This window comes from Borostomias antarcticus (assembly GCF_949987555.1).
Source record: "Borostomias antarcticus genome assembly, chromosome: 24".
Lineage (NCBI taxonomy): Eukaryota > Metazoa > Chordata > Actinopteri > Stomiiformes > Stomiidae > Borostomias > Borostomias antarcticus.
The window spans coordinates 7,749,567-8,037,924 of NC_140257.1; the positions used below are offsets into that span (position 1 = coordinate 7,749,567).

General features: G+C 44.6%; 1 protein-coding gene and 4 pseudogenes across 5 annotated transcripts; 1 reads left to right on the top strand and 4 right to left on the bottom strand.

Moving 5' to 3' along the window:
- Positions 1-29,528: 29,528 nt before the first annotated feature.
- LOC311325479 (cytochrome P450 3A27-like) lies at positions 29,529-69,561 on the bottom strand (annotated as a pseudogene). Its single transcript has 11 exons — positions 69,493-69,561; positions 56,058-56,169; positions 55,660-55,748; positions 55,281-55,429; positions 54,210-54,262; positions 41,180-41,275; positions 38,549-38,624; positions 37,429-37,589; positions 37,071-37,297; positions 30,761-30,961; positions 29,529-29,562 (listed from the first exon to the last, which is right to left on the bottom strand). The product of its transcript is annotated as a cytochrome P450 3A27-like (transcript).
- Positions 69,562-77,819: 8,258 nt separating this feature from the next.
- On the top strand, positions 77,820-141,644 carry dnah6 (dynein, axonemal, heavy chain 6; the record flags this gene model as incomplete). The annotated part of the gene is made up of 81 exons (XM_084458194.1): positions 77,820-78,122; positions 78,537-78,731; positions 78,891-79,135; positions 79,521-79,788; positions 81,123-81,257; positions 81,456-81,570; positions 82,833-82,947; positions 84,589-84,766; positions 85,276-85,389; positions 85,571-85,681; positions 85,820-85,909; positions 86,409-86,529; positions 86,705-86,856; positions 87,712-87,864; positions 88,232-88,483; positions 88,695-88,823; positions 89,124-89,237; positions 89,569-89,712; positions 90,194-90,349; positions 91,245-91,295; positions 91,415-91,507; positions 91,594-91,713; positions 92,044-92,224; positions 92,399-92,495; positions 92,676-92,910; positions 93,065-93,229; positions 93,420-93,530; positions 95,834-95,959; positions 96,106-96,261; positions 96,547-96,708; positions 97,258-97,395; positions 97,636-97,803; positions 98,557-98,705; positions 98,941-99,048; positions 99,189-99,315; positions 99,862-100,074; positions 100,166-100,387; positions 100,631-100,753; positions 101,385-101,567; positions 101,854-101,997; positions 102,581-102,802; positions 102,892-103,039; positions 103,506-103,663; positions 104,346-104,477; positions 104,598-104,769; positions 105,212-105,358; positions 105,484-105,557; positions 105,704-105,858; positions 106,234-106,465; positions 106,582-106,734; positions 107,139-107,279; positions 108,018-108,260; positions 108,479-108,646; positions 108,837-109,072; positions 110,029-110,173; positions 111,397-111,513; positions 111,745-111,868; positions 112,531-112,727; positions 113,205-113,408; positions 113,978-114,103; positions 114,343-114,507; positions 117,452-117,519; positions 118,620-118,800; positions 118,917-119,096; positions 119,436-119,669; positions 121,044-121,179; positions 122,212-122,372; positions 122,771-122,961; positions 123,155-123,315; positions 123,822-123,910; positions 124,656-124,802; positions 124,938-125,076; positions 125,662-125,781; positions 126,065-126,186; positions 126,489-126,618; positions 127,668-127,795; positions 135,255-135,440; positions 136,218-136,290; positions 136,496-136,647; positions 138,389-138,611; positions 141,541-141,644. 81 exons carry the CDS (start codon positions 77,820-77,822, stop codon positions 141,642-141,644), a joined length of 12,546 nt encoding a protein of 4,181 aa, XP_084314320.1.
- A 9,158-nt stretch (positions 141,645-150,802) lies between these two features.
- LOC311325113 (myosin heavy chain, fast skeletal muscle-like) lies at positions 150,803-166,883 on the bottom strand (annotated as a pseudogene). The gene is made up of 32 exons: positions 166,677-166,883; positions 165,513-165,656; positions 165,201-165,357; positions 165,042-165,069; positions 164,747-164,855; positions 164,351-164,443; positions 164,058-164,121; positions 163,772-163,870; positions 162,988-163,091; positions 162,711-162,849; positions 162,491-162,609; positions 162,121-162,270; positions 161,722-161,892; positions 160,820-161,123; positions 160,508-160,572; positions 160,193-160,280; positions 159,001-159,118; positions 158,350-158,473; positions 157,857-157,993; positions 157,272-157,527; positions 156,931-157,173; positions 156,619-156,795; positions 156,325-156,470; positions 154,488-154,578; positions 153,854-154,243; positions 153,335-153,461; positions 152,583-152,701; positions 152,116-152,312; positions 151,796-151,979; positions 151,355-151,520; positions 151,082-151,206; positions 150,803-150,995 (listed from the first exon to the last, which is right to left on the bottom strand). The product of its transcript is annotated as a myosin heavy chain, fast skeletal muscle-like (transcript).
- A 28,070-nt stretch (positions 166,884-194,953) lies between these two features.
- LOC311325112 (myosin heavy chain, fast skeletal muscle-like) lies at positions 194,954-207,924 on the bottom strand (annotated as a pseudogene). Its single transcript has 32 exons — positions 207,718-207,924; positions 207,352-207,495; positions 207,039-207,195; positions 206,741-206,768; positions 206,454-206,562; positions 206,054-206,146; positions 205,775-205,838; positions 205,487-205,585; positions 204,703-204,806; positions 204,426-204,564; positions 204,198-204,316; positions 203,828-203,977; positions 203,429-203,599; positions 202,531-202,834; positions 202,171-202,235; positions 201,844-201,931; positions 201,612-201,729; positions 201,306-201,429; positions 201,085-201,221; positions 200,491-200,746; positions 200,150-200,392; positions 199,880-200,056; positions 199,587-199,732; positions 199,128-199,218; positions 198,521-198,910; positions 197,999-198,125; positions 196,800-196,918; positions 196,336-196,532; positions 195,983-196,166; positions 195,533-195,698; positions 195,251-195,375; positions 194,954-195,146 (listed from the first exon to the last, which is right to left on the bottom strand). The product of its transcript is annotated as a myosin heavy chain, fast skeletal muscle-like (transcript).
- Positions 207,925-241,623: 33,699 nt separating this feature from the next.
- On the bottom strand, positions 241,624-254,674 carry LOC311325111 (myosin heavy chain, fast skeletal muscle-like; annotated as a pseudogene). Its single transcript has 32 exons — positions 254,468-254,674; positions 254,102-254,245; positions 253,789-253,945; positions 253,503-253,530; positions 253,218-253,326; positions 252,818-252,910; positions 252,539-252,602; positions 252,251-252,349; positions 251,467-251,570; positions 251,190-251,328; positions 250,962-251,080; positions 250,592-250,741; positions 250,193-250,363; positions 249,297-249,600; positions 248,937-249,001; positions 248,610-248,697; positions 248,379-248,496; positions 248,078-248,201; positions 247,857-247,993; positions 247,266-247,521; positions 246,923-247,165; positions 246,653-246,829; positions 246,357-246,502; positions 245,898-245,988; positions 245,281-245,670; positions 244,768-244,894; positions 243,460-243,578; positions 242,995-243,191; positions 242,642-242,825; positions 242,202-242,367; positions 241,921-242,045; positions 241,624-241,816 (listed from the first exon to the last, which is right to left on the bottom strand). The product of its transcript is annotated as a myosin heavy chain, fast skeletal muscle-like (transcript).
- Between the last annotated feature and the right edge of the window lie 33,684 nt (positions 254,675-288,358).

Sequence of the window (288,358 nt, forward strand, 5' to 3'; positions counted from 1 at the left end):
AGCTAGCCTAATAAATCAACATTAAAGACTTGAAAATTGAATAAAAAGGAGTGTTTTACTTGGTTCTCTGCATCAACCACAGCCTACATGAAACTACAGGTAGGCTAATAAAATGCAAGCCAGTGCATCGCCTACAGTCTGCAGGACTGTAAACGCACAAGTTCTGGCAAAATATGGCTCCAGCAGTCATTCCGCAATCTTTCATATGATAGCCTATCAGGGAAAGCCAAAGAGGGTTTTGTCAGTCTGTAAAAAGTCTTCCTAAAACAACCTCTCACTATTGATCGTGCACTGAGATTATTTTTTAATTCGCACAGTTCCATATGGGATATTAGCATCCATTTTCCAAGTGAATTGATTGGTCAGCGGCAGTGCTTCATACGTTTTGATCAGTATTCTGGAATTTAACCTGCCCCGGACCATACTCTAAGTTACCATGGCGATAGCACAGTGAAAAGTGATCCACCTTCGTGATACGGATAAACCAGGCTTGAACCTGAAGTTATCACACTAATCCTGTAATCCTGTTTTGTAGTACAGGTCGGGCTGGCCCCATCTTATTTCTCTTCAGGACTAGTACAGTAAGATGGAACCAGCTAGACATGCCATTGAGATCGTGAACTGAAATGACATGAAATCTAACGTCTGGGGGTAGTGTGCTATTTTGGACATTTAGCCCTATTTGTGGTCTGTCTACCATGAACCTGGAAGTAACGTGTGCCAATGGTCTAAATCCAAAATTTGAGCCTGTACACGTGTCCGATATTGTACAACCAGTTAGATTGTATAAAGGCACTAAAGAAAATCAAATTGCATCACTGTTTTCGGTGGCCTAATGGTTTAGACAGATGTTTGCACTGCAGTAGACCAGGGGCCTCATTTATCATTGAGGTACGCCTTCTTTTACACGGTCTTTTCCGCGATTTCAGGCGTACGCCATTCCCCCCCCCCCCCACACGCATCCACACAAACATCCACACACGCATCCACACTCACGCATACACACACACACACATACATACACACACACACACACACACAAAACAAACTTTATCAAGCCAAAAGGGCGAACATTTAGTCGCCTTTCTAAGCGCTTTTGTAGGACACCTCTCAAGTTGTCGTACCGATTTACACGGTTTCCTACACCCTTTTTGAACACAGGGGGAACTGGCAACGCAGGTGGTGCGTCGGTGAATTACAATGTTTGATGGAGGGAATAAGAGCGACAGTTTATGAACGCACAATCATGTAGGCTAATAGCCCAATTCAGCACAAACATATATCGCAATGCAAGATTAGACGTGTCCTAATAATAATATGCCATAATATGTCCATAATATGCTTACCAAACAGCAAACAGGTCCACATGATCACATATTAATGACAATCTAATTGGTCAATTATTGCCGTTTGATGGAGTGCCTGCATTAGGTGTGTGACATATTGCGCAGAAAGGTTTGGGACAGCGCATAGGTTAAGTTTGGGGAACAAATCGGACCATTAATGAGCCGGTTAGAGGACACGTCTAATCTTGCATTGCGATATATGTTTGTTTAATAAACAAACATCTCGGCCAGTAGGCAGAGTAGTGCCGGATTCTGACAGTCCTCCTGTGCGTAATGCGAGCCTAAATGAATCCGGCGCTACTCTGCCTACTGGCCGAGATAGAACTCCAAAGAGGTGACGGCGATGGCGACTGCACCCACATAAGGGCACCATCATTGAATGAATACGTCTATGTGAATCGCAAAAATGTGCACACTATAAATACCCAAATCATATGTGACGCCGACATGCTCATCACAAGTGTAGTGGCACGGTGGCCTGGCTCCACGCATGACTCATCCATCCTGGCGCACAGCAGGGTAGGGGCTAGACTGGAGGCAGGCGCTGCGCGTGACGGCTGGCTTGTTGGTGTGTCAGCCAAGATATATTCTTGTTCTTCTTTACTTTAATCTTTATTAGCATTTTCCATCCATACAACGACAATACAATAAAACATAAACACTTACAATAACAGCTTATGGGTACTTCCATCCATGCAGCTTTTTTCTCTTAATCAAATATTACAATTTCAATATTAGTGGTATCATCACACTTCCTTCTATAATCCATCCATTTTTCCCATCTCCCTTCAAACTTTCCTTCCTGCATCCTCAATGCATGCGTGAACTTCTCCCTAACATAAATCTCCTCCACAACACCCAGCCACTGCTCCTTGGTTGGGGGTTCCACCTTATACCAAGCGCTCATTATTGTCTTTTTACTAGCAACCAATAGTACTTTCACTAGGTATCTGTCCCCTCCTTGTACATCATCCTGTGTTATGTTTGCCAAGATATATATTCAAAGCTGATAAGAATGAGAACCAGTCAAGACCCCACCACAAAATGAGGACCCAAGCCCTCAGCCCCCTCCCCGTCATGAGGGTTACCAGCGGGGCCAAAGGGCCCGCACAGAGGTCATGCGCCAGCTATGAAGACAAAGTAAGGTTCACATTGTTACCATTTTATTGTCTGTTGGTGGGTGACTGTGTGAGGTGTGTGAGTGCGTTTGTGAGTGAATGTGTGAGGTCCGTGAGTGTGGTAGTGAGCGACTGTGTGAGGTCCGTGACAGCATGTGTGGGAATGAAGTGCAGTGAGGATGTCCTGTTGGCTCTGGTGGTGTAATGTGGTGACCTCCACCAACTGCTGCACAACTGCCCCAATCCCTTCTGCCATGTCCCTCTGGGCCTCTAGGGTCATGAGCCTCCAGCACAGTGTCTGAGAGAAAGCCCAGCCCTCAGGGACCCTTGAGGCAGGGACGCTGGCAGCCGTAGGTGGAGGCGTGGGCGGTGGAGACGGAGGCGCTGGAGATGGCACTGGAGGTGGAGGCCGGCGCACTGGAGGTGGAGGCACTGGAGGTCGTGGCGCTGGAGGTGGAGGCGTGGGCGGTGGAGACGGAGGCGCTGGAGGTGGAGATGGCACTGGAGGTGGAGGCCGGCGCGCTGGAGGTGGAGGCACTGGAGGTCGTGGCGCTGGACCACTGCAGACTCCCCCTCCTCTGAGTCCCACCCCACGTCAGAGTCTGGAGAAACAATTTCAGTCATTTTCTTTGAGTTTGTCTGTGAACTTGATTATGCATTAAACATTTCATTGTGCAGCCGTATTCATTTGATATGTTTTTCTGTTGGCAGTCAAATAAATGCTGTGATTTACCGGGTGATTTAGATGAGAGTCTTAATTTCCCAGAGGGGAAAATGTTTAATGTGGTCTAACATTATGAAGTGGTCATCTGCGTTATCGTTCCCTGTTTTTGGTCCTAATTTAATCATAGCCTACCACAGAATGTTTGCTTTCCTCACAGCCACATAATACAGAATGTCCGTGTAGCCTACGCCAAATACAGGATGCACGAAACGTACAGTAGGCTACCTAAACTGTAGGAGCAATCAGACAAATGTAGGCTAGTACAAATAGCTTACCTTCCGAAGATGATTTGTTTCCTCGCGTGGACCTCACCAACAAGCACATGCACCTCCGTCTCCGAAAAGTTTATCTTCTTTCCGCGTTTTTCCATAAACGTAGGCTAATTGTCTTGCCTTTGCTCCACGCTATATTAAGTCGGTTCCTTCCGGGTATCCACGTTGTGCGCTGTCATAGTTTTGACCATATATGGTTGAATTTGGGCGTGGAGAGGGCGGAACACGAGGCGCGTGCACGTCCGCTGTCTTCTACGACACCGTCGGATTTTTCTTTGAGGAATCGGCGCAGCAGCGTGTACGCCATGTTTGACAGATCCGAAAAGCGTGTAAATATTCTCGTCGTACGCGACAGTTCGCCTTTTCCTCGTTTTCGTCGTACGCCCTCTTTTACACGTGAATTTACACACTCTTTGTTATATGAGGCCCCAGGGTTCAAAACCACCCCTGTGCAATATATAAAAAACCAGGCCAGGTCCAGCCTGGCTTATGTGCGTTGGCTGGCTTGTTTCTGTGCAGGACTGGTAGGACGGTAATGTCTGATAAATAAAGATGGGTCTTGTCACCTGGACACATCAGTTCCAATGCTTCCAATGCTAATCCAGCACAATGAGAGCATGATAGCCAGTTAGCTCATGGACTCACAACAACTAGCAGCTGCTGCAGCTTCCATAACATTAATGGTAGCGGTCAGTGGCTAAAGCCGATGATTCCTGTAATGTTAGCTATTCTGCTGCAATGGGTTCAACTTTTGTTTCTGGATAAAAGTCATGACTTGCTGTTTTGCACTTCCCTTTAGGTGGTGAATAAGTAGACCCAAGACACAGTGGGTTATTTGGACATCTACTAGGATCTGAAGATATGAAAGTAAAGTATTTACCCTTAGAAGTAAATTGTAATTAAATGGTTCTTTTAACCTAATTGTAGGCAGACTTGAAAGGCCAATTGTAATAATATCATGAATGAACAATTGTAAACATAGTACTCAACAGAATAGGTAATACTCAAGTCTTGATTGAAACTTTTATTAAACATACAGCCGTACACATTAAAAGTAGCCATAAGTTATTATTTTGCATGTGCTCTCAGGACATGTTGTGGTTGTGACCATCTTTGTAAAGAAGAGAGGCATGTAATGCACATGTATACAGTAGTGCAGAGTCAGTTGTCTATTGTATAGACAAGGTGTTCAATTGCTCAAGTGTTGTCAGGTGTTGGTTCGAGTGTTCGAGTGTACAGTGGTGCATAGTCAGTTGTCTATTGTATAGACAAGGTGCAAGGTGTCACATGTTCACTTGTTGGTTAAGGGGGTGGCATGTGTGCCATTGTTATAATGAGAGTGAGGGCCTATGTATAGTACAACCAGAGTTATAAATGGAGTCTTCCTCTGAGCTGCTGGTTGGCAGGCTTCTTCCGAACTACTCTTTGGCAGGAGGCAAGTGATGTCTTGAGCCTCATCATAACAGAAGTGAACATGTGACACCTTGCACCTTGTCTATACAATAGACAACTGACTCTGCACCACTGTACACTTGAATCAACACCTGACAACACTTGAGCAATTGAACACCTTGCCTATACAATAGAGAACTCACTCTGCACTACTGTATACTGCTGTACAGTATACTTGACATGTTATGTAATTACACTGCCTGTATCATGGACACAGTCACAGCCATCCATGATCAGATACTGCTGAGCGAAGGCGAATTTGTCTGTCTTCCTCTGCTATTGTTTCAAGAATGCGTGTGCATACTTGTGCTGATGTACAGTAGCCTGTAAAAGGGTCTATAATTAACAAATATGACCCACGCTCGTTTATTTATGGCCGATGGCTCTACCACATGAATTCAATAACTGACATAGAACCACCATTCTATAACATCCCAAAATACATCATGGTACCTTGGTATGTCCACACCAAGGATTGAACTCACAATCTTTGCGGTGCTAGGCAGAGCACTATCCACTCGGCCACCGCTGAACTGGGAAATCTGTGGAGTCTTTTTGTTTTGATGTTCTGGGACCACTGCCTCTTGTGTTAGCAACATAGAACTGCAGGTCAACAACTGAACGGAGGCAGAAAGCGGTGTCACGGCACCACCGCATCAGCCTCGTCCACCTCCTCAGCCCCCTGACCCCGGCCCAAGCCCCGGTTCTGACTCTGGTCCCAAGCCTGTCCCTGTCTCTCCAGTGCCGGACTCTGTTTCCCCCAGCACCTCCCAGAGCCTGCAGCGGGAACTGCGGGCACGTCTGCGGTCACAAGCCAGACACGCCCCTGACGCACACCTGCCGCGCATCACCTTGATTGCCTCTCCCCCACACCTCAACGCACCTGGTCCTGGTCAGCCAATCGCCAGCAGGATAAGAAGCCGGTCCACACAGCCCTCTGTGCCAGATCGTTGACTCACCTAGTTGGTAATTAGCGGCTCCAACCTTACCGTAGCCTAGATTTCCTAAGCCTCACCTTACCCTGTTCTCCCTGTCTTCCTAGCATCCAGATCCTGCCTGACCCTCACCTGTACGACTACCACGCTCCTGCCTGACCCACGCCTGTACGATTTCCAAGCTCCTGCCTGACCCTCGCCTGTATGACAATCCCGCTCCTGCCCGACCCACGCCTGTATGACTACCACGCTCCTGCCTGACCCACGCCTGTACGACTACCACGCTCCTGCCTCACCATCGCCTGTACGACTACCACGCTCCTGCCTCACCATCGCCTGTACGACTACCACGCTCCTGCCTCACCATCGCCTGTACGACTACCACGTCCCCGCCTGACCCACGCCTGTTTACGGACCACGTTACTGCCTGCCCCTCCCTGGATCTCAATAAACATGCCTACGGGCTTTCACCCCAATCGTGTCTGCTCTTGGGTCCTCCACCAAAACCCTAACAGAACGATCTGGCCAACATGGACCCAGCGGACAACACAGGCCTCCGACAGGCCGTCACCTCCCAAGGGATTCTCGTGGGACAACACAGCGTTCTACTCCGGGATGCCGAAACAGCGATGCGGGCTCTCAACACCAATATGCAAGGCCTGTCGGCCCAGGTAACCCAGTCGGAGTCAAGCCTGCACACTATCGCCGCTACCATGCAAACCCTCAGCGAGCAGGTTAGCCGATTGGTCGTATCCACGGGCCCCGCGGCCCAGGGAGATAGCCCTGGCCTGGCAGCTAGCACAGCCCCGCGACTGTGTCCCGACGTGAGCCTAACCTCCCTAGCCCCAAACCGTATGATGGTGATCTGGCTCGTTGTGCGTCATTTCTAATGCAATGTGACTTCATCTTTAATCACCAGCCTAGTATGTATTCACTGGACGCCGAAAGGATAGCCTTCGTGTCTAGCCTACTTACCGGTCCAACCCTTAGTTGGTTTGAGGCCACCTCGAAAGCTAACGCGGCTCGTCTCCGGTCGTACGCTGAATTCAGCTTGGAGTTCAGAAAAGTGTTTGATCATCCCGCCCTTGGTCTCGACTCTGCCTCAGGTTTAATGAACATCCAACAAGGTAACCGCAGCGTGGCAGAGTACTCCATAGAGTTCAGGATCCTAGCCGTGGATAGCAGTGTTAATTTTGACAGCAAATTATGATTTTGTTTTAGTCATAGTCTTTTGACTAAAATGCCATTTAGTTTTAGTCATAGTCTTTTGACTAAAATGCCATTTAGTTTTAGTCATATTTTAGTCATCTGACTTGTTTTAGTTTTAGCCTAGTTTTAGTTGACTAAATATCATTACGATTTTAGTCGACGAAATCTACCATAGATTTAGACAACTCAAATTTAACAGGCTTAGTTCAATCAATCAATCAAGTTGGATTCATATAGCGCCCTTCATGAAACCCAGAGCGCTTTACAGAGTCCAGTATTCATTCAGACAGTCATACCGGTGGTGGTAAGATACATAGCCACAGCTGCCCTGGGGCAGACTGACAGAAGCGTGGCTGCTTCTGTCAGACAGTTTCATAATGAAGCATTCCTCTCCCCCAGTCTGATGCTAACTGTGTTTGTGCCTGATATAGCAAGCTATAACATTATCATGTCAGCACTAGTTGGCTAGTCAGGCTAGCTAACATCAGGCACAGGCTAGCTAACGTCACCGGAGGAGAGGGGCTATGGCGGCGCCAGGTAGCTAACTGTTCGTGTCCATCTAGCTACAGTATAACATTAGACAGCAGCAGTAGTTGCTTAGCTAGCTTACCCAGACTAGCTAACGCTAGATAGCCCCGCCAGCCGCCACAAGCATAGCCCCTGTGCCTAACATTAGCTAGCCACTATTAGCGTTGCAATGATCAGACACTTCAGTTCTCCCCCGCCACAAACCTACGTGAAACACTGGTTTCTTCTAGCTTGTATTGTATTTGAAGTATTTCAGAAACACACCAGCTTGGTTTTAGCTAATACAGTAACGTTAGACGGGGGTGGGGGGGTGCTTACCTTCTCGTGAATTTCGGGATGACTGTTCTCCAAATGTCGCTTTAAGTTTGTTGTATTTTGCCAGTCATTTTCACCCCACACAGTTTACAAATGGTTTTGTTTTCCTTTGCATCAAATATGAAGTTTATCCAGATATCTGCTCTCCTCTTTCTCCTGGTGTGTGCGAACGTTGACAAAGACATTTCTGAACTGTGGTCATTTACTGAACAGTTCAGGCGCAGCAGTCGTATGCTGTTAGTTGACTTCCCGCCGGCCGGTGTAGCAACGGTACTATTCAAATGTAGGCTAAATACACACAGGCTACCTGTAGGTTGCATCCAACTCGTTCTATTAATACATCCATGATCCAACTGCGCACATCCCGAACCTCGACATTCTGATTTGAATTTTTCCCATACGTCCCTCCATAACCATTTTAGTCTAGTTTTTATTTGTTGACGAAAATGTGAATAGATATAGTCATAGTTTTTGTCATCATACATTCATTTTTATTTAGTTATCGTCTCGTGACGATAACCCAAAAAATGTCGTTGACGAATAGTTTTCGTCATAGTTCTCGTCAACGAAATTAACACTGGTGGATAGCTGGTGGAATGATACCGCCTTACAGACCGCTTTCTGTGCGGGCCTGTCCGAGACTCTGAAAGACGAGTTAGTCAGGGACACGCTCACTACCCTCGACAGTCTAATCTCCCTAGCTATCAAAATCGATAACTGCCTGAGGGAGCGTAAAGGAAAGAAGCCGCACATCCGGTTTTCCATCTCGGCTTCTCAGCCAGCGTTCCCCTAACCCGCCTTCTCGCCACGTCACAAAGCGCTCTCCCCTCAGCGCACCACGACGCCTCATGCCTCTGCCCCCGAGGACGAGCCCATGCAGTTGGGCGGCGCACGGCTGTCCGAGGCAGAACGCGCTGGCCACTTGAGCGAGCACCTCTGTTTCTACTGCGGTCAGCCAGGTCATGGCCGTGCTTCCTGCCCCGCTCGGCCAAAAACCCAAGCCCACCAGTGAGAGTGGGTTCACCGGTGGGCTGTGCCCTGTCACCCACACCCCCCATGGCCAAGCTAGCGCATGTGGGCTCTCTTACCAATGGCTCCTCCTGTGTCGATGCCCAGGGGCGGATGCACCTCGACGCCTCCATCACTGTGAACCAACGGCCCATCTCAGTTCTCGCCCTTGTTGACTCGGGTGCCGACGACAACTTCATCGACGCGGAGCTAGTAATCCAGGTGGGTATTGCCACCCTTCCCAGAGAGCCCCCTGTTTCCGTGCACGACCTTAGTGGTAGACTCCTAGCCAACATTACGCATGTCACCCAACCCTTGAGCATGGTCATCTCTGGAAATCATCGCGAGTCGTTGTCCCTATTGGTCATCACGTCACCCCAGAGTCCCATAGTGTTTGGCCATGCTTGGTTAAAACAACACAATCCCCATATTGAGTGGTCCTCTAACCGAGTAGTCAGCTTGAGTTCCTTCTGCCTCAGTAACTGCCTCATGTCTCCCCGTCCCCCAGCAGAGGGCGCTGTTGCCCCTATTGAGCCTCCTAAACTGTCCCAGGTGCCCCCCGTCTACCACGACCTTGGAGAGGCCTTTAGTAAGCAACAAGCTCTCTCCCTACCGCCTCATCGCCCCTATGACTGCTCCATAGAGCTCCTCCCCGGGGCCCCTCTGCCCTCAGGCCATCTGTTCCAGGAGACTTACATCAGGGACTCTCTCGCTGCTTGCATCATCAGGCCATCGTCCTCTGCAGTGGGTGCCAGATTCTTCTTTGCCGGTAAGAAGGATGGTTCGGGATCTACTGAACCGCTCTGTCTTTGTCTAACTTGATGACATCCTTGTTTTTTCTCGTTCCCTGGAGGAGCATGTCAAGCACGTCAGGCAAGTTCTCCAAAGGCTCCTGGAGAACCTGCAGTTTGTCAAAGGCAAAAATTGTGAATTTCATGTCCGCTCTGTTCAGTTCCTGGGGTACATCATTGGAGAGGGTCAGGTGAAGGCTACCCCGGAGAAGATCAGTGGCCCACCCCTACGACCAGAAAGGAGCTACAGAGGTTTCTCGGGTTTGCAAACTTTTACCGATGGTTTATCTGTGACTACAGCCGAGTTGCTGCCTGCCCCTCCCAGATCTCAATAAACGTGCCTACGGGCTTTCACCCCAATCGGGTCCTCCACCAGAACCCTAACAAGCAGTCAACAACTGAACGGAAGCAGAAAGCGGCATTCCCTCTTCATGGTGCGCTGGCTTACAGCCAACGCACAAAAATACACTGCGGACTAGTTGAAATCGATTGCAATTGCATTGCAGGCCTTAATATGTCATTAGTAAATGCTGTGTAAAGCATAGATAGTATAAACTTTAGATCAACTCCCACATAATACTTTACCAATGGCCTAGTAAATGTTTTATAACTACTTGAATTCATCATGAATTACAGTATTATAAAGTGTTAATAAAGCATCTATTAGCTCACTTACTAACTATTTGTGCATGTCTAACTCATTACATGGATAGATGCATGCATAAAGTGCTCATGAATAGTTTGTCAATCATTACCTTCCACGTTATAAACAACTTTGCAAAAATGCTTTATAGTGTGCACTTATTATAAAGTGTTACCATTTTGTCGTTACCAAATGTATTGCTCTCAATAACATGAAAGAATAAAACAAAAAATGCAGCAACACAAAGTAGATGAGATGGTGGTTGGGAAGCAAAGGGAACTGTTTAAATTAAAGGAGTAGTAAAGGGAAAATGCATGTTTAGCCCTGTTTTAAGGTTACTTATGATCATATACAATGGTTCAGATCAAAACGTTGACAAAACTAGCATTTTTGAGAAAGTCTGATAATTGCTCTACCACCGTTTAGGTCATACAATGGATGTGGGTGGGCACCTTGAAAAATCATTCAAAAATATGTTAAACTCTCGATTTCAAAGACAAGAAGCTCACTGAGGGGGTAATTGGTGTCCGTTGGTGTTCTGACATCAAATTCGCCGCAAAGTATGAATGCTGTAGGGTTTTATTGATCATTTTATGAAATCCATTGACTTGTATTGAAGCGACCGTTGTAGATGTGTAGATCAATCCGCAGAGGGGATTTAGGAAGCGGAACTACTTACGGTAGCTATTGTTATTGTTTATATTGCTAGGCTACCTAGTTTGCGGAAGTTTACACACGTATGTGCTGCGACTAAATAGTTCTATGCTAAATATTTTAAAAAGCCTTTCCAGATTAACTAAAATCTTACTTTATGGCGAATTATATGTCAGAACGCCAACTAACACCTCGGTGAGTTTCTTGTCTTCGAAATTGAGAGTTTAACATGTTTTTTTAATGATTTTTCATAATGCCCATCCATTGTATGACGAAAACGGTGGTAGAGCAATTATCAGACATTCTCAAAAGTGCTAGTTTTGTCAACATTTTGATCTGAACCATTGTATATGATCATAAGTAACCTTAAAACAGGGCTAAACATGCATTTTCCCTTCACTACTCCTTTAATGGCAATATACCAGTGGCGATTGCTCCTATAAGCCAGGGTAAGCCTGGCTTACCCATACAAATCCGAATAAAACTTGATTTTTGCACCTTCTTTCAGTGAAAGAAGGCACGAAAATCTAGCCTGGTATGACCATCCCGTTCTCGCGAGCTCACATTCTGTTTTACTAACGCAGAACGGTCTGGCCTTCGCCTCCTCCAGAGCGATTATGCCAAAACCCAGACCATACCGGGCCAATCAGGGACTGCGTTTTAACTGCTGTCCCGCCCCACAGTGGAAAGCAGCCCCTGACTGGTTTGTGTCCCTGCCATTCGCTAAACAAACATGGCGGCTCCCGAAGCAACGAGTGGTAACATTATTGTTAGAAGAATAAACACAGCTATAAGTGCAGTTATTGCAGAAATAGACTTAATCACAACACTTAAACAAGAACAAGAGTATGTACTAGCGGAGTTTCTTGGTGGAAAATACATTTTTGCCGTTCTTCCGACTGGATTTGGCAAAAGTTTGCTGAACGCTCATTGGCTGAAGGTGTTTGTCTATCAAGGCAAATACCCCCTCCCACATAATCGCTCTCTATGGGGCGAAGGCCAGACCGATATTGCGGAGCGAAGCAGTGAGCTCTCTAGATCGGGATTGTCATACCAGGCTAACGAAAATCGACTTTCAGACTGTTTTTGACTTAAATGCGTCTTGTATTCTGCCATATCGCTTCATTTTCATCCGTGATTACTGTTTTGGTAGTGCTCCGTCACCCCCTACAGGCTTCGTGAAAATACAGTCCACGTTATGGTCCGTTGACAGCTGTCTTACTAGCTCGTCATTCACTTAACATTGTAGGCCAGGCCAATGTTCACTTAACATTGTCTGGCTTACGGAAATCAAGACCAAGTGAAAAATCTACCAAATTAAATTAGCCCACACATACAAAACCGCGAAAATGTCATCATCAGTCGATATGTAACCTCATCTGTCATTTGTCAAAATGCTTAAAATTTGGCGTAGGGTAAGCCAGTTCTTGAAGTGCTTACATTGGATTTCCCATTGACATTTTAACATTGGGACGGTTTATCCAATCAAAACTTGTAATGACTGTCCCGTCATTCACATCGCCTGTCAATCACGTTACCCACTTCAACTATCTAGCTACTGGCAGCATTGATGAACATGGAAAACAGAGATCTTGAGTATTTGTTGAAAGTTGATTCCAAAATGAAGTTGATTAAACGAGTTTGGGTTACAATATAAGGTAGGTCTTTTGTGATTAATTAGGTGGGCTAGCTTGTAGAAGATAGCCCAACTTGTGATATTCCCACTATTTCTTTCTTTCTTTCTTTCTTTCTTTCTTTCTTTCTTTCTTTCTTTCTTTCTTTCTTTCTTTCTTTCTTTATTATTATAGTTCTCCCCAGTTTTTTGCTGCTTACTTTGTGCGAGAAACTTCATTCAAACTTTAAAATCAGAATTATTTTTTATTTTTGTAGTTTTTTAGTAATTTAACTTTATTTTTTTTTTTTGTCCCATTGAAACTGCTTGAAACTGCTTTTGGAATGTTCCGAAACTTTGTTTTTAGAGTGGTGGCAGCTGTTGCTTTGAAAATATTCACACATTTTGTAAACTGCTGGCACTCCTACAGCTCACACACATTATATATATTAAAATGTTCACACAACTGTGCTGATTCGTACAATGTAAGTATATAAGCTGTGTGACTTTTTCACTGTATGACGATTTGTTCAGCAACTGCGCTCCCCATTGAAATGTATAGCAACGCACTCTAATTTTTGAGCTACTAATTTTGCATTTTTACTCTTTTTCTAACTTGTCGCTATAGCTACAGTTTTAACAGCACATACACATATTATATATTGAAATGTTCACACAACTGTGCTGATTCGTACAATGTAAGTATATAAGCTGTGTGACTTATAGTTTTCGCTGAGTGACGATTTGTTCAGCAACATTGAAACGTATGGCGACGCACTCTAACTTTTGAGCTGACTTTAGGAAGAAACCAGCCACCCCACACGCGCAGTCGCGCGCACACACACACACACACACACATGAGTCTCGCCACACACGGCCTTCACTGGTGAGGGCAGGTGGGTTGCCCGGAGAGGGGTACACTGTCCCCGACCTGCTATGGGGGACAGTGTTTCGCCATCACGCCACTAACCACGCCACGGACCCGTCAACTCAGCCCCTGAGTGGGCTAGAGACACACAGTCTTCACTGATGGGGGCAGGTGGTTGGCCCTGGCTCTGACCTGAGGGGGTGGTGTCTCGCCACTATCCACGACACAGGCCCCACACCTCAGCCCCTGAGTGGGCTAGAGACATACGGCCTTTGCCAGTGGGTGCATAGAGATTGCCCAGAGGTTATTGCACTGCCCCCGACCGGCTCTGACCTGAGGGGGCAGCGTCTCACCACTGCGCCACTATCCACGCCACGGGCCCCAGAACTCAGCCCCTGAGTGGGCTAGTGACGCACCGTCTTTGCCGGTGGGTGCATGGAGATTGCCCGGTCCGTAGTAGTACTAGCAGTAGCTGTTACATACAGCTGCAGCAGCTACAGTAGCCCACCTCACATTTTCTCCAGGAAATCTACTTTCTAGTTACCAGTTGTTATGGCTGTGCGTTTTGCTTTGCCTAGATTTAATCAGCACTCGAGAGCGTGAACTTTGCTTCCTGGAGCGGTGGGCTAATAGGCATAGTAGCCTATTAGGCTAGTAGTAGCCTAAACACTGATTAGTGAAGTAGGGGAGTAGGCTATTGAGAGCTGTGCCCTAAGGGGGTGTATTTTATCATCCTGTCATTCCTCTTCGTGGTGCTTGGCCATTAATTGTCATATAATGGCTCTAGTTTATTTATTGTGTCCCTAAAAGCTTGGTTGTTTCGGCCTAAATAATGCCCTCTTATTCGCTCGCTCTCAAATTATTGGCCTTTGTTGATGTGTTAAAAAACATCAGTAGCCTGGGCTACTGTAGTTTTCCTGTATGTTTTTACATATAAAAATGCCAGTGCTCAGCACCCTTCTGGTGCCATGAAACCTCCCATCAGGGCATGCTTTGAAAGTGCACCCCCCAAAAAATAGTGTGCGCTGCTAGGATCCACCAGACGCCACTGCAATATACCTGGCTGAGTTCATGGAGTTGACAACCATTCATTAATCACCAGCTCTGGTAATGCCCCCCTTCCCACGGAGTGTGTGTGTGTGTGTGTGTGTGTGTGTGTGTGTGTGTGTGTGTGTGTGTGTGTGTGTGTGTGTGTGTGTGTGTGTGTGTGTGTGTGAGAGAGAGAGAGAGATCAGAGTCTCATATCCCTTGGGGAACAGTGTTGCCAAAGGGGCTTCAGATGGGGGATGGAGGTCAAAGGACTATTAGGTGACATTGACCCTGAAGACCCTTTGTGCCGGATTCATAATCACTAATAGTCTGACTGACTAATAGTCTGATTGCCTTTTAGGTTTTTATCCATGTCTTTTTTATTTAATGTTTGATCATCATTGTAAGTATTTATCAAAGACCAAAGTGTTTCAAACCATGGACCAAGGCAGGCCTAGACTTCATTTAATGTTTTTATTTTTATTTTATCTTATTTTAGACCACCCGCCTTTGGGGCTGAACATGGGACATGCCACATCATCCACAAACCACAGCATGTGACGCCAGTCCTGGTGTTTTTTATGACTGACATGATCACATTTTTTCAATTAAATATAGGCCTACGTATCAAAGACCAATTCTTTCAGCCATGTACCAAGTCCAATTTATTTTGATAAGATTAGATCGTGCACGGCATCTTGGGGGCCATTGTGTGTTAATAATTTGTGATTTTGGTGTAAATTAATGAGTGTTGTGTTTTGTTTTAATTCTTTGACTGTTCTGCAAAAGCAGTGTGAGATTTAGCTGTATAGGCCCTACATATAATACCAACAAATCCATGACCATTTCATCAATTGGTGATTGCGGTCACCTCAATTCTACAGTTGGATGTGTGTTAGTGCGCTAGACAGAGAGTCTGCTGCGGAGAGGGGGTTTTAGTCCGTGTCCCTGGTGTCTGTATCCATATCGCCAGCGGCATGCACACCCAACAGTGCTGTTGTCCCTATTATGGCACCAACGCGCTGGTCGAACTCGGACTCGCACGCCGGCCCCCCTCCAGTAGCCTGCATATCTCTCCTCAAGATTAAACATTCACGATTCCTTTATTTGTCACATGCAGCCTAATGTCCAGTCACAGTGAAATGTTGCTGCCAGCTCCAAGGTTATGGTCATTACAGATAAACTCCAATACTCAATTTACAAATGACACAATAAGGACCATTTCTATACAGTAAGTAGATAAGATCAGATACATAGGCTACCTCTTTTGTCAACTGCTAGTGTTGACAGCTGTGTAGGCTATTTAATAGCCTACATTTTTGTAGACTAGGCTATTGTATATTGTATTCTATCACATTGACATTTTGCACTGTTCTACCTTGCCATGTTTATGCACCAAGGCATATTCCTTGTAGTAGGAAGCTTACTTGGCTGAATTAAAATCAGATTTTGATTGCCGACTCTGACGCACCTGACACAACCCCACCTAAACCATTATGCTATTGAAAAGATGGCGAGTCAAGGGCGCGAATGACCGGTATTCATTCAGAGAAGTGACGACATCTGCGCAGGACCCTGTAGTTGCATATCCTTATATGGGGCTGGCGGGGAGTTTACCTTTACCTTTGAACTTGAGAAACCATGAGATTCACCATTAAAGGAGTAGTAAAGGGAAAATGCATGTTTAGCCCTGTTTTAAGGTTACTTATGATCATATACAGTGGTTCAGATCAAAACGTCGACAAAACTAGCACTTTCTGATAAAGTTCTGGTTTCTGAAAGTCTGATAATTGCTCTACCACCGTTTTGGTCATACAATGGATGTGGGTGGGCACCGTGAAAAATCATTTTTTCAACAAAAATGTTAAACTCTCAATTTCAAAGACAAGAAACTCACCGAGGTGTTAGTTGGCATTCTGACATATAATTCACCATAAAGTAAGATTCTAGTTCATCTGGAAAGGCTTTTTTAAATATTTAGCATAGAACTATTTAGTCGCAGCACATACGTGTGTAAACTTCTGCAAACTAGATAGCCTAGCAATAACAATAGCTACCGTAAGTAGTTCCACTTCCTGAATCCCCTCTGCGGATTGATCTACATCTACAACGGTCGCTTCAATACAAGTCAATGGATTTCATAAAATGATCAATAAAACCCTACAGGATTCATACTTTTGTTTGATGTCAGAACACCAACGGACACCAATTACCCCCTCAGTGAGCTTCTTGTCTTGGAAATCGAGCGTTTAATATGTTTTTGAAAGATTTTTCAAGGTGCCCACCCACATCCATTGTATGACCAAAACGGTGGTAGAGCAATTATTAGACTTTCTCAAAAGTGCTAGTTTTCTCAATGTTTTGATCTGAACCATTGTATATGATCATAAGTAACCTTTAAACAGGGCTAAACATGCATTTTCATTTTACTACTCCTTTAAGAGAAGGCAGGTGCGAACTCATCCAGCAGTTTACGAACACGTCCCCGCTGCCACCACCCAGCCACAACATAAGTATTAATGTGTCTTGTTACTGATACATGTTTCTTGGTTAAAAATAAATAAATACAACGTAATCCTGTTTTGTTATCAAAAGCCTCTTGGTCCTGTGATCCCTGCGTTGCTCGCACAGCGTTCCATTAGCCCGGGGGACTAACTTGACTGGAACACTCCCTTCACTCACTACTTGCACTCATAATACCTCATAATGCACATGTCATTTTTGTATTTGGCTTTACCATTAAACATTGATAAAAGACTCACCCTGATATAAATAGTTGTTTTTCTTCAGATGTTTGTCGGTTAACTACGTTGTGTTATTTCTGCTAAAGGCAGACGTACAGGTTCCCGCTCCGTTCCCTCAGCCTCTGCCTCCACAGTCTGAGGATCAGGCTGGCCCTCTGCGCCCAAGGCCTGAAGTAAATTCATCATTCAAGATTCAAGATATGTATTTTTCACATCCATATCTAATATTCTAATTCATCCTTTTATAATGCTCACTTAACTGCTAATATACTTTATTTAACTATTAATGTAATAACATTCTCTCTTTTTCTCTCCCATTTTCTCTCTCTTCCTCTCTCTCTATCAGAGATTTTGTGATCAGCTCTCACCAAGAAGCATCAACCAGCCCAGTGGCCTTGTGGTTAGAGTGTCTGTCCTGAGATTGGGAGGTTGGGGGTTCGATCCCTGGCCGACTCATTCCAAAGACTATAAAAAATGGTACCCAATGTGTCTCACTCAGCATCAAGGGTTGGATTGGGGAAGTCCCTGCGACAAGAGACTCACAGTAAGGAACAAGGAGATAGGCTCCTGCCCTATGAGCCACTAGGCTCAAGGCTACTTCAGCTCCTTCGAATTTGTATTGTATGCACAACATTTTCTATTTTATCTAATTTTTTTAAACAAATTTCACCAAGATATTTGACAATAAACCCAAAACCAGGATAATGATGTGTGATTTTTTTCTAAAGTGTATCTCTAATATTTTGACTGTTATAATGATTTTAATTTTAAAAAGAGAAATAATCCAGTTTTGCACATGTAATATCATTGCCTCACATTGTGCTGTGTGCCAACTTTAAAAACCATTTTATTTCAAAAAATTTTGGGCTAAATTATTACATTTCAATCATGTCATCTTTGCTTCACTGGTCTTCTCCAAATCCTATTTTCGACACCTAATCGCAAAACACTTGGGCCGCGATCATTGCCACTTGCGGCTATATTTGATACGTATGTTATGAATAAAGTGAATGGTGGCAAATGACAGTCACACTCAAAACAAGACAATATTCTGTCTTGGCAGATTATTGCCTGGCAGGCTTAAGCCTACAGTACATACCCATAGATCAATATGGGAACTGTCAAGATCACATTTGACACTTTATCAAGTTGATACATGGTGTTGAAAATGATACACATTGTTATTTGAAATCTATAAAACTATAAATATTACATTTATACAGTACATTAGGGAGTTTTAATGCATGTAATTCTTATTTTAACAAGAAAGTTAACACATTCTTATTTATCTTGACAACCTTGAGAAGATTAATAGAAAGAGTTTCATCAAGAAGTTTAAAGGCTGCTGAAGCAAACATTTGAAAGTGAGATACTTCCAATAACTCACACACACACTGACATACACCAGTCCTGGGCTCAGATCCCCTCACCCTAACCCGGGTCCGTATCCTTTTACTACCCCGATCCTACCCCTGACCCTGCCTCTATCTGGGCCCAGGCACATTTATGCACACACAGACATACACCAATGTTTGCCATGTCTCTCCTATGATGTTATTAGCCTCTCTTACTCTGGAAATGTAATTTAATGTTATTTATTGCTCTATAAATGTTCTTAGCCGGTAGACAAACATACTCCAGGAGCTTGCTCGATCGCCTCGTTAAGGGGTCAGGGAAGAATTTTTACAGCTCACTTATCTGGCCCCCGGGTGATTACTGTTTTTTTGCTTCCCTCTGGAATATGTAGGGGTGGGATGTCTGCCCACCTCCCTTGTTCTCTGTAAAGCGCATTGTGTTGCCTCTGGGTATGAAATGCGCTATATAAATAAAGCTTTGATTGATTGATTGATTGAATAAATGTCCACTGCTGAATGAGTGAATCCATTTTTGACTAGTAGGCTGTTTGTCAAGCACAAGCACAGTTACATGTGGCTATATGGCCATATTAGTCAACACTAAATTTGACATGGATATTTGGCTTGAAATATAAACTCTGGAGGCACAATGCCAGCCTTGCCAGAGTCATTGAAATTCAAGCCATGAATGGGGGTTTAGCGGAGCCCTTCCAATCCATCTGTGTTCTCACTTCCTAAATTAGACTGTTATCTGAGGGGACAATTTTTAATAGCTCAAATCAAGTTACCATGAAATGTTGATTCGGTATCTGTCAGTAGACCTTTAAGAGAGTAATACCATCCAAAGCAGCCCAGCATTACTGTAGGGTTTGGATCAAGGGATTTAATTTAATGAGATCCCCCTAGACGATACTAAATATTTAGAATAAACTAAATGAGTTCACTCAATCACATCCAGCTCTTAACAGTTTGCTCCTGTTTCTATTTTAGCTTAGATGTTTATCCCAGTGGAGAAAGTTTTAAAGATTGAATGTGACAGTTAGCAGTAGTCTTTAGGCAACAACAAAACAAATATGCATACTTTTTGTATTATTCAGTCGTTTAAAAGTATTTTAATACATATTTTTGTAAGCCTAAATTTCCCACTCTACAAGCTCACCCAGAATATGTGGCCCTGGTCATGAGAACTGTCAATCAATTGATGACAGACCATGCCCCGCCCCCCACTTGTCAACCTGACCAGACGGCCACCTCTTGGCGTCTCCTCATCTTTTCATTTTGTGAAGTTGGCTATGACTCTAACAATTTAATAAGGCTTACTGGTAATGATGCATGCATAAAAAAAAAAAAAGCTACAATGAACGCTCATGTTGGGAAACTGCATTTTCACAAACTAGCTCACTAGCCTTACTAAAGTTAGACTAACTCCTATAATAGGCCTATCAAGTAGGCCTAGGCTTATCGATAGCTGGACAATGACTTCCAATAATAATTTTGGCTATCTAGGTAGTTAAGATACAGTACAGTGGGGAGCTTCTAGCACTTATCATTGCTGCAGCATTTCACCATTGCCGTATTTCACAAGGAAATCTCGTAGATTTCCAAAATATCAGTTCGTTGTTATCAACTGGTATTGCTAACAATGGCTAACAATAGCTAACTTGCCTAGAACTACAAAGATGGAGCGAAAGTGGGGTTTTTGTGTTTTGTTTCTGTTTCTGTTTTTTATGACATCATCCTCAACATGGATGATGTCATACGAGAAAATCCAATTCAATTATCTGTTCCTCTTTGAAAAATGAAAATCGGGACACCGTAGCCAGGTAGGCGTTGACCAAGGAGGGGCAGTGGTCTTTTCCTAGTAAAACTACGGCAGGGGTTGTAGCCCAGGTTCGACCACAGTCCCTAGCTGGCTTCAATGGTTCTGGCTGGCTTTAGGTAAGTTAACGTTTGTGACCGTTACTGTTAGCTAGCTACCGTTAGCTTAACATTCTCTCTGGTTTGCATATGTATTTGCTATGTAAATAACTTCCTTATTATATATGTATAGCAGCTACATCTATCGTAGGCAAGGTAGGTTTTAGCCTATACCGTAGCTACATATTTATTTGTAATAGAAGTGTTAACTTAGCACTAACGTTATGGATTAGCTAGCAAGCACCATGGCTTGAACGCAATGATTAACAATGATGGGAAACGTATAATAAGCTATGTACCTCACAACTGCCTGCTAGCAGCTCGTCGTGCTCTGACATTGTCAACCTGTGCCTGTCATCAACCCCCAAAATATTGACTTCTCACCCCATCCATCTCCCTTGTGTAATTGATTTTAACTGATCTATATCTATATCTATATAGCAATATCTATTAACATCCTTCACTACCCTTGTTTTTTTTTTTTTTTTAAACATGATCTGGTCAGTGTGCTAATTTGAAAACATAATGAAAGCATGAAAGATGCAGTATAGGTTATGCTAATTATGAAATGAGCATTCATTCAAAATCAGGGTGAGAGAGGAGAATATCTGAAAGGTTTGAGCGTGGCTTATTGATTTCTTCCACTACGTTGACAGTCATGTCTCTCTGGCTTCTGGAGGAGGAAGCAGAGTTAAAAACAGTGCATCATGTCTCTCCCTGTAAAAGAAGAATAGACACAGCATGCAGGACATGGACAAAACGGCGTGCGCAGTGCTACTAGGTCTTAAACATAGCCAGTGGTAGCTGCCACTGATTTCAAGTAGGACACGAGTCCTCTTAACAGAGTCAAGTCTTTTTGGAGTCAGAAATACTTAAGCAGGGTACGTTTCTGTTAAGCGTCGTTAGAGCGAGTCGGGCTCGTCAGTCCATGTAATTTTGTAAAGGGGACCTAGCTTTTGTCCATTTACCGAATCGGACAGTAGTAGGGATCTAGGCTCTGCAGTAGCCTACAGTGACATCAGGGGCAGTGTAAGAATTACTTTAACACGCCCAGTCCCCAGTCGTGATCAAGGCAATTGGATTTTGCTCTTAGAATTTCTGTGGCCATTTCATGAAATAAAAATAAAATAAAAACATTCTCGTCTCAACAAAACAATGGCCCCTAAGGGTAAAAACCAAAAATTCCCTGAAGTCAGGGTAAAACAGAGATGGGGGAAAAATACATCACTCAAATAATATCAGAAGTGGGTCGCGCACATCCCAAAATAATTAATAAGGTAGGAGCTGGACTAAAAAAGCATATGTATCAAAGACAGTAAGAGTCGGCACACTGTAGCTCCCATTAAGATTATTTATGGACAAAAAATATAAGTGACGTTTCGAGCGACAACGCTCTTCTTCAGACAACTGGATAAACATAGCCACACCAAACATTTATATGGAATCTAAGGGTCACATGACCCTAATGGGCTAGACAATTAACCCCTTTTCTTTAGACAGGTGAAACCCATTGTGCTCACTCAAAAAAATAACACTAAAAATGAAACCTCTTCATTTACAATTAACAAAATATAAATTATCTAAAACTTCCCTCTTCTGCATTTGAGGACAGAGTATTGGGCACGCTTCAGACGAAATGGTCTCTTCCCTATGTCATACTTATCTGTCGCTCACGGTGAGTCGGTGACATGGCGTTGGCCCTGCATCCCACGAACCACAGGTGTCACCCATCTGTAGGGAAACAGGCCGATAACCTCCATCTCCACCTCCGGTCCCGTGCTCGTATCCTGGTTCGGCATTCACCCGTCACTCCCAGAACGACAGTTGTCTGTAAAAACACTCAGAAAAACACTCAGACCCGATGAATGTGCCTCAAACTATAAACATGAGATATTTAACATAAACATTAAAAAATATATAATTGGGTTGTTAGGTGATGCTGTATTCAGACAAGACACTGGCAAACATTATCTATCCTCCCACCATCATGCACAAACCTGACATCCTCAGCTACATCTGTCTTGTCCTGTTTATTTACCTTAAATTTTTTTGTCTATATTGGCTAGTTAAAATCTACCTTGTGGGTTGTTCAAGGGAACCCCAGCAGGTGGCGCTGGACCCCAAATCTGAGGCTCCTCCCTTTCTTTCAGCTTGCGGTAACTGTGACTGTCTAATCCAGTGACCAACTTTACCACAATTAAAACATGTATCAGGTCTGTTTCCCTTCCTGTTTTCGATCCTGTGATCTGTTCTGTTTCTAACACTACGGTTCTTATTGTTCATGTGACGGCCCTGTGGTCGTTGTTGGTTGGGAGCAGGCGGAAAAACAGAGTTGGGAGGTGGGGCGGCAGCTACAACAGCGAGTGAAACAGACATAGTTCGGGAAGGATGTGTGAGCTCTGAGTGCCGAGTCGGCTTGATAGAGGTCAAAACGGAATGACTAGGAGGGGAAAGGGACCTTGAATATTCATCTCTCCGATTTAACTTCGTCAGCTAACCCTCTTTCTGACTTGAAAAAAACACTCATGTGCGACTTTTTCCCACTTCCTGAATGCATTCCCATCTATAATATTTCCAGGCTCCCTTCCTAACCCAGTCATCTCAAACACCTGTAACTGAGCTCTAACAGTCGCTAACTCGAGAATCGAGAGTGTACCGGACAGGGGAAAATCAGAATATCTCGCCCAAAGTGAAAACTGTACACAAGCATCATCCCAAAACCTTTGCGCAACAATCTTAGCTGGGCCAGACAGCGAACTAGTATTGGTATTCATAATTAACACAATATCCTACAGCCTATAATTCAAAGCCAACGATGAAAGGAAACGTATAGTTAAAACGCACAGTGGGAAATAAACAAAAGAATACAATTTCGAAAGAAACAAAGACACATTAAACCGCTACGTCACTCACCCAGCAACTGGTCCTTTGTTGTCCCTCTGGCTCGGGCCGGAAAACCAGAGCTGGGAGGCAGGGCGGCAGCCAGCAACTGGTCCTTTGTTCTCCCTCTGGCGACCAGCTACCGGAAACCTAGCAGTTACGATTTATGGCAGTCGAAATAGTGTCGAAAATGTAAACAATACCTACCTGGATAATAGGCGCGCTTAACCAAACATACAAGACAAGAGCCGAAGCTCAAACAGTAAACAACAAAACGAACAACCCCGTGTAGGGACACGGAACACAAAGGACGAACAAAGGCCTATGTTAAAACAAGCAAAAAAGCATATGCCTGCCCGGCTGAACACCAGCCTCTTGGTTGGAAGCTAACTCCTAGTTACTACACCAACCACCCGGGATAAAGGGGAAAACGTTTCTCCAAGAAACGCGGATCGGACACCACCAAATCACTCCCAGTAGCTACCTTCATTGAGAAAACATACAACGGCTTGCGGTTTGAATTACACCCACGACCGGCCAAAGGGGAAGCCCGTTTCTGTGCTAACTTTGGCGCATTGACTCAACACCAACTTAACCGTTCTAAACTGCAGCCGATAAACAATCTAAACTGTACATCAACTGCAAGGGAACAAATGAGTCACAATACCAAAATCACACTTCTACTGAAAAGCAAAACCCCTAGTAACGAAACAAGAACGAAGTCAAAGAACAATACAATATCACCAATCATATATCGCTATTGTTGAGTTACAACTCCTTAGATCGATACCACCTACTCCCCCCGGGGAGTTTGTTTTAAAGAATACGCCAGACCAACAACACAATCCGAAACGAAAACAAGGGAAATACAACTCAAAACCATAAGAGGGTTTGTTCAAAACATACCTGGGAGTTCAGAAAGCCAGTGAAGAACTGGGGAAATAATCTCAGCGTGCGCTCTGGCGCAAGAGAGAAAATTGATTTTTCAAGAACCCACTATGGACCGACACGTCTGTCGACCAGTTCATCCACTGGAATCCCGAATCCAAAGGCAGTCCTCCCATTCATCCGCGTCACCAATTGTAATGGATTTTAACTGATCTAGTCAAAAAAGGATTTACCAAGATTCCCTCAAACAGGTTAAGTCTGGTTTATTGAGAAAACATACGAGCGTAAGGACTTCTGGACAACGCACATGAGTGGTATCCCAAAGAAGTCCGCCTTTTGGTCAGCGCGGCCTTTATATTCAAGCAAAACACAGGTATGGCGCTTTGAGGATGTGATTGGCTAACCCATTGTACGTCATATGAAATGGCAGGCGTGGTCGAGAATACAGACACGTGACATGAGAAAAGGCGGTAATTTCTTGGAGACAAAGGGACAAAGGATGGTTATTCTGGAGTAGACAGATTTCTAGGTGTGTGGACCTCCTGGAGGTCATCCTGTCATGAATTAGGTTAGCACAGCTATGTGAAAAGTTGAGGGATGTGGTGAATTACAAAAGGAGATGATGAAACTATAATTTCTATGACAAAATCCACCTTAAAAGTAAAAACTGTAATGTGTGTAATAATCATAGAAAATATTCATTAAACAGTTTATGTTGATTGAAGGATCAGTATGTATCCATTGTCTCTTGATATTCTACGTTGTACAGTGTTTCTGGGTTTCCTGTCACTGTGGGCTGCAGGGCGCAGTAGTACAGAGCAGAGTCTGTCACATCAGCAGAGGAGATCTCCTATCAAGTTATCGCAATTAGTAGTCTTAAAGGAAAACTGAATGTAGAAAAGGAAAAACACTGTTTAGCTGTATAAATAATATTTCTGACAGCCAAATACTGTAAATTAAGTTGCCCTAAATACAGTTGTATTGAATTATATATATATATATATATATATATATATATATATATACACACACACAGGTACACACGCATACATATACATACACACTTTTCTTTTTACATGACGGGGGTCCATGGTTTGACTGCAAGAAAATGTTGAAGACCGCTGACTGTGGAATCACCCAAGGACAGGTGTATTTCATATGAAATACCTAAATTGCACATAGGTAGAATAAAATATATTGTGCAAGAGTGTATTTAGCTCTGTCATAACAAAGGGGGTGAATACAATCAATCATGCTCCGTTTTTATTCTAATTAATTTAGAAAAACAGGCATATGTCATTTTTTCACTTTGAAATCATAGAGTACTTTGTGTTTATCAGTGACAAAAAAAACTAAATTAAATCCATTTTGATTTCATGTTGTAATGCAATGAAATGTGGAAAAAGTCCAAAGGGGTGAATACTTTTCATAGGTACTGTGTATCACAACAAAAACAAGTATTGCAAGAATCATGTCAATCCACTGCCAATTCTCTACACCATTGTAACATACCAAGGACATGAGTTATCAAGTCCTTTCTGTTCCAAATATATTTGACTGTGGTTGCAGTTATATAAAGATACACAAGGTATCTTCCAGTAGGCAATTTCACAGTGCAGAACAATTATCTTGGTAGTATCGCCCCCTTGTGGTTATAATGGTGCTTTCAATGTGCAATTCAGACACACTAACAGTGTTTTTCTTAGAAAGTCATTTTTACTGTACAAAAATTACATTGAGAGTAAAACGACACATATGCTGAAATATTATTGACTCTGTTAACTGCATGTCTCTGAAGTTGTTATGGAAAATGCAGATTTTCTAATATGAGTTAAATTCTATGAATTTGTTGGTTGGGTTGATAGTTATCATTATCATCATAATCATTATACAAATTACATATTTCTTATGCCAGAAATGGCTGAATGAGTTCACGGTGGTAGTCAGTAGATGACTGACTGATTGTGCAGCACAATGTGTTTTTGTACAGGAACTGCATATCCTGTTATCACTGTGGGCCTCAGAGCGCAGTAGTACACAGCGGAGTCAGACAGCTGCAGCCTCTGGATGCTCAAAGGAACTGAGGTGGAATCCAGAACAGCATCAAATCTCTCCTTGAACTCAGTGGCATTGTCCCCATATCCATACTTTAACCTCATAAGTACATACTTGGGGAAGCCTGTAACCTCTTGTTTGTACCAGAACAAGTATGGACTTGGATCTGTGTTCTCAAATTTACAGTGGAGTGTGACTCTCTCTCCCTCAATAGCAGTCATCTCTCCTTCCAGCTGGGTCACACTGTCTCCTCTGCTTTCTGTAAATACATTGAATTCAATCTTAGAGAAGTAGATCAATACTCAAGCAAATATAGTTAATTAATATACAGAGGAATATCTTACCGCAATGAAATGCACTGAGAATTAGTAAAATGTTCAGCCAAGAGTCCATGCTGACTGTGAGTCATGAAAGAAACATACACAATCACATCTGCTAGTGTTGAGTCCAGATCTCTACATGGCTGTAACCCTGCCTTGTCAAACATTGAGGAGGAGCTTGCAGTGTCTTATAACAGCAACTGAACTTGGAAGTGTTATTTACAGTAGGAATATTGCAAAACAACAACAAACAGTAGTAGCGTTTGTTCAAAGTGCATTGTGTTGCCTTTGGGTATGAAATGCGCTATACAAATAAAGCTTTGATTGATTGATTGATTGATTGATTGATTGATTGATTGATTGATTGATTGATTGATTGATTGATTGATTGATTGATTGATTGATTGATTGATTGATTGATTGAGCGTTCTACCCTTAAAACACATTCGGTTTTCTCGGAACTGCGCCTACACAGGCTCAGGTAAGTACACTGTCATACTGTTGTAAAGTTATCAGATTGTCTTTTTCTTTTTCTGGCTTCCTCTGTGATGTTTTGCTTCGGTTTTCTCACCTCCGCCATGATATCATTGAGCTAAAAAATGCATGGTATCCATAGACGCCAGAATAGTTAGCTACTACTGTGTTGTTTAAGCACAACGTTGCGCATGCGCACTTCGACTGAATGCTGCGTCCAGGGGGCGCGAGTTTTAAAAGGTAATAAATGTCAATATTATCTTTCTGAGTAGACTGTTTGGACGATTCATCTTACTTTTAGTAAATCTAATTGGAGAATTAGCACCAGACATGTTTGTAAAGGTCCAAATATCGTGATGTATTGCTTTAAGCCAATAATTTTTTTACTCTCAAGTCAGTTCTTAGCAGTCTTGGGAGTAATTCTGAGAAGTTTGATAAATACGGGCCCTGGCTCTAGGGACCATTAAAAGTTCAGTGTCAGAGGACCTGAGGAACTAGGTGTATATTTTTAAAGCATATCTGATATGTATTTAGGTGCTTGATTGTGTAAGAATTTATAGACTAATAAAAAAATCCTAAAATCTAGTCTAAAACTGACAGGTGCAGTGATTTTAAAGCTGGTGTGATGTGAGCCCTCCCTCTGTTCTTTGTAAGAACACATGCTGCAGCATTTTGAATGAAGCATTTTGAATCAAGCACTTGTCACGTGTTCTTATTGAAGGCTTTACTGATGTTGACTGGGATGTACCATCAGTTCACTTCTTGACAAATGTAGGCAACTTATTTTAAATCACTTTGGATAAAAGTGTCTGCTAAATGCCTAAAATGTTGGATGGATCAGAAGGTTCTTTGATGTATGTCTGTGGTGTTTATATTTAATAAACTAAACACAAAAGGTTGGTGATCTTTGAGTGCAGATTTTATTGTATACGAGTTGAAGAGAGGGCAAAAACCAACAAGTTCACCAGACAGTGAAGATTCTAGAATGTCTAGAAGCCACAGAACCCTCCCAGAGTTCCAAATCGTGTTTGTGTCTTTACATCTGCTGACTGAATGTGTTCTATCTTCAGAGCATTGAATCAATAAAAACAGAACGTAGGCCAGTAAGACCTACACACTTACAGACACTGATCATTCAGTCGAGTGTACAGTACATACAATTTATCATCCATCGTTTCATACAATCAAGTAATACTGTATTGATTCGGTCGTGATTTCCAGTGTTCATACAAAACACTCGGGAACAGCATAAAGTCATAGACCAGGGGTCACTAGTAGGTGGACCGCGGTCCGGTCCTGGACCTATAACCCATATTGAGAATTATTACATTTTGACGTTTCTATTTAACACACAGTGGGACCGAGACCAGATGAGAAAAAGCCATCGGAGGGGAAGTAATTTCACATCCCATGCTCTAAAAAGAGAAAAGTAGACAGCGAAATTAGAGTTTCAAGAATGGACAGACTCTCACTGTATATGTTCATTCTTCTCACAGGCAGTATATGTTCCAAGACCGTGGCGATTATTAAAAGCGGTAATGTGAAGTCTTACTATGTATCTGTCCTCACTCCTAAGTACTAATAATTCAAATTTTGAAATTTTGTAATTTTCTTGCTTTGTTTGTATTGTTTCAAAATGCACTGTAACAGGGCGTCCTTGTAAATGAGAGCTTGCTCTCAAGGGCCTTCCCTGTATAAATAAAGGTTAAATGAAAAAATAAAATAAAAAATAAAATGAGACGATCAAGCACAAAGCTTGAGCAAACATACCCAGTTGGATCCAAACTGAAGGCGCAGAAATAATGATCTAAGAGCCCACCACAATCCTAACATATTCATTCACTAATGTCAGCACATCAAAACAAGCCCCAGGATCAGAGAAAACACATTTGATAGGAATATGCTAGGAAGTATATGCTTCACGCATGATTTGTGCCACTCCAGACCTTTGCTTCAGGAAATATTCTTTCAAATTCAGATATTTATTTTCATTTTTTTGATATTTGATAAGGGTAGGCCAAGATAAGGCCTCGGCTTCTGCCTACATCTTTTCGGTGCCACATCACCAAACAAATAAACATTGTATGTATTTCTCTGTGTATGTTTGAGCACCGAAATAAAACATTTCAATCAATCAATCAATCAATTTTCTAACTGGATCTCTTTGAATTTTAATTGAATAGCCCTGTCAAGAAGATACGAACATAGCATTTTATAGTGGTCTATAATATAATAGGATGACTATACGTGTGTGTGTGTGTGTGTGTGTGTGTGTCTGTGTGTGTGTGTGTGTTCATCACAGGATGTCAGCTTTGATATGATTGTTGTTGCACTTCGGGTCCGAGGGGGAGGGGCGTGGGTCCAGCTTGAGTTTGATTGGCCATTTGGCCGTCAGAAGACCCGGGCTTTCCAACACAAGTGGGACCTGCGGGGGACAACAAGACAAGGTGTTAACGTCACGGCAACAGATCTCTTAGCAACGGTTTTCTTAGCAACTGCCAGAGGATTGGGTCAGTGTACTCTAGTTCTAACTGTCAGTCCTCGGAGTCGTGAATTATTATTGACTGTGATCTTTGGACAGACTGGCATTCTGCAATCTAAACTGATAATCTACACACACACACACACACACACACACACACACACACATACACACACACACACGTGCACACACACCCTACATTATGTAACCCTCTCTATGGAGCTGTGATTAGGTGTTGAAAGGTCTCTGTCATTAGAGAACATTCAAAAACAAAAAGAAAGTTTTGAAAGGTCAGAAAGAACTATTTAGGATTTCAAACTGCTGAAAAAGGTTCCACCTGGAACTCTAGGGTTCTTTATGGAACTCTCAGAGGGTTCTTTTGTCATTACAAATGGTTCAAATCCCATACTTATAGTAGAAGGAGTGATTCAGACATAATATCTATACATAACTATTCTATTATTTAGGCTGCTGAGTTTTGCATGTGAATAAACTGTGATTTATTGACTGTCTGACTGATGGATGAGGGTCTCTCCCCTCCTCTTCCCTCATTCCCCACTCATCCCTCTCTCCTCCTTCCCTTGCTCTAACCCTATCAACAATTCCCTCCCCTCCTACTGTTGCCTCCTCCTCTCCTCCTTCCCTGTTCCCTCCTCCTCCTCCCTCCTGGTCTCCCCTCTGTCTCCTCCCTCCCCCTCTTCCTCTCCTCCTCCTTGTCTCATATCTATCTCCTCCCTCTCCCTACTCCTCGTCTCACCTCTGTCTCCTCCTCCTCTCTTCCTCCTCCTCGTCTCACCTCTGTCTCCTCCATCCACCTCCCTTCTCTTCCTGTCTCACCTGTCTCCTCCCTCCCCCACCCTCTCCTCCTCTCCTCCCTCCCTCACCTCTGTGTCCTCCCTCCTCCTCCCTCCTCTGTGTCCTCCCTCCTCCTCCCTTACCTCTGTCTCCTCCTTCCTCCTCTCCTCCTCCTCCCTCACCTCTGTGTTCCCTCCTCCTCCTCTGTCTCCTTCTGCTCTATCCTCCTCTGTCTCCTTCTGCTCCCTCCTCCCTCTCCTCTGTCTGTTCATGTTCCCTCCTCCTCTTCCTTCACCTCTGTCTCCTCCCTTCTCCTACTCCCTCCTCCTTCCTTCTCCTCCCTCACCTCTGTCTCCTCCCTCCTCCTCCTTCCTCCTCCCTCAGCTCTGTCTCCTTGCTGATGGTGAAGCTGTAGTTCTGTAGAACCTCCACCACGGCCAGCTTCATCACAATCAGAGCGAATCGCATCCCAATACAGTACCTGGGTCCCGCCCCGAACGGCATGTAGGTGTATGGGTCGATTCCCTCCTTGTTTTCCTTGCTGAACCTGGAGGACATTAAAGGGGAGAATAGAATATAGTTTATTCTTGCCATATAGAACCAGTACAGGTACAGGTTGTCAAAAACGAGCATTCTCCTGTAATCTAGACAGCTAGACATTAAAGCGTCTCAATGTAATTTCTTAACCTTAAAATAACCGCTTCAAAATCATTTTGATGGTACACTGTTTTGTAATAGGCAGAACATTGCCTCTTTTGTTCCCACCCCTCCCCCAAAAAGCTTCTTCTTGAAATAATAAGTTTGGTGTAGCGGGCCGCTATTTTCCCGGAAAATCCGTAACGCTTTACGGCATTAGGCCTACTTCACACACCAACCTCCGCTGGCTATTACTAAAATAATATTAGAAATTCTCAAATCACAGTATTATACACATCATGGTGGAGGTGAAAAGACCAAAGAGGAACATCACAGAAAGAGACAGACCCAAAAAAGAGAAAGAGACCAAGCCAGAAGCCAAATTAGCTAACTGGCTTTTACTTGCTGGCGGGAGCTTCACAGTGAAAGGCTGCAAGACTGACGCAGAGCTGGCATCTTTGCTGTTGAACTTGTACTGTAAGTACTGTACTATTGTTAGCTAGCCTAATATAGGCTAGCTAGCTTGCTATGTCTTATGTTGAAATCGCTTGATGTTTGGCTGTGCTAGCTGTGAATGTATGAGGATGCATGTAATCTAGCTAGCTTGGGGCACCATGTTCCCTAGCTAAACTTCAATCTGGTAGTGTAGTAACCTAGCGAGTTAGCGTGCTGACGAAGTGAAATGAAAGGCTATGAGTCTGGCTATGAGTCTGACTCTTATGTTGTTAGAATTGCTTGACATTTGGCTGTGTTAGCCATGAATGCATTGGAGATGGATGCATGCACGTGTGTGTACTGTTGCAAGTTAGGCCAACGAGGCTGTCAATAGACTGACATTAGTTGTGACTATCACATACATTATATCTAGGAATATATATATATATATATATATATATATATATATATATATATATATATATATATATATATATGTATATATTAACTAGGCTGTTATGTTATGGTATAGTTTAATGTAGATTAGTATAGTATAATATGTATTTCAGTGGAGTGTAGTGTGTAGGCTAGCACTGATTGAAAACGGCTCTAAGGGGGTGTGGCTACTTGATGGGTACCAGGTGTCATTCAAAGTTTGAGGACCCGACAGGCACTGCGAGATGGTGCCATCTGGTGAGAGAAGACCTGGCCGTGAGCAAATCGCGAACGAACCAGCACACATTCTTATAGAAGACTTATCATCGTAAATACAATGGGGGAAATAAGTATTGAACACATCAACATTTTTCCCAATAAATGTATTTCCAATGAGGCCATTCAAGTGAAATTTGCACCAGACTTTGGTATTAAGTCAAGAAATCCAGACAAAAAATCTAAACATTAAAGTCCATATGTAAATAAAGTTGTGTGTAATAAAGCGTAATGACATAGGAAAAAAGTATTGAACACATTAACTGAAATTAATTCAATACTTAGTGGAGAAGCCTTTGTTTGTAATGACAGCTTCAAGGAGTTTTCTGTATGAAGTAACTAATCGCCCGCAGTATTCAGGTGTTATTTTGGCCCATTCCTCTACACAGATTGTCTTTAAATCTTGAAGATTGCGGGGGGCCCTCTTGTGAATCTGGATGTTCAGATGCTTCCACAAATGTTCAGTTGTTTTTCTTTCTCTGAAACCAACACCTCCTTCCCTCCACTAGTCTGGGGGTCCACCTTGGGCAAGTGGTAGTACCCCCTAGCCCCCCTACCTGGGTTTACAGGTAAAAAAAAAACCTGATGACAGAACAACTAAAAGGAAGAGAGACCCGGCCCGGAGGAAGCCCGGGGCCCTCGTCTGGAGCCAGGCCCAGCCCAAACAAGCAACGTGGCAACACCATCTCATCCTCCATCGTCCCGTGGACCCACCACCCGCGGGAGGAATTGTCAGGGTCGGGTTCGCTGCCAACTAGGTGGCGGTGAAGGCCGGGGGCACCGACGGACCGGACACGGGCAGCAAAGGCTGGCTCTGGGGACATGGAACGTGACCTTGCTGGGGGGGAAGGAGCCGGAGCTTGTGAGGGAGGTGGAGCGATACCAATTACACCTGGTGGGGCTAACCTCCACGCACAGCACCGGTGCTGGAACCAAACTCCTGGATAGGGGTTGGACCCTGTTCTTCTCCGGAGTTGCTCACAGTATGAGGCGTAAGGCAGGTGTGGCTATACTAGCTAGCCCCCAGCTGAGCGCCTCTGTGCTAGAGTTCACCCCAGTGGACGAGAGGGTCGCCTCCCTGCGCCTTAGGACTGTGGGGGGGGGGGGGGGGACTCTGAGTGTGGTTTGTGCTTATGCACCGAACAGCAGTTCAGAGTACTCGGCCTTCCTGCAGACCCTAAGTGGAGTCCTATTTGGGGCTCCTGCAGGGGACTCCACTGTCCTATTGGGGGACTTCAATGCACACGTGGGCAATGATGGAGAAAGTGGTGTTTTGTTGTTGGACTTCTGTGCTAGTCACGGTTTGTCCATAACAAACACCATGTTCGAACACAAGGATGCCCACAAGTACACCTGGCATCAGAACACCTTAGGCTGAAGGTCGATGATCGATTTTGTTATCGTATCATCTGATCTGAGGCCATGTGTTTTGGACACTCGGGTAAAGAGAGGGGCAGAGCTGTCCACTGATCACCATCTGGTGGTGAGCTGGTTTCGATGGCGGGGGAAGCTTCTGGACAGACCTGGAAAACCCAAGCGTGTAGTGAGGGTGAACTGGGAACGTCTGGAGGAAGAGCCTGTCCGGAGAGATTTCAATTGCCACCTCCGGCGGAGCTTCTCAGGCATCCCTGTGGTGGTTGGGGACATCGAGCATGAGTGGTCGGTGTTCAAAGCCTCCATTGCTGAAGCTGCGGCTGGGAGCTTTGGCCTGAGGGCCATAGGTACCTCAAGGGGCAGTAACCCTCGGACACCATGGTGGACAGCGGTGGTCAGGGAAGCCGTCCGACTGAAGAAGGAGGCCTTCCGGGATATGTTAGCCCAGAAGACCCCAGAAGCAGTTGCTTCTGGAACCTCCGACCAGCTCTTCACTCTCGTGAGGATCTTGGATGGGGCTTGGGAGTTTGCCCAACCTGTCTACATGTGTTTTGTGGACTTGGAAAAGGCTTACGACCGGGTCCCTCGAGAGGTCTTGTGGAGGGTTATGCGGGAGTATGGGGTGAGGGGGTCCCTATTTAGGGCCATCCAATCCCTGTACACCCAGAGCGAGAGCTGTGTCCGGGTCCTCGGCAGTAAGTCGTCTTCCTTTCCGGTGGGGGTTGGCCTCCGCCAGGGCTGCGCTTTGTCACCAATCCTGTTTGTGATTTTCATGGACAGGATATCGAGGCGTAGCCATGGGGAGGTGGGTTTGCAGTTCAGTGAGCTGGGGATCGCGTCGCTGCTATTTGCAGATGATGTGGTCCTGATGGCATCATCTGCCTGCGACCTCCAGCACTTTCTGGATAGGTTCGAGTGTGAAGCGGCTGGGATGAGAATCAGCACTTCTAAATCTGAGGCCATGGTTCTCAGCAGGAAACCGGTGGCCTGTCCGCCCCAAGTAGGAAATGAGTCCTCTGCAGTCGCTTTACCGCAGTGTTGTGACGAAAAGAGAGCTGAGCCAAAAGGCAAAGCTCTCGATCTACTGGTCTATCTTCGTCCCTACCCTCACCCATGGTCATGAAGGATGGGTCATGACCGAAAGAACGAGATCACGGATACAAGCGGCCGAAATGAGTTTTCTCCGGAGGGTGGCTGGGGTCTCCCTGAGAGATCGGGTGAGAAGTTCAGTCATCCAGGAGAGACTCAGAGTAGAGCCGCTGCTCCTTTGCGTCGAAAGGAGCCAGTTGAGGTGGTTCGGGCATCTAGTGTGGATGCCTCCTGGGCGCCTCCCTAGGGAGGTGTTCCAGGCGTGTCCGGCTGGGAGGAGGCCCCGGGGTAGACCCAGGACTAGGTGGCGGGACTACATCTCCGCACTGGCCTGTGAGCGGCTAAAGATTCCCCAGGCAGAGCTGGTTGATGCTGCTAGGGAAAGGGATGTCTGGGGCCCCCTGCTGGAACTGCTGCCTCCGCGACCCGACCCCAGATAAGCGGATGAAGATGGATGGATGAAACCAATTGCGAGTTTCCTTTGCTGTGTGCTTTGGGTCGTTGTCCTGCTGGAAGGTCCAACCACGTCTCATCCTCAGCATCCTGGTGGATGGCAGCAGATTCATCTCAAGAATCTCTCTGTACATGGCTCCATTCATTGTTCCTTCAATGAAGTCTGCCAGTACCATGAGAGGAGAAACAGCCCCACACCATGATACTTCCACCTCCAAACTTCACTGTTTGTATAGTGTTATTCAGGTGATGTGCAGTGCCATTTCTCCTCCAAACATGGCGTGTTGTGTGACAACCAAAAAGTTCAATTTTGGTCTCATCTGACCAGTGTACATGCTCCCAGTAGTTCACTGGCTAGTCCAAATGTTGGTTGGCAAACTGTAAACGAGCTTCAACATGTCTTTCTTTCAGTAGTGGAGTCTTGCGGGCTGAGCGTGCACAGAGTCCATGGCGGAGGAGTGCATTGCCTACTGTCCTTTCTGTCACAGCTGTACCTGCTGCCTCCAAGTCTTTCTGGAGCTCTTTCCTATTGGTCCTTGGCTCTTTCGCTACTCCTTCTGACTCCCTGATGAGAAATCTTGCGAGGAGCTCCTGTGCGTGGCTGGTTGATGGTGGAGTGATGTTGCTTCCACTTACGGATAATGCCCCCAATGGTGCTTACTGGAACATTCAGTAGTTGTGAAATACGTCTGTAGCCAATTCCATTTTCACATTTTGCAACAATCTGGTTGCAAAGGTCTTGAGAGAGCTCTTTGCTTTTACCCATCATTAGATGTTTCCTGTGTGGCACCTTGGTAACAAAAACACCTTTTATAGCCCATCAATATATTCTAACCCAGCTGACATTAACACAGATTGGAGGTAGAGTTGCCTCCTAATTAGTTATGGTTTTCAGCTGGTTCCTTGCCTTTCCTTGCTGTGGTGTACTGCTTTTTCTTAGTGTGTTCAATACTTTTTTCCTGTTTCATTCCACTTTATTACACATAACTATATTTACATATGGACTTTAATGTTTAGATCTTTTGTCTGGATTTCTTGACTTAATACTAAAGTCTGGTGCAAATTTCACTTGAATGGCCTCATTGGAAATACATTTATTGGGAAAATGTTGATGTGTTCAATTATTATTTATTACTTATTTCCCCCACTGTATATATAAACTGACTGAAAGTGAAGAGGACAGGAGCGGGGCGTGGTGGCATCGCACGAGTGAGTGGACGCAGCTGGAGCTAGCCAAAGCTGAGACGCGTGAGCCTCAGGTATGTCCGTGCTCACCTTAGACCCCTAGCTAGGGAGAGTGCCAACACTGAGGGTAAGCGAGGCCTACTTCCACGTCTCATGCATACATGTAGGAAATCATAGGTTATAGGTCGATCCAGGGAATAACAGACGAGCCATAGGATAGATTAGATAGGACGACTGTAACAGTCCTTTTATTCCAGCTATCAACTGTTTTCTGTTGTCTCATGTGGGTGTTTGGGGACTGGTTTCACAAATGCAGGAGTGCAGCTGTACTGAACAATTTTACTACGGTTGTGCAAAAGTGAACCTGTAGGGGGCGCCAAATCACAAAATTACTACATCCTATGTTGGGCTGCTTTAAAGGTTCCCAAACTGGCAATTTACTATTCATAGTCTAGCAGTGTTGTCAATTTGATCCTCATCTATTTATTCCATCCGATCGTGAATGATCATGACTGTGTCCATGATATAGGCGGTGCAAGTAACACAAAAATGCAGGTATACAGTTGTACAGAGTCAATTGTTATTCTCTGTTGTATAGGCAAGAGTCACTTGTTATTGTCTATCCTATAGGCAAGGTGTTCAATTACATTGTCAGGTGTGGGTCCGGGGACGGGGGTTGTGGATATGTTGAGGTTGTTTTATACAACTGTGATCATATTGTAGTTGTTTAGTAGTTGTGTTGTGCTGTGGTTGTGTTGTGGTTGTGTTCAGACCTCTCTGGTTTGAACTCCTCAGGGTCGGGCCACACGTCTGGGTCGCGGTGCAGGGTCCAAGTGGGAACCATGACAACCATATCCTTGGGGATAGTGATGCCGTTGATCTCCACAGTCTTCTTAGCGACCCTTTCCAGACGCGGGGCTATTGGGTACAACCTGAGAGACTCGTTAATCACAGAGTCCAAGTATTCCATCTGCATTAAAGCCTCATACTGGACAGCAGCCTGCAGGGGTCACACACACATACCCACACACACACACACACACACACACACACACATCAGTACTCTATACTGTCACCTCCACAGGGGTTACATAGAGATCTACACCCTAGCATATTCTGTGATCTCCCCACCTTGTTGGGGAAGACAGAGTCTATCTCCTCCTGCAGTTTGGTCTGGATGTGAGGGTTGGTGGCCAGGCTGTAGGCCAGGAAGGTGAGAGAGCTGCTGGTGGTCTCATAGCCAGCAAAGAGGAAGATCATAGCCTGGGACAGGATCTCATGGTCACTCAAACCTGCAGAGAGAAGAGAGAGAGTGTGTGTGTGTGTGTGTGTGTGTGTGTGTGTGTGTGTGTGAGAGAGAGAGAGAGAGAAGAGAGAGAGAGAGAGAGAGAGAGAGAGAGAGAGAGAGAGAGAGAGAGAGAGAAAGAGAGACAGCAGGAGAGAGGGGAGGGACAGAAAAGGTGAGAATGATCGGGCGTTGATAAATGTAGCGGATGAAAATCGTCATTTAAATATCACGCCCCTACATATTCTGGCCTCGCCCTGTATTTTACGCCATGGAGGTACAAAATATGGCCAAAACTAGAGGTTTCTCGTCTCCAATAGCAACTCTTCACTCTCTACGGAAAGACCCCGGAAAACCATCTTGCATTTCACAATACATTTCACACAATCAGCTGGGCAGCTTCCTTGTTTAATTGTCTAGATCTATAGAAAAACCATTGCACATTACTGTCAATTTGAGGATTTATAATATGTGTATGTCACCAGTACATTGATTGATTGGTGTAAGATTAATTTTGCTTTCATTTTAAGACTTGTAAGGCTACATAGTAATAGCTAAGTAGGCTCAAAATAAAAGCAAAATTACTCTTATACCAAAAAACCTGTTTACCCTGTTAATAGCAAACAATTGGAAAATACCCATTTACGTTAGGGATATATGACACATCGAAGAGACCTTTACAAAATATAATATTTGACCATAGGGTAGCCTACATATTTTATATATTTTATATTTATATATATTTACTTGCTACACGAGCTGAGACTTGGCGTGAGATGTGGTCGCAGTCTCTGATCATGTCCAAATTGATGCATGCCGATGTTGGTGTAGAAATGACCATACACCCAGTTTTCTGAACTTGGTGTGGAAATGACCATATGCCCAGTTTCCTATCATACGATCGCTTAGTAAATGAGGGCCAGAGAGAGAGAGAGGGAAAGAGAGAGAGAGAGGGGGGGTAAGCACCTTTACTCTGGTTCTCTCCCTTCGAGTCGTTGTCCTTCTGGGAGTTGATCATCAGCTGTAGGAAATCCACCCGACTCTAGAAGCAGACAAACATCAGAGCAGGTCTATTAGATCCCAATCACCAGATCCCAAGCCAGTACATCACTAACAATCTCATCCCTACTGTCTGGTCTGTCCTGTTCTCCTAGTTGGCTGGCCTCTACAGAAGAATCACCACATCCACTATAACATTTCTTAATGATCCACTAAATCAGCCATTCTCATCCAGTGGGCCTTACCAATGGTTAGAAAAAAATAAAATAAAAGTTTGGTAATTTACAAAGCTAGTTGTTTTATATTAATGTACTCAAGAATTCACATATCTGTATAAAAATGTCAAGTTAAAATGTACGCGGGGCTATTGGGTACAACCTGAGAGACTCGTTAATCACAGAGTCCAAGTATTCCATCTGCATTAAAGCCTCATACTGGACAGCAGCCTGCAGGGGTCACACACACATACCCACACACACACACACACACACACACACACATCAGTACTCTATACTGTCACCTCCACAGGGGTTACATAGAGATCTACACCCTAGCATATTCTGTGATCTCCCCACCTTGTTGGGGAAGACAGAGTCTATCTCCTCCTGCAGTTTGGTCTGGATGTGAGGGTTGGTGGCCAGGCTGTAGGCCAGGAAGGTGAGAGAGCTGCTGGTGGTCTCATAGCCAGCAAAGAGGAAGATCATAGCCTGGGACAGGATCTCATGGTCACTCAAACCTGCAGAGAGAAGAGAGAGAGTGTGTGTGTGTGTGTGTGTGTGTGTGTGTGTGTGTGTGTGTGTGTGTGTGTGTGTGTGTGTGTGTGTGTGTGTGAGAGAGAGAGAGAGAGAGAAAGAGAGAGAGAGAGAGAGAGAGAGAGAGAAAGAGAGACAGCAGGAGAGAGGGGAGGGACAGAAAAGGTGAGAATGATCGGGCGTTGATAAATGTAGCGGATGAAAATCGTCATTTAAATATCACGCCCCTACATATTCTGGCCTCGCCCTGTATTTTACGCCATGGAGGTACAAAATATGGCCAAAACTAGAGGTTTCTCGTCTCCAATAGCAACTCTTCACTCTCTACGGAAAGACCCCGGAAAACCATCTTGCATTTCACAATACATTTCACACAATCAGCTGGGCAGCTTCCTTGTTTAATTGTCTAGATCTATAGAAAAACCATTGCACATTACTGTCAATTTGAGGATTTATAATATGTGTATGTCACCAGTACATTGATTGATTGGTGTAAGATTAATTTTGCTTTCATTTTAAGACTTGTAAGGCTACATAGTAATAGCTAAGTAGGCTCAAAATAAAAGCAAAATTACTCTTATACCAAAAAACCTGTTTACCCTGTTAATAGCAAACAATTGGAAAATACCCATTTACGTTAGGGATATATGACACATCGAAGAGACCTTTACAAAATATAATATTTGACCATAGGGTAGCCTACATATTTTATATATTTTATATTTATATATATTTACTTGCTACACGAGCTGAGACTTGGCGTGAGATGTGGTCGCAGTCTCTGATCATGTCCAAATTGATGCATGCCGATGTTGGTGTAGAAATGACCATACACCCAGTTTTCTGAACTTGGTGTGGAAATGACCATATGCCCAGTTTCCTATCATACGATCGCTTAGTAAATGAGGGCCAGAGAGAGAGAGAGGGAAAGAGAGAGAGAGAGGGGGGGTAAGCACCTTTACTCTGGTTCTCTCCCTTCGAGTCGTTGTCCTTCTGGGAGTTGATCATCAGCTGTAGGAAATCCACCCGACTCTAGAAGCAGACAAACATCAGAGCAGGTCTATTAGATCCCAATCACCAGATCCCAAGCCAGTACATCACTAACAATCTCATCCCTACTGTCTGGTCTGTCCTGTTCTCCTAGTTGGCTGGCCTCTACAGAAGAATCACCACATCCACTATAACATTTCTTAATGATCCACTAAATCAGCCATTCTCATCCAGTGGGCCTTACCAATGGTTAGAAAAAAATAAAATAAAAGTTTGGTAATTTACAAAGCTAGTTGTTTTATATTAATGTACTCAAGAATTCACATATCTGTATAAAAATGTCAAGTTAAAATGTATAATGTCAATGACCAGTTACGGTTGAATATCACCACGCCAATCACATCCGTTGGTGCTGAGACATACGATCAAAAGTGTGCCTAAAGTTATAAAAGGTTGAGAACCCCTGCACTAGGATCACTACCACTAGATCATGTCTTAAAAATCCACTAGATTACAACAGATCTTTTATCCAAAACGACTTGCAATGATGAGGTAGTGTTGGAATTAAGTGCCTTGCTTAAGGCCACAATGGAAGGCAATGATTGATGGGAAATCACTTGTCAAGTGGCCTGACCCAGACTCGAACTAGCAACCTTTTGGTCACTGGTTGGACACAGGGCTACCTACAACCCCAGATTTAGTTTACCTGGTGCTGGCTGGCATCTGACCTCTAGAGATCTAGTTTACCTGGTGCTGGCTGGCATCTGACCTCTAGAGATCTAGTCTACCTGGTGATCTCTTGAGATCTGGTCTACCTTGTACTGGCTTGCGTCTGATCTCTAGGGATCTAGTTTACCTGATGCTTGCTGGTGTCCCTGCTGGACTTAATCTTCTGTAGCGAGGCATAGAAGAAGTCTGTGACAGCGACGGGGAAGAAGGATAAATTCATCTTCTGAAACACCGTGTCACGGCACCGCCGCGTCAGCCTCGTCCACCTCCTCAGCCCCCTGACCCCGGCCCGAGCCCCGGTTCTGACGCTGGTCCCCAGCCTGTCCCTGTCTCTCCAGTGCCGGACTCCGTTTCCCCCAGCACCTCCCAGAGCCTGCAGCGGGAACTGCGGGCACGTCTGCGGTCACAAGCCAGACACGCCCCCGATCCACACCTGCCGTGCGTCACCTTGATTGCCTCTCCTCCACACCTCAACGCACCTGGTCCTGATCAGCCAATCAACACACCTGGTCCTGATCAGCCAATCGCCAGCAGGATAAGAAGCCGGTCCACACAGCCCTCTGTGCCAGATCGTTGACCAACCAACCTAGTGGGTACACGTCTCTAGCTCCCTGCCTCGTCTGTCTTTTGAACCTTGCCTTACCCTGTTCTCCCTGTCTTCCCAGTTCCTGCCTGACCCACGCCTGTACGATTACCCCGCTCCTGCCTGACCCACGCCTGTACGACAACCCTGCTCCTGCCTGACCCACGCCTGTACGACAACCCCGCTCCTGCCTGACCATCGCCTGTACGACTACCACGCTCCTGCCTGACCATCGCCTGTACGACTACCACGTTCCCGCCTGACCCACACCTGTCTACGGATCACGTTACTGCCTGCCTCTCCCCGGATCGCAATAAACGTGCCTACGGGCTTTCACCCCAATCGTGTCTGCTCTTGGGTCCTCCATCAAAACCCTAACAGAACGATCTGGCCAACATGGACCCAGCGGACAACACAGGCCTCCGGCAGGCCGTCACCTCCCAAGGGATTCTCGCGGGACAACACAGCGTTCTACTCCGGGACGCCGATACAGCGATGCGAGCTCTCAACGCCAATACGCAAAGCCTGTCGGCCCAGGTAACCAAGTCGGAGCAAAGCCTGCACACTATCGCCGCTACCATGCAAACCCTCAGCGAGCAGGTTAGCCAATTGGTCATATCCACGGGCTCCGCAGCCCAGAGGGAGGGCCCTGCACCCGGAGCCCTGGCAGCTAGCCCAGCCCCTGTGACTGCATCCCGACGTGAGCCTAACCTCCCTAGTCCCAAGCCGTATGACGGTGATCTGGCTCGTTGTGGGTCATTTCTAATGCAATGTGACTTCATCTTTGTTCACCAGCCTAGCATGTATTCACTGGACGCCGAAAGGATAGCCTTCGTGTCTAGCCTACTTACCGGTCCGCCCCTTAGTTGGTTTGAAGCCACCTGGAAAGCTAACGCAGCTTGTCTCCGGTCTTACGTTGAATTCAGCTTAGAGTTCAGAAAAGTGTTTGATCATCCCGCCCTTGGTCACGACTCAGCCTCACATTTAATGAACTTTCAACAAGTTAACCGTAGCGTGGCAGAGTACTCCATTGAGTTCAGGATCCTAGCCGTGGATAGCGGGTGGAACGATACCGCCTTACAGACCGCTTTCCGTGCGGGCCTGTCCGAGACTCTGAAGGACGAGTTAGTCAGGGACACGCCCACTACCCTTGACAGCCTAATCTCCCTGGCTATCAAAATCGATCACCGCCTGAGGGAGCGTAGACAGGAGAGAAGCCGCACGTCCGGTTTTCCATCTAGGCTTCCCAGCCAGCGTTCCCCTAACCCGCCTTCTCAGCTCTCGCCACGTCATGAAGCGCTCTCCCCTCAGCGCACCACGACGCCACATGCCTCCGCCCCCGAGGACGAGCCCATGCAGTTGGGCGGCGCACGACTCTCCGAGGCTGAACGCGCTTGCCGTGTGAGCGAGTACCTCTGTTTCTACTGCGGTCAACCAGGTCATGGCCGTGCTTCCTGCCCCGCTCGGCCAAAAGACCCAAGCCCACCAATGAGAGTGGGTTCACCGGTGGGCTGTGCCCTGTCACCCACGCCCCCCATGGCCAAGTTAGCGCACGTGGGCTCTCTTTCCAATGGCTCCTCCTGTGTCGATGCCCAGGGGCGGATGCACCTCGACGTCTCCATCACTGTGAACCAACGGCCCATCTCAGTTCTCGCCCTTATTGACTCAGGTGCCGACGACAATTTCATCGACGCAGAGCTAGTAATCCAGGCGGGTATTGCCACCCTTCCCAGAGAGCCCCCTGTTACCGTGCACGACCTTAGCGGTAGACTCCTAGCCAATGTTACGCATGTCACTGAACCCTTGAGCGTGGTCATCTCTGGAAACCATCGCGAGTCCTTGTCCCTATTGGTCATCACGTCACCCCAGAGTCCCATAGTGCTTGGCCATGCGTGGTTAAAACAACACAATCCCCATATCGACTGGTCCTCTAACCGAGTAGTCAGCTGGAGTACCTACTGCCTCAGTACCTGCCTCACATCTGCCCGTCCCCCAGCAGAGGGCGCTGTTGCCCCTATTGAGCCTCCTGACCTGTCCCAGGTGCCCCCCGTCTACCACGACCTTGGGGAGGCCTTCAGTAAGCAACGAGCTCTCTCCCTACCGCCCCATCGCCCCTATGACTGCTCCATAGAGCTCCTCCCCGGGGCCCCTCTGCCCTCAGGCCGTCTGTTCCACCTGTCACGTCCTGAGAGAGAGGCCATGGAAACCTACATCAGGGACTCTCTTGCTTCTGGCATCATCAGGCCATCGTCCTCTGCAGTAGGTGCCGGATTCTTCTTTGTCGGTAAGAAGAATGGTTCCTTACGACCCTGCATTGATTACCGGGCTCTGAACAGCATAACTGTTAAAAACAAGTATCCCCTGCCTCTCCTCGCTTCTGCCTTTGAGCCCCTCCAAGGCGCCACCGTCTTTTCCAAACTGGACCTCAGGAACGCCTACCATCTGGTTCGGATTACAGCAGGAGACGAGTGGAAGACTGCTTTTAACACCCCCCTTGGACATTTCGAGTATCTGGTGATGCCTTTTGGGTTGACCAATGCCCCTGCTGTTTTTCAGGCCCTAGTCAATGACGTCCTCCGGGATCTACTGAACCGTTCTGTCTTTGTCTACCTGGATGACATCCTTGTTTTTTCTCGTTCCCCGGAGGAGCATGTCGAGCACGTCAGGCAGGTTCTCCAAAGACTCCTGGAGAACCGGCTGTTTTTCAAGGCTGAAAAGTGTGAATTCCATGTCCGCTCAGTTCAGTTTCTGGGGTACATCATCGGAGAGGGTCAGGTGAAGGCTACCCCAGAGAAGATCAGGGCAGTGGTCGAGTGGCCCACCCCCACAACTAGGAAGGAGCTACAGAGGTTTCTTGGGTTTGCAAACTTTTACCGACGGTTTATCCGTGACTACAGCCGAGTTGCTTCCCCCATGATGGCCCTGACCTCTAGGACCACTCCCTTCTCCTGGACACCCGAGGCAGACGCTGCGTTCGGGGCCTTGAAAGCACTCTTCACCTCTGCCCCGGTGCTTACCCAACCAGACCCCTCACGTCAGTTCGTCGTGGAGGTCGACGCATCGGACACGGGAGTGGGGGCGGTCCTGTCACAGCGATCGGCCTCCGACGACAAGCTCCACCCCTGCGCCTTCTTCTCTCGCCGCCTTGAACCGGCGGAACGCAATTACGACGTGGGGAACAAGGAGCTGCTCGCTGTCCAGCTGGCCCTGCAGGAATGGAGACATTGGTTGGAGGGGGCGGAACAACCGTTTATCGTGTGGACGGATCATAAAAACCTGGTTTACCTCCAGAACGCCAAGAGGCTAAACCCCAGGCAGGCCCGGTGGGCGCTGTTCTTCGGGCGCTTCCGGTTTACCATCACCTACCGGCCGGGGTCCCGCAATGTCAAGCCTGATGCGTTGTCACGCCAATTTGCTCCCCCGGAACCGAGTGCCGCAGAGCCTGACATGATCCTACCTCCCTCCTGTGTGGTGGGCGCGGTCACATGGGAGATCGAGGGCGTGGTCAGGGACGCCCAGAGGAGCCAACCGGACCCAGGTAACGGCCCCCCTAACCGACTGTTTGTGCCTGATCTAGTCCGTTCCCAGGTCATCCAGTGGGTCCACGCATCCCGGTTTGCCTGTCACCCAGGGGTCAACCGCACCCTGGCTCTGCTTAAGAAGCGTTTTTGGTGGCCCACCATGTCAGCTGACACCCGGGAATACATCCAGGCCTGCACAGTCTGTGCCCAGAGCAAGGCGTCGCACCAACCCTCCTCCGGTCTGCTACGCCCCCTGCCTGTTCCTGGCCGCCCTTGGAGCCACATCGGGCTGGACTTCGTGTGCGGGCTCCCTCTGTCCAATGGTAACACCACCATACTAACTATTATTGACCGGTTTTCTAAGGCCGCCCATTTTGTGCCCCTATCCAAGCTCCCCTCAGCTTCAGAGACCGCGGCTCTCCTGGTGACCCATGTGGTCCGGCTCCACGGCATTCCCGTGGACGTTGTCTCGGACCGAGGACCCCAGTTTACGTCCCAAGTATGGCGGGAGTTCTGCCGGGCTATTGGAGCCACCGTGAGCCTGTCCTCCGGCTACCATCCCCAGACTAACGGGCAGGCTGAACGGGCCAACCAGTTCCTTGGGAATGCGCTGTGCTGTGTCTCTACTCGGAACCCGTCCGCCTGGAGCGACTACCTCTCCTGGGTTGAGTATGCTCACAACTCCCTGTCCAATGCCTCCACTGGTCTGTCCCCTTTTGAATGCTCTCTGGGCTACCAGCCACCATTGTTCCCTGAGCAGGAGGAGGAACTCACCGTGCCCTCAGTCCAGAGCCACATCCGTCGCTGCCGCAGGGTGTGGAAAGAGACCCGAACCGCCCTGCTCCGCTCTGCCCACCGCAGCCGGCGTAACGCGGATCGCCACCGGGTCCCAGCTCCAGCTTACCAACCAGGTCAGAGTGTATGGTTATCCTCCAAGGACATCCCATTGCAAGCATCCTCCCGTAAGCTGACACCCCGGTACCTGGGCCCATACGTCATCGACAGCATAGTCAACCCCTCAGCGGTCAGGCTCAAGTTGCCTCCCGCCATGAGGATACATCCGACCTTCCATGTGTCCCGTATCAAGCCTGCCTCTGTCAGCCCACTGTGTCCACCAGGAGACCCGCCACCGCCGGTCCGGATCATCGATGACCACCCTGCCTGGACGGTGCGGCGCTTGCTGAGGGTCCGTCGGCGGGGCCGGGGACTCCAGTATCTGGTGGACCCACACCGGACCCATGAATGGGAAGAAGGCTGGGGACGGACAGGAAGTGACAGGGTTTAGGAGATGTATTCAATTTGTAGTACTTTATAGTTGTTTTGTAGTTTATTGCAGTCTGATTCTAAAGGTTACTAATATCAATAGATGGACAATTAAGTTTTATCACGGCCCAGTGTAGATAGGGCACATTTATGTAAGCGTACCATAAAACTTGTAAGGCAAGGCAAGGCAAGGCAAGGCCTTTTTACTTTTAAGTTTACTTGTATAGCACATTTCAGCCACAGGGCAATTCAAGGTGCTTTACATGAGACATGTAAAAACAACTAAAGACATTGTAGTTAAAACGCCCAGCATTTATCTACTATGATTTTCCGTCACTTATTCACAAGGCAGGTATTTATTCCGCAAAAGATCACCTGGTTTAAAGACACCTGCTCTGTTTAATGACAGTTGTTCAGTATTTTTTCAGGTTTACAGTTTGTAGAGAGGGTGGGGACGAAGATATACCGGGAGGAGGCCAACCCCCACCAGAAAAGAAGATGACTTACTGCCGAGGACACGGACACAGCTCTCGCTCTGGGTGTACAGGGATTGGATGGCCCTAAGTAGGGATCCCCTCACCCCATACTCCTGCATAACCTTCCACAAGACCTCTCAAGGGTCTCAGGCCACAGCTCCCAGCCGCAGCTTCAGCAATGGAGGCTTTGAACACCGACCACTCATGTTCGATGTCCCCAACCTCCACAGGGATGCCTGAGAAGCACCGCCGGAGGTGGCAGTTGAAATCTCTCCAGACAGGCTCTTCCTCCAGACGTTCCCAGTTCACCCTCACTACACGCTTGGGTTTTCCAGGTCTGTCCAGAGGCTTCCCCCGCCATCGAAACCAGCTCACCACCAGATGGTGATCAGTGGACAGCTCTGCCCCTCTCTTTACCTGAGTGTCCAAAACACATGGCCTCAGATCAGATGATACGATCATAGACCTTCGGCCTAAGGTGTTCTGATGCCAGGTGTACTTGTGGGCATCCTTGTGTTCAAACATGGTGTTTGTAATGGACAAACCGTGACTAGCACAGAAGTCCAACAACAAAACACCACTCGGGTTCAGAATACTGTTACGGCTCGCATGCCCTCGCCTCCACAACCGCCTCCCTCTCTCCCCTCTGGGCCCGCTGCGCGCTCGGGGCGTCCTACGCGCTCTACCGCACGTCGCATCGGCCCAGGCATGCAACGCTCTGGCTCTCCGGAGTTTCCCCCCACTACCGGGCGTTCCCCGTCTCCGGCCAGCTCCGCGGACTCGGCAGTCTCCTCCCACTCCGGTGACGAAGAGTCGGATCCCGACATGCCCAGCACATCGGCCCGTGCGCAACGACAAGAACGGCGCGCTCGTCTCCGACGATGACGCGGGCGCGGCTCTACTCACCGGTTTCCCATTCATCATCACCACACCTGTCCCTCGTTCTGCAATCACCTTCAACCCCTACAAGAACCTGGTCTACACTCCACTCATCGCCAGATCTTACCATAACCTTACGTGGTAAAGTATAGCCTACGATTTTGCTTACCTGTATTTTGTAGTGCTTTCCTCGTTCCCTGCTCGTGATTACTATCACTTACCCTGCCTATCCTCCTCGTCTCTCCAGTATCCCGGACCCCCTCTGCTGAGTTGTACCAGCTAGCAGAGCCCTCACCCTGCTCCACCTCCGGATCCCTCCGGCTCCCTTGAGCCAAGAACATTTTTATTATTTAGTGGCAGTTTAGTGGCTCCTATTATTTCTATCCTATTATATTTTTGTGGCATCCTTTTTGTGGCTCCCCCTTTGTGTTATCTTATTAAATCGCCCCTCCGGGCTTTACCGTTCCTTGCCTCCTCCTTTCCTGTTGCGCCTGGGTCCCAAACCGAACCATCACAGTAAGATCTGGCCAGTTTTGACCCAGCCAACATGGAGGAGAGACCTGCACCTTCCGGACCACTCCAAGCCCAGGGTAAACTCCTGGCAGAACACTCCCGTATGCTCTTGCGGGCTTCCGACGTGGTCACAACCGTGCGCCAGGAGCTCCAGGGAGTCTCCACCCTCCAGCAGTCCCAGGCCGAGTACCTCCGGCAGGTCTCCGCCCTCCAACAGACCCAAGCTGAGCAACTACAGCAGGTATCCGCCCAACAGCAAGCCCAGGGCGAGCAACGGACGGGACTCGCTACTCTGGTCAGCACCCTGTCCGACCAGGTCACCGCGTTCAGTGCCCGCCTGGCTCCGTTCCTGGACCCCGCCCCTCCCCAGCAAGCCCCTGCACCACCCGCGGTCCCCGCTCCTGCCGCTCCACCTAACCGGGAGCCCAATCTCGCCTCCCCGGCCCTCTACGACGGGACATTCACCCTCTGCCGGGAGTTCCTCATGCAGTGTGAGTATGTGTTTGATCTCCAGCCAAGCATGTACTCCACTGCGTCTGCTCGCATAGCCTACATCGCCAACCTAACCACGGGACGGGCTCGCCGTTGGGTCATGGCGGGTCGCGAGGGCGCAGCTGCCTACATGCAGGACTACACAGCCTTCGTGGCAGAATTCAGGACCGTGTTTGACCACGACGTCCACGGACAGGACGCGGACGCTGCTCTCTCCACCCTCACCCAGGGTTCCAGTTCAGTAGCGGACTACGCCACGGAGTTCCGCATCCTCGCTGCCCGTTGCCCCTGGAACGAGTCTGCCCTGTACAGCGCCTTCCGACGGGGCTGGGGGACGCCATGAAGGACAGCCTGGCTGGAAGAGACAGACCAGCGACCCTGAACTAACTCGTCTCCCTCTCCATAGCCGTAGACGAGCGCCACCGGGAATGCAGGCGCGAGCGGGCGCACCAACACCACAGCGCACCCAGACCGTCTCCGCCCCCCTCTACCGGTCTCTCTCGGCCTGCCCCGGCCTCCCTCGCCCCCCCAAACACCGCTGGAGAGGAACCCATGCAACTGGGCCGGACCCGACTGACCCCTGCAGAGCGTGAGCACCGGAGACAGCACGGACTGTGCATATACTGCGCTAGCCCAGCACACGCCGTCGACTCCTGCCCCTCTGCACCTCCCAGGGCGGCAAAAAGAGTAGGCTCACTCGCCAGGGGGTACCGAGTTAGCCGGCTCATCCATCCCCAATCCCGGACCCGTGCCGCCAGGTTCACTGTCACCCTCGCCTGGCAGGGGCACACGCTCTCCGTCCCTGCCCTCATCGACTCCGGTGCCGACGAGAGCTTCGTGGACGTCCAGTTCGCCCACAAAGCGGCGCTCCCTCTCTCCCCTCTGGAAAGGCCCCTCTCGGCTTTCGCTCTGGATGGCCATCCCATGGGCCCCGTTACGCACCGGACCCTGCCCCTCACCCTCACGGTCTCGGGAAACCACGTGGAGAATGTCCACCCCTTCGTCATCCACTCTCCCGACGCTCCGTTCATCCTAGGGAGGCCCTGGCTGGAACTCCACACCCCTCATGTCTGCTGGAGCTCGGGGCGCATCCTCAGCTGGAGCACCACCTGCCACGCCCGCTGCCTCCGAGCTGCTCAGACCTCCACTCGGGTTGACCGGCCCCGTCCCGCTCCTCCTGACCTCTCCACGGTCCCTTCAATTTACCACGACCTCGGAGAGGCCTTCAGTAAGGAGCGCGCCCGCACACTCCCCCCTCATCGACCCTACGACTGCGCCATCGAGCTCCACCCTGGCGCCCCTCTCCCAGCCAGTCGTCTCTACAACCTCTCCCTCCCGGAGAAAGCTGCCATGGACACCTACATCTCCGAGTGCTTGGCCGAGGGTCTCATCCGACCATCTCGATCCCAGGTGGCAGCGGGGTTCTTCTTCGTAAAGTAGAAGGGAGGAGATCTGAGGCCGTGCATCGACTACAGGCTGCTCAACAACATCACGGTGAGGAACAAATACCCACTCCCCCTCATGAGCTCCAACTTTGAACCCCTCATCAGTGCCACCATCTTCACCAAGTTGGACCTCAGGAACGCTTATCACCTGGTGCGTATCCGTGAGGGGGACGAATGGAAGACCGCCTTCAAGACCTCCCGTGGCCACTACGAGTACCTCGTCATGCCCTTCGGCCTCACCAACGCCCCCGCCGTTTTCCAGGCGCTCATGAACGACGTGCTCAGGGACATGCTGGACGTTTTTGTGGTCCTCTACCTGGACGACATCCTGGTGTTCTCCAGGAGCGCTGAGGAGCACGTCCAACACGTCCGCATGGTCATCCAGCGTCTCCGGGAGAACCGCCTGTACATTAAGGCGGAGAAGTGCACCTTTCACTCCTCATCAGTGGAGTTCCTGGGGCTCATTGTGGAGGGAGGCCTGACGCGACCCGACCCCCGCAAGATCAAAACCGTTGTCGAATGGCCTCAACCCACTACCCGGAGGCAACTACAGAGCTTCCTGGGCTTCGCTTACTTTTACCGCCGTTTCATACGGGACTACAGCCGGGTAGCAGCTCCCCTCACCCACCTCACCTCATCCCTGCGTCCGTTCATCTGGACACCGGCTGCCAGCGCTGCCTTCTCCGCGCTCAAGGAGCGCTTCACCACCGCTCTGGTCCTTCTCCATCCTGACCCCTCCAGGCAGTTCGTGGTCGAGGTGGACGCATCGGACACAGGCATCGGTGCTGTTCTGTCCCAGCGATCAGTGGAGGACCAGAAGTTGCACCCCTGTGCCTTCCTCTCCCGCCGGTTCACCCCAGCTGAGGTGAATTACGACATCGAGAACAGGGAGTTGTTGGCGGTGGTGGGGGCCTTGGAGGAGTGGCGCCACTGGCTTGAGGGCACGGAACACACCACCCTCGTCTGGTCAGACCACAAGAACCTGACCTTCATCTGGGCGGCCAAGCGCCTCAACTCCCGCCAGGCGCGGTGGTCACAGTTCCTCGGGAGGTTCGATTTTACCCTCACCTTCCGGCCCGGCTCCCGCAACGCCAAGGCCGACGCGCTGTCCCGCCTCCACGCGTCCGAGGCGCCCCCCGCGGAGCCTGAGACCATCCTGCCGGCCTCACGTGTCATAGGGGTGGTCACTATGAACATCGAGGCGGTGGTGAGGCAGGCCCAACGCGCCCAACCCAGTCCGGCCAACGTCCCTCCTCGCCGGCTCTTCGTGCCTGACTCGGTCCGGTCCCGGGTGCTCCAGTGGGGCCATGCCAGCCGGTTTGTGTGCCATCCCGGGGTTCACCGCACCCTCTCCTTCCTGAGCCGACGGTTCTGGTGGCCGTCCATGAGGTCCGACGTCCGGGAGTTTGTTGTCGCCTGTCCCGTCTGCTCCCGCAGCAAGGCGTCCCACCAGCCCCCGGCTGGCCTCCTGCGTCCTCTCCCGGTCCCCAGCCGTCCCTGGTCCCACATCGCCCGGGACTTCATCACCGGTCTTCCCCCCTACAGGGGAAACACGGTCATCCTCACCGTGGTGGACCGGTTCTCCAAGGCGGTCCACCTGGTGGCGCTCCCCAAGCTCCCGTCCTCTGCGGAGACCGCGGAGCTCCTCATCCAGCACGTCTACCGGCTCCACGGCCTCCCCAGGGACATTGTCTCGGACCGTGGGCCTCAATTCACCTCCCAGGTCTGGAGGGCCTTCTGCAGGGAGTTAGGCGCCACCATCAGCCTCTCCTCTGGCTACCACCCGCAGACCAACGGCCAGGCCGAACGGGCCAACCAGAGCCTGGAGTCCGCTCTCCGCTGTGTGTCGGCTCTCCACCCCACCTCATGGAGCAAGGACCTGCCCTGGGTCGAATACTCCCTCAATGCCCTGACCAGCGCTGCCACTGGCAGGTCTCCGTTCGAGTCATCCCTCGGGTACCAGCCCCCGCTGTTCTCTCTCCAGGAGTCGGAGGCCTCCGTCCCCTACGTCCAGGCCCACCTCCGCCGCTGTCGCCGTGTCTGGAGGGAGGTCCGCAGGGCCCTGCTCCGCTCCAACGAGCGCTCCTGCCGCGGGGCCAACCGCCGCAGCACTCCTGCTCCGGCGTACCGGCCCGGTCAACGAGTCTACCTCTCCACCGCTGACCTTCCGCTCCAGGTCCCCTCCAGGAAGCTGGCTCCGCGCTTCGTTGGGCCCTTCGAGATCGACCGTGTCCTGAACCCAGCTGCGGTACGCCTTAAGCTCCCTGCTTCCATGCGGGTACACCCTGTGTTCCACGTATCCAAGGTCAAACCTGTCTCCTCGAGTCCCCTCATGCCTTCTGCCCCAGCTCCTCCGCCTCCCCAGATGGTCGACGGGCATCCCCAGTGGACGGTTCGGCGGCTGCTGAAGGTGCGCCGCCGGGGTCGGGGGTTCCAATACCTGGCGGATTGGGAGGGGTACGGCCCCGAGGAGTGCAGCTGGATCTCCAGGCAGCTCATTATGGACCCGTCTCTCCTCCGGGACTTCTACCGGGCCCATCCTGACGCCTCCGGTCGGTCGCCAGGTGGCTCCCCTTGGGGGGGGGGGGGTCCTGTTACGGCTCGCATGCCCTCGCCTCCACAACCGCCTCCCTCTCTCCCCTCTGGGCCCGCTGCGCGCTCAGGGCGTCCTACGCGCTCTACCGCACGTCGCATCAGCCCAGGCATGCGACGCTCTGGTTCTCCGGAGTTTCCCCCCACTACCGGGCGTTCCCCGTCTCCGGCCAGCTCCGCGGACTCGGCAGTCTCCTCCCACTCCGGTGACGAAGAGTCGGATCCCGACATGCCCAGCACATCGGCCCGTGCGCAACGACAAGAACGGCGCGCTCGTCTCCGACGATGACGCGGGCGCGGCTCTACTCACCGGTTTCCCATTCATCATCACCACACCTGTCCCTCGTTCTGCAATCACCTTCAACCCCTACAAGAACCTGGTCTACACTCCACTCATCGCCAGATCTTACCATAACCTTACGTGGTAAAGTATAGCCTACGATTTTGCTTACCTGTATTTTGTAGTGCTTTCCTCGTTCCCTGCTCGTGATTACTATCACTTACCCTGCCTATCCTCCTCGTCTCTCCAGTATCCCGGACCCCCTCTGCTGAGTTGTACCAGCTAGCAGAGCCCTCACCCTGCTCCACCTCCGGATCCCTCCGGCTCCCTTGAGCCAAGAACATTTTTATTATTTAGTGGCAGTTTGGTGGCTCCTATTATTTCTATCCTATTATATTTTTGTGGCATCCTTTTTGTGGCTCCCCCTTTGTGTTATCTTATTAAATCGCCCCTCCGGGCTTTACCGTTCCTTGCCTCCTCCTTTCCTGTTGCGCCTGGGTCCCAAACCGAACCATCACAAATACCACAATTTTTCAATCTAGCAACATATCAGTTGGATTGACACACATGTTGATGTTACCTACAGTAACATATGTAGGCCTAGCCTACACTTAGCAAACATTAATCTAATGAGAAAAATGACATTTCTTCGATCTGGCAAGAGTAGTTAAGTCGGTGTATACGTTGTCAGGGTAATATGCATGGTGCAGATGTGGATCAGTGAGGGAGGCGCGATAATTCGTTTTAATGGCATTCATGTGTGAGAATGACGACTCACATGTGTAAGTTGAGCCCAAACATTGTGAGCATAAAAAGTGCAAGACCCCTTGAATGAGGGAATTTCTCATGGTTGACTTCATGACTCCAGAACTTTTCATAACCAGCTAGCTGGAATGACGGTCACAGGTCATCTGATGACTGAATGTCAGTGAGTTGTAAAGACACCTCATTCAGTGATGTTACCAGCTCCTTTGCTTTCAATGGGAACTCTCCCTCAACATTCTCTGAAAGGAAAGGGTCCTTCACAAATCTCATCACTTCTGTGAGGGTACCAAATTCATTAAACCTATTAAATCAATTTTGTTTTAATGCATCTACAAATCCCATCATCACCTTGGTGATTTTTAGGCCTGATTTGTGCGATGTGGGGAAGTGGAGCATTTTCCCTGGACATAGAATAGCAGAAAAAAGTGTGTTGAAACGCATTTACCCTCCACAAGTTGACTGTTTTACCACTGCCCTGCTGCACCATGTTGAGTTAGTTCAAGTGATGTCACTCAAAGACGTCACTCGAAAAGCGGCAGCGGAAAACTCATCATTCTCCATTAGTATGGGCCTTTTTCTGCTTGAATTGCAGAGAAATGCCAAGATCTCCTCCCTTTCACAAAAGTGTTTCAAAGCATTTCCTTATGCATGGACAAATAACATATATGATCATACAAAAATGATACACTTTGATTGTTATTATTTTCAGTTTGACCATTTTTATAAACAATAGGTAGCCTACTCAAAGGGCCCGTACAAATTGCCTCACAGGCCGGACCTGGCCCCCGGGCCGCCAATTGAATATCCCCGGAATAGAGGCTGTTTAGGTGAGTTGTTATAGAGGCTGGTCCGGAGACGGTATAGAGGCTGTCTAGCCCTGGATATGGAGTTTGTTCCAGCAGAATAACCGAATAACATTATTATAATCTATTGAACATCGCCAGTGTCCAATAGATTATGTAATTATTACATAATCTATTGGACACTGGCGATGTTCAATAGATTATAATAATGTCCAATATGTATAATAACATATAAAAGTCTAGACCCCGAATATAAGATGACCCCATTTTTTCAGACGTTTTTCCAGGAAAAAAAACCTGTGTTATATTCGGGTCAATACGGTACTTATAAAAACCTTAGTAAGGTAAATCTGGGTTCACATACAACAACCGCGGCAGTTTTTGAATGTAATTACTGTACATTGTTTTGTGGCTGCCAAATTTGGAATGTTTAAAGTTTGAAAACCAATGTCAAATCTTCTGGAAGAAGTCACGACGAGACGCACGTTCCAAAACTGGTATCTCAATGTGGCTGTTGTGTGTGAATTGACCAGTCTGTCATAAGAGACAGGTGTTTTTTGGAAAATCTGCATTAAGTGGAGGTTTAGCTGGAAGCTCTCAGGGTGGGCAGACTTACCAATGATCAGGAAAAGGGGGTTAAGCAGGTCGAACTTGAGCATCTTCTTGATGTTGGTGACGAAAGGATCGTTGGGGTTGTTGATAGAGTCAATATCGATGCTGAAGGCTGTGCTGGCCACCACATCCATACTGTAGGGTCCAAAGAACCTGGGACACAACCACACAAACGCTCAATGACCAGAACCGCTTAAATACTGATCATATACTGTAAACATGACCGCACAGGCCATAACCCCGCACACATGCTGACATTACTTACATGACCAGGCAGCAACAAACACACATACACACACACACACACACACACACACACACACACACACACACACACACACACACACACACACACACACACACACACACCACAGTGTACTCACTCCTTGAGATCAAGAGCTTCATCTTCATCAGCCTTTCTCTTCATACTGCTGACCAGGTTGGCAGAATGCTGCTTTATGATGCCAAACATCTAAAGGAGGAATGGAGAGATGAGGGGAGGAGAGAGGGAGAGATGAAGGGAGAGGGAGGAAGAGATGAGGGGAGAGGGAGGGAGAGATGAGGGTAGGAGATAGAGATGAGGGGAGGAGAAAGTGAGAGATGAGGGGAGGAGAGAGTGAGAGATGAGGGGAGGAGAGAGGGAGATATGAGGGGAGGTGAGAGGGAGGGAAAGATGAGGGGGAGTAGAGAGAGATGAGGGGAGGAGAGAAGAGGAGGATGAAGAAGATGAGAGGAGGAGAGAAGTAGAGGATGAGAGGAGGATGAAGAGGGATGTTTTTACTTCTTTCAGCCGTCCGCTGGTGAAGGAGGGCGAGAGCACGCTGCGGATCCTCCTCCAGGTGTCGTCCTCGGCGACACACTGCGTCGTACATTGGCCCGTTCAGGAAGAAGTTCTAGAACACAGTGGAAACACAACAGTTCTAGAACAAGGTGGGACCACAACAATTCTAGAACTGAGTATGAGTAGTTTATATAAGCAATATCACACAAGAGGGAGTGCTGTCGAGTGTGATATTGCTTTTATACAACAGCACTGCCTGTCGTTTTTTTGTTGTTGTTATTGAAAATATGGGTTAGTAGTGTTTAATTCCATTAAATTGTGTTGCTTTCAGCCCTCGGCAATCCGAAAGTAGTTCTCCATTGTTTACCATTGCTATACAGTTAGGCAACTTAACACCAGCTGGACACAACGCCACAACGTAAACAGAGCAAGCTAGCTTTTATAAAACTTCCAAACTGGTTATGCTAGACAGCTAATGTTCCCAAATAAATGTTAAGTGTGTTTGCTACGTTAGCTAACGTTATTTGACTGCCTGTCGCAATATTTGGTCAGCTCAACCATCCAGTCACAAATTACGTTCCCAGCTGGGTAGCATAATGTAGCTAACGTTAGCTAGCTTTACATTGAAAAAAAGTTAGATTATTGTAAATTTGTTTTTTCACCAACTGTTAAAACAACAATATAGTAAGTGTGAGATGTTTTGATTCTATAATAAAAATAGGCTTGCTGATAAAATGTTTATCTCTGGTTACCATAGGTGTTTCTCAAGGCACTAGTGTGGGAGATGTTTTTTGATGTTGCACAACGGTCATCTTCAGAATATATTAAGCATGGTTACCTGTAGTTTAAGTTCATCCTTTAGAATATGCATTGTCACGTATTGAAGTTAAAGTTTAGAGAAACAGAACACTTCAGACATAATACCTTCCAATGTCTACACCACAATATCATATGTCCAGATGAACGTATTAGCTGGGAGGGAATATGTAAAAAATCATAAAGATTGTGCACTTGATGACAAGTTTTAGATTTTTGGCAGGGTGTTAGGTATGGGCCTAAGGTTTTCAAAAACCACTGGATACAAGTTGGGGTCACCCCCTAGTGGTGGGTATTCAGAAATCAAAAATGGCGCTCGCCGAAAAGACCAAGGGGCGAATTCACTAAAGGATTGCGCAGCTTTTCCTGACGCAAAACCTGTGCAAATAAGTCAAAAATAACCTTTGCTATTCACAAAGCCGAAGGGTGAAATACGGTGGTAACTGCGTTGCCTTCGTCATAGCATTTGCGCCGGTGTTATAAGCTGATATTTAAATTAGGTAATATGGGCGGAGAATGTTCCCCTTTTTTATGCAAATGAACATAATTGCAAAATCCGCCCAATTCACAAAGATCAGCGCCGATTGCTTCACGCAGTTAAAGTGAAATTAATTCCGTTTTCAGAGACGTGGTGGTATTTAAGCGCAAGGGGTGTGTCATGGCCAGCCTTTCCGCTGATCATGGCAGCAGTGATTGTTGCGAGGCGAAGGCATCGCAATGCCAGGAATGTTGTTCGTGAGAGAATATTTAGAAGAAGAATGTCACTTTTTGATTTAATGCTAGAACCACGGCGGCTCTACCTTTATCGGCCAGTAGCCGTTCAATGGACATACCGTAAGAACGCATCGTTTTTTTCAGTATAAGGTCTTAGGATTGTACTGTACAACTCAAGGCTTAATGTAATCCTTTCATACTACTCACAAAATGACTATGGCAATAAAATAACACAACAAAATGTTATCTTCGCACTTTAAAAAGAATAGTATAGCCTACACTTCACAAAAAGAAAAAAAATCGATGAAACGGCTACAAGAACAGCATTTTGGCCAAGTATCCAAATAAAACAGTAGCCCACTGTACAGATGCAGCATAGAACGTAGGTACATAATAATTATCTAATTAATAATTATCTAAGTTAATATATGAGAATGCATCACTTTTTACGGTAGGCTAGTCCTATACGTCTTGCGATTACAGATGCAGCATAGAACTTCGATGTTTCATAATTATCTAATAAAATGTATAATTATCTAATTATCCATCCATCCATCCATCCATCTTCATCCCCTTATCCGGGGTCGGGTCGCGGAGGCAGCAGCTCCAGCAGGCGGCCCCAGACATCCCTTTCCCTAGCAGCATCAACCAGCTCTGCCTGGGGAATCTTTAGCCGCTCACAGGCCAGTGCGGAGATGTAGTCCCGCCACCTAGTCCTGGGTCTACCCCGCGGCCTCCTCCCAGCCGGACACGCCTGTAACACCTCCCTAGGGAGGCGCCCAGGAGGCATCCTCACTAGATGCCCGAACCACCTCAACTGGCTCCTTTCGACGCAAAGGAGCAGCGGCTCTACTCCGAGTCTCTCCCGGATGACTGAACTTCTCACCCGATCTCTCAGGGAGACCCCAGCCACCCTCCGGAGAAAACTCATTTCGGCCGCTTGTATCCGTGATCTCGTTCTTTCGGTCATGACCCATCCTTCATGACAATAGGTGAGGGTGGGGACGAAGATAGACCGGTAGATCGAGAGCTTTGCCTTTTGGCTCAGCTCTCTTTTCGTCACAACAGTGCGGTAAAGCGACTGCAGAACCGCACCAGCTGCTCCGATTCTCCGGCCAAACTCCCTCTCCATGGTTCCCTCACTCGTGAACAAGACCCCCAGATACTTGAACTCCTTCACTTGGGGTAAGGACTCATTTCCTATTCGGAGCGGACAGGCCACCGGTTTCCTGAACCATGGCCTCAGATTTAGAAGTGCTGATTCTCATCCCAGCCGCTTCACACTCAGCTGCGAACCTATCCAGAGAGTGCTGGAGGTCGCAGGCAGTTGATGCCATCAGGACCACATCATCTGCAAAAAGCAGCTACGTGATCCCCAGCTCACCGAACTGCAAACCCACCTCCCCACGGCTATGCCTCGATATCCTGTCCATGAAAATCACAAACAGGATTGGTGACAAAGTGCAGCCCTGTTGGAGGCCAACCCCAGCCGGAAAGGAAGACGACCCGGACACAGCTCTCGCTCTGGGTGTACAGGGATTGGATGGCCCTAAGTAGGGACCCCCTCACCCCATACTCCCGCATAACCCTCCACAAGTCCTCTCGAGGGACCCGGTCGTAAGCCTTCTCCAAGTCCACAAAACACATGTAGACAGGTTGGGCAAACTCCCAAGCCCCCTCCAAGATCCTCGCGAGAGTGAAGAGCTGGTCGGTGGTTCCACAACCAGGACGAAATCCGCATTGTTCCTCTTCGATCTGAGGTTCGACTATCGGCCGGACCCCCTCCTTTCCAGCACCTTGGAGTAAACTTTCCCTGGGAGGCTGAGTAATGTGATGCCTCTATAATTGGCACACACCCTCTGGTCCCCTTTTTTGAATATTGGGACCACCACTCCAGTCTGCCACTCCTTTGGCACTGACCTAGACTTCCACGCAATGTTAAAGAGGCGTGTCAACCAAGACAGCCCCTCAACACCCAGCGCCTTCAGCATTTCTGGACGGATCTCATCAGTCGCTGGGGCTCTGCCACTGTGGAGTTGTTTGACTACCTCAGTGACCTCCTCCAAGGACATTGACGACCCCCCATCATCTTCCGGCTCTGCCTCGATCGTAGAGGGTGGATTAGTCGGGTTCAGGAGTTCCTCAAAGTGCTCCTTCCAATGCTCAACAACCTCCTCAGTTGAGGTCAGCAGTGTCCCCTCCTTGCTGTATACAGCTTGGATGGTCCCCCGCTTTCCCTTCCTGAGGTGTCTGATGGTCTTCCAGAAACACTTTGGTGCCAACTGAAAGTCCTTCTCCATGGTTTCTCAGAACTCCTCCCACACCCGCTGCTTTGCCTTGGTCACGGCCGAAGCCGCAGCCCTCCGGGCCAGTCGATACCCTGCAACTGCTTCTGGGGTCTCCCGGGCTAACATATCCTTTAGTCGGACGGCTTCCCTGACCACCGCTGTCCACCACGGTGTCCGAGGGTTACCGCCCCTTGAGGTACCTATGGCCCTCAGGCCACAGCTCCCAGCCGCAGCTTCAGCAATGGAGGCTTTGAACACCGACCACTCATGCTCCATGTCCCCAACCTCCACAGGGATGCCTGAGAAGCTCCGCCGGTGAAATCTCTCCGGACAGGCTCTTCCTCCAGACGTTCCCAGTTCACCCTCACTACATGCCTGGGTTTTCCAGGTCTGTCCAGAAGCTTCCCCCGCCATCGAAACCAGCTCACCACCAGATGGTGATCAGTGGACAGCTCTGCCCCTCTCTTTACCCGAGTGTCCAAAACACATGGCCTCAGATCAGATGATACAATAACGAAATCGATCATCGACCTTCGGCCTAAGGTGTTCTGATGCCAGGTGTACTTGTGGGCATCCTTGTGTTCGAACATGGTGTTTGTTATGGACAAACCGTGACTAGCACAGAAGTCCAACAACAAAACACCACTCGGGTTCAGATCGTGGTGGCCATGCCTCCCAATCACGCCCCTCCAAGTTTCTCCATCATTGCCTACGTGTGCATTTAAGTCCCCCAGTAGGACAGTGGAGTCCCCTGCAGGAGCCCCAAATAGGACTCCACTTAGGGTCTTAGAGTACTCTGAACTGCTGTTCGGTGCATAAGCACTACACTTTACACATATCCTCTGCACCTTGACAGTGCCACAGACAGCTTTGGTGCACTTCGTGCATTGGTAGACAGTTCTGTTCTTGCTGCAGCTCGTCTTCAACTGTTTGGACGCCAGAGCACGCAGAGGTCTTCAGCCAACTGGAGGATGAAGTTGCGTCTGGGGAGGCTCTGTAGACTATGCGTCTCTCCACCAGTCCCCAGCGAGTATAATATTAATATAATTTATAGTAGCCTATATAGCGCGAAACTGTGCATATAATAGGCTATACGCGAAACTGCGCATTCCCTATAGCCGTTCATTGAACGGCTGGTGGCCGATAGGTATAAATAAAAAATAAAAAAAACATACACAATATTTTTTTTATTTGAATGGTCTTGAAAATATTTTGCTTTCGTATCATAGGTGATGGTATCATCAGGTATCATCTTCAGCCATGGATGATGACTCCCGTGCGTAATCCTTCCAACGTTGGAGAGGCGGCATACAATTGGGCTCACATCAGGACGCACGGTGTGATTGAGTGCACATTTGGAATCCTGAAAAGCCGTTTAGATGCCTAGATCGTACCGGCAATGTTACACTCCCCCAAATGTACTGCATGCTGCATCTTGCATAACATAAAATGACAATTTTTCCTTTGTACGTCTTTTCAAATCATTCCACTTCTGTTTGCAGTCTTCCGCGTTTACACACACCAATGGCACTGACTGATTGGAAAATTAAACCCCAAATATGATTTTTTGCTACAGCCGTGATATTTTTTGAACCTCGTCCGTGAGGACTTCAAGTTCGCTGTCTGAAAATCGTATCTTTCTTTTTCTGTCTGCCATCGTCCAATGATATGCATACGAGTTGTATGCGCTGTATGCACAGTATTTATAGTCATTTCCTATATCAGCAGCAAATTGCACTCAGCCGCAAACACCGAATGGCCGTGTTTGCGCTGGGATATTATTAGCGCAATGTCTTTAGTGAATAGGTTTTTACAACGGAGCACATAGCTGGAGCAACTGAGCGCAATGTAATGGTGCAATTAATGGCCGCAATTCCGCTTCAGTGAATTTGCCCCCAAATGTCATATCTCAGCTTCTTATAGTCCTAGATTGTTGTATAATGTCACTTTTTTCTACTTTTTTGGTGCTTTGAATCCAATTCTGACAATTTAATTCAAGGTAATTTCTAGCTAAGAAACTGTCCATATCTCTGAAACGAAGTAACAAAGATTATTCAGAGCTCTAGACCCATATGTTGACTCCTAAGGAATACAATTGAACATGTTACCATCACTCTAGTGTGAAAAATATTTTTTTTTGCAAAATCATAACCAAAAAACTGGCCATATCTGAAATCAAGTCACATGAGGCGCAGAAATCATTCCATGATTCTATGAACTTTTAGGCCTATATTGTGTTCACACCAGGGGGATTTGTGCCCATGGCTATTTGCTTTTGGACATACAAACTATGCCCGCTGGATGCCAGTCTTCTTGAAAGACATGGCACAACTACCAGATACCCACCCATCAGTCCACAAGGCTTTCTTGGAGGGGAAGTTTTTCATGCAATGTGGTGAGAAGAAGTTCACACTAATGCCACTTGATCAGAGCCAGAAGCACAGCATCAAGTTTCTGAAGGAGGACAGTGGATCAAAGGGCCTCTATGGTCAACAGGAGGACCATAAGGACCTGGTAAGGCCATGGACCATGAGATCTCCAACTGCCTCAAGGAAGCTCCAAACATTGGCAAAGCCATGTTCACAGAGTTTGTAAGAGACAGAATAGAAAAAGCCACCAAGCCCCTATCTGATGTCATTCCAAGGGCCAACTTGTTCACATTCACCAACAGGATCTGAAGAAGGGTGCTAACAAGCTGGGGTCTGCCAAGGCAAATACAGCTCTCATCACCAAGCTTTTCTTGTCCCTACAAGCCCGTCCCGATCTCACCATTGATTACTTCTTCAAGCATGAGAATCAATGTGAGCCTCCATCTTTGTCTGATCAAGGCAAGCTGCGGTCAGGAACCAAGTCAGATATTCTTGGGTGCCTACCAGGAATGCCAGGTCCTGGCCACTCTCCGTCAGCCAAAGAAGCTTCTGTGGTTGTGCTTGATATGGCAGCAGTAATACACATAATCAAAACCCAGCGTGCCAGAGTGTTTGGAGAGTACACTCGAATGCACTTGCTGCTGTACTTGCACAGCCTGATGACTGACAGGACAACAAGAGTGGATGCAGTCTGGGACACATATATAGAGGCAAGTCTCAAATCCCAGACTCGTGTCAAGCGGGGTGGAACTGCAGGGTGCCGAACACGAGTCTCCGCTAACATACCTCTGCCAAAGGGAGCTCAATGGCAGAAGTTCCTCAAGGACAGTCAAAATAAAGACCAGCTGTTTCAATACATCAGTCAGGAACTTCAGGAGATCACAGCTGGCTCAGAGTACCACCTCCTCACAACAAAGGCTGACCTTGTCCTGAGCAACAAACCTACTGACCTAGCAGCATTGTCACCATGCCAGCAAGAAGAAGCTGACACACGAATGCTGCTGCATTTGTGTCATGCTGCCGAGCAGGGTCACACCAAGGCTTACTTCAGGACAGTAGATAGTGATGTGGTGGTGCTGGCCATCAACCTGTTCCAGGAGCTAGGCCTCTCAGAGCTGTGGATTGGCTTTGGATCAGGAAAGGCATATAAAGATATCCCAATCCACCACATCTCAGAAATGCTGGGATCTCAAAAATGCAAAGCACTGCCCCTCTTCCACGCATTCACAGGATGTGACGTTGTATCAGAAATGTATGGAATTGAAAAAAAAAACCTGCATGGAATGCATGGGCAGCCTTTCCAGAACTCACCAACACCCTCATCGTAATCACCCAAGACCCAACGAGCCTCACACTGGAATCAGTGCACATGCGACATCTTGAACGCTGGACTGTACTCATGTATATTAAGAACTGCAGTGTAAAGTCAGTCAATGAAGCCCGGAAGCTTCTTTTCACCTATGGCCTCAAGTCCCAGTATCATCACCATGTAAAGTGTCTGCTCGATCTAACATGACTTTCAGTGTGAACCATGCCCACTTCCAGATTCAGATCTAAATACAGATACTATTTTTGTTGGTTGAATAGATGCAGAAACAAATAACGGTGTATCAGTGCACCTTTGATATTTTTATGTGTATGGCACATTTAATCAGTTCTTCAGTTTTAAAAGTTTACTTGACTACATATTACTTTTGGTGAGAAGTATTTTTGATTAATCATATTCTTTTTTTTACTTCTTTGAGTTAATCTCCATTTATTATTCTGTGACATATGGGCTTTCTCTAGTTTCAATAGAATTGTACTTTTTCCTATTTCCTATGCCCAAATTCCTCAACTGGCATTGTGGGCCAATAGTCCTGATGGTGGCGCTACAGCAACAGTGTCAATTTTAAAATGTAAAATAATCATAACAAATCAGCCTTATGTATCACTTTGCAACTACCACCAAAAAATAGGCCCAAGTGTGTAGAAACTTCCATATGCTTTGAGCTGGCAGGAATTATGAAGTCCATCACTCTTTCTCAAAACCTATCAAGCCCTACTCCTCACACATTTTTTTGTGATTGACACCCCAATTGCTACACCTAATCTTCAGACTGTCCTCCACAAATGATCTTCACAGATTTTTAAATATCACAAATTGAGCCCACAGCGCATCAAAATGTTTTACTGTAAACAGTACTGTATGCAGCTACTGCAAATACTTGCTCAATAAATCTCCAATGTTCATGAAAAAAAATGACAACATTTTCATGACATGGTAGATGTAGTGTGAAAATCTTGAGAATGTTATATCAAAAATTGAATTTCTGACAGTATTTTGAAATATGTCCTAATTGTGTCCCCTCAAACTACTGCTGTTCATACAGGAAAAATAAACTACCCACAATCCTATAGTGCAACAGCAATGCCTCCACCTGTGTTGACTACCCCGCCCCAATAGCAGATCCTAGAGCTGTCATTCCCTTGTTCACTCATTCCCTATTCCCTATGTCGTGTTCCCCATATAGTGAACTACATAGGGAACGATTAAAAGGTTTTCGGATACTATACATGGAACATGATTGGGTCGGATATTCATGGATCACGTAAACAAACCGAGCACTGATGGCAGCAGGTTGAAATGTACTCAGGTAGTATTCAGTTTCCATGTTCAGTTTTTAATGTTAAACCCCCAATAAATTGTTGAAATTCTAATGCTGTGCAAGTGTGGTTTTGTCAACTCTGGTGCTGTCTGCTAATAGCAAGCTGTAAGGTTGCAAGACTGTGATAGCCAATTTGCTCACGACAGCAGCTTCCATAACATTAACGGTAACGTTAGCTGTCGGTGGCTAAAGCAGTTAGCCAACATTACAACGATTCCTGTTATTATTTCGATGATGTCGGTTCAACTTCTGTTTCTCGGGCATAAACGGAGGCGAACTCAAACTCGCATTACCAGCAAAACAGCTAGAGGAATCATCGTAATGTTAGCTAACTGCTTTAGCCAACGATAGCTGCCGTCTTCTTCTTAACGTCTTCTCCTTCGGTAAAACATGACAGCGTTGCATTGTGGTATACTGGAGAAATTGTAGGGTAGTACATCTTCTGTTCACTAGAAATCAACGTGAATTGTGGGTATTTTGTAGTGGACTATATAGTGAATTAAATTAACCGTTGAGAATTCGAACACTACAAAAAATGGCGGACGCACCATATAGTGCACTATATACTGTAGGGAATAGGGAACGGTTTTGAACAGAGCTTAGGACTACAACTGGCTAAATTGACTCTGATTGAGAAGACAGCTGTGCCACTGATTGTTTGATTGGTTTCCACCTGTCTTGTTACTCTGTGTATATAAAGCCTACATGTAGCTCCCTTCTTGTTCTTTGTTTGTTCATTATATGCTGTAGCTGTGCGTTGTCCCTGGTGTTGTCCTGTGCCAACTTTTAAGTCTGCAAGCTTGTAAGCTTTGTCTTTTGTTCTCCACTTGTTGAGTGTATACCTTGGTTTTATTGTTTAGTCTGGTTGTTTAGTATTATTTTGGTGTTTGCCCCTCGTGTTGCCTTTATTTTAACAAACATTTTGTGGAAACCTCTGAAATCTCCATGTTAAATGCACCTGTGACATTTACATGCAACCCTTGTTTAAGTCAGTGTGAAACCATCTAGGGCTTCTCATATGACAGGTAGCTCAACAAGACTTCCAGCCTAGGGGGATGCAGAATAAAAATGCTAATGCATACTCCATTGTGCCGTGACATTAATTTTTAAAGGTGTCCTATTATGCTAATCTTCAACAATTTAATATAAGTCTTTGGGGTCCCACTCATATAATTGAGTATTTTTGCTGAAAATACCACTTAGAATAAGTTTTCTAGCATGCCTCTATACCCCTCCGTTGACCATGAGATCAGATTGAGCGGATTTCATATGCAAATGAGCTCAGCTAAAAGCAAGTCGGCTAGAGAACGAGGGGTGTTGACGGCTTTACATTTTAAATGATTCCTCTTCCTCCTCAAAACGCCCGGCCCCGATCCAGTGCTGCTCAGCATCTGTAATTTTAATCTTTTATTCTGTTATTCTTTTGCTAGATTGTCTGTGTGGTTGTTGGTGTGTGGTTGGTTTCTGTGTGGTTGTTTTGATTTGACACAGGTATTGACACTGTGTCAACAGGGGGGTAGGATGTATCTATGTATATGGATGCATGTGGACTTAATTGAGGGACTGCCTAAAAATAAATGACATCTCAAGAAGAACATCACTGACATTTGACACTTGCAAGCTCAGACTCATCTAAGGACAATAATTATCATCTGTTATTTTAGATCTGTGGGCAAAGTCGGCCTACAGGAAAATAATGATTGCTGTCGGCAATCTTAACCTTGTTTTTGAAAGGATTTTTCCTCTAGGAATGCAGCTGGTTTTGTCAAAAGCCAGAACGTGGAGCCTTGCTGGAAGCAGGGGACAGGAGAGTTTATCTGTGGCCTGAGAACATCCCCTGTTGACCAAGGACCCCATCCCCTGACCACAGAGCAGTAGCAGCACTCCAGTTCATTCAATTCAATTCATCAGTTCAACTCTAGCCTGAAGTCTAGAAGCTCAGCCGAGGATTTGAGCTCTGCTGCTACTCATCTCTGGCTGCTAATTAACCCCACAAGGTGCTAGGATCCTCTCCAGCACCAGAAGACCAAGAAGAAAGAACAGCTACAAAGAGCTCCCAGACAAGCTCAACACCTATGTGAGGTCCAACGCACTGAACACGAGCACACCAGCCCAAGGACCTCCTGGAACCTGAAAACACGGTCCTACAACTATCTGAGGCTGAGGTCCTTCAGGAAGGTGAATGCCTGCAAAGCTGCTGCTAGCTTCTGTCTTCACGGACATCTTCAATGCATCACTCACAGAAGGGTCTTCTCCATGTGCTTCAAGATTACTACAATAGTGGCAGTACACAAGAAAACCAAGGTAACCAGCCTGAATGACTACTGGCCAGCGGCACTCACTCCAGTGGTCATGAAGTGAATGGAGAAACTAGTCATGAAACACATCGACACCATCATGCCAGACTCACTAGACCCACACTAGTTTGCTTACAGAGCCAACAGGTCTGTGGATGATGCCATTGCACTGGCCCTACTCTTTGCGCTGGATTAAAAAAAACACTAACCTCTACATCAGGATGCTATTCATTACCTACAGTTCTGCCTTCAACACCGTACGCCCCATCAACCTGGTCCTGAAGCTGAGAGGTGTAGGCCTGAGCAGCTCCTTGTACAATTGGACCCTGGACCTCCTCATGGACAGATTTAAGGTGGTGAGAAAAAGGCAACACCTCATTGACACTGAACATCCATCAGCACAGGTGTCCTGCAAGGCTGCTGCCTGAGCCCCAGGCTGTATTCACTGTACACCCACGACTGCTCAGCCAAGCACAGCAGCAATCGAATCATCACGCTTGCGGACAACACCACTGTGATAGACCTGATCTCCCCCACACCTGACCAGGGTTGCCAGATTGGTGTGATGTTTTCCAGCCCAATGAGTGCTCAAAATCCGCCCAATGTGATAAAAAACCGCCCACATATTATAGTATATAACATATAGCAGTGCATGCTAAGAAAAATGCCTTTCAGTTGAAATACCGAAAATAATAATAACTCGTGGTAAACTGCAACACACGCCTACACATGTCACACACAGCCTACGACAGAGAGAAAGATGCGTAATCCCATCAAATAGTCAAAGAAATGATAATGCAGGCAACAAATTATAATAACGCATGAGAAGCATGGCTACATCATGAATAGAGGACAAGATGACAAGCTAGATAACAAGCTTTAGTGGTGACAAGAAACCGCTAGAGAATGTGACAAGTGGACTAGGCTACACAACTTCCAATGGTAGGCCTATATAACCACCTGTATAACCACCCATGAATACCCTGCCTGCTCGCCTACAATAACCGAGTCAGGAGTGTGACACTCAGGCAGGCAAGCAGGCAGAGACACAAGTAATGCATCACTCAATGATGCGACATCCAGAAACACCTGCTGTATAGTATTAAGTAAAAATGTCTTACCTTCACGCCGAACAGGCCAGGAGTCCATTCCAACTTCTAACGTAACTCGTAAATGTAAAACTATGTAGGCCTACATGTGGTGAACTTGCTAATTAGCAAGTATTAATAGATGGTTGAGTCAAAGCTCCCCAACAACTGTCGGGGAGGGTGGAACGTTGCAGCCGTCAAACCGCTCCGTTAGACCGAGCGCACGTCCATGAGAGCAGAAAGCAGCGGTAATCCCATGCGATTTCTGGCATTATCTTTAGCGTCACTTGGGAAAATTCTCTCTCCACATGAGCATTTGATATGGGCAGAGTGAGCAATATGATTGCGCCAAGTGCCACATCCTGAAAGCACAGATTTCCTCCGGCATCTTTAAAGGCCTCTACCTCCAGCCAAAAGGCATCGATGCGGTGATCATGACAGAAACCTGCTGATCCCACATCCCCAAATTGGCATCTTTAGGTTTCTTCGGGGGTAGCTAGCTAGATTTGACTCCGACCTCGACCTCGACCTTCTCCTTGACCGTGTGAATCAAATGCATTGAACAGGGAGAGCTCCCTCACCCCTATTGGACAGGTGCACATCTCCCACCCTATTACTAATATCATTGGATAAAATTGAAACGTCTGTCCCGCCAGTTTTAAAATATATATATATTTTTTTAAACGCCCGCCCAATGCTATTTTTTCCAGCCCACCCGCCCAATGCTATTTTTTCCGGCCAAACGTGATCAAAAGAAGCCCAATTGGGCGTGAACCCGCCCAATCTGGCAACACTGCACCTGACTCATCTGAATCTGCTTTCCTCCATGAGGTGTCAGACCTAGTAACATGGTGTCAAGACAACGACCTACTGTAACCCTGAACACTAGCAAGACAAAGGCGATGATTGTGGTCTTCAGGAGAGGAGGAAAAAGCCACCCCCTGGCTCCATAATCATCATCATCAACGGGGAGGAAATGGAGAGGGTGAGCCACTTCAAATTCCTAGGGATGCAGATCTCTGATGACCACACTTGGACACACAACACAGTGGCCATCCTAAAGAAGACACAACAACGCCTCTACTTTCTGAGGTGCCTGCAGAGATGGGGCGTGAGCACACAAACACTTGTGGACTTCTACCACGGCATCATCAAGAGTATCCTGACTGACTAAGGCATCAAAGCACACACACACAGCAGAAAAGAACCTTACACTATGAAGAGCGTGATGAATGCGGCCAGCAGGGTCCATGTCTCAGCGGAGAAGTACAGCAGGTAACTCATCGCTGGACCGGTTCCAACTTTTTTTCCCCCTTTTCCTTGTTCTTCTCCTTCTCTTCTCTCCTTCTCCCAGGAGTGCACTGATTTATTTGGCCGCTGCCAAAATCATTGTTTTATACGTCCCCGAGAGAGAGGTGGAGTGTGCCAGAGGTGAACCTGAGGAAAGCATTTTATGTAAATGGGAGGGGTGGATGTGTCAAAGGTGAACCTGACGAAAGCATGGTTAAATCAATGGGTAAATGGGTTCATTCTCTAGGCACGGCAAGGCAGGTTTAAAAGAACCAAGAGTTGCAGCAGACCTGCAGTTTTCTGGAAGTTTGTTCCAGATATGTGGGGCATAAAAACTGAACGCTGCTTCTCCATGTTTTGTTTTAACTCTGGGGACAGAAAGCAGACCTGTGCCAGACGACCTGAGGGGTCTGGATGGTTCATAGCATATGAGCAGATCAGAAATATATTTTGGCCCTAGACCATTCAGTGCTTTATAAACCAACAGCAGTATTTTAAAGTCAATTCTTTGACAGACAGGAAGCCAGTGTAAAGACCTTAGAACTGGTGTGATATGCTCCACTTTCTTAGTCTTAGTGAGGACTCGAGCAGCAGCGTTCTGAATCAGCTGCAGCTGTCTGATCGATTTTTTAGAGAGACCTGTATACATGCCGTTACAGTTGTCGAGTCTACTGAAGATAAACGCATGGACAAGTTTTTCCAAATCCTTCTGGGACATAAATCCTTTGATCCTTGATATATTCTTCAGGTGATAGTAGGCTGACTTTGTAATTGACTTAATGTGGCTGTTGAAATTCAGGTCTGAGTCCATGACTACACCAAGATTTCTGGCTTCGTTTGTGGTTTTTAGCATTACTGATTGAAGTTGAGCACTGACTTTTAATTGTTCTTCTTTGGCTCCTAAGACAATTACTTCAGTTTTATTTTTGTTTAGTTGGAGAAAGTTCTGGCACATCCAATCATTGATTTGTTGAATGCACTTACTCAGCGCTTGTATGGGATTATAGTCTCCTGGTGATATAGTGATATACATTTGTGTGTCATCTGCATAGCTATGGTAACATATTTTGTTGTTTTCCATAATTTGAGTTAGTGGGAGCATGTAAATGTTGAACAGAAGAGGCCCCAGGATGGAGCCTTGGGGAACTCCACAGGTCATTTTTGTCAGCTCAGATTTGTAATTGCCTATAGACACAAAATAGTCCCTGTCCTTTAAGTAGGATTCAAACCAATCTAACACTGTACCAGAAATTCCCAACCAATTTTCCAGTCGGCCTAGTAGTGTTGTGGTCTACCGTGTCGAACGCAGCGCTGAGATCCAGTAATACTAAGACTGAGATTTTGCCATTATCTGTGTTTAAATGGATGTCATTAAATACCTTAATTAGAGCAGTTTCGATGCTGTGGTGTGGTCGAAATCCTGACTGGAAGACATCAAAGCCATTACTTAGTACCAGGAAGTTATTCAGTTGTTGGAAAACAACATTTTCAATTATTTTGCTTAGAAATGGGAGGTTTGATATGGGCCTATAAATGTTCATTTGTGAGCTGTCTAGATTATTATTTTTTAAGAGTGGCTTGATGACTGCAGTTTTCAGGGTTTGTGGGAACACACCTGAAAGAAGAGATGTGTTTACAATTTGTAATAAATCAGAGGCCGTGCAGTTGGATACAGTTTTGAAGAAGTCTGTAGGTAGAACATCAAGGCAACAGGTGGAGGATTTCAGATATTGTATAGTGTCCCCCAGGGTTTTATGGTTGATCGGATTAAATTGTGTCATGGTATTGATTTTAAGTGGACACTGTGACGACACATGTCCTGTACCTGGAATGGAGGCACTAACTGCTTGTCTAATTTTCTGAATTTTGTCAGTGAAGAATGAGGCAAATTCATTGCAGCCCTGGTGGATAGAAGTTCAGAGGCTACTGACACAGGAGGGTTTGTCAGCCTATCAACAGTGGCAAACAAAGCACGCGCATTGTTATGGTTTTTGGTGATGATGTCAGAAAAGAAGGTCTGCCGTGCATTTCTCAGCTCCATATTATAAATGCGAAGTCTCTCTTTATAGATGTCATAATGAACATGGAGATTTATTTTTCGCTACCTGCGTTCAATTTTTCGACACTCTCTCTTTTCTATTCTGACCAGCATGGCGTTTCTCCATGGAGATCGTCTCTTACCAGAGACCACTTTCACCTTAGTGGGCGCAACGGCGTCAATAATGTTTGTAATTTTAACATTGAAATTATCTACAAGCTCGTTGACTGAGGCCATAGAGAGGGCAGGTGTGGACAAGAAAGCCTGAGTAAATATCTCACTGGTGTTTTCAGCCGTTTTGAGATAACCTCTGATTGAGAATTTGTGTGCATGGAGATACAGTAGTACTCTCAACGAAAACACAGGAATGATCACAGAGCGCAACATCAGACACCTGAACCTTAAGAAATATTCAGACCTTTGGGGATGATTAAGTCCAGAGTGTGCCCCTTGTTGTGTGTGGGCTCCGTCACATGCTGAGTCAGTCCATAGTTATCAAGGACACAACCTAGCTCTTTAGTGCCTCTGCCCTGAGGGTTGTCAACATGGATGTTAAAATCACCAACAATAGCCACACAGTCAAAGTCAATGCAGACAGTAGACAACAGTTCAGCAAAGTCATCAAAGAAGTTTGGACAGTATTTGGGTGGCCTGTAGATGTTTAGAAATATGGCTCGAAAAGAGGAATTCAACTGAAGAGCCACATATTCAAAGGAACCAAAATTTCCATAACACATCTGCTTACATTGGAGGGAGTCATTAAACAAGATGGCTACTCCACCTCCTTTCTTATGTACTCTAGCCTCGCTCATAAAGCTGAAGTTGGGAGGAGTTGACTCAATAAGTACAGCTGCACTGTTACCTTGGTCTAGCCAAGTTTCAGTTAAAAACATAAAATCAAGATTGTGGTTGGTGATAAAATCATTGATTAAAAATGTCTTTCCTGCTAAAGATCTGACATTTAATAAAGCTAAGTTTAGTGTGCTGAGGGTATTATCTGCACATTTCTCTGTGATAGTTTGTGGCTGACGAGGAATAGATACTAAATTTGATACATTTGTAGAGCAGGTTGAGTGTTTCCTGTTACTTAGCAGATTCATCATTGTTTTTCTATTACCTATCAAGACAGGAATTGAGGAAGATACCATCACGTTGGGTCCTGGCTTGTCCTGGAAGGGGTCATGAGTGCCATTAGCCTTGTAGCCTGGACCCAGTACATATCAGTTAGAGCTTGCTGTATTTTGTAAACAAGTAACTGAATGTGCTGTGCCTTTATCAGGCTGGGCCCGGCGTTTCTCATGGGAGTTGGGGGAAGAGAAAATGGAGGTATTGAAGGGGGTAAGGGCGGTTGGGAGCGCGTAATACAGCGCGTGAAGGTGCTTGCTGGTGGATGCCGGTGAGAGGAAGCAAGTGAGAGACTCCCCCTCTTGGGGAGGTGGATCCTCACTGGTGAGTGCTAGTGGGAGGGGGGGAGTGAGAGACTCCCCCTCTTGGGGGGGTGGAGGGGGTGGATCCTCACTGGTGAGTGCTAGTGGGAGGGGGGGAGTGAAAGACTCCCCCTCTTGGGGGGGTGGAGGGGGTGGATCCTCGCTGGTGAGTGCTAGTGGGAGGGGGGGAGTGAGAGACTTCCCCTCTTGCAGTAGCTCATCAATTTGGCTGAGCTTCATTGTGGCAGCTTTGATGAGGCCCTTGATTGGTGAGCGTGGTGGAGGAGGGGAGGGGCATCGTTGGGTTGTTGCAGGTGGGGTGTGGTGTGAAGATTCTTCTTCCTGGCGCGGGTGTCTCCCATAATCAGAGCTTTGTTGAAGCAACAGCTCTTCAAGGTTTCTGCCATGTTGTTATATGTCTTCCTTCTGTTTTGGCATTTCTTGTCTCTTGTCCTTGACCATGGCAGAGGGAGCAGATGGATGACGCAGAGAATAGAACAGATTGGAGATAAACAGTTTTACTCCTGACCTGTTAAGGCAGAGTCCATTTCTCTGAAAAAGATGGTATCGTTCCCAAAAAAATGGAAAATTGTCAATGTAGCGCACTGAGTGAGTGGTACAGGCAGTTGAGAGCCATGTGTTCAGTGCCAACAGTCTTCTGAATCTCTCAACCCCTCTTCTGACTGGTGGTAGAGGGCCGCTGATAAACACCTCCGCTTTCAGAGAACTGACTGTGTTCAGCAGATCAATAAAGTCTCGTTTAAGAACTTCCGACTGCTGTTGCGCAACGTCATTTGTCCCCACGTGCACAATGATGTTTTCCACAGTTGGATGTGTAACCCCGATATGCAAGATTTTTTCTGTCATGTCAGCAACCATATCCTTGGGAAAGTATTTTGGTGCTTTCACTGCACATGCTTCTCACATCTTTTACAGTAAAGTCACCCACAATCAGAGTTTGAGGCCCAGTCGGTATCTTTCCCTGTAGCCTTTTACTTTCTGGTTTACTCTCAGTCCTTATAGCACATTTCAGCAACAAGGCAATTCAATGAGACATTAAAAGCATCAAAACAAAGTGCAAGAAACACATAAAAGGTCATACCGTATAAAATGAAATGCAGAATAAAAGATATTTGAAACAAAATGCAGGAAAAATAAAATAGGAGTTACAGTGCAGTGTATGAATTAATAATTATTTGATTTAATAAAAAGCTGTGGCAAAAAGAAAAGTCTTCAGTCTTGATGTAAAAGAACTGAGAGTTGCAGCAGACCTGCAGTTTTCTGGAAGTTTGTTCCAAATATGTGGAGCATAAAAACTGAACGCTGCTTCTCCATGTTTTGTTTTAACTCGGGACAGAAAGCAGGCCTGTGCCACTGAGAGGTCTGGATGGTTCATAATGTAGCAGCAGATCAGAAATATATTTTGGCCCAAAACCGTTCAGTGCTTTATAAACCTCCAATTAATGGAATCGCCTCGAAGAGGTGTTACTGTCGATAGCGGAGGACCGGAGCCATTGCGAGGACGGGCTACCTGCCTCTGTTCACCCTGGAGACTTGGACCCTCCTGTCCATCATCGTTGTAATCATTATTGTGTAATAACAAATTAGCCTATAGCCATGTGCTTGTGCATTTGTGTCTGTGTGTGGTCGTGTGTGGCTGCGCATGTGTGTGTATGTTATATAAAACATAATATAGCCTAATAAAAACCTCAAATATCAATTCTGGACCATTTATTGATGATTCTTAATTAATTGGTTATTGATCAACTGTACTTAACTGGTTATTGATAACTTCACTAGGGGTTGATAACTCGCGTTGGATAGGGTGCTAGTGCTCACATTGGCAAGGGGGTGATACCTCCTATAGTGCTTGGGCCCCGGGAGCTGGTAGCCAGTGCTGCCGTTGACCAGGCTTGAAGTGGAGGCTCCGCCCATCTCACTTTCCGCTGTGGCTCTGGGTCACTCTCAGATGACCCAGAAGAAGAAGAGCTAACCCAGGACACATCGCAGTCCTGACCCACCATCAGACGCACCATCATTGATCTGAGTTACAGTAGTTACTCGAATGTCTGATGGGCATCCGTTCTCTTATCCATTGTGATGCAGGATCACAAACTTTAGCCAGGGTTATAAAAGAGTGGTCTCAATGACAAATATTAATCAAGGATCCTTCAAGCACTGATCTTTATCAGCATCTACTGGACAGTGGAAGCTGCAGTAAACTACAATATGAGATACTTTCATCTGGATGGATTCCCATTAATGTCTTTTGGTTTGTCTCATTTCATTTCTTTTTCTTTTTTTGGGTTGGAACAATAAATCCTTAAGACCTTTAACAGAAAATATATGATGACACTAGCATGGAAAAGCCCATGAGCCAATCAGCTGAAAGAATGGTTCAGCCTCCCTCTTTCATTTAAGCTTCCTGTTTCCTTTGCCTCTGATGACCCCAGGTCTTCTCTCTCTTTTATTCTCAAGAGTGATTTATTGAATGGATTAAATGCATGCATTTTTGTCTGGGGTCTCTACACATTTTACCTTTTTGGATATTTGGAACCAAACTAAGATTCTTCAACTGGGGACAAACATACAAACAAACAAACAAACAAACAAACAACCAAACAAGAGGTCTCTCCTCACAACATGGTCAAGTGAGTAAGCTCACAGTGGAGATACTAAAGAGTGTGTACACACAGAAGACTAGGATTGGATCCAAACTGAACTCCTAACTGAAAAATCTGACCCAATTTGGGGAAAACCCTTCATTGTTTTACAAGAACCCCCCCATTTGTTCTAGTCCCAGAACAATCTTATTTGAATTCCCAACTGTGTAGGGATATGAAAAACATTTTTATCTCCTCCCTTTTGTTGGAAGATTTGACTGGCTTTTTGCAATGTTTGGGACTAGTTATAATATATTTGGTGGCCGCTAGTGGGCCTTCCATCTACAAAACCCAACACCCACTAGAGGCCACCAAACAACTACTTTCCCTTGGAAAGGATTCATTGTGAGTTACTGGGTTGATTATATCAACCTACCTTATACCTTACATCAACCTTATATTGTCATTTTATAGATTCCTTTTGTTTCCTTTCTTCTTCCCCCTCATTGTAAACATAAAACAGAGTCTGGGAATGTGTGTTTGGTAGATGATTACTCTGTTGTAACAATGCTTCTTGGCAATAAATTGTTTACCACTGGAAAGCCTGTTTATTTCCTTTTTAAAAGGTGCCCCATTTATAATATAAGCATTTGTGGGATGAGCAGTTATGCGTAGGAAGCCAGGAGAAACTATTGCACTTGTAGGCTATAATAAAGTGTGGGAAGAGGGAAGGATGCAGAGGAGCTGGAAGGAGGCGATTATTATCCCAATAAGAAAATCAGGTAAGGATGCCAGCAGGCCTGGGAACTATCAAATATTGGTAAATGAAATATATTTTGGAAAGCAGAGGTGAGATAGCTCCAAAGTGGATTCAGGAAGGTAGTACTATAGATGCAATGTTGTGCCTGGAGGATGAGGAAAGGAAATCTCAAGTAAACTAGCAGACTAATAAGATGGGTCAGCAGAGCATCGGTGCTAGCAGCCCTGGGGTCTCATTTATCATTGTGGATACACCCTTTTTCATTTACACCTGATTGTTGTTCTTGCTTTTCTCCGCAAATAGATTGCGTATATATCTCACAATATTTCCCATTGAGTTTTGGCATTATACATCACATTATTTGCGGAGAAAAGCAAGTATCCTACAAAAATCAGGTGTACATGAAAAAGGGTGTATCCACAATGATAAATGAGGCCCCTGGATGTTATAGCTCGGGCCCTCGAGGTGTGTTTAGGTTCTTTAGACTTTAGAAGGCTTTTATTTTGAAATGCCACATCAGAATCTCGTGAAACTCCACGAGTCAGACCGGGAGGGGGTCTACTACCACTGTGTAGTATATAACCCGTGACATTTTTGGGTAGTTTTCTTTTAATCTTGATTCAATCCCGATTTGAACCTTTTTTTTTTTAAGGTGGACCGGATAATTCCAAACGGGTTCTGAGAAAGGGGTTCTAACTTCAGCCTCGTTGGTTTAGGTGCATAAGACCTCCCCACCCAGTGTGTGCACTCCAAGTGGAAGCAAATTAGCTAGCTTTCTCAGTTGTGTAGCAGCCTGGCTATAGAGCAGACATGGAAACAGGCATTGTTTTTGATAAACTGACCACATAGTTCGAATATGCTGGTTTACCTTCTAGCATGAAAACATATCACAACTTAATAAAGTGACATACAGTGCTAATGCTTCATTTGCCATTTGTCATGCACTGCGGTTGATGTTGAAAGAGGAGGAGCTTCTGCTGAGTGCACGAGGAGCTGCTGGTGATTGGTTAGGTCGGGTGCGTGGTGCCGTGCTTGTTGCTAGGAAACCGTAAACTCTTCTGAGTTTCATCTCTTGTTTTGGAAACCCTCGGTTACAGAAAACCTTTTCGCCATTGTTTTGGACAATTCTAATCCGTGACCTATCATTGACTTGTAAGTATCTAACGTCCATTTGGGTTTACTTAATCTTTCAATCTGTAACGTTAACTGTATTTAATTCACCACTAGAATAGCTAACGTGATCTAGCTAACCTTGGCTAACCTCAACAGTCATAGCCACCTCATTTGTACACAACCCACTTGTCCCGCTGAAGTCATCAGCTAGAATGAATGGGCTATATTAGCCATCAAATATTTTATAAATCAATATGAATTGTCCCCTCCTCTTCCTCCATCCCCTACCCATCACTCCTGAGAGGTCAACGATGTGGTCCTCCCAGTCCCAGCGGGGCTCCCCGCGCTGCCTGGCCAGCCCAGGTGTCAGGGAGGAAGGCAGTGTCGCCGGGGTGTCTGCCCCAGTCAGGCAACATCACAGGGTGGCGGTAAACACGCCCGTGCCAGGGTCAACACCCCTGGGCCAGGTGGACGCGGAGGCGCTCAGGGTTAGGCTGATATCAACTGCCTCGGCGCGGATCCAACAAAACCCTGACGCTCTGGTCTTTACGCACACCACCAAGGCCCAGGAACGCAGGAGGGCAGGCCAGAAGACCGTACCTCTGGAGATACTGGTGTGTATGTGTGTGAGAGAGAGAGAGAGAGAGAGGAGGGGCAGAGAGAAAAATATTATTTATTGGTTACAGCGTATTTTCAGCCCAGAGGCTTGATATGCATAGCATACATAGAGTTTGATGACTAACCGTTTTAAATATATTTTAATTCTGTGTTCAATATTTGTGTAATGCCATCATGGTATATACGTTATGTTATTTTCTGAATTACACTGTAATGCTTGATTATACTTAGCACAGATACTTTGGATTGGATTGCTGTTTGGATACAGCAATTGTATCCAAACAGTCCTGGAATGCATATCAGATATGAGGAAAAGGTTGCTATGGCAGACATCATACAGTCATTATTTCTAAGGCAATTTCAAAAGCCTAAACAAGCTACACATCCTCTCTCTCGTATCACCCATCCAGCCTGTGTTGAAGAGGTTCCAGGACCGGAAGCAGCCGGAGTTCGTCTACAAGCAGAACCGGGAGAGGCTGATCCAGTCAGGTTGGAAGCCCCCCTCGCCCTCTCCTTCTGGGATAGGGCGGCTGCACATGGCCCCTGAGAGACGGAGCTCCACCCTGCACCTCCCTGAGCTGCCCCAGCACATCAAGGAGAAACAGGTCAAATATATGCACAGTACCTTAGATGGATAAGTGGATGGGTGGAGAGACAGATAAAGACAGTGAGACGGAAAGAGAGAGATATGAATAGATGGACGGCTAGCTAGAGAGAGAGAGAGAGATACCAAATCTCACCTCTGTGTTTCCTTCCAGGTGCAGCTCACTCAGAGCACCGTGTACTCCCCCTCTCCCCCCAAACGGCCTCACTCCTCCAAGTCCAAGCCCTCCCCTGCTGCCTCCCCCTCCCTTCCCCTGTTTGGCACGGCAGAGGAAGTGGTCCGTTCCAGAATAAGTTCCCCCCCGGACATTGTCAGGGTCATCAGGAACAATCCCCACCTGGGCTTCCTGTACATGATGTCAGCCGCACCCAAGTCCTCCATCAACTATGACGCCTACAACCTCAAGTAAGACCCACACACCGGCACACGCACGCACAAACACACACACACACACACACACACACACACACACATACACATCCATCAACTATGACGCCTACAACCTCAAGTAAGACCCACACAACCACACACACACACATACACATCCATCAACTATGATGCCTATAATCTCAAGTAAGACCCACACACGCGCGCGCGCACACACAGACACACACACATTCATCAAGTATGATGCCTAAAACCTTAAATGAGACACAAAACACACACACACACACACACACTCTGTCACATATGGCGCATATAACCTTAAGTGAAACACACACCATGAAATACACACACACACACACATGCGCATCAGGTTGCTCACTGTAAAAGTCTTAACTCTCTCCAGGATTGTGACGTTCAAGAACATAAACAAGCAGGACTACTACACCATCAGCCAGCACGGCGTGACCTCCATGTGCGACGACGAGATGGACTTCCTGTCCCTTGATCGCTGGGAGCACGAGCATCGCTGTCACCGCCAACTGCGGCGCATCCCCGCCTTCGCCCTCTTCAGGAAGTGGAAGGCCTTCCGCGTGTGGCGGACCAACGTGCGCTCTGCGAAAATCAACAAGTGCAAGAAGTCCCTCCAGGAGTGCCTGTTCATAGTCAACGAGGTATGTGGTATGGTTTTACATTAACATTTACATTTAAGCTGCACTCATTTAGCAGACACTTTTGGAGAATTGGCTCTTTGTTTGCTCAGCTATTCACTGTTGTTTACCATGGTTGGCATATAAAGTTATTTGTGTGTTACCAGACTCACCAGTCAGTCTCTAACCGTTGCGCTCAACTAGAGACTCAGGACGTTCATTCGGAATTTGTTGCTAAAAGTGGGTGGAAATAATTTGAGAGATTGAAAAAAAAATGCATTGCAGTGCAGAACCAAGCCAAAGTCTTTAGGGCAGAACATCCATTTTACATGTTTTGATTCTACACTCCAGTTTGTTTCACTAAGGACGAAGATAGGGGGAGGACATAATTTCCGGTAAGGCAAGTCCTTCACCCTATTGGAGATGTAGGCAGTGGCTCTGACTGGTAGTGTCGGTCTTCGCAGCTGCTCTAGCAACAATTTTCAATGGAGTTGTCTCCAGACTTTTGGAGGCGGAGATCTCCAAAGTCTGGTATTGTAAGACTAGTGTGTTACTTGTGTGGTACCTTTCAGTTAGTGTTATTTTCTATTACTCCTCTATTTTCTACCATTTACTATAACTATTAGAAAGAGCTGTTATCTATAATTAAGTAGGTAACGACAGGCTGTGATATACAGTACATATCATAGCTAAGGGGCTGTCGGCCCTCCGCGGCCTGAAGTAAGCTATTGCTTTTATAAGACGGTCACCAACTATGACAATATGAAAGTAATAGACACACTAATTTAAATTGTTTTTATTAGTAAATAATAGTGTTCAAAATAAAATAGAACCTCCTGGCTGCCTGCACATAGTGTGAAGCGGTTGCTATGTAACGTACACACACACACTAGTAGCTACAGTAGCATATTTCTTTTTTCATCACAGGCTAGTGTTACTTTGATTTCCTTATCTGGCTATTTATTTACATGAATTTGTATGTTGCCATTATTGTGCGACCATTGAAAAACTGTCCAGCATCAGTAGAATGACTTTGATGTTTGATGATTTGTTGTTTTGTTAGCTACGGTAGCTATCTGAGTTTGCTCAGACTTTTTTTTTTTTCCTCAGACACAGAGTGATACTGAATTGTACAAAGGAATTTGACGTCATAACCGTGATATATGGTTAATACACCACGGCTATGAACCAATCAGATTGATTGCTTGATTTGGGCTACTTGTTTAGTAATTTTCTATAACTACTTGTAAGAGCATGTTCTATTAGCTTTCTATTTTCTGTTATTTTCCACCCCCAGTGGTGAGTGGTGTTTTCTCTAGCTCTTGAGACTGAGCGTGTGATGCTACTGTGTTCCCCAGTCTCTGCGCCCTGCTCTGCTAGACATCAGGGAAATGTGCCACAGGATCAGTGACATGGGCCTGTGTCGCTTCCAGAGAGACCACACCTACACTCTGGAGGAGTTCAGGGATGCACAGTATAAACAGCTGGTGGAGGTACGGAGGATGTGTGCTTGCATGTTTGTGTGCAAGCATGTGTATGTGCACCGGTTGCTTGTTGACAAGTGCATTTGCCCCCCAAAACAAAGTAACATTGTTTATTTGCGGAGAAATGGTGTACTCTTTGTATTGAGACATTCAGAGAGTGTGTGAAGCACTGCACTGTGTGTGTGTGTGTGTGTGTTTTGTCTGCAGGTATCGGCTCGTTTAGAAGAGTTCAGAGAGCTGGTGAAGGAGGTGGCCAGGAGTGCCTGTCGAACAGCCATGCTGGAGGCAGGATACACACCTGACTACGGCCACTTTGATGGAGGTACGGGCAAACAAACACTCACGATCACTTTTAGTAATAATAATAAGTAATACTTAGGGCTGTCAATTTACCGTGTTAATTAGATTGATTCATTAATTATGCAAAAATTAACACGTTAATAAAAATTAATGCAAATTCATTGCATTCATCGATTGTGTCCAGCTGTAGGTGGCACAGTTGCCGCATCATTGCTTGATTAAACTAGCCTGGCGTCGCCAGCCTGATCTCGTGAGCTCACATTCGATTTCACTCCGCAGATCAGTCTGGATATCCAACCATTCTAACAGAATCCGCTCAAACAGAAATTTCTTCGTATGGGACGGGTTTAATAAGATGACTGAACAGAGGAGCGCCATAGAGGCATTTTCGCTGATTGGTTGTACATCTATCCAATTGCGTCCTGAGGCATTTTGATCTACGCCCGTTGGTAACGCCCCGTGGGAATTGGAAAACAACTGTTAGTTTCCAGACCCTTCGCATTTTTGCGAATTGGTTCTGGCGAAGCCAGGCTATGATTTAACATTATTGAAGCAACAAACTTAATTTGGACCTGAATGACCCTGTAGGCTACATAGTATGTCATGCAAAAGCATCTTTGCCTTCAAACAAACTCTAGGACGTGGATAATCAGACTTTGCTTTGCCCTCTAAACGGAAAGTTTACTTAAAAAAAAAAATCCAAGATGGGACAGTTAATAAGAGCGTGGTTGTGTGCAATATCTGCAAGAAAGAATTTGCATTCCATCAGAGCAGTTCTAGCCTAACTTATCATATCAATGCTAAACAGCTGTAAACAGCTGTCAGCCCAGCTTCGCCAACCCACACTCACTGAGAGTAGGCTCCGAATGAGCAAGTCTACCTCTGAACAATTGACAACTCCATCGCAAAGTTGCATTAAGTTGCAGCTTAATGGAGGCGTTTCAAATTGCTTCCTCCGATGCAACTTACAAGCAGCTTTCAGGAGGCACTGTAGTTACAAAAATCCACCAGCTGTTGTACAGTATGACAAGGAAAAGACTACATGAATGAAAGTAGATCTACTGCCGCAGGACGTTGCTCTGACCGGGATCACTGGTTGTTGGTCAGTGTCTTTCAATTGAAATATCTTCATTTGGTCGCTATATTTTATTTTTTAATTGTTTGACAGCCCTAGTAATAATAATTCATTTTATTTAAAAAGCACTTTTTATTGTACAACATTTTCAAAGTGCTGTACACAATAAGGATATATGAGTGTTTGTGCTTTTGGGTCTGTGTGTGTAGATGAGGGGAGAGAAAGTAAGCAGTCCCCTGAAATGAAGCTGTTTGAGGAGGCTTCAGAGAAGATGAGCTACGCAGAGCAGGCCAACAAGAGAAACCACTGCGGACGTCTCACCTGGTAGATCATACATACTCACACACACACACACACACACACACACACACACGCACACCCACACACACACAAACACACACACACACACAAACACAGGTGAGGGAGGATGAGGTGTGGCTGCCAACCACCTGGGGTCTGTCACAGACTCTCACTCCTAGGGGTGTAACGGTACGAGAACATCACGGTTCGGTACGTACCTCGGTACGGACGTCTCAGTTCGGTTCGGTTCAAATGGCGCGCCGGCGCTACTCTGATTCCTTTTCTATTCTTTGAATAGAAATTTGAAATTTTAACTTGAATCAATCTTTTTAATATAGTTTTATTTACAAACAGCAATACCTTTGGCTGCATCAATACCCTCCACAAAAAAACAACAAAAACATAACAAAACAAAAAAACAATGTTGACCAGTGGAATAGCCTACAATGCTGTGTCATTAACTTTGCTGTTTCTTTTTCTTTTAAGTGTTTCCCCCTCATTCATACCCCATTTACCCCACTTCACTCAACCTTCATATTTTTGCCCAGAAAAATCAACTTGTCAACACTGTCAGCAGACAGGGAAGACCTGCTGGCAGTGACGATGTCCCCAGCAGTAGAAAATTAAATAAAAACGAATAGCCTACTTAAAAATATGTTTTAAAACGAATTAAATGTAATAAAAATGTAAACTAAATAAATTAAAATCTTTACAAAAAAATAAATCTGCCTTTTTTCCCACAGAGATATAGACTATGTGTGCAAACGTGCGTGTACAAACGAGCGCGTGCTGTGTGCAGCTTCAGAGTTTCATTTCTCATTGCAAGGACTATAGCCTACATTGGGACCTCCGTGATATATAAATTATTGCCTAAGCCTACCTGTGTTTCATTACGGTGCATTAGGCTAAGGCAAACGAACAGAATAATAGTTTTACCAGGAGGACGGTAATGAGTTGTGCGCTGATATGATGACACTGCTCGTAGGCTACTCGTTTCCAAATCACAGACAGGTCGCACGGGACTGTAGCCTATATCAAATGACTTATGTGCTCGGCAAAATATGGTAGGCCTAAGTAACTTGCGGTACAATTAGATGGGACATGGATTACAAAGGTCCCCATGTATAGCCTATTTCGCTGTGTGAGCGAGCCGAACTGAGGGAGGGAGGGGGGGGGCACACACACGCCTGCGATGCGAGGAGACTCATTTTCACAGTGACAGAAGCTATGGCAGAGAGAGTGAAAGGTTCAAAGTGTGTCTCTATTTCACAAGAGTCGATTAAGAAACAGCCCATTGTCACAAATGTGACAAATATTTTGCGTCAGTCTACTGAAAGGGATCTGCTCGAATGATTTGTCGGTTCGCTCGGCACATGTCTGTACCATACCGAAGAACCCGTACCGTACGGTACGAATACATGTACCGTTACACCCCTACTCACTCCCACTGATAAACAAATATATTATAATGGGGATTTAGAGCTAATAATCCTAACTATCTGGCCTATCACTGCTGTGGAATCCCTAGCTCCACCTGGAGGGCAGTGAGGGCATAGGGAAATAACACTATCTACCTATGTATCTATCCTTCCTACCTACCTACCTACCTACCCACCCATACACCTACCTACCTACAGTACCTTCAGTATCTGTCTTGTTTTGTAGTTTCATCCGGCTGTCAGACTACCTGATAGTGAACACCATGCACATCCTGACCGTCAACTCCGTAGCCAGGCTGCTGACTGTGCTGCAGGAGCAGATCCAGCACACACCAAAGCACGCTGTCATCCACAGCTGGGCTGACCCTGACGCCGTCGCAGCCTCCGAGGACGCAGAGAAAAAGGTACACATGAGGTTTTAAAAACGTCCAACTTGAGCATGCAAGTCACCCTCAATTGCATTGACACAACTGTTTGTGCTTCTCATTCACACCTGCTTCTCACTAACTAATGCTCCACCTCGGGTTGAACATGTAGCTTACAGTATATAGTGCTTTAAATGGATTAAATATCAATATCTGAGCATCATTGTTTTCATAATTTTATAATTGCCATTTCTTTTGTCATGACTTCCATTGTTTTCAATATGATTTTGTGTACAATGAGCAATATCATTGTTCAAACTGATTTTGTCACTGGCGAATAAACGCAAAAATCGAAACTGTTTCGATTACACTTCTTCCGCTTTTTCGCCCCGTGAAACTTCACATTTTATCTGTACGTCTTCATTCATGGGAGTTAATTCTATTATTTGCGAATTAATCATTCAAATGAATCATGCTATGTGTGTAAGGACCTTAAGAGCTTTGGTTTATGTTGTATTTTGGGTTTTGCCTGTGTGTACTTGTGTCAGATGGCAGGGTCAGACTCGGGTTCGGAGGCCCCTCCTCTCCAGCCCATGTTCCTGTCTGAGCTGATGCTGGAGACCCACGCGCTGACCTTTGAACCCTCGGTCGACCAATACCAGGTACTTGACCTCTTACTGTACTGTACCTCTCCCCTGATGTTGGCATTATGCGCCACCATGATGAAGTAACACTCTGGCGAATTATCTGTTTTGTGTGTGTTTGTGTATGTGTGTGTGTGTGTGTGTGTGTATTTCTGTGTGTGTACGTGTGTGCCCTGGTGTGGGTATGTTGCTCTGACAGGAGTGTGTGTCAGAGATCATCTCCCGGTTCCAGGAGACCGTTCTGTCGTTGGACACATTGGTTCCAGACTCCTACTTCGATGCCTTCACCCAGCCCATGATCAACAACAAGGTACCAAATCAACATTACACCATTACTTACTAGACCTTAATGAGTTGCTACCAGTCCATTAAATGATTCTACAGTTGGTACTGAATGTGTTTGTGTTGTGTTGTGTTTGCATTTTTGTGTGTGTGTGTGTGTGTCCAGGTGGAGGAGAAGACATGTGGAGATGGTCCCAGTCTGGAGGCCATGTTAAAAGACGATAGACATCTCCAGACCATCGTCCTCAACATCAAGGTCTGTACAAGCTGACTAGAAATCCTTCCTTCCTTCCTTCCTTCCTTCCTTCCTTCCTTCCTTCCTTCCTTCCTTCCTTCCTTCCTTCCTTCCTTCCTTCCTTCCTTCCTTCCTTCCTTCCTTCCTTCCTTCCTTCCTTCCTTAACTGAACAAGCTGTTGAGGAAGACCAGCTCCGTCATGGGGCAACAACTGGACAGCCTGGAGGATGTGGTGGAGAGGAGTAGGATGAGGGACAAACTCAAGTTAATCCTAAACCCCTCCCATCCCCTCTATGCCGTACTTTCCCTCTGCTGAAACGCACAGATTTCCCACCACAGGGATTATTAAAGTTCCTATCTATTTCTCTCTCTCTCTTTCTCTCTCTCTCTCTCTCCATCCTTTTCAGAAAGCACAGATCTGACATGACCTGGATGGATAACAACTCCTCTCTCTCTCTCTCTCTCTCTCTCTCTCTCTCTCTCTCTCTCTCTCTCTCTCTCTCTCTCTCGCCCCACTCAGCAATCACTCCATTTTGCCTTCGACTCGGCCAGCGTGTACGCACGTACCTTTGAGCCATTCCGGCTCTTCTACCGTGAGAATGAGAGCCTAGACCTGGACAAACTCCGAAAGCAGGATCAAGGTGCTCTTCACCACCACCACCACCATCATCATCATCATCGTGTAAACATATAATGTCAGGAAGAGTTGAGAGGAACACAGACATATAGATCTGTGTGGGTGTGTGGGTGTGTGTGTGTGTGTGTGTGTATGTGTGCGTATGCGCGTGTGTGCGTGTGTGTGTGTGTGTGTGTCAGATGTGTCGTTCTTTGGAGAGAGTCTGGAGAAGTACCACAGGGAGCATAAGGAGGCTTTGGCCATCAAGCAGAAAAGACAGCTGGGCATGCTGCTGGTGGACACCACCCGGCTGAAGGGGAAACTCATCCCCTCACCACTACGATGCCTGGAGGTGAGGACACAACACATTTCAATGACTTTATTTGTGTTCACACAATCAATAAAATCTTGAACACAAACAATAATAGATGCGGAAGCATTGGACACTCACTGACTGCCATACATTGCATCATTTGGCAGACAGTCCATGGATACAGGAAGCAACGTCTCCTCCATATATGACGACTTCCAATTATCACTGACAATGAACATAATTTTGCCAGTGCTTTAGCTTTTGGCTTGGGCATTCCTGTCATCTGTAGGCAGGACTAGTCTGTGGACATTTCCTAGGCTACCAAATATAAACACCAGCAGTTTACATTTTTACCCAAGCTGCGTGATCGCATCTTTGAGCAGTTGATATTTTAACACCTTGGTAAGGAAAGCCTTTTCCAGACTATGGTCAAACGTACTTCCAAAATGGTGACTTCTCTACTGTCCTCGTCGACAACAACAGAATCTCGTGTATTAGCTGTAACATTTTAAAATACATTGTGTTCACTATTACACAGGTTGAACATGGAACATTAAAACACAGGAGTGTTTAAAGGTTTTGACTGAAGAGTGAACATAATATGTGATTATGCCCTTAACTAACAGGTCAACAATCCTATCATGCCTTTCAATATACCCTTTGTACACACACACACGCACACACACATACACACACACACGCACATTAATGCACAGACACCAAATAAAAGCACAGACACACACTCATGCACATTAATGCACAGACACCAAATAAAAGCACAGACACACACTCATGCACATTAATGCACAGACGCCAAATAAAAGCACAGACTCACACACACGCACTAGCGAGTGTATCTCAACCCTGTCCTCATTTCTCCTCCTCCCACCCCAGGCCATCAACGACATGCTCCCCCTGCTGGCTAAGAGGAAGATGGACGCCATGATTGCCGAGGCTCAGGACGCCCAGTTCAAACTGGAGGTTATCCCCTCGACAACCACCGAGTACGTCAACTCCCTCACCTTCCTGGAGGAGATCCAGGAGAGGGTAAGACACCGCCGTCTTCGCCGTCGTTGGTCATTAAGATAAATTATCTGCCTTGATCATGGAAAGATGTCGCACTTCTTTTCAATTCTGCATGGACAACAATTACAGTCTATACTGTACTCTGCTTTTGTGTTCCTCTACTCTGCTCTACTCTAATCTACTATGCTCTCCTTTCATCCTTTCTCACCCCTCCTCCTCCTCACCTCTGCTCTTCTCCTCTCCTCTTCTGCCCTCTCCTTTATTCTCTCCTCCCCTCTCCTCCCATCCTCTGCTGCTCTCTCCTCCTCTCTTCTCCTCTCCCCTATTCCCCTGACTCCTCTCCTCCTCTCCTGTCTCATCCTCTCTCCTCCTCTTCCCTTCTCCCCAGATTGAGAAGCTGGACGAGGAGACGGAGACGGTGTGCCAGATGTATAAGCTCATCGACAGCTACTCCGTCCCCACGCCCCCCGAGGACTTCGCCGTCTACGCCACGCTCCGCCCCTCCGTCACCTCGGTGCGGAACGCCATCGACAAGTCAGTGGGCGAGCGTGACGCCAACGTGGACAAGTTCTGTACCCACCTGCAGAGAGACATCACTGAGCTCAACAAGGAAGCCAAGAGGGTCAAACAGCAGGCGCAGGTAACACAGATGTGTGTGTGTGTGTGTGTGTGTGTGTGTGTGTGTGTGTGTGTGTGTGTTTGTGTGTGTGTTTGTGTGCATTTCAAATAACAGCGTCACACACAGACCCACAGAGGTCCAAACTGACCTGTAGATAGCGGGTTGAAGACACGCTGAGCACATGGAAAGGTCGATGAGAGCGCGTACGTGACTGTCGTGTCTGCGCCTCCAGAACCGCCTTATCCTGGACATCGGCGCGGAGCGTCCCAAGGTGCGCGACTTGCTGGGCGAGATCCAGATCTCCATAGATGAGCTGCAGGACCAGGCCTTCACCTACAAGTCTTACCAGAAGAACTTCAAGGTAATGCTCCGCTTTTGCCAGCAGAGGCAGCCGACAGCTTACTTCTCACTGAAGCCCACGGAGACACTCCCTCCCGTCCCACCCCCGGGGTAACCTCTGATCTGACATGACTGCGTCGGTGGCAGGCGTGTGTCGAAGCAGGCGATTTCACCTATCCAATCATGTTAGATCAGAGATTATCTTGTTTTTCTGGGGGGGGGGGATGCCTTTGTGGAAAATGACAACAGGGCTCTCGACTTAAGCTCGTTTACTTCAGAATGGACCTTCCTGGGATCTGAACCTTGACCTCTGACCCTTCAGGTGGAGGTGACCAAGTACGAGGCCTTGGAGGAGCTGAGCGCGGAAGTGAAGCTCAAAAAGCTGCTGTGGGACTCTCTGGAGGAGTGGGACGCGCTGCAGGCTGGATGGAGGGAGGTAGGGAGGAGGGAGGGAGGAAAGAGGGAGGGAGGGAGGGAGGGAGGGAGGGAGGGAGGGAGGAAAGAGGGATGGAGGTGCTAAGGAGGGAGGTGGAGAACTTGCCGTGAGACACACAGTATACTCGTTGATATTGATATAAAACGTATCTCATTGTAATTTAATGATGTTCTGATCAGATTCTTAGTTTGAATCTCTCTGGGGATAATTGAACATCAGGCAGCTCTAGCTGCATCACGCGTGTGTGCGTCTACGTCCGTGTGTATGTCTCTGAGTGTGTGTGTGTGTGTGTGCGTGAGATACATCTGTCTGTCTCTCCTCTGCTCTCCAGTGTAAGTTTGAGGAGCTTGACCCAGAGCAGCTCAGCACCCAGGTCAACAAGTACTCCAAGTACGTCAGCCAGCTGGAGAAGGGCCTGCCGCCCAACAGCGTGGTGCCACGCCTCAAAGAGAATGTGGAGGGCATGAGGGAGAAGGTGTGTGTGTGTGTGTGTGTGGAGTGTGTATGTGTGTGTGTGTGTGTGTGTGTGTGTGTGTGTGTGTGTGTGTGTGGAGAGAGAGCCTTGAGAATGGAAAAATTGTGTTATCAGTGGGTGTGTGTGTGTGTGTGTGTGTGTGTGTGTGTGTGTATGTGTGCATGCATGTGTGTGTTAGTGAATGAGAGCCTGGGTGTGTGTGAGTGAGTGAGTGAGTGAGTGAGTGAGTGAGTGAGTGAGTGAGTGAGTGAGTGAAGTGACTGGGTGTATGTGTGTGTGTGTGTGTGTGTGTGTGTGTGTGTGTGTGTGTGTGTGTGTGTGTGTGTGCGTGTGTATGCATGTGTGTGTAAGTGAGTGCCTGGATAAGTGTTCGAGTGAGTGAGTGAGTGAGTGAGTGAGTCTCTATCTCTTTAAGTGTGTGTGCATACATATGACATCTATACAGTGCATATAAGGTGTGTGCGTGTGCTTCTCTCCCTAGCTGCCAGTGATCACAGACCTGCGGAACCCGTGTCTGAAGGCCCGACACTGGGAGATGCTGGAGGCCATTGTGGAGGCAAGCCTGCAGGAGCAGCCCCTCTCCCTGGCCTCAATGGAAGAGCTCCACATCTTCAGCTACGACCTGGAGATCCAGGAGGTACACACACACACCCACCCACACACACACATCCAGTCAGTCAGTCAGTCAGTCACTCACTCACTCACTCACTCACTCACTCACTCACTCACTCACTCACTCACTCACTCACTCACTTTCTCATTCACTCACTTTCTCACTTTCTCACTTTCTCACTCACTCACTCACTCACTCACTCACTCACTCACTCACTCACTCACTCACTCACTCACTCACACCCAGGCTCTCACTCAATTACAGATACACACGTATCTGATCGTAGGCTCGGCGGTTCGGCGGTCCTTGGGCAAAGACACTGAACCCCAAATTGCTCCCAATGAGCAGGCTAGCACCTTGCATGGCAGCTGCCGCCATTGGTGTGTGTATGTGTGTGTGAATGGGTGAATGAGAGGCCTTCACTGTAAAGCGCTATAAGTGCAGTCCATTTACCATTGACCATTATGATCCAGAACAGTCCATAGTCACAGCAGGTCACAATTTCCCAGACACAGATCTAGGACTTAGAAACCCTTTCCAATGCTGGAATCCCTACCTACATGACAGTGGCCTTGTGGTTAGAGTGTCCGCCCCGAGACTGGGAGGTTGTGAGTTCGATCCCCGGCTGAGTCATACCAAAGACTATAGACTATAAAAATGGTACCCATTGCTTCCCTACTTGGCACTCAGCATCAAGGGTTGGAATTGGGGGTCTACATCACCAAATGATTCCCGAGCGCGGCACCGCTGCCGCTCACCGCTCCCCCAGGGGATGGGCCAAATGCTGAGAGCAAATTTCACACACTCAGGTGTGTGACAGTCATTGGGACTTTGACATCAGTCTACCAGTCCACAGGGGTTTCCTCCTGGTCTGAACCCCTTGTTCCGCATTGTGAAAACATGTGTGTGGTTCCTCCAGGTGTCGGGCCAGGCGTCAGGGGAGGCTTCCCTGGAGACCATCCTGAAGAAGGTGAGAGGGACCGGGGGGCCGGGATAGGGGGGACGAGGTCAAGGTTTTGGTCAGTGTTTGCTGTGTCTGTGTGTTCCTGTTGGTCTTAACTGCCTCTCCGTGACCTCGCCCGTGTGCAGGTGGAGGACTCGTGGAAGACCACCGAGTTCACGGTCCTGTCCCACCGCGAGTCCAAAGACGTCTTCATCCTCGGAGGGACCGACGACATACAGGTCCCGCGTCGGTCTTTTTTCGGAACGTGTCCATCTTGCGTTTTTGTTACGCGCTGTACCAATGTGTGTGTGTGTGTGTTCTCCAGGTGCTCCTGGACGACAGCACCGTCAACGTGGCCACGGTGGCGTCCTCGCGCTACGCGGCGCCCATCAAGACCAGAGTGGACGAGTGGCAGAGACAGCTGGCCCTGTTCAGCCAGACCATGGTGAGGCCAGCACTGCGCCGCCCCTGTCCTCACAACTGACGTCCCTCTTACATAAAAACAGACGTACGGGAAATAAAATAAACCTTCAGAAATGAGGGTACAACAAACAGAAACCCTCTCCTTCTCCTTCTCCTTCCCCCTCCACCCTCTCTCTTTCTCTCTCTCTTTTCTCTTGCCCCTCACTCCCTCCCTCTTCCTCTCTCTGTCTCTTTCTCCCTTTCCCCTCCCCCCTTTTCTCTCTCTCTTTCTCTCCCTCCCCCCACTCCCTCCCTCCCTCCTTCTCGCTCTCTCTCTCTCTCCCTCTCTCCCTCTCTCCCTCTCCCTCTCCAGGATGAGTGGTTGACATGCCAGCGTAACTGGTTGTATCTGGAGAGCATCTTCAGCGCTCCAGACATCCAGAGGCAGCTGCCGGCCGAAGCCAAGATGTTCCTGCAGGTGGACAAGTCCTGGAAGGAGATCATGAGAAAGGTCAACAGGCTGCCCAACACCCTCAGGGCCGCCACTCAGCCAGGTACGCGCACACACACACACACATACTGTACAGTACACACGCACAGACGCACACACACACACACACTCACTCACACAGACATGCACCAAGAGTTACAGAGAGATAGAGTGGGAGAGAAGAGACACACACACACACACGTGTTTCTCTCCAACATGTGTGTTTGTGTTTGTGCAGGTCTTCTGGAGATCTTCCAGAACAACAATGCTCTCCTGGACCAGATCCAGAAGTGTCTGGAAGCCTACCTGGAGTCCAAGCGGGTCATCTTCCCCAGGTACTGCTCTACAACGGAACCCGTGTCCATATCCATTTGCAAATTGTGTCAATGACTCTCTCCTGATTTCTCTTGATGTGTCTAACCCATCGCTTTGAATCCACTGCGTTCCCCGGAATCCAACGTTTTGACCTCACCCCGATGTCCCCGGTGCTGCCGCCTCGGCTCCTCTCCTCCTAGATTCTACTTCCTGTCCAATGACGAGCTGCTGGAGATCCTGGCCCAGACCCGGAACCCGCAGGCCGTCCAGCCCCACCTCAGGAAGTGCTTCGATGCCATCTCCCGCCTGGAGTTCGCCCTGTTGCCGCCCCCCGACGCCAAAGGGGCGGGGCCGGCGGACGGCAGCGGTGAGCAGGAGAGGGAGAAGGTGTACAGCAACGACATCCTGGCCATGGTCTCGCCAGAGGGGGAGAAGGTGACTGACTGACCCCCCTCTCTCTCTCTCTCTCGTCTCTCTCTCTCTTGTCTTTGCTTGTCTTTCTCTCTCAGTGACTACTGTGGGTTCCTCTGACTCTAACACCTGCTAACTCACTATTTCACTATTTAACTCTCCTTCCCTGTGTGTGTAGGTGGGCCTGGCTAAAGGCCTGAAGGCCCGTGGCAACGTGGAGGACTGGCTGGGGAAGGTGGAGGAGGCCATGTTCTCCTCTCTCAGACGCCTCAGTAAGGCCTCCATTGCCGACTACCAGAGCAAACCCAGGGAGGAGTGGGTGGTGGCCGGACACCCTTCACAGGTACACACACTCACGCACACACACACACAGACTTGAACTGTCCACACACTCACACTTACTCACACAAACTCTACTCTTTATTTAACGTAATTGAGAACACATTCCCTGTCAGTAAGTGTGTGCCCGTGACATGAATACACAAGTTTATTTAAACCACACTAGGCTCTGAGCTCTCCACTCTGTCCGCTAGGTGGTGCTGACCGTCTCCCAGCTGATGTGGTGTTGGGACCTGGATGGCTGTCTGGAGGGAGACCACGACCACTCCCAGGCCCTGCAGGAGTTTGAGCTCACCAACTTTGATGTACGGCCATGTCACAGGGGATTATGGTCTTCCAAACACGGCAATAGGGGTCACCCCACACTATCTGTTGTAGAGGCTGATACAGTACAGGAATATGCTTTTCAACCCTTGCGTGTGCTGTGCGTGTGTATTTACCAAACCCCCAGGAACAGCTGTGGGCTGTGAAACATTTGGGTATACTGGCCAAGCTTGGTATTGCAAGTCATCTGACACATTTGGGGGCAAAAATATTTTTCCCATAGACATACATGGGCAATGAAACATACATTTTTCTGGGTATTACTCAAAGTCAAAAACTAGTCTTTGAATTATTAAGTTTTAAATCATTGGGTGTGTTTTTGGCTGATGGGCGGAGCCCGACAGCCATAGGAATGTGTTTGTCCTAGGGCTGCACGATTATGACAAAAAATAATAATTGTGATTATTTGCTTCAAAATGGTAATTGCGATTAATAATTGTGATTAATATTTAATATATAATATGAATATATAATAACCAAAATGATCCCAAATCACAGACGTTGATCCCTTTCTTGTTACTAACTCACTGACCTCGTTTTCCCTCATTTTTTCACTACTCACGGCTGCGGGTACTCTTGTGACACTTGTCTTGCCCTACTGCTATCTGTCTTCTCAGTGAAATCGCAGCACACAGCGCACTCAGCGGGAACGCAAGTGATTGGTCAGACAACATAAGCGCCTGTGATTCGTCCGTGTAGTCCTAGCACACTCAATTCAAAGCAAAATTATTAATCACATTAATTGTGGCCTTTTGCGATTAGTTAATCGCGGAGGTCATAATCGCAATTTTGATTAATTCACGATTAATTGTGCAGCCCTAGTTTGTCCCTTAGTCACATACTTTGTTGGTACAGGGCTTTGTTGACTGTTCCCTCCCACTCGCACTGCCTGCTGGTCCCTCTCACTCACTCTGCAGACATTTTAAGGATTTGAGTCAAGAATTAAATATGAGTCAAGAATGAAAATAAAAGTAAGCCCTATACAACAGAAAATCTGTATTTTATGAGTTAGGCCTACATCAGCTTACATCAATCTCTTACACATTTTTATTTTATTTTAAGCCTACAGTAGATAATAAATTTGGCACACTCTTGTAATGATCTGTGGTTGACCCCCGGACAATATTAATATGTAGGCTAAGCAGAGCCTAAACCAGGCCAGGCCAGCCTGGATAAAGGCTGATGGGCTCCAGTATTACTGTAATATTTGTACCGCTGTCACCGGTGGAATAGGCGTGAGTGTGAATTGTTCTGCAGAAATAACCACCAAAGAAAACTGCTGGGTCTGTTCATATAACTTTAGTGATGTCTTAAAAGGGCACAGATCATCACCCCACTCTCCTCTGTCTACTCTCACGCCAACCTCTATACACTCCTCTTAGGCCTTACTCAACAATAGTAGATTAAAGTAGAACAGACTCACTCAATCAAATATCACATTGTTCAAAATGAAATCAAGGCTAATCTACAGGTGCATCTCAGAAAATTGGAATATTGTGGAAAGTTCATTATTTTCCGTAATTTAATTCAGATGCACCTGTATTTAAGAAAATAAACATGCAAACAAAATACACATCCTATAGAAAATATACATTACATCCAGCTGTTGTTTTGATAGTTCTGGCCAAATTTAATTGCCTGCCCTAGCTCTTTCCTTTAAGTGATTACATTCTTCATCACTTGCTAGCTAGACACAATAGTATAGTCAACTAGTGAACGCAAATATGTTTAATGAACTCTCCCAATTTTATTTTACATCAAATATGTGTAGATGTCCAGATAAGCCACTGTGTCCTGGTCTATTTACGCTACCGCTTAAAGGGAAGTGCATAGGGTAGGCAATGAAATTTGGACAGAACTATCAATAGAACAGGTGAATGTAGTACTAAGCCCATCAGCCTTATGCCAGGCTCAACCTGGTCTGGTTCTTTAGAAGCCACCAAGAGCCGGAGTTTACAGCTGTCCCCATGCATGTCTGTGTCAGCGCCGTCCTGGTCTACGGGAGAAAGGGATAGGGGCCAAGAAACATGTTCTATTTGCTTCATGCTCTTGGTGAGCAACTTTCATTGGAATGAAGTGGCGGACATCTTTCAATGCCTCATCCATTTCTTTTAATACATTCATGGTATTTGTGTGTGTGTGTGTGTGTGTGTGTGCGTGTGTGCGTGTGTGCGTGCGTGCGTGCGTGCGTGTGTGTGTGTGTCTGTGTCTGTGTGTGTGTGTGTGTGTGTGTGTGTGTGTGTGTGTGTGTGTGTGTGTGTGCGTGCGTGTGTGTGTGTTCCAGAGGCTGAATGCCCTGGCAGCCCTGGTCAGAGGCCACCTCCCCAGCCTGCACCGGAACATCATCACCGCCCTCATCACCATCGATGTCCACGCCAGAGACATCGTCACCGACCTCGTGCGCCAGCAGGTACGATACCAGATTAGGGTTGGGCATTTTGTGTTTGGGCAAGTAAGTTTGACCAAGCCCCAAACCCTGCTTCCTAGACACTTGTGAAACATTTTTGAGATTTCAGTAACCTGACAATGTGTGTGTGTATATTTGCGTGTGTGTAGGTGGATTCCAGCTCTAACTTTGAGTGGCAGAGACAGCTGCGTTACTACTGGGATCTGGACCTGGACAACTGTGTGGCCAGGATGGCCCTCTCTATGTACATCTACGGATACGAATACCTGGGATCCTGTCCCAGGCTGGTCATCACTCCTCTCACGGTAACACCCACACACACACACACACACACACACACACACACACGCACATGCTCATTCAATTAAAGATTCAATAATATACAAAGGAGTTTGAATTTATTCCAACATCAATATGGGGAAATTATGTAATACTCTGAGGCCTATGAAGTTATTGTAATGTACCACTGTGTGTATCAATGGTTATGTGTTTTCATGCATGTCTCCGTGTGTGTGTGCTTGCGTGCTTGTGTGTGTGTGTGTATGTGTGCGCGTGTGCGTGTGTGTGTGTGTGTGTGTGCGTGTGTGTAGGACCGCTGCTACCTGTGTCTGATGGGGGCCCTCCAGCTGGACCTGGGCGGGGCTCCAGCGGGGCCGGCAGGGACGGGGAAGACAGAGACCACCAAGGACCTGGCCAAGGCCCTGGCCATCCAGTGTGTGGTCTTCAACTGCTCCGACGGCCTGGACTACAAGGTCTCTCTCCGTCTCTGACTCCCTGCTCTCTCTTTTTCTCCATCTGGCCTGTCGTCCTTTCTTTCTTTTCCCCTGTCTCCTCTCTCTCTCTCTCTCTCTCTCTCTCTCTCTCTCTCTGAACCCAACTCTAACTGTGCTTCCCTGTTTTAAACACTATGTGACCACAGCCGTCTGCCTGCGTGAGCTGCTCTACTGAACTCAACTGAACTGCTCTGTGTCTAATGGTCAGATCTCTTAACGTTTAAATCTCACGTACGCGTGCGCGCACACACGCGCACACATGCACGCACATGCACACACACAAACCTTCCACCTTCTGTGGCAGCTCCTGGCCTGCATAGCTTTTCTACTGCCAGCAATCTTGCTATCCCCTACCTATCCAAATGTCTGTTTTGGAAGTATGTTTCTGGCGTTACTTTTAATAGATGAGAGATTTGGAATTGCTCTATAAAAAATGTCTAGTTTGACCTCATGATCCAGCATGCTACTGTATATCACTCCAGTCTTTGCCAATCTGCAGTTTCACCCAATGGCTTTTCTCCATCCCAGATGATGGGGCGGTTCTTCAGCGGTCTGGCCCAATCGGGGGCCTGGTGCTGCTTTGATGAGTTTAACCGCATCGACATCGAGGTGCTGTCTGTCATCGCCCAGCAGCTTATCACCATACGGAACGCCAAGATGGCCAAGGTACAACAAATTTAATGATTGAATACTTTATTGAGTAGTACGCCCTTCAAACACCCTCTATACTGGCCACCATGACGCAAGAAACACTGACTGAATGACAAGAGGAGGGAGACACATACTGTTGTCTCAGGTTTGGCTTTGACCCTCAGTGAAAAGTCTGCGCACTGTGTGTGTGTGTGTGTGTGTGCGTGTGTGTGTGTGTGTGTGTGTGTGTGCACGCCCACGCCCTCTCCTCCCCAGCTGTCCAGGTTCATGTTTGAGGGGCGTGAGATCAAGCTGGAGATGACGTGCGCGGCGTTCATCACCATGAACCCTGGCTACGCCGGCAGGACCGAACTGCCAGACAACCTCAAAGCCCTGTTCAGACCCATCGCCATGATGGTGCCCAACTACGCTCTCATTGCTGAGGTCAGTGCATGTGTGTGTGTGTGTGTGTACGTATATGTGTGTGTGCCACCTCAGAATCCTGTTGAGACTAGGGCTGAATCAAAAGTAAACCTAAATGTATTTAAAGGTAATAATAAATATCAGTATGTGAGTATATGAAAGAATCAGTGGTGTGTGCACTGCATGGATGAGTGAGATGTGTGTGTGACAGTGTCAAAGGTACAAAAGGTGAACCCAAATGGCCAAACCCTGCAGCAGGAGACCTAGAGCCAGGCTGGTAGGCAGGGAATGGAAGAGAGACTGAGATTAGAACAAGCCATCATATTTATACACTTCGCCCAGCACCCCAGGTGAAACCAAGTAGCCACTACCATACTCCCAGATGGAACAGGCTGGCCAATCAGTGGGTAGAGCGGGAGGAGTCACACTGTGCAATAAAATCGCTACAGCAATGCATCGCAATATTTTTCTCTGTGATACTGTATCGATTTTCGAAGGAAAATATACAGAGCAAGACAGGGAATATATAGAAATAGATCTAGAAAATTATGGATAGAGAGAGTCATCGATACATTATTCAGTTTTAAAGATATTTAAAATGTCCTTACATACCCTCCGCTCTCAGGCTCACCTCCACGGAATGGAGTTGTATTTTCAGCTGTATTTTAAAATGTTCAGTAAATTATGGATTGAATCGAGTATGTATTGAGTATCGAAATGTATCACAATTTTTATTGTATGTATTGTGTGTGTGTGTCTGTGTGTGTCCTGCAGGTGATTCTGTATTCTGAAGGGTTTGAGTCCAGTAAGACGCTGGCCAGGAAGATGACCCAGATGTACAAGCTGTGTTCTGAACAGCTGTCCCAGCAGGACCACTACGACTTCGGCATGAGGGCCGTCAAGTCTGTCCTGGTCATGGCCGGGTGAGACACGCACACGTACTGTTACTGTCTTCTCACATACTACACTGGCTTAGAGCATGTTTAGGATGACCAGCACATTTATTATCACAGCCTGCCTGCGTCTGTGTGTGTGCGTGCACACGTGTGTGTGCACATGACACCCGTCTGTGTTTTTTAGGCGAATCCTATTTATTAGGCATAATTGATGTATCGTTTTTGTGTGTGTGTGTGTGTGTGTGTGTGTGTGTTTCTCCAGGTCTCTGAAGAGAGAGAACCCTCACCTGAGCGAGGATGTGGTTCTGATCCGGGCGCTGAGGGACTCCAACCTGCCCAAGTTCCTCACAGACGACGCCGTGCTGTTTGGGTAAGAGGAGGACAGCGCCGGCTACGTAGGCCCTGTGTGTGTGCGTGTATGTCTTCGTGATGTATATGTGTAATATATAACATCTGTGTGTGTGTGTGTGTGTGTGTGTGTGTGTGTGTGTGTGTGTGTGGTGCACTCAGTGGTATCCTGTCAGATCTGTTCCCTGGTGTGTGTATCCCGGCGCACGACTACGGAATCTTGCACTCCACCATCCTGGAGTCGCTCGCCCACCGCGGCCTGCAGCCTCTCGCCAGCATGACCAACAAGGTCCGCCGCCCCTCCCTCCTCCCCGCCACAGGGCCAATGAGAACCTTCGCTTTTGCTCTGTGTTCATTCTGAGATGTATTCGATTACCGGGCGGGTGTACATCATCATTACAGCTGGAGAACCGTACCAATTAACTGCGAATGCGATCGTGCTTATACGTTCTTTCAATTGAAAAGACATTCAAAACTGTGGTTGATAACTCCCCTTTCTCCCTCCCTTCTTCCTCTCTCTCTCTCTCTCTCTACCTCCCTCCCTCTCTCTCTCTCTCTCTCTCTACCTCCCTCTCTCTCTCTCTCTCTCTCTCTCTACCTCCCTCCCTCTCTCTATCTCTCTACCTCCCTCTTTCTCTCTCTCTTCCTCCCTCCCTCTATCTCTCTCTCTCTGCCTCCCTCCCTCTCTCTCTCTCTCTCTCTCTACCTCCCTCCCCCTCTCTCTCTCTCTCTACCTCCCTCTCTCTCTCTCTCTCTCTCTCTCTCTCTTCCTCCCTCCCTCTCTCTCTCTCTCTCTCTCTGCCTCCCTCTTCTCTCTCTCCCTCTCTCCCTCCAGGTCATCCAGCTGTACGAGACCATGATCGTGCGTCACGGCGTGATGCTGGTGGGTCCTACGGGCGGGGGGAAGACCACCGTCTACCGGGTCCTGGCCGACACTCTGGAGACCCTGCACCGCCTGGGACACGGGGCCGCCAACCCCTTCTACCTGCCGGTCAAAACCTACGTCCTCAACCCCAAGTCGGTCACCATGGGAGAACTCTACGGAGAGGTAGGCTAACCCCTAACCTCCGACCCCTAACCTGTCGAAACCGAAATCCTCAACCTCAAGTCTTTCACCCCCCCACCCCCCACTCCTCCAGGTGAACACGCTGACCCTGGAGTGGAGGGACGGCCTGATGGCGCTGAGCGTGCGCGCGGCGGTCAACGACACCAGCGACGACCACAAGTGGATCGTCAGCGACGGGCCGGTGGACGCGCTGTGGATCGAGAACATGAACACGGTGCTGGACGACAACAAGATGCTCTGTCTGGCCAACAGCGAGAGGATCAAGCTCACGCCCTCCATACACATGGTGTTCGAGGTCAGCGGGTGGTGTGTGTGTGTGTGTGTGTGTGTGTGTGTGTGTGTGTGTGTGTGTGTATGTGTGTGTGTGTGTAGTTTTTCTTTGAATTAAGCAAGCAAAGATTAGAGAGACTTCATAGAAGAGCTGGGAAAGGATTATTTCATTCATTTGAATTTACTCTGTGTCTGTGTGTGTGTGTGTCTGTGCGTGTGTGTGTGTTGTGTGTGCGTGTGCGTGTACATGTGTGTGTGTGTGATCCAGGTCCAGGACCTGGCTGTGGCTTCTCCAGCCACAGTGAGTCGCTGTGGGATGGTCTACATCGACTCGGACGAACTCAAGTGGATGCCATACGTCCAAACATGGATCACTCAGCTGGGCAATAAGGTACTGTACAACCCCCTGCCCCCCCCCCCCCCCCACACACACACAAAAAAAGCACATAACACATAGGTTTCTGTCAAATATGGACGTGCTTGTTGTCTTCGTGCTGTAAACTGATCACAATCAGCATTACCAAGTCGTGAACACCTGCCGAAATTCGGAAGCATCAAAGCTGCTCGGGTTGATCTTGCATCACAGCCACAAGTGTCTTTGAACTCTCCGTCTTGGTCTCTCTCTTCCTTCCCTCCCTCTCTTTCTCGTTCTCTCTCTCTCTCTCTCTCCGTCGGTAACGCGTGCCTTCCGCTACAAAGTTGTTGTTTCGTGGTGAGACCCCATCAGATATTCCACACTGTGTTCACCTGCTGCTGAGTGTCTGAACTTAAGTACACGGTCGTCTAGCTTTTACTCAAAGTGGCACACAGATATTCAGTGGTCTATATTCAGTTCACACACAAGACTGGCGCGTTACTTACACCTTCTCTCTCTTTCTCTTTCTCTTTATCTCTCTCTTCCTCTCTCTTTCTCCCTCTCTCTCTCTCTCTCTCTCTCCCTCAATGTAAAGTTAAGATATCGAGTGTGTTGATAAAACGTTGGAACTGACCCTTCAGCATCCCTCTGTCTGTCCCTCCCCCAGCTCCCGGACGGCGTGCGGGCCTACCTGCTGGAGCTGTTTGAGCAGTACGTGGAGAAGGGCCTCCAGTTCGTGGTGAAGCGCTGCGTCCAGGCCATGTCTCAGGTGGACATCAGCAAGGTCACTACCCTCTGCTGCCTGCTGGAGGCGCTGCTGCTCGGCAAGGGGGGTCCCGACCTCCACATGGTACGCCAGACCTCACACACGCAGACACACACACACACACATGGACACCGGCACACCCGTATTGGTCACAAGCTAGTTATTTCTCACAAATGCCCACAGTCTGCAGTACGCAGGGCATGCTAACCCTAGCGACATCAGCCCAGCACACACACACAGACATGCGCGCTCACAGCCACGCTGTCGCTCAGAAACACAGTGGCGCATGTGCTGGGTCTCACACGCTGTCTCTCTGTGTGTTCTCATGTCTCCCTGTGTGTGTGTGTGTGTGTGTGTGTGTGCATGTCAGGAGGCCAAGCACCTGAACAGTGTGGTGTGCCAGACATTCGTGTTCTGCTACCTGTGGTCGGTGGGCGGTAACCTGACCGACGCCCACTGGGACGCCTTCGACAGCTTCGTCAGACAGCAGTTTGAGGACAACAACGACGCCAAGGTGGGGCACCTTCGTCATCACCATCATCATCATCATCGCTGGATTTCTATCTCTCGTTTCCATCATTGTCACTGTTATCATCATGAGCATCCAATCAACGTCTCTAAGACACACACACACACACACACACATACACGCACACATACATACAAAACTGCTTGGTGTTTCAGTAAAAGTATGGTCCACTCCTATGATATAGCTAATATAGTAAACCATTTTACAGGAGCTTGCTCAATCATCTCGTTGAGAGTTCAGGGAAGATTCAGTTCTATATTGACTTAAATGAGTGAACTGTTTTTTTTGCTTCCCTCTGGAAAATTAGGGGTAGGATCAGTATTTGTGTTGCCTTTGTGTATGAAATGTGCTATATAAGTTATGTTTGATTTGATTTGTGTGTGTGAGTGTGTGTGTGTGTGCACGGTGCGTGAGTCGGTGTGTTTGTGCTCACATAATGTGTGCATGTGTTCATACATCCTGAGCTTACATGTGTGTTCCGTGTGTGTGTGTGTGTGTGTGTGTGTGTGTGTGTGTGTGTGTCTGCATGTGTGTGTCTGCGTGTGTGTGTGTGCGCGCGTGCCTGTAGCTCCCCAGCGCGGGCGACCTGTGGAGTGTGTACATGGACTTCACCAACAGGCGTCTGGAGCTGTGGGAAAGGATCATCCCGTCCTTCAGGTACAACAGAGAGCTGCCCTTCTTCGAGACGCTGGTGCCCACGACCGACACCGTCCGCTACGGATACCTGATGGAGAAGCTGCTGTCTGTCCGACACTCCGTCCTCTTCACGGGCATCACCGGCGTGGGCAAGGTAGGAACACGCGCACACAGAACCCACATGATGACTTTCAGTTGATGTTCGATACTGATGTTGGTCATTTAAGTGTGTGTGTGTGTCAGTCTGTGGTGGCCCGCGGCCTGCTGAACAGCGTCCAGGAGAAGGAAGGCTACGTCCCCGTCTACATCAACTTCTCGGCCCAGACGTCCTCGGCCAGAACCCAGGAGATCATCCAGTCCAAACTGGAGAAGAAGAGGAAGAACGTCCTGGGTAGGAGGGGGGTCACCACACACAACTAGAATAGGGAAAATGACTTAGAGAGCGGTTAGACAAATATTCAGTACATTACTGAATATGTGATCCGAATGTAATATATAATCTGCCCATCCATCCATCCATCCATCCATCCATCCTTCCTTCCTTCCTTCCTTCCTTCCATCCATCCATTCATCCTTCCTTCCTTCCTTCCTTCCTTCCTTCCTTCCTTCCTTCCTTCCTTCCTTCCTTCCTTCCTTCCTTCCTTCCTTCCTTCCTTCCTTCCTTCCTTCCTTCCTTCCTTCCTTCCTTCCTTCCTTCCTTCCTTCCTTCCATCCATCCATCCATCCTTCCTTCCTTCCTTCCTTCCTTCCTTCCTTCCTTCCTTCCTTCCTTCCTTCCTTCCTTCCTTCCTTCCTTCCTTCCTTCCTTCCTTCCTTCCTTCCTTCCTTCCTCACTTTCCCCCCTACCTCCTTCCCAGGTCCTCCTGGCAACAAGAAGATGGTGATCTTCGTGGACGACCTGAACATGCCCAAGCTGGACAGCTACGGCTCCCAGCCGCCCATCGAGCTGCTGCGACAGTTCCAGGACTTCCACGGCTTCTACGACCGCCAGAAGTTCTTCTGGAAGGAGATTCAGGTGCACAAACACACACACACACACACACACACACACACACAGGGGATTCAATTGAGCACCAGAACTCTTAAATTTACCTTTGCACTAGCAAGCATACTCCAGCATACTCAGCCTTGACCCCTTGTTTAATACGGTACTGTAGCTCTGTTGATCTACGTCACACCTGTTGTTCTCGTTGTCAGCGGGCAACTTTGGATCCAAAACCTTCTCTCCAACAGCCTCTTTTACGTGCTCTCTGAGTAGACGCCCCTCGTAACTCTCACACACACACTCACACACACACACACACACACACACACACACACACACACACACACACACACACACACACACACGTGCGGCATACAAATACAGCATACGGAATACACACTCTCTTGAGAGAAAACATTCCGCCACACAGAAATGGCATAGAGAAACACACACAAGCACATCCTGCATTAACACACACACACTTCAGATCACGAATGCAGTACATGGTGCTGAAAGTGCAGCATGAAGCCGAAGGTTAAAACTCAAATGAATTATTGGCTCAAAATCAATGATCAGTCTTAATGTGGAAAAGGAATGCTTTAGAATGTCAAGAAGTCTCATATTGGTCCTCTCTCTGTCTTTTCTTCTCCCTCCCCTTTCTTTGCTATGTTTCCCTCTCTGCCCCCCTCCTCCATGTCTCTCTCTGCCTTAGGACATGACCATTGCGGCGGCGTGCGCCCCCCCCGGGGGCGGGCGCAACCCCGTGACCCCTCGCTTCATTCGGCACTTCAGCGTGCTGTGTCTGCCCACCCCCTCCGAACAATCCCTCAAGCAGATCTTCAAGGTCGGGCGACGTCCACCTCCGAGCGGTCACCTCCAGCCCATTAAGATAAAGAGACCTAAAAGATGATTGAAACCTCTCTCTCTCTCTCTCTCTCTCTCTCTCCGTCTGTCCGTCCTCCAGGCCATCCTGAGTGGGTTCCTGGCGGAGTTCAACCAGGCGGTGAGGAGCTGCGCGGGCAGCGTGGTCGACGCCGCCGTGGAGATCTACCACCGGATGAGCGTGGACCTGCTGCCCACGCCGGCCAAGTCCCACTACGTCTTCAACCTCAGAGACCTGTCCAAGTGTGTCCAGGGTAGGAGACACACAAACTCACTCAGTCCCTCTCTCTCGCCCTTCACCCTGCACACACACACACACACACACACACACACTATTCTCGAGATCGGATGAGTTCAAAGCCCCCCCTAACCTGTGTCCCCTGGCGTCCGTAACCTTAGAATTCTCCCTCTGCCTCTCGTCACCACTCTCGGCTGGGCTCTCCGTCAAAACTAGGAGAAAGACAAACCGTCCACGCCTCCCTCCATCCATCCATCCATCCATCCATCCATCCATCCATCCATCCATCCATCCATCCATCCATCCATCCATCCATCCATCCATCCATCCATCCATCCATCCATCCATCCATCCATCCATCAGTCCATCCACATACGGTATCCTGCTGTATCGTTTTGTATCCATCCCTCCATTAATTCCTCTAGCTATCCCTCCATCCCTCCCTCTCTCCCTCCCAGGAATGCTGCAGTGTGACCCAGGGACGGTTCGTGACCAGACCCAGATCTTCCGTCTGTTCTGTCACGAGTGTCAGAGGGTGTTCCACGACCGCCTCATCAACAACGAGGACAAAACCTACTTCAACACCATCATCTCCGAGATGGCCAGTGAGTAAGCCACGGTTCTTAGTGTGACCTGCCGCCACGTCGGCGACTCAGAAACAGCCAGGAAGAACGTACTGTACGTGGAGTCTGTCCGGTCTGCTCTTCTCTCAGTTTCTGTTCTCTGTTAGGCAAATACTTTGGCTTCAACCTGGAACCTTCCTACTTCGTGACCAAGCCTATCATATTTGGAGATTTCATCAAGGTAACAATGTATTTCAGTGAGACTTGAGCGCTTGTTGGGCACAGTATGACCCTACCACTTCAATTCATCTGCACTGTGCCTCCATCCCTCCCTCGTTCCCTCCCTCCACCCCCCACCCCCCTCTCTCTCCATCCCTCCATCTTCAGGTGGGGGCAGACAAGGAGGATCGCCTGTACGAGGACCTGACGGACCCAGACAAGATCAGAGGCGTGTTGCAGGATTACCTTGATGACTACAACATGAGCTTCTCCAAGGAGACCAAGCTGGTGTTCTTCCAGGACGCCGTCGAGCACGTCTCCAGGTACCCAGCAGTCTCAAAAACATCGCCCGGGAAAAAACGATCCTCACTTGTCAGATCGAGGTTATACAGAGCAGATGTGACAGGTACGAGACTCGAAACACATAACCTGTCAAAACTGCTGTCAGTTGTCGAAAGACCATCACGCCACTCGTCCGATCCAAACGGAACACGCCCGTAAGTAGGTAGAGAGGTTAAAACACTATCAGTGAGTTTACGCTACAATAAGATGAGCATCTCCGACTGAGCTCTCTTTGGTAGACGCCAAAATATCCTGGAACCTTTTTATGGCCGCGTGGCTACAGTACAACACCCGCCCTTCCCCTCGGCCGCCCTCCGCGCCCTAAACCCCGCCTCCCCTCCTCCTCTCTCCCGCAGGATAGCGCGCATGATCCGCCAGGAGCGCGGCAACGCCCTGCTGGTGGGCGTGGGCGGCACGGGGAAGCAGTCGCTGACGCGGCTGGCGGCCCACATCTGCGGCTACCGCTGCTTCCAGATCGAGCTGAGCCGCGGGTACAACTACGTCAGCTTCCACGAGGACCTGAGGAGGCTCTACAAGATGGCCGGCGTGGACGGCAAGGACATGGTGTTCCTCTTCACGGACACGCAGGTCAGCGGGGGCGGGGCGGGTGTGTCTGGGTGGGTTTAAGTCCGCGTGGATTTAAAACCTGTGTTTTTATGGGTTACGCTATACGTTGTGTGTGTGTGTGCGTGTGTGTGTGTTAGATCGTAGTGGAAGGCTTCCTGGAGGACATCAACAACATGTTGAACTCTGGCGAGGTGCCTAACCTGTTTGAGAAGGACGAGCTGGAACAGGTGCTGGCCGCCACCCGGCCCAAAGCCAAGGAGGCCGGCATCAACGAGGGGAACAGAGACGAGGTAACACACGCTCGCACACACACACACGCACACACACAGGCAGGAGGCAGCTAAATAACTCTCAAACTAGCCCAGATGAGACCTCGAGCCGCCTCTGAGGGGGAGTCACACACACACAAACACACACACACACACACACAGATAATGTTAGCGCTCCATCCGCTGAACGCTAAATATTCTGCTAATCTGTTCATTTGAATCCTGGGATTGGCTCAGAAACGGAGCCCGGTAGGTTTGTGAAGGTGCTTTTAAGAGAAAGCTGTGACATGTCTAGTCAACAGAAAATGCAGCAAGCAGATGGGAGTGATGTGACTCAGTGATGTGTAATGGGGCGTTGGAATACTGAACTGTGTGTGTTTGTGTGTGTGTGTGCGTGCGTGCGTGTGTGTGTGTGTGCGTTTCAGGTGTTCCAGTTCTTCATCTCTCGCGTGCGTGAGAAGCTCCACATAGTTCTGTGTATGAGTCCAGTGGGCGACGCCTTCCGGTCCCGCTGTCGAATGTTCCCCTCCCTGGTCAACTGCTGCACCATCGACTGGTTTGTTCAGGTCAGTGTGTGTGTGTGTGTGTGCGTGTGTGTGTGTTAGAGAGAGAGAGAAAGAGAGATAGATAGCCATGTGGGGGCTCACCCCACCTCCTCCTCTTCCTCTTAGTCTGTCTGTTTACTTTCATAATCCCTTGCTCCCCTCTTTCACCCACATCCCTCCATCCACCCATCTCAAGGTGACCCACGCTGAGGGGGAGCAGCAACCACGCCTTTACCCCAACCCTCCGTTTCCCGTCGCTTTCTCTCTCTCTCCGTCTCTGTGAAAGACGTTGGGCGCGGGGGCGACGGGTGCCTGTCACTGACTGAGCAATAAAGTTGCACTACTAAAATGCTGCTTTTAACTCGCTCTTTTTCTCTATCCCTCCCCCACCACCCTACCTCTCTCTCTCTTTCCCTCTCTCTTTGTCTCTCTCTCTCGCCCTCCGTCTGTCTTTCTCTCACTCTCTCCCCCTTTGTCTCTCTCTGTCTGTCTTTTTCTCACACTCCCCCCACTCTCTCTGTCTCTCTGTCTGTCTGTCTGTCTGTGTCCATCCCTCTCTCTCCCTCCTCCCTGTCTTTCTCCTCCCTCCCTCTCTCCACCCCATCCCTCTCTCTACCCCTTTCTCTCTCTTTGTCTCTTTTTCTCACACTCCCCCCACTCTCTCTCTGTCTTGTCAGTCTGTGTCCATCCCCCTCTCTCCTTCCTCCCTGTCTCTCTCCTTCCTCCCTCTCTCCCTCCCCCTCTCTCCCCTCCCTCCAGTGGCCCCGCGAGGCCCTGCTCTCCGTCTCCCAGACCTTCTTCGTGAGCGTGGAGTTCGGCAGCGAGCGGCTGAAGCAGAGCTTCTCGGAGATGTGCGTGGAGATCCACGTCAGCGTCACCGACATGGCCGAGCGCTTCTACTCGGAGCTGCGGCGCCGCTACTACACCACGCCCACGTCCTACCTGGAGCTCATCAACCTCTACCTCGCCATGCTGGGGGACAAGAGACGGCAGCTCGTGGCTGTAAGAGAGACGGAAAGACTGTTTAGCGATCAATCATACTGATTAGTTATCGATACCTCCGATCGACCTGTACCTGGCCATGCTGGGGGAAGAGAGCCAGCAGTCGGTGGCAGTGAGAGATCAATATAGACGGGATGAGTGATCAGTAACTCTGATTGACGACCAGTCAGACTGATTAGTTACCGACGTATCAATGTGCGTGTGTGTTGCGTGCGCAGGCCCGTGACAGGGTGAAGAACGGCCTGACCAAGCTGCTGGAGACCAACGTGCTGGTGGAGAAGATGAAGGTGGACCTCTCCGCCCTGGAGCCCGTCCTCAAACAGAAGTCCATCGACGTCAACGCCCTCATGGAGAAACTGGCCGTCGACCAGGAGAGTGCCGACAAGGTGTGTGTGTGTGTAGTTAATTAGCTGATCAGTCGACCAGGCAATGTGTTTCAACCTGTGTGTGTGTGTTTGTGTATATGTGTTTCTTCTGGTTGTGTGTGTAGTTTATCAAGTGGTCAGTGTACTAGGGAATGCATTACAACTGTGTGTGCATATGTGTGTGTGTGTGTGTGTGTGTGTGTGTGTGTAGGTGCGTAGAGTGGTGCAGGAGGACGAGGCGTTGGCCAAGGTCAAGGCCGAGGACACCCAGGCCATCGCCGACGATGCCCAGCGGGACCTGGACGAGGCGCTGCCGGCGCTGGATAGCGCCAACAAGGCCCTGGACGCCCTGGACAAGGCGGACATCTCGGAGATCAGGGTCTTCACCAAGCCCCCCGACATGGTCATGACTGTCATGGAGGCCGTCTGCATCCTCTTGGGAAGCAAGTCAGTATTAATCACTTGTCCTTTCTTTATTCCAACAGGGAGGCGGGTTGAAACAGCTTTTCTTTTCTCAATAGAGGCCTGCATTACAGCTTCGTTCGTGTCATATAGTCACGCCAGTCGTAAAGACATTTATGAGACATTTATCCCTGTTCCTCAAAACGCACCGACTAAGTCACTTTATATTTTCATTCTCTTCAACATGCCAGGCCCCAGACAACCCACGACGGGTTGAATAGTCCCATATCGTCAAATACTTTCCAGCTACTGTATGTCAGATTATAATCCCACATGTTTTCTCTACAGTAATAAATCCTGAATGAATTATTCTACTGACAAGCATACTTTTTAAAAGTTCTCTGCCCAGCATGACACACCTAGAGTTGCGCCACAGGCCGGCGCGCTCGTCAGTAGAATAATCCATTCTGGATGCTGTGTCCTTCCCTCTTAACATAGCCTTGGGCCCTGGAGAGGCTTAATGCAGCCCTGTGTATGCCAGGCCTGTGTGCGTGTGCATTTCTGTGTGTGTGTGTGTGTGTGTGTGTGAGAGAGAGAGAGAGTGTGTGTGTGTGTGTGTGTGTTGATTATACCTTGGCACAGACCCTCCAACCATTCAATCTTTCCTTACTGGGAGTCATGGAGCTCCCAGTCCCCCCAGGGGCGTATCAGGGACGTATCAGGGACGTATCAGGGACGTATCCGGCAGAACAGCCGGACAGCACACCCCATACCTCGCTGGTCCATTGAGCCAAGAACACTGGCAGTGTGCTGACAACAGACTGTGCATGCACACACACACACACACACACACACACACACACACACACACACACAGGAATGCATGCACACACAGGCACAATGACACACACACACACACACACACAGGAATGCATGCACACACAGGCACACACACACACACACATCACCCCTGTTGTTCTCTCTGTCACCCCCACCCCCAGGCCAGACTGGCCCAGTGCCAAGCAGGTGCTGGGGGACTCCAACTTCCTGAAGCGCCTGATGGACTACGACAAGGAACACATCAGACCCCAGATCCTGCAGGAGCTGCGGAAATATGTCAACAACCCCGACTTCATCCCCGAAAAGGTCAGCCATGCACACGCACGCACACACACACACACACACACACACACATACGCATTTAATTCTTTATTTAGGTCTGCATATTCAAATTACATTGCAGGGGCCTAAATGTGATTCCATTGCTGTCATGTTATTGGGTCGTTTAACATATGTTACATTTCATGGATACAAGCAAGTTTATAGGATCTACTACATACTGTACATACACACACATGCATATATCTTGATGGTATAATATACATAGTACTACTTAGTGATGTACAGTAAGCATACAGAAAATACCACTTACACCAGGGGAGTTATGGGTATGGAAAACATCTCCAAATTCAATAATGCCAATAATGGAGGAGATTGAGCAATAGAGTATTAAGCAGTCGGCTTCGCTTCACACTTGGTCAACCCCATAATCCTCAGGCCTAACCTATGGACATGGCCCAGGCGGCCAAATATAAACACAATTAGCTGAAACTTGTAGCCTAGCTGTATAATGGCTTGTACCAGTGGCTGTTTAGAGAGAAACGCTTCTTCAGGAACACCTCACCGTGGCCCTCATCAATCACAATGACATCCAGCTAATCCAGTGAATCCGATACATGGGGGTCACTGCGTTGGAACATTTGCGGTTTCACAGGGGAGTGAAACAGACGGGTGGAGGGTAGATGATACATATCCTTGGTTATGACGTCAACTATATAATAATAATAATAATAATAATCAATTTTATTTGTAATGCACTTTACATTTCAGTAAAATCTCAAGTGCTACAGGTGTGCTAAAAAAGTACTAAGAATAAAAGCAAGAAAATGTGTCAAAAAGGTACAAAACAAGAGAAAACATATATATATATATACATATATATCTTATCTGGCTAAGAATAGACCTTTGTAGAAGTGTCAGCCGTTTAATATGTGGGACATGGACTCTATTACCTGATGCTGTCCTGATGGTGTAAACAGAAAGTTATGCATTTTGGGACACCAGATGGGTAAATTGAGTTCGGTTGGTAACACTTGGAGACATGCTTTAACCGTGAAGATGAGGACGCACACACACACACACACACACACACACACACACACACACACACTCTCTCTCACACACACTCTCTCTCTCTCTCTCTCTCACACACACACACACACACACGCACACACTCTCACACACACACATACACACACACACACACACACACAATGTGATGGTGATGTTGTGCTGGCTGTGGAGAGCAGGTGGAGAAGGTGTCCAAGGCCTGCAGGTCCATGTGCATGTGGGTCAGGGCTATGGACCTCTACTCCAGGATCCTCAAGGAGGTCGGACCCAAGAGACAGAAACTGGCCGCAGCGCAGGTCAGTCATGTGGCCCACACACACACACACACACACACACACACACACATACACACACACACACACACACACACACACACACACACACACACACACACAGAGAATGCATTATGCCATGCCATGCATTATGTTGTGTTCCTTCTACTTTCTTATGGTCATCAATACATTGGTAAAAGGTTGAGCTGCGTGTGTGTGTGTGTGTGTGTGTGTGCGTGTGTGTGTGTTCTCCAGACTGAGCTTGATGCCACCATGGCCACCCTGAGAGAGAAGCAGCAGCAGCTCCAGGAGGTGGAGAACCAGATCAAGATCCTCCAGGACCAGTTTGACAGCAGCGTGGCTGAGAAGGAGGGCCTGGGTGAGGGAGTATGGCCTGGATACTAGGAGGAGGAGGGCCTGGGTACTAGGAGCAGGAGGAGGAGGAGGGCCTGGGTACTAGGAGCAGAAGGAGGAGGAGGGTCTGGGTATTGGAAGAGAAGGAGGAGGCAGAGGATCTGGGTACTAGTGGGTAGGAGGAGGAGGACGGTCTGGGTACTAGTTGGTAGGAGGAGGAGGAGGAGGGTCTGGGTACTAGTGGGTAGGAGGAGGAGGAGGGTCTGTATACTAGTGGGTAGGAGGAGGAGGATGAGGGTCTGGGTACTAGTGGGTAGGAGGAGGAGGAGGGTCTGTATACTAGTGGGTAGGAGGAGGAGGATGAGGGTCTGGGTACTAGTGGGTAGGAGGAGGAGGAGGGTCTGTATACTAGTGGGTAGGAGGAGGAGGATGAGGGTCTGGGTACTAGTGGGTAGGAGGAGGAGGAGGGTCTGGGTACTAGTGGGTAGGAGGAGGAGGAGGAGGGTCTGGGTATTGGAAGAGAAGGAGAAGGCAGAGGATCTGGGTACTAGTGGGTAGGAGGAGGAGGAGCGTCTGGGTACTAGTGGGTAGGAGGAGGAGGAGCGTCTGGGTACTAGTGGTCATGTTTTTTGTAGAAAGCTCTAACTCTACGCTTTATTTACGCCTCTATCTCACCCTCTCTCTCAGCTAAGACCATGGCGCTGACGGAGGCCCGTCTGGGCCGGGCGGGGAAGCTGGCGTTGGCGCTGGGCGACGAGCAGGTGCGCTGGCAGGAGAGCATCGCCCTGTTCGAGCAGGAGATCCACAACGCGGTCGGCAACGTCTTCATTGCCGCCGCCTGCGTGGCCTACTACGGCGCCTTCACCTCTCACTACAGACAACTGGTACGCGTGCGACCCGTCGCGTGTGACCTACGTCACATTATCAAAGACATACAGTAGAGCTCATAAAACAAAACCCACCAAAGTGCAAACCTCACCCGCCAGGGTTGTTTGGCGAGTTAAACCAAGCGTGCCCGAAGCTCCTGAGGGACAACAAGTCTTTGTGGCGGACGCTTGATTATGCTACCCAGTGAGGTCTGCCTGTTCCTGAGTGCACGACAGGCTTAGACACACACACACCGGTCGAGACAGAGAGCTGGACCTGGTGCCAGACAGAACCCCCGACACCGGCCTGCTGGACAGATAGCTGCTCCACCCCGGCTCTCTCGCTCTCACAGCCTCATAGATGATGTTTGACTGTCAGTACAAACCTAGTGTATGTTCAGTAGTGTGGTGGTGTATATTTGGTACACGTTTGTATGTGTGTGTGCGTGTGTACATCCTACTCCCCCCCCCCCCCCCTCCCTCTCCACCCTGTAGCTGATTGGCCAGTGGATAGCGCGCTGCCAGGAGCTTGACATCCCCATCAGCGCCAGCTTCAGCCTCATCAGCGTCCTGGGCGACCCCTACGAGATCCGCCAGTGGAACGCCGAGGGGCTGCCCCGTGACACCGTCTCCACGGAGAACGGCGTCCTGGTGACCCGCGGGCGCCGCTGGCCGCTCATGATCGACCCTCAGGATCAGGTGATCAGCGCCCGGCGCATCATCGCCCGTCATGCAATTTCGTCAGATATGTTTGGAATCGTTCAATGAACCCAGAATTAATCATATAGATACTCTTGATTCCAGCCAATGTAATATATGTTTGTATATATATACATATATCTCGCTGTGTTGTGTGTGTCCTCTGTATGGTTTTGATGATGAACTAAGTCCAGGGTATGAATGTTGTGGTCTCAGATATTGTAGATAATCCCTATGACTCTGGCTCTGGGTCTTAGACCACCCTCTGTCACAAAGCAGGAGGCCAGTGGGTCGTTGTATCTTGTCTGAGACAAAGACCCAGACACACACAGCACTGAGACAGGCTATTACCCCTCTAGCCGCATGTTACACTCACACACAAACACACACAGAGGATCATAAATGGGTCTGGAATACTACCTTCTACATTCCGTAGCTTGATCTCCTTCAGCATTTTAATTACATCGATGTGAATGTGAGCACAGCTCATAGACAGTGAAACTTTCATAGGCTTTTGGAATGGCTTAGGTGACTTGAAATCATGACGTTATTCTCGTCCCCGCCTCCAGGCCAATCGCTGGATCCGCACCAAGGAGACCAAGAACGGGCTGAAGGTCATCAAGCTGACTGACTCTAACTTCCTGCGGACGCTGGAAAACGCCATACGCCTGGGCATGCCTGTCCTGCTGGAGGAGGTCAGCACCGACCGCTGTCTTGTTTTTCCAGAGATGGCGCGGAGACCAGAGAGACCGCGGGGCCAATGCAGATGGCCGTTTTCTGTCAAGAGTTATTTTAGACCCTGTGCTATCCATAGGACAGTCATTTTGTGACCTCAGTAGATAGACACCACTGGAGTAACTGCCCTCCATTTGAGTTATCATGGAGACCAACGGAGCTCTGACCTCCATTTTATATGTTATTTCCGTGTGAGCAGCTGAAGGAGACCCTGGACCCGGCGCTGGAGCCCATCTTGCTGAAGCAGACGTTTGTGGCGGGTGGACGCACACTTATCCGCCTGGGAGACTCCGACATTGACTACGACAAGAACTTCCGGTTCTACATGACCACCAAGATGGCCAACCCGCACTACCTGCCTGAGGTCAGTCACCCGACACGCCATGACATGGAACCACGCTTATTTTTCTACCATTTCTCCTCAAAAACGGACAATTCAGTGTTGTTATGATTCACTTAAAGTACTTCCTCTGTCCAGTGACAGAAGAGTAGCTTCAGGGTAGTTCTTACCCTGTATTTCAGTCAGGCCAATCACTTTAACCTTTAACTTTCCTTGTTGTCACATGCCTATTTGGTCCCCTCAGCCCTAGGAGAACCAGTCACCACCAAGGCCCTAGGGAAGGGGGCCAAGTCATGGAATGTGGCCCATATTGAGTTCAATGTGACCTGGATCCTGTTTGCTTTCTGTCATCACCTTGGTGTGAATTAATACAGTAGGTTTCTCAGGGCCCAGTTTATCTTAGGATCACAACCGACAACTGGGAGGCTGAAGGTCATTTCACCCTCTAGAGCAGTTAACAACACACTCCCTCCCTATGCTTACGATCAGGTTTTATTTATAAGGCTTATAATGCTAAATTCCAAACCAGTCCTTTAAGCGTTTGCTCAGAGGTATAGATGCATGGACGGAGGTATTCTTATACCCGGGCTCACACTAAAGGATATTTAAAATCCTAACCGATTTTGAAATCAGGTTGCATCACGCATGTAAGGAGAATCTTAAGAGATGTTCTTCTCGAGAATCTCCAATATGCACTCACAACAAGATTTAAAAATAACAGCTCATGACACACTACAGGATCTTATCCTGCCCGCGGGAGCAACAAACCACTGGTCTCTCCGTGAAAAGTAGTGACATAATAATCCTAAATATCAAACATGTTTGATATTATTGGGGCTGCCCCGATGGGTCTGCGAGCTGATTGGGAGGTATAAGATTGGACCTGTAAACCCCTCACATTACAAGATCATCTGGGCCAAACATTGGTACCGACCAATGTTCCAGACCAGATTTCTCCTCCGATTGTCGGGAGGGCTGAATCGGAGATAAATTGGCCCAGAAATCCTGTAGTGTGAGCCCGGCAACACCCAGTCTTGCAAAAAGCTGTTCAGCTTTTCCTCTCCCACAGCCAGGCTGAGTTGATGTCTGCAATGAGTTCAACAGAGGCAGGCGGGGCTGAGTGTAGGTGAAGGGTGGGTGATGCTGGGTCGAACGGGAAGGAGTCAAACTCATGCATCCGGGTCCACGCACTGCTCATCTTCTCACATCCGTTTCAGGACACATTCCATGTGTTTCCTCTTGGTTTATTTTCGGTTGGCCAAGGTGTTGTGAGACGCCCAGACCTGGGCCACATTGTTCACATTCCTGGAGTCACCAGTAGCCGTTTCTCATTCTGGAGGATGGAGAGCCAGCCAGACTTCATTTTGCCACCCTTGTTCATGTACACTTGATCCACATATCCCACGCCATGTTGGAGTAGGGGTTGCCTGTGATGGCCTGAGTGAAGTCGGTACGAAGGAAAGTGATCTGATCATCAGGTAGAGCAGTCAGCATTGTCCAGCCACCTCCCATACCATCCATGGCAGCATGGTGTGAGAGAGCTGACAAACTCATCCCAGCTGCAGATATGGACTGTGTGCACATAGTGCATGAGCGCATCTGTCATGAACAGGAAGTCCCTCCGGTAGTCTGTCGTGCCACTGGCCTCCACCTGGGAAGAAGTTGGCGATGAGGCTCCAGAGCTCAGCATCATCCTCCGCATGAGCAGCAGCGCGGGATTCTTCAGAGAGACGGGTATCTCTCAGAGATTGGTGTCTCTCAGGTCTCCCTCATCTCATCCGCCAGGCTGGGCATGAGCCTCCCCTTCACCAGCTGACTCATGAGCGCCTCATACATGAGCGTCAAGCAACCGCAGCCTCCGCTTGTCATGCTTGCCTTTCAGAGCATGATGGACAGAGCAGTACCTCCTCCCGCCATGAGTACATCTCCTAGCTCACTCCCCTCGCAGCGCTCGTAGATACAGTAGCGCTCATCATCACACACTGTATGTTTATTTGCATGGTTCCTTTATTTGCTGACACAAAGCAATCTGAGCTGGGACTTTTTCCAACATCTCATTGGCCCCATTAACTTCCATTGTAGCCGAGGGTGCGCCTGCAGAACAGCTGTACTGTAGCTAGCTCAATACTGAGGCGATCAGGGCATATAATATTCTATATATATTCATAATTTCTATGTGTCAGGTTCATGTTAGACAGAGATAGAGTAGGCCTAAGGTGCACTTTAATTTAACAGACCCCAAACACCACATCTTACCTTCCTGTATAAAAGTTACATGTTCACTCTACTTACGTTGGTGGCCATCTTTGAAACTTCCACTTTATTTACGTTGTACCTGTAGAGACGACACACTCACAGTCCTCAGCGGGGCGGAAGTTACAGTATATTCTGATCTTGTCGGGACTCGGGAAATGAATGAAACTGATCACAACTACTTAGTGTCACAACATGATCATATCATACATCATGGGATTTTTGGCATGGAGGATGGTCACAAAAGTGAGGTTCTAGACCCTACTACATGCCAGTTCATTTAATAGAAGAAAACGTGATCGGAGTAATTATTGGTTTGAAAAATATATGCTGAAACAACATATCTTCAAACAACCCCCATATGACCTCCCCCTCCCTCCCTCCCTCCCTCCCTCCCTCCCTCCCTCCCTCCCTCTCCCTTTCCTCTCACCATGCCAGCTGTCAGCAGCACTATGACTAACCGCCACAGAGAACTGGCATCGGTTACAAGATCAAGGCTATTCCTCTTTAGGCACAGATGACAGCCACAGCTGTCAGGTGCAGACAGTCATTACTTTACTGTGTGAAATCACAGTGACAAGGCTAGTTCGGTGACAAATGTCACAGTGGGGCCACCGGGGTGCATTTGAACCAGTCACCTGTTGTTAAGAGGGGGTCCGCTTCATATGCGTTTTCTGTCACTCATAGTCAATGTATTCTGTTTTCTGTCTTCCAGGTGTGCATCAAGGTGACCATCATCAACTTCACCGTCACCAAGTCTGGCCTGGAAGACCAACTTCTCAGGTACTTGTGTACAGACCATTCTGCGGCGGGGGACTGGGACACAAATTTGTCCTGGGACGTTGAGACGCACCGGGCCACAAGCGTTTGTGAGTGTGTGCAGGTGCCCATGTGCGGAGTGTGGATCAGCCGCGCCAGATTGAACCACATAATCAGGGGATACTATGAAGCAGGGGTCTGGAGGTACTTCCCCGGAACATGTTGAGCATTAAACACTCCCCCGGAAAATGTTGAGCATTAAACACTTCATTTCCTGCATTTTGGTGGATTTTTAAAAACCAATTTGCAAAGCTTGTTTTGAACAGGGGTGCGGAGAGAAACAAAAAAAAGGTACTACTGTAGGCCTACTGTAGGCCTGTGTCAAGTCTTATTTTGTTGTATGTAGGCCCATGTCTTCAGATGGCGTATTTGTTCTCTCAGACGAAGAGGCACATAGGCTAGGCAGCATATGTTTTCAACTTTTGAAATGCCCTTGTTTGTGGATGGAGAACATTATCTTCATTAATTAGACCTTTCTCCACCACTTTGACACAGTTAAAACAGACGTGATCCCCATGCTCCATATAATGCAGCCATCTCCATTTGTTGATCCAGCTTGCATTGAATGAATGATAAAATGTTTCGTATAGAGACTCTATGTATATGTATACTATTACGTTGTCTGTTTTAGCTGTGTCAAAGTTTCACATTCGCTTTCGGACTTCTGCTCCAGTCCAAATTGGATTTTTAGCACTCTATTCGCCAGGAGAAAACAAGAGTTGTGGGATTGATTCTACACGGTTCGCATGATCACAAATCAGACCATTGATTGACAACAAAGCTGACCTATCGTAATAGTTCACTCTGAACATCTACCAGCAAACAGCACTACGGGAGGGCAGGCCCATGGCGGCACTGGGCCGTATTGCGATACTGACAGACAGCATTTTGCCTACTTACATTTTTTTTTTAACTGACCACTAGTTCGGGGCACTTCAGTACCGGCCCGTCGGGATTTGTCCCGAACATCCCGATGGCCAGTCCGCCCCTGCCACTCTGTCTCTCAATGGTTTGGAATCTCTAAGCAAGTGTCTGGCTTCATTCCGACCGCTCTCCCTCCTCAGTGACGTGGTTCGTCTGGAGCGTCCGGAGCTGGAGGAGCAGAGGAACCAGCTGATCGTGCGCATCAACACTGACCGCAACCAGCTGAAGGCCATCGAGGACCGCATCCTAAAGCTGCTCTTCACCTCAGAGGGCAACATCCTGGACAACGAGGAGCTGGTCCAGACCCTGCAGGAGTCCAAGGTCAGGGGCCAGGGCGGGGTCGTCAGGCTGTTACTGGGGGTGGGGGGTAGCCTAAATGAAACGATAAGCAACTTTAAAACGATAAGCTATTTTATTGAATTGAACCCCTTCCCCAGGTTACGTCGGAGGCCATCAAGCAGCGCCTGGAGGAGGCGGAGGCCACCGAGCTGATGATCAACGCAGCCCGGGAGCGCTACCGGCCCGTAGCCACGCGCGGCTCCGTCATGTACTTTGTCATCGCCAGCCTCTCCGAGATAGACCCCATGTACCAGTTCTCCCTTAAGTACTTCAAACAGGTGAGGCCGGGGCAGACTCAACCACAACCACGACTATTCCCGCTCCATAAACGCGGGTAAAATAAATAAACAGGGACACAAGGAAGACGGAATGCACATGCATTCTTGTGCATTCTGCTCATCCTTGTATGGTTACCCCCTGATCCTGGTCTGTCTCTCGCTTCTTCCTCCTTCTCCACATCCTCCACCCCCCTCCTCCCCTTCTCTCTCTCTCTCTCTCTCCCTCCCTCCCTCCCAGGACACCGCTGGAAAGCAGCAACAATGTTACAGTGCACCCCATCCCAGTCAAAACAAAAAGTTAACCCTGAACCTCTCTCCTTCTCCGGCCCCTCCCCCTAGCTCTTCAACAGCACCATCGAGGCGTCGGAGAGGAGCGAGGTGCTGGAGGTGCGTCTCCAGACCCTGCTGGAGCAGACGCTGCTCACCTCCTACGCCAACGTGTCCCGGGGCCTGTTCGAGCAACACAAGGCCATTTACAGCTTCATGCTCTGCGTGGACATCATGAGGCAGCGCGGCGAGGTCTCCGACGCCGAGTGGCAGCACTTCCTGCGGGGGGCTCCGCCCGTTGACAAGGTCGGTTGGTGGGTGGGGGTCGACAGTCAGGTGGGCGGGGCGGTGGTTTTCACTTTTATAATTTCACCGCCGTCAATGGGTGCAATTAATCGAAATTGCTCCCCCCATGAACGGAAATAAGAAGCAGTTTCTTGGGGGCAGCCCTTCTCATTTCACACAACGCACCGCCTATCACCGCATAGCACTCTCTTCATTCCGATGTTGACCCCCCCTCTTCCTCCTCCTTCCCCTTCTACTCTCCCATCCTTCTATCCGTCCATCGTCACTCTATCCATCACCACCACTCGCACGCTCTCCATATCTCTCTTCCCTTTCTCTCCCTCCTCCTCTTCATCTCTCCATACCTCCCCCTGCCTCTTTTCCATTTTGGCCCTGTTCTCTCATTTGCGGGGTCCTTCTTATCCCTCCTTTCTCTTTTGCACTCAAATCAAATCAAATCAAAGCTTTATTTGTATAGCGCATTTCATACCCAGAGGCAACACAATACGCTTTACAGAGAACAAGGGAGGTGGGCATACGACCCACTCTCTACATATTCCAGAGGGAAGCAAAAAAACAGTAATCACCCGGGGGCCAGATAAGTGAGCTGTAAAAATTCTTCCCTGACCCCTCTCAACAAGGCGATTGAGCAAGCTCCTGGAGTATGTTTGTCTACCGGCTAAGAACATTTATAAAGCAATACATTACATTTCAGAGTAAGAGAGGCTAAAAAAGCATCATAGGAGAGACATGGCAGATACTGGTGTGGGTTTGCTATGGCCCATGCCTAAAGCCGGAAGTGGGCTGGTGTATGTCTGTGTGTACGTGTGTGTGTTAACTAAATGCTACGACATCCACAGCAGACACGGGGGTATCTATCGGACTCCATCCCTCTTTAGGGGTGGGAATCTCTAGCCAACTCACCATTCAATTTGGTTCTGATTCAGAGGGCAACAATGTGATTTATAAAACGACTATCGATTCTAAAACGAAAAGCCAAAGTGCTTCCATACATTCGCTTTTAAAGCAGCGGGTGCCGGTCAGATTTCTGTCTAGTGCTCAGTCATCATCACCAAAACTGAACCGTAAACATGGCGCGCATGTTTGTTTCACGTCTGTTACGTAAGTTACGATTCACCAGCTTTTTTCCCATCAAGATGCAAGGAATTTACGCGTAAAGTGCAGGCCATAAAAATAAAAAACTGATTATGAGTTTTCCGCATCGATCGATGCATCGTTCAAGAGTGAATTGTGATGCATCTAAGAATTGTTTTTTTCCCCAACCCTTATCCCTCTCTGTGTTTACCCCCGCCCCCCCCCGCCACCTCCCTCATATTCTCTTCATTTGTCCCCTCCTTCCTTCTCAATCCCTCCATCCCTCCCTCTCCCTCTCAGGAGCGCGCTGCTAAGCCAGAGGTCCCCTGGCTGTCTGACTGCACCTGGGAGACGTGCTGTGAGCTGGAGGACACTCTGCCCGGTTTCAGTGGCCTCTCCAGGGAGATCACCTCCACCCCCATCCACGTCAAGCTAGGTAGGACAACACACAGGACGCACACAGACCTCCGCCCCTGAATGCATTTCTTAACTGACTTTTGTGGTTTATTATTGAATGTATTTGTTGATTTGTGTGTCTTTGTTTTTATGTAAGCTCATTGTCACAGTAAATGAGGGGCCTTACGAGTTCAAATAAAGGTTTGAAATGAAATTTAATCTGTGCTCGCCAAAATTGAAAGGGCTCTAATTTGGCCCACGCTACACCCCTCCAACGGGTTTCATGAAAAGCGGTCTGGTAGTTTTTGCGTAATCCTAGTCCAAACTAGAGATGGGGCTCAGAGAGCACAGGCCTCCGAGCATGAATGCATTTTGTTGGTGTAACTGAGTTGAAATGGTTAAACTCAGACCTCAGTTTATATGTAATAGACTACCACAGGATCTAGGCTAAGAACATTTTATGTTTCCTAATACCGTGTTTATCTGATTTGTACCATATGGTATACCTGGCAGAAGTAAATAATTTTCAGTAGTTATTATTTTCGTTTTAACCTCTTTGCACAGCCTACACCAATGGTCTGTCTTCTTTCTGTTTACATAGTAGCCATTGCTAGGAATACTGGGTAGAGAATCTAACGTAGGTGGATTAGAGAATATAGCGCAGGAGTTCAGTGGATTCAAAGGAAAATAATATTTTTAAAAACTACAGAAAATTATTTGAAACTAACTGGGGTGAGTTTGTCAGCGCAACGAGGGAACAATTTAAACATGTTTTAAAGCCACCACGTTCAACTTTTGAAATATAAGTGAAACTCGAAAATACATAATTTAAGGTGAGCTTTGCTTCGGAAAATTGATTGCGGTAATGTGATATATGTTGGGTGACTTTGTTTTGCTGAGTTTAAGGAGATCAAATCATATTTAGACCAGCATGGTCCTTTAAAGGTAACAAATGCTAAAACAAGACAAGAGCTAATGGAGATAAGACCTCAACACACATGTATCAAAATGGTTACAGCCTGGGGGCTAACCACAAACAGTTAGCATCACCCCGACCTGTTGTCCCTCCCAGGGCGCCTAGACGCCCGTATCAACCCGGAGAGCTGGGAGGGCTACGTGGCCGAGCTGCCCCCACTAGCAGAGGAGCAGGTGAAGGGGGTCCGGGGCCACTGGAACGAGAGGCTGGGGGCCTTCCAGAAACTGGTGCTCATCAAGAGCTTCATGGAGGAGAAGGTAGGACATGGGTAGAGGTGGCTCTGTGTGTGTGTGTGTGTGTGTGTGTGTGTGTGTGTGTGCGTGCATGTGTGGTAGTACGTGTGTGGTAGTACATGTAAAAGCAATACATAGCGTTTTCTCCGGTTTTCTCGGAACTGCGCCCCCACAGGCTCTGCGAGTAAGTGCACTGTCGTACTGTCATAAAGTTATCAGATTGTCTTTTTCTTTTTCTGGCTTCCTCCGTGATGTTTCGCTTCGGTTTTCTCACCTCCACCATGATATCATTGCATGTTCTAATTATACAGCCATGCATGATATCCATAGACACCGGAATAGTTAGCTACTACTGTGTTGTTTAAGCACAACGTTGCTTAACACTCCCTCCCTCTCTGTCCCCCCCGCCCCATCTCTTCCAGGTGGTCTTTGCAGTGACGGAGTTTGTGATCGTCAGCCTGGGGAAGGTGTTTGTGGAGAACCCCCCCGTGGACCTGGCCACCCTCTACAGCGACATGTCCCCCTCCACGCCGCTGGTCTTCATCCTCAGCACGGGCTCTGACCCCATGGGGGCCTTCCAGCGCTTCGCCAAGGAGAGGGGCTGCCTGGACAGGTGAGGGAGGGGGGAGGTGGCGGGCGTCTACCCCGCTGGGGCCTTCATCAAGGAGGTAGAGAAGGAGAGGGGATGGAGAGATGAGAGGGAGGGGAGAGGTAGGAGGCAGGGGCCCATCCAAAGCTTCAGACCCCTCCTCTCTCCTCCAGGGTGTGACCCCCCCTCCCACTCTCTCTCCCTCCTCACTCCCCAGGGTGGAGTCCATATCTCTGGGTCAGGGCCAGGGTCCCATAGCGGAGAAGATGATCCTGGCAGCCCTGAAGACCGGGAACTGGATCTTCCTCCAGAACTGTCATCTGGCCGTCTCTTGGATGCTGGCTATGGAGGAGCTCATCAAGACCTTCACTGAACCTGGTGTGGCACGCACACACACACACACACACACACACACACACACACACACACACACACACACACACACCATGTTCACAATGCTATTCTTTGTGACTACTACAGACCACTATTCCAGTTCAACTAGAGAGAAAGTGAGAAAGTTAGTGGTACATTTGGCATGATGATGATGCAGTATGTGTGTTGCAGCTGTGTGTTGCTGTGTGTGTGTGTGTGTGTGTGTGTGTGTGTGTGTGTGTGTACGTGCGTGTGCGCGCGTTTGTGTTAGGGGTTGGCTTGAGGTAAGGACAGAGTAAAATCGGGCCAGAACAGAACATTGTTGATCAGGACATTACATGGGGTATTGTTATTGTAATGGAATGGCACAGACACACGCGTATTCACACTAACACACACCTGCTACTACTGCGCCTCCCAGGTCTTCTCTGATACTGTACACGCATGGACTCGACTTACCCTGAAAAGCGTGTGTGTGTGTGTGTGTGTAACTTCTCCCTTCTCCCACACAGACACATCCATCCATGAGAACTTCAGGCTGTTTCTCAGCTCCATGCCCACCAAAGTGTTCCCTGTCACCGTGCTCCAGAACTCTGTCAAGGTAACTCACACACACACACACACTTATACTGTATATTACATAACCCCTGGCGTGTCCTCGGAATGTCCCGATGATAGAGACGTTGAACACATGCGCAAGCCACTTAATATACTGTACTGTACGTTCAGGACGAATCCCGATGGGCCGGTGTGGGCCGCCCCCCCCCCCAACAACTCTCTCAGCACCCCCCCCCCCCACTCAACAAATCGGAAAGCCCGTTCAGTGGGCCGGCTGGGGCTACGTTGCCCGACCTGAATTATTTCCCCAGTCCGCCCCTGGTAATGTTTCTTTGTATTTAAAGGCAAACAGGACATACCGCCTTTCACTGAAGAAGGAGGCTCTTTTAAAGTGCTTGTTTATCTGTCTAGTGTCTACAGATGACACACACGGCAAGCGCCGGAGCTTTTCCTGAACGTCCTGTAGTATCCAGCCACTATTTGTTGTTGGTTGCCTCTGGGTTTTCGGAATGGTTGAATAATCAGTGAAGAGGGATTTTGTTTAGTTTTGTCCCTGCAAATTGATGACAATTTGTTATTTTTTGATTGATGACAATTGATGATGATGTTTTTCTCGTTCTTTTATTGTTTTTCATTTTCTCTCCCAAGAGACAGCAAATCTCACCCATTCAATCTCTCTCGCTCTCTCTTTCTCTCTCACACACACGCACACACGCACACACACACTCCATTAGAGATGCTGTCATACCCTGCTCACTCTCTCCCCCTCCCCCTCTCTCTCTCGCCAGGTGACCAACGAGCCTCCCAAGGGTCTCCGTGCCAACGTGCGGCGAGCGTTTACGGAGATCACCAGCAACTTCTTTGAGGAGCACATCCTGGGACGCCAGTGGAGGAAGATCATCTTCGGAGTCTGCTTCTTCCACGCTATCATCCAGGTCCCACACACACACACACACGCGCACACACACACACAATCTCTCTCTCACACACACACACACACACACACACACACACACACACACACACACACACACACACTGTTAATAACAGGTTTTCTGTCTGTGTTGCAGGAGAGGAAGAAGTTCGGTCCTCTGGGCTGGAACATCCGTTACGAGTTCAACGACAGTGACAGAGAGTGTGCTCTGCTCAACCTCAATCTCTACTGCCAGGCAGGCAGCATCCCCTGGGATGCACTCATCTACATTACTGGTGACTAAAATCTCCACTGCACCACAGACTTCCCCAAAAGTTATTAAAGCTTCATTTCCACCAGGGTTATGCTTAACGCCTAGGGAAATAGCAATCGTCCCAGCTTTGAAGAGCAAGCTTTGTCATATCTTTGTCTTGGCTCTCCCATCCTTTTTCGATTGCACCTTCGGAGGACTAGGCCTTCAATTCTGCTTCTTGGAATCACGCACTCTCCAGACTAATTTGATATCCATCATTTTGTGCTTGTGGCAATATCTGTTTAATTCCTCGTTCTCCGACGCTTCCTCCCTTGAAAGCACCTCTTTAAATAAATCATTTACACTTGAACCCCGAGTGATAATGAATAGGAACCGTTTACTCTCTCTCTCTCCCTCTCTCGTTCTACTCGTTCAGTAGGGAGTAGGCATGTTACGTGAGGGTTAGTGTTACCAGAAGGGGCAGAGTGTTTTGGTGCAGAACCTCTCTCTTTCCCCTCTCGTCTCTTCACCCTGCTGTCTCTCTGGCTGCCTGCCAGGCACCTATTGTGTCCATGCTACCTGGCCTTTCTCTGGTAACCGTGGGGTCACGTGTGTGTTGTGTGTCCAGGTGAGATCACGTACGGGGGCAGGGTGACGGACGCCTGGGACCAGCGTTGTCTGAGAACCATCCTCAAAGGCTTCTTTTCCCCCAACACGCTGGAGGATGGCTACACCTTCTCCACCTCAGGTACCTAGCAGGGGTGTGTGTGTGTGTGTGTGTGTGTGTGTGTGTGTGCGCGCGCCTACACCTTCTCAATCTCCACCTTAGGTACCTAGCAGGGATGTGTGCGTGTCTATGTCAACACCTTCTCCACCACTGTGTGTGTGTGTGTGTGTGTGTGTGTGTGTGTGTGTGTGTGTGTGTGTAATCGCACAAAGCCTCTAGGACATTTTAGCCCAGCCCCCATTCTTTCAAGGCCTGTATGACCCTTTATCCCCCATTTCTGTGTGTGTGTGCGTGTGTGTATTAGGTATCTATTTTGCCCCCGAGGCAGACAGTCTGAAGGACTACAGGGGCTACATCGAGGGCCTGCCCGTCATAGACGACCCTGAGGTCTTTGGCATGCACGAGAACGCCAACCTCGCCTTCCAGGTGAGCCCCGCTCCTCCTAGTGTGCCTGGGCTTTAGCTTACTGGGTTCATACAGTCTTTGGTGCTGGTAGTGGAGCCAATCCTAACATATTCTGTTGTAGGATCACACATGAAACTGCTAGAATGAAGCACTTTTTGAACTGTGATAAACCTGCGAAAATAAACTAATATTCTATAGCCGGTAGAGTAGTCACCTCATCAACAGCAACAGCCTGGTATGGGAACAAGTCTGAATTGCCTGTGTGTGTGTGTGTGTGTGTGTTTGTGTTTCGTATTGTATCGTGTGTGTGTGTTTGTGTCCAGCGGCAAGAGACCATGAATCTGATCAACACCATCCTGGAGGTGCAGCCTCGCTCCTCGGCCAGGGGTGGAGCCAAGAGCAACGACGAGATCGTCCACGAGCTAGCCGACTCCATACTGGCTAAGATACCTGGTGAGAGAGAGGGGGAGACACACACACACACACACAGGACAAGCCTAAACACTAAAAACATTTCACAGTGTAACCCTGGACACATACGTATGCGTTGCTAGGCTTTGCTTCAACACTTGATTGTGGGCGGGCCTGACGCTCGCAGCAGCAACCAATCACATTGTTCAAAACAACTTTTTTGGAAAACCATAGAGGACAATACCTCCTATACGACAAATACAAAACTACACCACTAGTATATCGGTAGCCTAATGTCACTGACCCGAAATAATTTAGAAAGTTAATAAACTACAATAACTGCTCAAGGTGCATCGTCATTGCCATTTCTGAAAAAGCTAGGTTTGGACAGAGCTGACAGTCACTCGGCTAATGTGAGCTAGCTAGCAATAGCTATTATCGAATGGCTAATGCGGCTAATGCCAGCTGAGTGGTGGCACTCACGCACTTTTCCCCTGGCTGCAACATCATTGAAACGTGAGAATCATTCAGCTAGTATTTGCATTCTAAATATAACGTTACCCCTTTTGCTATACAAATAAAAATAAACTTGCCTATGTGCAATATAAAGAAACCCTGACGAACGCTAGCTAGCAAGCCAGCAAGCAATAGCCTGTCATGTAGCTAGCACCAGCCAGCAATCTCTCAAAACATGTTAAGAGGGGGTTATTTTGATAAACTGACTATATTTTCAGAATATATCGTTACTTTCTTGCCTGAAAAACTTGTACAATTTTAATAAGTGACAGTACCCGTTTTTACCGTACAGGCAAAACGACAACAGTTTAGTAATGGCAGTGGATGATAGGTATGAATAGCCTTTGACATCAGCAGCTCATGAATGAAACCCATTGGCTGGTGGGTGCGCTAACGCTTAAAAAGTTGAACTTTTCTCAACTCCTAGCGCAAGCTACGCGAGCAACGCATCGGAACCCACAATTCCGTTCGGCAACGCATGATGGCGCTCCAAGTGAATGAGAAGCACCAACGTTGAAGCCTGAAACACATATGTGTGAGTCCAGCGTAACATCCTTGTGTGTGTGTGTGAGCAGAGCGGCTGGACATGGACGAAGGTGTGGAGGCCCTGTTTATCCGGGACGCCAATGGACGTCTGGACTCTCTCACCACTGTCCTGGGCCAGGAAGTGGACCGCTTCAACAACCTGCTGAGGGTGCTCAGGGTGAGATGGGGATGTAGAGGGGTGAGGTCAGGGTGCTTGTGTTCCTGTCTCACAACTTGAAGCGCAGCCAATCTGAGTAGGCTAGCGCAAGACCTATGGGAGTAATGTTATTTGTGTTGCATATACACATTTACACAATGTGTACAGAACATGAAAATTACGACTAGGCTACTTCTCATTTTAAGCATGGCTTTATATCGTTCTACTTCTCATTTTAAGCATGGCTTTATATCGTTCTATCTTTGCTAGCCAGCTAGTCTAATAAGCTTTGACTCTTGTTAGCCTATAGGACCATATGGTAAAAAAAAAGAAAAGAAAATTAGCACACACATTCGGACAGTGCTATGACCCTCCTCACCAAGTCTCATGTCGTCATCTTGAACACTCTAGCGCCATCAAAGTTGGAAGTGCGATTGTGCACGCAACTTTTGACCTGTAAGCCAGATTTTCAAAAGCTAGGTACCTATGATGTCATTTTCTGCCATATTGGATTTTTTCGCTATTTTGGATTTTGTGAAAAACACTTAAAATGTATCTCCTTCCAGGAATTTTCACCAATCTGCACGAAACTCGGTGGGAACAACCTCTAGTTTGCCCATTATAGCTAATCGAAATCACCTTTGAAGCCACCAGACAGGAAGTGGTGTCGTATCTCATTTGGTAGACTCAAAGAGGACATGCCCCTGTCGGCGTCGATCGGTGTCACTAATTTTTTTAGGGCACAAAGGCCACATGCGAAGGCACGAAGGCCATTGAGTGAAATAAGAGGATTTGAAGCCTATGAATAAATGACTTAAAAGCATTAATTCAGTGATCCCTTTAACTGAATGGTCTGACATGAATAAGAATATGAATGACATGAAAAACATAAATAGCCTACTTTATTCACTTTTTGTATCAAATGATGCCTCCATAATGTTCATAATTCATGCAATCTAGGTTGAATCATATGGAGCCGAGCAAGCATTATGCCCCTTCACTGGAAATGCTATGTAGCACTATAGTATAGCCAAGCAACCGCCTGACAATCATCCATGCACTTAGCAGCACAATCTGTTTCAGTTGATGTAGTCTCTTTAGTCACGGCATCATTCTAGAAATGCAATATTGGCAATATTACTGTAATAAGGGTAGCTAGCTATCAGTAGCCAGTGTAATCGGATTCCATCTAGCTATGCTAGCTAGCTAGCTAACTGGCAAGCTAGTAGGGCTGTCAACTTACACAGGTATTAAAAACGGAAGGTTTGAGTCAGTTAAGCACTCAATAAGTCAGCTATCTACTTAGCACTAACAATGCTGGCTGTCAGTAATGTAACATTAGCTAACGTTAGCTAGCTAACTGAAGCTGTGCCTGTGGTCTGTGGAGTTAGCTATCTAGCCATCATGTTAGCCAACACCGGGCACAAAGAGAGGGAAAGAGGAAATTATTTTATTGAAAAAGAAGAATAGTTGTGCAGTGGCTAGATAGCTAAGGCATTTTGAACCGTGTCATAATTTTTTAGGTGGGCTAGCTTGTAAAAGCCAGCCCAATTTGTGATATTCCCACTATTTCTTTATTTAGGTGGGCTAGCTTGTAAAAGCCAGCCCAATTTGTGATATTCCCACTATTTCTTTATTAGGTGGGCTAGCTTGCAGAAGCTAGCCCAACTTGTGATATTCCCACTATTTCTTTCTTTCTTTCTTTATTATTATTATTCTCCCTGCTTTTTTGGACGTTAACTAGTTCTTCATACTTTGTGCTAGAAACTTCATTCAAACTTTAAAATGTTCACGATGTTTAGCTCTTTAACGGATGTATTCAGATTTTTGATATTTTTTATAGTTTTTTAGTAATTTAACTTTTAATAGTCATTTTTGTGCCATTGAAACTGCTGGTGGAATGTTCAGTATCATTATGTTTTTAGAGTGGTGGCAGCTGTTTCTTTTAAAATATTTACACATTTTGTAAACTGCTGGCACTCCTACAGTTTTGAAAGCTCACACACATATTATACATCAAAACTTTCACACAACTGTGCTGATTCGTACAATGTAAGTATCTTAGCCGTGTGACTTATAATTTTCGCTGTATGACGATTTGTTTGGCAACTGCGCTCTCCATTGAAACGTATGGGCCCACACTCTACCTTTTGAGCTGCTAATTTTGCATTTTTACCCTTTTTCTAACTCGTCGCCATGCCTACAGTTTTTAAGCTACACAGACATATCATAGCCTAAAATGTTCAGCATTTTCTCAGGATTCCTACGGTGTCAATATCTAGGCTGGCACCTTTATACTTTTTGAGAGAGAGCTGTCTGAAGCCGGCATGCCTTTCCATTGAAGTGAATGAGAGGATGCTCACAGTGTCAGTTGGGATTTGAATTTGGGGACACGTGCAGGCTCTCTGTAGAGGCACCCTTTAATGACTAATTCATATTCATTTCTTCCTTCCTTCCTTCCTTCCTTCCTTCCCTTCCTTCCTTCTGTCCTTCCTTCTTTCCTTCCTTCCTTCCTTCCTTTCTTCCTTCCATCCTTCATTCCTTTCCTTCCTTCCATCCTTCCTTCCTTTCCTTCCATCCTTCCTTCCATCCTTCCTTCCATCCTTCCTTCCCTTACTTCCATCCTTCCTTCCTTCTTTCTTTCTTTCCTTCCTTCCATCCATCCTTCCTTTCCTTTCCATTCCTTTCCTTTCCTTTCCTTTCCTTTCCTTTCCTTTCCTTTCCTTTCCTTTCCTTTCCTTCCTTCCTTCCTTTCTTCCTTCCATCCTTCATTCCTTTCCTTCCTTCCATCCTTCCTTTCTTTCCTTCCTTCCATCTTTCCTTTCCTTCCTTTCCTTTCCTTCCTTTCCTTCCTTCCTTTCCTTCCTTCCATCCGTCCTTCCATCCTTCCTTCCATCCTTCCTTCCATCCTTCCTTCCCTTACTTCCATCCTTACTTCTTTCTTTCTTTCCTTCCTTCCATCCTTCCTTTCCTTCCTTCCTTCCTTCCTTCCTTCCTTCCTTCCATCCTTCATTCCTTTCCTTCCTTTCCTTCCATCCTTCCTTCCATCCTTCCTTCCCTTACTTCCATCCTTCCTTCCGTCTTTCTTTCCTTCCTTCCATCCTTCCTTTCCTTCCTTCCATCCTTCATTCCTTTCCTTCCTTCCTTCCTTCCATCCTTCCTTCCTTTCCTTCCTTCCTTCTTTCCTTCCATCCTTCCTTCCTTCCTTTCCTTCCTTCTTTCCTTCCTTCCTTCCATCCTTCCTTTCCTTCCTTTCCTTTCCTTCCTTCCATCCTTCCTTCCATCCTTCCTTCCTTCCTTCCTTTCCTTCCTTCTTTCCTTCCTTCCTTCCATCCTTCCTTTCCTTCCTTTCCTTCCTTTCCTTCCTTCCATCCTTCCTTCCTTTCCTTTCCTTTCCTTTCCTTCCTTCCTTCCTTCCATCCTTCATTCCTTTCCTTCCATCCTTCCTTTCCTTCCATCCTTCCTTCCCTTCCTTCAATCCTTCCTTTCCTTCCTTCCTTTCTTCCTTCCATCCTTCATTCCTTTCCTTCCTTCCATCCTTCCTTCCTTCCTTTCCTTCCTTCTTTCCTTCCATCCTTCCTTCCATCCTTCTTTCTTTCTTTCTTTCTTTCTTTCTTTCTTTCTTTCTTTCTTTCTTTCTTTCTTTCTTTCCTTCCTTCCTTCCTTCCTTCCTTCCATCCTTCCTTCCTTTCCTTCCCTTCCCTTCCCTTCCCTTCCCTTCCCTTCCCTTCCCTTCCCTTCCCTTCCCTTCCCTTCCTTCCTTCTTTCCATCCTTCCTTCCATCCTTCCTTCCTCCTTTCTTTCCTTCCTTCCTTCCATCCATCCTTCCATCCTTGCTTCCTTCCCTTCCTTCTTTCTTTCCTTCCATCCTTCCTTCCTTTCCTTCCTTCCTTCCTTTCCTTCTTTCCTTCCTTCCATCCATCCTTCCTTTCCTTCCTTCCATCCGTCCTTCCATCCTTCCTTCCCTTACTTCCATCCTTCCTGCTTTCTTTCCTTCCTTCCTTCCTTCCTTCCTTCCTTCCATCCATCCATCCATCCATCCATCCATCCATCCATCCTTCCCTTCCTTCCTTCCTTTCTTTCTTTCTTTCCTTCCTTCCTTCCTTCCTTCCTTCCTTCCTTCCTTCCTTTCCTTTCCTTCCCTTCCCTTCCCTTCCCTTCCTTCCTTCCTTCTTTCCTTCCTTCCTTCCATCCTTCCTTCCATCCTTCCTTCCTCCTTTCTTTCCTTCCTTCCTTCCATCCATCCTTCCATCCTTCCTTCCCTTCCTTCTTTCTTTCCTTCCATCCTTCCTTCCTTTCCTTCCTTCCATCCTTCCTTCCTTCCTTTCCTTCTTTCTTTCCTTCCTTCCTTTCCTTCCTTCCTTCCATCCGTCCTTCCATCCGTCCTTCCATCCTTCCTTCCTTCCTTCCCTTACTTCCATCCTTCCTGCTTTCTTTCTTTCCTTCCTTCCTTCCTTCCTTCCTTCCTTCCATCCATCCATCCATCCATCCTTCCCTTCCTTCCTTCCTTCCTTCCTTTCTTTCTTTCTTTCTTTCTTTCTTTCTTTCTTTCTTTCTTTCTTTCTTTCTTTCTTTCTTTCTTTCTTTCTTTCTTCCTTCCTTCCATCCTTCCTTCCTTCCTTCCCTTCCCTTCCCTTCCCTTCCCTTCCCTTCCCTTCCCTTCCCTTCCCTTCCCTTCCCTTCCCTTCCCTTCCCTTCCTTCTTTCTCCTTCCTTCCTTCCATCCTTTCTTTCTTTCTTTCTTTCTTTCTTTCTTCCTCAAAGAAATATTCAGAATGACACTCTTTTTCAGGCTGCAAACTCATATTAATATATTTTCTCCTCTTTCAGCTATTGAACTCAATAAAACTATGAGTTATGATGAGTGGTCTAATCTATTTTTGAGTGTAGTACTAGCAGTACTTATAACAAACACCAACTGCAACACCTCCACAGCTCCTGGTCCGCCCGGGGTGGGCTATAGACACATGGTCTCCAATGAAGGGTGCATTGGGATGGCCTGGCAATCACTGACCTGCCCCCCACAACCTCTGACCTGAGGGGGCGGAGTCTCGCCACCACGCCACTATCCACACCACCGAAAGTACCCGACTAGCTGTGACCCAAGGGGGTGGGGCCTAACCAGAACGCCACTATCCACGCCACGGCCCCACAACTCAGCCCCTGATTGGGCTAGAGACACATGGTCTTCACCGGTGCGGGCGGGTATGTGGCCCGGAGAGGGGTACACTGTCCTCGACCAGATCTGACCTGAGGGGGCGGAGTCTCACCACCATGCCACTGTCCACGCCACAGACCCCACAACTCAGCCCCTGAGTGGGCTAGAGACGCACGGTCTTCGCCGGTGGGTGCATGGAGATTGCCTGGTCCGTAGTATTTCTAGCAGTAGCTGTTACATACAGCTGCAGCAGCTAGCCCACCTCACATTTTCTCCAGGAAATGTACTTTCTAGTTTATGTATTATTCTCCTCAGGTTTTTGGCCCTTAACTACTTCTTCATAATTTGTGCTAGAAACTTCATTCAAACTTTAAAATGTTCATCGTCTTTAGCTGTTTCCCGGATGTATTCAGATTTTTGATATTTTTTATAGTTTTTTTGTAATTTAACTTTTAATTGTAATTTTTGTGCCATTGAAACTGCTGGTGGAATGTTCAGTATCATTATGTTTTAAGAGTGGTGGCAGCTGTTGCTTTGAAAATATTCACACATTTTGTAAACTGCTGGCACTCCTACAGTTTTTAAAGCTCACACATATTATACTTCAAAACATTCGCACAACTGATGTTTGTGATGTGTGCTGATTCGTACAATGTAAGTATCTAAGCTGTGTGACTTATAGTTTTCACGGTATGATTTGTTCGGCAACTGCGCTCCCCATTGAAACGTATGGTGCCGCACTCTAACTTTTGAGCTGCTTATTTTGCATTTTAACCCTTTTTCTAACTAGAGATATAGTAAATTCAGACCTTGTTTGCTTGCTTGCGCTCAATGAACCACAATGCAGCAGCAGTCTTTGCAGCAGGCTGCGCGTGCCAGTTTCACGTCGCATCAAAGCCACTAGCAGGCTACAGCTGTATACTGTTGGTGTAACGTTATATTGATATCAATGTAGCCTCAACTGAATTTATTTCAGAATACCATGAAAACAACAGGAGACCACTGATCCTTTTAGAGCAACTTCGAGATTTAGATGGTGGCAGGGGCACAAAAGCCACGGTGACCGCAGGGGGTATAATTCTTTTCAGGACATCACGGCCAGAGGGAGGGGCATCGACGGCTGTGGCCGTCGTGTAATTCCCACCCTGGTTGTGATACTGACCAGCCAGGGTGTTACGGACCCCTCCCAGATGGTAGGTCTAGGGATAGAGAGGAGGGGACCACGCAACAAGCGGTGCCCGTGTGTAGGCTACCAAGAGCCAGTGTGGAGGCAGCGGCACAGACGACAACACTATAACCCAGGGACGACAGACAACGTGGTAAAATGCAATAACCAAAAGTGGGGTTTATTGCAGCCAACTAATAATAATAACAACAAGAGTAATAAAGAATAGTGACAAACAAACCCAACTGAGGCAAGACAAACCTCGGAGAAACTAAGGGGAGGACGCCAAAACAGACGGGACCAAAAGAATAAACAAAACACAATTCCCGCCCTAGATCTACGTCCCTATCGCTTCCCTGTCACAACCTTACTCTTATAAATCAGAACAACGTCCTCACTAACTAAGCGTACTATTGGTCCCGCCTAGTCTAATCCCAAAAATACAAAAGGTGGCACCCGCCTGGGGAAACTAGCCTAATATATTTAGACAAAGATATACTGTACCTACGTGTAAGTGTAAGCCCCCGGGCATCTGACCTTACATACCTTGCCCTCCCCTGGGGGGGGAACCTACTAGGAGTTGTGAACAGGTATGAAAACAAACACGATACAGCAGGACGAGTGATCAAACTAAACAGGACACAGTAAACCAACATACAATACAACAATAATGTGCTCCGACTAACAAAGGAATGCCGCTACCTCACGAAGAGGGGGAGCGGGAGGGTTTAAATAACACACACGCCCCTCTGATAGGGCAACAGATGAGCAGGCAGGACGACGCCATTGGAGGACAAAACACGCGGGAACCAGGTGGGTGGATCATGGACCGGACCGCAAACAATGACTGACAGTGACAGGGAACCAATCCTGGGGGAGATTACAAAAAAACAGAGAGAACAGAAAACACAGACAACACAACAGAAGTAACGTAACACAGGGTTAAACCTGAAGTTATCACACTAGCCCTGCTTCGTAGTACAGGGCCCTGGTCTTGTGTGTGACGTCAACACACTACAGGGGTCAGAGGGTGGAGGTCACCACAGCAAGTAGACCGGTCCACCTTGCCCAGTGTTCTCCACGGATCCTCAAGCCTACATTCATACCTTAAGTCTCTGTTGCAACTCTTATATCTCTCTTTTTCTCTCCCTCTCTCAGGTCTCCCTCTCTACTCTCCAGAATGCCATAGCAGGCTTGGTGGTGATGTCGGAGGAGATGGAGAGGATCTACAACAGCTTCCTCAACAACCAGGTGCCAGATTACTGGGCCAACTCGGCCTACCCCTCTCTGAAACCGCTGGGCTCCTGGGTCAGAGACCTGGCTCTCAGGGCCTCCTTCATCCAGGTGAGACACACAAACACACACACACATAGTCATCAAACAACTTGAAAGCGCACCTACATAGAACAGACTCAAAAGACACAAAGATGTATGTGTGTGTGTGGGGGGGGGGGGTGGGGGTGGTAATAGCTAATTAGCTCAGATGAGAAAATGCTTCTAACGCATGGTTTGTTCAAGAGCTACCCTGAGGCAGAGGCCATCTCACCTGCTCCTCACACACACGCACACACACACACACACACACACATATTAATTACGAGGGGTAGTGGGATCGGGTGATGTAGTGGGAGATTCATGTTGAAGGATCATCATGTCATCCAGAGAGGAACAAGAGAGCAGGCAACTGTTACCCTTCTTGAAGCTCTCTTTTTCCAGTTCCCTCTGCCTTCTCCCTCCCTATTTTCCTTCTCTCTTCTCTCACTCACCCCTTCTATATTTATTGTGCTCTTTCTCTTCCATATCCAACTTCTCCGCTGTCTCTCTGCCCATCTCTATCTGTCTGTCTGTCTGTCTCTCTCTCTCTGTTGTTTACCCCAGAGTCAGAGCATACTGGTCTGAGGATGTGTTATGCTATCCCCACATTTTCACAAACACACACCCACACTAAAAATTGTTTCAAATGGTGTAATGTGATGACTTAGCACAGTTTCTGAATGCATATATCTTTATATGTGGCGGTACAGTATTTGATAGCACATCAACAAATGTTAATGAAACACCTAAAAATGTAACATTAGATGCATCGCCTCAACAAATAATCCTGTATTTATCCCCCTTCAGAGTTGGATCACGCAAGGTCAGCCCAAATCCTTCTGGATCTCCGGACTCTTCTTCCCTCAAGGATTCCTCACTGGTACGAGCTCTGGAAGGCCTCCGGGATCCTCTGTTCTGAAGCTGCACACTTAGTTTTTGTTTGAGGTTGTATCCTGTGGAAGTTCTCGGGATCAGTTGTATACATCCCATGTGTCATGTGTATGCGCTGAGAACCCCGTGAAAGTGATTGCCTGGGAACTGTACAGCCGAAACATGCATCCGCTGTTCTTCCTCCCCGCCTGTAGGGACACTGCAGAATCACGCCAGGCGCTACAACCTCCCCATCGATGAGCTCAACTTCCGCTTCAACATGGTGCCCATCTACCGCGACCAGAACGCCGTCAGCGAGGCCATGAGGACCGTTGCACCAGGGGCAGAGCTCAACATGGACGCTGAGGTACAACTGAGAGTCTCAGTCTTCTGATTGGCTAATTGGTTGACTGATTGATTGATTGATTGGTAAGAGAGAAGCTTCTGTCGAGACTTCCAATGCATTGAAAACTGACAACACTCATATTATGCTACCCTTATAGTTCACTCTACTCTTAACTCTGGCCAAGTGGAGTGGTAATACTGCTAACTGTTATCCTGATGGTAGGCCGTGGAAGTGGAAACCTACCTCCTACCTAGCCCTATTGTGTATTCAGCCAACCCTGACTAGGGCACAGTGACCAGAAGCACTCACTCGTGGGCAGCTGTGATGAGGCCTGGCCAGCTCCGGCAGGGATCCATCCTTGTGGCATGATTCCTCTTGTGGCTGGACCAGCTCTCCCTGTGTAGTTCAGTCGAGTTAAAATCCAGGTGTACAAATGTTCTTAAAGAGTGTGTGTTGAAAGCTGCGCCCAGGAGTGGGTTGCACCAACTGGTCTTAAATTAAGACGGTCATAACTGCTAAACAGGTCGTAGCCAAGACCATTTTTTAGAATGGATGTAAGCCTGTTGCACCAACCAAAGTTACGCCTAGGCGCAACTACGACCGGTCTTAGAACTGCACGTCCATGTGAAAGAATGAAACAGCGTCAGTTGCTAAGCAATGTTACCGGCCGCGAGGAGGCTATTATAACGGTCATTGATTACAGTGTTGCGCATCCTATAACGCTTCAATGGGCAGGCGGACATACCGACCGATTCGGCGACTCAGTGCCAGTGAGACTCTGCAAATGGCCCGGCAAGCTGTTGACTTGTGGACATTGATCATGTCTCCCGTTGTGTTTTGGAAGGCTCCGTTTGCGTAAAAACGCAGAGCAATCAGCACTTGCAGAGCCGGTGGCAGTGCTGCATTGCGGTCTGAAAGATGTTCCAGGTCTCTCCTACAAAATCGGAACCTCTCTATTAATTCAATGTCATCATAGACATCCAACGGGTTGCTCCGATCCCTAACGACGCGTTCACGTGTAAATGCCCTGTCATTAATAATGCGGTGGATCAGACGAGCCATTGCACTAAACCTACCTACCGTTACCGTCAGCGTTACTATGGAAATGTGATCATAAACGTTCTAAGCTTAGACTTAAGCCTGCTCTTGGGTAGGCGTAGAATTTACGCCCGGTCATAGTGAAAATTTAGCTTACGACCAGCTGGTGCAACGGTCTTTAATTATGCCCAGGAAAGTTAAGACCGACTTAACTTACGACCAGTTTAAGACCAGTTGGTGCAACCCACTCCAGAGGTTCAAATATCTTAGTGCCCAATGATGTCTCCACAATCAGCATCGCATCTGGTCTCACTGAATTTTCTTCTCCCAGCGGGTCTTCACCTGGTGCTCATGCCCTCCTAATGAGCTCCAAACCTCTAAACGCTGTGCTCAACTAAAGACTGAAGATATTCATCGAGATTTTGTTGCTAAAAGTGGGAAACAATTTGAGAGAGAAAAACCTGCATTGCAGGACCAATCCAACATCTTCAGGGCGGTCCTTCCTAATGGGGCGGTGAATGTTATGTTTTGATTCCAGTTTATTTGGAGGACATCATTTCTGTTAAGGCCGGTCTTTCACCCTATTGGAGATGAAGGGAGTGGTTCTGATTGGTAGCATCGGTATTTGGTGCTGTCCTAGCGAAGATTTTAATCTTTTAGATGCAGAGATCTTGAAAGACTGGTATCGCGAGACTACAACCCACCTCACTCTCCGTCTCCATAGTTACCGATGCCCAAGGATGGCGTGCTGGTGCATGGTCTGTTCATGGACGCCAGTCGCTGGGACGACGTCAACATGGTAATCGAGGACGCGTTGCCACGGGTGATGAACCCCATGCTGCCAGTGGTGCACTTCGAGCCCCAGCGGAACTACGTTCCGGATCCTCAACTGTACCATGCTCCTCTATATAAGACCTCGGCGAGGGCCGGCACCCTGTCAACTACAGGTACTGTGTACACTACCTAGTATACACTTCAGCAATAGCTCACGACAGGCCGCCGTACAGTATATGGTTATTATATCACAGCTAAAGGCGTTGTTCGGTCCAATGCGAAAGGGAGATATAATAACCATACCACAGGCCTGAAGTTAGCTACAGTATTGCTTTCATAAAATGGTCACCAAGCATGGCAATACAAAAGTAATAGACACCCCCCAAATATTTTGTATTAATAAAGACTAGGGATGTTAATTTAATGCGCTAATTAGATCAATTAATTATACAAATTGCAGTGTGTTCATTAAATTAATGTAACATTAATCGATTTTGCCCAGCAGACCTCATGGGCTGCACAGAATGAGTAGGCTAAGTCTATCTCAGACAAATGGAAAACCACGTTCACAAATTGAATTGCTATGGACATTTCAATTGCTATGGTAGAAGACAAGGGCTTAATGGAAGCTTTGCAAATTACGTCATTCAACGCAGGTACAAGCAGTCATCAAGAGGAACAATAGTTTAAAAAATCCACAGGCATATTGGTGTAAATTGAATATGCTGCCCAGATTGATTGATAGCCTTACATATAAGATATAGCAAATAATTATTTAATAAAGCAATATATTGAATTGCCCATTCAATGCCTTACTCGTCTGCCATAATAATGTAATGTATTTAAATAAAATATCTTAATTTGGGGGCTTTTCCCAGAAAAAAAGATGCATGCAACTAATTGCGATTCATTTGATAAATTAATTACAGATCATGTCATTAATTTGATTATTTTACAATCTTTTTTTTTTTTTTTACTATCGATTGACAGCCCTAATAAAGACAAATATTATGCTTTGCTGCTGACTTTCATTAGCCTGATATCAGATAGAATTGTCAACTCCTTACACTCCATTGAGAACTTCAGTCTGACATTACTTCCACTCTAACCGATTTCCATGGGGGAGGGGGATTGGATTATAACATCATTGCTGATGCAAAGCCATGACAACCATAGACAACAAATGACAACACAGAGCGAAGTGAAACAGTAATGTAAAACACCACACAATGTGAATTGTGTGGTGGTATATGGATTTGATTCAAATGTAAGTACACTGGACTGAAACAAGAAGTGGAATCCCTAAAGAACCATACCATGAGGACCGGCTGAACTAGGAATAGCTGGGGTTTCTTGACTCTCTAGCTCGTCAGCCTCTACCTCACTCTGGCTGTCTGCAGTTGGACCATGTTCTGGCTCCCTCATCTCTCTCTCATCCCTGCTAAGCTGTCTCTTTGGAAAAAATCCTCTGATATCACCCTTCCTCTTCATTGCTTTTCCTAGCTATAATACCTGCAACAAGTCATATTCTTAACATAAGTTAACTTAAGCTAAGTTAAGCTAGCACTAGCTACGTTTTCACTTACTGTATCTGTGTGACACTCAGCTAACTTGCTAGCTATCGTTACGTGTAGCTAACAGTTAGCTAAATAGCTAGTTTATCTAGCTAGCTAGCTAGGCTAACGGCTGCAAAACGTCTTCACTCCTTAACTCGGTAAATAGTATTAAATCAATGAAAAACAAAACATTCATTAACTAAACATACCCATTAGGTAATGCATTCTAAACGTAATCACATTAATTAAAACCGCATTTAACATTAACGTTACTTCAGAGACTTCATTCAGCCGCATGAGACGGCTCATCAGCACTGACTGCATCCAAAGATGTGAATCCAAAGACTTGAAATAGGGTGCAACCATTTATCTAAGGGATGTGGGGGTGGAACAAACATGAGTTTCTTTTTCAAACTTGACATTAAGGGATTTTACTCTGAATTCGGATTGCTATTTTGTTTGTTTATTTTTTTTCCAATCCAGTAATAATAATAAAACAAATTATATCAGTTGGTCTTTGTAACTGTGGTGGCAAGTAGGGTGGCAAGCCCTTTTACAGGGGTGGCAGTTGCCACCCCTTGCCACCATGGTAGTTTCGCCACTGGAATGGATCTCTGAAGAAGTTGGTTCTCTCCTTTTCTCTTTTCTTGCTCCTCTTTCTGAGCCTCCACTCTATGCAGCTTGGCACTCCGCTGCCAGCTCGCAGCTCGGAACAAAACTTATGCTAGCCAGCTGTTAGCCAGACACCTCATTGTCCCAAATCAATAACTTCTTTCACATCATGTCAAATATGCATGGTCTCACTGTCAGTCGTAGCTTCAAGTACATTCATTGTTGAATTACGAGGACGGGATGTGCCATGATAAGTGAGGAATGCAAATCCAGGAATTGCTTCTAGACGTACCAGTCTGCTTTGCTAGCTCTATCCTTGTAAAAAGAATAATCACCAAAAACAATAACACTGTGACAATAACGCTGAATAACTATACGTGTTTCAGAAACTGCAAAACAATGCAGATATGCCAGAGCGCACTCAGACCACACAGACCTAACCCCCCCCCCTCCACCCAGACTGCCAGTGAACTCTGACAAATGTCTGTTTACTAAACTGACCACATATTGGAAATCTCCATGGTTATTTTGTTGCCTGAAAACGTCTTAAAACTTAATAAAGTTGCATATTTACAGTTGCAAAGCCAAAATTGCAACAGCTTTTGACAACTTTTTTGGGGGGATTCAGACGTGGAGTGATACTATTGTGCAAAGGAATTAGACATCATAGCCGTGGTATATGGTAAATATACCACAGCTAATGGTAAATATACTGTACCACAGCTACGAACCAATCAGATTGCTTGATTTGAGCCATCTGTTTTAAAATATATACATAGTATACACTACCTAGTCAGACTCTGCTGTACAAGACCTCTACTACAGGTAGAGTACACACTATACACACAGTATAGTACTCTAGTGTACACTAACCCGCCAGGGCCAGCACCCTGTCCATTCTCCACTCTCACTCTGTTCTCTGCCCTCCCCACAGGTCACTCCACCAACTTTGTAGTGACGGTGATGCTGCCATCCCGCAGACCCAGTGACTACTGGATCTCGAAAGCCTCCGCCCTGCTCTGCCAGCTCAGCGAATGACCTTTCACCTCACACACATGCACACACGCACGGAAGCACACACACCAGACTGACGAAGCTCCACTATGTACAGTATAGAGTCTGCCTCTGGGCTTATTTATGAAGAACTTCCTAATGACGTTTTGTGTTTTTTTGTTTTTATTTATTTATAACGAGCTTCCTAATGGGGTTTTGTGATTCCGTTTTTCCATGCTGCCTCAAAGCAACCACAAGGAGTTTTTCACTTTTTGTTTATTTTAGAGGCCCCTTTGGACAAAATAGGTAGTGTTTTCCTGGAAAGATGACCCCATTGGGTTGGGCTGATCAACAATGTCACCGTCCATGACTGACAATTGCTAGCCAAATATGATGGTTGAGAAAACATTGTGACATAGGGTTAACATAATTGCAGGGCAATTAGGCTTTCAAAATGAACAGAGTTGGACCCTCCAACTCTCCTCTGTGCAAATTGCCACATTGAGACCGTAGGGCTTTTCATTATTAAGTCGTTAGCTACTTCACACAGTCTTAAGCAAACCAATAAATGTACAATACATTGCAATAAAAAGCTATTATGACAGACAACCATAGGCTACAGAAAAATAGATGGCTGGTCCAAGAGGCAAGCCTATGAAATCAGTTTTATTCTTTCCCAAATTCCATTTTAGTCTTTCCCAAATTCTGTTTCTTTCCATTTTAATTGATCTGAATACGGTGTTTTACATGCAACACAATATTCCACTTTTATCAAGGCAAGTGCTTCAATACAGTTCTGCTACTACCCATAACTATAAAGTGATGCAATAATCTAGGCAATAGACATTCAATTACATTATGAGCTCTCATCTACTCTATCACATACATTTCCATTGAAGTAGCCAACATGGTTGTCAGCCTCTGTTGAGCTGGGTGAGTGCTAGGATTGCCGCTGTTGCCGGTGTCTTGGTGTTGGGGCATAGCCTACACCGGCCATACACCATTGCATTAACCTACTTGCCCAGCGTTGTGTTGCTTTTTTAAAACACATTTGAGTTAATTTTCGTGTATCAGCTCCCAGGTTAAAGAGCATATTGAAGGTTGGATACCCCAGTGAGTCAATGTGTAGGCAAATTATGTAGGAATTAGATTTTCATAAGCCATGCCATGCACATAAGCCGAGCTGGGCCTGGTCTGGTTTCGACTCGTGAACTCGTCCCACTTGCACTGACCCCGAGTCAAAGAGTATGGAATGCCAAGAGGGGACACTCCATTCATTCTGCTATGGAACCAAATCGCCCGGGGGCTGATCCGGGCCACCGCCATTTTGGACTATCAAATTGATTATGCAATCTGTGCTGCACTGTTAGCTGTCAGTGTCATGCACTCACTTTTTCATGTTGACACTTGCGTTTACATCAGGAATTCCCTCTATTACGATCTCACTCTTGTTTGATTTTTATCTTCATTAAAAATATACAATTAAATCTGCACAAATACAAGTTACTCATTCTATTTAGACGGATACAGCTACATTTACACAGGTTTACAAAATGTAAAACTTGACACAAGGTTTTCTCTTTTTCACTGAATTTAATTTCATGTTCACACCCATTACAAGTTATAACTTTGCTAGACTAGGCATCTTCAGTAATACCAAGGAGCTGTGTCTGGGAGGTAGGATGGGAGCAGCATAGGGCCTTCAAGCCTGCGATCACGAAGGGGCAGGAAGTGGAACAGTCCACTCACTTTAATACCTGGTAACAATTATTCTCAGCTCTCTCTCCTCAACAAAGGTACACTAATGTTTGTTCTTCTGATGACTTATTTTGAGAAATATTTGTTTCTCTTCTGGTTTGGCAGACAGATCCGGTGGTTTTCCTCCCACAGGATGTGATGGATTCTGATGCTTAACAATAACTTGACCATGTAGATGAGTGCCTCTTGGGACATCTTCAAAACAAGTCAAAATTCAACGTATCGCTACATCTACAGTATTACAAATTAATCTATTACCAGTGAATTGAACAATATCACCAACAGCAAGGCTTGAGTTGAAAAGCCCTGCTGTAGAGGATCCTCAAGGTGCTAATCTTAAATCATAATTGTCAAGTCATGCCACTCCTCTCACCTGATATCCTGGATAGCTGGTCCTGGCTGTAGCTGAGCACTCTCCCTGACCACCCAGATTCACACTCAGGTTTACTTGGGACGGGGATAGAACAGTCCATTGGCTCTTCTTGATGGGAAGTAAAACACATAGAATAATTTATTGTATAATGCATATATTGTACAGTGTATGGTGTAAAAATAAATCTGAATAACTTCTCCATTAAAGTACCCTAAAAGTATAGCGGTACCAAAGACAACTTCCCATGAACACCCAGGTTGTCAGTATCTGACCGGTCCATTGGCTCTCCACCTGGTCACCGGCAGCTCCACCAAAAGTCTCTCTAGCATAGTTGTGCTTGTCTCTGACCAGCTCAGTGTCGATGAGGACCTGGTTACTCTCCTGGCTTCTGTTTACAGGTGCTGATATCGGTGGCGTTATCACATTCTGCAGGTCCAGCACACGCTGTGGAAGGACAATGTATTGCCACCACAGTGTACAAAGTTATTCTTTCTCATATGACTTCCTCAGTTCAGCACCTGACTTATTCAGATTATTGTTAGTGTGTAAATAACTATTTCTGACACTGCCATGTCGATAACTAGTCTGTTAAATGTAAAACGTTCGTTTTTTTATTTTCCTTTTTACAGATATGCAATGTGAGTAAGACTGACTGAGACAGTGAACTGTATGAGGGATTTTTGAGTGTGAAACTAAAAAAGACAGTGAATATTTAAAGGGGTACGCCGCTGTCATAGCAAGTTTAGCTCAAAAAGAGCCTCTGCTAAAACTATGATAAACATGCATTTTCAGGGCAGGAAGTGCAGGGTGTGATCTTACCGGTGTCATTATGTTGTTGTGAAATATATCGTATTCTCAAACCGAATATTGAAACAAAAGCTCCATTTGAGCCAGAACTATTTTGCCGAACGTACTACACCATACCTTTCGCACTGTAAACTTTGCACGTTATAGAGAGCGCGAGCATGCACGTGCGCGGTAAAGATAGACGATTGTTTACAGTACATCCTCCTAGCCATGCCTAACACGTCAACACATGGGGATGGCGATTCATTTCACAAGACAACATTCTACTGAGACCGGTAAGGGGCTTCCTGGCGCTTCCTGCCTTGAAAATGCATGTTTATCATAGTTTTTAGCAGAGGCACATATACCTTCATTATAAAGGGGGTGGGCACACAGAGGAAAAAGGAGCTAGCTTACTACTGCACGGATTGGTTAAACGTTGGTGTGTACGGATCGGTTTCATTGAGGACAAAGCGACATTTGAGCTAAACTTACTATGACAGCGGCGTTCCCCTTTAAACAATAACATCTACAAATATGGACAAACATATCTACAAATATTAGGGTACGTTCAAGACAACTCTTGACTCGGGAATTCCCAAGCTAGGAATCCCGACCCCCGAAGTTATTGAATTAATGGCGATTTTAACTCGGGGGGGGGGGGGGGGGGGGGGAGTAAGCAATGCAACCAGCTAGCTCTGAGCTAGCTAGCTAACGTTAGCTACATTAGCTAATGTTAGTTAGCAAAACAGATGGCTAGCTAATTTCACCGGTAAAATAGCTGTTTAAGTCCACACATTGCTATAATCATCCATCCATCTATCCATATTCATCCGCTTATCCGGGGTCGGATCGCGGAGGCAGCAGTTCCAGCAGGGGGCCCCAGACATCCCTTTCCCTGGCAGCATCAACCAGCTCTGCCTGGGGAATCTTTAGCCGCTCCCAGGCAAGTGCGGAGATGTAATCCCGCCACCTAGTTCTGGGTCTACCCCGCGGCCTCCTCCCAGCCGGACACGCCTGGAACACCTCCCTAGGGAGGTGCCCAGGAGGCATCCTCACTAGATGCCCGAACCACCTCAACTGGCTCCTTTCGACGCAAAGGAGCAGCGGCTCTACTCCGAGTCTCTCCCGGATGACTGAACTTCTCACCCGATCGCTCAGGGAGACCCCAGCCACCCTCCGGAGAAAACTAATTTTGGCCGCTTGTATCCATGATCTCGTTCTTTCGGTCATGACCCATCCTTCATGACCATAGGTGAGGGTGGGGACGAAGATAGACCGGTACATCGAGAGCTTTGCCTTTTGGCTCAGCTCTCTTTTCGTCACAACAGTGCGGACAAAGCGACTGCAGAACCGCACCAGCTGCTCCGATTCTCTGGCCAAGCACCCTCTCCATGGTTCCCTCACTCGTGAACAAGACCCCCAGATACTTGAACTCCTTCACTTGGGGTAAGAACTCATTTCCTACTCGGAGCGGACAGGCCACCGGTTTCCTGCTGAGAACCATGGCCTCAGACTTAGAGGTGCTGATTCTCATCCCAGCCGCTTCACACTCAGTTGCAAACCTATCCAGAGAGTGCTGGAGGTCGCAGGCAGATGATGCTATGAGGACCACATCATCTGCAAATAGCAGCGACGTCATCCCCAGCTCACCGAACTGCAACCCCACCGGCTATGCCTCGATATCCTGTCAATGAAAATCACAAACAGGATTGGTGACAAAGCGCAGCCCTGACGGAGGCCAACCCCCACCGGAAAGGAAGACGAAGACGAAGAGGACACGGACACAGCTCTCGGTCTGGGTGTACAGGGATTGGATGGCCCTAAGTAGGGATCCCCTCACCCCATACTCCCGTATAACCCTCCACAAGACCTCTCGAGGGACCCGGTCGTAAGCTTTCTCCAAGTCCACAAAACACATGACATAGACAGGTTGGGCAAACTCCCAAGCCCCCTCCAAGATCCTTGCGAGAGTGAAGAGCTGGTCGGTGGTTCCACGACCAGGACGAAATCCGCATTGTTCCTCTTCGATCTGAGGTTCGACTATAATCATACAAACATATATTGCACAATTACACATCAAATTACATGTTAAAACGTCAACAAACACTTAATAATAATTAAATTCTTATAGTCAGCGTTATATGCTGCCATGTTGTGACGTCAACTCGGGGCTCAAAATGATACCCGATTCCCGACTCGTTATCCCGAGTTGGACGAGCGTTCAATTCGTTTTTCACAAGTTAGAGGTCGGGAATTCCCGAGTCCCGTGTTGTCTTGAACGCACCATTATACTGTACAGTGTAACTGTACAAAATCATTGTCTGTGCAGCTCTTGCTCAGAGCGGTCACTGACTGTTGCAGCTGGCTGGGACTGTGGAGCTGCTATTTAGTCAGACTGGCTGTGTGAGTGCTGCTGTGTGACTGATGAGGAGGAGACGGCAGCCCTCACTGTACTCGCCTCTCGTGAGTTCAGTTGTAACGTGAACCGCGGAACGAGATACTGTATGTTGGATGCTTTTGCAGAGCTTTGTCAACACAATAATTGACCAAAAGACCAGAAAAACACGCTAGAGTGGTCGCTGGTCGCTTTTGACTAATTAAGTTACCAAGGGGGGCTGGAAAGTCGCCAGATATAGTGACAAAGTCGCCAAGTTGGCAAGACTGAGCGAGCTCAGTGCATTTTGGTAGTTATAGGCCTAGGTTTCTTCCGTTTGAGCAAAAAATACATTTTCTGTCTTTTCTCTGGCCATAAAGCACAAATTTCACAAATAACTGCACATTTCTACTACAGTGACCCAATTTTAATTGACCTTCAGATTCCCAGCTGCAAAATACTCCTTTAAGTTCTTACCTTCCAGTTCAGCTTCCAATTCTGCATTTTCACATTTCAGCTTTGACTCTTGCTTTAAGAGATGAATAAATTTATACTCATATGTATTTGTGTTGTTCTGTTATGCAGTGTTGTCCTTTGAATCTCTAATGGGTGTTTTGTATAATGGTGAAAATCAGTACAATTCTTAATGACAAAAAAGGAAAGGCTTAATCTCCATGTTCAGTAGAACCTCTCAATGCCATGGCTATCAACAATGAAAATGCTGATCATTATTCTACAAGTTGGCCAGATACAGTATGTTTAAAATGAAGCAGCAGTACCATCTTTATTCGCATTGTCTTGAACTTCTGACCGCTCCCCCTTCTCCTGAATGAAAACTCCACTGTATGCTGATTGGCTGATTTCCTCCCAACGTCCTGACATGTTGGGAGCAGATTTCTCTAATAACTCCATGTTTCTCAGAGTAGGCCTAATTAGCTGCGGCGGGTGATACGCTCGGGGGAGAGGATGATCGGCTGAGCCGTGCCCTCCCTCCAGGCCCTGCACGACTCCAGGGCGCTGAAGATCATGGCCGACCCCTCCCACCCGGGCTATGGCCTCTTCACTCCGCTCCCCTCTGGCAGGAGGCTGCGGTCGTCAAAAACTAAAGCTGTTCGACACAGGAACAGCTTTTTCCCCTCGGCCAAAAGCCTTATCAACAAGGCTCCCCTCTGACTCTCTCCCCTGCCCCCTGCATTTTTGGACTATACTGACTACTTTCTCTTTTGTAGGCCAAATGCATTGCTAGTTTTGCACTATGTTTGTATTTTGCACTGTCCTGTCCTGTTTTTGCACTGGTGCATTGTTGTGTTGTGGTTGGCTCCACAATGTCGCAAAAAATCCTATGTATGTCAAGTACAATGGCAATAAAAGGATTCTGATTCTAATAAATCAATAAAGAAGCTGCAGTAAAGGTGAGTAACCCCATGTCTTTGTGTACTTCTGAGCTGTTCTTGTAACAAATCCACACATTCATCAAGTGCATTCCTGCTTGCTTTATTTCATAAAATGCTCCAACATTCACCATGAAACTCATATTTTATCAGCCATAGTAATGTGTGACAGGTTCTTGTCATGTTTATTCAGCTTCCTTTGCCTGAGAGAAGGAAAAAAAACAAGAGGGCATTAGTTATCAGCTTCTTTTTGCAGAAAGGGTCCATAAAAAATGCTTTTTTGTTAACTATAACTTGAAGTAGTGGATCCAGCCTTGATGGAACAGCAAACTAACCCTTACCTTTCCAGAGTCACGGCTCTTGACTCTGAGCTTGTTGACCTGAGACTCAGCAATGTCAGCACGCTCCTCAGCCTCCTCCAGCTCATGCTGAACCTTCCTGCACTTGGACATGTGGCCGTTGGCTTGCTCCTCCTGGGAGATATTGAGAGGAAAACATCAGCATCCAAAGGTTGTTGCAGAATGGCCATCAAGTTGTGTAACTTAGTGAATTTGCATTCTAAGTTGGAGTAAGTTCAAATGCCTAATGTTTCATTTAAAATGATAACTGCTTGATTTGAGGGTGGGCTTACACTTTTGTGACTACTGTACTTTTTCCTTTATGAAGGGCAAACTCACTCAAAAGCTCAAGTATTTGACATGAATGGAGCCCCTAGTTAAAGGTTTCGATGGAACTCTAAAACATTGTGATTTAAGGTTAAAATCCTGCAATCCAGGTGGAACTCTTTAGTGTGTGACTTACAGCCTCCTCAGCCTGTCTCTTGTAGGCCTTCACTTTAAGCTGCAGCTTGTCCACAAGGTCCTGAAGTCTGGCCATGTTCTTCTTATCCTCCTCAGTCTAAAGCAGATAGGAAATTGATAAATTGTAATCTATGTGTGTGTATATATATATATATAGACACATTTATGCACACATATATACAGTATTATGCTCACATATGATGTCTGTATAATGAGTGTATTGGAGTGTGAGTTGTTACCTGGTATGTCAGCTCCTTGACTCTGCGCTCGTACTTGCGGACTCCCTTGATTGCGTCTGCACCTCTCCTCTGTTCAGCATCAATCTCTCCCTCCAGCTCACGCACCTGTATGGAGAACATGAGCTCATTGAGAAGATTTTATCAATAACATGCTAGAAAAAACATTTTACCCCATTCAAGGCACCTCGGGTCACTGTACAACTGCTATTAACTCACCCTGCTCTCCAGTTTCTGGAGCTGCTTCTTGCCACCCTTCATGGCCAGGTTCTCAGCCTCATCCAGACGGTGCTGAAGGTCCTTGACTGTCACCTCAAGATTCTTCTTCATCCTCTCAAGGTGAGAGCTGGTGTCCTGCTCCTTCTTCAGCTCTTCAGCCATCATGGCTGCCTGCAACCACAGAACACAGCTTGGGTGAGGTGGAGAAGTACTGCTAGGTAAGTCAGCATAGCTGTTATGGCTGGTAAAAGTTGATCGGTTAGTAAACAGTACAGTGTGATCAGGGTGAAATATGCATACAGATTAAACCAGACTCACATCAGTGATGGCCTTCTTAGCCTTCTCCTCAGCATTCCTGGCCTCCTGGACGGTGTCATCCACCTCTCCTTGCACCTGCACCAAGTCGGCCTCAAGCTTCTTCTTGGAGTTCAACAGGCTGGTGTTCTGGAAGGATTAATCAATGAGAAGTAAAACAAAAAAAAATCTTCCATTATGAATGTTCCTTGGCTTTATCTGTGTCTGTGTGTTAGCACCTGGGAATGCAGCAGTCCCACTCTCTCACTGGCGTCCAGCAGCTCCTGCTCAGCCACTTTGCGGCCTCTCTCTGTCTGCTCAAGAGCCACTCTCAGCTCCTCAATCTCAGCCAGCATGAGACCGTTTCTGCGGTCCACCATGGCTGCCTGCTCCTTCATGTCCTCTGCAGCACGGACGGCATCATCCAGGTGCAACTGGGCATCCTAGAAACACAGATATGATATCTTATTTACTAAACATAATCTATGTTGTCTAATACTCTAGCAGCTGTCTGTATATCTGTGGATCTATGGGATCTATGGCCACACCTGGTTCGAAGTGTGCATGTTTGCACAAGATCCAATCACCAACAAAGGGCATTCTTCTATGGCCTTATGGTAATGTTGTTGTACCCAAGCCCGCAAACCATGAGGGTTGGAGAAGACTGAATTTTTCCTGGCAGATGGAATTTTCCCTCCCTGCTAGCTTGTAGATAGCTTGTATCATAGTGTACAAGTTACATACTGTAGCTTTAAATCTAGGGGATGACCCAATCTAGATGTGCAGTACTAGCCTGAATGAGATTTTATGCTCCTCTCTGCAGTATAATCCTTATTGTTAACATGTTCAGTACCTTGAGCTGCGCCTGCACGTTCCTCAGCTGCTTCTGGGCCTCTGCTGCTTGGCGGTTAGCGTGGCTCAGCTGGATCTCCATCTCGTTCAGGTCTCCCTCCATCTTCTTCTTCATTCTCAGGGCGTCGTTCCTGCTGCGAACCTCAGAATCCAGGGTGCTCTGCATGGACTCAATCACCCTCTGGCTGTTCCTCTTGATCTGCTCCATCTCCTCATCCTTCTCTGCCAGCTTCCTGTCCACCTCACCCTTGACCTGGTTCAGCTCCAGCTGCACACGCAGGATCTTGGACTCCTCGTGCTCCAGTGTTCCCTGAATAAATGGAAGTAATCATTTTGTTATATAAGAATTTCCAAATGAAACTGTATCCTATTTTTCTTGTCAAATTTTAGTTGTACCTCAGCCTCCTCCAACGCAGTCTGGATCTCAGCCTTCTCCGTCTCCACCGTCTTCTTGGCCTTCTCCAGTTCATGGATGCTCTTGCCAGTCTCTCCGATCTGCTCGGTCAGGTCAGAGATCTCCTCTGTGATTTGAAACAGGAACATTTTACATGAACATAACTAATCCACAGAACATTTGAGTAATTAAATGAGAAACAGTTCTTTCCATTACTTTGGGTTGTTCGGTGGAAAACCCTGTACTAAAAGCATCATGCACTACATTTAGCTCACGTTGCAAGTTCTTGTTCTCTCTCTTCAGAGTCTCCAGCTGGTCAAGAGCCTCCTCGTAGGAGTTCTTCATCTTGAAGAGTTCTGTGCTGAGAGAACGAGCCTCCTTCTGAGCTCCCTCCAGCTCAGCCTGACCCTCCTCAAACTTCTGCTTCCACTCTGACAGAACCTACAGTAGGAGGAAGCATGTAAAGCAGCCTTTAACACTGATGCCAATGTAAGAATTACAGTTAGAAAATGCTACTGACTACAGTTGCCATTGAGGTAGGTATGAACCAACAGCACAATAGTAGGATGTGTCAAAATCATTCTAAACCCCTCAACCCTCCAACTGCTAATTCAGGTCCCTCTTCCATGCCATCCAATAAGGCATTCGAACCAATGATTGCCAATAAACTATCCTTTCACTTTATTGCAAATTAGTTGTGGTATAATCTTTTTCACCTTGTCAAAGTTCCTTTGCTTCTTGTCCAGGTTGGCGGCCAAGGCGTTGGCCCTCTCAACGTCAATCATGAGGTCTTCCACCTCTCCCTGCAGCCTCTGCTTGGTCTTCTCCAAAGAGGCACACTTGGAGTTGGTGGCCTCGATGGTCTCCTCAGCGTCCTGGAGACGCTGAGCCAGCTTCTTCCTGTTTGGAACAAAAGATGCATTATAAAGGTGCTCTATCCTGATGGAAAGTTGAGAAGGTTCATAAGTAGCCTGGCATTGGGGTTCTTAGCAACATACTTTCCCAAGGGGAAGACCTTCTGGTTCCATGGACTTACTTGGCCTCCTCCAGCTCCTCTGTCCTCTGGATGGCATCAGTCTCATACTTGGATCTCCACTGAGCCACCTCAGAGTTAGCCTTGGACATGCCGCGTTGCAGCTCTGCCTTGGCCTCCTGCTCCTCCTCAAACTGCTCCCTCAGCAGGTCACAGTCATGGCGTGCAGATTGGACACCGTGGGCCAGAGCATTCTTGGCCTGGGAGGGAAACAAAACAAGAGAGCGTTCTAGTTCTATTTACTGAAAACTACATACATGTATACTTTCAACTTTATATTTCATTGAGTCATCAGATCTTACATGACAAAGTCACAGACATATAGAAGCGGAGGAATTATGACAAACAAAACAAGACAACAAGAAAAAGACGTGGACTCAGTAAAAGAGAAACGTGTCTAATAGTCACATTAAGTCATTGACATAGTTGGTGAACCTGACTCCATAGTTCAACTTGTTTTGGAGCCTTACCTTGACCTCCTCCTCAACATGCCTCTTGAACTCCTCAATCTGCTGGGTGTAGGCCTGCTTGCCTCTGGTCAACTGGGACACCAAGGCTTCCTTCTCCTCCAGCTGGCGTCCAAACTCACCTGCAGGGAATGAATGGAGCTCTCGTCAGGCAAAGCACATCGCAGGTGTTTTCTAAAAGTGGACCATGCATCTGTATATGGATTATATGAATCATCAAAGATGTATTATAATTTAAATGTATTAATAATACATTGTCTCTTTTAGAAATGGTTACAAGGTGCACTTTTATGTGGACAACACAGTGCTTTACTCAGTTACCTGTTCAATGGAAGGAGAATTGTCTATTTTGCAGACAGCCTTTGACTCTATCCAGGGCTCACTCATTATTATTATTATTATTATTATTATCAATAATAATAATGATAATAATAATGATAAAGTAGATGCTGTACCTCTAAATTGTTGATTTTAAACCGATAAACAAAATTGGATTAGATGCTTGAGTTTGTTTTAGTTTAATTATACATGTTTTATCCCTATGCATTATTGTATATTGTTTTTGTGTTGTTTTTATGAGTGTATTTGTTTAGCTTTTTTATACTTGTTTGTGTAACTGTTCACTGATTGTTATAACCAGGGCAACATTGAATGAGAACCTGGTCTCAATGGGTTTCCCCTTGCTAAATAAAGGTTTGAATTGAAAATTTGTAATGAGATGCAATTCATCTTTGTTCTTGATTTATTGATTTTACCATTCTCAGTCAGGAGTCTGGCTCTCTGTGCGCTGATGTCATTGATCTGGCGAAGATTCTCATCATTCTTTGTCTTGATCTCGCTGAGTTGATCCTCAAGGGTGCGCGCCATCTTCTCTAGATTGCCCTGTGGGTCAAACACCATGTTTAGAGACATGATGAAGGGCATGCTTCAATGTGCAGTTCAGTCCTGTCACTTTCATTTTAACATAGGTAATTACATAAATTAAGGTCTCTTACTGAGGATGATGTGGACATTGATTCCCTACCATGTATTTGGAATACACCAGTTTGTCATGTTATGTAATTAAATACACATATACTGTATTTGCTATGAATAAGGAGTCTGGTTTGCATTGATAATAATCATTTGAGCTACAATAACATTTGCTTTTCACAAGCCTCCTCTTGGCACCCTACTATTATCTTCTATGTGGGAGAACACTGCAGATGTGCCTATTATTTCGGCTTGGTGCAGAGACTGCATGTAATAAATCTAAATATTGTATTATCACTGACCTTAGCTTTGGCAACTGCTTCCATGTTGGAGGAGAGGTCGTCAATCTCCATCTTGTACTCGCTCTTCTCTTTCTCCAGCTTCTGCTTGACGCGCTGCAGGTTGTCGATATGCTCACCCAGCTCTGCCACACTGTCAGCCTGCTTCTTCCTCAGGGCAGCAGCCGTGGACTCGTGTTGCAGGGTGGACTCCTCCAGATCACGTCTCAGTTTCTGGAACTCAGCCTCACGCTTCTTGTTCATCTCAATCTGAGTAGCAGTGGCGCCTCCTGCTTCCTCCAGCCTCTCGCTGATCTCCTCAAGTTCCCTGGACAGATCAGCCCTCTGCTTCTCCACCTTGGCCCTGGCAGCACGCTCAGCCTCGATCTCCTCCTCCAGCTCCTCAATACGAGCCTAAAGTAGAGATTAAATACTCATAAGTACTCTTCTAACGAATCATGGCTATCACAAAAAGTCCTTTAACACTTTCATTCTGGTCTTCAGTAGGAGACAGGGGGCAAATAAGGGTGAAGTCAACCCAAAGTCAAACCGTCTGAACGTCTCAGAAGCAAGGACAGCGCTATCAAATGTATGATTATTTTTTTAGGAATCAATGATAATGACTGTACTAGGGATCAATATTGTAACTACACTGCACCTGAAGTTCCTTGATCTTTTTCTGCAACTGGGCTCCCATAGACTGCTCATCCTCAATTTGACTGAGGAACTGGCTGATCTCAAAGTCCTTCCTATGGAGCACAAAGGAATCAATGACAAACATTTTGTTATTGTGAGGGCAGGGTACGACTTTTCACAACTAGGGTTCTACAATCATTTTGATGCCACATTGTGATATAATTTCTGAAAACATATAGTAAAGGCCAAGGGACAAAAATATGATCACAATAGGGCAGATTGCCAAAGAACTAGGGCTATTAAAGGAGTAGTAAAGGGAAAATGCATGTTTAGCCCTGTTTTAAGGTTACTTATGATCATATACAATGGTTCAGATCAAAACGTTGACAAAACTAGCACTTTTGAGAAAGTCTGATAATTGCTCTACCACCGTTTTGGTCATACAATGGATGTGGGTGGGCACCTTGAAGAATCATTCAAAAAACATGTTTAACTCTCAATTTTAAAGACAAGAAACTCACAGAGATGTTAGTTGGCGTTCTGACATATAATTCGCCATAAAGTAAGATTCTACTTCATCTGGAAAGGCTTTTTTAAATATTTAGCATAGAACTATTTAGTCGCAGCACATACGTGTGTAAACGTCCGCTTGAACTGATTCCGATTTGCGCAATGCCTTGAAGTAGTTCCGCTTCCTGAATCCCCTCTGCGGATTGATCTACATATCTACAATGGTCGCTTCAATACAAGTCAATGGATTTCATAAAATGATCAATAAAACCCTACAGGATTCATACTTTGCGGCGAATTTGATGTCAGAACACCAACGGACACCAATTACCCCCTCGGTGAGCTTCTTGTCTTTGAAATCGAGAGTTTAACATGTTTTTGAATGGTTTTTCACGGTGCCCCCCCACATCCATTGTATGACCTAAACGGTGGTAGAGCAATTATCAGACTTTCTCAAAAGTGCTAGTTTTGTCAACTTTTTGATCTGAACCATTGTATTTGATCATAAGTAACCTTAAAACAGGGCTAAACATGCATTTTCCCTTTACTACTCCTTTAATCGATTAATCAAGTTAATCATTATAACAGGCTGTGATTAATCATGATTAATCACAAGTTTAAAATACTAGCATTTACTAATACTAGTGTTTACTTGTATTTGGGGGTGGGGGTGAAATAGCCTACATGTGTGGTGTTAGAATAAAGAAATACATGACAAATTAGTAGCCTGACATTCAGATTCAGGGGCTGGAGCCCAGCTTGTTAGAGGAATCAGAGTTGCTTCGGAGGAAAGACATCACTGCAATATGTGCAAACAACTGGTTTTATCGAAACTTCCATCTGGAAGCCTCATGAAGCAAAAATCACCATGCTGAATGTGAACATCTGTTGAATGTCCAATATGAAATCCACGTTACCTCGGACCGTCATGTTATCTTAGCACAACTTGCTCAGCGAGGGTTTACACGAGTGTTTACCTGGCTGATTAGCCTACTGCATGTGAAATGCAGATTTGTCCGCGTTTCACATGGCTTTCATTAATTCAGCCAGGTAAACTGTAATTACGAGAGGAAGTGATGGTCAATTTTGGTAATATGATTAATTTGCGTGAATTGTTTTTAACGTGTTAAAGTTTCCAGATAATCGCGAGTTTTAACGTGTTAACGTTGACAGCTCTAAAGAACATGTTGACTGCTGCAGTACCTTTATTTTGGTTGCACACATTGATGTTTTTAAGAGTCTTGTAATCCAAAACTAAAGCCACATTCATTGTAATGATGGTTAGAATTCAAGTTAATTCAATCAGTCACAAATATCTCAAATGATCTCTGAAAAGTATTTGTACTTACTTCTTGATCTTCTCATCAGACTGCTGCTTGTCATTCTCCAGGTCCATGATGGATTCCTGGGCCAGTTTCAGGTCTCCCTCCAGCTTTCTCTTGCTTCTCTCTAGTTCCATACGGAGCTTCTTCTCTTGCTCCAGAGAACCTTCCAGCTGGAGAAAAAAAGACATGATTTTCACTCACCTTTGGTGATAACAAGTTAATATTGATAACATTCATGAGGATAACAATAATCTATTCAACAAAAGAGGCATACTTGAACTGCCCATAATGTGCAAGACATCGTATAACATGACTCACATCGTCGACTTGCTGTTCCAGCTTGGTCTTGGCCTTGGTCAGAGTGTTGACTTTGTCCTCCTCTGCCTGCAGGTCATCCAGTGTCTGCTGGTGGGCCTCTTGCAGGGCTTTCTTCTCCTTGCTCAACTTGGCAACGCTCTCGTCTTGGGCAGCCATCTCCTCAGTCAGGTTTTTAACCTGGACAAGACAAGAACGAAAGGAAATGATGGTCAGTTCATGATTTGGGAATGGAAGAGCTTAACTTCATTACTCTTTGTCTGTTTTTGAACGAACTACTGCTTTGCTATAGAAGAGATTTTGAGATGTTGAAACCTTGTTCTCAGTGGCGTGTTTTTCCTTCTCCACTTTGGCCAAGGTGAGCTCCAGATCATCGATGTCCTTCTTCAGCTCAGAGCACTCATCCTCCAGCTTCCTCTTCTTGGCCGTCAGCTCTGCGTTAATCTCCTCTTCATCCTCCAGCCTCTCGGTTATCTCTTTGACTTTGGCCTCCAGCTGGATCTTGCTCTTGATCAGACCTTCACATCTCTCCTCAGCATCAGTCAGATTCTCTGCTTCCTGGGAGGCAAAAAGAGTGGAGAAAGGATGTGTTCTTTTCTGTACAATATTGGTGTAGATTTTTGAAGGGGTGTGTTTGTGTACTGTAGCTCACTCACAGATGCAACTGCAAGAGCCAGATCGTTCTTCTCCTGCAGCATGGACACCATTTTCTCCTCCAGCTCCTTCTTGCGAGCTTCAGCTTTGGCAAGGTTGACTTTGCATTTCTCATAGTCCTCCTTCATGTTGGCCAGCTCCTTCTCTGTCTCAGCACTCTTCAGGAGAGGCTTGACCTTGTAGTACACTTTCATCCATGGCCAGTGCTTAACATTCATGAATGAGCGGATATTGTACTGGATGGAGTAGACGGACTCTCTGATCACAAGAAAGAGAGCGTGAATTTTAAGGTCAATACGCAATGGATCTGATGTGATGAATACAATCTATCCTCTGATACCGTTATGTACATATAATGTGTCTTTAGATATGTAAAATATTTCCATAAAAATTACCATCAAAGTTAGGTCATAACACCCAGGATGATATCATAACATAACCTGAGCATATTACAACTTATATTGGCACAAGTAGTAGTAGTAGTAGTAGTAGTAGTAGTAGTTGTACTTCATCCCATAGGGGAGAAATTGCACAAATAATTAGGGTTTGTGGTAAAACAAAGGTTAAAAAGGCATTAGTTCTCTCACCTCCTCTGCATCATCTTCACAAACTCCCTCCTCATCAGGTAACCGCGGGCGAGAGCCTGTGTCATGGTTACCAGAGTAGCAAGCTTCTCATCTCTCATCTCCTCAAGCATACCCAGCAGACCAGCTTTGAAGAACACCTGAGGCACAGGTAGAATATACAGCTGAAGTAAACAAGGTTAAAAGATACAATGAAATGGATGAACATTTAAATAACATTCTAGAGCTACCTAAGAGTGTCCTTTGAGACCCATAATTCACCGAACCATATATGTATCCTGCAGAGACGCTTTGGATAAAAGTGTCAGCTAAATGACTGTAATGTAATGTAATGAGACAATGCAGTGGAATTGTAATTGTTTATTTATGTATCTGTTTTTTTGATTATTTATTTGAATGGATGAACTGCAGGCTGAACATGAGAATTTACCAAAGACACACAAGTGTGTGCTGTTTATGTCTTTGAGTAAAATTGGACATCAATCTAGCATCTTACCTTGGTGTGTCCAAACTTGTACTGCTCATGGTCCACATCAATTGACCCAAGCAACTTCTCAGAAGCCTTCTTGTTGTCAATGAACTGGCCTTCAGGGATGACACTGGCATTAAGTACTTTGTATCTGCATAGGAAGAAATATTGAACATCGGTCAAGTTGGTTTTGAATGGTAATGCCTCTGGAAGTTGTTTTGATTTCCTTTTTTAAAAAGCCATTAGAGGTTTAGCAAAAAAAAGTATCATTATTTTTGCCTATAGTTGGGACCTCAACTAGCTCAGTTCTCATCTGGCTGTATCTTTGACAAATTGGCAACATTGGCTATACGAACTTGTTAATGCTAAACTCAGTAGCTATCCACACCAGCTACTGTAACAAATAAAGGTACTTTTGGATTAAATAATCTAAAGATACTCTGACCTACATTTTTAAAACTTGCATTTAAAAATTGCATTGCATACACAACTAAAACGCCAGGATATCATTCAAGGATATGGTGTACGTGTGTGTGTGTTTGTGTGTGTGTGTGTGTGTGTGTGTGTGTGTGTGTGTGTGTGTGTGTGTGTGAATGCAAACATGTATGTTTGAGTGTTTCTCCATTTCTAAATGTTCATATGTTTATATACTGTAATTGTGTGTGCATGTGTGTGTACCTCTGCTTGAAGTCACCATATAGGATTCTGCTGGGGAAGCCCTTTCTGCAGATCCTAATACCCTCCAGCACACCGTTACACCTCAGCTGGTGGATAACCAGGAAGTTCTCCATCAGACCTGGAAACAAAAGATAATGGTGATTTTTTCTAAATTATTTTTACCTCCGCCCCAGTGACAGTGCAGGGTGAGAGGTAATGTTTTTGGTGGCGTATGTGTCTGTCCGTCTTTTTGCAGGATTACGTAAAAACTACCAGACCAATTTTAATGAGTCTCAGTGGAAGGGTGTAGAATGGGCCACCTTAGAACTCAATCAAATTTGGAGCGCATCTGAAAAATGAGGCAGGTCCATTAGCCGCCCAAACACCGCCGGCCATTCATCAGCATTAATTTTTTTGGACCAGCATTTCGCAAAAGCTACCAGACTGATTTTCATGAAACTTGGTGGAGGGGTGTAGCATGGACCAACATATAACCCATTAAATTATGGAGCCCATATGAATCATGAGGCGGGTCCACAAGCTGTTTCCTGGGTTGTCTATTCACCTCCATTCATTTTTTCGACTAGGATTCTACTAAACCTTTTTTCATTCGGTGGAGGGGTGTAGCATGGACCAACTTCACCCATTACAGTTTAGAGCAGATCTGAATCACGAGGCTGGTCCATGAACCATTTCTTGGTTTGTTTGTTTGTTAGCAGGATTACTCAAAAACTACCATACCGATTTTCATGAAACTCTGTGAAAGGGTGAACCATGGACCAATTTAGAAGCTGCTAAATTATGGAGCTGATCCGAATCACGGAGCGGGTCCCCGAACCGCCTAAACACTGCTGGGCAAGCCATTGACTTCCATTCATTTTTTGGACAAGGTTTACGCAAAAACTACCAGACCGCTTTTCATGAATCCCAGTGGAGGGGTGTAGCATGGGCCGATTTAGAACCCATTCAATTTTGGAGTGGCCCGAATCACAGGGTGAGTCTACAAGCCACCCAAACATGGCTGGCCATTCACATACATTCATTTTTTGGATTTACTGTAGGGAGCGAAAAATTCCCCCTATCCATTGTTTATATGCATTCATGGGCGGAGGGCTGTGCTCTCTGAGCACCATTTCTAATTAGGAATTAAGATTACATTTAAATGACAGTTTAGAATTTAAATAACTTGTAAAATGTATTCATAATGTTTTACCTGGAGTCTTAGACTCGTTGGGGATCAGGCAACGCACAAAATGAGGGTGGGTGCTCCTCAAGTTGGTCATCAGCTTGCCCAAGTTCTCCTGTAAGGGTGTTCCAAAGACATTCAGATACCATTTATAATGGCATTGACAAGCTAGACTGTAACTAGACCTAATTAGCAATTTTACCATTGGTGTGAAAGTATTCATTCTGTATTAAGTATGGAAGTATGGAAAGTTTAGTAGTTCATTAGAAATAACCATTCGACACAATCATGGCATGAAGCATCACAAATGTACCTTGAAATTAGATAGAAAAGCTCACTCACTCTGAACTGAGAGGACACAGTCTGCATGGAACCTCCCTTCTTCTTGCCTCCTTTCTTTGTGGTGTCTAAAGTACATGATATGATAAATTATTTATATTTGAAACAATCAATTATGTGAATAATATATTAACACTAAAATGATGTTATCACATTCACCATGGCCATGTTTACACAGCGTAAAAAAAAAAATCATACACGACATTTTCACTCAGAACAGTTGAATCATCTATCTCTCACCTCAAAATGACCCTTGGGGAAAAAAGCTCATACATACTGTACATTTTGCATTAAGGGGATTGAAAATGTACAAACCTTCAGGTGGAGGAGCAACGTAGAGAACGGTCATCAGTTTTACTGAGGACTTCTGGTACAGCTGAACCGCAGAGTCGTTCAGGGGGTCCTTGTTCTTGTCCAGCCAGCCATTGATGTTGTAGTCCACTATACCGGCGTAGTGGACCAGGGAGAAGTGGGCCTCGGCTTTGGTCTTTGAAGGTTTAGGCTTCTCAAAGGCCTTAGATTTGCCAAGATGCTGATCGTACAGCTTGTTCTTGAAGGTAGTGTCTGAAGCCTTGGGGAACATGCACTCCTCTTCAAGGATGGAGAAAATGCCCATTGGCTGTGTAAGAAACACATTTTGATCAATCATGTGTCTGTTAACATACAAGAAACTATTACCACATTCACTAATACTAACTAATGACTCCTTGGGAATTCTATTAAATTCATCGCTTTTTAGCTGATGTGTAGTGATAGCCTTAGAACCAGTAGAGCATTACCTAAATGGTGCTTCACATGGTTGTGGATAATTTAATCTACAACCAAACAAATCATGGACATATCAAACTTCAAATCCAGCTAGAGATCATACAGTAGATTTACTTTGCGTACATACTATACAGTACAGTACGTCTGTCAGCAGGATTATGCAAAACTACTGCACCAATTTTAAACTCTGTGCAAGGGTGTAGAATGGGCCAACATAGAACCCATTCAATTTTGGAGGGGATCCGAATTATGGGGCGGATCCACGAGCCGGCCATTCACCTCCATTCATTCCTTAGACCAGGTTTAAACTAAAACTTCCAGAGTGACTTTCATGAAACTCGGTGGAGGGGTGTATCATGGGCCAATTTAGAACCCATTCAATTTTGCCGTGCACAGAGCCACAAAATGCACCCACTGTACTTGCAAAGACAAAACCATGTAGTTTTCACCTTCTCAATAAGCTCGATGCAGGCAGCCAAGTCCATGCCAAAGTCAATGAATGCCCAGACGATGCCCTCCTTCTTGTACTCCTCTTGCTCCAGGACGAACATGGTGTGGTTGAAGAACTGTTGCAGTTTCTCATTGGTGAAGTTGATGCACAGCTGTTCCATGCTGTTGAACTGTTGTTTCACAGAGTTTGAGAGAGAATATTTGTGGTTAGATATCGCTCCACATATTGGTTCTTTAAATTTACTGGAAATTGTAATTAATTAGGGTAGATTAGGCACTTTCTGTATACATGTATAACAAACAAAACCAAAATCTAGATCTATTCATATTAGAACAGGATTTGTTTTCCTAAATATCGTCAAAAACCCTGATATTTCCCATGGCAATACCAAACTCACGTTAAAGATCTCAAAACCAGCAATGTCGAGCACACCGATGAAGTAGTTCCTTGCTTGCTTGGTGTCCAACATCTGGTTGATGCGGATGACCATCCACAAGAACATCCTCTCATAGACGGACTTGGCCAGAGCGCTCACTGAATTATTCACCTGTGTAATGACAATGCCATGAGTTGGTTCCACTTTCTTACACTAATGTACTTTATCTTATAGTCTGCTTTTTGCCCTGTATTGATTCTAGAAGAGCTATGGGAAAAGGATAATTCCAGTTACAGTACTTTGTAAAAGCATATCTTGAGTATAAAGAAATAAGCACTACATAATGTTATTCCAGCAAATGTGTAGCTTTCAAGCTTGACATAAGCCTTACCTGAGGCACTGTCTGACCCTTGGTCACATACTCATTGCCGACCTTCACTCTGGGGTAGCACAGGGCTTTCAGCAAGTCAGCTGAGTTCAGACCCAGAAGGTAGCTGATTTTATCAGCCACTAGAGGGATCCAAATGATCACAATTCAATAATTAAGTACTGTATCAAGTACAACAATTTTTGAGATTTTTGAGGATTTTGGGACTGGAAGTGGGACTCACCCTCTGTGCCATCTGGCTCAGCCTGCTCCTCACGCTGCTTCTGCTTGAAGTGCATGTTGCCATGTTGCATGACAGCACCAGTCAGCTTGTAGATGCCATGCTTTTCGTCAAGGGTGAAGCCCAAGATGTCAATAGCATCCTGGAGGGGGAAGTTAATGTTTGATGTAAACAAGTAAGATACATTTAAATGTACCAGGTGGATGGACTTCATTACTCTGCATTTATGCTACCCATTTTATTTTCAATTGTATTATTTGTAACACTTTCAGTGACTCACATCTGTGGCATCCAGCTCCACGTTGTCATCGATACTGGCCACAGTGATCTGACCCTGGCTGATCATGGGGTAGTCATAGGGGTTGGTGGTGATGAGTGACATTTCTGTGGAGAAACAAGAATGAAAATCATTAATCACTCAGCTTTTATAAGACAACGTTGCATTGTTCCTTGCTGGATATGTGCCAGAGTGATCATGTGTTTGTGTGCTGATCCACCGGGCTTGAGGTCGGGCTTTGTCAATGGAGCATCTTTCTCATTGGATTTCTGATTTTGTTTGTATACAACACGGGTCTGGAGAACATGGCGGGAATACAAGCTCTCTACAAAACATATTATCATAACATCATGGGCTCTGTTAAAGGGGTGTGGCAATAGAGGAGATCTATGCAGCTGGACATCACTGCACACTTTTGTCAAAGCATTCATTTGTGTACTCATCATTTTGACTTTTGGCTCAAGTGCTGGATGATAGTCTTGTTTACACAGGCTTTCATTTATGATTGCATGTGCATCTCGTATAGGTACATCCCCATACTAATGTGTTTGAGTGAACCAGCTGAAAGGTGACAAAAGGTTCTGTGTATAACCCCGAAGGAAAAGCCGAGGCAAAACTAGAGGGTCCCAAATGTTGCAAAATAGACTAAAACTGTGATCTCTACACACTAGACAGTAATTAGCCTCTTCAGGCGTGATTCAAAGATCTTACTTACTAAAGCTCTACCTTACAATTTCCATAAGACACACTAGTTGGCACTGGTTCTTTGCACTCTGCTTTATCTTACCAACAATCTCAGGCTTGTGGTTGGTCATCATCTGGTAGAAGATGTGGTAGCCTCTCTCATCGGGCAGCTGGAAGCTCACTCTGGACTTCTCCAGCAGGTCTGAGACAGAGAGAGAAATGGAGGGATAGAGAGCAAGAGCAATTTGAATCTGAAGTAGAAAACCAACAGTCATGGCCATAACATCATAAGAATACATTAATGTTTTTGTTTACATTTAGGCCAACAATCTGCTCTAATATCCTTGTGTATTTAGTGAAGAACTGAGAAGCAATCCAAGCCAACTTACAAGTTTCAATGTCAGCACTGGCCAGTTTGCCGGTATTTTGGAAGTGAATCCTGATGAATTTACCCTAATGTACAGCATGGGGAAATACCAGCGGGTCAAGAAAATAAATACAATTGCCACAATAGCACACAATATTTACACTTTAATATACAACATTTTGGCAATTACAGTAATACTATGGTACTGCTGGTAGTATGTTATACTACATTATACAGTATACTGTAGCATAATAATAGGGAGTGTATTAGAAAGAGCACATGTCACAATTTATAAACTTGTCCCATTAAACTTACAAAGCGAGACGAGTTGTCGTTCCTCACTGTCTTGGCATTACCGTAAGCCTCCAGCAGAGGGTTAGCTGCAATGATCTGATCCTCAAGGGAACCCTGAGAGAGAAAAACACTGTCAGTAACTAGACAGGCCAAGGACAGGCTTACATTCTGGGAGGGAGTTGCACGGGTAGATGGGGGACACATTTGTGCACAGCATAATACTACTGTACCACAGTAACATTCAAATTAAGGGATTAGGTGATGTGCTCAAGGGCACAATGGGCTAGTGACACCATGAACTTTCCAGCAGCCATAAAATGACCCACAGTATTCTCTGACAAACGAATGGCCTTTTAGTAGCTGCCTCTCTTTTATAACTGCAGGGCGACTGCCACCCCAGAAATTCTAAGGACTTGCCTTAAATTTGCCAGTCTCCTTCTTCTTTTCACCCCCAGATACAGCGATGGTGGCAAAGTACTGGATGACACGCTTGGTGTTGACAGTCTTTCCAGCACCGGATTCTCCACTGGTTTATGGAATAGAAATGTGGTTTATTTTAGTCTACACGGTAGACTGGTTTTCAAATCAAAGTATTGACAATCAACTCAATATAGGAATTGTAAGTGCATTTGATTCTGTTCTACAAACTGTTAGTAGCCTAAGTTCTAACGAACTAAATTATTGTCGATTGAAAATTTAATGTTAAACGTACGTGATCAGGATAGACTGGTTCTCCTTGTCTGCAAGTAAAGAAAAATGCAAGAAGTCATAAAGCGCATCATAAGGTATATACATCATACCATCTATCAACCTCCATCCATCTATATCCATCCATCCACCCATCAATCCATCCATCAATAATTGTTCGTACCAGTCAACATGTTCTGGAAGGCGTTGTCAGAGACAGAGAAGATGTGGGGTGGAGCCTCCATACGCTTCTTCCCTCTGTAGGCGTTGACCACTTCCATGTCGTACACAGGGAGCCACTTGTAGGGGTTCACCGTGGCACAGAAGAGCCCAGAGTAGGTCTGCATCAGAAGGGATTGAAACAACATACAGTATTAGACACATATGGAGCATGCAGTATAATATATGAAAAGATATATAGGCAGCATACAGTATAGATATAAGAATGCAATTATGGGATATATTTGTGCAGGTGTATGTCATGTGTCTTTCTTACGTAGATCATCCATGCTGCATAACGCTCTTTGAGGTTATACAGGACAGAAGCTTCATTGAGGTAGGTCATCATGGCCATGTCCTCAATCTTGTCAAACTTAGGGGGGTTCATTTCGAAGATCTCCTCATCTTTGACGGTTTTTACCTTGAATTGAGAAGTATGCGTAAAGCCTCTATATGAATAAATGCTACAGGTTGTGACTAAATATTATTTATTGGTAAAACTCAATGTTGTTTCAGAATGTTATATTTATTTGAACTGGTTCAACTGTGATAGTAGCCTACAGGTAACTGGTGCTCTTTAGAGTGTTATGTACAGTCAAGTGTACTGCTACATGCATTGGCGATTTTATAGGGGGGGCAGGGGGGGCAAAAAAAAACTTTTTTTTTCTTTTTTTTTTTTTTACTAATTAACACAATTATTAAATACATAATTGTGGTTTGTACCAGTTTGTGTTAGATCATCATTAATTTTAAAAGTGTATTTATTACTTAAACTAGGCTACCTTTAAAAATATATATATATTCATAATCCACTAATGGCACAACTCAAATGAGATCTGACTGTACTGCTCAGTGCTCAACAAGCTACAACTAGCCAACCTGCTCACAATGGCAAAAAAGAGCTATAAAAACAATTTACCACTTCTTCTTAAAATAAAATAAAATCTGGCAATGCTAATGAAGAAGCTACCACTCGAAATGACACCGCAGCAGGTGCAATCGAATGCAGAAGTGCTCCAGAGGCTATCGGAGCTAGCACTAGCACTAGCAACATCACCATCGGCGAGGAAGCTAGCACCAGCAGGCAGTGTCAGTGTGATGTTGTGATGTTGGGTATGGCCTAGTGCTCGGTCATAAAGTCATATTGACATGCTTGTGGTGTCTAGATGAAGTTTGATGCGTTGTACATATTGAATTGTCATACGGATTTCTTATTAGCATACTGTTCACAACTGGTATTCTTTGTAAATAGATGGGACGAGACGGCAGAACTGTTTTGTTTTTTTCTCACGTCAAAATGTTGCCCCCCCTAATCTCAGAGGGTAAAATCGCCTATGGCTACATGAATGCTGCTATACAGACACACTTGGCCACATCCACTAAACATGTTCATTCTGTACAACTGCAAACCAACTGAACATTCCTCAGTTTAAAGACTTACCTGCTTACTGAGTTCCATTTCCACATCACACTTCCCAGCATCCCTCTTAATAATGAGAGCCTTGAGGAACAGCTCTACCTTGTCGGTCACATAGCAGGCATTCTTAGCATCAAATGGCCTGCTCTGAGCCTCAATCCTCTCCCTCTCACTCTTACGAAGGAAAATGGCGGCCTTCCCATACTGGGCCATCTCGGCGTCCGTACTCATGGTGGCGGTTTACTGGATGTAGAAACATATATTTTTGGAGGTTCATATTTTGCCTTTAATGGCACATGTTACAGACAAGTTGACACATTTGTCACATTCAAAATGATTTAATGTTGGCTTTTCAAACTGTGTAGAGATGTTTCTTTTTTTTTTAAGTCAAAAGCCAAATAATATTATTATTAAACTCGAAGGATAATATGGCACACAACAAAATCACAGAGGCCATGAAGATGCCAGGTTGTAATAAATTTGACTAGACCTGGAGTAAACTAGACCTGGAATTAACATAATATATACTTATATAGTTAACATACAATCCTGTCCATTGGCTTTAGATAGTCTGCACCGGTACTGTATAGTACTGTATGTAGCATCAAACCATGCCTCACCTGATCCTCCCCTCCCAGATGAAAGTGTCCTATGTAGATGACACTGGAAGGGATTTGGGTGTTGTGAGTACACACATGCCAATCTTTTAGCCCAAAAAGGGATAACACATCTTGAATTACATACATTATTCAATGTCATGCTTTGTACAGTATATAATTGATGAAGTAGAAATTAATTGTATTACATTGTATGCATTCACAGTGAACACATCTCACATCTTAAGTGTACTGGGACATTGTAAAAGTCTTGCCATTAACAAACAATAGCAAAACTAAAACATTTAATGCACCTCACTTTAAGTGTTAAATAGAAATGTTTTCAAGTCGATGTATAAATACAGTAATTAGACTGTGAATGAAGAATGCAGAATTAAAGGGTCTTACCACAGAGGTTGAAGCTATCTGTCCATGGATGCTGGGTCTCTGGCTCCCTTTATATTTGGTGGGGAGTGTCTAGCAAGCAGAATCTAATTGTGGACTCCTCAACAAAGTGCATCAGAGGCAAGAATATATAAGGTCTGATTCATCTCTCTCCCTCCCCCTGCTCCCTGTCCCTGTTTTCTATGATAAACTTGCAACACCACTACAAGGATTGTAGGATGTCTTTTCAAAGCGTTTTAGGTTGTTGGAAAAATAATAATATTACTTTTTAGAGTCAAAGTGGTCATGAGTGAAGAGGCCAAGAAAATATAAATTATATTAAATGAATTGTACATTTTATTAACTGTATTGCGGAGACTGTTCAGGAAGCCATTGAGAACCTGCAGCTTTCTTTTAATATGCTACAAGAAGCTTTTACCAATCTGAAACTAGTCCTTAATCCTAGCAAAACTAAATGTATGTTGTTTTCTAGAGCCAGGATTACATATTACTGTATGATGGGCTTCATTTATTAATGGCTAATGGCTTGCATAGTGAGAGAATCCCTGAGTACAAATATCTTGGTCTGTGGCTGGATGATAAACTCTCATTCAAGTTTTATGTAGACTTTCTAGCCTCTAAGCTGCGGCAGAAAGTTGGCTTCCTGTACAGAAACCGTTCTAGGTTTCCTATGTTCAGCAGGAAGATAATTGTTCAAACTGTCTTCTTAACTGTATTAGACTATGGTGAGACAATCTATAGACATGCTTATTTTACTACCCTGAAACCCCTAGACTCTGTCTACCATTCCAGCCTAAGATATTACAGGTGATAGTTATGACACCCACCACTGTGTTCTTTATGATAAGGTAGGCTGTTCTCCTCTCTCTGTAAGACTTAACTATCACTGGGCTTAACTATCACTGGTATTTGATTATTTTCATAGCCATTATTGGTAAACTTCCACCATATATCTTGTCTCTGTTGGACTGGAGCTTTGGTACCTACCAGACCTGATCAAACGATTGGCTTGTTTTCAGGGTTCATCGTGTGCATTCTGAACTCGGTAGATCTGCTTTTGTCCATGATGCTCCTTATACCTGGAATACTCTACAACAGACTCTAAAGCTTGAGGTACTTCCTTCAGTCGCAGAGTTTAAATCCATGGCTCTTGGCATTTGTACTTCGACCTGTAACTGTTTTATTATTTAATTACCTTTTATTATTATTATTATTATTGTTATTTTTATTGTATATTGTATTTGTTTTGTTGTTATTTGTGTATCTGTGTGAACTTGTCAACACTGTAAATGAGGGAAACCTCAGTGATTTACGAGTATAAATAAAAATTGAAATTAAATGATATAGTGAAGATAGGAGACGAAGATGATCCTGTAGTGTTATAAAAAAGCAACACACAATTTTATAAAAAACTGGAACTGCCCATGATTCATTTAAACCCCATGATTCCATGACAAACAGTAGAAATTATGTTATGGACAGTATGGCTTGGACTTGGGTGCTACCAGTTTCATCCCGCCTTATCTTATGTAACCAGCAGGATGAATTCTGAAGCATACAGCAATATTTTGTCTACTCAGATGTAATGTCTCCAAAATCACTGAATGACACTTCATCATGCAACAACTCAGTGGTGGTAATACAGATGTCAGTGGCAGCACTACAGATTCCAGAAAGCATGTTAAGTGAAAACTGAATTTGCTAACCCTGAGATTCAATTCAGTTCATCTTAGGGTTAGCAGAGCATCAGAATCAGCAGTTGCTGATGTTCATGGTACTTGAGCTTCAGTCAGTATTGTGACTACTCTACTGTACATCTATTTATTGATACTAAAATCTATACTATAATTAGAGAAATGGTCGGGGCCCGATGGGGCGTGGTTTTGAAACGGCCATTTCTGCAACAATGTTGCAACTTCACTCATTTGGTCTGGTCCTTGGTTCGGACTTTCTAGTGTGATCGCAACCTGAAAGTTTCACTTTAGTTTTTCTACTTAGTACTAAACTTTTAAGTACTTTCACAATGGTGTTCATTAATTAATTTAGCTATCGTCTGCTTGGCTGGCAGTGATTCTGGTTAGCTTAGCCGTGTAGTTCCTCTGGACCGTTATTCTAGACGCGAAGTGACTTCAGAGAGCTTGGTCCATCCAGACATCCTATATAGATTATTTCAACAACAATACTAAGTTAATGAGGAAGTTAGCTACCTAGGCTACAGTAGCTGGCTGGTTAGCTAGCTATAGGTGCTAACTGACTGACTATGTGCACAGAGGAAAGCTATCTACTGTAATGGATCTCTGTAGGCAGCCAGCTAGCTAGCTTAGTGTATTAGCCAAGACAGGGAAACTCCAATGCATGGATGACCACCTTGGGTCCGTGATCCACTGGTTAACACAAAAAGATTCTACAAGCAGAGAGGGGGGAGTTCCCCATTCGAACACCACCAAGGGACTCCTGGGACAATGGGACTCCCTCATGCTTCATTATGGGTTCCTTTATCGGAGGTGGAAAGGGCCAAGAAGGGAGGCAGTACCTGGCAACTAGTCCCCAGGGCACAACAGTAACAAGTGCTTCACAGAGTACATGGGCCATCAGGAGTTGGACACTTTGGCATCACCAAGACTCTGCGACAGCTGCAATAAAGGTTCTACTGGAGGAGGGGACTGGCTGGTGAGACGTTGAGCAGTTCTGCCTTGCCAATTGGTAGGCAACTGTACCCAACATATTCCCCTTGTCGCTATAGAGTATTCGCCACATAACCCTGCGATCGGTGATCCGAAGGAGAGAGACAGCTACCTGACTCTCTCAGCTTGCCACGGCGACTCCGACACCAGATGAGGTCAATGTGACGCAACAACTCCTCTAGCCGAGATTAAACTAACCACCATCAGCAGCCAATGTGCCACTCCCGTCAGGGATGCGGCCATACTCAGATCTGGTGAGACCAGTAGTGATGGGCGAAAATGAACTAACAAATCTTTTTGAACGACTCTTTTTAGTGTCCAATACATAGCGAACAGTCTGTCGAACTGAGTCTACTGCCCACCCGTAGCCTGGTAAACCAGACTCATCATGAAAAAAATTATGTTTCGCGATGAGTCTGGTTTACCAGGCTATCCCACCCCCCTTCCTCCCTTGACAATTGAGACATACATGCTATGCACACACCAGTTGCACCTTAAACAGAATTGGCACAAACAATAGTGTAGGTGGCTATGGAATCAGCTGCTGTGTAGTGTGTGGTGCGTGTGTAAGTGTTTTCAGGTTGTGTGGCAGAGTAAACGGTTGAACTATCTCCTGTGTCAAGCTTGATTATTGCTAGCTGTGTAAACATAATAGAACACACTGCAAATCGAGGTAAAGTGACAAACATTTAATCTTCATTAATGTAAATACATGTTGACTTGTAATGCATGCATTCTTTGCACTGGAAAGACGTTTTGTAGGGTCAGCTCTCAAAGGTGCGTGTAGTGGGCTGACGCTGGCAAAAAAGTATCAAAACTCGAAAGGTTCAAAAGGTTCTACAGTATACAATTAGATGTATCAACTTGAAGGAACCGAATCTTTGAAAAGAGTCGGACTGCCCATCACTAGAGACCAGGGTGCGAACCCCAGTCCCCGGTGGGAAGCTGCACTGAAACACGGTGCATTAGACCACTACACCACAGTGGACCCTCTAATTACACTTAATGAATACATTTGCATATTTTACCCCCAATAATCATGGTAAGGAAACTAATTGTTTTGTTAGCCTTGAAACCTATTTAATTGGATTTCTTGAGCCCAAAAATGACAATACCATATACAGAATGTATTTCAGATACGAAGCATGATCTGAACATGAACTTGTATTTGGATACTTTTTTTTTGTTGTTGTTAATTTTTTATGGCCCTAGGATACTTCCATATCAAAGGAGACATTTGCATCATGGCTTAAGGTCATTTTTGCGCCTAAACTCCTCTACTAGCCTATGTCGGAAATAGCACTTAAAATGAAAATGGGTGTGTTCATTTAAAAAAGGGCGTGGTTATTTTCAGGTTGTTCATCCCGGAAAGAGGGCACGCATCCAAAGTTGTTCCTTAGGGTCATATTAGCCTCTAACAGTGTATCCATCGTTTAGATATTTAATACTGAAAGATATGCAAATGTAGGCATATTTAACAAGATATTGCCTAATTTGCATGTTGAAACTTTTTTTTAAGACAAAGTGTAATACAACAAATATTTCACTTAATGTGAAGATTAAACTGTGGAAATTCATGAGGATATCCTTAAGGGGAAAAACATTATTCACCTGTATAGTGTCTCTGCTTAAAAAGGGTTAACCCCATGACAATGGTTAATGGTTAACCCCATGACTATACCCTCAAATAAAAGCTGTTAGTCTGCACGTCAACCCCATATGTGTATCATTTAGAATCCAATGTGGAAGAGTCAGTCAAAATAACAAAAACAACACGTCCCAATACTTTTGGAGCGATCTGTATTACTTGGAACTAGCTAACTACCAGCTAAACTCATTCCTCCATGCATTTTTTTTCACATTATTGAATGTTTTATTTGCAATGTGCAAGAACAGAATCACAAACGAGAAATTTGACTTTTTTCATTTACAAGGGCAGATCGGAGGAGAGTGTTGCAGGGCAGTGTGAAGCTTACAGGTAAGTGATGATGAGAACACTCAGAGTTACAGGACAGAACACAAGGATAATGTGAGAGTCATATTTATTTTATGAAAGGTGCACGTCTAACTTTGACTAGTCAATATAGCATTCAATACCCTCCCAGTGGGCAACATAAAAAAGAAAGCTGCTCCCTTAATATTCATACAGAAATATCAGGAAATTCATTATGAATTTTCATTTTCTGGGGGAGGTCCCCCAGAATCCCCACCTAAAAATGTCTATTACCAGCCAGCCACCACTGGTTGAAAATAATAAAGATGAACAAGTGATTCACAATATATAGCCTAGTGCATTTAAATAAGGAAGAGCACTGTTTAGCTATATGACGGCACCATTACGGTTACCATACAGTTACATTTACAAAATGGCTAATGAAGAACTAATATTTCTGACTGCCCACCCTGTCACGATTGGTGACCCTTTGAATCGAATTTACTATCCCTGAGCTACTGTACAGTACAGCCTCACAATAGCCTTATTACTTCACTTCTATTTTGTATATTTTATAATATTTTTTATTATGTAACTCGCTCTCTTGTTTTGTTGTACAGTGTATTTTCAGTGTATGAAAATATTCTTGGCAAATGAACCAAATTTTGATTTAGATTTTTCTGATTCTGTGTTGTCCCTTTTTGTCAATGTCCTTATGCAAGAGCTTGAATTAAAACATTTTGTCCTGTTATGTTCATTCTGTTGTTCCATTTACGAGTTTGACATGTAAGGCATACTCCTTATCACAATCCCAAAAGTTATTGGGTGGCTTTACTGCTTGAGTAATGGTTTGGACCTTAAAATATAAATCCCGGCTTGCTGGTCAGCTATAACTTAGAGACTACATTATTAAAGATACCATGGTTAAATGTGTCACATTTCCACTGGCTGCCACCTAACTAGTTTCCAATAGCTTTTTTTGAAGTTTCTCTACTCATGTGGCTCAAGTTAATTATCTTCCTCCCAAAGCTTTTGTAACATGAACGGAAGCCAAGGTTGAACATTGTTGCTGCTCAGCTGGCTCGATTATAATTGATAGATATTTCACAGGGATGGCTGTACTGTTAATAGTTACTCACTACCGTCACACTGATTCATGTAAAAAAATATATTCTTGCTTTAGCAGCTGGATACCAAACAATGTTGTATATAGCATGTTTGTAGGGACATCTAACCTGCTCATAACTGATTGTAAAGGGATAGTTTTCCAAATATTCGTTTGGGGTATTAGAGGTGGCTTAGTGAGCGGCATGCATTGTGAGTCTTAGATTGTGCAGAAGACCGTGGCTTGAACTTCTGTTACAAAAGGTCAGCAAGAGAGAAAAAAAAGAAACTCATCAAACGGAATCTTTTGATCCAAAACATGATGCTTGGACTGCTTTGGATATTGCTGTCACAAACAGTTTTATATCTGCTGGCAGTTCATCTGATACTTTAGCCTTTAGCAATTGTTGGATGACTTGATTTGGTAACTTGATTTTAGCTATTAAAAAAGTCCCCTGAGTTAATGTCTAATTTGGGAAGTGAAATGTCACATGCAATGGAAGAACTCCTCCACATAACACCCTCCTGGCCTCACTTTCAAGACTTAATGAAAGGCCAAGGCTCCTCCAGGGTTTATATTTCAGGCCAAATATCTCCGTGGTAATTCTATTATAGCACCAATGTCAAAAATGTGAGGGGAGGGCAGGGGTATTTATTGCCTTAAAAGGCCAAATAACTGTGCTTGCACAGCACTGGGGGCCTTCAAGGTTGCAAGACAGCCTACAAGTGAAGAAGGAAATCATTTATTCAGCAGAGTTGAGATCTATGGGAGGTGCTCACCAATTTGCTTCAGTGGTCTCCACTTCACTCATTCAACTCCTTTAATCTCCCTTAAACTCTTCTAACATTTGTCAATATGAATGAAAATGTGCTCACTGTCATGGTAAATAATAATGAATTTGATCTCTTTCCTCCCTAATGTATATCATTTAATATTTGGAAAAACTAACAAGAAGGCCGACTTTATATGGTTACAGATAGAGAGGCTGGTTGTCATTAATAGATGCAGACACATTTTATGGTGAACTTTATGACCAGATAAATGAATCAACTCATCAGCTACCATTTACGCTGTATCAGTCTGTGTAAGTCCTTTCTTATTGTATATTACCACTGTATTTCTCATCTACCACAAATCTGTAAGAAGGTAGGTGTGTGAGAAGGTAAGAAGGCTTGTTATAATCTCTTTATCCGAAAAGTTATCAAATTTCCCCCACTGTACACATACACACACACACACACACACACACAAACACACACACACACAGATGTTTGGCCATAATACAGTCTGCCGGGGGAGCCCTCACAGCTACTGTAGCTGACTCCCAGACGTCTGAGGTTAGGAGGTTATTCAACAGTTCCTAAATTTGCCCTGAGCGTCCACGTTTCATAAAACTGAATTGGATTTGAACCAAACAGAGTTTTGTGTGTTTGAATACAGTTTCTGATAAGTGTGGGGTCCTTGATGACATACTGTATGTAGACAATGAGAGCAGGGCAGGGCAGCTGGCTGTAGAGGCGGATACTAGCTTCCTAGAAGTCTCAGGTGTGAATTCTATGAATACTACACACACAGAGCAAAAACACAGCACACTGCAAAAGGTGATCATATTGTATGTGTCCAAGGTGATATTAGATTACACTTGGTTAAACACTCAAATTAAAAGTAACACACTTAGTGAAACCTGACACTCGAAGGAGCAAAACCTCAGGCCAGATCTGTACAACTATAAACATATTCTCAGTCACACTTTTTGCAAAACACTACACACAGTGTTTTGCAAAACACTAAACTCAGTTCTCTTCATCAGACACATACATCTAACATGATGTCTATTCAAGCTTTGCTTTGAAAGCACTGCCTTTCAAAATCACATATATAATGAACCAATTGACCATGACAATCGAACATGACCGTCAGGTGTGCAGACACTTTGGTGCATAATTGTAAACTCGATAATCAGAAGTCAGCAATATAAAAGGCAACAAAAATGGAAGAGGTAGAGGAAGTTGTTGCAAGAGGTAGAGAAGGAGGGAGAGTAAGGATGAGAGGGGGAGCCCATGGAGGAAGAGGGGTTAGGGGGGGAGGAGGAGATAAAGGTAGACCTGGAGGAGGATGTGAACAAAGAAGACTAGTACAAAATGTATCAAATGACATTCGAGCAACATTGGTTGACCATGTTGTCAAGTGGAGCCAAGGGAAGGCACGCACATCCAAAAGTTGTCACAGGTGCTGGACCAAAAAGAAGCACTAGTGAAAATGAGAAAAAGGACTGTAGTATTACTGTAGCTCCCAATAGTGATACTTTATTAAGGCACAACGTTTCGGCCGTATAGCCTTCGTCATTGCACCTGACGAAGGCCATACGGCCGAAACGTTGTGCCTTAATAAAGTATCACTATTGGGAGCTAATACTACAGTGTGCAGACTTTTTCTAATTTTCACTGACCATGTTGTCAACCATGGGTGAATGTTGAGAGAGGCTGGACAGAGTTCAGCCGAGCCTCAGCAGATACACTGTTGCATCAGTAATCCGGACATTTTGACAAGAGTGGAGGTGAACTAGGCCAGGTCAAGCCTGGTTATGGGCTGGGGCCGGCTTGTTTCTCTTCAGAACTGGTAGGACGGAACCAGCTAGACATGCCATTGAAATAGCTGTGAACTTCTTCTTCTTCGTTTGTGTAGGTTAGGTAGGCCACAGAGTGAGTGTCAACTGCTCCGAATGAAAGACAGAACATCCAAGCTTAGGCTAACCCATGCACACGTTCCCCGAGTGTGATAATACTTGTCAGAACCTTGGGCATAAAGTCCAGATTGGGATGCAGAATTGCCTCCCTGAGATCACCATTGAAGACCAAGCAGGCAGGGCGCACTGACAGCGTTCAGGTCACTCACTCACTTGGCTGCCGTTAAAGCCAAAAGCTAGGCTGTCTTCAGAGACAGGGTCTTGAGAGGGATTTCAGATACAGTTTCAAAGGATGCCTTGCAGAGGGCATCAAACACCACGTGTAGATCCCAAGAGGGATCTATCGTGTGTGACACAGGGCATACACACCGAGAGCCTGAGAGAAAACGTTTAACCAAGCGATGATTGAACTGTGGCTGGAACAACGGTGATCCGACTCACAGAGAGAGAACTACAGAGGACACTTGGTGTTCTCTCTCGATGTGAACAAATCCACCTGTGGAGTCCCGAAAAGAGACCATAGTTGACAGAACAATGGACCTCATTCCTGAACGCAGTTAAGAAAAAGTTAAGACATTTCTTAACACATGCGTTTTTGTTTTGGGTCAATGACATTAGTCAGTCAGTCTACCGATATACCATTAGTGGTGTAGTTGTAACGAAGTATTTGACTGTATTAAACGGTAGGGCTCCTTCGAAGGGAACGTCAGGGCCACAGCCACAATATTGAAGGGCGTTCCAATCCGAAGCGTGCAAAAGTGCCCCCTTCAAAGGGCCCTTTGTAACGGTAACTTTCGAAGTGAACAAGCAATGGTCACTTTTGTTCCCTTTGCTCCCATAATTCTTTGCGACGTCTCTGTTCAATAATTAATCAACAAAGATGGTGGACGTTGTGACAGTAATTTGGCAGCCTCTTAAGTTTGCGGACATAGCTAAATCTGTCAGATTGTCTGTTTTAGAAGATATTAGTTTAATGAAGATTGAACTAGCAATAGGCAGTTTTGTGTTGTGTGTGGTATGTATTCAGTTTGACAAATTTACTATGTAGCTAGTTAACTACCACTAGCCCAAGTTGACTCAACTGCTGGTTAGCGATGAGACGGAACGTGAGCTCGGCTGATAACCCTCCGTCGCAGGAGTGGAGGGTGCAGCAGTCGGTCCTTGACATTAGCCTACGTTATGTTTGAATACAATCCAACGGCTTATTCCCAATAAAGAATCCCTCCACTGCGCACACTTCTCACCTCCCCTAAAGATAAGCACAAGCTGACAAGATAAGTGGGAGAGATCAAGCATAGTTGATAGATATGAATGGGATGTTGGATGCAAGACTAGCAATGATTAGCTAGGACTGCAGGTCAATTGCTATGGTAGAAGACAAGGGCTAAATGGAAGCATTCCTTCAGCATATCCTCCAATAAAGCTACAAGTCGGCATCAAGAGGCTGCAAATCCATGGATGTATTGGAATATGTTGTTCAGATTGTTACATCCTCCCTCAGATGGTAGACTAGGGAGGGAGGGAGGAGTGCAACACAGCCTGTACACACACTAGAAAACCAGTTGCACTACAAGTGTGGTGCTCAAACACAGCCAGGCTGACAACCAGTGTACCTTTTAAAGAAAAGGATTGAATGCAAATAATAAAGTGCTATTTACAAGAATACATCAACGGACATAACACAAAACGGGGGAATACTACAACACTAAACCGGGGACTAACAGCGGGCAAGAGAAGGGAAGGAGAAGGCTGTGCAAACGGTGTCAAACAAAAACACAGCCCTGTGCTTCCCTACACCTCTAGCCTAGCCTACCTAGAGATTCACAACGCTAGCAAACTAATCTACCCGGAACCTAACCTATCTGCTACAAAAAGGATGGGTGACACCCGCTCGCTTCTAACCTAATGTGTTTAGACGTGATGTATTGTAAACCCCGGGGTATCTTACCCAGCCTTCTCTCGTGACCCTGGTTTGTGAATTCCTCCGAGCCTATCTCCTGGGTCTGACCTCACAGGCCTCAAGAGACTGCATCCGTCTACCTACACAAGCCTCAGGTTTGATCTCGCAGGCCTCAGGGGACTGCATCCTTTCACACACATACACACACACACACACACACACACACGCACACACGCACGCACACACACACACACACACACACACACACACACACACACACACACACACACACACATTCACACCACACACACACACACACACACACACACACACACACACACACACACACACACACACACACACACACACACAATGGTAGGCCATTAATACACTGTGTCAGGGGAGCCCTCACAGCAAGCTGACTCCCAGACACTTGAGGTTAGGATGTCATTCAACAGTTTGCTCTGACCACTCCATACTCCTCCAATTTCATTCCTACATCTGCTCTGGGCATATCTAACTCAAGGGAGGAATCTCTCTCTGTCTGTCTGTCTCTCTGTCTATTTGTCTTTCTGAACCCGGCACTGTATGAAGTTCATATGCAGCAGGTGTATTGCTCAGGGTCCAAGGAATCTCAAGTTGTTGGATGAGCTGTCCAAAATTCACAGGACTGGTTTCTTGGTGGTCCAGTGCAGACACAGCTGATGCAGTTGTTTTATGTTGCTAAATCCAAATGCATTGCAACTCTACAACAACCCATTGGCAGACTGTGGCAAAGGTACTGTAGAAGGTAAACGAGAGAAATCTATGTGAATCATATTTATTATTTGTTTGTATCTCCCTTTACTGGATGTTGTTGAGAGGTCTGGAAGTAGTGTACATTCATACTGTTTTCCCTCTACACTACATCTCTGGCCTCTGTTATTCGCTCGCATGGCTTCTCCTACAGTATCACTGCTATGCCGATGACACCCAACTGGTCCTGTCCTTTCCCCCTTCTGATACACAAGTGGAGACACGCATAGCTGGGTGCTTGGCTGACATCTTGGAGTGGATGACGACACATCACCTCAAGCTCAATCTGGACAAGACTGAGCTGCTGTTCCTCCCGAGGAAGGGCTGCCCACACCGGGACCTGGCCATCACCATTGAAGACACAGTGGTGGCCCCAACTTGGACTGCGAGGAATCTGGGTGTGACCCTGGCAACTGTCGTTTTCCACACATATCACATCCGTCACACGCTCCTGCAGATTCATGCTCTACAACATCAGGAGGATTCGCCCTTTCCTCACTGATGAAACGGCGCAGGTGCTCATCCAGGCCCTGGTCATCTCCCACTTGGACTAGTGCAACTCCCTCCTGGCTGGGGCACCGGCGTCAGCCATTAAACCTCTGGAACTTGTCCAGAAAGTTGCTGCTCGCCTGGTGTTCAACCACCCCAAGTTCTCCCACACAACTTCCCTCCTCCGTTCCCTACACTGGCTCCCTGTAGCGGCTCGCATCCAGTTTAAAACTCTGGTGCTAGCCTGCAGGGCAATGAAAGAAACAGCCCCCTCCTACCTCCATGCCATGGTCAAACCCTACACCCCCTCCTGACCACTACGCTCTGCTACCTCGGGGCGACTGGTTACCTAGTCGCTCCGAGGCCCCTGCGGTCGATCGACATGGTCACGGCTCTTCTCTGTCCTGGCCCCGCAGTGGTGGAACGAACTTCCCACTGATGTCAGGACAGCAGAGTCGCTGCCCATCTTTCATCGCAGGCTCAAAACTCATGTCTTCAAGAAGTACTATAAGCACAAACAATCCTCCCTCCTAAGCACTTATTGTATTTTATTTTATTGTATTGTATTGTATTGCACTGTATTTTAGATTGCTATTCTTGCACTTTGCCTTCAGCACTAGATTATGCTCTTAGTCACTTGTTTTAGAAGGAAGATGCACTTGTGAGTTCTGGCAAGTAGTAGTACATTGGCTTTTCCTACGTTAAATACAATTATTGTTAGTCGCTTTGGATAAAAGCGTCTGCTAAATGACTGTAATGTAATGTAATGTTAAGCCTAATGGCTCTGTGATTTATGTCCTCATATTGAAGTGTTTGTAATATTTTATCTAGCAAGATTAAGCATAGTGATGTTATGTGATGAATTGGGATGGTTGAAACGCCTTCACAGACACATGTAGATATTGTCATATATCCCACCTATCATATATTCTACATATTCTGTCATTTTAGATCTGAGGTCGAGGTAGGGTATGTTTGTGTAATTATGTCCAATACCACAAAAATAATCAGATAATATTTTCCTCATCATTCAAGTCCTTACAGAAACAAATTAAATAGTCTACCTACATGTACCTGTTCATGTAAAGAGAAAACCGACTATGAAGACGATTGCCATCCTAGCCAAGTGTGGAGATCATGAGTCGCTGAAGAGTTCCAATTTTCATAGATAAAGAGCTGTAGGCATCACGTTTAAACTCAGTTCAAGATATTCTCATGGTACCATTTGTCAGTGTGTCAAGTCAATGTTGTTATTATCCAAAGACTTTGTCTGAGAAGTTTTTGTACAGTGTCTCTGAGTTTTCTGTCAACGTAGGACCAATAAGTACAAGGAAGAACCCGAGAGGAGACATGATGATGTGTGACTCTCACAAGCCTTCAGAAATACACGTTCCAGTTTGTAAAGCCACTATCCTCCTCCACTGTGCAGTTACACTGTAGCTTGATGAATGTATATCTAGCAAAGTGAAATCAACATTGCAATTTTGTTGAGGGATATAGCATCAAATAATAAGGTTGGAGCGTGATTTGAGCTACAGTACAGTATGATGTGAGAGGTTGTAGCCTTGCAGCTCGGAAAGAAAGCAAGCAGGTCAGGTGTAAGGAAAAATAGTAAATGTGGGAATATCAGTTATTTTGACTATTATTATTTATTATTACTGTTCTTATTATTTTGGGGCGGCAGTAGCTCTGAAAGTAGAGTAGCCGTCTGGGAATCAGAAGGTTCCTGGTTTGATTCCAGCTACCTCATCTGTAGCTGGAATCGAAGTGTCCTTGAGCAAGATACAATGCCAAATTGATGCAAATGAGCAGGCTAGCAGTCATTGATGTGTAAATGTATGGATGGATGAATGAATGAATGAATGAATGAATGAATGAGAGAGCCATTGTAAGGCGTTTTAGAAAAAAACGTTATAGGCGCACTCCATTTACATACTGTACCATTTACCATTTTGACTACAAACTTAATTTTAAATAACATTGTGTATAATTTTCAACACCATGTATCATATAACTTCAGAAAGTGTCAGATGTGATCTTGACAGTTCCCATATTGATCTATGGGTATGTACAGCACTGTACGCTTAAGCCTGCTAGACAATAATATGCTAGACAGAGACAAGACAGAATATTGTATTGCTTTTGAGTGTGACTGTCATTTGTCACTGTTCACTCATATGTCTCAACAAGCAGACAGGTTTTTACATAACTTGGCCCACATTTCAGGCACTGGGGAGGTTTTTGCACACAACCACAGGATTTCCTTTCACTGTGTGCGTCAGTGCACAGTAGTACAGCCCAGAGTCTTTCACTTTGGCAGAGGAGATCTCCAGATCCACACGGCTTTTGTCTACATTCTATTTGTCAGCCGAGGTTCCACTCCGTCAGCCCTGCTGTCTGACCCAGAACTGTGTAGGATTGACAAGAGAAACTGGAGCTGATCCAGGGAGGTGATGCTGACTTTGACAAATACACTGAATCTGTGCAACTGTGCAAATTCTGATTAAATAGAATCTATTGTGATAATTCTTACATTTGTGAAATTAAGTTGTAATGACATGAGACTGAATAATACATGGTGTGTGTATTTTGATAATTGTTATATTTTCCATCTGTGAATTGTACTTGTTTCATGCTCAAGGATACGTAGTATCTGTCTCAGAAGGTCCAAAGAATTCAGATGGAAAGCAATCCAGACCTGTCTGCTCCATTTGGTTATTTAAAACTTTTCTGTATTTGTTTTAGGTTGTTCATCACAGACTGGAATCCAATATATCACACATATGGTATAGTTTGTATGATTATGTCTGGTATAGTTTGTATGATTATGTCTGGTATAGTTTGTATGATTATGTCTGTTCAGTTTATGGTACTTCCATCTCTCTTTAATCCAATAAAACAGTATGGCCTAAAACTGTAGGCAATTTCTAAAAGACTGAAGAAAGTGTTGTAACTCATTGAGGTACTGTTCTTGTGCAAAAACAAACAAACCTGTGGTTGTTTTGCAGGAAGCCAGTGTATTTCATTCATATGCTTGCCTTGTCTGTTGATTTTCACCAACTTTACCAATTTTGACCTCTTGCAGTTCATTGTCGAAGTCGGGAGACATTCAGTAATACAGACATCAAAATCAATCAATTGTATGTTATTTCACATGTTTTACACATGCACCACATAACTGTCAACAAATGTTCCACTCACTATCCCCAATGAAACCATAACCGTACTATTAAAGAAACTTGAAGTACACCTCGTGTAGGTGTATTAAATTTGACCCTATGGGAAAGTAAATCAAAAATGTATCATAGTATCAAGTATTTATCCAGAAACAGCCAGGGCCAAAGTATTCAACTACCATCAAGGCACAGTAAGGGAATCTTGAAGGTTTTTGTATGGTGTGTCTGGGTTTCCTGTCACTGTGGGCTGCAGGGCACAGTAGTACACAGCAGAGTCAGACAGCTGCAGCCTGGAGATCCTCAGGGGAAATGACTTTAAGGTGATATTGAGACTGGCATCAACTCTTCGCTTGAACTCTGTGGCACCGTCACCAGTTTCAAAAGATAAGCTTCTCAGTACAAACTTTGGAATGCCATTTGCCTCCTGTTTGTACCAGAATATATATACATTTGTAGAACTAGTACAGTATATTCACAACTCAGTGTTGCAGAATTTCCTTCTACAGCAATCACATCTCCTGTTGCCTGTCGCACATTATCTTGTTGTCCACTGCACTCTGTAAAAAAAGAAAGGAAATGTAGACCTTGTCAAAAGTCACAACTAAAAAGATGAAAGGTTTCATAAAACAATTAAGAGGATGTATGTTATACCAAAGACAGTTGCTGCCAGAATAAGATATAAAATATTCAGAGTAAGTTGCATGTTTGTATTACACAGGTGAGCCACATAAAGTGGAGCAGAGATCGTCTCACTGACATCTTTAGCTAGAGCTGACAGATTTGAAGGAGGAGCTTGTGCACTGAATGATATCAAGATTTTGTGAAAATCCATTAGTCAATATATCTTCATAAAGACAATATCCACTGTCATCCTTTAAAGAAGATGAGACAATGTGAAATTGATGGACTGATACAGTACAGTACGGTAGCCCTAGCCCATATTACATACAGTTTCTGTTTTAAACCCTGACCTAAAACCAAATCTAAACGATGCCTGTAACATGTATCAGTTGAAAATACATGTCCAGTGGTATGTAGCAGTTTTTGTACAGGAGTTGTATATCCTGTTATCACTGTGGGCCTCAGAGCACAGTAGTACACAGCAGAGTCAGACAGCTGCAGCCTCTGGATGCTCAAAGGAACTGATTTCACAGTAGAGTTGAGATGGGCATCAAATATCTCCTTGAACTTAGTGGCATTAAGAGATCTGAAATAATTTCTCATTAGCATAAACTTGGGAAAATCCTAAGATTGCTGTCTATACCAGAAGAGGTACGGTGATAGATCACTGTCATGTCTACAGATGAGCGTTAAGTTCTCTCTCTCTCCAAAGCAGTTTGTGCGGTCGGCTGGGTCACACTGTCTTCAGCTCTGTTCCCTGTGGAGGGAGAGATCATTTCTCTTAATGTAAGAGGAGATTATCCCAAATGTCTCTTCGTGTGGGTTTAATAAAGGTAGGCGGATAACTGGACTTGAATGCAGTTATGTTTCTTTACTGTAAAGCCGGGCACTCGTATCCACATGTCCATCTCACATTTTTCTCTCCTTTTTTTCCTTTCCCCCGCATATGCGCACAAGTCATCCCCCAAAATTACCATTCAATACTAACAGGAATTGTCATCCAATATAACAACAAAACTCAGTCCCACACTTCTCCCCCTCTTCAAAGGAAATGTCCCCGTTTCCTAAATCATCCTAAAACTCAGTCCCACATTAATCTATCTGAAAATCATACAGTGCACTGAATGTAAATTAACCAAACTAATGACAGACACCCGCAATATTACACTTTACCAAATACGCATGCTGCCAGAAGATTTAAGATCAGCCAACGTATCATGACTAAACTGTTAAATGTGTAATAGTCAAACAGAAACACAGATACAGTATACTGTATTTCTGTTTTTTCACAGTTTCCTTGCACTAATGTTCATGAAATGCAAGTTATATGAATATCTGCACCTGCAGAAAACTGGGAGGCACCTTTTGGCAGCATCTGATTTGGGGAAGTAATTGCAGTATGTGCTTTACAATGCTGCCCCCATCAGTGCTGTTCTTACACTGCTTCACAAAGACCTGTAAATTAATTAATTGTGAGGGAGACATTCTCACATCAGTGATTAAAACACAAATAAAGATTTCCTAGCTGATAGAGGAGTTTCTAATTGTGTTACCATTTGCTCTCAAGGTACACATAAAAGAGGAAACGAGAGGGGCTTGCAGACCTCCGCCCCCGCCCCCCCCCCCTCAACTGCTCTCCCCCTTTCACGCCCCCCCCCCCACCTCCCACCACCACCTCTCATGTGCTGTGCTCTCCTACTGGCTTTTTGAATTGGTTACTGTAGCACCACCTGTAGTTTCCTCTTTCTGCTTGACAACTTCCCATTCACATTCATTAACAGCCAAGCAGAGCAGTAGTGGAGGGAGGAGTGGGCTGGTTCATAGCAAGGTTATTATAGTTAACGAAAACTAACTAAAAAACGAAAACTAGGTGTGAAAAAACATTTTAGTTAACTGAAATAAAAATAAAAACTAGGCTTTACAAAAAAACGATAACTAACTAAAACTGTATTGTGTGTTTACAAAACTAACTAAAATAAACTAAAATTGTAGAGAAAATGTCCTTAGTTTTAGTCTTTTTCATTTCATACATAAGCCTAGTATTTTGGGTGGATATTAAATCTATCCTCCATTATTTCTTTAGCTGTGGCCCTGCGCAGAAGTAACCTGACGTGCGCCAGATGGTTTGTTTTGCACAGAGTGAAACAACATGAGCTCACGAGATCAGGATGGTCTCACGAGGCTAGCGCAGAAAAAAAAAACTAAAACTAATACTGAAACTAATAAAAACTAAACTAAAACTAAGCATTATCAAAAAAAAAAAACTAAACTAAACTAGCAAATCTGCTTTAAAAACTAATTAAAACTGAACTGAAATTGAACACAAAAAGTTAAAACGATATAAAAATAAAAACTAATGAAAAAAGCAAAACTATTTTAACCCTGGTTCATAGTCTGCAGACAGTAGTTTACAAGATGTACATTTGAGATGGAAGTTATACAGTCAATGAAATAAGAAACCTATAGGCTATAGGCGAATTATAGTTTTCTATGAAGTCAATCATTTTAATGTGTAGACACTTTATTTTCATCCACCTGATAGTGTCTGCAGTTTGCTTTGAATGCTTGAAGTTTACATTATCGTTTAAATGCAAGTTGAAACACTAGTCTATATAACAGGTGTCACTGTGTTGCTTGGCAGTATTGCCTTTACGCTCACTTGCCCATGCTGGGTTCGATCTTTGCTCCTCTGACTTGCCAAGACAAGTGTTTATACTGAGGAGTGAGTTTAACTAATTCAATTCGAGTTTGATGTTGCTTCCTCTCAGTCGCCAACACACGTCACCACTTCTCATAAACACGGCTTCAGTCAGCTATGCCACTGAAAAGGTTTGATGGTGTGGGTGGGTGGTATTTGTAATGAGTGAGTTGAATCAATTCAACTGGGTTACAGCTATAATAAACACATTTGAAACCAACAGGTGTTCTTGAGTTATTTCTTTCAATGTAGTCAAGAAGGCATGTAGTTGGCTGTGAATAGTCTGTGAAGGTGGGAAAGAGTTACGTTTGTGTTTGAGAGTATATGAAGGCTCAGCCTGGTCTGCAGAGGGTGATTAGTTCTTTTGCGTGTCTGGAAAACATCAAGCAGAGTCCAGTTAGCATGCCTAGTCAACAAGAAAGCATCAACAATTCAAAAATAGGCAACAATACAAGAAATGCAAATATAAGAGTTGTATTGAAGTACAAGATTTAGAAAAAATATGTATATGTATATATAATGTATAGCGTCTCTTAATTAATATATTGTTTTGTTATCTCAATAGATTGTGTATTATATCTATTTTACAACTCGAATGGGTTAGCTGAAATGTTATGACCATTGGCCATAGACAGACCAATCAATCAATCAATCACCTTTATTAATCGGACACTGGTCCATATAAAAAACACATACAACAATATAAATACAAGACAGGGATACAAAAATGGTTTACAACTCAGTGTAGAAGGCACTGGTACCAATATGTCCAGAAGTGGGAACCGTTACAGCGCTAAACTTGGGGTTAGTCAGCAGCTGGATGACTTCATTCTGTGACCCATTTAAGCAGTTATAAAGTGGGTGGCGTGGATGCTGATTGGCCCGTCACAGCTGCACAGAATCCTGAATGACGAGCAGACAACCAGGGGAAAGGAACGCCCACGGCACCTGAATGGAGTGAGAGGGAGAAGCCAGAAAGGGAGACAAAACACACACAACAAACAAGACATAGCCAGACCACTGGCTCTAACATCAGACAGACAAGCTAATAAAGCACACGTTAGTGAATAGAAAATTCCCCAGAATGCAGGAAATGAAACTTTTGATGCCGAAATGTCCTGGGGGAGGACCCCCAAACCCCCACTCACAGTACCACCATGGCCTCTTTCTGAGCCACGAAAAACCATGGTATTCATTACATCCGCCACCGCAACAGTGCAGGGCGAGACATAGGGGCGAATTCACTAAAGCGGAATTGCGGCCATTAATTGCACCATTACATTGCGCGTCAGTTGCTCCAGCTATGTGCTCCGTTGTAAAAACCTATTCACTAAAGACATTGAGCTAATATCCCAGCGCAAACTTGCCCATTCGGTGTTTGCGACTGAGTGCAATTTGCTGCTGATATAGGAAATGACTATAAATACTGTACATACAGCGCATACAACTCGTATGGATATCATTGGACGATGGCAGACAGAAAAAGAAAGATACGATTTTCTGAGAGCGAACTTGAAGTCCTCACGGACGAGGTTCAAAAACATGTCTCACAGCTTTCCGCAAAAAATATCACGGCTGCAGCAAAAAATCATATTTGGGGTTTAATTTAATTTATCAGTCAGTAAGTAAGTAAGTAAGTAAGTAAGTAAGCTTTATTTATATAGCGCTCTTCACAGCACGGATGCACAGAGTGCTTTACAGTAATAAATTAAAATGGCAATACAACACGAGACAAGATTAAAACGACACAGAACAGATAAAACAACAACATTGCGAGCAGCAAGGCGTTATAGATGGCCGAAGGCCTGCCTGAACATGTGTGTCTTAAGAAGTTTTTTGAACATGAGTTCAGTGGATGGCTCTCTCAGGGCCTGGGGAAGAGCGTTCCAGAGTCTTGGCGCCACCGCCTCAAATGCTCTGTCACCCTGAGTTTTTAGTCTGGTCCGGGGCACCGCCAGGAGACCCTGGTCGGATGACCTCAGAGACCGACTCAGAGAGTGAGGGTGTAAAAGTTCTGAGATGTAGGCCGGGGTCCGTCCGTGGAGAGCTCGGTGGGTAAACACCAGGACTTTGAACTCGATCCGGAGGTGAACTGGGAGCCAGTGCAGGGAGGCCAGGATGGGGGTGATGTGGCATGTCTTCTTTGACCTGGTGAGTAGTCTTGCAGCAGCGTTTTGGACTAGCTGAAGTTGTCCCACAGAGGATTTGTTGAGGCAGGTAAACAGTGAATTACAGTAGTCAAGTCGTGATGAAATAAATGCATGGACAGACATTTCTAATTCAGCATGTGATACAATGGACCGGAGTTTGGCAATATTTCTGAGGTGGAAAAAACAGGAACGCGTTAGGGATTTGACATGTTTGTCCAAGTGCATAGCCTGATCAAAGAAGACACCCAGGTTTCTAACAGAGGGCCTCACATTTCCCTTGAGGGACCCCATGTGGTTTACCACTGTAGCGGCAGTCTTATCATTGTCAGTGACATTGGTGTGTGTAAACGCGGAAGACTGCAAACGGAGGTGAAATGATTTGAAAAGACGAACAAAGGAAACATTTTCATTTTATGTTATGCAAGATGCAGCACGCTACGATGATCTGGCATACTATTGGGGGAGTGTATAACATTGCCCCACCGATACGATCTAGGCATCTAAACGGCTTTTCAGGATTCCAAATGTGCACTCAATCACACCGCGCGTCCTGATGTGAGCCCGGTTGTACACCGCCTCTCCAACGTTGGAGGATTACGCACGGGAGTCATCATCCATGGCGGAAGATGATACCTGCCGTCACCTATGATACAAAAGCAAAAATATTTTAAAGAACATTCAAATAAAAAAAAAATTGTATGGTATTGTATGTGTATGTTATTTTTTTATATATACCTATATCGGCCGCCAGCCGTTCAATGAACGGCTATAGGAAATGCGCAGTTTCGCGTATAGACTATTATATGCACAGTTTCGCGCTATGTAGGCTATTATAAATAAGTATTATTCATTGGGGGAGCTTAGACTCACTGGGGACGGGTGGAGAGACGCATAGTCTACAGAGCCTCCCCAGACGCGACTTCATCCTCTAGTTGGCTGAAGAGCTGCGCGCTCTGGTGTCCAAACAGCTACCGGCGGCACCCCGCAGTGTCCACGGAAGAATACCCTCACAAAAAATACCTGCATGGTGAAGACAAGCTGCAGCAAGAACAGAACTGTCTAGGCCTCGATGGATTAATCAATTCGCCTAATATCTGTCGGTATCCTATATAGTGGTGGGGTAGCCTACAGACAGCCAGAAAAGTCATATGCCATCAAATTGCTCCATGAGAAAATATTGCTCCTTTACATAAGAAAGTGTTGAATCTATATTATGGATAGTCCCTATATTTTATTTGGCTCAATAAAATGTTTAACGACAACATTCCCATGATGTGTTATAGGCTATGCGCAGGTAGGGTAGATAGATGTGCGCTATATTGCGACTCTCCTTTTATTGTACACTAATGATGTAGTTCGCGCAGGTAGGGTAGATATATATGCGCTTTATTGCAACTCTCCTTTTTAAAAGTATAATTTGCTCTGATCGTGCGAAAATTATAACGGGATGAACGGAGCGCATCGCCAAGGGACAGCTTACGATGGGTTCAGACCGCGCTTCATAAAGTATCCCTTGGCTATGGTATACCTTGGCTAAGAAGGCTCTGGGAAACAGCGCTTCGGCTCCAGGGAGGGCTTACGCCGGAGACACATTAGTTCTTTTGAGTCGTGCCGACTATGCCGATGACACCTAACTGGTTCTGTCATTTCCCCCTTCTGATACAGAAGTGGAGACACGCATAGCTGGGTGCTTGGCTGACATTTCGGAGTGGATGACGACACATCACCTCAAGCTCAATCTGGACAAGACTGAGCTGCTGTTCCTCCCGGGGAAGGGCTGTCCGCACCGGGACCTGGCCATCACCATTGAAGACACAGTGGTGACCCCGACTCGGACTGCGAGGAATCTGGGTGTGACCCTGGATGACCAACTGTCATTTTCCTCACATGTCACATCCGTCACACGTTCCTGCAGATTCATGCTCTACAACATCAGGAGGATTCGCCCTTTCCTCACTAATGAAACGGCGCAGGTACTCATCCAGGCCCTGGTCATCTCCCGCCTGGACTACTGCAACTCCCTCCTCGCGGGGGCACCGGCGTCAGCCATTAAACCTCTGGAACTTGTCCAGAAAGCTGCTGCTCGCCTGGTGTTCAACCACCCCAAATTCTCCCACACAACTTCCCTCCTCCGTTCCCTACATTGGCTCCCTGTAGCGGCTCGCATCCAGTTTAAAACTCTGGCGCTAACCTACAGGGCAATGGAAGGAACAGCCCCCTCCTACCTCCAGGCCATGGTCAAACCCTACATCCCCTCCCGACCACTACGCTCTGCTACCTCAGGGCGACTGGTTGCCCCGTCACTCCGAGGCTCCTGCGGTCGATCGACACGGTCACGGCTCTTCTCTGTCCTGGCCCCGCAGTGGTGGAATGAGCTGCCCACTGATGTCAGGACAGCAGAGTCGCTGCCCATCTTTCGTCGCAGGCTCAAAACTCATCTCTTCAAGAAGTACTACAACAATCCTCCCACCTAAGCACTTATTATATTATATTGCACTATATTTTAGATTGTGATTCTTGCACTTTTCCTTCAGCACTAGATTATGCTCTTAGTCACTTGTTTTAGAAAGAAGATGCACTTGTGAGTTCTGGCAAGTAGTAGTACATTGGCTCTTCCTACGTTAAATGCAATTATTGTTAGTCGCTTTGGATAAAAGCGTCTGCTAAATGACTGTAATGTAATGTAATACCTATGGAAGGGGGGAAATATGCATAAAAGTCAATATAGACAGTTGGCCTAAAGTATAGACAATGACCGATAACTTACACTCTAATCCCACAATTTCTGCGATATGCCCATATTTTCTGAGTGTTGAGGTAATCAGGGATGATGCATCGTAGGCTACAACCGCTTAAACTACCAATCAGAGTTGTAAACTCAGCCAAAGCCATGAAAAGTAGTTTGTCACAGAACATAGCCTACTTGAAAAGTCAATGCAATCATCATTGATTTTGTATCATGACTGTGATTTATTACTGAAAGCAATGCATTTCTTATTAATTGCGCTTGAATTTACAGTTGGCAACTCAGCCAGCCATGAAAAGTACAGACTTGAAAAGTCAATGCAGTAGCCTAATCATTGATTTTGTATCATGATTGTGATTTATTATTGAAAACATGAATGCATTTTCTATTAATTTCGCTTGGTTCACGGGCATACGAAACGAGAAGAAAACGATCAGAACCAATTCCATATGAAAAGATCGAGCTGGGGATGTACGAAGACTTCAGAAACGTCCTTCGTACGAAGGCACTGTGAACAGCCCCGTTGGATTACACGGCATCGAAAAAAACTGGGATTCGAAGACGTGTCGAAAACGTGTCGAAGACGTGTGCAAGCTGCCAGTGTGTCTCCGGCCTTACGATGTATCTTCGGAAGGTACATCGTAAAGGCGATTTACGATGTACCTTGGGTGGAGCTGTTTCCCAGAGCCCTCGTAGCCAAGGTATACCTTGGCCTAAGAAGGCTCTGGGAAACGCATCGCCACCTAGAGGGGGACCTAACAACGTTCTTACGATGAACGTAGCGCTACGATGCCTCTGGGAAACACACCCCTGGTCATTCACCTGCATTCTTTCAGATGCAGTCTGAGGTAAATCTTCACTGAGCATATTCCTATAAATCAGTGAAAGGACATCAACAGTTCATGGGCTCGGTGTGAGGTCTCACGGGCGAGGTCGCCGACTTTGATTACACCTGGTGACCGTAGTTCTGTATCTTCGTATGATACTCAATTATCAGGGCAGGCATGCATGTCATTTTTACACTGTATTTTACTTGATTTCTTATATTTATCTTTTATTGTGTCTTCCATCCTATTTTCCTGCTTTTTGTTTATTTATTATTATTATTATTTATTATTATTATTATTTTATGTCTTTTTTATGTACACTGTTTTAAGCCACTTTGAGCTGCATTTATTTCTATGAAAGGTGCTGTACAAATACAGTTTAATTTATTTATTATTATTATTTTCTTATCAAATGGATAGATAACATCTTCAGGATTCTAGATATGTATCATGTGCTGGGCAATGTTTATTTATGTCAAGAAAGTTTACATGAGGCAGAAATTCTAAAACTGTCACAATCGCCCCTAATTCACCCCACTATAATGCTGATGAGCTCTTTGCACAAGCTCCACTACTACTCCACAGGCATATTTATTTCCTGTCCTATACTATTGGATGGAAGTGATTAATCACGTGTGATCAGGTGTGCCGCACACCTGATTAATCACTTCCATCCAATAGTATAGGACAGGAAATAAAGATGCCTGTAGAATTTCAGGAAGTAGTGGAGCTTGTGCAAAGAGCCTATTGGCTCATTTCCTCCCAACATCCCAGTATGCCAGTTTCTCAGAGTAATTGGTTCACGAGTCACAGCTAATGATAATTTGAGAGCCGAAAATGCAACCTCACCAAGCCAAAATGGCATGACAGTCATTGCAAAACTATTGGTGATATATTGATCATCCATTTCCAGGGGAGTATTCTGTGTTTGTAGTTGAATGTTGAAAAGAGTTGCTTATTTGTAGCTGGCGGTGTTTCGTGAAGCTATAAAGAAGCTGCAATGTTGCTTGAATAGCCAGCCTAAGGATTTGTGTACACTATTGAGCTGTTCTTGTCACAAATCCACACATTCATTAGGTGCAGGCTTGCTTGTTTTATTTCAGAAAATGTTCAAACGTTCACCATGACAATCATATTTTATGAGCCATAGCAATATGTTGACACAGGTTCTTGCCATGTTTATTCAGCTTCCTTTGCCTACGAGAAAGAAAAAAAATCATTATTATTTATCAGCTTGTATGAAACATACATTTGAGTTTGAACTAATTTTGAAAGACAAGTATGGTTGATGTCTGAAAAGGTCCAGATAAAATACTGTACACATTTTTCCTTAACTATGACTTGGAAGTAGTGTTTGAAGTTCCAGTAGGGCATGATTCGGGCCTAGGTTGAACATCAGATCTTTACCTTTCCAGAGTCACGGCTCTTGACTCTGAGCTTGTTGACCTGAGACTCAGCGATGTCAGCACGCTCCTCAGCCTCCTCCAGCTCATGCTGAACCTTCCTGAACTTGGACATGTGGCCGTTGGCTTGCTCCTCCTGGGAGATATCGAGAGGAAAACATCAGCATCCAAAGTTTGAAGATTGTTGCAGAATGGCCATCAAGTTTATAGGAGTATAACTCCTCAGTGAGTTTGCATTTTACTTAGGTACGATGCACAAATGATAACTGCTTGATTTGAGGGTGGACTTCAACTTAACTATAGCACTCTTTCCTTTATGAATGGCAAACTCAATCAAGCTCAAGTATTTGACACAGACGGAACCCCTAGTTAAAGGTTTCAATGGAACTCAAACATTGTGATTTTAGATTAAAATCCTGCAATCCAGGTGGAACTCTTTAGTGTATGACTTACAGCCTCCTCAGCCTGTCTCTTGTAGGCCTTCACTTTAAGCTGCAGCTTGTCCACAAGGTCCTGGAGTCTGGCCATGTTCTTCTTGTCCTCCTCAGTCTGAAGCAGATAGGAGATTAAAACATATAATGTTCACACACACACACACACACACACACACACACACACACACACAGACATGCTATATGAGTGTATTGGAGTGAGTGTTGTTACCTGGTATGTCAGCTCCTTGACTCTGCGCTCGTACTTGCGGACTCCCTTGATTGCGTCTGCACCTCTCCTCTGTTCAGCATCAACCTCTCCCTCCAGCTCACGCACCTGTATGGAGAACATGAGCTCATTGAGAAGATTTTATCAATTACATGCTACAAAAACATTTTACCCCATTCAAGGCAACTCAGGTAATTCTACCGCTGCTATGAACTCACCCTGGTCTCCAGTTTCTGGAGCTGCTTCTTGCCACCCTTCATGGCCAGGTTCTCAGCCTCATCCAGACGGTGCTGAAGGTCCTTGACTGTCACCTCAAGATTCTTCTTCATCCTCTCAAGGTGAGAGCTGGTGTCCTGCTCCTTCTTCAGCTCTTCAGCCATCATGGCTGCCTGCAACCACAGAACACAGCTTGGGTGAGGTGGAGAAGTACTGCTAGGTAAATCAGCATAGCTGTTATGGCTGGTAAACGTAGATAGGTTAGCAAACAGTACAGTGTGATGAGGGTGAAAGATGCATACAGATTAAACTTATCCAGACTCACATCAGTGATGGCCTTCTTAGCCTTCTCCTCAGCATTCCTGGCCTCCTGGATGGTGTCATCCACCTCTCCTTGCACGTGCACCAGGTCGGACTCAAGCTTCTTCTTGCTGTTCAACAGGCTGGTGTTCTGGAAGGATGAAACAATGATAAGTTCAAAAATATGTTCCATTATAAATATTCCTTGGTTTTATCTGTGTATGTGTGTTAGCACCTGGGAATGCAGCAGTCCCACTCTCTCACTGGCGTCCACCAGCTCCTGCTCAGCAACTTTGCGGCCTCTCTCTGTCTGCTCAAGAGCCGCTCTCAGCTCCTCAATCTCAGCCACCATCAGACCGTTTCTGCGGTCCACCATGGCTGCCTGCTCCTTCATGTCCTCTGCGGCACGGACGGCATCATCCAGGTGCAACTGGGCATCCTAGAAACACATATGATATCTTATTTACTAAACACAATCTATGTTGTCTAATACTCTAGCAGCTCTGTCTGTATATCGGTGTATCTATGGGGAAAAAACGTTTGGAGAGGTGTGGCACACCTGGTTTTAAGTGTGCATGCTTGAACAAGATCCAATCACCAACAAAGGGCATTCTTCTATCTTTCTTATGGGAATGTGGGCGTACTCAGATAGGTTGTATCAGGCTCATAGTGTACAAGTTACATACTGTAGCTTCAAATCTAGGGGATGACCCAATCTAGATGTGCAGTACTAGCCTGAAAGAGGTTTTATGTTCCTCTCTGCAGTGTTATCATTATTGTTAACATTTTCAGTACCTTGAGCTGCCCCTGCACATTCCTCAGCTGCTTCTGGGCCTCGGCTGCTTGGCGGTTAGCGTGGCTCAGCTGGACCTCCATCTCGTTCAGGTCTCCCTCCATCTTCTTCTTCACTCTCAGGGCGTCGTTCCTGCTGCGGACCTCAGAATCCAGGGTGCTCTGCATGGATTCAATTACCCTCTGGCTGTTTCTCTTGATCTGCTCCATCTCCTCATCCTTCTCTGCCAGCTTCCTGTCCACCTCACCCTTGATCTGGTTCAGCTCCAGCTGCACACGCAGGATCTTGGACTCCTCGTGCTCCAGTGTTCCCTGAATAAATGGAAGTAATCACTTTGTTATATAAGAACCCTGACAATATTCATTATTTCCAAATGAAACTGTATCCTTCTTTTCTTGTCAAATGTTGGAAGTACCTCAGCCTCATCCAACGCAGTCTGGATCTCAGCCTTCTCTGTCTCCACCGTCTTCTTGGCCTTCTCCAGTTCATGGATGCTCTTGCCAGTCTCTCCGATCTGCTCGGTCAGGTCAGAGATCTCCTCTGTGATTTGAAACAGAAACATTTTACATGAACATAAACAATCCACAGCACAATTGAGTCATTAAATGAGAAACAGTTCCTTCCACTACTTTTGAGTTGTTCTGTGAAAAATACTGTACAATACTCAATACTGCATCATGCACTGCATTTAGCTCACGTTGCAAGTTCTTGTTCTCTCTCTTCAGAGTCTCCAGCTGGTCAAGAGCCTCCTCGTAGGAGTTCTTCATCTTGAAGAGTTCTGTGCTGAGAGAGCGAGCCTCCTTCTGAGCTCCCTCCAGCTCAGCCTGACCCTCCTCAAACTTCTGCTTCCACTCTGCCAGAACCTACAGTAGGAGGAAGCATGTATCAAAGCAGCCTTAAACAATTGATGCCAATGTTAGAATTACAGTTAGAAAATTATAATGCCTACAGTTGCCATTGAGGTAATTACAGTATGACCCAACAGCACAATAGTAGGATATGTCAATATTGTTCTAAACCTCTGAACCCTCCAACTGCTGATTCAGGTCGCTCTTCCATGCCATCCAGCAACACATTTGAACCAATGACTGCCAATAAACTAACCTTTCACCTTATTGAAACTTAGTTGTGGTATAATCTTTCTCACCTTGTCAAAGTTCCTCTGCTTCTTGTCCAGGTTGGCGGCCAATGCGTTGGCCCTCTCAACGTCAATCATGAGGTCTTCCACCTCTCCCTGCAGCCTCTGCTTGGTCTTCTCCAGAGAGGCACACTTGGAGTTGGTGGCCTCGATGGTCTCCTCAGCCTCCTGGAGACGCTGAGCCAGTTTCTTCCTGTTTGGGACAAAAGAGGCATTGTAAAGGTGCTCTGTCCTGATGGACAGTTTGGAAAGTTAAGAAGGTCCATAAGGAGCCTGAAATCGGGGTTCTTAGCAACCTACTTCCCCAACAGGAACTCAATATAATGTTTCTTGGGGAAGGCCTTCTGGTTCCATGTACTTACTTGGCCTCCTCCAGCTCCTCTGTCCTCTGGATGGCATCAGTCTCATACTTGGATCTCCACTGAGCCACCTCAGAGTTAGCCTTGGACATGCCGCGTTGCAGCTCTACCTTGGCCTCCTGCTCCTCCTCAAACTGCTCCCTCAGCAGGTCACAGTCATGGCGAGCAGATTGGACACCGTGGGCCAGAGCGTTCTTAGCCTGGGAGGAGAAGAAAACAAGAGAGCGTTCTAGTTCTATTTACTGATAACTACACAAATGTATACTTTCACGTTCATATTTCATTGAGTCATCAAAAACTACATGAAATAAGTCACATACATATAGAATAGGAGGAACCATGACAAACTAAACAAGACACTACGAAAAAGGACTCAATAAGAGAGAAACTGTGTCTAATAGTCACATTAAGTTACTGACATAGTTGGTGAACCTGACTCCATAGTTCAACTTGTTTTAGAGCCTCACCTTGACCTCCTCCTCAACAAGCCTCTTGAGCTCCTCAATCTGCTGGGTGTAGGCCTGCTTGCCTCTGGTCAACTGGGACACCAAGGCTTCCTTCTCCTCCAGCTGGCGTCCAAACTCACCTGCAGGGAATGAATGGAGCTCTCGTCAGGCAAAGAACTTTGCAGGTGTTTTCTATATTTATGATTTTCCCCCTCTGATACATTAAACTGAATCATGTGGACCATGCATCTGTACAGTATATGGATTTCATGAATCATCAAAGGTGTGTTTTAATTTAAACGTGTATAACTAATAACATTGTCTCTTTTAAAAATGGTTGCAGGGTGCACTTTTATGCGGACGACACAGTGCTTTACTCAGACAGCCTTTGACTCCATTCAGGGCTCACTCCTGTAGCTTAAACCGGTTTTAAATGCAGTTTAAACTTAATATATAGCTTATATATAACGCTCCTTTAAGGAAAGCAATTCTATTATCTGCTATAAGAATCTATTATTAGTGTATTGATGAAAAAAGGTATTTTAAAATGCATGTAGACGAAATTACAAAAAAGCTGAGAGTGACAAAAAAGCTGAGAGTGAAAATTAAAGCTGTGTGGCAATTAAAAAAGCTTTTAGTAAAATCAACGTTCCTGTCAATTCTAGACTATGAGCTTAACATGGTTTATCACTCAGCACTTAGTTTTAATACAGGTCATCATTTTAGAACACACCATTGTAACCTGTATCAGTCAGTGGGGTGTCCATCCTTGTCCGCTAGGATAAGGCGGCATTTGTACCTGTATGTTTACAAAGCGATCTTACTAAAACAACCTAGTTATCTGACATCACTCATCACATGGTGCTCTGAACATTGCCAGACAAGGTCCCAAGACTGATTGGTTCTTGAGGTATCTCAAGTCAAAACTGAGCTAGGGAAGACTGCTTTTAGATACTGAGCGTGGAATGAGCTGCAAGACACTCTTAAACTAGATACCGTACCTCTCAATGGGTGAATTTAAAAAAAGGATGAACAAAATTGGATTAGATACTTGTTGGTTTTAGTTCAATTATAAATGTTTTATATCTATGCATTATTGTATATTGTTTTTGTGTTGTTATGAGTGTATTTGTTTAGCTTTTTTATACTTAAATAAAGGTTTGAATTGAAAATTGGTAATGAGATGCAATACATCTTTGTTCTTGGTTCATTGATTTTACCGTTCTCAGTCAGGAGTCTGGCTCTCTGTGCGCTGATGTCATTGATCTGGCGAAGATTCTCATCATTCTTAGTCTTGATCTCGCTGAGCTGATCCTCAAGGGTGCGCGCCAACTTCTCTAGATTGCCCTGTGGGTCAAACACCATGTTTACAGACATGGTAAAGGGTTATGCTTTATTTACACTGTGCAGTCCTGTCACTTTCATTTTAACACAAGTAATTACATGAATTAAAAAAAAAAAATTTTGAGAAGGAAGAGGACATTGATTCCCTAACATGTATTTGGAATACACCAGTTTCTCATGTTATGTAATTAAATACACACATACTGTATTTGCTATGAAGGATGAATCTGGTTTGCATTGATAAAAATCAGTTGAGCTACAATAACATTTGCTTTTCACAAGCCTCCTCTTGGCACCCTACAATTATCTTCTATGTGGGAACACTACAGCTTTACCTATTATTTCTGCTTGGTGCAGAGACTGCATGTAATAAATCTAAATATTGAATTATCACTGACCTTAGCCTTGGCAACTGCTTCCATGTTGGAGGAGAGGTCGTCAACCTCCATCTTGTACTCGCTCTTCTCTTTCTCCAGCTTCTGCTTGACGCGCTGCAGGTTGTCGATCTGCTCACCCAGCTCTGCCACACTGTCAGCCTGCTTCTTCCTCAGGGCAGAAGCCGTGGACTCGTGTTGGAGGGTGGACTCCTCCAGATCACGTCTCAGTTTCTGGAACTCAGCCTCACGCTTCTTGTTCATCTCAATCTGAGAAGCAGTGGCGCCTCCTGCTTCCTCCAGCCTCTCGCTGATCTCCTCAAGTTCCCTGGACAGATCAGCCCTCTGCTTCTCCACCTTGGCCCTGGCAGCACGCTCAGCCTCGATCTCCTCCTCCAGCTCCTCAATACGAGCCTAAAGTAGACATTAAATACTCTTAAGTATTCATGGCTGTCAAAGAAAGTAATTTAACTCTTTAATTCTGGCCTTCAGTAGGAGACAGGGGCAGATATGGGTGAAGTTAAACCGGTTGAATGTCTCAGAAGCAAGGACAGCGCTATCAAATGTATGATCATTTTTTCAGGAATCATAATGATCATGACTGTACTAGGGCTCAGTAACTACAAGGTACCTGAAGTTCCTTGATCTTCTTCTGCAGCTGGGCTCCCAGAGACTGCTCATCCTCAATCTTGCTGAGGAGCTGGCTGGTCTCAAAGTCCTTCCTATGGAGCACAAAGGAATCAATGACAGTTACTGTGCTATTGTGAGGGCAGAGTCAAACCATTCACTACACCAGGGGTCTACAACCATTTTAATGTGACGTGTTAGTTGCCTGTGTCCTGGGTGATATAATTTCTGACAACATTTAGTAAGGGCCAAAGGACAAAAAATATCATCACGATAGGGCAGCTTGTCAAAGAACATATTGACCAAATTGACTGCTGCAGTACATTTTGGTTGCACACATTTACGTTTTTAGAGTCTTGTATTCAAAACTAAAGCCACATTCATTGTAATGATGCTTGGAATTCAAGATAATTCAATCAGTCACAAATATCTCAAATGATCTTTGAAAAGTATTTGTGCTTACTTCTTGATCTTCTCATCAGACTGCTGCTTGTCATTCTCCAGGTCCATGATGGATTCCTGGGCCAGTTTCAGGTCTCCCTCCAGCTTTCTCTTGCTTCTCTCTAGTTCCATACGGAGCTTCTTCTCTTGCTCCAGAGAACCTTCCAGCTAGAGAACCAAACACATGATTTTCACTCACCTTTGGTGATAACAGGTTAATATTGATAACATTCATGAGGATAACAATGAGCGATTCATGAAGAGGCATAGTTCGGACTGCCCATAATGTGCAAGACATCCTATAAGATGACTCACATCGTCGACTTGCTGTTCCAGCTTGGTCTTGGCCTTGGTCAGAGTGTTGACTTTGTCCTCCTCTGCCTGCAGGTCATCCAGTGTCTGCTGGTGGGCCTCTTGCAGGGCTTTCTTCTCCTTGGTCAACTTGGCAACGCTCTCGTCTTGGGCGGCCATCTCCTCTGTCAGGTTTTTAACCTGGACAAGACAAGAACGAAAGGAGATGATGGTCAGTTCAAAATTTGGGAATGGAAGAGCTTAACTTCATTACAGATTTTGAGATTTTGAGACCTTGTTCTCAGTGGCGTGTTTCTCCTTCTCCACTTTGGCCAAGGTAAGCTCCAGATCATCAATGTCTTTCTTCAGCTCAGAGCACTCATCTTCCAGCTTCCTCTTCTTGGCCGTCAGCTCTGCGTTCATCTCCTCTTCATCCTCCAGCCTCTCGGTTGTCTCTTTGACTTTGGCCTCCAGCTGGATCTTGCTCTTGATCAGACCCTCGCATCTCTCCTCAGCATCGGTCAGATTCTCTGCTTCCTGGGAGGCAAAAACAGTGGTGAAAGGATGTGTTCCTTTCTGTACAATATTGGTGTGGGTTTTTGAATGGGTGTGTTTGTGTACTGTAGCTCACTCACAGATGCAACTGCAAGAGCCAGATCGTTCTTCTCCTGCAGCATGGACACCATTTTCTCCTCCAGCTCCTTCTTGCGAGCTTCAGCTTTGGCAAGGTTGACTTTGCATTTCTCATAGTCCTCCTTCATGTTGGCCAGCTCCTTCTCTGTCTCAGCACTCTGCAGAAGAGGCTTGACCTTGTAGTACACCTTCATCCATGGCCAGTGCTTAACATTCATGAATGAGCGGATATTGTACTGGATGGAGTAGACGGACTCTCTGATCACAAGAAAGAGCGGCATAGTGAATGTTAAGGTCAATACGCAATGGATCTGATGTGATGAATACAATCTATCCTCTGATGCAGGTATGTATATACAATGTGTAGATATGTAAAATAGTTCTAGCAAAATGACCATCAGAGTTTAAGTCCACCAGGGATGATAATATTTGGATAATTCAAAACATTATAATATTCTAGTACAACATATTTTCTGTTGGCCTAAGTAGTAGTAGGAGTAGTAGTACTTTATTGATCCCTGAGGGGAGAAATTGCACAAATAATTTAGGTTTGTGGTAAAACAAAGGTTAAAAAGACATTATAAGCTCCCTCTCACCTCCTCGCCATCATCTTCACAAACTCCCTCCTCATCAGGTAACCGCGGGCGAGAGCCTGTGTCATGGTTACCAGAGAAGCAAGCTTCTCATCTCTCATCTCCTCAAGGACACCCAGCAGACCAGCTTTGAAGAACACCTGAGGCACAGGTTGAATACACAGATGAAGTAAACAAGGTAAAAGTATGATAGTAAAGTTGAGTTTGTGTTTCTGGAATCTTACCTTGGTGTGTCCAAACTTGTATTCCTCATGATCCACATCAATGGACCCAAGCAGCTTCTCAGAAGCCTTCTTGTTGTCAATGAACTGGCCTTCGGGGATGACACTGGCATTCAATACTTTGTATCTGTGTAGGAAAAATATAGAACATCAGTCAGATTGGTTTTGAGTGAGGATGAAACTGTGTGTGTGTTGGGGGGGGGGGGGGGGGTGGAGTGCACATGTGTATGTTAGTGTGTGTATTCATGTCCAAATGCACAACTCTGTGTTTGTGTGTGTGCTTTCGTGTACACATTTGTGTATCTGTACCTCTGCTTGAAGTCAGCATAGAGGATTCTGCTGGGGAAGCCCTTTCTGCAGATCCTAATACCCTCCAGCACACCGTTACACCTCAGCTGGTGGATAACCAGGAAGTTCTCCATCAGACCTGGAAACGATAATGGTGATTTTTTTTTTTTCTCATTTGTTTTTAGAAATTAAGATTATATTTAAGTGACAGTTTAGAAGTAAAATTATTTGTAAAATGTGATTTATATTATACCTGGAGTCTTAGACTCATTGGGGATCAGGCAACGCACAAAATGAGGATGGGTGCTCCTCAAGTTGGTCATCAGCTTGCCCAAGTTCTCCTGTAAGGGTGTTTCAAAGACAATCAGATAACATTCATAATGTATTTGACAAGCTTGATTGCAACTAGACCAAATTTGCATTTATGTGAGTTTATCATTGTTGTAAAACTATTCTTTCTGTAAATACATTTTAATAAGTATGGCAAGTTTAGTAGCTTGTTAGAAATAACCATTAGACAAAATCATGGCATGAAACATCACAAATGTACCTAAGAGATGAGATAGAAAAGCTCACTCACTCTGAACTGAGAGGACACAGTCTGCATGGAACCTCCCTTCTTCTTGCCTCCTTTCTTTGAGGTGTCTATGAGTATCAAGAGTTAAAGAGTAATACATGATAATGTGATAAAATATTTCGAGTTAAGTAATGTTAACTTCACTGTAAATTCATAAACAATCAATTAATTGTGTGCAATGGATTAACCTATTTAAAAATGCTGGTGTAATCACATCCACCATGTTTAGAGATTTTTTTTGTGTTTGTGTTTCTATACACATTTTCACTCAGAACACTTGAATCATTTATCTCACTAGCCTCAAAATGGCCATGAGGAAAAAACTCATACATTTTGCATTAAGGGGATTGAAAATGTACAAACCTTCAGGTGGAGCAGCAACGTAGAGAACGGTCATCAGTTTTACTGAGGACTTCTGGTACAGCTGAAGCACAGAGTCGTTCAGGGGGTCCTTGTTCTTGTCCAGCCAGCCATTGATGTTGTAGTCCACTGTACCTGCGTAGTGGACCAGGGAGAAGTGGGCCTCGGCTTTGGTCTTTGAAGGTTTAGGCTTCTCAAAGGCCTTGTTCTTGCCAAGATGCTGATCGTACAGCTTGTTCTTGAAGGTAGTGTCTGAAGCCTTGGGGAACATGCACTCCTCTTCAAGGATGGAGAAAATGCCCATTGGCTGTGTAAGAAACACATTTTGATCAATCATGTGTCTGTTAACATACAAGAAACTATTACCACATTCACTAATACTAACTAATGACTCCTTGGGAATTAAATTCATCGCTTTTTAGCTGATGTGTAGTGATAGCCTTAGAACCAGTAGAGCATTACCTAAATGGTGCTTCACATGGTTGTGGATAATTTAATCTACAACCAAACAAATCATGGACATATCAAACTTCAAATCCAGCTAGAGATCATACAGTAGATTTACTTTGTGTACATACTATACAGTACAGTACGTCTGTCAGCAGGATTACGCAAAAACTACTGCACCAATTTTAAACTCTGTGCAAGGGTGTAGAATGGGCCAACATAGAACCCATTCAATTTTGGAGGGGATCCGAATTATGGGGCGGATCCACGAGCCGGCCATTCACCTCCATTCATTCCTTAGACCAGGTTTAAACTAAAACCCCCAGAGTGACTTTCATGAAACTCGGTGGAGGGGTGTATCATGGGCCAATTTAGAACCCATTCAATTTTGCCGTGCACAGAGCCACAAAATGCAACCACTGTACTTGCAAAGACAAAACCATGTAGTTTTCACCTTCTCAATAAGCTCGATGCAGGCAGCCAAGTCCATGCCAAAGTCAATGAATGCCCAGACGATGCCCTCCTTCTTGTACTCCTCTTGCTCCAGGACGAACATGGTGTGGTTGAAGAACTGTTGCAGTTTCTCATTGGTGAAGTTGATGCACAGCTGTTCCATGCTGTTGAACTGTAGTTTCACAGAGTTTGAGAGAGAATTTTTGTGGTTAGATATCGCTCCACATATTGGTTCTTTAAATTTACTTGAAATTGTAATTAATTAGGGTAGATTAGGCACTTTCTGTATACATGTATAACAAACAAAACCAAAATCTAGATCTATTCATATTAGAACAGGATTTGTTTTCCTAAATATCGTCAAAAACCCTGATATTTCCCATGGCAATACCAAACTCACGTTAAAGATCTCAAAACCAGCAATGTCGAGCACACCGATGAAGTAGTTCCTTGCTTGCTTGGTGTCCAACATCGTGTTGATGCGGATGACCATCCACAAGAACATCCTCTCATAGACGGACTTGGCCAGAGCGCTCACTGAATTTTTCACCTGTGTAATGACAATGCCATGAGTTGGTTCCACTTTCTTACACTAATGTACTTTATCTTATAGTCTGCTTTTTGCCCTGTATTGATTCTAGAAGAGCTATGGGAAAAGGATAATTCCAGTTACAGTACTTTGTAACAGCATATCTTGAGTATAAAGAAATAAGCACTACATAATGTTATTCCAGCAAATGTGTAGCTTTCAAGCTTGACATAAGCCTTACCTGAGGCACTGTCTGACCCTTGGTCACATACTCATTGCCGACCTTCACTCTGGGGTAGCACAGGGCTTTCAGCAAGTCAGCTGAGTTCAGCCCCAGAAGGTAGCTGATTTTATCAGCCACTAGAGGGATCCAATGATCACAATTTAATAATTAAGTACTGTATCAAGTACAACAAGAAAGAATTTGCTAGAGATTTTTGAGGATTTTGGGACTGGAAGTGGGACTCACCCTCTGTGCCGTCTGGCTCAGCCTGCTCCTCACGCTGCTTCTGCTTGAAGTGCATGTTGCCATGTTGCATGACAGCACCAGTCAGCTTGTAGATGCCATGCTTGTCTTCAATGGTGAAGCCCAAGATGTCAATAGCATCCTGGAGGGGGAAGTTAATGTTTGATGTAAACAAGTAAGATACATTTAAATGTACCAGGTGGATGGACTTCATTACTCTGCATTTATGCTACCCATTTTATTTTCAATTGTTTTATTTGTAACACTTTCAGTGACTCACATCTGTGGCATCCAGCTCCACGTTGTCATCGATACTGGCCACAGTGATCTGACCCTGGCTGATCATGGGGTAGTCATAGGGGTTGGTGGTGATGAGTGACATTTCTGTGGAGAAACAAGAATGAAAATCATTAATCACTCAGCTTTTATAAGACAACGTTGCATTGTTCCTTGCTGGATATGTGCCAGAGTGATCATGTGTTTGTGTGCTGATCCACCGGGCTTGAGGTCGGGCTTTGTCAATGGAGCACCTTTCTCATTGGATTTCTGATTTTGTTTGTATACAACACGGGTCTGGAGAACATGGCGGGAATACAAGCTCTCTACAAAACATATTATCATAACATCATGGGCTCTGTTAAAGGGGTGTGGCAATAGAGGAGATCTATGCAGCTGGACATCACTGCACACTTTTGTCAAAGCATTCATTTGTGTACTCAACATTTTGACTTTTGGCTCAAGTGCTGGATGATAGTCTTGTTTACACAGGCTTTCATTTATGATTGCATGTGCATCTCGTATAGGTACATCCCCATACTAATGTGTTTGAGTGAACCAGCTGAAAGGTGACAAAAGGTTCTGTGTATAACCCCGAAGGAAAAGCCGAGGCAAAACTAGAGGGTCCAAAATGTTGCAAAATAGTCTAAAACTGTGATCTCTACACACTAGACAGTAATTAGCCTCTTCAGGCGTGATTTAAAGATCTTACTTACTAAAGCTCTACCTTACAATTTCCATAGGACACACTAGTTGGCACTGGTTCTTTGCACTCTGCTTTATCTTACCAACAATCTCAGGCTTGTGGTTGGTCATCATCTGGTAGAAGATGTGGTAGCCTCTCTCATCGGGCAGCTGGAAGCTCACTCTGGACTTCTCCAGCAGGTCTGAGACAGAGAGAGAAATGGAGGGATAGAGAGCAAGAGCAATTTGAATCTGAAGTAGGAAACCAACAGTCATGGCCATTACATCATAAGAATACATTAATGTTTTTGTTTACATTTAGGCCAACAATCTCTGGTGTAATATCCTTGTGTATTTAGTGAAGAACTGAGAAGCAATCCAAGCCAACTTACAAGTTTCAATGTCAGCACTGGCCAGTTTGCCGGTATTTTGGAAGTGAATCCTGATGAATTTACCCTAATGTACAGCATGGGGAAATACCAGAGGGTCAGAAAATAAATACAATTGCCACGGTAGCACACAGTATTTACACTTTGATTTACATTTTGGCAATTACAGTAATACTACGGTACCGCTGGTAGTATGTTGTACTACAGTACACATCATAATAATAGGCAGTGTATTAGAAAGAGCATATGCCACAATTTATAAACTTGTCCCCCCAAACTTACAAAGCGAGACGAGTTGTCGTTCCTCACTGTCTTGGCATTACCGTAAGCCTCCAGCAGAGGGTTAGCTGCAATGATCTGATCCTCAAGGGAACCCTGAGAGAGAAAAACACTGTCAGTAACTAGACAGGCCAAGGACAGGCTTACATTCTGGGAGGGAGTTGCACGGGTAGATGGGGGACACATTTGTGCACAGCATAATACTACCACAGTAACATTCAAATGAAGCAGTGTAGGGGTTAGGTGCTTTGCTCAAGGGCACAATGGGCTACTGAAACCAGCAACAGTCTAGCAGCCAGAAAATAACCCACAATGTTCCCTGAAAAAACGAATGACCTTTTGGTAGCTGTCTCTCTTTTATAACTGCAGGGCGACTGCCACCCCAGAAATTCTAAGGACTTGCCTTAATTTTGCCAGTCTCCTTCTTCTTTTCACCCCCAGATACAGCGATGGTGGCAAAGTACTGGATGACACGCTTGGTGTTGACAGTCTTTCCAGCACCGGATTCTCCACTGGTTTATGGAAAATAAAATTGGTTAATTTTAGTTTACAGGGAAGACAGTTTAAAATCAAATATAGGTATTGTTATATAATTAAAGTGCTGCAGTGAAACAAGTGATTCTGACTACAAACTCTTAGTTAGTTCTAACAAAGTAATATAATCAATTTAAAATGAGATTTTAAACTTACGTAATCAGGATAGACTGGTTCTCCCTGTCTGCAAAGACATGTATGAAGTGTCAAGAATAGCATCATCATGAAATACATTCATCATACCATTTATCAACCTCTCCTCCCATCCATCCATCCATCAATCGTTTCATCCAGCCATCCATCCATCTATCCACCCACACATCCATCCATCCATCCATCTATCCAACCATCCATCCATCCATCTATCCACCCCCTATCCATCAGCCCATTCATTAACCCATCCCTCCATACTGTATATCCATCCTTTCATACATCCATCAATGATTGTTCGTACCAGTCAACATGTTCTGGAAGGCGTTGTCAGAGACAGAGAAGATGTGGGGTGGAGCCTCCATACGCTTCTTCCCTCTGTAGGCGTTGACCACTACCATGTCGTACACAGGGAGCCACTTGTAGGGGTTCACCGTGGCACAGAAGAGCCCAGAGTAGGTCTGCATCAGAAGGGATTGAGACAGGACATTAGACACATTATGGTGCATGCATGGTCTACAGATATCAAAAGATATATAACAGGCAACATGCAGTATAGATATAAGAATGCAATTATGGGATATATTTGTGCAGGTGTATGTCTGTGTCTTTCTTACGTAGATCATCCATGCTGCATAACGCTCTTTGAGGTTATACAGGACAGAAGCTTCATTGAGGTAGGTCATCATGGCCATGTCCTCAATCTTGTCAAACTTTGGAGGGTTCATTTCGAAGACCTCCTCATCTTTGAAGGTTTTCACCTTAAATTAAGAAATATGGGTAAAGCCAAAACTAGTTTCAACTAGATTTGAATAAATGCTACAGGTTGTGACTAAATATTCTTTAATGGTAAAACTGAATTAAGTATTAACCAGAAATGAGGCCTAGATGTATGTAGGAATGTTTAAAGGCAACAATCCACTAAACATGTTGATTCTGTACAATTGCAAACCAACTGAACACATGTCAGTTTATAGACTTACCTCCTGAGTCAGTTCCATTTCCACATCACACTTCCCAGCGTCCCTTTTGATAACATTTGCCTTGAGGTACAGCTCTACCTTGTCAGTCACAAAGCAGGCATTCTTAGCATCAAATGGCCTGCTCTGAGCCTCAATCCTCTCCCTCTCACCCTTACGAAGGTAGATGGCGGCTGGGCCGTACTGGGCCATCTCCGCGTCCGTACTCATGGTGGCGGTTTACTGGAAGAAAAAGACAAGTTAATATATATATATATATATATATATATATAAATATATATATATATATATATATTTAGACCATCCTGATTTCACAAGCACATTCTGTTTCTCATGCAAATCAGTCTGGATACATAGAGATCCATTTGTGCCATATCAGAAAACAATCTTGCCAATCAGCATTGGTTCTGAGGAATTTTAAATACAACCATGCTGGGTGGGTTCATGACAGCAAGGAGTAGTTGAAGTTCGCGCATGATAGACGATGACAGACAGATGGTTCATTCAATCACCTGCTAAGTGTTTTTTTTAAAGTGCCTGCCTTTCCAACAGAGAGTTCCCAGATGGTTATGCGAAGGAAATCATTTGGCACGTCAGGTTATGATTAAGCCCAAAAGATTGATTATATGTCTCAAAGATTCAATCATTTTTGTAGGATAAATCTCACTACTCAGTTCATATAGTTTAGATAAAATCCTGCCCGTTAACTTTAAATTGTTTTCATTAGTATGTAGCATCACAACATCTCACCTTGTCTTCCCCTCCCAGATGAAATAGAACCTTATTTGACACTGGAAAGGATTTGGTTGTTGTGAGTACACACATGATTTAGTCCAAAAAGGGACAACACAACTTGAATTACATACATCATTCAAATGCAAACTATATTACTGATTAAATTGCAATTTAAAAATGCATGTTTAAGAGTTTACCTCATGGGGAACTAGAGTGTGATTAGATATTCTAAATAACCAAGAATACTGTATATATAAAAAAAAACGGTGCACACCACCACATCTATAAGCATTACTGTATGATCTTAAAATGAATAATTGAGTTGATATGCATTGTGTATGTATATATTTACATACTTGTGTACTGGGACATGTCATATAAAATTAAACTCAACATATTTAGTACACTTATGTTAAGTGTAAAGAGATATATTGTATACATGAGTCAAGATACCATTAATAACACTGTGTAAATGAAGAGTGCAAAGAGTTAGAGGGTCTTACCACAGAGGCTGAAGCTATCTGTCCATGGATGCTGGTCTCTGGATCTCCTTATATCTGCTGCAGATTGCCAAGCAAGCAGGAGCTAATTGTGGACCACTCTCCTCAAGGAAGTGCAAGTGGAGACAAGAGTCTAGGGTTCGACTAGATTCCCTCCCTCCTTCTCCTTCCCTCCCGCTCTCCATCCCTATATTTTCTTTGATGATAGAAATTGCACATTTTCTACAGTGCTTTCATGTGACTTTTTTTTTCCTTTCAGAAATACATTTATAAGGTCATATAAAAAACCTAATGTGGAAAAGGTTAGTACAAGTTAAAGTAACAAGGGAAACTTTTTTTTTTTTACCATCTTTAATCATCTTTTTCCTCACTATGCCAATTTGTCAGCAAGCCTTTTTCAGCAATACAGATAAAGTAAATGAGTGCATATTAAACATTTCCTCCTAAACCTCTGAACCAATCTACACGACATCTACAGACTGTGATCCTCAACGAACATATAAAGATTTCTTTATACCTCAAACATGACCACTATTAATTCACTTTTAAATGGGGGCGGCCTAAATTATAAATCAGAGACAGCGTGTCCTATTGTATCATAATGAAACTTGGTAAAATGTTTATGTCTACCCAAGGTAAAAGGCGATTTACCACCATCCATCTGGTGGTAACCTGATGTGCTAGATAGAACCGAATGTGATCTCACAATATCAGGATGGTTTCACAAGGCTGATCTTCCATGCCCTAAAATAGGGGGACTATGTACAAAAAGGGCTGTGATATCTAAATGGTTAATAAAACAGAATGAATGATATTATAGTAAACAGAGCTAACTCAAAGTTAGTAAGGTGGCAGAGTGGCTGCTTCACCAACTCTGGATTGTGGGTTTCATGTTGTTTTTCTTTTATGATACTGTAGATAAATACAGTACTTAATTCATCCTGAAAGCAATTTAAGCACCCAGTAGCATAAAACAATACACTAGCAGACACACACAATGAGAAGATGCAAATAAGAATCTATACAGTAAAGAAAAATAGAAAAAGAAGATATGATAGAAAGACTGGTGAAAAAAAACTACTCTGCCTCTTCACTAAGAATCGTTGTCAGTGTGCTAGAGTTACTATTTACAGTAGTTTTGTGTATGTTGATTCATTTGTTTCATTCAAGAGTTTGGATTAAGACATACTTCTTATCACAATATATGTTATTGGGTGACTTTACTGCTTGAGTAATGACTTAGGTCTGACATCAATCCTGGCTTGCTGTTCAGCTATTTCTTAGAGACAACATATTAAAATGCCATAGTTACTTGTGTCACATTTCTACTGGTTTCCACCTAACAAGATTCCAACAGCGTATTTTCGGTTTCTCTACTCAAGTTAATGAACTTTCTCTGTAAACCAAAGAATGAACGAAAGCCAAGGCTGAACATCTTACAGGGTTTATGTCCCATGCCAGATATCTCAGCACCAGTGTCCGAAGTGTGGGGATATCTGTGGAGTGACCTTGTGGTGATCATAAGGCTAAATGACTGTACTTTCACACCACTGAGTGTCTCTAAGTTTCAAAACAGTCTACTAATCAAAAATGGATTTAGTCATGAGCAGTGCTAAAATCTAATTTGGGATTTGAAGTAACACCATTCCAGGCCTCACTTATAATGACTATGAAAGGCCAAGACGAAGCCTGGCTCGGGGGTTATGTTCCAGGCCAAATATCTTACAGTAGCACCAATGTCTGAAATGTGGGGGTATATGTGCGGGTGGGGATGACTTGGTGCACAAGATAGAAAATTACTCATGGGCATATAGTTTAGGGGGGATGCTGGGGACATGTCTCCATCAATATTCAGAGACTACTGAATTGTCACCAGCAATTATTTGGTACACAAGCGCTTAACAGATCTCTTTCCCTACTAGTCCCGCCTATAGCCCAATATCGCTATTGCTTGCCAGTTCTTGCTAACGCGAGAGGCTGGCTGTCGTATGTGGTTGAATTTGGTTGCGTGGCTACAATAAGCTCAGAGCCTCAGTTAACACTACAGTTCTGTGCACATATATACGGGAAAATCCTCACGTATAGATTCAGTATTGAAAGCATTTTATTTTTCAATACAAGACCATCCCGTATTAACGGCGACTTGCCTACCATTACAAACACGACAAGGCTCACTCCAACTGAATTGCATAAACGTTACATAAACAAACCAGGTAATGTTTAGTTACGTTTTTTTTTGTTTTTTTTCTTCCCTATCAGTTGTTATCAATTTGTATGCAGCAAGTGCACATGTGGGCCAAATGCATGATCATCAGTTCAGGAGGTTAAAAAAACAGCCATCAGGAAGTCTGACTGTAGCTCCAATGTATGCTTTTTTTGTTGTTGTTGTTAAATATAGTGCAAAATATGTGAGCTTGCACGCTGTGCATGCTCGCATTTAATGTCCCCACCAAAGCTCAAGTCAAAAATATGCTCTTGCAATGACAATGTTTACATGGGCTGCAATAATCTGATTATTGACCTTATTCTAAATAAGGTCTCATTTCAATTAATGTGTTGACATTAGTTGCTTATAGAATATTCCATTCATATTCCTGTTTACATTTTACAGAGCATAGTCTGATTAATGGCTCACTAGATGCAGGCTCACATTATGTTCCCTACATCGTTCAACATTCCCATGGAATTTGATCTGAAACATGAAGTCTCGAAGATGTAGCTACCATATCCTCTTTTGAGTTTTTATTTTCTAATAATGTTGTAAACCATGGAGCTAGCTGTAAACTCACTGGAAGCTAGGGCGTGTATCTTTATAGGCTTTGTGTGACAAAATGCTGTGAAAACTCCAATAGGGCATCATATTGTGATTAAGGTGTATACTGTACATTCATACGTACAATAACTGAAACCGGAATACTCAACATATCTTAATTTGACTATTGCTTACTCCAACTACGACCTTATTCGGAGTAAGTTAATCAGAAAATGCTGTTTACTTAGCAGTGTCTTCATAGTACTGTTTTAATCAGGTTAATATCGGAATATTGGTATCCATGTAAACATAGTCAATCACAGGGCCCCTGCATACCTTAACAGCTATGTTTCTAATGTTAGAGAATCACATTGCCATAGGACAAGGTCCAGTATAGCCAACCTGCATCCCCTAAGGTATAGAACAAAGATGGGGCAATGCTCATTTGCTCACACAGGAGCTCAGGAGTGGAATCGGTTGCATTTGACCATCAAACAGAGCTTGAACCCACATACTGTAGTTTAAAGAGAAACATTAGGAAATGGCTCCTAGCAACAGTCCAAGAGTAAAACTCAGGAGATTGGCAGTGGAGGATGTGTAAGATGTGTACATTTTGTATCCTGCTATGTTGTATTTATGTTGATTCTGCTTTTATGTTGTAGGTAATGTTATTCATGTCTATGTACTGTATACTGTAGTGTTTTGTTCTGAGACCAAGGACCACAATGGAAATAAGTCTTTGACTTTTTTGTGTTATTGATTTGTGCCATTGATTTTATGATGCATGACTTGCTCTATCATGTATTTTAACTACTGTCTAATGAACTAAACTTAACGGTTATAATTCAGCCGTTCTTGTTCTTACCGATATTAAGGGATCATTACCATGTCATTTCCTAATAATTACCAGTTCTTACTGGTACTTACTGTACAGTATGTGTATTTTTAAACCCTCAGTTATTTCCCAGAAATTACGATTTAAATCCAATTGTTTTCCCGTTCTTACCGGGACTAAGGGATACATCTCCATTCTTTCCCCAGAACATAATTGAATACTTGTATGTGCTTACCTACTAAGGCCTAATCCCAGTTTGCACTTTGTGGTTTAATTAATAGTAATTACCTGTTCTTACTGGTACTTAAATGTAGTTTCATCCTTATACCCAATCCTACCATAGTGGTATGTTGTCCATTAATTCTCTGCAAGTACAATACTTGCCCTGTAATACTCCAGGTCTTCACGCTATAAATGTAGAACCAGGCCAGGTCCAGCCTGGCTTATGTGTGTGGCTGGCTTGTTTCTGTTCAGCACTGGTTGAACGGAAGCTAGTCACGCCACTGAAATAGCTGTGAATTGAAATGACATGAAATGTCTAATAAATTAAGATAGGTCTTGTCGCCTGGACACATCAGTTCCAATGGTTCCAATTCTAATCCAGCACAATAAGAGCGGGATAGCCAGTTAGCTCATGAGCTCACAACAATTATCAGCAGCTTCCGTAACATTAATGGTAGCGGTCAGTGGCTAAAGAATGTTAGCTATTTTGCTGCAATTGGTTCAACTTCTGTTTCTGGACAAAGGTAAGGGATAAAAAGATGGGAGTGAAAGAATGAATGTGTGGAGGTTTGGGGTATAGTCCCATAAAGTTATCCCCACCGGGGCCTTGAACACCCGTCTCCCGGGTGGGAGTCCTATGCTCTCACCACTACTCTACTTGTGCAACGGAGATCGGCGGGTTGGTTTTGGTGTCCTTCTTCCAGTCCCTAGTGTGGGTTGGGGTTAGAATAAGGAACAAGTGAGTGCACGGGAGCATAGCTTTTTGTAATTACAGGTAGGTACAGGTACTACAGTGGTGTGGGCTGGTCTATGATTGCTGTGCTATTACTTACTTGGTAAATACAAATAAGGTACAATATGTGCTGTTCTTCCATTCTTACTGTATAATTACCCAGTCCCAACACATAACAGTAAACACACTGACAAACATTACAGGACCTATGCCCATCTTATGTTACAATAAGCCACTCTGCAACAACTTACAACATACAATAAGAAAGGTTAGTAAAAAAGGATCAAATAGAGCTCTTATAAACCAGGCCAGGTCCAGCCTGGCTTATGTGCATGGCTGGGTTGTTTATGTTCAGGACTGGCAGGACGGAAGCTAGTCATGCCTCTGAAATAGCTGTGAATTGAAATTACATGAAATAATGTCTGATAAATTAAGATAGGTATTACCGCCTGGACACATCAGTTCCAAAATGTAAACAACAGCGTTTGTTTAGCGACATATCAAGGCTCGACTGGCAATCTGGCATACCGGGCAAATACAAGGTGGGCCGGACCTAGAGCAGGAGGACTGTATAGTTGAAACGGTAAGGAAAATATAGCTAAAAGCGTTAAATATGAATATGGGTGATGGCCGTCTGCTGGCTAGCGCCAGCTAGCTAGCATTATCTAGCTAACCACCTCCCCGCCAAGCAAATCGGGTCATGCTGTCTATCTACGTTTGTGAGCAAGCTAGCGCTAACACTGTTTGTCTAGACCAGCCAGATAACGTCAGTACTAGTAGCGCTAACGTTAGGACATTAGCTTGGCAATAAGCACTAGCACTATTACTAACTTTATCTATTCTGGTCTAGCCTAGCAGAGTTGCTGCTGCTGGGCTACTGTTATATCTTCTCAGAACATGAGGATCAGGCTGAAGCTGTGTGACCATGGCCCAAAATTAACTCTAGCTACTCTATTTACTAGCCAATGGCTGGCTACTAAAAAAAACTCAGATTGTCTGGTAATTTACCAGCCAGTTGACTCGTAAGCCTAGGTCCTTTCGGAACTGTTACTAAGGGACTAGGGAAGCCAAAAAGTTGTTGACCCTACTAGTACATTACAACTATTATGCACACACTACAATAATACTGATTGAGAATCGCATGCGAGACCAAGATAACATGCAAAATAATAATAAGAGCAAATTGCAACAATAAAAAGCTATGTATTATTTTGGGCTGGTAAAAAATCTAGGCTTTGGACCATGTGTGTTATTTATCAATGTTCATAGCAATGCTTTTGGGAGAAACAACCTGTTCTGCTCTATAAAGGCTAACTGCAATAACTAGGCTACAGTTATTAGTACCTGCAGCCTGACAGTTTAACTGGCTAGCCAAATGGGCTATATATAGTATATGTGATAATGCACTAATTGTATATGTAGTAGAGATGCGAATATTGCCGATATCTGCATCCGCGGGTGGGTGGGCCAATAAAAATCAACATTGTGATTAATTTCGGGTGGATTGCGGGTGGATTTGTCAGTTATATTCATATTTAATACCTACTATAATTATATATATTATATTAAAACAACTGCAAGAAAGCGTGAGAGCTGCCAGCAGCTCACTCAAATACCCTCGACCACTTTGTCAACCAAGATCCTGCGAAAGCGAGCCTATAATCTTTAAATTGTTTAAGTCAAGAAAATGCGCCTATATGAAAAGCGAATAAGCACGAGCGGCTGGACATAATTTAAATGTAAATACAATAACTTAATGTTTGGCGGGTTGGGTGTGGGTGGGTGGGTGTAACTGGGTGTAATTACGTCGGTTGGGTGGCGGGTGGATGATTGATGAATGCACGCAGATTCGGGGGGTTTGTCAAACTCCATCCGCGCATCTCTAATATGTAACCTATTCATGGGGTAATTTATATGCCCAAAAACCATGATGGCTGATTTGACCAGAGTTCATTTTAAGTTGGAACTCAATTCTGACCAAAAGTATAGTCACTGTGGTTAGCCTTTAGATAATAATAATTGAATAAATAATTAGAAATTATACTTTGACTTCTATCAGAGCTTTTTCTTTGAAAATTTCTTGTACTTCTACTGTAACTGTTACTTGAGTATGGAGATTGTGTACTCCACGGCCAGGTCTGACCACCAGGGAGTCAAGAGCGAGTGAGTACACTCGTCCATTTAATATGGTACACTTGTCCACAGAACTTACTCATCTTTGTAGTGGTTTGGGGAATTGGTATTGCATATTTAAAGAGACCACAAGGATTTTGTACTGGTGGGTGTCCGACCAATTGTGGTGGGCCGGTCTGGGCAAAAAATGCCAGGAACGATTTTTTGTCCCAGTCCAGCCCTGCTACATATAGACTAGAGGAATTTCGCTCAGCATAGACAGCAATCTTTGAGAATGTCCCGCATGGGAGTCCAATGCTCTGACCACTACTCTACTTGTGGAATTTAGGTAAGGGGTAAAAAGGTTGGAGTGAAAGCCCCACTGGGTCTTGAACCCCCGTCTCTGATCTGATCTCAGGATCTGACCTATAAGGCAAGGGGTAAAGATTAGAGTGAAAGGATGAACATGTGGAGGTTTATTTGGGGTATAGTCCCGTAAAGTCATCCCCACTGGGTCTTGAAACCCGGTCTCCCGGGTGGGAGTCCAATGCTCTGACCACTACTCTACTTGTGCAGTGGAGATCAGCGGGTTGATTTTGGATTTGTAGCTCTTTGTAGTAGAGCTCTCTTCCGTTTCCCCTTGAAGATACAGACTACTACCACCTGGTGGTGTGGAGTTATTTGATCTCACGCAAGCGCAGAAACGTACACGCTCGTCGGCTGCTGGCTGTTGTCCGCTTGGTGCGTTCAAGTGAAACTTGTCGGCCGCGACGCAAGGCGACACAGCAGTTGTCCTCGTCTGCGCTATTTCTTTGATGTCGGTTTGGGGTGTTAGCCCCTTTAGATTTGGTTGTCAGTTGCCAATCCTCCTCTCCGACCATCTTCTTCAACATGATGCTATGTACAGCATTAACAAACTTCTTCCGGCTCTACTGACCACTCATTTCTGGAAAAACAACAACATTGGTATATTACAAAATTATGCTTTACTAGCACCTATATATTCAGCAGCAATTACTTGCCATGAAATGCAATCAAGGTAGGCTGGTCTCCTCTCTCTGTAAGGTGTAACTATCACTGGTATTTGTTTATTTTCAAAGCCATTATTTGGTAAACTTCCACCATATATCCCATCTCTGTTGGACTGGAGCGTCGGTACCTACCAGACCCGATCAAACGATCGGCTTGTTTTCAGGGTTCCTTGTGTGCATCCTGAACTCGGTAGATCTGCTTTTGTCCATGATGCTCCTTATACCTGAAATACTCTAGGTTGATGCTAGATTGGACGGGCCGGAAACAGGATGTTCATGCGGCAGCAGTATCCCTTTAGGCAGATGTGGAGGCTGCACATCCGGCTGTACTTAACATCACCATATCGAGGAGAGGAAAAGGGTCCTGAGATGACACAGGTCTTTCCCATCCTTGATACAGTGCGGATGAGCGTTTTTAAGTCATCTTTCAGCCGCTCTGATTGCTGGAGCTTGTTATCATTGGCACCAACGTGGATGATGACTGATGAGGCCTGGGGATGATCTCTGGTCAGCGAAGTGACAACGGAATTTATGTCCCGGACCTTGGCTCCTTGGAAGCAGTAGGTCTTGGCCTTCGGGACTACAACATGGCGCACCATGGTGGAGCCTACGACGAGCACCGAGGGGCGGGGGTGTTGACCAGACGTGGAGGGCACTGAGTTGGGCGTCTTGTCCTGGCACCCTTTCGAGGGTGGTTTCTCTGGAGCCACAGGAGTAGGAGGGGGTGGGCGCGGAGAGATGGTTCAACAGGGGGTGACCAGAGGGAGAATGTGTAGGATGAGGAGAGAAGGAGATGGAGGAGGCGGGCACTCGGTATCGTGTGTTGGGCCAGGGTGTGGTGAGGTGCTGGCCTATATCCTGAAGCGCCTCAAAGCTGTTCCTCTGCTGGATGCCCCTGAGAGGTGGGGGGGTAGTGTGGGAGGATGGCTCTCCTCGTCTCTTGCGGGCCGGTACGGTGGTCCATGAATTTTGCACAGGAGTGGAGCATACCTGCGTAGACGCTGGTCCAAGGGGTGGCCAGGACTCCTCCAGGATCCTTTTCGAAGACTGCTGTGTCTGATGGAGAGTGATCTGCTCTTGTAGTTCTATAATCTTCTGGCTGAGCTGGCAACATCCAGAGCAGTCCGAGAAGATGTGGTATGATGCCATCTTGTCCCCTGAGAGTTGTCAACTTGTCCACTTAGGATAGCTGGGGGGCTGTAAAACAAACGAAACCAGAAGACAACCAACCCAATCTACATGCTAAAAGCAAGGCTCAGCTGCTGGCTTGTAAATCCCGCTCAGCAAACTGTAAAATAAACGAGGACCAGATGATAACAAACTAAGTCTACTTGCTAAAAGCAAGGCTCAGCTGCTGGCTTGTAAATCCTGCTCAGCAAACTGTAAAACAAACGAAAACCAAAGACAACAAACCTCGAGATCCAAACGTCGGACTCTCAGATACCACCAATGTTTGTGCGCGACTTTGATCACGGAGGTATGGTATGCAAGTGGATAACTGGAAAAGCACAATGAACCTGCGATGCTAGCGGGGAGAGAGGGTGCTAATTACGTAGTAATGCTAACAGGGAGATAGGGGCTACTTACCTATCAGTGCTAGCGGGGGGGAGTGGGGGCTGCTTACTTAGCAGTGCTAGCAGGGAGAGTGGGGGCTACTTACCTAGTAGTGCTGGCAATACTCACACAATCTACTGGGAGCAAAGCACTGCCTCCGGTGTGTTGGATTGGTACTGGAGAGGCAGGGGACGGCTGTCCCCTGTTGGCTAATAGGCTATCCCAGTCGGGAGCTGGCTAGGGCTGGCTAGCAGCGGCAACATAGCTGTTCGATCTAGACTTGGGGCTCGAGGTCCAAGCGTCGGATCCAAAAGTCGAATTGTTGGATACCACCAATGTTAGTGTGCGATTTTAGACGCGGAGATATGGTATACAAGTGGGAAAACTGGATAAAACAATACACTTTGGGAGAGCTAGCGAGCGCAGAAAACTACCTCTACTAGTGCTCTGACAGACTAGCCTGAAAGTTGGAATGATTTCCTCAGCGATTTCTCAATGAAATAATTAAACAGAATAGAAAATAAGGTCAGTATTTAGCAGTTGAGTTTGGCTAACATTTGTTCGTTTTTTTCGTCCCGCTTTTTAAATAAAGTGTATTGTTCAAAACCATTGTGACAGTCTGTGGAGTTGGTAGCACATCCAGGTCTTGGCTGTCAGTGCAGGTAATTCCTCCAATTGGCCTACTGTTAGTTTTGACCAGGCAGCGCACCCATCTTCATAGCGATTGTAGGAAGTCCCTGATGTTCTGTGTTCAATTCTGATGTATGCATGCATTTACAACAACCTGAGTTTTATTACATGTAGTTCTGTGTACCTGCTTAATGTGAGTTGATAAATGCCCTGTTTTAGCCTGGTAATGGCTTGAAAGTGACTGTGCATGGTCAGAGAGTTATATCTGTAGTCCCGGAGAGCTGGCTAGCGCTTTCTGGCTTCGGGAACCTGAAACTGTTCTGTTGGGCTCAATTCATCCATCAGCCTTGGGTGCCCGCCAGTAGCGATGACTACTAGGCTACATTGTGCAAATTGTCTACTATATTAGTAGTCAAGGCTAAGAGCCACTTTTATCATTTGAAAGTGTTTTTTTTATTTTTTTATTAATATTTTGAAGTGTTTTCTAAATCTTTATTTATATATGTTTTATATTATACAATAAACTAGAATGGACTGACTGGAATAGACTGGAATGTGTCTAAATGGAAAAGTTCCATAATATCAATTTAATTCTTATATTACCAAGAAAGTGAACACTCTCATTTTATCTTGACAATCTTTAGGCGATTAATGGACATTTTATTTTAAGAAGTTAAGAGGCTACTGAAGCAAAAGCAAATGTCAGCACTGCTGAATGAGTGAATCCACTTTTGACTTGCAGGCTGTTTGTCAAGCACAGTTATATGGCCATATAAGTCACCCCTGCGTCTGTAGTCACTCACCCCTAAGTCTCACATTGGTGCTGTAATAGATTTATAACAGGTATTTAAACCACAGAATGCCAATGCCAGCCTCAGCCCCTCTATAAAGTCATTAGAAGTACTGTAAGGCCAAGTAGGGAGTGACATAATTTCCCAAATTAGACTTTAACCCTGGGGACCTTTGTAATAGCTCAAATCAAGTTACCATGAAATGCTGACTCGGTATCTGACAGCCATTAAGTAGTCATACAACTGTTTTGACCGCAATATCATCCAAAGCAGCCCAGCATAAGCTTTTGGGTCAAGGGATTTAGATGAATGAGATCCCCCTAGACGATGATACTTAGAATAAACTAGATGAGTTCACTCAATCACATCCAGCTCTATACAGTTTGCTCCTGTTTCTCTTTCAGCCTAACTGTTTATCCGAAGAGAAGAAAGTTGTATTGGCTTGTAGGTGTGCAAGGCTTACTTGTGACTGACATGGACAGTTACAAGTCAAGTCAGGTCAAGTCAAATTTATTTCTAAAGCACATTCAAAAACTGTCTTTTAAATCTCATATTGATAAACTTGTCTCTAAGCTGAAACTTAAATTAGGTTTCTTTTTTAGAAACAAATGTGTTTTTCACACCAAGTCAGGAAGCACTTGATCACTTCAACCTTTTTACCCCTGTTAGATTATGGAGATCTACTTTTTATGAATGCTCCTGCTCAGTATTTGAAAAAATGTGATACTTTGTATCACTGTTCTTTGCGTTTTATTACTGATTGCAGCTATTGTGTACATCACTGTACTTTGTATGCTGTTGCGAAATATCCATCTCTATCTGTCCGTAGACTCTCTCATTGGCTCACTTTTATTTATAAATTCATTCTTGGGCTTCTCCCTACATATTTGCATTCACATATGTGTGGGAACCTTAGTCAGTATGTCCTGCGCTCTCAGGATATCATTCTGATGCAGGTCCCAAGAGTCAGAACTGAACTGGGTAAAAAGGCCTTTAAATTTTCTGCCCTCGCTACCTGGAACGATGTGCAGAGACTTAAAATTATCAGATCTCATAACTTTGGGGGAATTCAAGTCGGTTTTAAAGGAAAGAGAAATGAGCTCTCTTGGCTCCTGTGATTGCCCTGTCGTGTAATCTTACTATTGTGTGCTTGACTGTAGTTTACCTGTTTGTGTGTTTTGTTGTAACCATGTTTTTATGCTGCCATTTTTGGCCAGGTCGCTCTTGGAAAAGAGGTTTTTAATCGCAACGAGTTTTTTACCTTGTTAAATAAAGGATATTGATTGATTGATATTGAAAAACAACTCACGTTACCAGCACCAAAGTGCTGTACAGGGGCAGGCTGTAGCTCAGATGGTAGAGCGGGTTGTCCAATGATCGTAGGGTCGCCGGTTAGAATCCCGGCTCCTCCTGACGACATGTCGAAGTGTCCTTGGGCAAGACACTGAACCCCAAATTGCTCCCAATGAGCAGGCTAGCACATTGCATGGCAGCTGCCGCCATTGGTGTAATGTGTGTGTGAATGGGTGAATGAGAGGCCTTCATTGTAAAGCGCTTTGGATACAAGCGCTATATAAGTGCAGACCATTTACAAGTCAAAAGCAAGCAGTAAAAACACAATTAAAGGTAAAACAAGGTATCTAACATATTCTCTTGCTGACCTCCTGTGACTGAAGGTCACACCAAGGTCTTCTGTATGTCATAAGACATAGCTTGATGCCCAGGTCTCAAGAATCGGCCTGCTCACTAAACTTCCAATACACTAAATTAATATTGGGCAAGCTATCCATTAAAAATATTGGCATGCTGGAAAAATCTAGGCCCAAGTGAAATATATGTTATGTCATTATCCCTAATTCATTGTGTCCACACTGTTGCATGATGTCCCTACATCATGTTACATCAGTGTAGTCACTGGTGGTATTGTCCTTTGCATTTGACCCATCCAGGCTAGAAGCAATGGGCAGACTTTTCAGCCGTGTTCGAGGAGCAATTTTAGGGTTCAGTGTCTTGCTCAAGGACACTTTGACACACTGTTAGGAGGAGCTGCAAACGAACCAGGGACCTTCAAATCCCCAGACGGTTGAAGCAGGCAAGAAGGATTGTGGCAACCCTTCCCACCCTGCTCACAAACTCTTTGAACCACTCCCCTCTGGCTGGAGGATGCGGTCCATCAGGATCAAAACCTCTAAGCACAAAAACACTTTCTTCTCAGCTGCAGTAGGCCTCATCAACAAGGCCCTGGGACTCCCTCTGACACAGTTGTATTTTGAACATTATTTTGTACATATTGTTAATTGCACTGTATATATAGTATTTAATGGCATCAGCCATTAAAGTCCTGGAGCTTGAAAGCTGCTGCTCGCCTGCTATTCAACCACCCCAAAGTTCTCCCACACAACTTCCCTTCTCCATTCCCTACACTGGCTCCCTGCAGCAGCTCGCATACAGTTTAAAACTCTGGCACTAGCCTACAGGGCAAGGAAAGAACATCCCCCTCCTACCTCCAGGCAATGGTCAAACCCTATACCCCCTCCTGACCCCTACGCTCTGCTACCTCGGGGCTACTGGTTGCCCCGTCACTCCGAGGCTCCTGCGGTCGATCGACATGGTCACGGCTCTTCTCTGTCCTGGCCCCGCAGTGGTGGAATGAACTGCCCACTGACGTCAGGACAGCAGAGTCGCAGGCTCAAAACTCATCTCTTCAAGAAGTACTACAACGATCCTCCCTCGTAAGCACCTATTGTATTTTAGATTGCTATTCTTGCACTTTGCCTTCAGCACTAGATTATGCTCTTAGTCACTTGTTTTAGAAAGGAGACACACTTGTGAGTTCTGGCAAGTAGTAGTACATTGCCTTTTCCTACGTTAAATGCAATTATTGTTAGTCGCTTTGGATAAAAACGTCTGCTGCTACTACAAGCGTAAACGACGGTAATGTATTGTATTTAATTGTTTTTGCCACTTGTATTTTGCACTATTCTGTCTTATCACTGCATGTATACTCACACCACACTCATGTGTTCTGTGTATATTGTGTATTCTGCATTTGTACTTTTTCTTTTGTGGATATATTATTATACATTCTTATACATTATATTATTGTATTTTGTATTTGCCCTGTCCTGTCTTTGCAATGTCCTGTCCTGCACCATGTCTAATGTTCTCCATCAGTGTATGCACCATCGACCTAAACAAATTCTTAGTATATGTAAACTGCCATGGCAATAAACTGATCTGAATATGAATCTTGTTATTTTTATTGTTATGCACCAACAAGACCGTAGCAAATTCATAGTATGTAAAAACCATATCTGGCAATAAACCGTTTAAGATAAGCTAAGCTTGAATCTCCATGCATTTCTTTTCACGTTGATTTATGTTTTATTTGCATATGCAAGAACAACATCACAAACATGAGAAAGGTAATGTGTGCAAAGTGGCAGCCATACCTAAGTTTACCTACCTATTGAAAACAGTGCTAGAGCACCTGATAGATAGATAGATAGATAGATAGATAGATAGATAGATAGATAGATAGATAGATAGATACTTAAGATAGATAGATACTTAAGATAGATAGATAGATAGATAGATAGATAGATAGATAGATAGATAGATAGATAGATAGATAGATAGATAGATACTTCATTAATCACCTTGGGGAAATTCTATCTATTGTATCCAGTAGCTCACGGCACAGAACAACATAGAACAACACAGCAATACACAAGATAGATCCAGATCAGAGACAGTAACAGGCTAATTTCAACCAGACAGTAGCTTTAGGCAGGTTGACACAGGACTCAATTTATAATTTTAGTATTAATTAAATGAGGTAAAGTCTAAGCTAGTCAACCAAGTGACTGAATATAATGTTCAAATAGATTACCATTATCAATGAGGGAAGCAAGTCTACCAGCAGCTTGCATATTTTACCATTAAAGCAGCTCAATGTCGTTTTTTTTTTTTTTTAAACCTTAAAGCTTCAAAATAATTTTGATGGTAGATTGCCTTGTAATAGGCAGAATGTGGCCTCTTTCGTCCCCCCCCCCGTCCCCCCCAGTACAGAATACTCCCCTCAAGTCAACAAGTGAGAACGCTATTTCCCTGTTTACTGTATCTGTCACGCTCTCTGTTCAGCTGATGTTTCTCTATGTCATACACTGAACCTGTGCCCCTTCCTCTGTCTGTCTCCCTCTTTTTCTCTCTGCTATTCTCTCCCACTCTCTTTCTCCCTCCTTCCCTCCCCCTCAGGGAGTGTGTGGGAGTGGACTTCCAGGAGGAGTTGTCGGACGTGCTCCTGCTGAAAATGTTGCAGTCGGCCACGCAGGCCTCAGCCGACAAGGACAGGGTAAGGGGCAGAGCTGCACCCGCCTGACTTTCACTGGCACATTTCCATGCGTATGTGAGACACTCACACAGCCTTACCACCGGTCTTCACAGTCAAATACAACATACACACTCTCCCAAGCAAATAATGAATCAATCGTTCAGATATAGGTTGGGTTCCGGTGCATAGTTGAAATGGTAGTGGGATAAGGTGATAAACTGGAGTGATCGAATGTGAAATAGCAGCCACAAACTCAGCGGGTTATCCGAGATGCGGTAGCAGCAGCCAAAGCTCCTGCTGGCGGGGAGTGAAGCTTTTCAACTCGCCTGTCACTGGCTCCCTGGAGGAATTTAGCCTGGCTGCAATAACGTTATCGCAAACAGAATGAATACCATCTACTAGCAAACAAAACATGTTCAGCTATAATTAACCTGTTAAAACTAAGATACCTGGATAAAAAAATAATGTCTCCAATGGATATATTTGACAACAACAGGTTAATATGCAAGACGGTTTTCATTTCATTGCATTTCACATAAACGTGAACTTGTTTGTGGACTCGCGTAGGACAGAAAAGCACAACTGCGCAAGTACAAAAGTCACTGGAAATAGCCAAATGACTACAAATTTGCCAAGATGGCGCGGTTCAATAGGGCTTCACTTTAGATTTCGAATCCTGGGGGCCTGGGCCAAATGTTTTTGCATATTTGGAGTATTTTCCCCCTTTGATGATATACGTTTTTTGCAAGCATTGCAAGTGGCCGTGTTGTCATCTTGTCGCGTGAAATGTAACTACACTTCCGAACATTTATGCCTAGACGACATGTTGCTGGCTTCTTCTACCGCGGTCTAATAAAACAAAACAAGGCATCATGCGTGCGACGCCATCGCACATGCGCAGCAACGACAGGAATTGATGGCGGAATCGTTAAGGATTTTGGCCAACGATTCCAAGGAATCGATTCACTGGGAACCGGTTCTCAACAAGAATCGGTTTTCGATGCGCATCCATAATACGCACATGGATCTGTGCTGGTACTCGCTGTCTTTTTCAGCACCACCTCAGGGCTCATTACCAACAGGATTAGCCTACTGCAAAATGATGGGAGTGCTGCGTGGAGCCAGAGTACAAAGTCCACTCACACCACTGCCTACTATGCACAGTATGCAGATAAACAAAATCAGAGACCCGGTACCATTGTCAAAACAAAACAAATGAAGTGGCATATATATAGGCTATACTCGCTAGTTCTCTCATAGGCTACCTACGCTGTAACAGGTTTGAAAGTCTGAGGCTCGATCAAATGCTTTAACACTATGCAAAACCACGGTGTAGTTTGATCCGAAAATGCTTAACAGTACGGAAAACCGATCCATGGCTAGCATTAGCAAGCCCATGGCCTAATTATTGCTAGTTTTCGTGACCACGTAACTTTGCACCCAAGAACTGTGTCCATGTAAATAAATATAGCTTTTAAACGTAACCAGTTAGCTGGCTAGACAGTAGTCAACTAGTAATCAGTCATCATTGCCCCTGACAGCTGGCTGCATTTATTATTTTTACGATTGGTGCACTTTCAGATATTCCGTTTAATAGCCAGGCATGGGGGTCCCCCGGGATCCCCAGACAGCTGACGAGTCATGCCCTATCTAATATCTGATCATTGGTTGCCTGAAAGAGCCGCAGTGATGTTGGCAGCGGCTTTCTGAAAAGTTGAGATGGCAATGTTTTCAAAAAGCCGGAGCGCTCGAATAAAGACTCTTTACCTCTGTTACCTCTTTGGTAACAATTGAAAAAGGGCACAGGCGCTCAGAAATGCGTGCTTTCACGGCCAAAAATGCCATATTGTATAGTCTTTAGATTAACCGAGTAGTGTTTATTTTCCGACTAGCAGATCGCCTACTCAAGTACTCGGTTAACCGTGCACATCCCTAGTGGACACAGTGAAAAATCATTCAAAAAACATGTTAAACTCTCAATTTCAAAGACAAGAAACTCACCAAGGTGTTAGTTGGCGTTCTGACATATAATTCGCCATAAAGTAAAATTCTAGTTCATCTGGAAAGGCTTTTTAAAATATTTAGCATAGAACTATTTAGTCGCAGCACATACGTGTGTAAACCTCCGCAAATTAGGTAGCCTAGCAACACAAACAATAACAATAGCTACCGTAAGTAGTTCCGCTTCCTGAATCCCCTCTGCGGATTGATCTACACATCTACAACGGTCGCTTCAATACAAGTCAATGGATTTCATAAAATGATCAATAAACCCTACAGGATTCATACTTTGCGGCGAATTTGATGTCAATGAATTCGCTTCGCTAGTCAGCCGGCGCGCGTTCATACGTTTTGGGGGCGTGGCTATGGAGCCATTCCTGATTGGGGAGGGGGCGTTGTTTAACCTGTTTGGAGATTCGAAAATATTTTTAAATACTCAAAAGAAACCCAGAGATTTCCCCTTTTACAACTTCTAAGACAACAATATAGTAAGCTAGTTACTTTAGCTACGTAGCTAGCCAAAGATATTGGTCCCCAAATAATTTTACAACTTGTTTACAACTATTTGTTCTGACGTTACTGTCTATGTAACTAACGTAGCCTAGCCAACTGCTGTAACTTAACGGTAGCCTACAGAAGAGGAAAACAAACGTCAGATCAGATATATAAACGGGTTATTTTGATGAACTGGCCAAATTTTACTTTCTCGTCTGAAAACATTCACATTTTATTAAGTGACATATTAACAGTCGCAGTCACAAAATTGCTCTCCAAAATTGCTCTTTTGATCGGAGCTGTGGAGTGGGAGCATGGGTTTGTGGGATATCTTGACCAACGAAGGATACATCTGTGCTGACTTCAAAATCTGCCCAGTCGGAGGCACCGCAGGAGGTAGCATAGTTGTAAATATTCGATTGGGACATGACTTGATGCCTCCCTAGCCGTTTGGGACACAGCCGTAGACAAATGCATGCCGATCCATGATTACACTGTGATCCAGAAACACAGATTTGACACTTTAAAACTTGCGCAAGGCGGTCCACGAATACACTGTGATCCGCAAACACAGATTTGACACTTGAATGCTGAGTATTGCACACAATTTGTACATGTTTCTTGAATAAGTGGCTTGAAAATACAAGTTAGACTGTCTTTGTTTGTTAGTGAAGAGGGCATTTGTAGATTTTTTACACCATAAAAGAGTGGGACAATAGTGTCAAAAGTCTGAAAACAAATGAGAAAAATCTAATTGCACTCATTCAAATTCTGTTAAGTCACTGAATTCTATTTGTGAATCATGATGAGTTTGTTTGCTGATTTCAAACCTATTTGTAAATCGTCTATATATTTGTGGATCATGAAGAGTTTGTTTGTGGATTTTAACTATTTGTAGATCGTGCTCTGTGTTTACAAATTCTTATATACATTAGTGCTAAATAGGATAAACAAAGTACAACATAATAAAAAAACAATATACAAAAAGTAGTGTAGTGTAGTGTACAATATCTGAAATCCTCCACCTGTTGCCTTGATGTTCTACCTACAGACTTCTTCAAAACTGTATCCAACTGCACGGCCTCTGATTTATTACAAATAGTAAACATATCTCTTCTTTCAGGTGTGTTCCCACAAACCCTGAAAACTGCAGTCATCAAGCCACTCTTAAAAAAGAATAATCTAGACAGCTCACAAATGAACAATTATAGGCCCATATCAAACCTCCCATTTCTAAGCAAAATAATTGAAAAGGTTGTTTTCCAACAACTGAATAACTTCCTGGCACTAAGTAATGGCTTTGATGTCTTCCAGTCAGGATTTCGACCACACCACAGCACCGAGACTGCTCTAATTAAGGTATATAATGACATCCATTTAAACACAGATAATGGCAAAATCTCAGTCTTAGTATTACTGGATCTCAGCGCTGCGTTCGACACGGTAGACCACAACATACTACTAGGCCGACTGGAAAATTGGCTGGGAATTTCTGGTACAGTGTTAGATTGGTTTGAATCCTACTTAAAGGACAGGGACTATTTTGTGTCTATAGGCAATTACAAATCTGAGCTGACAAAAATGACCTGTGGAGTTCCCCAAGGCTCCATCCTGGGGCCTCTTCTGTTCAACATGTACATGCTCCCACTAACTCAAATTATGGAAAACAAAAAAATATGTTACCATAGCTATGCAGATGACACACAAATGTATATCACCATATCACCAGGAGACTATAATCCCATACAAGCGCTGAGTAAGTGCATTCAACAAATCAATGATTGGATGTGCCAGAACTTTCTCCAACTAAACAAAAATAAAACTGAAGTAATTGTTTTTGGAGCCAAAGAAGAATGATTAAAAGTCAGTGCTCAACTTCAATCAGTAATGCTAAAAACCACAAACGAAGCCAGAAATCTTGGTGTAGCCATGGATTCAGACCTGAATTTCAACAGTCACATTAAGTCAATTACAAAGTCAGCCTACTATCACCTGAAGAATATATCAAGGATCAAAGGATTTATGTCCCAGAAGGATTTGGAAAAACTTGTCCATGCGTTTATCTTCAGTAGAATCGACTACTGTAACGGCATGTATACAGGTCTCTCTAAAAATTCGATCAGACAGCTGCAGCTGATTCAGAACGCTGCTGCTGCTCGAGTCCTCACTAAGACTAAGAAAGTGGAGCATATCACACCAGTTCTAAGGTCTTTACACTGGCTTCCTGTCTGTCAAAGAATTGACTTTAAAATACTGCTGTTGGTTTATAAAGCACTGGATGGTCTAGGGCCAAAATATATTTCTGATCTGCTCATATGCTATGAACCATCCAGACCCCTCAGGTCGTCTGGCACAGGTCTGCTTTCTGTCCCCAGAGTTAAAACAAAACATGGAGAAGCAGCGTTCAGTTTTTATGCCCCACATATCTGGAACAAACTTCCAGAAAACTGCAGGTCTGCTGCAACTCTTGGTTCTTTTAAAACAAGCCTGAAGACTTTTCTTTTTGCCACTGCTTTCTAAGAGGAGTTATGTTTATCAGTATACTGCACTGTAACTTTCATTCCTGTATTCTATTTGTCCTGCTTTTTGTTTTAATGCTTTTAATTTGTCCTGCCTTTTGTTTTAAATGTCTATAATGTCTTGCTTTTTGTTTTAATGCTTTTAATGTCTCATGTAAAGCACCTTGAATTGCCCTGTGGCTGAAATGTGCTATATAAATAAACTTGCCTTGCCTTGCCTTGCCTAGTCAGTGCATATACAGTGAGTGTGCAGAGTTAATGTATGCGAGTTTCTATATGTGCATTGGTGTATATTACAGAGCCATGAAATCCTTATGTTTAATATTTGTACAAACTAATGTTTGGAAATTCAGCAATATGCTATAAATGCTACAAATAGCTGAAGTATTTAAAACAATTATTCAAAACAAGAAAAATTCAAAGATGTATTTGCAAGCTCAAATGTGACCTTTGGAGAGAGAAGCTAGATTTACATGGAGCAGAATTAAATGCAGCAACGATTCATGTTGAAGGGTCATAAAATGCCATGGTGCAGGGTTCACTTTATGACCCTTCACGATATACTAAAAATTAATAAAACTCTTGAGCTGATATTTGGGCTGTCTGACTGTCAGTTTCAGTGAGCAGACATTTCAGCTGTCTGAGTGTCAGTGATAAAGCCTATATATATACAGTACATCATTTCTAAATAAATGAGGTTGGAGCATGATTTGAGCTACAGTATGTTGTGGGGGGTTGTAGCCTTGCAGCTTAGAAAGATTGAAATCATCAGCAGGTTGACTTGAGAAAGTGTCAGATGTGATCTTGACAGTTCCCATATTGATCTATGGGTATGTACAGCACTGTAGGCTTAAGCCTGCTAGGAAACAATCTGCCAGACAGAGACAACACAGAATATTGTATTGCTTTGAGTGTGACTGTCATTTGCCACTGTCTTTCACTTTGGCAGAGGAGATATCCAGATCCACACGGCTTTTGTCTACATTCTGTTTGATTTTCAGCCGAGGATCCACTCCGTCAGCCCTGCTGTCTGACCCAGAACTGTGTAGGATTGACAAGAGAAAGCGTGGAGCTGATCCAGGGGTTTGGTGATACCATTGGAGAGAGACCGCAGATGAGTAGTTGCATGATAATGTAATATTTTCACCCGTCAGCCCATATACTACCTCCTTGGTTGGTTTAATGTCCTGTCCTTTACTCCCATCTGGAAAAAAAAAGATTGATTAGTTGTGATTATTTCAATTAGTTGTGATTATTTCAATTTCAAAAGACCACTTACAAAATACAACATGTAATTATTGTTTTAGAACTATTCAGAGTTCAATGGTGACAAGAATTACAGTATGAAAGACTGCTTCTGTGTATTATAAATGGAAAAGATGCAACTGAAAATTAAATCACTCTGGTAATGTTGTGTAGATTTCTTACATGCAAGTGCCGAAAGCAAAATAAATGTCTGAATTTGTATCATGGCTAAATTTGGGAGTCAGTTGTATACAGAGTACTTCAATCTTGAACACTTCTTCTAGTGTTAAATGAACACATTTTCTTATCTGTGACATTGTAAGCCCCACCCCAAAAAAGGTTGGGCATTAAACACATTTATTTTATTGAGTTATCATGTTTTTTTTTAAGTATGAATATATCCTGTCATTCTCTCCCATATAAAACAGTAATTGTGTAAGACCTATAGGCTATATTTAGTTGAAAGTCTCCTGAAAATGTAAAATATAAATAAAAGGTAAACAATATGTTTACACACAGTAAGAACTTGATCAGAATGTCAATATGTTGAAGTGGTATTGTAAGCTATTTGTCTCCCTCTCCTGGATGTCATTGGGAATCATTGAAGATACATTCATTCTGTATGGTTCTGGATCGGATGAATTGAAATGATATTAATGTCAGATTTTAGGACTAATACTATATGTGTAAGCAATCTGTACTGTAAGAGCACGGTTTTATTTTGTGGAAGATGAGCATGTAGGTGGGTGGGGTATAATTGTGCTACTGCCCATCATAGATTAGTTTGTAACAATACTACAACTAGTATGCAAATACTACCACTCTGACAGTAAATACAGTATCTACTGTGGGTAGCATCATAATGCCAAGAGATTGTGTTACTGTAATGTGCTACAAAAAACACACACACTTGTATGTTTTGTAATAACACTGATGAAAAACCTCAAGTTTCTCTGCACTTTTTAATTTGTTCGATTCCAACTAAGCCAAGTCGTTGTCGCTTTTTCATTGCTGTTACATTCCAGTACCGTGCCTCATAAAGATGCAAGTCAATGGCAGTCATGAATCTACAGTATATGCACTCCCTAATGCCCACCTCTTATGCACTTTTCTCAATGGGCCAGTTCTACAGTCAAGGCCCTGGAAGCAGGGTTGGCTAGAGCTCGTCCTGAATTTCACTCAGTTACTGCAAGAAAGGTCCTTAAGGATATAATAGTGTTATTGTAATTTTTATTACCAGGCAAACCTCTCCCATCTGTACATTATCTATGTCCTAAGTGCATAACGGTCAGGGTAAAGGCCTTGGAATCCAACACGATGGCCAAGACAAGCGACTAACACCACACACACTGTATGCACAGAGAAAGTACAGGCAGACATCAGAGAAAACGGATCAGCCCATGAAGATACTGTATTCAAGAAATACGCTCGGCTACGACACTGAGCACAGATTGAGCCCATCATGTCCAACAAGAGGACTAAGGAAGACATACTAACACCACACACACTGTATACACCTAGAAAGTGTAAGCATGGAATGTGTCAGAGAATCTGATTAGCCCATAAAGGTATCTTCTTAGCTCCTTTTGGTGGCGTAGCTGGTTAGAACAATGTTATTCCCGCGGAAGACCTGGGTTCAAATCCACCCCTGTGCAATAAAAATACACACTGCAGACAAGGCATGTTTGAAAGAGAATCCTGGTTTATTGTCCATGTGCTCCATGATGAGGAACTGTGGAGCTGATCTGGGATATTGGCAATACCACTGGACAACGTTTACCGAGCCAGAGTAGTTGCAGGATAGAGTGATGTTGTCTCCCTCCAAAGCCATTGTTGCATCAGTGAATGGTGTGATCAGATCATCAGAACATTCTAGAAATGGAGGTTAGTTTGTTCTATTTTTGGAAGATGTGTTGTTGAAAAATTGTATCTGATTGTGTTTTGATGCTGAAATAGTGCAATTTTCCCATGTGGATCAATAAAGCTACTACTTTTACTACTACTACTACTACTACTACTACTACTACTACTACTACTGCTACTACTACTCCTGCTGCTACTACTACTACTACTACCACCACTACTACTAGTACTACTTCTACTACTACTACTACTACTACTACTTCTGGGTTACTACTACTACCACTACTACTACTACTACTACTACTACTACTACTGCTTCCACTACTACTACTACCACTACTACTACTACTACTACTACTACTACTACTACTGCTACCACTACTACTACTACTGCTACTACTACTACTACTACTACTACTACTACTACTACTACTATTGCTGCTGCTGCTATGAAATATATTAAACTAGGTCTTAGTTCTGAAAATGTTCTCAATTTACACACATGTATTGAAATGCCCAAAATGGTTATAAAATACTTAATTGTTTTATTAATGCGGGTTACTTACCAATGTTCAATGTAGAGAGCAGCCAGATTAAACAGAGTAGCATTGTTACTGATGTATGAAAGACTGACAAATGGTCATAGACTCATATAAGTATTTCAACAAAGTACTTCCTCTAGCTCCTCCCATTGACACAGTACTGTGTTGGTCTTGGTATCACAGCTTGGGAGATATCAAGAAACGCTGGGGAATGGAAGGCTTTTGTACAATGACTGTGGATTTCCTGTCACTGTAGGCTGCAGTTCACAGAACTACAGAGCAGAGTCGGTCACTTTAGCAGAGGAGATGATCAGATCCACACGTTTCTGTTCGTTGACATTATAAATGTCCAGTCCTGGTATTGGGTTTGTTTTTGTCCCTGCATAGTCCAGAATGAGGAACTGGGGTGCTGATCCAGGATATTGACGGTACCAGAACAGACCGTTGATGAGAGAGCTGCTGTATCTGCAGGTGATGTTAACAGTAGTACCCTTCACAACTTCCATTACATCTCTATCTGGCGTGATTGTATCTTCAACACTCAGACCTACAAAAACATTGAGAGATTCTCAGGTGAATTGGATTTATACCTGTAGCATGCCCAAAGCTTGAAAAAGTTTTATAATCAACCATTTGACACTGTGTACTGTACTCAAGACTCCTCTTGACATCTCCAAACACTTGTGGGAACTAGACCAGAAGTACTCTCTCAGGCACCTGTCAGGTTTTTGTACAGTGTTTCTGGGTTTCCTGTCACTGTGGGCTTCAGAGCACAGTAGTACAGAGCAGAGTCTGTCACTTTAGCAGAGGAGATCTCCAGATCTAAACGGGTCTTCTCTTGGTTCCGCTTAGCAGAGAAGCGAGAGTCCAGGAGCTCATCTCTATTAATTTCTATCCCATTGGCCTGAATGATGAGCAGGAGGTACTGGGGAGCTGATCCTGGATACTGCTTATACCATAGTAGACTGTTGGCTGAGGAGTAGTTGCAGGACAGAGTCACGTTTTGACCCTCCTGTCCATAGATTTCATGTTGGTTTGGCTGGATGGTCTGCCCATAAGTGTCACCTGCAAATGTAAATATGAATGCTGAGTCTAATGTTTTTATAAAGTGTGAGTTGCATTTATTGAAGTAATTACAACAATGCAACTGTATTGTTATTGTATAACAAATACAAAGGTGTGCATAAATAAATACTATTGATTACCTTTCAGAGCTGAAAATAAAACAATAGACCAGAAGACTAACATGGTTAAAGTTGAAGAATAAACTGAATACGGATGCTGAATACTGAAATCTAACTTTCAGAGGAACATCTATGTCCTGCCCATCTGTTTAGCTCCTCCCCATAAGTAAAGTTGCTTCATGAATATTCATGCAGTGACAAAAATGCCATTATCATGCTGTTACTGTATATTTATTCTTGAGCTCTTTTAGAGTCATATTTCTTATTGTCTGATGGTGTATGGGAAATGCTGCATGATTATGTTAAGCTAGTACATGTACAAATCTGCCATTGATATTGAGATATTGAAATGTGGTTTTAAAGAGAATTCTTCCTTTTAATGGGGATCTAATTATTTATTGCAAAATGGGTTCCGTTCTGCAATGGAGCAGAATAGAATGTCAGATAAGCATTTAAAGTTTTAGGGCATTTTATCTTGTTCATATGACAAGAAAAGATCCTTGAATCCCTGAGGTAAGTTGTTCCAGACCATAACCATAATATGCCAATGAAATATATGTAAAGATGTGTAATGTTTAAATAAATGAGAAATGACTAAAATGCTACCCGAGGTCATAATAAGAACAAGTGACATGCAAATAGAGTTCTGCCTTTGTAACAGAGTTAGATGTTATGTTTGTCGACTGAGAAAAAGGGTTTACTGTACCTCACCCCAAAAAAGAGTAGCTGCTACTGTGTGATTCAGAATTGCATTTAATCTTCCCTTTTATATATTAGAATAGAATATTACAGTATGTTACTGTATAGTACATCTTACATTATGATTAGTGAATGTCATTTCAATTACCATTTCCTGGAGCTAAAGTAAATGCCTACATAGACACGATTGATCAATTAGAATTTCATAATAAATGCAAACAACAGAGGCGTGGGCAGATATCCTTCTCTGACACCTCAAGTTGATGAGAAATGTATTGTATGATTTGAAGATATGAACGCTCTTGAATGGGAAAGCCTTATGCATAGTGTTTCTGTTTCCTGTCACTGTGGGCTGCAGATCACAGTAGTACAGAGCAACATCTGTCACCTCAGCTGAGGAGATCTGCTAAGAACTTGGTTCTTCTCTTTCTCATGTTTGAGAGAGAGTTCTGTTTTTACCTCCATGTGCTCCATGATGAGAAGCTGTAGAATTGATAGTTTCTTTGTATTGTGGCAACCGAGGCGACTGGAAAGACCACAAATGGCAGTGGCACACAGAGACAAGGGAAGCAAGTTGCAGAAAATAGCCAGAGGTTGTCTCTTTAATAAACTTAGTGTTACAAATGAAACTAAATCCACACGAGGCATCATGCTGTTTGCCTCACCCCTCTTCTCAGAAGCTTCTTCTGTCTGGTTTTCCAGTTTTTGGTGAGGGGATGAGGCTGATTGCTGATCTGAGGCAGGTATGGACAATCAGCCCAGGTAGTCATTTAGCTCTCTAACCCACAGCCTGTGGGGTTCTGGGAGCTGTAGTCCCACAGCTATCGGCCACATTGTGCACAGGCAGCCATTTTGGGCTGTGAGGGCCCCGAGTTGCCACAGTATTCTATCAAAATCCAATCATGTTTTCATGTAAAACAAAATGTGTGCTTGGTTACAGTACTGTAGTTTGACTGAACCAAATTCAACCAATAATACGACATCCACCCTCAATCTTCAACTTTCAAAAACACACAGCTAAGATTCATTATTTGGCTAGTTAGCAACAGCATGGCATGTTGTCTTTGGGTGTTTGAATTACATTAGTAATTTAGCTGTCACTTTTATCCAAACTGACTTACAATAATTGCATTTAACATAGGAAGTTAGTGTGCTACTATTCAGCAGAACTCACAAGTGTATCTCCTTTCTAAACAAGTGAGTAAGAGTATAATCTAGTGCTGAAGTTAAAGTGCAAAAGTAAATAACTAAAAAAAACAATAGGTGCTTAAGAAGGACAATCCTGATAGTATTTCTTGAAGAGGTGAGTTTTGAGCCTATGGCGAAATATGAGCAGTCCTGATGTTGGTGGGCAGTTCACTGTGTGGCCAGGACAGAAAAGAGCTGTGACCATGTCACAACCTCAAACCTTGTTCCATCTCCAGGAAAACATGCCTGTTCCAATTTGTATATGTGCACACTTAGACCCTCATATATTTGTCATTTGTCTCCTCCTTCTTCCTCTTCCTCCGCCCGGCCCCGACCCAGTGCTGAGCAGCAGCTATAATCTGAATCTTCTTCTTCCTACTGCAGGAAGTCTGACTTCCCATGCATGACAAATCACCAAACTTTGCACATGGTCCAGTCCTATGCTAGAAGTCCTCAACTGACATTGGGCTAATAGTCCTGATGGTGGCGCTACAGCAACCGTCTAAAGTTGAAAACTTTAGATGGTCATAACAAATCTGTCGTACATGTTATCACTTTGCAGCCACCACCAAAATGTAGGCCCAAGTGAGCAGAAACTTCCATATGCGTTGACCTGGCAGGAATTATGAAGTCCATCACTGTTTCTCAAAAACTGGAAAACTTATCAAACTCTACTCCTCCCACACTTTTTGTTCAATTGACACCCCAATTGCTACACTACATCTTCAGACTGTCCTCCACAAAAGATCTTCACAGATTTTTGAAATATAAAAAATTTAGCCCACCGTGCATCAAAAAGTTTTACTGTAAACAGTACTACTGCAAATACTCGCTTAATAAATCTCCAATGTTCATGAAAAAAAAAGACAATTTTCATGACATTGTAGATATAGATCAAAAAATGAAGTCTCCGACGTAGGCCTACTTACGCCCGGCTCACACGCTTGCGTTTGATGCGTCAACTTTGACGGATGCCATTCACTTTCGCTGCCGCACGCAACAACAACCAATCACATTGTCCAAAACTGCGCTCGCAACAGCCGAGTATATTCTCCGATCCTGCTAGCGCGAACTATTTTGAAAACCCACCCGGCTTTTCGTTTAGTGCTGTCATGGATGCTAATCTGGTCGAACGTGTGGCGATCGTTTATGCATTGTGGTTGAGGCAACGTGAACGTGGTGCCCGCAGGTATTGGGTACATCCTATCCTGAAAACAAACAATTCAAACAGCGATTGTCCTCCATCTTGGTATCGAAAAATGTGAAAATCCCGCCTTGCGATGACGTCTTTCTCCGTCAAGACATCTGATTGGTCGGCAGCTCCGGCAACGCATCTGAAAGTTGAACATGTTTTAACTTTCGACGCTAGCAACGCAGGCAACGCAACGCACCGGGACAACAACGGAACCAGAATGCCATTCGGCTGCAGCCATTGAAAGTGAATGGCATCCGTCAAAGTTGACGCATCAAACGCAAGCGTGTGAGCCCCCGTTCAGGTGAGGCACGAAATGTCAACGGCAGAGGCTAATCAGTCACACCCCGTATGACGCAACCCACCTGCTGACTGTCAGCTGTCATAGCATTGGTTCAGCTCCCTAGAGCGCATGTATTTAAGCTGTCAAAACACGTCATTGTTCGCTCTTGCCATTACTGCTGATCGCTCGTATCTGCGCGCTCGCTGCTTCCGCGTTCTCTGCTCTTGCGTTCCGTGCTCATGTTTGTGTTTTGGTGCTTTTGCTACCTGCTGCCCGCGATGTCCTCGCTGCTTCCGAGTTCTCTGCTCTTGCGTTCCGTGCTCATGTCCGTGTTGGTGCGTTTTTTGCTACCTGCTGCCCGCGTCGTCCTCTCCGGTCCTCCGTTTAGTGGCGACGTGGAGCGTCGGCTTCCGAGGCCGAGGAGCACGTCCCTCTGTAGCACCGTTGTGCCATAATTGCGTATGGTTCAGTTGCGTCGCGTTGCTCGCATAGCTTGCGTTGGGAGTTGGGAAGTCCATTTGAAGCGTTGCCTCCGCCGCCAGCAACTGGGTTTCATTCATGAGCCGCTGATGTCGCGGGTTGTCCATGCCTATCTGCCGCAATTACTCATTACTCATCACTGTCGTAATGTACGCCGGGTGCTATTCACCATTGAAATGTTTGCAGTTTTGGGCGTGAACGTGCCTGTGTGGATTCTCGATATATAATCAGTTCATCAAAGTCCTCCCCTCCATTGTTTCGTGAGTTCGCTGGCTGGTGCTGGCTGCATGACGGGCTATACTGCTCGCTTGCTAAAAAAATGCCTTCAGCTCAAATTCCGAAAATAATAACTAATGTGGTAAAACTGCAACACAAGCCTACCCCAGCTGCTTAGCCAGAAATCCGACCGGGCCTGAGTAAATATAGAATTCATCCATAAATTGCTCAATAGGTGAATATGCCTACATCATACTGCGCCAATGTGTTCTTATTTTTCAAGTGTTTTCTATTTGATAATAGGGCTTGGGAAAATGTAGTCCCAGACACGACCCTCTTCTTTCTACACAGGTGTATCTATTTGTAGCCCAAGCCGATACAGCCGCATTTGGTGTCGCAAACACACACACGAGCGCCATCTAGCGGCCATTGTGCGTCAGTAACAGCCTCCCATTCTAAAGACTGAGGGGGCATTTGACCCACTCCCCGGCGAAGCTGGTAAGTTTCAAATGCTTGGCGCTGCTAGTGTTAACACACACGTACACCAGCCCACTTCTGGCTTTAGGCCTGGGCCATAGCAAACACACACCAGTATTTGCCAGGTCTCTCCTATGATGGTTTTAACCTCTCTTACTCAAATGTAATTTATTGCTTTATAAATGTTCTTAGCCGGTAGACAAACATACTCCAGGAGCTTGCTCGATTGCCTTGTTGAGAGGGGTCAGGGAAGAATTTTTACAGCTCACTTATCTGGCCCCCGGGTGATAGTTTTTTTGCTTCCCTTTGGAATATGTAGGGGTGGGTCGTATGCCCACCTCCCTTGTTCTCTGTAAAGCGCATTGTGTTGCCTCTGGGTATGAAATGCGCTATACAAATAAAGCTTTGATAGATTTGATTGATTGAGGATTATAGATGTGTATCATGTGCTGGGCAATGTTTTTTTATGTCAAGAAAGATTACATGAGGCAGAAATTCTAAAACTGTCACAACCGCCCTTAATACACCCCACTATAATGCTGATTGGCTAATTTCCTCCCAACATCTCAGTATGCCAGTTTCTCAGAGTAATTGGTTCACGAGTCACAGCTAATGATGATTTGAGAACCGAAAATGCAACCTCACCAAGCCAAAATGGCATGACAGTCATTGCAAAACTGTTGGTGATATTGATCATCCATTTCCAGGGGAGTATTCTGTGTTTGTAGTTGAATGTTGAAAAGAGTTGCTTTTTTGTAACTGGCGGTGTTTTGTGAAGCTATAAAGAAGCTGCAATAATGGTGCTTGAATAGCCAGCCTACATATTTGTGTACACTATTGAGCTGTTCTTGTCACAAATCCACACATTCATTAGGTGCAGGCCTGCTTGTTTTATTTCAGAAGATGTTCAAATGTTCACCATGACAATCATATTTTATGAGCCATAGCAATGTGTTGACACAGGTGCCAGGTTTATTCAGCTTCCTTTGCCTGCAAGAAGGAAAGTAAAAAAAAAAAAAATACCATTATTATTTACCAGCTTGTATGAAACATACATTTTGAGTTTTAACTAATTTTGACAGAAAAGTATGGTTGATGTCTGAAAAGGTCTAGACAAAATACTGTACACTTTTCCTTAACTATGACTTGGAAGTAGTGTTTGAAGTTCCAGTAGGACATGATTCAGGCCTTGATGGAACATCAGGTCTTTACCTTTCCAGAGTCACGGCTCTTGACTCTGAGTTTGTTGACCTGAGACTCGGCAATGTCAGCACGCTCCTCAGCCTCCTCCAGCTCATGCTGAACCTTCCTGAACTTGGACATGTGGGAGTTGGCTTGCTCCTCCTGGGAGATATTGAGAGGGACACATCAGCATCCAAAGTTTGAAGATTGTTGCAGAATGGCCATCAAGTTTATAGGAGGATAACTCCTCAGTGAATTTGCATTTTACTTGGTAGTAAGGTGCACAACATTTCATTTAAAATGATAACTACTTGATTTGAGGGTGGGCTTACATTTGACTACTGCACTTTTTCCTTTATAAATGGCAAACTCAATCAAGTTCAAGTGTTTGACACGGACGGAACCCCTAGTTAAAGGTTTCAATGGAACTCAAACATTGTGATTTCAGTTTAAAATCCTGCAATCCAGGTGGAACTCTTTAGTGTATGACTTACAGCCTCCTCAGCCTGTCTCTTGTAGGCCTTCACTTTAAGTTGCAGCTTGTCCACAAGGTCCTGGAGTCTGCTCATGTTCTTCTTGTCCTCCTCAGTCTGAAGCAGATAGGAAATTAAAACATATAATGTTCACACACACACACACACACACACACACAGAGAAATGCTATATGTATGACGGAGTGTATTGGAGTGAGTGTTGTTACCTGGTATGTCAGCTCCTTGACTCTGCGCTCGTACTTGCGGACTCCCTTGATTGCGTCTGCACCTCTCCTCTGTTCAGCATCAATCTCTCCCTCCAGCTCACGCACCTGCATGGAGAACATGAGGTTATTGAGAAGATTTTATAAATTACATGCTATAAAAACATTTTACCCCATTCAAGGCAACTCTAATAAAAATGGTAATTCTACCGCTGCTATGAACTCACCCTGGTCTCGAGTTTCTGGAGCTGCTTCTTGCCACCCTTCATGGCCAGGTTCTCAGCCTCATCCAGACGATGCTGAAGGTCCTTGACTGTCACCTCAAGATTCTTCTTCATCCTTTCAAGGTGAGAGCTGGTGTCCTGCTCCTTCTTCAGCTCTTCAGCCATCATGGCTGCCTGCAACCACAGAACACAGCTTGGGTGAGGTGGAGAAGTACTGCTAGGTAAATCAGCATAGCTGTTATGGCTGGTAAAAGTAGATAGGTTAGCAAACAGTACAGTGTGATGAGGGTGAAAGAGACATACAGATTAAACTTATCCAGACTCACATCAGTGATGGCCTTCTTAGCCTTCTCCTCAGCATTCCTGGCCTCCTGGATGGTGTCATCCACCTCTCCTTGCACGTGCACCAGGTCGGACTCAAGCTTCTTCTTGCTGTTCAACAGGCTGGTGTTCTGGAAGGATGAAACAATGATAAGTTCAAAAATATGTTCCATTATAAATATTCCTTGGTTTTATCTGTGTATGTGTGTTAGCACCTGGGAATGCAGCAGTCCCACTCTCTCACTGGCGTCCACCAGCTCCTGCTCAGCCACTTTGCGGCCTCTCTCTGTCTGCTCAAGAGCCGCTCTCAGCTCCTCAATCTCAGCCACCATCAGACCGTTTCTGCGGTCCACCATGGCTGCCTGCTCCTTCATGTCCTCTGCGGCACGGACGGCATCATCCAGGTGCAACTGGGCATCCTAGAAACACAGATATGATATCTTATTTACTAAACACAATCTTTGTTGTCTAATACTCTAGCAGCTCTGTCTGTATATCGGTGTATCTATGGGGAAAAAACGTTTGGAGAGGTGTGGCCACACCTGGTTTTAAGTGTGCATGCTTGAACAAGATCCAATCACCAACAAAGGGCATTCTTCTATCTTTCTTATGGGAATGTGGGCGTACTCAGATAGGTTGTATCAGGCTCATAGTGTACAAGTTACATACTGTAGCTTCAAATCTAGGGGATGACCCAATCTAGATGTGCAGTACTAGCCTGAAAGAGGTTTATGTTCCTCTCTAACATTTTCAGTACCTTGAGCTGCCCCTGCACATTCCTCAGCTGCTTCTGGGCCTCTGCTGCTTGGCGGTTAGCGTGGCTCAGCTGGACCTCCATCTCGTTCAGGTCTCCCTCCATCTTCTTCTTCACTCTCAGGGCGTCGTTCCTGCTGCGGACCTCAGAATCCAGGGTGCTCTGCATGGACTCAATCACCCTCTGGCTGTTTCTCTTGATCTGCTCCATCTCCTCATCCTTCTCTGCCAGCTTCCTGTCCACCTCACCCTTGATCTGGTTCAGCTCCAGCTGCACACGCAGGATCTTGGACTCCTCGTGCTCCAGTGTTCCCTGAATAAATGGAAGTAATCTCTTTGTTATATAAGAACCCTGACAATATTCATTATTTCCAAATAAAACTGTATCCTTCTTTTCTTGTCAAATTTTGGAAGTACCTCAGCCTCCTCCAACGCAGTCTGGATCTCAGCCTTCTCTGTCTCCACTGTCTTCTTGGCCTTCTCCAGTTCATGGATGCTCTTGCCAGTCTCTCCGATCTGCTCGGTCAGGTCAGAGATCTCCTCTGTGATTTGAAACAGAAACATTTTACATGAACATAACCAATCCACAGCACAATTGACTAAATAAATGAGAAACAGTTCCTTCCACTACTTTGAGTTGTTCTGTGAAAAATACTGTAGAATACTCAATGCTGCATCATGCACTGCATTTAGCTCACGTTGCAAGTTCTTGTTCTCTCTCTTCAGAGTCTCCAGCTGGTCAAGAGCCTCCTCGTAGGAGTTCTTCATCTTGAAGAGTTCTGTGCTGAGAGAACGAGCCTCCTTCTGAGCTCCCTCCAACTCAGCCTGACCCTCCTCAAACTTCTGCTTCCACTCTGCCAGAACCTACAATAGGAGGAAGCATGTATCAAAGCAGCCTTTACCACTGATGCCAATGTTAGAATTACAGTTAGAAAATGATAATGCCTACGGTTGCCATTGAGGTAGTTACAGTATGACCCAACAACACAATAGTAGGATGTGTCAAAATTGTTCTAAACCCCTCCAACTGCTGATTCAGGTCCCTCTTCCATGCCATACGGTAACGCATTTGAACCAATGATTGCCAATTAACTATCCTTTCACACATCAAACATAGTTGTGGTATAATCTTTCTCACCTTGTCAAAGTTCCTCTGCTTCTTGTCCAGGTTGGCGGCCAATGCGTTGGCCCTCTCAACATCAATCATGAGGTCTTCCACCTCTCCCTGCAGCCTCTGCTTGGTCTTCTCCAGAGAGGCACACTTGGAGTTGGTGGCCTCGATGGTCTCCTCAGCCTCCTGGAGACGCTGAGCCAGTTTCTTCCTGTTTGGGACAAAAGAGGCATTGTAAAGGTGCTCTGTCCTGATGGACAGTTTGGAAAGTTTAGAAGGTCCATAAGGAGCCTGAAATCGGGGTTCTTAGCAACCTACTTCCCCAACAGGAACTCAATATAATGTCTCTTGGGGAAGGCCTTCTGGTTCCATGGACTTACTTGGCCTCCTCCAGCTCCTCTGTCCTCTGGATGGCATCAGTCTCATACTTGGATCTCCACTGAGCCACCTCAGAGTTAGCCTTGGACATGCCGCGTTGCAGCTCTGCCTTGGCCTCCTGCTCCTCCTCAAACTGCTCCCTCAGCAGGTCACAGTCATGGCGAGAAGATTGGACACCGTGCGCCAGAGCGTTCTTAGCCTGGGAGGAGAAGAAAACAAGAGAGCGTTCTAGTTCTATTTACTGATAACTACACAAATGTATACTTTCAAGTTCATATTTCATTGAGTCATCAAAAACTACATGAAATAAGTAACATACATATAGAATAGGAGGAACCATGACAAACTAAACAAGACACTACGAAAAAAGGACTCAATAAGAGAGAAACTGTGTCTAATAGTCACATTAAGTTACTGACATAGTTGGTGAACCTGACTCCATAGTTCAACTTGTTTTAGAGCCTCACCTTGACCTCCTCCTCAACAAGCCTCTTGAGCTCCTCAATCTGCTGGGTGTAGGCCTGCTTGCCTCTGGTCAACTGGGACACCAAGGCTTCCTTCTCCTCCACCTGGCGTCCAAACTCACCTGCAGGGAATGAATGGAGCTCTCGTCAGGCAAAGAACTTTGCAGGTGTTTTCTATATTTATGATTTTCCCCCTTCTGATACATTAAACTGAATCATGTGGACCATGCATCTGTACAGTATATGGATTTCATGAATCATCAAAGGTGTGTTTTAATTTAAACATGTGTATAACTAATAACATTGTCTCTTTTAAAGATGGTTGCAGGGTGCACTTTTATGCGGACGACACAGTGCTTTACTCAGCTACATGGTCAATGGAAGGAGAATTGTCTATTTTACAACCTTTGACTCCATTCAGGGCTCACTCCTATAGCTTAAACCGTTTTTAAATGCAGCTTAAACTAAATATATAGCTTATATACAACGCTCCTTTAAGGAAAGTAATTCTATTATCTGCTATTAGTATCTATTATTAGTGGATTGATAAAAAAAATTATTTTAAAATGCATGTTGACGAAATTACAAAAAAGCTGAGAGTGACAAAAAAGCTGAGTGAAAATTACAGTAAAACTGTGTGACAATTAAAAAAGCTTTTAGTAAAATCAACGTTCCTGTCAGTTCTAGACTATGAGCTTAACATGGTTTATCACTCAGCACTTAGTTTTATTACAGGTCATCATTTTAGAACACACCATTGTAACCTGTATCAGTCAGTGGGGTGTCCATCCTTGTCCGCTAGGATAAGGCGGCATTTGTACCTGTATGTTTACAAAGCGATCTTACTAAAACAACCTAGTTATCTGACATCACTCATCACATGGTGCTCTGAACATTGCCAGACAAGGTCCCAGGACTGATTGGTTCTTGAGGTATCTCAAGTCAAAACTGAGCTAGGGAAGACTGCTTTTAGATACTGAGCGTGGAATGAGCTGCAAGACACTCTTAAACTAGATACCGTACCTCTCAATGGGTGAATTAAAAAAAATGATGAACAAAATTGGATTAGATGCGTGTTTGCTTTAGTAAAATTATAAATATTTTATCTCAATTCATTATTATTGTTTTGTGTTGTTATGAGTGTATTTGTTTAGGTTTTTTATACTTGTTTGTGTAACTGTTCACTGATTGTTGTAACCAGTGCAACATTGTGAATGAGACCCTGGTTTAGCCCCCCGGCTAAATAAAGGTTTGAATTGAAAATTGGTAATTAGATGCAATACATCTTTGTTCTTGGTTCTTTGATTTTACCGTTCTCAGTCAGGAGTCTGGCTCTCTGTGCGCTGATGTCAGTGATCTGGCGATTATTCTCATCATTCTTAGTCTTGAACTCGCTGAGCTGATCCTCAAGGGTGCGCGCCATCTTCTCTAGATTGCCCTGTGGGTCAAACACCATGTTTACAGACACGGTAAAGGGTTATGCTTTATTTACACTGTGCAGTCCTGTCACTTTCATTTTAACACAAGTAATTACATGAATTAATGTAGGAAAAAAGGAAAAGGACATTGATTCCCTAACATGTATTTGGAATACACCAGTTTCTCATGTTATGTAATTAAATGCACACATACTGCATTGGCTATGAATAAGGAGTCTGGTTTGCATTGATAATAATCAGTTGAGCTACAATAACATTTGCTTTCACAAGCCTCCTTTGGCACCCTACTATTCTCTTCTCTGTGGGAACAATGCAGATGTGCCTATTATTTCAGCTTGGTGGAGAGACTGCATGTAATAAATCTAAATAATGAATTATCACTGACCTTAGCCTTTGCAACTGCTTCCATGTTGGAGGAGAGGTCGTCAATCTCCATCTTGTACTCGCTCTTCTCTTTCTCCAGCTTCTGCTTGACACGCTGCAGGTTGTCGATCTGCTCACCCAGCTCTGCCACACTGTCAGCCTGCTTCTTCCTCAGGGCAGAAGCCGTGGACTCGTGTTGCAGGGTGGACTCCTCCAGATCACGTCTCAGTTTCTGGAACTCAGCCTCACGCTTCTTGTTCATCTCCATCTGAGAAGCAGTGGCGCCTCCTGCTTCCTCCAGCCTCTCGCTGATCTCCTCAAGTTCCCTGGACAGATCAGCCCTCTGCTTCTCCACCTTGGCCCTGGCAGCACGCTCAGCCTCGATCTCCTCCTCCAGCTCCTCAATACGAGCCTAAAGTAGAGATTAAATACTCTTAAGTATTCATGGCTGTTAAAGAAAGTCCTTACTTTTTAATTCGGGTCTTCAGTAGAAGACAGGGGGCAAATAAGGATGAAGTCAACCCAAAGTCAAACCGGCTGAACGTCTCAGAAGCAAGGACAGCGCTATCAAATGTATGATCATTTTTTCAGGAATCATAATGATCATGACTGTACTAGGGCTCAGTAACTACACGGTACCTGAAGTTCCTTGATCTTCTTCTGCAGCTGGGCTCCCAGAGACTGCTCATCCTCAATCTTGCTGAGGAGCTGGCTGGTCTCAAAGTCCTTCCTATGGAGCACAAAGGAATCAATAACATTTACTCTGTTATTGTGAGGGCAGAGTCAAACCATTCACTACACCAGGGGTCTACAACCATTTTAATGTGACGTGCTAGTTGCCTGTGTCCTGTGTGATATAATTTATGACAACATTTAATAAGGGCCAAGGGACAAAAAATATCATCACGATAGGGCAGCTTGTCAAAGAACATGTTGACCAAATTGATTGCTGCAGTACATTTTGGTTGCACACATTTACGTTTTTAGAGTCTTGTATTCAATACTAAAGCCACATTCATTGTAATGATGCTTGGAATTCAAGATAATTCAATCAGTCACAAATATCTCAAATGATCTCTGAAAAGTATTTGTACTTACTTCTTGATCTTCTCATCAGACTGTTGCTTGTCATTCTCCAGGTCCATGATGGATTCCTGGGCCAGTTTCAGGTCTCCCTCCAGCTTTCTCTTGCTTCTCTCTAGTTCCATACGGAGCTTCTTCTCTTGCTCTAGAGAACCTTCCAGCTGGAGAACAAAACACATGATTTTCACTCACCTTTGGTTATAACAGGTGAATATTGATAACATTCATGAGGATAACAATGAGCGATTCATGAAGAGGCATAGTTAGAAGGACTGCCCCTAATGTGCAAGACATCCTATAAGATGACTCACATCGTCAACTTGCTGTTCCAGCTTGGTCTTGGCCTTGGTCAAAGTGTTGACTTTGTCCTCCTCTGCCTGCAGGTCATCCAGTGTCTGCTGGTGGGCCTCTTGCAGGGCTTTCTTCTCCTTGGTCAACTTGGCAACGCTCTCGTCTTGGGCGGCCATCTCCTCTGTCAGGTTTTTAACCTGGACAAGACAAGAACGAAAGGAGATGATGGTTAGTTCAGAATTTGGGAATGGAAGAGCTTAACTTCATTACAGATTTTGAGATTTTGAGACCTTGTTCTCAGTGGCGTGTTTCTCCTTCTCCACTTTGGCCAAGGTAAGCTCCAGATCATCAATGTCTTTCTTCAGCTCAGAGCACTCATCTTCCAGCTTCCTCTTCTTGGCCGTCAGCTCTGCGTTCATCTCCTCTTCATCCTCCAGCCTCTCGGTTGTCTCTTTGACTTTGGCCTCCAGCTGGATCTTGCTCTTGATCAGACCCTCGCATCTCTCCTCAGCATCGGTCAGATTCTCTGCTTCCTGGGAGGCAAACACAGTGGAGAAAAGATCAGTGTTCAATTCTGTTCGATATTGGTGATTATTTTTGAATGCATGTGCTTGTGTACTGTAGCTCACTCACAGATGCAACTGCAAGAGCCAGATCGTTCTTCTCCTGCAGCATGGACACCATTTTCTCCTCCAGCTCCTTCTTGCGAGCTTCAGCCTTGGCAAGGGCGACTTTGCATTTCTCATAGTCCTCCTTCATGTTGGCCAGCTCCTTCTCTGTCTCAGCACTCTGCAGAAGAGGCTTGATCTTGTAGTACACCTTCATCCATGGCCAGTGCTTAACATTCATGAATGAGCGGATATTGTACTGGATGGAGTAGACGGACTCTCTGATCACAAGAAAGAGCGGCATAGTGAATGTTAAGGTCAATAAGCAATGGATCTGATGTGATTAATACAATCTATCCTCTGATGCAGGTATGTATATACAATGTGTAGATATGTAAAATATTTCTAGCAAAATGACCATCAGAGTTTAGGTCCACCAGGGATGATAATATTTGTATAATTCAAAACATTATAATATTCTAGTACAACATATTTTCTGTTGGCCTAAGTAGTAGTAGGAGTAGTAGTACTTTATTGATCCCTGAGGGGAGAAATTGCACAAATAATTTAGGTTTGTGGTAAAACAAAGGTTAAAAAGACATAAGCTCCCTCTCACCTCCTCGCCATCATCTTCACAAACTCCCTCCTCATCAGGTAACCGCGGGCGAGAGCCTGTGTCATGGTTACCAGACTAGCAAGCTTCTCATCTCTCATCTCCTCAAGGACACCCAGCAGACCAGCTTTGAAGAACACCTGAGGCACAGGTAGAATACATAGCTGAAGTAAACAAGGTAAAAGTATGATAGTAAAGTTGAGTTTGTGTTTCTGGAATCTTACCTTGGTGTGTCCAAACTTGTATTCCTCATGATTCACATCAATGGACCCAAGCAGCTTCTCAGAAGCCTTCTTGTTGTCAATGAACTGGCCTTCGGGGATGACACTGGCATTCAATACTTTGTATCTGTGTAGGAAAAATATAGAACATCAGTCAGATTGGTTTTGAGTGAGGATGAAACTGTGTGTGTGTTGGGGGGGGGGGGTGGAGTGCACATGTGTATGTTAGTGTGTGTATTCATGTCCAAATGCAAAACTCTGTGTTTGTGTGTGTGCTTTCGTGTACACATTTGTGTATCTGTACCTCTGCTTGAAGTCAGCATAGAGGATTCTGCTGGGGAAGCCCTTTCTGCAGATCCTAATACCCTCCAGCACACCGTTACACCTCAGCTGGTGGATAACCAGGAAGTTCTCCATCAGACCTGGAAACGATAATGGTGATTTTTTTTTTTCTCATTTGTTTTTAGAAATTAAGATTATATTTAAGTGACAGTTTAGAAGTAAAATGATTTGTAAAATGTGATTTATATTATACCTGGAGTCTTAGACTCATTGGGGATCAGGCAACGCACAAAATGAGGATGGGTGCTCCTCAAGTTGGTCATCAGCTTGCCCAAGTTCTCCTGTAAGGGTGTTCCAAAGACAATCAGATAACATTCATAATGTATTTGACAAGCTTGATTGCAACTAGACCAAATTTGCATTTATGTGAGTTTATCATTGTTGTAAAACTATTCTTTCTGTAAATACATTTTAATAAGTATGGCAAGTTTAGTAGCTTGTTAGAAATAACCATTAGACAAAATCATGGCATGAAACATCACAAATGTACCTAAGAGATGAGATAGAAAAGCTCACTCACTCTGAACTGAGAGGACACAGTCTGCATGGAACCTCCCTTCTTCTTGCCTCCTTTCTTTGAGGTGTCTATGAGTATCAAGAGTTAAAGAGTAATACATGATAATGTGATAAAATATTTCGAGTTAAGTAATGTTAACTTCACTGTAAATTCATAAACAATCAATTAATTGTGTGCAATGGATTAACCTATTTAAAAATGCTGGTGTAATCACATCCACCATGTTTAGAGATTTTTTTTGTGTTTGTGTTTCTATACACATTTTCACTCAGAACACTTGAATCATTTATCTCACTAGCCTCAAAATGGCCATGAGGAAAAAACTCATACATTTTGCATTAAGGGGATTGAAAATGTACAAACCTTCAGGTGGAGCAGCAACGTAGAGAACGGTCATCAGTTTTACTGAGGACTTCTGGTACAGCTGAAGCACAGAGTCGTTCAGGGGGTCCTTGTTCTTGTCCAGCCAGCCATTGATGTTGTAGTCCACTGTACCTGCGTAGTGGACCAGGGAGAAGTGGGCCTCGGCTTTGGTCTTTGAAGGTTTAGGCTTCTCAAAGGCCTTGTTCTTGCCAAGATGCTGATCGTACAGCTTGTTCTTGAAGGTAGTGTCTGAAGCCTTGGGGAACATGCACTCCTCTTCAAGGATGGAGAAAATGCCCATTGGCTGTGTAAGAAACACATTTTGATCAATCATGTGTCTGTTAACATACAAGAAACTATTACCACATTCACTAATACTAACTAATGACTCCTTGGGAATTAAATTCATCGCTTTTTAGCTGATGTGTAGTGATAGCCTTAGAACCAGTAGAGCATTACCTAAATGGTGCTTCACATGGTTGTGGATAATTTAATCTACAACCAAACAAATCATGGACATATCAAACTTCAAATCCAGCTAGAGATCATACAGTAGATTTACTTTGTGTACATACTATACAGTACAGTACGTCTGTCAGCAGGATTACGCAAAAACTACTGCACCAATTTTAAACTCTGTGCAAGGGTGTAGAATGGACCAACATAGAACCCATTCAATTTTGGAGGGGATCCGAATTATGGGGTGGATCCACGAGCCGGCCATTCACCTCCATTCATTCCTTAGACCAGGTTTAAACTAAAACCCCCAGAGTGACTTTCATGAAACTCGGTGGAGGGGTGTATCATGGGCCAATTTAGAACCCATTCAATTTTGCCGTGCACAGAGCCACAAAATGCACCCACTACTTGCAAAGACAAAACCATGTAGTTTTCACCTTCTCAATAAGCTCGATGCAGGCAGCCAAGTCCATGCCAAAGTCAATGAATGCCCAGACGATGCCCTCCTTCTTGTACTCCTCTTGCTCCAGGACGAACATGGTGTGGTTGAAGAACTGTTGCAGTTTCTCATTGGTGAAGTTGATGCACAGCTGTTCCATGCTGTTGAACTGTAGTTTCACAGAGTTTGAGAGAGAATATTTGTGGTTAGATATCGCTCCACATATTGGTTCTTTAAATTTACTGGAAATTGTAATTAATTAGGGTAGATTAGGCACTTTCTGTATACATGTATAACAAACAAAACCAAAATCTAGATCTATTCATATTAGAACAGGATTTGTTTTCCTAAATATCGTCAAAAACCCTGATATTTCCCATGGCAATACCGAACTCACGTTAAAGATCTCAAAACCAGCAATGTCGAGCACACCGATGAAGTAGTTCCTTGCTTGCTTGGTGTCCAACATCGTGTTGATGCGGATGACCATCCACAAGAACATCCTCTCATAGACGGACTTGGCCAGAGCGCTCACTGAATTATTCACCTGTGTAATGACAATGCCATGAGTTGGTTCCACTTTCTTACACTAATGTACTTTATCTTATAGTCTGCTTTTTGCCCTGTATTGATTCTAGAAGAGCTATGGGAAAAGGATAATTCCAGTTACAGTACTTTGTAACAGCATATCTTGAGTATAAAGAAATAAGCACTACATAATGTTATTCCAGCAAATGTGTAGCTTTCAAGCTTGACATAAGCCTTACCTGAGGCACTGTCTGACCCTTGGTCACATACTCATTGCCGACCTTCACTCTGGGGTAGCAAATGGCTTTCAGCAAGTCAGCTGAGTTCAGCCCCAGAAGGTAGCTGATTTTATCAGCCACTAGAGGGATCCAATGATCACAATTTAATAATTAAGTACTGTATCAAGTACAACAAGAAAGAATTTGCTAGAGATTTTTGAGGATTTTGGGACTGGAAGTGGGACTCACCCTCTGTGCCGTCTGGCTCAGCCTGCTCCTCACGCTGCTTCTGCTTGAAGTGCATGTTGCCATGTTGCATGACAGCACCAGTCAGCTTGTAGATGCCATGCTTGTCTTCAAGGGTGAAGCCCAAGATGTCAATAGCATCCTGGAGGGGGAAGTTAATGTTTGATGTAAACAAGTAAGATACATTTAAATGTACCAGGTGGATGGACTTCATTACTCTGCATTTATGCTACCCATTTTATTTTCAATTGTTTTATTTGTAACACTTTCAGTGACTCACATCTGTGGCATCCAGCTCCACGTTGTCATCGATACTGGCCACAGTGATCTGACCCTGGCTGATCATGGGGTAGTCATAGGGGTTGGTGGTGATGAGTGACATTTCTGTGGAGAAACAAGAATGAAAATCATTAATCACTCAGCTTTTATAAGACAACGTTGCATTGTTCCTTGCTGGATATGTGCCAGAGTGATCATGTGTTTGTGTGCTGATCCACCGGGCTTGAGGTCGGGCTTTGTCAATGGAGCACCTTTCTCATTGGATTTCTGATTTTGTTTGTATACAACACGGGTCTGGAGAACATGGCGGGAATACAAGCTCTCTACAAAACATATTATCATAACATCATGGGCTCTGTTAAAGGGGTGTGGCAATAGAGGAGATCTATGCAGCTGGACATCACTGCACACTTTTGTCAAAGCATTCATTTGTGTACTCAACATTTTGACTTTTGGCTCAAGTGCTGGATGATAGTCTTGTTTACACAGGCTTTCATTTATGATTGCATGTGCATCTCGTATAGGTACATCCCCATACTAATGTGTTTGAGTGAACCAGCTGAAAGGTGACAAAAGGTTCTGTGTATAACCCCGAAGGAAAAGCCGAGGCAAAACTAGAGGGTCCAAAATGTTGCAAAATAGTCTAAAACTGTGATCTCTACACACTAGACAGTAATTAGCCTCTTCAGGCGTGATTTAAAGATCTTACTTACTAAAGCTCTACCTTACAATTTCCATAAGACACACTAGTTGGCACTGGTTCTTTGCACTCTGCTTTATCTTACCAACAATCTCAGGCTTGTGGTTGGTCATCATCTGGTAGAAGATGTGGTAGCCTCTCTCATCGGGCAGCTGGAAGCTCACTCTGGACTTCTCCAGCAGGTCTGAGACAGAGAGAGAAATGGAGGGATAGAGAGCAAGAGCAATTTGAATCTGAAGTAGGAAACCAACAGTCATGGCCATTACATCATAAGAATACATTAATGTTTTTGTTTACATTTAGGCCAACAATCTCTGGTGTAATATCCTTGTGTATTTAGTGAAGAACTGAGAAGCAATCCAAGCCAACTTACAAGTTTCAATGTCAGCACTGGCCAGTTTGCCGGTATTTTGGAAGTGAATCCTGATGAATTTACCCTAATGTACAGCATGAGGAAATACCAGAGGGTCAGAAAATAAATACAATTGCCACAGTAGCACACAGTATTTACACTTTGATTTACATTTTGGCAATTACAGTAATACTACGGTACCGCTGGTAGTATGTTGTACTACAGTATACATCATAATAATAGGCAGTGTATTAGAAAGAGCATATGCCACAATTTATAAACTTGTCCCCCCAAACTTACAAAGCGAGACGAGTTGTCGTTCCTCACTGTCTTGGCATTACCGTAAGCCTCCAGCAGAGGGTTAGCTGCAATGATCTGATCCTCAAGGGAACCCTGAGAGAGAAAAACACTGTCAGTAACTAGACAGGCCAAGGACAGGCTTACATTCTGGGAGGGAGTTGCACGGGTAGATGGGGGACACATTTGTGCACAGCATAATACTACCACAGTAACATTCAAATGAAGCAGTGTAGGGGTTAGGTGCTTTGCTCAAGGGCACAATGGGCTACTGAAACCAGCAACAGTCTAGCAGCCAGAAAATAACCCACAATGTTCCCTGAAAAAACGAATGACCTTTTGGTAGCTGTCTCTCTTTTATAACTGCAGGGCGACTGCCACCCCAGAAATTCTAAGGACTTGCCTTAATTTTGCCAGTCTCCTTCTTCTTTTCACCCCCAGATACAGCGATGGTGGCAAAGTACTGGATGACACGCTTGGTGTTGACAGTCTTTCCAGCACCAGATTCTCCACTGGTTTATGGAAAATAAAATTGGTTAATTTTAGTTTACAGGGAAGACAGTTTCAAATCAAATATAGGTATTGTTATATAATTAAAGTGCTGCAGTGAAACAATTGATTCTGACTACAAACTCTTAGTTAGTTCTAACAAAGTAATATAATCAATTTAATGAGATTTTAAACTTACGTAATCAGGATAGACTGGTTCTCCCTGTCTGCAAAGACATGTATGAAGTGTCAAGAATAGCATCATCATGAAGTACATTCATCATACCATTTATCAACCTCTCCTCCCATCCATCCATCAATCCTTTCATCCAGCCATCCATCTATCCATACATCCATCTATCCACCCACACATCCATCCATCCATCCATCCATCTATCCACCCCCTATCCATCAGCCCATTCATTAACCCATCCCTCCATACTGTATATCCATCCTTTCATACATCCATCAATGATTGTTCGTACCAGTCAACATGTTCTGGAAGGCGTTGTCAGAGACAGAGAAGATGTGGGGTGGAGCCTCCATACGCTTCTTCCCTCTGTAGGCGTTGACCACTACCATGTCGTACACAGGGAGCCACTTGTAGGGGTTCACCGTGGCACAGAAGAGCCCAGAGTAGGTCTGCATCAGAAGGGATTGAGACAGGACATTAGACACATTATGGTGCATGCATGGTCTACAGATATCAAAAGATATATAACAGGCAACATGCAGTATAGATATAAGAATGCAATTATGGGATATATTTGTGCAGGTGTATGTCTGTGTCTTTCTTACGTAGATCATCCATGCTGCATAACGCTCTTTGAGGTTATACAGGACAGAAGCTTCATTGAGGTAGGTCATCATGGCCATGTCCTCAATCTTGTCAAACTTTGGAGGGTTCATTTCGAAGACCTCCTCATCTTTGAAGGTTTTCACCTTAAATTAAGAAATATGGGTAAAGCCAAAACTAGTTTCAACTAGATTTGAATAAATGCTACAGGTTGTGACTAAATATTCTTTAATGGTAAAACTGAATTAAGTATTAACCAGAAATGAGGCCTAGATGTATGTAGGAATGTTTAAAGGCAACAATCCACTAAACATGTTGATTCTGTACAATTGCAAACCAACTGAACACATGTCAGTTTATAGACTTACCTCCTGAGTCAGTTCCATTTCCACATCACACTTCCCAGCGTCCCTTTTGACAATAGTTGCCTTGAGGTACAGCTCTACCTTGTCAGTCACAAAGCAGGCATTCTTAGCATCAAATGGCCTGCTCTGAGCCTCAATCCTCTCCCTCTCACCCTTACGAAGGTAGATGGCGGCTGGGCCGTACTGGGCCATCTCCGCGTCCGTACTCATGGTGGCGGTTTACTGGAAGAAAAAGACAAGTAAATATATATATATATATATATATATAAATATATATATATATATATATATATTTAGACCATCCTGATTTCACAAGCTCACATTCTGTTTCTCATGCAAATCAGTCTGGATACATAGAGATCCATTTGTGCCATATCAGAAAACAATCTTGCCAATCAGCATTGGTTCTGAGGAATTTTAAATACAACCATGCTGGGTGGGTTCATGACAGCAAGGAGTGGTTGAAGTTCGCGCATGATAGACGATTACAGACAGATGGTTCATTCAATCACCTGCTAAGTATTTTTTTTAAAGTGCCTGCCTTTCCAACAGAGAGTTCCCAGATGGTTATGCGAAGGAAATCATTTGGCACGTCAGGTTATGATTAAGCCCAAAAGATTGATTATATGTCCCAAAGATTCAATCATTTTTGTAGGATAAATCTCACTACTCAGTTCATAAAGTTTAGATAAAATCCTGCCCGGTAACTTTAAATTGTCTGCATTAGTATGTAGCATCACAACATCTCACCTTGTCTTCCCCTCCCAGATGAAATAGAACCTTATTTGACACTGGAAAGGATTTGGTTGTTGTGAGTACACACATGATTTAGTCCAAAAAGGGACAACACAACTTGAATTACATACATCATTCAAATGCAAACTATATTACTGATCATTATCATCATTATCATACATTCGAATTCTGTAATATATATATATAACCTACCTACTGTACATGATACAAAGGTGTAATGCTATGTACATTTTAAATTGCAATTTAAAAATGCATGTTTAAGAGTTTACCTCATGGGGAACTCGAGTGTGATTAGATATTCTAAATAACCAAGAATACTGTATATAGAAAGAAAGGGTGCACACCACCACATCTATGAGCATTACTGTATGATCTTAAAATGAATAATTGAGTTGATATGCATTGTGTATGTATATATTTACATGCTTGTGTACTGGGACATGACACATTATACAAAGTTAAACTTAACATATTTAGTACACTTATGTTAAATGTAAAGAGATATATTGTATACATGAGTTAAGATACCATTAATAACACTGTGTAAATGAAGAGTGCAAAGAGTTAGAGGGTCTTACCACAGAGGCTGAAGCTATCTGTCCATGGATGCTGGTCTCTGGATCTCCTTATATCTGCTGCAGATTGCCAAGCAAGCAGGAGCTAATTGTGGACCACTCTCCTCAAGGAAGTGCAAGTGGAGACAAGAGTCTAGGGTTCGACTAGATTCCCTCCCTCCTTCTCCTTCCCTCCCGCTCTCCATCCCTATATTTTCTTTGATGATAGAAATTGCACATTTTCTACAGTGCTTTCATGCGTTAACATTATCTTTTATGTCTGATAATTATAATTATAATCTGATAAATTCTGACTATTTTTTTCATTTCAGAAATACATTTACAAGGTCATATAAAAAACCTAATGTGGAAAAAGTAAGTAAAAGTTAAAGGGAAAAAATCATTTTTTACCATCTTTAATCATCTTTTTCCTCACTATGCCAATTTGTCAGCAAGCCTTTTTCAGCAATACAGATAAAGTAAATGAGTGCATATTAAACATTTCCTCCTAAACCTCTGAACCAATCTACACGACATCTACAGACTGTGATCCTCAACGAACATATAAAGATTTATTTATACCTCAAACATGACCACTATTAATTCACTTTTAAATGGGGGCGGCCTAAATTATAAATCAGAGACAGCGTGTCCTATTGTATCATAATGAAACTTGGTAAAATGTTTATGTCTACCCAAGGTAAAAGGCGATTTACCACCATCCATCTGGTGGTAACCTGATGTGCTAGATAGAACCGAATGTGATCTCACGATATCAGGATGGTTTCACAAAGCTGATCTTCCATGCCCTAAAATAGGGGGACTATGTACAAAAAGGGCTGTGATATCTAAATGGTTAATAAAACAGAATGAATGATATTATAGTAAACAGAGCTAACTCAAAGTTAGTAAGGTGGCAGAGTGGCTGTTTCACCAACTCTGGATTGTGGGTTTCATGTTGTTTGTCTTTTAAGATACTGTAGATAAATACTTAATTCATCCTGAAGGCAATTTAAGCACCCAGTAGCATAAAACAATACACTAGCAGACACATACAATGAGAAGATGCAAATAAGACTCTATACAGTATGAAAATAGAAAAAGAAGATATGATAGAAAGACTGGTTAAAAAAAAACTATTCTGCCTCTTCACTAAGAATCGGTGTCAGTGTGCTAGGGTTACTATTTACAGTAGTTGTGTGTATGTTGATTCATTTGTTTAATTCAAGAGTTTGGATTAAGACATACTTCTTATCACAATATATGTTATTGGGTGACTTTACTGCTTGAGTAATGACTTAGGTCTGACATCAATCCTGGCTTGCTGTTCAGCTATTTCTTAGAGACAACATATTAAAATGCCATAGTTACTTGTGTCACATTTCTACTGGTTTCCACCTAACAAGATTCCAACAGCATATTTTCGGTTTCTCTACTCAAGTTCATGAACTTTCTATGTAAACCAAAGAATGAATGAAAGCCAAGGCTGAACATCTTACAGGGTTTATGTCCCATGCCAGATATCTCAGCACCAGTGTCTGAAGTGTGGGGATATCTGTGGAGTGACCTTGTGGTAATCATAAGGCTAAATGACTGTACTTTCACACCACTGAGTGTCTCTAAGTTTCAAAACAGTCTACTAATCAAAAATGGATTTAGTCATGAGCAGTGCTCAAATCTAATTTGGGATTTGAAATAACACCCTTCCTGGCCTCACTTTTAATGACTTTGAAAGGCCAAGACGAAGCCTGGCTCGGGGGTTATGTTCCAGGACAAATTTTTATAGTAGCACCAATGTCTGAAATGTGGGGGTATATGTGCGGGTGGGGATGACTTGCATGGGCATAGAATTTAGGGGGGATTCTGGGGACATGTCTCCATCAATATTCAGAGACTACTGAATTGTCGCCAGCAATAATTTGGTACACAAGCGCTTAACAGGTCTCTTTCCCTACTAGTCCCGCCTATAGCCCAATATCACTATTACTTCTACTGTAACTGTTACTTGAGTATGGAGATTGTGTACTCCATGGCCACGTCTGACTACCAGGGAGTCAAGAGTGAGTGAGCTCACTCGTCCATTTAATATGGTACACTTGTCCACGGAACTTACTCATCTTTGTAGTGGTTTGGGGAATTGGTATTGCATATTTAAAGGGACCACAAGGATTTTGTACTGGTGGGTGCCCGACCAATTGTGGTGGGCTGGTCTGGGCCAAAAATGCCAGGGAACTAGAGGAGTTTCGCTCAGCATAGACGAGAATCTCTGAGAATGTCCCGCATGGGAGTCCAATGCTCTGACCACTACTCTACTTGTGGAATTTAGGTAAGGGGTAAAAAGGTTGGAGTGAAAGCCCCACTGGGTCTTGAACCCCCGTCTTTGATCTGATCTCAGGATCTGACCTATAAGGCAAGGGGTAAAGGTTAGAGTGAAAGGATGAACATGTGGAGGTTTGGGGTATAGTCCCATAAAGTCATCCCCACCGGGTCTTGAAACCCGGTCTCCCGAGTGGGAGTCCAATGCTCTGACCACTACTCTACTTGTGCAGTGGAGATCAGCGGGTTGATTTTGGATTTGTAGCTCTTTGTAGTAGGTCTTCCGTTTCCCCTTGAAGATACAGACTACTACCACCTGGTGGTGTGGAGTTTTTTTATCTCACGCAAGCGCAGAAACGTACACGCTCGCCGGCTGCTGTGTGTTGTCCGCTTGGTGCGTTCAAGTGAAACTTGTCGGCCCTGAAACAGGCAACGCGAGGCGACGCAAGGCGACACAGCAGTGGTCCTCGTCTGCGCTAGTTCTTTGATGTCGGTTTGGGGTGTCAGCCCCTTTAGATTTGGTTGTCAGTTGCCAATCCTCCTCTCCGACCATCTTCTTCAACATGATGCTATGTACAGCATTAACAAACTTCTTCCGGCCTTGGCCATACATCAGACATGTAAATGCCTCAATATCATCCATCACCTCTGGCTCTACTGACCACTCATTCCTGGAAAAATAACAACATTGGTATATTACAAAATTATGCTTTACTAGCACCTATATATTTAGCAGCAATTATTTGATTGCCATGAAATGCAATCAAGGTAGGCTGGTCTCCTCTCTCTGTAAGGTGTAACTATCACTGGTATTTGTTTATTTGTTTATTATCAAAGCCATTATTTGGTAAACTTCCACCATATATCTCATCTCTGTTGGACTGGAGCGTTGGTACCTATCAGACCCGATCAAACGATCAGCTTGTTTTCACGGTTCCTTGTGTGCATCCTGAACTCGGTAGATCTGTTTTTGTCCATGATGGTCCTTATACCTGGAATACTCTAGGTTGATGCTAGATTGGACGGGCCGGAGGGAGAGGGGGAGGGAACTCCGCTGCACGTCATCAAATGCTCACAGCGGCATCAACCAATCTTTCTGGCATATTTTTTCTACATGTAGGACTGCACTCGCGCTAACTGTTTAAATCCAGCCTGAACGTCAAGAAATAGGCTACCTCCTTTCAATCAGTCAAAATGTGGTTACAACATCAATGTGTCACAAAACATACATTTGTTTCACCATTACACAATGCACTTTACAGAGAACAAGGGAGATGGGTATACGACCCACCTCTACATATTCCAGAGGGAAGCAAAAAAACAGTAATCACCCGAGGGCCAGATAAGTGAGCTGTAAAAATTCTTCCCTGACCCCTCTCAACAAGGCGATCGAGCAAGCTCCTGGAGTATGTTTGTCTACCAGCTAAGAACATTTATAAAGCAATAAATGACATTAAATTACATTTTCAGAGTAAGAGAAGCTAAAAACAACATAGGAGAGACATGGCAAATACTGGTGTGTGTTTGCTATGGCCCAGGCCTAAAGCCAGAAGTGGGCTGGTGTATGTGTGTGTGTTAACTAAATGCTACGACATCCACAGCAGACACAGGGGTATCTATCGGACTCAGGGAGGTCTGCTGGTGACAGTGGGGCATCCACTGGACCTGGTTAGAAGATAGGAGGGAGAGAGAGAGGCACTAGGGAGAGGGAAGGCAGAACAGGGTTAGTAGCACACAGAGCCATAAAAGCAACACGGATATTAAAACAGGCAACCTGGAGCAAGCTCCTGGAATATATTTGTCTAACGGCTAAGAACATTTATAGAGCAATAAATTACATTAAATTACATTTTCAGGGCAAGAAAGGCTAAGAGCATCAGGTCCAGGCCTAAGCCAGATGTGGACTGATGTGTGTCTGTGTGTACGTGTGTGTTAACTAAATACTACAACATCCACAGCTGACACGGGGGTATCAATCGAACTCAGGGTGGTCTGCGGGCAACAGTGGGGCATCTACTGGACCTGGTTAGAAGACAGGAGGGAGAGAGAGAGGCACTAGGGGAGGCAGAAAACGGTTAGTAGCACGCTGAGCCATTGAAGCAACACAGATGTCAGAACAGAACAAGCCTGTTTCAGGGTAACCAGCTTCTGTACACTATTTGATATACATACAGTGCATAGCAGAAAATACACCAATGTATACAGAGGATTCACAGGTAGGTTTGAGGCTGCCTTTCTGTGTCTCAAGGTCCTGGCTAGTGATTGTAGGCTAGGTCGAAAAGGTACGTCTTGAGTAGGGATGGGAATTTCGACTAATTTTAAAACCGAGTAACCTAACCTGATCCTACTCGAGTAACCGATTACTCAAAAAAAAAAAATACTCAAAAAAAGATACCGTCCAGACAGAGCGCATTTAACCCCGGCCCCTCGGAGGGGAAACGTTTTTTTCCGCCGTCATTACCGTGGAGGTGCTTTCATGTCTCTTCCATGTCCTTGCAAATAAACATCTTTAAAAGCTGATGTGTGGTTGGATGCATTACTTACCATCAGATTGAATAACCCACAACCAGGTTTTCATGAAGCTATCGGAATCGAAAAATGCAGCCTTTTAATGTGGATGCACTGCCCAGCTCATAGCCTATTAAGCCTATCGTTAGGCTACTCTGAAAACAATATGCAACCAGACCTCTAATTTACTAATCAAAATTAAGTATTAAACCAAGCCTTTACTGCCGATGCCGGATAACAAGTGAATTAATTTTTTGCGTTATCTTAAAAGCAGAAGAACCGCGGCACTCACTGCCTATTTCCAATTTATTGGACAATAATGGATGTTTCGGCGTCAAGCCTTCATCTGAGAAATGTCCATGCAAAACTAAATAGATTTATTGAACAATAGGCCTATTAATTCAATATTTATTTATAGCAGGCTTGAAAACTATAGGAGTAGGCGCACATGATGGTACTCGCTGTCTTTTTCAGCACCACCTCAGGGCTCATTACCAACATGATTAGCCTACCGCAAAATGTTAGGAGTGCTGCGTGGAGCCAGAGTACAATTTAAGTTCACTCACACCACTGTCTACTATGCACAGTATGCAGATAAACAAAACCAGAGACCCGGCAAAATCAGAGACCCGGTACCAGGTTTAATTGTCAAAACAAAACAAATGAAGTGGCATAGGCTATCTACGCTGTAACAGGTTTGAAAGTCCGAGGCTCGATCCATAAAATGCTTTAACACTAAAACCACGGTGTAGTTTGATCCGAAAATGCTTAACAGTATGGAAAACCGAACCATGGAGAGCTAGCATTAGCAAGCCCATGGGCTAATTATTGCTAGTTTTCGTGACCACGTAACTGCACCCAAGAACTGTGTCCATGTAAATAAATATAGCTTTTAAAACGTAGCCAGTTAGCTGGCTAGACAGTAGTCAACTAGTAATCAGTCATCACTACCCCTGACAGCTGGCTGCATTTATTATTTTTACGATCGGTGCACTTTCAGATATTCCGTTTAATAGCCAGGCAGGGGTTCCCCCGGGATCCCCAGACAGCTGACGAGACATGCCCTATCTAATATCTGATCATTGGTTGCCTGAAAGAGCCGCAGTGACGTTGGCAGCGCCTTTCTGAAAAGTTGAGATGGCCATGTTTTCAAAAAGCCGGAGCGCTCGAAAAAAGACTCCGTATACAGCGCTTTTCTCCAGGCAGCCGCCAACGCGCTCTATCCTCTTTGATAACAATTGAAGAAGGGCACAGGCGCTCAGAAATGCGCGCTTTCACGGCCAAACATGCCATATTGTATAACCTTTAGATTAACCGAGTAGTGTTTATTTTCCGACTAGCAGATCGCCTTCTCGGGTACTCGAGTACTCGGTTAACCGTGCACATCCCTAGTCTTGAGATCTCGCTTGAAGACCTACGTTGTTTCGGCCCTTCTTAGGCACTCCGGCAGGGTGTTCCAGAGGTTGGGGGCATAGAAACTAAAAGCTGCCTCTCTGTGTTTCTTGGTCCTGGCTTTTGGAACTGTTAAAAGTTCAGTACCTGAGGATCTGAGGGGTCTGTTGGGCATGTACCTGACAAGCATGTCTGAAATGTATTGTGGTGAGTGACTGTGGAGAGATTTACAGACTACTAATAGTATTTTAAAGTCTATTCTAGAGTTGACAGGTAACCAGTGTAGTGATATTAAGGCTGGTGTGATGTGTGCCCTTCTTTTAGTCTTAGTGAGTCTTAGTGAGACTTGTGCTGCAGCATTCTGTATCAATTGTAGCTTAGAGATTGCTTTCTTTGGTAGGCCTGATAGTAGAGCATTGCAGTAGTCCAGCCTGCTTGTGATGAAAGCATGCATTAGTCTTTCGGTGTCAGCCTGAGAGAGAAAGGGTTACACCTTGGCAATGTCCCTTAGGTGGTAAAAAGATGTCTTTGTAATATTCTTGATGTGGTTTTCAAAATTAAGATCTGAGTCAAGTATGACACCTCGGTTTTTAGCCTGGCATTTGGTGTCAATTTCCAGAGTTTTTAAATGTGCAGATAGTTTATCTCTTTCAGCTTTTTCTCCAATGATCAGAACTTCTGTTTTGCCCTGATTTAGTTGGACGAAATTATGTGACATCCATACATTTATATCCGTAATACACTTGACAAGGCAGTCAACCAAGCTGTCATTAATGGGTGTTACAGAGATATAGAGTTGGGTATCATCTGCGTAGGTATGGTAGCTAATGTTGTGCCTCCTAATGACACTGCCAAGGGGCAGCATGTACAGGCTGAAGAGTAGGGGTCCTAGGATCGATCCTTGGGGCACCCCACAGGTCATAGGGATCTTTCCTGAACTATGGTCACCAAGGGCAACAAAGAAATCACGACCGGTTAGATAGGTCCTAAGCCAATTAAGGACTGGACCGGAGAGGCCAACCCACTTCTCCAGTCGTTTGATGAGGATTGCATGATCTATAGTATCAAAGGCTGCACTCAGGTGCAGGAGGATGAGAATAGAGAGCTCTTTGGAGTCAGCATTAATTCTGAGGTCATTTACAACTTTGACAAATGCCGTCTCTGTGCTATGATGGGCGTGGAAGCCGGACTGGAAAAGGTCAAGGGTAGAACTTGTAGCTAGGAACTCATTAATCTGTTTGAAAACAATCTTTTCCAGAATTTTACTCAAAAAGGGAAGATTGGAGATTGGTCTAAAATTGCTAAGAACTGAAGTGTCTTAGTTGTTTTTCTTCAGCACAGGTCTCACCAATGCAGTTTTTAGTATTGGTAGGAAGACGCCTGTAGATAGGGAGTCATTGACAATGGCTAAAATGTCATAGGATACAGAGTTTTGAAAAAATCGGTGGGGATGGGATCCAGCAGGCATGTGGAGGATTTGAGTTTGGATACTACTTTTCTCAGCATTTCTGTGTCCACCAGTGTAAACAAGCTCATGTGTCCATTACATGGAGGAAGAGGATCTGTGAACGGGATGCATAGCCTTTCCTGCGTGATATTCCTCCTAATATTCAAGATCTTATCTCTGAAGTAAGCTGCAAATTCTTCACATTTGGAGGTAGAGAGCAGGTTATCTGGTGTTTTTACAGCGGGGTTTATTAGGCTATCAATTGTTGAGAAGAGCACTCTTGAATTATTTCGGTTGATAGATATCAATTTTTTGAAGTGGTCTTTCCTTGAATTTCTTATTGCTTTATTAAAGGCAGAGAGATGTTCTTTGAGAATATCATGGTGGACCTTTAGCTTGGTCTTTCGCCACATACGCTCAGATCTTCTGCAGGTTCTCTTTAGTTTGTTTCTTAATTTCACCATGGAGCTTTCTGATTTGCTGTGATCCTTTTCAGTTTAATAGGTGCTACAGAATCCAAGGCTGCCCTTGCTCTGGTGTTAAAGATGGTTGCTAAGTCTTCAATAGCGCCTGATGGCCCCACTTCTGGAGTTGATAAATTGTTTGTGATCATTATTTCTCTAAAACTATCGGCTACTGCGGAGGTAAGATAACGTTTCTTGATAAAGCGCTCAGTACTACTTTTGACTTTAGGAACCAATGCAGTGAAGAAGATACAGAAATGGTCAGAGAGAGCGAGGTCACTAATAGAGGAGACAATGATAGTCAGGCCCTTAGTAAACACTAGATCAAGGGTGTGGCCGCGGTTGTGGGTTTCGAGTCCGCCTCAGTATCCACGTGTATGTTGAAATCTCCAATGATGATAATCTTATCATAATTTGTATGGATGATGGACAGAAGTTCTGAAAATTCTGTAGGGAAAGCAGGGCATTGTTTGGGAGGCCTATACACGGTTACTGCCAGAACTGGGGGCTGGCATTTTAAGACAATAGTGTGGTATTCAAAAGAGGTAAAATCATCAAAGGAGATGGTCCTGCAGCTGAGGGCATCTGTAGCTATGGTGGCTGTTCCTCCACCTTTTTTCACGCTTCTGATAGATTGAAAAAAACTGTAGTTGGGAGGAGAGGCTTCGATGAGGGCTGCTGGTCCATTTATATTTAGCCAGGTTTCAGTTAGGAACATACAGTCTAATTTACGTTCACATATAAGATCATTCATGAGAAAAGTTTTGATTGGTAGGGACCTGACATTCAGGATCGCCATTGAAATAGCTTCCGGAGAAAAAGGCTGGCTCACCTGTCTAGTAGGCCTGGATAGTATATTTACTGGAACGGATATCAGGTTTTTCATATTGGATCCACCTGACTGTTTTCTTATGGTAATAGGGGTACGGTGGGAGATAATTCGCTGAATGGCATATTCAGGTGGGCAAAATTTGTTTATAGAAATAAAAACGTCACTGTGCCAGGTCTCAGTGAGGGGCAGGGAGTCCGGGTCTATGGTGATGGAGTGCCGGTGAGATGGAGCTGGTGTAGCCCGAGCCGTGGGTACAGGAGGTTTATGTTTAGCAGTAGGGTGGTTGAGACGGGCCGGACTCACCCTGTATCAGACCTCGGACGAGGTCCAGGACCAGGATTTCATGGCTAGCTCCATAGACATAGATAGTACGCGGGCACCTGCCCTGTTTGGGTGGAAGCCGTCCCTAGCGAAGAGTTCCCCACGGTCCCAGAAGGTGGTGAAGTTATCCGCAAACGGGATGTTCATGCGGCAGCAGTATCCCTTTAGCCAGATGTGGAGGCTCCGCATCCGGCTGTACTTAACATCACCATATCAAGGAGAGGAAAAGGGTCCTGAGATGACACAGGTCTTTCCCGTCCTTGAGACAGTGCGGATGAGCGTTTTGAAGTCATCTTTCAGCCGCTCTGATTGCTGGAGCTTGAGATCATTGGCACCAACGTAGATGATGACTGATGAGGCCTAGGGATGATCTTTGGTCAGCAAAGTGACAACGGAATTTATGTCCCGGACCTTGGCTCCTTGGAAGCAGTAGGTCTTGGCCTTCGGGACTACAACATGGCGCACCATGGTGGAGCCTACGACGAGCACCGAGGGGGTTGACCAGACATGGAGGGCACTGAGTTGGGCCTCTTGTCCTGGCACCCTCTCGAGGGTGGTTTCTCCGGAGCCACAGGGGCAGGAGGGGGGGGGGGGGCGCGGAGAGATGGTTCAACAGGGGGTGACCAGAGGGAGAATGTGTAGGATGAGGAGTGAAGGAGATGGAGGAGGCGGGCACTCGGTATCGTGTCTTGGGCCAGGGTGTGGTGAGGTGCTGGCCTATATCCTGAAGCACCTGAAGCTGTTCCTCTGCTGGATGCCCCTGGGGGGTGGGGGGGTAGTGTGGGAGGATGGCCCTCCTCGTCTCTTGCGGGCCGGTATGGTGGTCCATGAATTTTGCGCAGGAGTGGAGCATACCTGCGTAGACGCTGGTCCAAGGGGAGGCCAGGACTCCTCCAGGATCCTATGCGAAGACTGCTGTGTCTGATGGAGAGTGATCTGCTCTTGTAGTTCTATGATATTCTGGCTAAGCTGGCGACATCCAGAGCAGTCCGAGAAAGAGTGGTACGATGCCATCTTGTCCCCTGAGAGTTGTCAACTTGCCTAGCAGTGCTAGCAGTACTCACGTGGTCAGCTAACAAATGGGGGCAGTTTGCTGGCTTGAGCAAAACAACGCTCAGCAAACTGAAAGACAAAAAAACAAAGAAACCTACCCTTGAAGACAACAAACAATCTATTTGCTAAAAGCAAGGCTCAGCTGCTGGCTTGAGCAAAACAGCGCTCAGCAAGCTGTAAAACAAACGAAACCAGAAGATAACCAACCCAATCTACTTGCTAAAAGCAAGGCTCAGCTGCTGGCTTGTAAATCCTGCTCAGCAAACTGTAAAACAAACGAAAACCAAAGACAACAAACCTCGAGATCCAAACGTCGGACTCTCAGATACCACCAATGTTTGTGCGCGACTTTGATCACGGAGGTATGGTATGCAAGTGGATAACTGGAAAAGCACAATGAACCTGCGATGCTAGCAGGGAGAGAGGGTGCTAATTACGTAGTAATACTAACGGGGAGATAGGGGCAACTTACCTATCAGTGCTAACGGGGGGAGTGGGGGCTGCTTACCTAGCAGTGCTGGCAGGGAGAGTGGGGGCTACTTACCTAGTAGTGCTGGCAATACTCACGCAATCTACTGGGAGCAAAGCACTGCCTCCGGTGTGTTGGATTGGTACTGGAGAGGCAGGGGACGGCTGTCCCCTGTTGGCTAATAGGCTATCCCAGTCGGGAGCTGGCTATGGCTGGCTAGCAGCGGCAACGTAGCTGTTCGATCTAGACTTGGGGCTCGAGGTCCAAGTGTCGGAACCAAAAGTCGAATTGTTGGATACCACCAATGTTAGTGCGCAATTTAAGACACGGAGATATGGTATACAAGTGGGAAAACTGGATAAAACAATACACTTTGGGAGAGCTATAGCGAGCGCAGCAAACTACCTCTACTAGTGCTCTGACAGACTAGCCTGAAAGTTGGAATGATTTCCTCAGCGATTTCTCAATGAAATAATTAAACAGAATAGAAAATAAAATCAGTATTTAGCAGTTGAGTTTGGCTAACATTTGTTAGTTTTTTTGTCCCGCTTTATAAATAAAGTTTATTTTTCAAAACCATTGTGACAGTCTGTGGAGTTGGTAGCACATCCAGGTCTTGGCTGTCAGTGCAGGTAATTCCTCCAATTGGCCTACTGTTAATTTTGACCAGGCACAGCGCACCCATCTTCATAGCGATTGTAGGAAGTCCCTGATGTTCTGTGTTCAATTCTGATGTATGCATGCATTTACAACAACCTGAGTTTTATTACATGTAGTTCTGTGTACCTGCTTAATGTGAGTTGATAAATGCCCTGTTTTAGCCTGGTAATGGCTTGAAAGTGACTGTCAGAGAGTTATATTTGTAGTTCCGGAGAGCTGGCTAGTGCTTTCTGGCTTCGGGAACCTGAAACTGTTCTGTTGGGCTCAATACATCCATCAGCCTTGGGTGCCCGCCAGTAGCGATGACGCAGGCTACATTGTGCAAATTGTGTACTATATTAGTAGTCAAGGCTAAGAGCCACTTTTATCATTTGAAAGTGTTTTTTTTGTTTTTTTTATTAATATTTTGAAGTGTTTTCTAAATCTTTATTTATATATGTTTTATATTATACAATAAACTAGAATGGACTGACTGGAATAGACTGGAATGTGTCTAAATGGAAAAGTTCCATAATATCAATTTAATTCTTATATTACCAAGAAAGTGAACACTCTCATTTTATCTTGACAATCTTTAGGCGATTAATGGACATTTTATTTTAAGAAGTTAAGAGGCTGCTGAAGCAAAAGCAAATGTCAGCACTGCTGAATGAGTGAATCCACTTTTGACTTGCAGGCTGTTTGTCAAGCACAGTTATATGGCCATATAAGTCACCCCTGCGTCTGTAGTCACTCACCCCTAAGTCTCACATTGGTGCTGTGATAGATTTATAACAGGTATTTAAACCACAGAATGCCAATGCCAGCCTCAGCCCCTCTATAAAGTCATTAGAAGTAAGGCCAAGTAGGGAGTGACATAATTTCCCAAATTAGACTTTAACCCTGGGGACCTTTTTCATAGCTCAAATCAAGTTACCATGAAATGCTGATACGGTATCTGACAGCCATTAAGTAGTCATACAACTGTTTTGACCGCAATATCATCCAAAGCAGCCCAGCATGAGCTTTTGGGTCAAGGGATTTAGATGAATGAGATCCCCCTAGACGATGATACTAAATACTTGGAATAAACTAGATGAGTTCACTCAATCACATCCAGCTCTATACAGTTTGCTCCTGTTTCTCTTTCAGCCTAACTCTTTATCCGAAGAGAAGAAAGTTTTATTGGCTTGTAGGTGTGCAAGGCTTACTTGTGACTGACATGGACAGTTACAAGTCAAGTCAGGTCAAGTCAAATTTATTTCTAAAGCACATTCAAAAACTGTCTTTTAAATCTCATATTGATAAACTTGTCTCTAAGCTGAAACTTAAATTAGGTTTCTTTTTTAGAAACAAAATGTGTTTTTCACACCAAGTCAGGAAGCACTTGATCACTTCAACCTTTTTACCCCTGTTAGATTATAGAGATCTACTTTTTATGAATGCTCCTGCTCAGTATTTGAAAAAATGTGATACTTTGTATCACTGTTCTTTGCGTTTTATTACTGATTGCAGCTATCGTATACATCACTCTACTTTGTATGCTGTCGCGAAATATCCATCTCTATCTGTCTGTAGACTCTCTCATTGGCTCACTTTTATTTATAAATTAATTCTTGGGCTTCTCCCTACATATTTGCGTTCACATATGTGTGGGAACCTTAGTCAGTATGGCCTGCGCTCTCAGGATATCATTCTGATGCAGGTCCCAAGAGTCAGAACTGAACTGGGTTAAAAGGCCTTTAAATTTTCTGCCCTCGCTACCTGGAACGATGTGCAGAAGGACTTAAAACTATCAGATCTCATAACTTTGGGGGAATTCAAGTCGGTTTTAAAGGAAAGAGAAATGAGCTCTCTTGGCTCCTGTGATTGCCCTGTCGTGTAATCTTACTATTGTGTGCTTGACTGTAGTTTACCTGTTTGTGTGTTTTGTTGTAACCATGTTTTTATGCTGCCATTTTTGGCCAGGTCGCTCTTGGAAAAGAGGTTTTTAATCTCACGATTTTTTTACCTGGTTAAATAAAGGATATTGATTGATTGATATTGAAAAACAACTCACGTTACCAGCACCAAAGTGCTGTCCAATGATCGTAGGGTCGCCGGTTCGAATCCCGGCTCCTCCTCACGACATGTCGAAGTGTCCTTGAGCAAGACACTGAACCCCAAATTGTTCTATGTAAGCACAACTAGCAATTCATCAAGACAGATTGATGAAAACAACCGTTTCGCGGCAGAAAATTGATTTTTAGAAACTGCATTCTAAGTGCCTCGACCACCGACATTACATGGATATACTGGCTCGCGCTGGATTTTTAATTTGTTCTACATGCCTCCGAACTACACCAAAGTGATCTCGGTGAGTCAAACGTCTTATAATATGTCGTAAATAAGGTCCAGGTTGTCAAAAACGAGCATTGTCCTTTAAAGCTTCCAAATAATTTTGATGGTAAATTGCCTTGTAATAGGCAGAATGTGGCCTCTTTTGTCCCCCCCCCCCGCTATTTCCCTGTTTACTGTATCTGTCACGCTCTCTGTTCAGCTGATGTTTCTCTATGTCATACACTGAACCTGTGCCCCTTCCTCTGTCTGTCTCCCTCTTTTTCTCTCTGCTATTCTCTCCCACTCTCTTTCTCCCTCCTTCCCTCCCTCTCGGGGAGTGTGTGGGAGTGGACTTCCAGGAGGAGTTGTCGGACGTGCTCCTGCTGAAAATGTTGCAGTCGGCCACGCAGGCCTCAGCCGACAAGGACAGGGTAAGCTGTCGAGCTGCACCCGCCTGACTTTCACTGGCACATTTCCATGCGTATGTGACACACTCACACAGCCTTACCACCGGTCTTCACAGTCAAATACAACATACACACTCTCCCAAGCAAATGCTGTACAGAATACTCCCCGCACGTCACTGTCAAATGTGCGACTGGCCTGTGGCATGGACACTCTCCTCTCCCCTCCTACTGTAGGTGAAGTCCAGTGCTGTGAGTGAACTATCACTGCTGTTGATAACAGACTGCTCATACATTTCTATCACTGGGATGACACCTATGAGTACTGGTGAGAAACAGCACGTGTTTGTCAATGGGATTTTGGAGTGTGGGAGTGAGCTGATATGAGTGTGCACCAATGCTCCTGTTTTGCCTTCCCTCACAAATTATTTGTAGTTTGTGTTCAGGGGTGACGCTAGCAGTCCTTATATACACCCTGTGAGGACTGCTACTCCTGGGGGGAGCAGGGAGAAACAACTATGTATATAATATTGAAGTATTGCTGCCAACGTGGGACAAAGATCTGCTCCCCACCTCTGCCTGGGTTCCGGTGATAATGCTCTCATCCAAACTCTGCAACATGCAAAACAACGTAGCCTATTAAGATATGTCGAGTCCAATTCACAAAGCATGATGTCATCAACTACATTTGTCCAAGAGCCAGCATTTTTCTCAGCAGACACTGTGGGGACCAGACTTTCAAATCTTTTATATATATATATATATATATATATATATATATATATTATTGTTTAATATTATATATAAACAATATATATATATATATATATATATATATTATTGTTTAATATTTTCACTTTCTTGTGAAAGTAACTGTAACTAATTACTAATTTTCAGTAACTTTCCTAACACTGGTGTGAACAGACTCCTCAGACCTATACTGCACCCAGCCACAAGGGAGCGTTCCACTATGTTGGCTTGTTGGGACTGGGAAGCCATAAACTAACAGACATGTTACCTTCAAAGAGCCTTAAGAGGGGGAATGTAATTTCTCCCATTTACCAAATGTGAGTAGGCTATTTCAGCCTCAGATCTTTATTTGTGGGTTGATTAAATGACACGGTCTGATTAGAAGCCTCTGTGAACCTGTTCCGCTCTATGGACTCTTGAAAGCAACATTTGGCCTCCTGTCATTGTGCATGTGAAAAACGAAATGTCAAATAAGAGCATATAAATAAGACAAAATGTTAAATGAGAGCTATGAGAGTCCATATTCTTGCATGAAGATAGGCTACTGCACAAGTCATTCTACTGCTATTCACAACAAGTGAAGCAAGCCCAGCTTTGCAAGTGAGCCTGCCTTCGTTTCCTGAATCGGGTTGTGTAGACTGTATGACAGATTCTTTCTGACAGTCCACTGTCAAAAGCACATATTTGAGGTCGGTAAATCATTCCTAATAAAATAATTTATTTTGGTGTTGCTTCAATATTGGAAGATTATTTTCTTAGATATTCAAAATAATTCTGAGGGCCGGATGGGAAGCTTTGGGGTGCTGGATTTGGCCCACGGGCCGCCAGTTGATGATATTTGCTGTAGGTTACGACAGGGCTTGTTAGCCAGCTACAGTACGATACTGTAGCCTACTGCATCAAAATAAGTTTTCACCAAAAAACTCCAACATTAACATGCTAGTTTGGCAGCTGTGAGTGCTAACAATAGCTATGTTCGTTGTTTGTGTTCATTATAATAAAGTTAGTTTTCTCTTACGTGTGTAGGACATTGGCTACAGCTAATTATGCTCCACTCAGTCGGCTTCGCTCAGTTCTTCCACAGGTGAAATGAATTCGCTTCGCTAGTCAGCCGGCGCGCGTTCATATGTTTTGGGGGCGTGGCTGTGGAGGCATTCCTGATTGGGGAGGGGGCGTTGTTTAACCCGTTTGGAGATTCGAAAATATTTTTAAGTCCTCAAGAGGAACCCAGAGATTTCCCCTTTAACAACTGCTAAGACAACAATATAGTAAGCTAGTTACTTTAGCTACATAACTAGCTAAAGATATTGGTCCCCAAATCATTTTATAACTTGTTTAGCTATTTGTTCTGACGTTACTGTCTATGTAACTAATGTAGCCTAGCTAACTAACTTAGCCTACAGAAGCGGAAAACAAACGTCAGATCAGATATATAAACGGGTTATTTTGATGAACTGGCCAAATTTTACTTTCTCGTCTGAAAACATATTCAAACTTTATCAAGTGACATATTAACAGTCACAGTCACAAAATTGCTCTCCAAAATTGTTCTTTTGGTCAGAGCAGTGGAGTGGGAGCATGGGATTGTGGGATATCTTTACCAACGAAGGATACATCTGTGCTGCCTTCAAAATCTGCCCAGTCGGAGGCACCGCAGGAGGTGGCATAGTTGTAAATATTCGATTGGGACATGACTTGATGCCTCCCTAGCCGTTTGGGACACAGCCGTAGACAAATGCATGCTGATCCATGATTACACTGTGATCCGAAACACAGATTTGACACTTGAATGCTGAGTATTGCACACAATTTGTACATGTTTCTTGAATTAGTGGCTTGAAAATACAAGTTAGACTATCTTTGTTTGTTAGTGAATAGGGCATTTGTAGATATTTTACACCATAAAAGAGTGGGACTATAGTGTAAAAAGTCTGAAAACAAATGAGAGAAATCAAATTGCACTCATTCAAATTCTGTTAAGTCACCGAATTCTATTTGTGAATTATGATGAGTTTGTTTGCTGATTTCAAACCTATTTGTAAATCGTCTATATATTTGTGGATCATGAAGAGTGTAACACCCGTGTCCTAACTGCTTGCGACGCGAGCAACAGAACGCGACAGAACGGGACATGGCAGCATGCTGTCCTAACTGAAACACCGTGTCCTAACTACACGCGACGCGAGCGAGCGTCAGCGACAAAATGCGTTCCATTGCTTTGTTTTCTATTGTTATGTCCTAATAACTGGACGCGAGCGACGCAGTGCGAAGCGGCGCAACGTTTTAACTGCCCTTTTGACGCTCGCCCTGTTCCTATTTTCCTCCTGTCGCTCGCGTTGACAGGCGTTCGTTCTTTAACTGTCTTCAGTTGGGAATATAGACAAGTGACGTAACAGAACAGGAAATTTAACGGTTTCAGTTAGGACAGCAGGCATGCGATGTCGCGTTCTGTTGCTCGCGTCGCGTGTAGTTAGGACACGGTGTTACGGTCAGGGTAAAGGCCTTGGAATCCAACACGATGGCCAAGACAAGCGACTAACACCACACACACAGAGAAAGTACAGGCAGACATCAGAGAAAACGGATCAGCATGAACTGACTACTACTACTACTACTACTACTACTACTACTTCTACTAGGCCTACTACTACCACTACTACTACTGCTGCTACTACTACTACTACTACTACTACTACTACTACTACTACTACTACTTCTACTACTACTGCTACCACCACTACTACTACTACTACTACTACTGCTACTACTATTTCTACTACTACTACTACTACTACTACTACTACTACTACTTCTACTTCTACTACTACTGCTACCACTACTACTACTACTACTACTACTACTACTACTACTACTACTACTACTACTGCTGCTGCTGCTATGAAATATATTAAACTAGGTCTTAGTTCTGAAAATATTCTCAATTTATACACATGTATTGAAATGCCCAAAATGGTTATAAAATACTTAATTGTTTTATTAATGTGGGTTACTTCAATGTAGAGAGCAGTCAGATTAAACAGAGTAGCATTGTTACTGATGTATGAAAGACTGACAAAGGGTCATAGACTCATAGAAGTATTTCAACAAAGTACTTCCTCTAGCTCATTGACACAGTTCTGTGTTGGTCTTGGTATCACAGCTTGGGAGATATCAAGAAACTCTGGGGAATGGAAGGCTTTTGTACAATGACTGTGGATTTCCTGTCACTGTAGGCTGCAGGGCACAGTAGTGCAGAGCAGAGTCGGTCACTTCAGCAGAGGAGATGATCAGATCCACACGTTTCTGTTCTTTGACAAAATGTTCAGTCCTGGTATTGGGTTTGTTTTTGTCCCTGCATAGTCCAGAATGAGGAACTGGGGTGCTGATCCAGGATATTGACGGTACCAGAACAGACCGTTGATGAGAGAGCTGCTGTATCTGCAGGTGATGTTAACAGTAGTATCCTTCACAACTTCCATTACATCTCTATCTGGCATGATTGTATCTTCAACACTCAGACCTACAAAAACATTGAGAGATTATCAGGTGAATTTGATTTATAGCATGCCCAAAGCTTGAAAAAGTTTTATAATCAACCCTTTGATACTGTGTACTGTACTCAAGACTCCTCTTGACATCTCCAAACACTTGTTGGAACTACAGACCAGAAGTACTCTCTCGGGCACCTGTCAGGTTTTTGTACAGTGTTTCTGGGTTTCCTGTCACTGTGGGCCTCAGAGCACAGTAGTACAGAGCAGAGTCTGTCTCTTTAGCAGAGGAGATCTCCAGATATAAACAGGTCTTCTCTTGGTTCCGCTTAGCAGAGAAGCGAGAGTCCAGGAGCTCATCTCTATTGTCCATCCCAGTGGCCTGAAAGAGGAGCAGGAGGTACTGGGGAGCTGATCCTGGATACTGCTTATACCATAGTAGACTGTCAGCTGAGGAGTAGTTGCAGGACAGAGTCACGTTTTGACCCTCTTGTCCATAGACTTCATGCTGGTTTGGCTGGATGGTCTGCCCATAAGTGTCACCTGCAAATATAAATATGAATGCTGAGTCTAATGTTTTTATAAAGTGTGAGTTGCATTTATTGAAGTAATTACAACAATTCAACTGTATTGTTATTGTATAACAAATACAAAGGTGTGCATAAATAAATACTATTGATTACCTTTCAGAGCTGAAAATAAAACAATAGACCAGAAGACTTACATGGTTAAAGTTGAAGAATAATCTGAATACGGATGCTGAATACTCAAATCTAACTTTCAGAGGATCATCTATGTCCTGTGTATCTGTTTAGCTCCTCCCCAAAAGTAAAGTTGCTTCATGAATATTCATGCAGTGACAAAAATGCCCTTATCATGCTCTGTTACTGTATATTTATTCTTGAGCTCTTTTAGGCCGGATTCATAGTCGACGCAAACTACATAAGCGCAAGCAACGCAAGCTTCGCAAGGCCACGGAAGATCTTGTTGCGTCCTTGCGTATGTCATGCCGAAATGTCTCACTTGACGCAAGCAATAGTGCAATTCCTTGCGTTTCCACAAAACAAAACACAGAATGCAAGCTCTCGAGTCATGTTGGAGCTTTCGTTCACAACGTAGCTTGCGTTGTTTACGTCGACTATGAATCAGGCCTTAGTCATATTTCTTATTGTCTGATGGTGTATGGGAAATGCTGCATGATTATGTTAAGCTAGTACATGTACAAATCTGCCATTGATATTGAGAAATTGAAATGTGGTTTTAAAGAGAATTCTTAATGTATGCGAGTTTCTATATGTGCATTGGAGTATATTACAGAGCCATGAAATCCTTATGTTTAATATTTGTACAAACTAATGTTTGGAAATTCAGCAATATGCTATAAATGCTACAAATAGCTGAAGTATTTAAAACAATTATTCAAAACAAGAAGAATTCAAAGATGTATTTGCAAGCTCAAATGTGACCTTTGGAGAGAGAAGCTAGATTTACATGGAGTAGAATTAAATGCAGCAACGATTCATGTTGAAGGGTCATAAAATGCCATGGCGTAGGGTTCACTTTATGACCCTTCACGATATACTAAAAATTAATAAAACTCTTGAGCTGATATTTGAGCTGTCTGACTGTTAGTTTCAGTGAGCAGACATTTCAGCTGTCTGAGTGTCAGTGATAAAGCCTATATATATACAGTACATCATTTCTAAATAAATGAGGTTGGAGCATGATTTGAGCTACAGTATGTTGTGGGGGGTTGTAGCCTTGCAGCTTAGAAAGATTGAAATCATCAGCAGGTTGACTTGAGAAAGTGTCAGATGTGATCTTGACAGTTCCCATATTGATCTATGGGTTTGTACAGCACTGTAGGCTTAAGCCTGCTAGGAAACAATCTGCCAGACAACGACAACACATATTGAATTGCTTTGAGTGTGACTGTCATTTGCCACTGTTCACTCATACGTCTCAACAAGCAGACAGGTTTTTACTTAACTTGGCCCACATTTCAGGCACTGGGGAGGTTTTTGCACACAACCACAGGGTTTCCTTTCACTGTGGGCGTCAGTGCACAGTAGTACAGCCCAGAGTCTTTCACTTTGGCAGAGGAGATCTCCAGATCCACACGGCTTTTGTCTACATTCTGTTTGATTTTCAGCCGAGGTTCCACTCCGTCAGCCCTGCTGTCTGACCCAGAACTGTGTAGGATTGACAAGAGAAAGCGTGGAGCTGATCCAGGGGTTTGGTGATACCATTGGAGAGAGACCGCAGATGAGTAGTTGCATGATAATGTAATATTTTCACCCGTCAGCCCATAAACTACCTCCTTGGTTGGTTTAATGTCCTGTCCTTTACTCCCATCTGGAAAAAAAAAAAAAAGATTGATTAGTTGTGATTATTTCAATTAGTTGTGATTATTTAATTTTAGAACTATTCAGAGTTCAATGGTGACAAGAATTACAGTAGAAAGACTGCTTCTGTGTATTATAAATGGAAAAGATGCAACTGAAAATTAAATCACTCTGGTACTGTTGTGTAGATTTCTTACATGCAAGTGCCGAAAGTAAAATGAATGTCTGAATTTGTATCATGGCTAAATTTGGGAGTCAGTTGTATACAGAGTACTTCAATCTTGAACACTTCTTCTAGTGTTGAATGAACACATTTTCTTATCTGTGACATTGTAAGCCCCACCCCAAAAAAGGTTGGGCATTAAACACATTTATTTTATTGAGTTATCATGTTTTTTTTTAAGTATGAATATATCCTGTCATTCTCTCCCATATAAAACAGTAATTGTGTAAGACCTATAGGCTATATTTAGTTGAAAGTCTCCTGAAAATGTAAAATATAAATAAAAGGTAAACAATATGTTTACACACAGTAGAACTTGATCAGAATGTCCATATGTTGAAGTGGTATTATAAGCTATTTGTCTCCCTCTCCTGGATGTCATTGGAAATCATTGAAGATACATTCATTCTGTATGGTTCTGGATCGGATGGATTGAAATGATATTAATGTCAGATTTTAGGACTAATACTATATGTGTAAGCAATCTGTACTGTAAGAGCACGGTTTTATTTTGTGGAAGATGAGCATGTAGGTGGGTGGGGTATAATTGTGCTACTGCCCATCATAGATTAGTTTGTAACAATACTACAACTAGTATGCAAATACTACCACTCTGACAGTATATACAGTATCTACTGTAGGTAGCATCATAATGCCAAGAGATTGCGTTTCTGTAATGTGCTACAAAAAACACACACACTTGTATGTTTTGTAATAACACTGATGAAAAACCTCAAGTTTCTCTGCACTTTTTAATTTGTTCGATTCCAACTAAGCCAAGTCGTTGTCGCTTTTTCATTGCTGTTACATTCCAGTACCGTGCCTCATAAAGATGCAAGTCAATGGCAGTCATGAATCTATATGCACTCCCTAATGCCCACCTCTTATGCACTTTTCTCAATGGGCCAGTTCTACAGTCAAGGCCCTGGAAGCAGGGTTGGCTAGAGCTCGTCCTGAATTTCCCTCAGTTACTGCAAGAAAGGTCCTTAAGGATATAATAGTGTTATTGTAATTTTTATTTACAGGCAAACCTCTCCCATCTGTACATTATCTATGTCCTAAGTGCATAACGGTCAGGGTAAAGGCCTTGGAAACCAACACGATGGCCAAGACAAGCGACTAACACCACACACTGTATGCACAGAGAAAGTACAGGCAGACATCAGAGAAAACAGATCAGCCCATGAAGATACTGTATTCAAGAAATACGCTTGGCTACGACACTGAGCACAGATTGAGCCCATCATGTCCAACAAGAGGACTAAGGAAGACATACTAACACCACACACACTGTATACACCTAGAAAGTTTAAGCATGGAATGTGTCAGAGAATCTGATTAGCCCATGCAAGATATCTTCTTAGCTCCTTTTGGTGGCGTAGCTGGTTAGAACAATGTTATTCCCGCGGAAGACCTGGGTTCAAATCCACCCCTGTGCAATAAAAATACACACTGCAGACAAGGCATGTTTGAGAGAGAATCCTGGTTTATTGTCCATGTGCTCCATGATGAGGAACTGTGGAGCTGATCTGGGATATTGGCAATACCACTGGACAACGTTTACCGAGCCAGAGTAGTTGCAGGATAGAGTGATGTTGTCTCCCTCCAAAGCCATTGTTGCATCAGTGAATGGTGTGATCAGATCATCAGAACATTCTAGAAAGGGAGGTTAGTTTGTTCTATTTTTGGAAGATGTGATGTTGATTGTGTTTTGATGCTGAAATAGTGCAATTGTCCCCTGTGGATCAATAAAGCTACTACTTTTACTACTACTACTACTACTACTACTACTACTACTACTACTACTGCTACTACTGCTGCTACTACTACTACTACCACCACCACCACTACTACTAGTACTACTTCTACTACTACTACTACTACTACTACTACTACTACTACTACTACTTCTGGGTTACTACTACTACTACTACTACTACTACTACTACTACTACTGCTACCACTACTACTACTACTGCTACTACTACTACTACTACTACTACTACTACTACTACTATTGCTGCTGCTGCTATGAAATATATTAAACTAGGTCTTAGTTCTGAAAATGTTCTCAATTTACACACATGTATTGAAATGCCCAAAATGGTTATAAAATACTTAATTGTTTTATTAATGCGGGTTACTTACCAATGCTCAATGTAGAGAGCAGCCAGATTAAACAGAGTAGCATTGTAACTGATGTATGAAAGACTGACAAAGGGTCATAGACTCACATAAGTATTTCAACAAAGTACTTCCTCTAGCTCCTCCCATTGACACAGTACTGTGTTGGTCTTGGTATCACAGCTTGGGAGATATCAAGAAACGCTGGGGAATGGAAGGCTTTTGTACAATGACTGTGGATTTCCTGTCACTGTAGGCTGCAGTTCACAGTAGTACAGAGCAGAGTCGGTCACTTTAGCAGAGGAGATGATCAGATCCACACGTTTCTGTTCTTTGACATTATAAATGTCCAGTCCTGGTATTGGGTTTGTTTTTGTCCCTGCATAGTCCAGAATGAGGAACTGGGGTGCTGATCCAGGATATTGACGGTACCAGAACAGACCGTTGATGAGAGAGCTGCTGTATCTGCAGGTGATGTTAACAGTAGTACCCTTCACAACTTCCATTACATCTCTATCTGGCGTGATTGTATCTTCAACACTCAGACCTACAAAAACATTGAGAGATTCTCAGGTGAATTGGATTTATACCTGTAGCATGCCCAAAGCTTGAAAAAGTTTTATAATCAACCATTTGACACTGTGTACTGTACTCAAGACTCCTCTTGACATCTCCAAACACTTGTGGGAACTACAGACCAGAAGTACTCTCTCAGGCACCTGTCAGGTTTTTGTACAGTGTTTCTGGGTTTCCTGTCACTGTGGGCCTCAGAGCACAGTAGTACAGAGCAGAGTCTGTCACTTTAGCAGAGGAGATCTCCAGATCTAAACGGGTCTTCTCTTGGTTCCGCTTAGCAGAGAAGCGAGAGTCCAGGAGCTCATCTCTATTAGTTCCTTCCCTTCTGGCCTGAGAAATGAGCAGGAGGTACTGGGGAGTTGATCCTGGATACTGCTTATACCATAGTAGACTGTAGGCTGAGGAGTAGTTGCAGGACAGAGTCACGTTTTGACCCTCTTGTCCATAGACTTCATGTTGGTTTGGCTGGATGGTCTGCCCATAAGTGTCACCTGCAAATGTAAATATGAATGCTGAGTCTAATGTTTTTATAAAGTGTGAGTTGCATTTATTGAAGTAATTACAACAATGCAACTGTATTGTTATTGTATAACAAATACAAAGGTGTGCATAAATAAATAATATTGATTACCTTTCAGAGCTGAAAATAAAACAATAGACCAGAAGACTAACATGGTTAAAGTTGAAGAATAAACTGAATACGGATGCTGAATACTGAAATCGAACTTTCAGAGGATCATCTATGTCCTGCCAATCTGTTTAGCTCCTCCCCATAAGTAAGGTTGCTTCATGAATATTCATGCAGTGACAAAAATGCCATTATCATGCTGTTACTGTATATTTATTATTGAGCTCTTTTAGAGTCATATTTCTTATTGTCTGATGGTGTATGGGAAATGCTGCATGATTATGTTAAGCTAGTACATGTACAAATCTGCCATTGATATTGAGGTATTGAAATGTGGTTTTAAAGAGAATTCTTCCTTTTAATGGGGATCTAATTATTTATTGCAAAATGGGTTCCGTTCTGCAATGAAACAGAATAGAATGTCAGATAAGCATTTAATGTTTTAGGGAATTTTATCTTGTTCATATGACAAGAAAAGATCCTTGAATCCCTGAGGTAAGTTGTTCCAGGCCACAACCATAATATGCCAATGAAATATATGTAAAGATGTGTAATGTTTAAATAAATGAGAAATGACTAAAATGCTACCCGAGGTCATAATAAGAACAAGTGACATGCAAATAGAGTTCTGCCTTTGTAACAGAGTTAGATGTAATGCTTGTCGACTGAGAAAAAGGGTTTACTGTACCTCACCCCGAAAAAGAGTAGCTGCTACTGTGTGATTCAGAATTGCATTTAATCTTCCCTTTTATATATTAGAATAGAATATTACATATGTTACTGTATAGTACATCTTACGTTATGATTAGTGAATGTCATTTCAATTACCATTTCCTGGAGCTAAAGTAAATGCCTACATAGACACGATTGATCTATTAGAATTTCATTAATAAATGCAAACAACAGAGGCGTGGGCAGATATCCTTCTCTGACACCTCAAGTTGATGAGAAATGTAATGTATGATTTGAAGAGATGAACGCTCTTGAATGGGAAAGCCTTATGCATAGTGTTTCTGTTTCCTGTCACTGTGGGCTGCAGATCACAGTAGTACAGAGCAACATCTGTCACCTCAGCTGAGGAGATCTGCTAAGAACTTGGTTCTTCTCTTTCTCATGTTTGAGAGAGAGTTCTGTTTTAACCTCCATGTGCTCCATGATGAGAAGCTGTAGAATTGATAGTTTCTTTGTATTGTGGCAACCGAGGCGACTGGAAAGACCACAAATGGCAGTGGCACACAGAGACAAGGGAAGCAAGTTGCAGAAAATAGCCAGAGGTTGTCTCTTTAATAAACTTAGTGTTACAAATGAAAGATCTCAAACAAACTAAAGCTTCAAAAAATAGCGCGATATGCCTCCAGAGCAAGTGGAATACCCTAAGCAACGATACTTAGCTGAGAAACTCGCACTGTTTAAAGGAGTAGTAAAGGGAAAATGCATGTTTAGCCCTGTTTTAAGGTTACTTATGATCATATACAATGGTTCAGATCAAAACGTTGACAAAGCTAGCATTTTCGAGAAAGTTGATAATTGCTCTACCACCGTTTTGGTCATACAATGGATGTGGATTGAAAGGGCGAATCCTCCATGGTAGCTGTTACTGTTTCTTCTTGTTGGCATCTCTTCATCTGACCAGTCTTTTGTCTGCTTACAGTACTGTACTGTACATCTTAATCAGTCCCACCTGTGTTCAATCCAATCAAAGCAATCAGTGAATCCATGCTCAGTCCAGAGTCCCACACCTCATTCCCATCACAGTATGTAGGCCTACTAATATGTTCATGCAGGATTCCTACAGGATGTATACGTGTGAGGCCCTCATGTATTTACAGTATTATTTGTCTCCTTCCTCTTCCTCCTCAAAATACCCAGCCCTGATCCAGTGCTGTGCAGCAGCTGTAATTTGTTCCTTGTGTCTTGATATTCTAGGTTTTTGAACAGGTTATCTGTCACTGGGCTGCAGGACACGCTACAGAGCAGAGTCTGTCACATCTGCTGAGGATATTCAGATCTACACTTTCTCTCCTTGTTCAGCTGAATAGAAATTCGGATGTAAAGAGGAGTGGTAGAAAACGGCCTCTTTAGAGGTCCCATAGATGAGGAGGAATTGGGAAGCAGATCTGGGATATTGGCGATACCATAACAGACTGCCTGAACCAGTTAGTGAGTAATTGCAGGAGAGCTTGACAATGTCACCAGACATCATCTGCTCCCTAAGAATGTTGGGGGAAAAAATTCAGAACTTTCACCTGCAAATGACAATGAAAGCTGACATTACAAGTAATATCAAAATATATTTATTTGGGTTGCACTATCAAAGGTTGAATTCAAGATAATTTCATCAAGTTTTTTATAAAATGATAATGAAGTTTATAACCACATACATTCTTTGTATTTTACTTACCTCCAAAAGTGATAGGGATCACGCTTTCATCACAAGCAGGCTGGACTACTGCAATGCTCTACTATCAGGCCTACCAAAGAAAGCAATCTCTAAGCTACAAATGATACAGAATGCTGCAGCACGAGTCCTCACTAAGATTAGACGAAGGGCACACATCACACCAGCCTTAAAATCACTACACTGGTTACCTGTCAACTCTAGAATAGACTTTAAAATACTATTACTAGTCTATAAATCTCTCCACAGTCACTCACCACAATACATTTCAGACATGCCCAACAGACCACTCAGATCCTCAGGTACTGAACTTTTAATAGTTCCAAAAGCCAGGACCAAGAAACACGGAGAGGCAGCTTTTAGTTTCTATGCCCCCAACCTCTGGAACACCCTGCCGGAGTGCCTAAGAAGGGCCGAAACAACGGAGGTCTTCAAGCAAGATCTCAAGACGTACCTTTTCAACCTAGCCTACAATCACTAGCCAGGACCTTGAGACACAGAAAGGCAGCCTCCCTCGTATGCCCACCTCCCTTGTTCTCTGTAAAGCGCATTGTGTTGCCTCTGGGTATGAAATGCGCTATACAAATAAAGCTTTGATTGATTGATTGATTGATCACGATAAAGCAGCAACATGATTAATGTTAGAGAAACATCAACACGATTAAGCTGACAATAGACAGATTAAACCCCAGTCATGTTCTTGAGATACGGAGTGGATCATACTGGGTCTACAGCACCATCCTTCCTCTTAATAGCTCCTCCTCTCAATACTGCATTACACAACTCTTTTAATAGATGATGAGACAACAGCATACAATAAAATGACAGTGTGTGTGTGTGTGTGTGACAGACAGACAGACAAAGAAAGACAGTGAGTTCATAGGCAGGACATACTGTACCATTAACAGGTGTAACCACAATCATTCTGAGCAACCAGGCTGCATCTGATAAAATTGTGGTTTGGAAACAACTTCTGACTCCCTTGAAGAACAGTGTGATAACTATGTTAAGGTTTTTGTACAGCCTCTTCTAGACTTTGTATCACTGGGTATGAAGAGCACAGTAGTAGAGAGCTGTGTCTGTCAGGGTTAGCTCTGTTAGGGTGAGTTCGGTTGTTGTCTGGGACGTAGTAGATTTATAACGTTTATCAAGGATATTTTCATATCTGGTCGATAATCTGGCTCCTTTATACAGTATAAACTGAGGTGCCTGATTAGGATAATGTCTGTACCAGTAAAGATAAATATAATCACTGTTGGTATTATAGGAGCAGCTCAGTGTTACAGATTCTCCCTCAATGGAGGTGACCTCAGTCTTCTCAGGGGTCAGAACATCACCACATATGAACCCTGTGGACGGAAACAAAGTAATATGGAAACATTTCAAACCAACAATTCCTTCTAAATGTCCGGTATTGTTCTTATACTAAATGTCCAGTATTGTTCTTATACTTAAAACTACTTATTCAGCACTAATTAAGTACACAACTAATTTAATTGACGACAAATGTTTATATCTTGTTTACCTGTAGTGGTCATTAAAATCAGAACACTGATGGGTGTCTTCATCTTCACACACGTCATGTGCCTGGCTCCTCTCAAGTCTTCTGAGTGTTACTGAGTAGACTCACGTTCCTATAATTTCACCTGCCCACACGGAAGTAGGTTTGTTCTGTTGGCTGCACCAGGGCTCTGACTGGTCTTCTTTAATATTGCATTACTCATAATGTATTGACTATCATTAATCCTTGAAAGCTTTTGCCAAAGCTGACATCGCTGTAATGTTTGTGAAATGTCAAGAGGAGGGCATCTTCATACAAACATAATGATTGAGTCTGGTTATTGCCTGTGGAAGTTATGATGAGGATTTGATTTGATGGAGAGAGGGACAGCGAGAGAGAGGCAGAGAGTGCTAGAGAGAGATAGAGAGGGGAAGAGTCAGTGAGTGTGTGAGAGAGTGAAATAAAGTACAAAATATACAAAACCATGACAGAACAAATGTTTGTGCAGCTTTTTTCTACCAACATAAATATCTGAGGATGTCAGAACATGAACTGTATAACATCATTAGGGGCCGGGCAGCCTCAGCTGCCGGTCGCTCTTGTACAGTATTTCCCAATATTCTTCTTCCTACATAGTCTGACTTCCCATGCATGAAAAATCACCAAACTTTGCACATAGGTCCAGTCCTCAACTGGCATTGTGGGCCATTAAACCTGATAGTGGCGCTACAGCAACAGTCTAAAGTTAAAAACTTAAAAAAAAATCTTAACAAATCAGCCTTACGTGCTATTACTTTGCAGCCACCACCAAAACATAGGCCCAAGAGGGTAGACATGTCCATAATTATGCTTCAAACTGGCAGGAATTATGAAGTCCATCACTCAATTTTTCTCAAAAACTGTCAAACCTATCAAACCCTACTCCTCACACATTTTTTGGTCAATTGACACCTCATTTGCTACACTACATATTCAGACTGTCCTCCGCAAGCAATCTTCACAGATTTTTTTTTTTAATATCCAAAATTGAGCCCACAGCTCATCAAAATGTTTTACTGTAAACAGTACTGTATCCAGCTACTGCAAATACTCGCTCAATAAATCCCCAATGTGCATGAAAAAAATTACAAAATATATATCAAATCAAACTTTATTTGTATAGCACATTACATACACAGAGGCAACACAATGCACTTTGCAGAGAGCAATGGGGGCATAGGTCCCACCCCTACATATTCCAGAGCGAACAAAAAAAACTGTTTCACCCAGGGGCCAGAAAAGTGAGCTGTAAAAATTCTTCCCTGACCTCTCTCAATGAGACGATCAAGCAAGCATTTACAGAGTAATACACATGGGCTAAATACTTCATAGGAGAGATATGACTATCAGTAGAGTATACACATAGTTACAGAGATGTTGCCTACTGTACATGGTAGACCATTGTGTATTAACTATCCCTGTAGTATATAATATGCTATTTGAGTGAATCATATAACAAAGCACAATAATAGTGACATTTTCAGAATTCTATCTCAAAAACTGTATTTTTAACAGTATTTTCAAGTCCTCATTTTGCCCTCTCAAACTACTGCTGTTAATGCAGGAACAAATACACTACCCACAATCCAATAGTGCAACAGCAATGTCTCTGCCAATCAGAAACGTTGTTGTTGGCAGTCCAGCCCCAATAACAGACCCTATGACTACAACTGGCTACCTTGACTCGGATTGAGAGGAGACCTGTGCCACTGATTGTTTGATAGGTTTCCACCTATATAGCCTACATGTAGCTCCCATCTTGCTCTTTGTCTGTTCATTACTTGCTATAGCTGTGCATTGTCCCTGGTGTTTCCTGTGCCATCTTGTAAGTTTGTAAACTTGTCAGTTTTGTCTTTTGTTCTTCACTTGTTGAGTGCGACCTTGGTTTTATTTTTATTCTATTTTTAGCCTTTGGTTTTGGTTTTTGTCCCTCGTGGTGCCTTTAACAAACATTTTGTTGGAACTGCTGAAACCTCCATGTTACATGCACCTGTGACATTTACATGTAACCCTTGTGATTGTGATGTTTATGCTAATGAATACTCTAGCCAGAGTCCCACAACTAATTCCCATCACAGTATGTAGGCCTACTAATGTTCATACGGGATTCCTATGGTGTAAATATCTGCGACATACTTTTTTTTTTAGGTCAAACTGCCAGCTTCTCATTTTGCTCAACAAGAACATGATCTTCCCTAAGTGTCTATGGTTGTGAGTTCAAACCCTGGAAATTACATCACATGTGAGACTCGTGACAGCTGTGGATGAATTGCTTTATGGACTGCAACGGATGTGGGCACATTTCAAGGCACAATGTTCTGACAAAGTGGTACAGTATTTGCCAATTGTATACGTACGGCGTGCAAAATACATACTTCATAGGGGCAGCTGTAGTACGTGCTGGTAGTAAAAAGTAGAAATAAGCAATTCGGAATGCAGCCCTGGACTGAGTACTTGGACTTGGTCCCTGGGCACCATAAACAATGGATACCCACTGCTCCTAGCTGCCCCTAGAGGACAGCTTGGATGGGAGAAATGCAAGGAACAATTTCTACCGGCAGATGCATGTGTGTGTGTTGTGTGTGGTTGTCGCCACTCAATCACCTGTGTATTTGTGTCATCACTACCATGTGGCGAATAAAAGATCCTTGAGGTCTTGAAATCATGTGCAATATGTTTAAGATACAGTATATGTATGTGCAGTGTGATCCCATGTAGGCCTACAATACAATCAAAATTCATGTGGAAATAGTGCTGCTGAATCAGAGGGGGAGTAGACTAGAGGGGGACAGTCATACGAGGACATGGGCCTTGTGTAACAAATAATTTTAGCAGTTATGGTTATATAAATATACAAGGTATCTTCCTGTAGTCCGTTTCACAATGAACAATATTATCTTGGTAATATCACCTCCTTGTGGTTATTACTGGGGTTTCAATGTGCATTTCAGACACATTGAAAGTGTTTTTCTTTTACATGTAAATGATTTGTTACCCAAATTCCATTGACAGTAAAGTAATACATATATGTAGAAATATTATCAAAGAGATTTGTATCACTGACATTTTGAAATAGTCAGTTCATATTTGTATCAAGCTGTAGACGAATGCAGCTTTCATATCATGTGAGATGAATCCTTTGAGTGATGACTGAATTATGATAATAGTCAAGTCATTATGATGATGATCATCATCGGCATCATTGTTGTCAGCATCATCATCATCTTCATTATTAAAGTCAATGTTATCTTGGTTATTCCAGGAATTTGCTGCTGGATGTCTCTGTAGTAGTCACTTGTTTTGCAACACAATGTGTTTTTGTACAGGAACTGCATATCCTGTTATCACTGTGGGCCTCAAAGCGCAGTAGTACACAGCAGAGTCAGACAGCTGCAGCCTCTGGATGCTCAAAGGAACTGAGGTGGAATCCAGAACAGCATCAAATCTCTCCTTGAACTCAATGGCATTGTCCCCAGGTCCATACTTTAACCTCATAAGTACATACTTGGGGAAGCCTTTTACCTCTTGTTTGTACCAGAACAAGTATGGACTTGAATCTGTGGACTCAAATTTACAGTGGAGTGTGACTCTCTCTCCCTCAATAGCAGTCATCTGTCCTTCCAGCTGGGTCACACTGTCTCCTCTGCTTTCTGTAAATACATTGAAATAAATGTTAGAGAAACAGATCAATAGTCAAACAAAGATAGTCAATCGATATACAGTTTGATAGAATTATATTGTACCGCAATGAAATGCAGTGAGGATGAGTAAAATGTTCAGCCAAGAGTTCATGCTGTCAGTGAGTCTTGTGAGTCAAGAAAGAAACAGACACACACAACCACATCTACTACAGACTGTTGAGGCCAGATCTCTACATGGCTTTAACTCTGCCTTATTGTCAATTGGTGAGGAGGAGCTTGCAAAGCCTTATAACAGCAACTCAACTGGGAGTTGGATTCTACATTAAGTATGGCAAAACAACAACAACAACATAATAATAATAATAATAATAGCTCCTTATCTCTTTCTAATGTCTTTGAAGGAATCACATTGCAGTTTGGTTGTTTTGATTAAGTAAAACGGTCTTCATCTTCTTCTTCTTTACCTAATCAAAACAAACTAACTGCAGTTTTATTTATATTTGATAGAAAAAAAATATTCATCAAAATGTATCAAAACAAAGACATATGTTTTTGCAAATGAGTTCCTTGTATTTTCTTTCATTTATTTATTTATTGCAAATGTGTGTTTATGCCTTTAAAACAGATGCTTAGTCTGTTATTTGTGAGCAGTGAGAAAAAACATTTAATGTCTACAGTTTGTTTTCTCTTTAGTTCTCAAATTAAAT